We start from the raw sequence: 288,358 nt of genomic DNA, 5'->3' as shown, positions 1-288,358 counted from the left end.
TTGTTCTGCTGGACACTGTGAAAATTCTGTGTTGTCTTGCTGGATACTGTGGTCATTCTGTGTTGTCCTGCTGGACATTGTGAACATTCTGTGTTGTCCCGCTGGACATTGTGAACATTCTGTGTTGTCGTGCTGGACGTTGTGACCATTCTGTGTTGTCCTGCTGGATGTTGTGAACATTCTGTGTTGTTCTGCTGGACACTGTGAACATTCTGAGTTGTCCTGCTGGACATTGTGAACATTCTGTGTTGTTCTGCTCGACATTGTGAACATTCTGTGTTGTCCTGCTTGACATTGTGTACATTCTGTGTTCTCCTGCTGGACGTTGCGAACATTCTGTGTTGTTCTGCTGGACACTGTGAACATTCTGTGTTCTCCTGCTGGACACTGTGAACATTCTGTATTCTGCTGGACGTTGCGAACATCCTGTGTTGTTCTGCTGGGCGTTGTGAACATTCTGTATTCTTCTGCTGGACACTGTGAACATTCTGTGTTGTCCTGCTGCACACTGTAAACATCCTGTGTTGTCCTGCTAAATGTTGCGAACATTCTGTATTATTCTGCTCGACGTTGCGAACATTCTGTGTTGTCCTGCTGGACGTTGTGAACATTCTGTGTTGTTCTGCTGGACGTTGCGAACATTCTGTGTTGTTCTGCTCGACGTTGTGAACATTCTGTGTTGTCCTGCTGTATGTTGTGAACATTCTGTGTTCTTCTGCTGGACGTTGTGATCATTCTATTTTCTTCTGCTGGACACTGTGAACATTCTCTGTTGTCCTGCTGGACACTGTGATCATTCTGTGTTGTTCTGCTGGACGTTCTGAACATTCTGTGTTGTTCTGCTGGACGTTGTGAACATTCTGTGTTCTTCTGCTGGACACTGTGAACATTCTGTGTTGTCCTGCTGGACACTGTGAACATTCTGTGTTGTTTTGCTGGACATGGTAAACATTCTGTTTTGTCCTGCTGGACGTTGTGAACATTCTGCGTTGTCCTGCTGGACACTGTGAACATTCTGTGTTGTCCTGCTGGACACTGTGAACATTCTGTGTTGTCCTCCTGGACGTTGTGAACATTCTGTGTTCTTCTGCTGGATGTTGTGATCATTCTGTTTTGTTCTGCTGGACACTGTGAACATTCTGTTTTGTTCTGCTGGACACTGTGAACATTCTGTGTTGTCCTGCTGGACACTGTGATTATTCTGTGTTGTCCTGCTGGACGTTGCGAACATTGTGTGTTGTTCTGCTGGACGTTGTGAACATTCTGTGTTGTTCTGCTGGACGTTGCGAACATTCTATATTGTCCTGCTGGACACTCTGGTCATTCTGTGCTGTCCTGCTGGACGTTGTGAACATTCTGTGTTGTCCTGCTGGACATTGTGAACATTCTGTGTTGTCCTGCTGGATGTTGTGAACATTCTGTGTTGTTCTGCTGGACGTTGTACACATTCTGTGTTGTTCTGCTGGACACTGTGAACATTCTGTCTTTCTCTACTGGACACTGTGAACATTCTGTGTTGTTCTGCTGGACGTTGCGAACATCCTGTGTTGTCTGCTGGGCGTTGTGAACATTCTGTGTTCTTCTGCTGGACACTCTGAACATTCTGTGTGGTCCTGCTAGAAACTGTAAACATCCTGTGTTGTTCTGCTGGACGTTGCGAACATTCTGTGTTGTTCTGCTTGACGTTGTGATCATTCTGTGTTGTTCTGCTCGACGTTGTGAACATTCTGTGTTGTCCTCCTGTATATTGTGAACATTCTGCGTTCTTCTGCCTGACGTTGTGATCATTCTATTTTCTTCTACTGGACACTGTTAACATTCTGTGTTGTCCTGTTGGACGTTGTGAACATTCTGTGTTGTACTGCTGGACACTGTGAACATTCTGTGTTGTCCTGCTGGATGTTGCGAACATTCTCTGTTGTCCTGCTGGACACTGTGATCATTGTGTGTTGTTCTGCTGGACGTTGTGAACATTCTGTGTTGTTCTGCTGGACGTTGTGAACATTCTGTGTTGTGCTGCTGGACACTGTGAACATTCTGTGTTGTCCTGCTGGACACTGTGATCATTCTGTTTTGTCCTGCTGGACACTGTGAACATTCTGTGTTGTCCTGCTGGACGTTGTGTACATTCTGTGTTGCTCTGCTGGACACTGTGAACATTCTGTTTTTTCCTGCTGGACGTTGTGAACATTCTGTGTTGTCCTCCTGGATGTTGTGAACATTCTGTGTTCTTCTGCTGGAAGTTGTGATCATTCTGTTTTGTTCTGCTGGACACTGTGAACATTCTGTGTTGTCCTGCTGGACACTGTGATTATTCTGTGTTGTCCTGCTGGATGTTGTGAACATTCTGTGTTGTTCTGCTGGACGTCGTGAACATTCTGTGTTGTCCTGCTGGACGTTGTGAACATTCTGTGTTGTCCTGCTGGACATTGTGAACATTCTGTGTTGTCCTGCTGGATGTTGTGAACATTCTGTGTTCTTCTGCTGGACGTTGTACACATTCTGTGTTGTTCTGGTGGACACTGTGAACATTCTGTGTTTCTCTGCTGGACACTGTGAACATTCTGTGTTGTTCTGCTGGACGTTGCGAACATTCTGTATTGTCCTGCTGGACACTGTGGTCATTCTGTGTTGTCCTGCTGGACGTTGTGAACATTCTGTGTTGTCCTGCTGGACTTTGTGAACATTCTGTGTTGTCCGGCTGGACGTTGTGAACATTCTGTGTTGTCCTGCTGGACGTTGTGAACATTCTGTGTTGTCCTGCTGGACACTGTGAACATTCTGTGTTGTCTTGCCGGGCACTGTGAACATTCTGTGTTGTCCTGCTGGACACTGTGGTCATTCTGTGTTGTCCTGCTGCACGTTGTGAACATTCTGTGTTGTTCTGCTGGGCACTGAGAACATTCAGTTTTGTCCTGCTCGACACTGTGAACATTACCTGTTCTTCTGCTGGTCAATGTGAACATTCTGTGTTGTCTTGCCGGGCACTGTGAACATTCTGTGTTGTCCTGCTGGACATTGTGAACATACTGTGTTGTCCTGCTGGACACTGTGAACATTCTGTGTTGTTCTGCTCGACGTTGTGAACATTCTGTGTTGTCCTGCTGGACGTTGTGAACATTCCGTATTGCCCTGCTGGACACTGTGAACATTCTGTGTTGTCCTGCTGGACACTGTGGTCATTCTGTGTTGTCCTGCTGGACGTTGTGCACATTCTGTGTTGTCCTGCTGGACTTTGTGAACATTCTGTGTTGTCCGGCTGGACGTTGTGAACATTCTGTGTTGTCCTGCTGGACGTTGTGAACATTCTGTGTTGTGCTGCTGGACACTGTGAACATTCTGTGTTGTCCTGCTGGACACTGTGATCATTCTGTTTTGTCCTGCTGGACACTGTGAACATTCTGTGTTGTCCTGCTGGACGTTGTGTACATTCTGTGTTGCTCTGCTGGACACTGTGAACATTCTGTTTTTTCCTGCTGGACGTTGTGAACATTCTGTGTTGTCCTCCTGGATGTTGTGAACATTCTGTGTTCTTCTGCTGGAAGTTGTGATCATTCTGTTTTGTTCTGCTGGACACTGTGAACATTCTGTGTTGTCCTGCTGGACACTGTGATTATTCTGTGTTGTCCTGCTGGATGTTGTGAACATTCTGTGTTGTTCTGCTGGACGTCGTGAACATTCTGTGTTGTCCTGCTGGACGTTGTGAACATTCTGTGTTGTCCTGCTGGATATTGTGAACATTCTGTGTTGTCCTGCTGGATGTTGTGAACATTCTGTGTTGTTCTGCTGGACGTTGTACACATTCTGTGTTGTTCTGGTGGACACTGTGAACATTCTGTGTTTCTCTGCTGGACACTGTGAACATTCTGTGTTGTTCTGCTGGACGTTGCGAACATTCTGTATTGTCCTGCTGGACACTGTGGTCATTCTGTGTTGTGCTGCTGGACGTTGTGAACATTCTGTGTTGTCCTGCTGGACTTTGTGAACATTCTGTGTTGTCCGGCTGCACGTTGTGAACATTCTGTGTTGTCCTGCTGGACGTTGTGAACATTCTGTGTTGTCCTGCTGGACACTGTGAACATTCTGTGTTGTCTTGCCGGGCACTGTGAACATTCTGTGTTGTCCTGCTGGACACTGTGGTCATTCTGTGTTGTCCTGCTGGACGTTGTGAACATTCTGTGTTGTTCTGCTGGGCACTGAGAACATTCAGTTTTGTCCTGCTCGACACTGTGAACATTACCTGTTCTTCTGCTGGTCAATGTGAACATTCTGTGTTGTCTTGCCGGGCACTGTGAACATTCTGTGTTGTCCTGCTGGACATTGTGAACATACTGTGTTGTCCTGCTGGACACTGTGAACATTCTGTGTTGTTCTGCTCGACGTTGTGAACATTCTGTGTTGTCCTGCTGGACGTTGTGAACATTCCGTATTGCCCTGCTGGACACTGTGAACATTCTGTGTTGTCCTGCTGGACACTGTGGTCATTCTGTGTTGTCCTGCTGGACGTTGTGCACATTCTGTGTTGTCCTGCTGGACTTTGTGAACATTCTGTGTTGTCCGGCTGGACGTTGTGAACATTCTGTGTTGTCCTGCTGGACGTTGTGAACATTCTGTGTTGTCCTGCTGGACACTGTGAACATTCTGTGTTGTCTTGCCGGGCACTGTGAACATTCTGTGTTGTCCTGCTGGACACTGTGGTCATTCTGTGTTGTCCTGCTGCACGTTGTGAACATTCTGTGTTGTTCTGCTGGGCACTGAGAACATTCAGTTTTGTCCTGCTGGACACTGTGGTCATTCTGTGTTGTCCTGCTGGACACTGTGAACATTCTGTGTTGTCCTGCTGGACACTGTGAACATTCTGTGTTGTCCTGCTGGACGTTGTGAGCATTCTTTGTTGTCCTCCTGGACATTGTGATCATTCTGTGTTGTCCTACTGGACGTTGTGATCATTCTGTGTTGTCCTGCTGGACACTGTGAACATTCTGTGTTGTCCTGCTGGACACTGTGAACATTCTGTGTTGTCCTGCTGGACACTGTGAACATTCTGTGTTGTTCTGCTGGATGTTGTGAACATTCTGTGTTGTCCTCCTGGATGTTGTGAACATTCTGTGTTCTTCTGCTGGACGTTGTGATAATTCTGTTTTGTTCTGCTGGACACTGTGAACATTCTGTGTTGTCCTGCTGGACACTGTGAACATTCTGTGTTGCTCTGCTGGACACTGTGAACATTCTGTTTTTTCCTGCTGGACGTTGTGAACATTCTGTGTTGTCCTCCTGGATGTTGTGAACATTCTGTGTTCTTCTGCTGGACGTTGTGATCATTCTGTTTTGTTCTCCTGGACACTGTGAACATTCTGTGTTGTCCTGCTGGACACTGTGATTATTCTGTGTTGTCCTGCTGGATGTTGTGAACATTCTGTGTTGTTCTGCTGGACGTCGTGAACATTCTGTGTTGTCCTGCTGGATGTTGTGAACATTCTGTGTTGTCCTGCTGGACATTTGAACATTCTGTGTTGTCCTGCTGGATGTTGTGAACATTCTGTGATGTTCTGCTGGACGTTGTACACATTCTGTGTTGTTCTGCTGGGCACTGTGAACATTCTGTCTTTCTCTACTGGACACTGTGAACATTCTGTGTTGTTCTGCTGGACGTTGCGAACATCCTGTGTTGTTCTGCTGGGCGTTGTGAACATTCTGTGTTCTTCTGCTGGACAGTGTGAACATTCTGTGTTGTCCTGCTGGACACTGTGAACATTCTGTGTTGACCTGCTGGACGTTGCGAACATTCTGTGTTGTCCTGCTGGACACTGTGAACATTCTGTGTTGTCTTGCCGGGCACTGTGAACATTCTGTGTTGTCGTGCTGGACACTGTGGCCATTCTGTGTTGTCCTGCTGCACGTTGTGAACATTCTGTGTTGTTCTGCTGGGCACTGAGAACATTCAGTTTTGTCCTGCTCGACACTGTGAACATTACCTGTTCTTCTGCTGGTCAATGTGAACATTCTGTGTTGTCTTGCCGGGCACTGTGAACATTCTGTGTTGTCCTGCTGGACACTGTGATTATTCTGTGTTGTCCTGCTGGATGTTGTGAACATTCTGTGTTGTTCTGCTGGACGTCGTGAACATTCTGTGTTGTCCTGCTGGACGTTGTGAACATTCTGTGTTGTCCTGCTGGACATTGTGAACATTCTGTGTTGTCCTGCTGGATGTTGTGAACATTCTGTGTTGTTCTGCTGGACGTTGTACACATTCTGTGTTGTTCTGGTGGACACTGTGAACATTCTGTGTTTCTCTGCTGGACACTGTGAACATTCTGTGTTGTTCTGCTGGACGTTGCGAACATTCTGTATTGTCCTGCTGGACACTGTGGTCATTCTGTGTTGTCCTGCTGGACATTGTGACCATTCTGTGTTGTCCTGCTGGATGTTGTGAACACTCTGTGTTATTCTGCTGTACGTTGTGAACATTCTGTGTTGGTCTGCTGGACCCTGTGAACATTCTGTGTTGTCCTGCTTGACATTGTGTACATTCTGTGTTGTCCTGCTGGACGTTGCGAACATTCTGTGTTGTTCTGCTGGACACTGTGAACGTTCTGTGTTGTCCTGCTGGACACTGTGATCATTCTGTGTTGTTCTGCTGGACGTTGCGAACATCCTGTGTTGCTCTGCTGGACGTTGTGAACATTCTGTGTTCTTCTGCTGGACATTGTGACCATTTTGTGTTGTCCTGCTGGACACTGTGAACACTCTGTGTTATTCTGCTGGACGTTGTGAATCTGTGTTGGTCTGCTGGACCCTGTGAACATTCTGTGTTGTCCTGCTTGACATTGTGTACATGCTGTGTTGTCCTGCTGGACGTTGCGAAAATTCTGTGTTGTTCTGCTGGACACTGTGAAAATTCTGTGTTGTCCTGCTGGATACTGTGGTCATTCTGTGTTGTCCTGCTGGACATTGTGAACATTCTGTGTTGTCCCGCTGGACATTGTGAACATTCTGTGTTGTCGTGCTGGACGTTGCGACCATTCTGTGTTGTCCTGCTGGATGTTGTGAACATTCTGTGTTGTTCTGCTGGACACTGTGAACATTCTGAGTTGTCCTGCTGGACATTGTGAACATTCCGTGTTGTTCTGCTCGACATTGTGAACATTCTGTGTTGTCCTGCTTGACATTGTGTACATTCTGTGTTCTCCTGCTGGACGTTGCGAACATTCTGTGTTGTTCTGCTGGACACTGTGAACATTCTGTGTTCTCCTGCTGGACACTGTGAACATTCTGTATTCTGCTGGACGTTGCGAACATCCTGTGTTGTTCTGCTGGGCGTTGTGAACATTCTGTATTCTTCTGCTGGACACTGTGAACATTCTGTGTTGTCCTGCTGCACACTGTAAACATCCTGTGTTGTCCTGCTAAATGTTGCGAACATTCTGTATTATTCTGCTCGACGTTGCGAACATTCTGTGTTGTCCTGCTGGACGTTGTGAACATTCTGTGTTGTTCTGCTGGACGTTGCGAACATTCTGTGTTGTTCTGCTCGACGTTGTGAACATTCTGTGTTGTCCTGCTGTATGTTGTGAACATTCTGTGTTCTTCTGCTGGACGTTGTGATCATTCTATTTTCTTCTGCTGGACACTGTGAACATTCTCTGTTGTCCTGCTGGACACTGTGATCATTCTGTGTTGTTCTGCTGGACGTTCTGAACATTCTGTGTTGTTCTGCTGGACGTTGTGAACATTCTGTGTTCTTCTGCTGGACACTGTGAACATTCTGTGTTGTCCTGCTGGACACTGTGAACATTCTGTGTTGTTTTGCTGGACATGGTAAACATTCTGTTTTGTCCTGCTGGACGTTGTGAACATTCTGCGTTGTCCTGCTGGACACTGTGAACATTCTGTGTTGTCCTGCTGGACACTGTGATTATTCTGTGTTGTCCTGCTGGACGTTGCGAACATTGTGTGTTGTTCTGCTGGACGTTGTGAACATTCTGTGTTGTTCTGCTGGACGTTGCGAACATTCTATATTGTCCTGCTGGACACTCTGGTCATTCTGTGCTGTCCTGCTGGACGTTGTGAACATTCTGTGTTGTCCTGCTGGACATTGTGAACATTCTGTGTTGTCCTGCTGGATGTTGTGAACATTCTGTGTTGTTCTGCTGGACGTTTTACACATTCTGTGTTGTTCTGCTGGACACTGTGAACATTCTGTCTTTCTCTACTGGACACTGTGAACATTCTGTGTTGTTCTGCTGGACGTTGCGAACATCCTGTGTTGTCTGCTGGGCGTTGTGAACATTCTGTGTTCTTCTGCTGGACACTCTGAACATTCTGTGTGGTCCTGCTAGAAACTGTAAACATCCTGTGTTGTTCTGCTGGACGTTGCGAACATTCTGTGTTGTTCTGCTTGACGTTGTGATCATTCTGTGTTGTTCTGCTCGACGTTGTGAACATTCTGTGTTGTCCTCCTTTATATTGTGAACATTCTGCGTTCTTCTGCCTGACGTTGTGATCATTCTATTTTCTTCTACTGGACACTGTTAACATTCTGTGTTGTCCTGTTGGACGTTGTGAACATTCTGTGTTGTACTGCTGGACACTGTGAACATTCTGTGTTGTCCTGCTGGATGTTGCGAACATTCTCTGTTGTCCTGCTGGACACTGTGATCATTGTGTGTTGTTCTGCTGGACGTTGTGAACATTCTGTGTTGTTCTGCTGGACGTTGTGAACATTCTGTGTTGTGCTGCTGGACACTGTGAACATTCTGTGTTGTCCTGCTGGACACTGTGATCATTCTGTTTTGTCCTGCTGGACACTGTGAACATTCTGTGTTGTCCTGCTGGACGTTGTGTACATTCTGTGTTGCTCTGCTGGACACTGTGAACATTCTGTTTTTTCCTGCTGGACGTTGTGAACATTCTGTGTTGTCCTCCTGGATGTTGTGAACATTCTGTGTTCTTCTGCTGGAAGTTGTGATCATTCTGTTTTGTTCTGCTGGACACTGTGAACATTCTGTGTTGTCCTGCTGGACACTGTGATTATTCTGTGTTGTCCTGCTGGATGTTGTGAACATTCTGTGTTGTTCTGCTGGACGTCGTGAACATTCTGTGTTGTCCTGCTGGACGTTGTGAACATTCTGTGTTGTCCTGCTGGACATTGTGAACATTCTGTGTTGTCCTGCTGGATGTTGTGAACATTCTGTGTTGTTCTGCTGGACGTTGTACACATTCTGTGTTGTTCTGGTGGACACTGTGAACATTCTGTGTTTCTCTGCTGGACACTGTGAACATTCTGTGTTGTTCTGCTGGACGTTGCGAACATTCTGTATTGTCCTGCTGGACACTGTGGTCATTCTGTGTTGTGCTGCTGGACGTTGTGAACATTCTGTGTTGTCCTGCTGGACTTTGTGAACATTCTGTGTTGTCCGGCTGGACGTTGTAAACATTCTGTGTTGTCCTGCTGGACGTTGTGAACATTCTGTGTTGTCCTGCTGGACACTGTGAACATTCTGTGTTGTCTTGCCGGGCACTGTGAACCTTCTGTGTTGTCCTGCTGGACACTGTGGTCATTCTGTGTTGTCCTGCTGCACGTTGTGAACATTCTGTGTTGTTCTGCTGGGCACTGAGAACATTCAGTTTTGTCCTGCTCGACACTGTGAACATTACCTGTTCTTCTGCTGGTCAATGTGAACATTCTGTGTTGTCTTGCCGGGCACTGTGAACATTCTGTGTTGTCCTGCTGGACATTGTGAACATACTGTGTTGTCCTGCTGGACACTGTGAACATTCTGTGTTGTTCTGCTCGACGTTGTGAACATTCTGTGTTGTTCTGCTGGACGTTGTGAACATTCCGTATTGCCCTGCTGGACACTGTGAACATTCTGTGTTGTCCTGCTGGACACTGTGGTCATTCTGTGTTGTCCTGCTGGACGTTGTGCACATTCTGTGTTGTCCTGCTGGACTTTGTGAACATTCTGTGTTGTCCGGCTGGACGTTGTGAACATTCTGTGTTGTCCTGCTGGACACTGTGAACATTCTGTGTTGTCTTGCCGGGCACTGTGAACATTCTGTGTTGTCCTGCTGGACACTGTGGTCATTCTATGTTGTCCTGCTGCACGTTGTGAACATTCTGTGTTGTTCTGCTGGGCACTGAGAACATTCAGTTTTGTCCTGCTGGACACTGTGGTCATTCTGTGTTGTCCTGCTGGACACTGTGAACATTCTGTGTTGTCCTGCTGGACACTGTGAACATTCTGTGTTGTCCTGCTGGACGTTGTGAGCATTCTTTGTTGTCCTCCTGGACATTGTGATCATTCTGTGTTGTCCTACTGGACGTTGTGATCATTCTGTGTTGTCCTGCTGGACACTGTGAACATTCTGTGTTGTCCTGCTGGACACTGTGAACATTCTGTGTTGTCCTGCTGGACACTGTGAACATTCTGTGTTGTTCTGCTGGATGTTGTGAACATTCTGTGTTGTCCTCCTGGATGTTGTGAACATTCTGTGTTCTTCTGCTGGACGTTGTGATAATTCTGTTTTGTTCTGCTGGACACTGTGAACATTCTGTGTTGTCCTGCTGGACACTGTGAACATTCTGTGTTGCTCTGCTGGACACTGTGAACATTCTGTTTTTTCCTGCTGGACGTTGTGAACATTCTGTGTTGTCCTCCTGGATGTTGTGAACATTCTGTGTTCTTCTGCTGGACGTTGTGATCATTCTGTTTTGTTCTCCTGGACACTGTGAACATTCTGTGTTGTCCTGCTGGACACTGTGATTATTCTGTGTTGTCCTGCTGGATGTTGTGAACATTCTGTGTTGTTCTGCTGGACGTCGTGAACATTCTGTGTTGTCCTGCTGGATGTTGTGAACATTCTGTGTTGTCCTGCTGGACATTTGAACATTCTGTGTTGTCCTGCTGGATGTTGTGAACATTCTGTGATGTTCTGCTGGACGTTGTACATATTCTGTGTTGTTCTGCTGGGCACTGTGAACATTCTGTCTTTCTCTACTGGACACTGTGAACATTCTGTGTTGTTCTGCTGGACGTTGCGAACATCCTGTGTTGTTCTGCTGGGCGTTGTGAACATTCTGTGTTCTTCTGCTGGACAGTGTGAACATTCTGTGTTGTCCTGCTGGACACTGTGAACATTCTGTGTTGACCTGCTGGACGTTGCGAACATTCTGTGTTGTCCTGCTGGACACTGTGAACATTCTGTGTTGTCTTGCCGGGCACTGTGAACATTCTGTGTTGTCGTGCTGGACACTGTGGCCATTCTGTGTTGTCCTGCTGCACGTTGTGAACATTCTGTGTTGTTCTGCTGGGCACTGAGAACATTCAGTTTTGTCCTGCTCGACACTGTGAACATTACCTGTTCTTCTGCTGGTCAATGTGAACATTCTGTGTTGTCTTGCCGGGCACTGTGAACATTCTGTGTTGTCCTGCTGGACATTGTGAACATACTGTGTTGTCCTGCTGGACACTGTGAACATTCTGTGTTGTTCTGCTCGACGTTGTGAACATTCCGTGTTGTCCTGCTGGACATTGTGAACATTCCGTATTGCCCTGCTGGACACTGTGGTCATTCTGTGTTGTCCTGCTGGACACTGTGAACATTCTGTGTTGTCCTGCTGGACACTGTGAACATTCTGTGTTGTCCTGCTGGACGTTGTGAGCATTCTTTGTTGTCCTCCTGGACATTTGGATCATTCTGTGTTGTCCTACTGGACGTTGTGATCATTCTGTGTTGTCCTGCTGGACACTGTGAACATTCTGTGTTGTCCTGCTGGACACTGTGAACATTCTGTGTTGTCCTGCTGGATGTTGTGAACATTCTGTGTTGTGTGCTGGACACTGTGACATTCTGTGTTGTCCTGCTGGACACTGTGAACATTCTGTGTTGTTCTGCTGGACGTTGTGAACATTCTGTGTTGTCCTCCTGGATGTTGTGAACATTCTGTGTTCTTCTGCTGGACGTTGTGATAATTCTGTTTTGTTCTGCTGGACACTGTGAACATTCTGTGTTGTCCTGCTGGACACTGTGAACATTCTGTGTTGCTCTGCTGGACACTGTGAACATTCTGTTTTTTCCTGCTGGACGTTGTGAACATTCTGTGTTGTCCTCCTGGATGTTGTGAACATTCTGTGTTCTTCTGCTGGACGTTGTGATCATTCTGTTTTGTTCTGCTGGACACTGTGAACATTCTGTGTTGTCCTGCTGGACACTGTGATTATTCTGTGTTGTCCTGCTGGATGTTGTGAACATTCTGTGTTGTTCTGCTGGACGTCGTGAACATTCTGTGTTGTCCTGCTGGACGTTGTGAACATTCTGTGTTGTCCTGCTGGACATTGTGAACATTCTGTGTTGTCCTGCTGGACACTGTGAACATTCTGTGTTGTTCTGCTCGACGTTGTGAACATTCTGTGTTGTCCTGCTGGACGTTGTGAACATTCCGTATTGCCCTGCTGGACACTGCGGTCATTCTGTGTTGTCCTGCTGGACACTGTGATTATTCTGTGTTGTCCTGCCTGATGTTGTGAACATTCTGTGTTGTTCTGCTGGACGTCGTGAACATTCTGTGTTGTCCTGCTGGACGTTGTGAACATTCTGTGTTGTCCTGCTGGACATTGTGAACATACTGTGTTGTCCTGCTGGACACTGTGAACATTCTGTGTTGTTCTGCTCGACGTTGTGAACATTCTGTGTTGTCCTGCTGGACGTTGTGAACATTCCGTATTGCCCTGCTGGACACTGTGGTCATTCTGTGTTGTCCTGCTGGACACTGTGAACATTCTGTGTTGTCCTGCTGGTCTCTGTGAACATTCTGTGTTGTCCTGCTGGACGTTGTGAGCATTCTTTGTTGTCCTCCTGGACATTTTGATCATTCTGTGTTGTCCTACTGGACGTTGTGATCATTCTGTGTTGTCCTGCTGGACACTGTGAACATTCTGTGTTGTCCTGCTGGACACTGTGAACATTCTGTGTTGTCCTGCTGGACACTGTGAACATTCTGTGTTGTCCTGCTGGACACTGTGAACATTCTGTGTTGTTCTGCTGGACGTTGTGAACATTCTGTGTTGTCCTCCTGGATGTTGTGAACATTCTGTGTTCTTCTGCTGGACGTTGTGATAATTCTTTTTTGTTCTGCTGGACACTGTGAACATTCTGTGTTGTCCTGCTGGACACTGTGAACATTCTGTGTTGCTCTGCTGGACACTGTGAACATTCTGTTTTTTCCTGCTGGACGTTGTGAACATTCTGTGTTGTCCTCCTGGATGTTGTGAACATTCTGTGTTCTTCTGCTGGACGTTGTGATCATTCTGTTTTGTTCTGCTGGACACTGTGAACATTCTGTGTTGTCCTGCTGGACACTATGATTATTCTGTGTTGTCCTGCTGGATGTTGTGAACATTCTGTGTTGTTCTGCTGGACTTCGTGAACATTCTGTGTTGTCCTGCTGGACGTTGTGAACATTCTGTGTTGTCCTGCTGGACATTGTGAACATTCTGTGTTGTCCTGCTGGATGTTGTGAACATTCTGTGTTGTTCTGGTGGACACTGTGAACATTCTGTGTTGTTCTGCTGGACGTCGTGAACATTCTGTGTTGTCCTGCTGGACATTGTGAACATTCTGTGTTGTCCTGCTGGACATTGTGAACATTCTGTGTTGTCCTGCTGGATGTTGTGAACATTCTGTGTTGTTCTGCTGGACGTTGTACACATTCTGTGTTGTTCTGCTGGACACTGTGAACATTCTGTGTTTCTCTGCTGGACACTGTGAACATTCTGTGTTGTTCTGCTGGACGTTGCGAACATTCTGTATTGTCCTGCTGGACACTGTGGTCATTCTGTGTTGTCCTGCTAGACGTTGTGAACATTCTGTGTTGTCCTGCTGGACTTTGTGAACATTCTGTGTTGTCCGGCTGGACGTTTTGAACATTCTGTGTTGTCCTGCTGGACGTTGTGAACATTCTGTGTTGTCCTGCTGGACACTGTGAACATTCTGTGTTGTCTTGCCGGGCACTGTGAACATTCTGTGTTGTCCTGCTGGACACTGTGGTCATTCTGTGTTGTCCTGCTGCACGTTGTGAACATTCTGTTTTGTTCTGCTGGGCACTGAGAACATTCAGTTTTGTCCTGCACGACACTGTGAGCATTACCTGTTCTTCTGCTGGTCAATGTGAACATTCTGTGTTGTCTTGCCGGGCACTGTGAACATTCTGTGTTGTCCTGCTGGACGTTGTGAACATACTGTGTTGTTCTGCTGGACACTGTGAACATTCTGTGTTGTTCTGCTCGACGTTGTGAACATTCTGTGTTGTCCTGCTGGACGTTGTGAACATTCCGTATTGCCCTGCTGGACACTGTGGTCATTCTGTGTTGTGCTGCTGGACACTGTGAACATTCTGTGTTGTCCTGCTGGACACTGTGAACATTCTGTGTTGTCCTGCTGGACATTGTGAGCATTCTTTGTTGTCCTCCTGGACATTGTGATCATTCTGTGTTGTCCTACTGGACACTGTGAACATTCTGTGTTGTCCTGCTGGACACTGTGAACATTCTGTGTTGTTCTGCTGGACGTTGTGAACATTCTGTGTTGTCCTGCTGGACACTGTGAACACTCTGTGTTGTCCTGCTGGACGTTGCGAACATTCTGTGTTGTTCTGCTCGACATTGTGAACATTCTGTGTTGTCCTGCTGGACGTTGTGAACATTCTGTGTTGTCCTGCTGGACACTGTGAACACTCTGTGTTGTCCTGCTGGACGTTGCGAACATTCTGTGTTGTTCTGCTGGACACTGTGAACATTCTGTGTTGTCCTGCTGGACGTTGTGAACATTCTGTGTTGTCCTGCTGGACACTGTGAACATTCTGTGTTGTCCTGCTGGACACTGTGAACATTCTGTGTTGTCATGCTGGACACTGTGAACATTCTGTGTTGTTCTGCTGGACGTTGTGAACATTCTGTGTTGTCCTGCTGGACGTTGTGAACATTCTGTGTTGTCCTGCTGGACACTGTGAACACTCTGTGTTGTCCTGCTGGACGTTGCGAACATTCTGTGTTGTTCTGCTGGGCACTGTGAATATTCTGTGTTGTCCTGCTGGACGTTGTGAACATTCTGTGTTGTCCTGCTGGACACTGTGAACACTCTGTGTTGTCCTGCTGGACGTTGTGAATATTCTGTGTTGTTCTGCTGGACACTGTGAACATTCTGTGTTGTCCTGCTGGACGTTGTGAACATTCTGTGTTGTCCTGCTGGACACTGTGAACACTCTGTGTTGTCCTGCTGGACGTTGCGAACATTCTGTGTTGTTCTGCTGGGCACTGTGAACATTCTGTGTTGTCCTGCTGGACGTTGTGAACATTCTGTGTTGTCCTGCTGGACACTGTGAACACTCTGTGTTGTCCTGCTGGACGTTGTGAACATTCTGTGTTGTTCTGCTGGACACTGTGAACATTCTGTGTTGTCCTGCTGGACGTTGTGAACATTCTGTGTTGTCCTGCTGGACACTGTGAACATTCTGTGTTGTCCTGCTGGACGTTGTGAACATTCTGTGTTTACACCAGCGTATGTGGCGACACTTGCCGGTTGCCCCAGTGTTTCTTTGTGTTGGTGTTGGTTTTGTTGTTGTTCAGTCGTTGAGTCAAGTCCTACTCTTCGTCACCTCATGGACTTCTTGCTGGAAACTGCCTCTCTATGATCTCCGAGGTCATATGCATTTTCTGATTAATATTATCTAACCAAGGTTGCCTTTGTCATCCTCTCCTTCTTTTACCTTTTGCTTTACCTTACATGAGAGTCTTCTCCAAGGAATCCTGTCTTCTCATGATGTGGCCTCACGATTTAAGCTTTTGTCTCATCACCAAGCCTCCTAGTGTGCAGTCTGACTGTATTTCTTCAAGTATTGACTTGTTGGATCTTCTTGCCGTCCAACGAACCCTTAACACTTTCCTCCAGAATGCAAGTTCAAAGGTGTCAATTCTTTTGTTTTCAGCCTTACTAATAGTCATGCTCTCACAGCCATACATCACAACTGGAAATACCATCGACTTGACTGTGCAGAGCTTTGTAGACAATGTTACGTCTCTTCTCTTCAGTATTTTATCTTTTGCCATTGCTGCCCTCTCCAGAAGTAAGCACTGTCTATTTTCCTGGCTGCAGTTATCATCTATAGAAATCTTTGAACCGAAGAAGACAAAATCCGTCACCGCTTCCAGTTCCTTTCCATTTATTACCACAGAATTAATAAGGCTTGTCGACATAATCTTGGTTTTCTTAATATTGAGCAATAAACATTTTCTTCTTTCACTTTGATTAGAAACTTCCTCAGATCCTCCTCACTTTCAGCTGTTAGAGCAGTATCATCTGCATATCTGAAGTTGTAAATATTTTGTCTAGCAATTTTGATTCCAACATTTGAGTCCTCTACACCAGCATTCCTCATGATGTGTTCAGCATATAGATTAAATAAGTAGGGTGACAGTATGCAGCCTTGTCCTACTCCTTTCCCAATCTTAAACCAGTTTGTTGTTGTTCCGTGTTCAGTTCTAACTGTTGCTTCTTGATCTTCATACAAGTTTCTCATAAGGCAGATCAGGCATCCAGGTATCCCAATTTCTTTAAGGATTTGCCATAGTGTACTATGGTCCACACTGTCAGAAGCTTTAGAGTAGTCAATAAAACATGACGATAAATACTTTTATAGACAATAGACAATAGACAATAGGTGCAGGAGTAGGCCATTCGGCCCTTCTAGCCAGTACCACCATTCACTGTGATCATGGCTGATCATCCACAATCAGTATCCAGTTCCTGCCTTATCCCCATAATCTTTGATTCTGCTATCTTTAAGAGCTCTATCCATCTCTTTCTTGAATGCATCCAGAGACTTGGCCTCCACAGCCTTCTGGGGCAGAGCATTCCATATATCCACCACTCTCTGGGTGAAAAAGTTTTTCCTCAACTCCGTTCTAAATGGCCTACCCCTTATTCTTAAACTGTGGCCTCTGGTTCTGGACTCACCCATCAGCGGGAACATGCTTCCTGCTTCCTGCCTCCAGCGTGTCCAATCCCTTAATAATCTTGTATGTTTCAATCAGATCCCCTCTCATCCTTCTAAATTCCAGTGTATACAAGCCCAGTTGTTCCAATCATTCAACATATGACAGTCCCGCCATGCCAGGAATTAACCTCGTGAACTCCTTCAATAGCAAGAATGTCCTTCCTCAAATTTGGAGACCAAAACTGCACACAGTACTCCAGGTGTGGTCTCACCAGGGCCCTGTACAACTGCAGAAGGACCTCTTTACTCCTATACTCAATTCCCCTTGTTATGAAGGCCAGCATGCTATTAGCTTTCTTTACTGCCTACTGTACCTGCATGCTTGCTTTCAGTGACTGATGTACAAGAACACCTAGATCTCGTTGTACTTCCCCTTTTCCTAACTTGACTCCATTTAGATAATAATCTGCCTTCCTGTTCTTACCACCAAAGTGGATAACCTCACGTTTATCCACATTAAACTGCACCTGCCATGCATCTGCCCACTCACCCAGCCTGTCCAAGTCACCCTGAATTCTCATAACATCCTCCTCACATTTCACACTGCCACCCAGCTTTGTGTCATCTGCAAATTTGCTTATGTTTACTTTTAATCCCTTCTTCTAAATCATTAATGTATATTGTAAACAGCTGCAGTCCCAGCACTGAACCCTGCGGTACCCCACTGGTCACCGCCTGCCATTCTGAAAGGGACCCATTAATCGCTACTCTTTGTTTCCTATCAGCCAGTTGTCTGAGGTTACAGTGCGACATTGATGGAATGTGGAACTGGACTGTGAAAGCAGATGGACTTCAATCCGGATAAGTGTGAAGTGGTTCATTTTGGTAGGTCAAATTTGAAGGCAGAACATAATATTAATGGTAAAACTCTTGGCAGTGTGGAGGATCTGAGAGATCTTGGGGTCCTTGTCCATAGGACAGTCAAAGCTGCTGTGCAGGTTGACAGTGTTGTTATGGAGGCCTATGGTATGTTGGCATTCATCAACCGTGGGAATGAGTTCAAGACCCATGAGGTGATGTTACAGCTATAAAAGAAGTTGGTCAGAGCCCACTTGGAGTGCTGTGTTCAGTTTTGGTCACCTCACTGCAGGAAGGATGTGGATACTATAGAGAGAGTGCAGATGAGATTTACAAGGATGTTGCCTGGATTGAAGGACGTACCCTATGAGAATAGATTGAGTGACCTTGGTGTTTTCTCCTTGGAGCAGTGGAGGATGAGAGGTGACCTGATAAAGGCATATAAGTGGATGAGGGGCATTGATCGTGTGGATAGCCAGAGGCTTTTTTTCCCAGGGCTGAAATGGCTAACACAAGAGGGCACATTTTAAGGTGCTTGGAAATAGATACCAAGAGAATGTCAGAGATAAGATTTTCACACAGAGATTAGTAAGAGCGAAGAATGCACTGCTGCCAGCGGTGGTGGAAGCTGATGCCATAGGGTCTTTTAAAAGCCTCTTAGATAGGTACATGGAGCTTAGAAAAATAGAGGGCTATGTGCCAGGGAAATTCTAGGCAGTATCTAGAGTAGGTTACATGGCTGGCACAATGTTGTGGGCCGAAGGCCTGTAAGGTGCTGTAAATTTCTATGTTCTATGTTCTATGAACCCTCTGGCAGGACTCAGTGTTGAATCTTGAACCCATGAATTGCCACATTTACTGCTTGATCTTTTTTCAGATGTTTACTTGGCGATGCAGCACAGTAAGAGACACTTCCAGCCGATGAGCCAAAGCTTCCCAATGTGGAAGGAAACCGGAGAACTGGGAGGAAACCCATGAAGTCATGCAGTTGACTGTAAGATTACTTCACAAAGTCCTGAATTTGTCTATTGATTCGAATTCCTTCTTTATATTGTACTGAACTGCATCTGCAGATTTTCTCGTGTTTGCCAACTTTTGAAGCCATTTCTGTGGTTATTTGCAACATAATGCCCTTTCAGTTGTTTGAAGTGTTGCCATGGTGCAGAATAAACCCAGTTACTACACTTCCAGTTACTTGGTTTCATGATGACGTCACTTGGACCAAGTTGCTTTTGGGAATGAGTTTTGCTGGTTTTCAGTTCCCAGCTCCTATGGGCAGATTCTCTTGAGAGTTGAGGCAGTCCTCTACGCAAGCGTCTGAGAGCCCAGGATCCCCATGCAAGTGTGACGAAAGCAGAAGTTCTGAAATGCCTTGCAGGGGTTTGCTGGATACAGTCTGCACTCGTTTCCTATAGATGTCCTTACACTTTGCAAACCCACATTACCCAGTCCATCCAAGCTTCACTGAAAATCATCCACTATCATTTTTGAGATGAGATGTTAAACAACGAATCAAAACAGAAAATGCAGGAAGCTCTCAGTGGGTCAGGCAGTATCTGTGGAAAGGAAAACAGGGTTAACACATCAGGCCCGGGACACTTCATTAGATAGAATTGGATGAATAGTTTTGAACCTGAAACATTAACCCTGTTTTTCCCCACAGAGGCTGACTGACCTGGTGACTATTTCCAGCATTTTCTGTTGTTATTTGATACTTCCAGCATCTGAAGTTTTCAAGCTTTATTTACAGGCTGTCTCTGCATAACAAACTTATGGACATCCATAAATATGAGAAATCTCTCACCAAAATCCAATTTCCATTATTATGAATGTCAGATTGAGTTTCCCAAACCACTTCCCACACCTCCCTCTCCCTCTTTCTCTCTTTCTCTCTCCCACGCTCTCTCCCTCTCTCTCTCACACACATATTCTCTCACTCTTTCTCTTCCTCTCCCTCTCTCCCACTCTCTCTCACACACATATTCTCTCACTCTTTCTGTTCCTCTCCCTCTCTCCCACTCTCTCTCACACACATATTCTCTCACTCTTTCTCTTCCTCTCCCTCTCTCCCTCTCTCTCTCACACACACATATTCTCTCACTCTTTCTCTTCCTCTCCCTCTCTCCCACTCTCTCACACACATATTCTCTCACTCTTTCTCTTCCTCTCCCTCTCTCCCACTCTCTCTCACACACATATTCTCTCACTCTTTCTCTTCCTCTCCCTCTCTCCCTCTCTCTCACACACACATATTCTCTCACTCTTTCTCTTCCTCTCCCTCTCTCCCTCTCTCTCTCACACATATTCTCTCACTCTTTCTCTTCCTCTCCCTCTCTCCCACTCTCTCTCACACACATATTCTCTCACTCTTTCTCTTCCTCTCCCTCTCTCCCACTCTCTCTCACACACATATTCTCTCTCTCTTTCTCTTCCTCTCCCTCTCTCCCACTCTCTCTCACACACATATTCTCTCACTCTTTCTCTTCCTCTCCCTCTCTCCCACTCTCTCTCACACACATATTCTCTCTCTCTTTCTCTTCCTCTCCCTCTCTCCCACTCTCTCTCACACACATATTCTCTCACTCTTTCTCTTCCTCTCCCTCTCTCCCTCTCTCTCTCACACACATATTCTCTCTCTCTTTCTCTTTCTCTCCCTCTCTCCCACTCTCTCTCACACACATATTCTCTCACTCTTTCTCTTCCTCTCCCTCCCTTTTTCTCGCCCCACACTCTCTTCTTTCTTACTCTCTCTCTCTCTCTCTCTCTCTTCACTTTAGTAATGGCTATTTCTAATTGTTGATGCTTTTTTTATATTACGGTGAAAGTGTAGTTACCAAATCAAATTATTTTGTGACTGTTAAATTAAACACATCTGTGGGAACAGAAGCTGTTTGTTAGCCTGGGATAGGCCTGTACAAGAGCCCAACCCGCCCTCTCAGGGAGGAATCAAACTATGGTTAAGGGAGAGTTTGCTGTCTCCTACACTACCTTTACCAGCTAAACATTGTGAATGCAGATAATCTGCCAGGAATTGAGGGACTCAGTTAAAGGGAGATGTTGGAAAGGCTGAGACATTATTCCTTAGAGGGTGGAAGACTGGAAGGTGACCTTACAGAGGTGTATAGAAAGGATGAATGCTCACAGTCTCCTTCCCCTCGAACCTCTCCCTCGAACTCAGTTCCTCAGTTTCTGGCAGATTATCTGCATTAATGATATTTGGGTGCTAGAGATACTGCAGGAGGCACTGAATACTCCCTTACCCTTCCTCCCTTGTACAGACCAATCCCAGGGTGACCAACCGGTTCTGTTCTTACAGGTGTCTTTAATTCAAAAATCAATAAATAATTTGAGAGAGAGACAGACAGAGGCAGAGTGAGACAGAGAGAGAGAGAAAGAGAGACAGACAGATAGAGACAGAAAGAGAGAGATAAATACATATACATTTATATTAGGAAATGAGTTCTGCCATTCATAAGAATGGATATTTGTTTTGCAGGGATAGCCTGTGAATAAAACCTGAAACTTCAGATGCTGGAAGTATCAAATAACAATGGAAAATGCTGGAAATAGTCATCAGGTCAGTCAGCCTCTGTGGGGAAAAACAGGGTTAATGTTTCAGGTTCAAAACTATTCATCCGATTCTATCTAATGAAATATCCCGGGCCTGAGGTGTTATCCCTGTTTTCCTTTCCGCAGGTACTGCCTGACCCAGTGAGAGCTTCCTGCATTTTCTGTTTTGATTCGTTGTTTAACATCTCATCTCAAAAATGATAGTGGATGATTTTCAGTGAAGCTTGGACGGACTAGGTAATGTGGGTTTGTAAAGTGTAAGGACGTCTATAGGAAACGAGTGCAGACTGTATCCAGCAATTCAGAACTTCTGCTTTCGTCACACTTGCATGGTCATCCTGGGCTCTCAGACGCTTGCGTAGAGGACTGCCTCAACTCTCAAGAGAATCTGCCCATAGGAGCTGGGAACTGAAAACCAGCAAAACTCACTCCCAAAAGCAACTTAGTCCAAGTGACGTCATCATGAAACCAAGTAACTGGAAGTGTAGTAACTGGGTTTATTCTGCACCATGGCAACACTTCAAAAACTCAAGAGGCATTACATTGCAAAATACTACAGAAATGGCTACAATGGTTACCAGTTCAGTACAATATAAAGAGGGAATTCAATTCAATAGACAAATTCAGGACTTTATGAAGTAATCTTACAGTCAACTGCATGACTTCATGGGTTTCCTCCCAGTTCTCCGATTTCCTTCCACATTGGGAAGCTTTGGCTCATCGGCTGGAAGTGTCTCTTACTGTGCTGCATCTTCAAGTAAACATCTGAAAAAAGATCAGGCAGTAAATGTGGCAATTCATGGGTTCAAGATTAAAGACTCAGGCTTATTTATCACATGTACATCAAAACATGACCCGGCTGGTGGCATAGTGGCATCAGCGTCGAACTTCAGGATGACAGGTCCCGAGTTCGAATCCAGCCGGCTCCCCCACACGCTTTCCATCCGTGCTGGGTTACGAGCTGGTGATCTCTTTGGAAACTCACCCGGCAGAAGGCAATGACAAACTACTGCTGTAACTTGCCTCGTACATGGTTCCCCACTACGTCAGAGAGGCGTGGAGGGAAATCGTCCGCTAACCGGAGAAATTCGAGATGCGACGTACCTTTCCATTCCTACATCGAAACATACAGTGAAATGCGTCATCTGCGTTAATTACCAGTCCGCAAGTGTGGCCACACATTCAGGAGCCATCACAGCATGCCCACAATGTTCAGCAAAATGACACAGAACACAGCAAACAACAAACCAGCCACAGCAAAACAAAACCCACTCCTCTCTCCCACCCACTCACATGCACAAGATGAGTTGTCTTCTTTGGGCTCCAGTAGATTTGGACGTGCAGACACTGGGCCTTCGACTATCCCATTAGACTTGGAGAGATTCTCAGATTTGGGGCTCTGGCCAATGGCCTTGATTTCCAAACTTCTGATTTGGACCTTGGACCTTCCGATTTAGCACCAGGGCTTTCAAATTCCAGACTCTCTGATGACAGGACCTGAAGTCTAGCCTCGAAACAGCAATCAAATAATTAGCAGGAAAATCTAGTTTTATAATTCAGATTGGTGGATAAATACTCTCATAGACAATTTGGGAAAATGCTTCTCTCAGACCATGGGACCTGTTTAGTCCACTAGGGAGAGAATGTTGCCTGGCCTGCTGAGTTCCTCCACCATTTTGTGAGTGTTGCTCTAGATTTCAAGCATCTGCGGAATCGCTTGTGTTTTTATTAGTGGAATTCGTTGTTTGCAGCGAATCAAATCTCTGAGGAATGTATTGGTGACAGCCCGCAAGGATCGACTTCCAGTGGCGACACCCACAGTTTATTAACTCTAATCCGAGTTTTTGGACTGTGGGAGGAAAGTAGAGCATCTAGAGGAAACCCACATGGTAACAGGGAGAATGTAGAAACTCCTTACCGACATCAGTGGGAATTGAACCCCAATCAGTGATCTCTGGTACTCTAAAGCGACGGTGCTAATCGCTACACTACTCTGCTGCCCCTTCAGCTGATATCTACCTATTATGTTCATGTTGCTGAGGTTACTTAAAGATTCATCATTTTCCCGTTCATGCCAATTAGCGCCAAGATCTTTCATTGCAAAAATGCAAATGTCAAGTACCCTGGGGTACACGTCACGCGTCAAACCAGGCAGTTGCCCAGTAAGCTTCACCATGGTATAATTTTCTTTGTGACATATTGTTGCCTCCCCCACCCCCTCTTGCCCCTGTGGTCCCTGTTGAAAATGTATCTGGAGACTTGGATGGTCTTCCTGGGAATAGACCATAAAATCATTAGATATAGAAGCAGGATTAGGCCGTTTGGCCCATCGATTCTGCTCTGCCATTTCATCATGGCTGATCCATTTTCCCTCTCAGCCCCAATCTCCTGCCTTCTCTCTGTATCGCTTCATGCTGTGACTAATCAAGAACCTATCAACCTCTGCCTTAAATATACCCAGTGACGCAGCCTCCACAGCTGTCTGTGGCAATGAGTTCCACAGATGCATCACTCTGGCTAAAGAAGTTCCTCCTCAACTAGATTCTAAAAGGACACTCCTTTATTCTGAGGCTGTGTCCTCTGGTTTAGACTTCCCCACCATTGGAAATATCCTCTCCACACCCATTCTATCAAGGCCTTTCAACATTCAGGTTTCAGTGAGATCTGCCCCTCTCCCCCCAATCTTCTGAATTCCGGCAAGTACAGGCCCAGAGGCATCAAACACTCCTTAATGACAAGCTGTTCAATTTCAGAATATTTTTTGTAAACCCCCTTTGAACCCTCTCCAATGTCAGCACATCCTTTCTTAGATAAGGGGTCCAAAACTGTTCACAATACTCCAAGTGAGGCCTCGCCAGTGCCTTATGCAGCCTCAACATTATATCCTTGCTTTTATATTCTAGTCCTCTTGAAATGAATGCTAACATTGCATTTGCCCTTCACACCACCAACTCATTCTGCAAATTAGCCTTCAGGGAATCTTGCACGAAGACTCCTAAATCCCTTTGCTCCTCGAATTTTTGAATAGCTCAGTGATTTCCTCCCAGAAGTGCAGTGGAAGAGAGGGGAAACATGGGATCTCCACGTCATTCTATAACAAAAGGAGGCTATTTGCTCCATTGAATCTATGCTTGGCTTTGATAGAGTAATCCATTCTCCTTCTAATACAAATGAACGCAAAGAGGTGCAACGCTGTTACAGTTTGGGCTGTCGGAGTTCGGATCTCTGGAATACTCCCAATGCCACGAGCAGGAAGATAGCGTAAATGAATGAGTGGCTGAGGAGACGGTGCAAGGGGCAGGGTTTCAAATTCTTGGATCATTGGAACCTTTCCTGGGGAAGGAGTGACATGTACAACTGGGACGGGCTGCACCTGAACTAGAGGGAAACCAATATCCTTGGAGAGAGGTTTGCTAATGCTGTTGGGGAGGGTTTAAACTCGATTTATGGGGGGGAGAGCCAAAGTGAAGAAGCAGAGGATGGGGCGGTTGGCGCACAAGTAGTGACAGCTTGTAGGGAGTTTATGAGGAAGGATAGGCAGATGATAGAGGAAAGAAACACTCTAGACACATCTCAAACCATCTAGCTGAGTGCTTCTAATGCAAGGCGGGTGAACTTGGAGTGTGGATCAATACGTGGAAATATGATGCTGTGGCCATTACAGAGACATGGATGACTTAGGGGCAGGAATGGCTGCTGAGTGTGCCAGGCTTTAGATGCTTCAGAAAGAATAGGGAGGGAGGCAAAGGAGGTTGGGAGTGGCACTGCTAATGAGGGATAGTATCACGGCTGCAGAAAAGGAGGAAGTCATGGAGGGATTGTCTACTGAGTCATTGTGAGTGGAAGTCAGAAACAGGAAGGGGGCAATAACTCTACTGGGTGTTTTTTATAGACCCCCCAATATGTGACAAATGTTCATGGAATATTTGCATGGCATTTTGTATAGGTATGTTCCATTGAGGCAGGGAAAAGATGGTAGGGTAAAAGAACCATGGTGTACAAAGAATGTAGAAAATCTAGTTAAGAAGAAAAGAAAAGCTTTTAAAAAGTTCAAGAAACTAGGTACTATCAGAGCTCTAGAAAATTACAAGGGTGCCAGGAAGGAGCTCAAGAATGAAATTAGGAGAGTTAGTAGAGGCCCTGAAAGGCCTTGGTGAGCAGGAATGAGGAAAACCCTAAGGCGTTCTACAAGTATGTGAAGAGCAAGAGGATGAGCCGTGTGGGAATAGGACCAATCAGGAGTGAGAGCGGAAACGTGCATGGAGTCGGAAGAGGTAGCGGAGGTACTTAATGAATACCTTGCTTCAGTATTCACCAGTTAACAGCACCTTGGCAATTGTGGGGATGACTTACAATGTACTGAAACGCTTGAACATATATACATTAAGAAAGAAGATGTGCTGGAACTTTTGAAAAATATTTAGATAAGTAAATAAGTCACTGGGACCGGACGGATATACCCCAGGCTACTGTGGGAAGCGAGGGAGGAGATTGCTGAGCCTCTGGCGATGATCTTTACATCATCAATAGGAACAGGAGAAGTATCAGAGGATTAGAAGGTTGCAAACATTGTTCCCTTGTTCAAGAAGGGGAGTAGAGATAACCCAGGAAATTATAGACCAGTGAGTCTTACTTCAGTGGTGCACAAGTCGTTGGAGAAGATCCTGAGAGACAGGATTTATGAGCATTTGGAGAGACATGCTCTGATTAGGGATAGTCAACATGGCTTTAACAGGTCAATGCCTTATGAATCTGATTGACTTCTTTGAGGATGTGTCTAAACACATTGATGAAGGTCGAGTAGTGGATGTAGTGTACATGGATCTCTGTAAGCCATTTGATAAGGTTCCTCATGCTAGACTCATTCAGAAAGTAATGAGGGAAGGGATCCAAGGAGACCTTGCTTTGTGTATCCAGAATTGGCTTGCCCACAGAAGGCAAAAGGTAGCTGTAGATGGGTCATATTCTACATAGAGGTTGGTGTCCAGTGGTGTTCTGTAGGGATCTGTTCTGGGACCCCTCCTCTTTCTGATTTTCATAAATGACCTGAATGAGGAAATAGAAGGGTGGGTTAGTAAGTTTGCTGATGATACAGAAGTTGGGGGTGTTGTAGATAGTCTGGAGGGTTGTCAGATGTTCAGTGCAACATCAATAGGATGCAGAACTGGGCTGAGAAGTGGCAGATGGAGTTCAACGCAGAAAAGGGTGAAGTGGTTCATTTTGGTACGTCAAATTTGAAAACAGAATATAATATTAAAGGTAAGACTCTTGGCAGTGTGGAGGATCAGCAAGAACTTGGAGTCCATGTTCATAAGACACTCAAAGCTGCTGCACAGGTTGACAGTGTTGTTAAGAAGGTGTATGGAGTGTTGGCCTTTATCAACCGTAGCATTGAACTCAAGAGCCATGAGGTAATGTTACAGCTATATAAGACCTTGGTCAGACCCCACTTGGAGTACTGTGTTCCGTTTTGGTCATCTCGCTACAGGAAGGATGTGGATGCTATAGAGAGTGCAGAGGAGATTTACAAGGATGTTGCCTGGATTGGAGAGCATGAGAATTGGTTGAGTGAACTGGCCTTTTCTCCCTGGAACAACGGAGGATGAGAGGTGACCTGATAGGGTTGTATAAGACGATGACAGGCATTGATCATGAGGATAGCCAGAGACTTCTTCCCAGAGCTGAGATGGCTAATACGAGGGGGCATAGTTTTAAGGTGCTTGGAAGCAGGTACAAGGGAGAAGTCAGAGGTAGTTTGTCACACTGAGAGTGGTAGGTGCATGGAATACACTGCCAGTGACAGTGGTAGAGGCGGATATAATAGAGTCTTTTAAGAGACTCTTAGATAGGTACATGGAACTTAGAAAAATGGAAGGCTATGCAGTAGGGAAATTCTAGGCAGCTTCTAGAGTAGGTTACATGGTCGGCACGACATTGTGGGCCGAAGGGGCCTGTAATGTGCCGTAGATTTTCTATGCTCTATGTTAACCCTAGTCTAATCATGAGACAATTTACAATGACCAATTAACCAATCAACTAGTACGTTTTTGGACTGTGGGAGGAAATTTGAGCTCCTGGAGGAAAACCCACTCAGTCATGAGGAGAACGTACAAGCTCCTTACAGGCAGTGGCAGGAATTGAACCCAGGTCACTGGTACTGTACGGCATGTGCTCACCACTATGCTACCCTGCCACCTCAAGTGGACATCGATAGCTTCGTGATTACTGGGTGCATCAAAGGTGACAGGGTACAGGCAGGAGAATGCAGTGGAGAGGGAAAATAAATCAGTCATGATTGAATGGGGGAGCAGACTCAATAGGCTGAATGGCCTAATTCTGCTCCTACGTCTTATGGGATTGCGTTGCAAGGAAGGAATGCTGTTACAACAGATTCTACAATATAAATTTACTTTGCAGGTAAAAGGGTCAGATCATCGGACACTTCGCTGCTGGGTTCTGGCTTCTCCCACGTTCTCTGGGCTGTCAGCCACTCCAGGATATCCTATTCCCCTTTTGCTCACTTTGCACCTGCCCGCAAAAGCTCAGATCCCCGATCAGAGAAATTCCCTTTGTCCCCCTTCTCTGTTACCTGGACCAACTTGCTTCTCTCCCTCTCATTTCTGATGAAAAGTCCTAGACTTGAAGCATTGACTACACAGATGCAGCTTGACCTGATGAACTTTTCCAAAATTTTCTGTTTTCATTTCTGATGAAGAGTCCCTGACCTGAAGCATTGACTCCTCAGATGCTGTTTGACTTGTTAAATTTTCCCAGAGTTCTCCTCTTTAACAAACACAGGTGATTCTGCAGATGCTGGAGGAACTCAGTAGATCAGGCAGTATCTAAAGAGGGGAATAAACCATCAACATTTCAAGATTCCTGATGAAGAGTCTCAGCATGAAACATTGACTGTTTATTCCTCTCCATAGAGGCTGCCTGACCTTCTGAGTTCCTCCAGCATTTTGTGTGTGTGTCTTTGTTCTCCCCCCATTTTTATTTCAGATTTCCAACATGTGTTTTGTTTAAATTCCTAGGCCTCTAAATCACCTCTTTGCCACCTGTGTCAAACCAATCATATCCCTACATATACAAAGGCCTTTAGAAAATAAATATTGTTCCTGAAATAAAAAAATCCAGCTATGTCTACAAATTTTTAAAAGGTGTATTGAAAGTCTTTATACCTTTGGAACTGCTTTTATTCAAAAATAAACATACCTATTGACTTTTGGAGATTACCATAATTAAATATTAATTTGATGCAATTTTATATCTTGAAGCAACTCAGCCTCTTTTTTAAAGAAAAGTACATTACACAATTTAGGTAAGTCCTTAAATGTTTCTTCTTACCATAATAAGAACCATCAAAGACATCTTGATGTCTTAAGAAAATGGTATGCATCATTACCATCCAGTATGTGCCCTCTTCTCATTACCATCTGGAAGGAGGTACAGGAGCCTGTAGACTCACACTCAATATTCCCCCTGTCATCAGATTTCTGAACAGACCATGACCACTGGGACAAATAGGGTGTGGGGGGTGGGGGGGGGGTGGAAGGAGAGAAGAGGGCCAATGCTTTGTTGCTGCTTGTGCATGGGAGGAGGTAGGGGGTAGGGAGGCTTTGGGGTTCTAATGATTTTTGTCATTCACTCTTTGGGGGTTATTTTGTGGATGTCTGTGAAGAGTAAGAATTTCAGGTTGTATACTGTATACATTTTCTGATATTAAATGGAACCATTGAACCCATGAACACTACTTCACTTTTTTCACTACTTATAGATTTCTTTCAGTCTTTTTATGTCCTGCACAGAACTGCTGCTGCAAAACACCAAATTTCACAACATATATCAGTGATAGTAAACCCAATTCTGGTACCAAAAATTCCACAAACTACGGCACAGCCATTTCATGGTTTATTATAATAGTGACAGATTTCATATCACAACATGTCACTTGAAAGCATTACTGAAAATAAGTGCCATATGGACGGCAGAGAATGTTGTACAGACAGACATTGGTTCTAGGCAGTGTTCTTAAATCCTCCAATGACATTCTGGACAGATGACGGTCTAAACGCAGGCTACAAGAAGTGCTTTAAACAGTATATACCAGGAAATATCAGACCAATTATTGCTTAGTCACAATCTTGGCTCACTTGTTTATTGGTTGCAGAGACAACCAGAGTTAATATTCAGTCAAAGGAACAACCAAGAATATATAAAAAAAGACATAACCCTTCGCCCAGATATCAGAGGACTAGTGTATTTGGTTCCGTGTGTGTGGAAATGTGGAAGACAACTACATTGAGCATGCAGTGGAATTTTAATTACACCTTCAAGAGATTGCAGCAAATGTTCCTGAAGTTATTTTACTTCCGCATGATAGTGACAGCAATGGTTAAAAATCTTGGATGTGGTAATTTTAACCTAACACGCCTGGTGAAATTCCTTCATGACACGGTGGGACGTTGACTTTGCAACCACTTGATCATTGTCTCAGTTAACTTCCATGGGGAGTAAAAGTTAGGCGGAGGGGGCATTTGAAGCAGGCATTGGACTTGATCACCTGACTTGTTTCACTCTGAGTGGGCTGAGTTAGAATCAGTCCCAAATTTCTGTGGGGGAATTCCCTATGAGTTTACTATCATGAACACTTAAACCTGGGCATTAACCTTTAAGTTATGACAGTTCATTGGTAGTTCAATCTAATGGAAGCAAACTTCATAACTTTGAAGAACTAGGTCTGATCTTACTAATGAGCAAAGTCACATGCTTGAAAAATCATAAGTCTGCACATGCATCTTGACTCTTGACATCAAATGTTTAGATAGTGGGGGAAAAAAATTGCAGCTCTCTGCCCTTTGAGTAGTTGCATCTCTCGTAGAGCTCCAGTCTACACATTTGTAGTTTGCAGCAGGTAAGGTCAAAGTTCTTTCCTCATTCAGGCAATTAAGGAGCCACCAGACAGCAATTCAAGAAAATGTAAAGAACTGGCTGGATCACCAGTTTCACCAAAGGCCATGCCATATTTGTGAATTGTACTCTTTCCAAAGGCGGATTAGAAGTTGGCTAGATTTGGGCACAAGGAATTATCAAGGCGTCAGAGAGAGGAGCCTGTGCTTGCCCAACAACAGGCTCACCCTGCAATGATCTACAGAGATGTTGACCAATATGGGAAACTTTGCCCCTTGCATACTCCACAGCCATTGGAATCCAACCCAACCCTGTGCAATCTCCATCTTAAATCAAAGAAAATGTTTAATACAGACAGCATAGTGTGTTTACCCTGGTTAGGAAACACTACCCTGCCTAATCCCACCTTCCAGAATTTGGTCCATAGTCCCTGTACATGGTTCTCACTACCACTGCCCCCACCACCCTCTCAGGCAGTGAGTTCCTAATCACCACCACTCACTGAGTGAAGCTAGTTTACTTCAACTCCTCTATAATCTATTGCCAATTGCATTAAATCTCTCCCCACTCCCTGGAGTTTACTCCAGAAATAGGTCCTTTCCATTTATCAATGTCCCTTTTACATCTTAATTGTCACATTAGCCTCCTCTCTCCCAAAGTAAAGGCGGCCAACCTAGTTTTTCCATCATTGGTAAATGCTTTCAGCCCTGCCACTGTCCTTGTAAATCACATTTCCAGGGAGGTTGCTTAGCCTGCAACAGATCAGTCATCAAACTCAGATCTAACACAAAACTCCTAGCACTTGAGTGGATTTCAATTGCAGCTCCAATTGAAAGGATACTCTTAATAAAAAAAACATCTGGCCAACTTGTTTCAGCCCTGCAGCCTTCCAAGTTTGAGCTTCTCTACCTCTTGCTTCTTGTGTGTGCCTAAACATGATTATATTACCACTGGTAGCCAAGTCTCTTCTCAGACCCAATGAAGAGTTTTGGCCCAAAACATCGACACTTTATTCCTTTCCCCAGATGCTGCCTGACCTCCTGCATTTGTGTGTGTGTGTGTGTGTGTGTGTGTGTGTGTGTGTGTGTGTGTGTGTGTGTTTGTGTGTGTGTGTGTGTGAGAGAGAGAGAATTGTGGGACAGACTAGCCTAATTCTGATCTGTTTTATGGCCCCAAATCTTTGAGGAAAATGCAGTGGGACAGCAAAGACTTCAGGCTTCCAAAGGAAGGCCTGCAGTAATCAGCAAGTTCTTAATGGGAACTAGCCCACCAGTCTATTCCAGGCACAAAGCTCTCTGCAATTGCAAAAAAAAAAGCAGGATAAAATCTTCAGCCTTGTCGAATGTAGGGTCGATGAAATGTTAATGTCTTGGTAAGGGGGGTGGGGGGGGAGAGGAGACAGTCCCATTTTCAATTCAATTCACCCTTCTGACACTGAGGGTTGGATAAGCAAAGTGGGGCTTTACAAAGCAAAATATTTCACATTTTTTAATCACTGGCTTATAGAAATGGTTTTCCATGAACCTTAAAAAAAAAAAGAGGGCTACATTCTTTCTACTGGGATTTTAGATATCCCACTAAGACTTGTGCCCTGTGGGCATCACACAGGTGCAGAACAATGCGATCTTTTCCACAGCCAGTCGGTAGATGTAGGTCTTGTGTTTGCACTTTGAGTCCCTTCTCAGCACTACGACGGATGTGTGATACGGCACGCTTGATAAGCTGTTATCCACCTTCCCATTGGTTTTGATGCAGCCCTTGTACAAACAGTACGCTTCCATCAACTTCCTTGGGTAGCGTGCACTGTCTTCGTTAATTCTGTTTGAAAAGCAAAATAGTTCAAGATGAAACTGCTACCACTTTTGGTTCCCATGTTCCCCTCCAAATGCATCAAGAAGAAAATACAAAATTCTGAAAATACGTACCACCAGCCTCAAGGACACTTTCTAACCCACTGTTATATCTTTGTATGATAAGATGGACTCCTGACCTCAAAATGTACCTCATTATGGCCTTGCACTTTATTGTCTGCCTGCACTGTTTTTTCTCTGCCACTGTAGTACCGTGCTGTGTATTTCATTATTGCTTGTCCCTTCTACTACCTCAATGCACTGATATGATGAAACGATCTGTGTGGATGACATGTCAGACAGGTTTTTCCATTGTGCCCCAGTACATCAGGTATCTCGATAGCGTTGGGGTTAGAGCGACACTATTACAGTTCGGCAGCATCGGAGTTAGGAGTTCAATTCCTCTGTAAGGAGTTTGTACCTCCTCCCCATGGAATGTGTGGGTTTCCACCGGGTGCTCTGGTTTCCTCCCACAGTCCAAAGACGTACCGGTTAGTAGGTTAATTGGTCATCGTAAACTGTCCTGTGATTAGACTAGGGTTAAATAGGTGGGTTGCTGGGCAGCGCGGCTCAGAGAACTGGAAGGGCCTGTTCTACAATGTAACTCTAAATGAATAATTATAAAATAAAAACACTAGTCTCATTTGCCCAAATCCCTCTACAATTTTCCTGTCCATGTACTTATCCAAACGCCTCTTAAATGTCCTGACGAAGGGTTTTGGCCTGAAACGTCGACTGCACCTCTTCCTACAGATGCTGCTTGGCCTGCTGCATTCACCAGCGACTTTGATGTGTGTTGCTTGAATTTCCAGCATCTGCAGAATTCCTGTTGTTTGCCTCTTAAATGTTGTAATTGTACCTGCCTCTACAACTTTCTCTAGCAGCTCATTCAATCCATCCACCACCCTTCTCTGGCGTGAAGCTGCCAGGCAGGTCCCTTAAGATCCCCCCCCCCCCCCCACCGACCCCACCTAAAACCTTCAGTTTTTGATTCCATTTCACTGGAGAAAAAGATGGTATGCATTCTCCCAATGACAAAACACACAAAATGCTGGAGGATCTCAACAAGTCAGGCAACACCCATGGAGGGGAATAAACAGTCAATGTTTCCAGAAGGATCTCAGCCTGAAAAATAGACTGTTTATTCATTTCCATAGATGCTGCCTGACTTGCTGAGTTCCTCCAGCATTGTGTGTGTGTTGCTCTGGATTTCCAGCATCTGCAGAATCTCTTGTGTTTGTGCATTCATCCTATCTAGGCCCTTATGATTTCATTTACTTTTATTGAGAGATACAGCACGGAGCATCTCCTTCCGGCCCACTGAACTGTGCCACCCAGCGCCCCACCATTTTTACACTAGCCTAATCACAGGATCAATTAACCTACTAACCAGCTTGTCTTTGGACTACAGGAGCAAACTAGAGCACCTGGAGGAAAGCCCCATGCAGACGAGAAGGACAAGCTTTCTTACAGAGAGTGCCAGAATTGAACTCAGCACTGCTGATACCCTGAGCTGTAACAGCATCACACTAACCACTACATCTACATGGTGCCCCTATACTCCGCTATAAGATCAGCCCTCAATCTCCCAAGTTCAAGGAATAAAGTCCTGCCCAACCTCTTCTGGTAACCCAACCCTCAAGTTCTGGCAGCATACTCAAATATTGGAACATTGGTGATGTGCGAGGAAACTGGAGCAACCCCACACAGTCACAGCGAGAACATACCAACCCCATACAGACAGCCCGGGTCCCGTTAATAGCTACTGAGGGCCATTGTTCATGCAGACTTAATGTTGGTGCACATCACAGCACTAAGCAGTATTGCACCCATATTGTACAGTCTCAGTACTTTTATAGTTGTGTGCTGTAGCACTTACTTTTTATTCGCAGTTATTTTTGTAAATAACACTATTCTTTGCATTTCTGGTCCGATACTAACTGCATTTCATTGGCTTTGTATCTGTACTCGGCACAATGACAATAAAGTTGAATCTAATCTAATCTAATCTCCTGCTGCAGGACATACTTAATAATATTCACTTTAAGAATAAATGTTGCAACAGCAGAAACTCCTGATCAACCTGATGGGCAAGATGTTTCTAAATCTGCTCTTTCTGGAAACAAACCCAACCGCTAAATACCACTTTACTGACAAGTTCTGGCACATCTCCCGCAATGAAGTGTTAGCAACCATTCAGGCTCCATATCACTGGCACGCCATCCCTCCCTCACCTCCAGTTGTCCCAGAAGAGGAGGGGCAAGTGCTGAGGTCCTCCTGGTGAAGATGCTCCCACAATGGAGTTAGGGAGGAATGACCAGGATCCAACCATGATCACTGAATGGCCACACAGCAATGGAGAGTTACAACTCAGAAACAACACACCCTAACCAACTTTGTCCTACCCTACACCATTCCCCTTAATCAACAAACTCATTCGTGAGGCCAGTGATGTTGTGAGGATGGAACTGGACTCTCTGACGGTGGTGTCTGAAAAGAGGATGCTGTCCAAGTTGCATGCCATCTTGGTCAATGTCTCCCATCCACTACATAATGTACTGGTTGGGCACAGGAGTACATTCAGCCAGAGACTCATTCCACCGAGATGGAGCACAGAGCGTCATAGGAAGTCATTCCTGCCTGTGGCCATCAAACTTACAACTCCTCCCTTGGAGGGTCAGACACCCTGAGCCAATAGGCTGGTCCTGGACTTATTTCCTGGCATAATTTACATATTACTATTTAATTATTTATGGTTTTATTACTATTTAATTATTTATGGTGCAACTGTAACAAAAACCAATTTCCCTCAGGTTCAATATCTATGACTATGAATTCCACTCACCTAGACATTCAAGCCAATTAATGTTCAAACTTCAAACTAAATTTATTATCAAATTACTTACATGTTACCATATGTGACCTTGAGATTCATTTTCCTGGAGGCACTTACAGGAAATAGATAATTTATGAAAAACTATACATAAACAAAGACCAGAAAACAACCAATGTGCAAAGACAACAAACTGCAAATATCAAAGATAGAACACTGAGAACCTCAGCTGTAAAAAGTCCTTGAAAATGAATCTGTAGGTTGTGGAATTAGTTTGGTGTTGTGGTGATTGAAGTTATCCTCGCTGGTTTGAAGCCTTATTGTTTAGGGCAATAACTGTTCCTGAACCTGGTGGTGCAGGTCCCGAGGTTACTGCACCTCCTGCTTGATGGTCGTTGTGAGAAGAACATGGCTTGGACGGTGGGGGTCCTTGATAACAGATGCTACTTTCTTGTGGCAGCACTCTTTGTAAATGCACTCAATGGTGGGGAGGGCTTTCCCTGTGATGGACTGGGCTGTATCCTCTCTTTCTGCAGACTTTCCCCTTCCTGGGCATTGGTGGTTTCTACACCAGGCTGATGGGATACTCTCCAAAACACAAGAGATTCTGCAGATGGTAAAAATCCAGAACAACACACAAAATGCTGGAGGAACTCAGCAGGCCAAGCAGCTTCTACGTAGGAGAATAAAGAGTCAACGTTTTGGGCTGAGACCCTTCTCGGGGCTGGAAGGAGAAGGGGAAGACACCAGTAAAAGAGATTGGGGTGAAGGGAATCCTCATTATAGGAAGGACGTGGAAGCTTTAGAGAGGGTGCAGAGGAGATTTACCAGAATGCTGCCTGGATTAGAGAGCATGTCTATGGAGGTAGGTAGGGCTTTTCTCTTTGGTGTGAAGGAGGATGAGAGGTGACTTGATAGAGGTGTACAAGATGAAAAGAGACATTGATAGAGAGAACAGCCAGAGACTTTCTCCCAGGGCAGAAGTGGCTAATACGAGGAAGAATAATTTTAAGGGGATTGCAGGAAAGTATACAGGGATGTTAGAGTTAGGTATTCCCCCGGCCCTCCCCCCCACAGAGAAGAGTGGTGGTAGAGTCAGATACATTAGGGATATTTAAGAGACTCTTAGATAGGCACATGGATGCTAGAAAAGTGGAGGGGGATGTGGAGGGAAGGGTTAGATTCATCTTAGAGTAGGTTAAAAGGTCAGCACAACATTGTGGGCCAAGAAGCCTGTGCTGTGCTATACTGTCCTATGCTTAATGGCCCCTGAGCTCCTCAGCAGATTGTTAGTTGCTCCTGACTCTAGTCACTTACGTCACCTCGTCTTAGTTGGGATCAGTCCCCTCTCTCTTTTTTTTAAACTAAAGTCTGGTTTTATATACAGTATTTGCAAATTTCCCTTATGAAAACAAGTTCAGTTTACCCTTTTGCCTGTGTTTCCGGACAAGGATTTCTTGGTTTCACATTTGCTAGAGCAAAGATTGGATGAAGAATACTGACTCTTCCCTTTTCCCTCAGGATGAGAATCACAAGTTTATAAACTCAGGGAATGGACCAGTACAAATAGTGAATGGATCACTTCAATCCAAGGTCTCCTTATCCTTATTTGGTCTCTCCAGCCAAAGCTTCTTACTCCTGGTATCTGGTTGCTAAATTTCTTCTACACTCTCTATTAATCCATCATGAGATTAGCAGGAATCTCTGGATGGTGACTTAGAAGGCACCTCAGAGTAGATAACTCTAGTCCTGATGAAGGGTCTTGAACTGAAATGTTGACTGCTTATTCCTCTCCACAGATGCTGCCCTACCTGCTGAGTTCCTCCAGAATTTTGAGAGTGTGTTGCTCTAAATTTCCAGCATGTGCAGAATCCCATGTGTTTATCCCTTTCCTGTGCGGCTTTCTCTACATTGGTGAGACCCAGCATAGGTTGGGGGACCATTTAGCTTTGTCCACAAAAGGTGGGATTTCCTGGTGACCGTACATTTTAATTCTACTTCCCATTCCATGGTCACCTCTACTGCCACGAAGAAGCCTCTCTCACTTTGGAGGAAAGACACCTCATACTCTGTCTGGGAACCCTCAGCCTATTGCTATGAACATTGATCACTCCAACTTCCAGTAATTTCTTCCCCTTCTCTCTTTTTCCATTTCCTGCCTGATTACCCCTCTCCCATTCTCTTCTCCTCATTTGCCTATCATATCCCTCTGGTGACCCTCCTCCTTCCCCATCTATGGTCCACTCTATCAGATTCCTTCTTCAGAGCTTCCATCTATCACCTTCCACTTCTCCGTCCTTCCCCCTCACCTGATCTCACCTATCACCTGCCAGCTTGTTCTCCTTCACCTCCCCTCACATTCTGGCTTCTTCCTCCTCCCTTTCTAGTCCTGATGAAGGGTCTCGAACTGAAATGTTGACTGTTTATTCCTCTCCACAGATGTTGCTATACCTGCTGAGTTCCTCCAGAATTTTGAGAGTGTGTTGCTCTAAATTTCCAGCATGTGCAGAATCCCATGTGTCTATCCCTTTCCTGTTTGTGGTCAATTGTGTGTTCCTCAAATACTTTCAAGGTACTCTTGAGCTGTGTCAGAATTTCTGCCTCCAACATACTTTCTGACAGTGGTTTCCACACCAGCACTACTTGTTTCTCAGCTGCTCTTGGTCCTTCTACCAATTAAGTTATTCCTGAAATTCCACCAGCAATGCCTCCTGTACCTGAGTGCATGTTCCTGGTCTTCAGCTGCTGGTTCAACATGTTGTGCATTCAGAGATACTCAGATGTGTGGTTATTTGAGTTACCGTCGCCTTTCTGCCAGCATGAACCACTCTGAGCTCTCGCATTAACAAGTCGTCTTCCCCCACAGAACTGCTGCTCACCGGATGTTTTTTCTTTGATTTTCACACCATTCTCTGCAAACTCTAGAGACGGTTGTGTGCGAAAATCCCAGAAGATCAGCAATTTCTGAAACCATCCCACCTGGCACCAGCAATCATGCGAAGGTCAAAAATCACTTGGATCACATTTCTTTCCCACGCTGATGTTTGGTCTGAATAACAATTGAACCTCTTGTCCATGTCTGCACGCTTTTATGCTTTGAGCTGCTACATGATTGGCTGATCAGATATTTGCATTAACTAGGTGTACAGGTATACCTAATAAAGTGACATAGACTGTAGGTTAAGACTATTGTCTCCCAGTGAGCAAGTCCAAAATGCCCTGTAGTTACCTGTATGACCAAGGGGAATTACTCTGCTCTCCAATCAGAGAGGTAGGACTATGAGAAGCATTGAATTCTTTGCCAGGAATGAACTGCTCTGCGTTGGACCCAGAATGTTTTAGCTTGTTCAACAGACGCTTCTCAGAGGGTTCAGCACACGAATGCCGGGCTGTAATGCATGGGACGGCCACTGACAGCAACACAAGGCACACAAGCCATTCCACCTGCAGAAACTAAAAGAGAATTCCTGGTTACAACTGAGTTTCAAAGGACCTTAAGAGAACCTTCTCATCAATCTTTCTCTGGAAATTCTAACCAACAGGTCGTTACGTCTGTTAAACTGGTTAAAAGAAACTTTCACTAGACCTGGGTGGTGGCAGGGAGTTCAATAGTTTTACAGCCTGGGGGTAGAAGCTGTTTCCCACCTTGTCCTAATGCTACGGCACCTTCTGCATGATGGTAGGGGGTTGGGTGGAAGAGAGATCCCAATGATATTCTTAGTCCTCGATCCTTTGTAGGGTCAGATGCCTTGCAATCCCCATACCAGTGATGCAGCTGGACAGGACAGTCTCAGAATTAGAAAGGGGTTTAATATCACTGGTATATGTCGTGAAATTTGTTAACTTGGTGACAGCAGTACAATGCTACACATAATAAATATAGAAAAACAAAATCACATTAAATTACAGTAAGTACATATGTTAAATTGTTAAATTAAAAACAATAGTGCAAAAACAGAAATAATAAGAAGTGAGGTAGTGTACATGGGTTCAATGCCCATTCAGAAATCCGCTGTTCCTGAATCACTGACTGTCTCTTCAGGCTTCTGTACCTCCTTCCTGACAGTAACAATGAGATGAGGGCATGTCCTGGGTGATGTGGGTCCTTAATAATGCATCATCTTTCTGATGCACCGCTACCTAAAGAGATCTTGGGAGGCTTCTACCCATGATGGAGCTAATTTTACAACTTTCTGTAGATTCACCCGATCCTGTGCAGTACCCCCCCCCCCCCAATACGAGACAGTACTGCAGCCTGTCATAAGGCTCTCCATTGTACATTTATAGAAGTTTGTGTTTTTGGTGACAAACCAAATTGCATCAAATTCCTAACGAAATATAGCTGCCATCTTGCCTTCTTTATAGTTGCATCGATATGTTGGGATCAGGTTAGATCCTCAGAGACCTTGGTACCCAGGAACTTGAAGTTGCTCACTCTTTCCACTTCTGATCCCTCTATGAGGATTGCTTCATATTTCCTCATCTAGCCCTTTCTCAAAATTGGTTAGAACTTTCTTGAACAACAAATTCTCTCCTAGGGATGAGGTCTTTGGAATTTCTGTAGTATTGGGTTGTTACAGAATGGGGTTGCTAGCCCCATGCCAAACCTTCCTCCTTTCGCTGCCAGACTTGGGACTGTCCATGGTGGAGTGGCAGGAGTTGATATCACATTTAAGTGAAATGCTGACCTGTGTGTGATCTGGGAAGGTTGGGTTAAACTCAGTAATCCAACCTTCCCCCCCACCCCCAGTTTTCCTGAGACCTTGGCCAAGCCTGCAAACTCAGTGTCACTGTCCCCACCTTAACATTCTCCAACAACTTCAGTACACATCCTTCACTAATGAACCTGCTTCCAGAAGAGCAGAAGTCTCTTGGTATTTTGACCAACGTCTCTCGAATAGCCAAATAAAGGGGTCATAAATTAGTCAAAACTAACCAAAGCATCACCGGTACTGGCATATATACAGAAAGGTGCCAGAAAAAGGCCAGCAATATCATGAAGGATCTCACCCACCCTGTTTATGGACTATATGTCCCACTCCTCACAGGGAGAAGGCTATGTAGCATCTACACCAGGATCACCAACTCAAAAATAAACACAATTACTTTCCCCAAGCAGCAAGGCTGATCAACACCTCCACCCACCATCACCACTACTTTATTACTTCCTTTCAGTCACCTTAAATACAGACACTCCTGTGCCTAGCATCATTTTATAGTCATACAACTGTGTTATGTATTGATATGCATTTCATTTTTTAAAATTGTGATCTTTATCTTATTGCACCAAGATGAGGCCCCCCTCAGGGTGGAGAAGCAACATCTTGTATCATGTCTGGCTACCTCCAACATGACAGCATGAATATAGACTTCTCCTTCCAGTGAAGGAACTCTCTGCCCGCCACCACACAATTCCCATCCCAACTTTTCACTCCTTTTCACCTGCCTATTCCCAACCCCAGGAAAAATGATCAGGCTCCATCTCCTCATTAAACTACCCAATATTTGAGTTGGAGGGGACAACTTCACTCACCCCACCAGTGAAATGGACTTACAATCCACCTCATGTTCTCAATGTTAATTTTTGCTTACTTATTGAGATACAACAAGGAGTAGGCCCTTCCAGCTCGTCAAGCTGTGCTGCCTAGCAAACCCCAACAATCCCAATTTAACCCTAACGAGACAATTTACAATGACCAACTAACCCACCCTGTACATCTTTGGACTGCCAGAGGAACCAGAGAAAACCTATGCATTCTACAAGGAAGGCATACAGTGACTCCATATAGGGAACACCTGGATTGTACTCCATACTCTGATGCCCTGAGCTGCAATAGCATCATGCTAACCACTATGATACTGAGGCGCCCATTTATTAATTATTATTACTTTTTTTCTCTTTCTTTCTGAGTTTGCACAGTTCTTTTTTAACCACATTGGTCATTGTCCATCCTGTTGGGTGTGGTTTCTTATATTTACCATTACTGCCCGCAAGAAAAGGAATCCCTGGGTTGTATACAGTTCGTGTCGCTGCTCTCAGAGAGGCCACAGGGTCCTGATGCTCTTGGAAATATTATCAAAACTCAGAGATCTGCGGATTTGGCCTTTGTTGGTTCTATGTTTTTTTTTTGTCCATTCTTTCTTGTTGCCAATTGGCAGGCTGGAGATATGGGTGATCTGTTTTCGTGCAAGGGAAGGTTTGGGTTTGAGAGTCTTTTTGTGTGGGGTGGAGGGTTGTTGCTGCCTTTCTTTCAACTACTTCTATGGTTTTTCTGTATTTTATGGCTATCTGGAGAAGACAAATCTCAGAGTTGCATTCTGCATACATACTTGATAATAAAATGAACATATGAACCTTTGATAGTAAATTTACATTGAACTTTTGAACAATGAAATCATCCAATGGAGAGACCTTGATGATCTTCCCAACAGGTACCTCCCAGCTAACATCACTGAAACAGACGCAAGGCATGTGTGAGCCTGCTTTCTTCCATCACACTACAATCACACACAAATAATGTACAGTATGTATTTGTGAAATGCTTTGGGCTATTCAGCATTGTAAGGTGGTGTTTATAAATGAAATCCTTCCGTGACAGAATGTTTGAGAATGCAGGTGTGAACTTGCGTTCCTTCTACCCTCTGTTACATGCCGGAACGCCCAGGAGATTGCAAATACAGGGTGCAATGCAACTCATCTTCAACAAAGTAGAAGTAATTAAGGTTCACCTGGCCCTGGGGAATACAGACTTTAAAAATACACTTTACCTCTACCCAGATGGTTCAGACTGAAATGACATCAAGCACACAATCTAGGTCAGGAACTGCATGTAGGTCAGAGTGACTCCCTTTCAGTCAACCAATCTTTATCAACAGGTTCCAGATGGGCTGAAGGGCCAGCTTCAGAGCTCCATGACTCTGTTGGCGATGATTGGAGCTTTGCAAATATCCCTCAAACACACTGGAGGTTTTCTTTGAGCTCAAAACGATGCAGTTAACCACAAGGTCATAAGCCCATAAGAATCTGACCCGCCATTTCATTATGGTTGATCCATTTCCCTTCTCAGCCCCAATCTCCTGCCTTCTCCCTGCAACATTTCACACTCTGGCTAATCAAGAACCTATCAACCTTTGCCTTAAATACACCAGTGACCTGGCCTCCACAGCCGTCTGTGGCATGTCTTAAATTTTGAACATAACAGCACAGTACAGGCCCTCCAGCCCATGATGTTGTGCCAACTTCTTAGCCTACTCCCTTGTACATAGCCCTCCATTTTTCTATCATCGATGTACCCACCTCAGAGTTTCTTAAATGCCCCTAATTTATCTGTATCTACCACTACCCCTGACAAGGTATTCCACACAGCCACCACTTTCTGTGTAGTGACACCCCCCTTTACTTTTCTTCAATTACCTTCAAATTATGAACTCATTAAAACACAAGAGATTCTGCTGATGCTGGAAATCTAGAGTAACACAAAAAATGCAGGTCAGACAGCATCTATGGAGAGGAATTAACAGTTGACGATTTGGGCCAAGAACCTTCATTAGGACTAGAAACTTTACAGCTTTTCAATTCAGGCCCCCACACCAGTTTGTATTCCTTCCATATCCACCCCCCCCCCCCCGCCATCTTATGCTGGCTTCTTCTCCCTTCCCTTACGGTCCTGATGAAGGTTCTCAGCCCAAAACGTCGACAATTCTTCATCCCCACAGATGCTGCCTGACCTGCTGTTCCCCACCCCCCAACATTAGCCATTTCCACCCTGGGAGAAAAATATGCACTACAAAACCTGTTCACACTTGGAGTCAAGGTCAATCAACCCAACAAGTCCACGTAGACATTCAAGCGCCTGCTTATACCAATTCTACACCTCATTTCATTCTCCATATTTTCTCATTGAGTTCCGCCCCAGCCCCAGATGCCACAGCTCACAATATACAGTGGAGAATTTGCCAGCTCACAGGACTTTTGGAGGTGGGAGAAGACCAGAGGATCCAGAAGAAACCCTGGCGGTTGCAGAAAGAACATGCAGATGTTACACAGACAGCACCAGAGGCAAGGACTAAATCAGGTTCACTGGAGCCCACTGATGCAACTGAGCTGTCACACTTAAATAAATTGATTAATTTAGAACAGTTGTTGAACAGAGGATGGGTGGCGGGGCGGAGATACGTCCCTACCAAAGGAGGGGTAAGGCGCTCCTTCTCTCCACTAGCTGGCAGGTCACTGTTGAGCAAGGGGTAGCATCTGCTTAGCCCACCCCCACCACCCCCAATCTGGGTGACGTCAAGCCATGGGAGCAGGTGGTGGATGGTTGTATCAGCAGCCGGTGCATATCACAAGCCCTGGTTATGTGACCACTGACACCAGGCAGGCAATCTCTGAAGAGTAGTGATAACGGGTAGGGTCACCTGTCTTGTAAAGACACTGCCCAGAACCACTTCTGTAGAAAAATTTGCCAAGAACAATCATGGTCATGGAAAGACCGTGATTTAGCATCATATCATATGATGATGCTAAAACTTTGAATATCTACAGACGTGTAGTGAACAGTATATTGACTGACTGCTTCACTGCCTGGTATGGAAATGGCAAGCAATGCCCTTGAACAGAAATTCCTACAAAAAGTAGTGGATACAGGCCAGTCCATCACAGGTTAAGCTCCTCCTACTATTGAGCACATCTACACAGAGTGTTGTCACAGGAAAGCCAACATCTATCATCAGCGACCCCCACCACCCAGGCCATGCTCTCTTCTTGCTGATACCATCACAAAGATGATACAGGAGCCTTGAAAATCACACCATGTTCAGGAACAGTCACTACCCCACAACCATTAGGCTTTTGAACCAATGGGGATAACGTCACTCAACCTCATTTGCCTCATTACAGAACTGTTCCCACAACCTATGGACTCACTTTCAAGGTCAGTTCATCTCATGTTCTCAATATTTATTGCTAATTATCATTTTTTCTTTCTTTTTGTATTCGCAGAGTTTGTTGTCTGTTGCACACTGGTTGAGCACCCAGTTGGAGCGGTCTTTCATTGATTCTATTATGGATTTATTGAGCATGCCCGCAGGAAAACAAATCTCAGGGTAGTAAGTGTGACATATTTGTATTTTGATAATAAATGTATTTTGAATGTTTAATGTTTCTGGGTTACTGTTTGCTTTTTGCATCATTTGCTCTTTTATTCCCCCCCCCCCCCCACACACACCTCTGATGGTCTTGTTCTGCAGGGAGGTTTCTGTCAATGAGTTCTATGATGTTTCTTTGTTTTGTAGCTGTCTGCAAGAAGATAAATCTCAAGGTTGTATTTTTATGTATATACACACATACACACACACACTTCGATAATAAATGTACTTTGAACTTTGCAATTCTCTCCTCCCCTCCCTCTGTGCCTCCCTTCCTCCCACAGAGCTCCTCCAGCAGATCGCTGGTTACTCGGGTGGGATTCGAGCTCACAACTTGCTAACTGTGCAGCAAAAAGCCATACTGCAATTGGGACCCTAATGTGTCTGGGAAAGTTAGAGGAGTAATTGGCTCCAGTCCCTCCCAGCCTGTAACAGGAGCAAAACAAATGATTCCAGACGTCTTGAAGCACAACTCATTCCTTTTTGAGAATATGGCCACAGTCACCTCTACTTCCTGAGGAGAGTGAGATCCTTTGGCGTATGCAGGCCTCTCCTTCACATGTTCTACCAGTTTGTCGTCACCAATACAATCTTCTATGCAATGGTGTGCTGGGGCATTGGCATCAACTCAGGTGATGCTGACAGGCTCAATAAACTGATTAGAAAGGCTGGCTCTGTTATAGCCTTCAAACTGGACACACTGGAGGCTGTGGTCGAACAGAGGACCCTACAGAAAATCCTGGCAATTCTAAACAATGTTTCTCATCCTCTGCATGCCAACTTGGCTGAATTTCTAGTAATAGACCAAAACAACTACACTTTCCAAAGAGCACTAATGAAGTCATTCTTACCCTCAGCCATTAGACTCTATAATGAGTCAACCTATAGCAGGGGAAGTGATAAAACCCTCTTGTTAGGCTGTTTGAGGTCATTTATTTTTTCTTTCTACTTCTTGTCTAATATTTATATCTATGAATTTGTAATGCTACTGTGACATTGTAATTTCCTTTGGTATTAATGAAGTATCTATCTTCTGTGAAGCAATGATTTAAGATCAATCAGATGTGTTAAAATAGGTTTAAATAATGTTTAAAATCATTAAATGTAGTGCTAATAAATAGTTCCACCAAATGCAGCACCTTGCACCTCCACCCAGCTATCAGAAAGCTAATAAAGTAGTTCCACCAAATACAGCTGGTCATCGTCACCTAAATAAACATGAGTAAGCATGCCTTCACTAAAAACAGCCCCTTTGTTTTTGAGAAGGTTATTGGAAGCAGCTGAAATTACATCGGCGGCTTTTTTGAGTTAACATACTGAAAGCATTTATGGAGACATTCCTGGGATGTTATGTTTCCAGTCATACAGTTCTATGGAAAACACATGGGGCCAGAGCTGAGTCAAAGCCTCCCCACCATTGAGGGCATCTTCAAAAGGTGGTTCCTCTGGAAGGCGGCATCCATCATTAAGGACCCTCGCTACCCGGGACGTGCCTTCTTCTCTTCACTCCCATCAGGGACCTGGTGCAGGAGCCTGAAATGCAAACTCAATGTTCTAAGCACAACTCCAGGTTTCTGAACGATCCACAAATGCAACCTCACTATTTTGTTGTTTTTGCACTATTTATTTTTAAATACATCTTATTAAAACCTATAGTTATTTTATATGTATTGTAGTGAACTGCTGCAGCAAAAAAAAAATCATGACATACACCAGTGATAATACATCTGATTCTGAATATTGTCCTGTACTGGATAAGACACAGGCAAGGTGAACTGAGACAGGTAGGTCACAGAAAATAAAACTGTACAGCACTATACAGGCACGTTGGCCCACAATGTTGTACTGATGTCTTAACCCAGTCCAAAATCAGTCTAACTCTTCCCTCTCACATAGCCCTCCGTTTTTCTTTTCTTTCATCCATGTACCCATCTAAGAATTTCTTAAACATCTCTAATGTACCTGCCTTTACCACCACCCCTACTAGGGTGTACCACACATCCGCCACTCAAAGACCATCTTTCACATCCCCTCCATACTTTCCTCCAATCACCTTAACATCATGACCTCTCCTCTTAGCCATTTCCGCTGTTGGGGGTGGGGGGGGGGGGGAGAAAATCTCTGGCTGTCCACTTGATCTATGCCTCATCATCTTGTACACCTTTATCAAGTCAGATCTCCTGCTCTTCCACTCCAAAGAAAAAAGCCCTAACTCGCTCATCTTCTTAAGATATGCATGCTGCTCAACAACAAATTTCCTTCGAAGCCTGGATATGAATCCAGACAGACTGATGTTATGAGATCTTCTCTACTACAAGTACAACATCAATATTTTAGTCTGATACTTACCCCCAGCACTGGAGTATCATTGATTATGGGCAAAATTGTAAACCAAATTGTGATTGTTCTACAATCAGGTCAAATCCTAGCAATACAAAGTTAGTTAAAGTCTGTCCCGAGCCTTATAGGCCCATCAGGCCAGTGCTTATGCCGGTTTCCGTGGCATGAAGCAACAGAGTTCTAGACCGTTCCCCCCCCCCCCCAGATAGGACGCCAGTCTAACGCGAGGTTAACCCCCAGCATTTTGCCGGTACCCATTTTCAGCTGGGTAGACTGGAGCAGTGTGTGGTTAAGTGCCTTGCTCAAGGACACACACGCTGCCTTGTCTGGGCTCGAACTCACAACCTTCAGATCGCTAGTCCAATGCCTTAACCACTTGGCCACGCGCCACACAGCAATACAAAGTAACACAAACAAAATGCTGGAGAAACTCAGCAGGTCAGGCAGCAGCTACGGAGAAGAATAACGAGTAAAAGTTTCAGGCCAGAATCTCATTCACTGGTGGACAAGAACTCAAATCTGGTCAGGTCAGGTCACCTGAAAAACTTCCTACTTTCCCAAAATGACCCAAAATTAATTAATTCATTACACCCATCTGATAGGGTTGCAGCTTAAAACCACCAAGCCTAGTGGTGGGGCAGGTACATTAGGGACATTTAAAAGACTCTTAGATAGGCATATGGATGAAAGAATGATGGAGGGAAGGGTTGGAGTGATCTTGGGAGTAGGTTAAAGATCATGGGCTGAAGGACCTGTACTGTGCTGTTCTATGCTTTAAAACCCCAAATGTCAGCGAACAGTGTGACGCAGAGGGAAAACCCTTGGGTCAATTGGAGAAGTAAGGGAAGTCAGGGAAATTCCTCTCCAAGTTCTGAAAACAGTTACTTATGCTCCTATGGACCGTAGCCCAGGCCGTATGTCACCTTTTCCTCCACATCCTATCTGCACATGGTTAAAATATGGAAGTGGTCCAACTATTGTAGGCACTTTTAGCGTAAATTAAGGTCCATTGTAGAATATTGCAAAGTATTATCACAAGCCAATCATGTTATCTACAGGTATCTCTACCCATTGTGCCTACACCAGCTTAAAATGGGTCAAACTAAACCCTTTTACACTCTGCCTATTTTCAACCCTTTACCTCTTCCACCTTCCCAGCTTCTCATTTCACCCCCTCCCTTCCCCCACCCACCCTCATCTAGTCTCACCTATCATCTGCCAGCTTGTGCTCCTTCTCCTTCCTCCACCCTCATAGTCTGGTTCCCCCCCCCCCCTTACGTTCCAGTCCTGATGAAGGGTCTCGGCCTGAAATGTCAACTGTTTATTCCTCTCCATTGACGTTGCCTGACCTGCTGGGTTCCTCCAGAATTTTGTATTCATTGTTCTTGATTTCCAGCACCTGCAGAATCTTGTGTTTCTTCCTTTCCCGTTTGTGGTCAATTGCGTGTTCCTCAAATGTTCACAAGGTACTTTTGAGCTGTGATGAGTATTACTTCCTCCAGCACATTTTCAGTCAGTGGTTACTCATTGAATTTTCTCCGAAGATCGTCACCTTGTCGTGCTGGAGAGGCTTGTTTGTTCCTGAGATCCCAGGAGTGTTGCCATCTGGAGCTTAACTCCTGGTACAGTCACCCATAGTGGCAAGGTCAAGGCAGGAGGTTCCGCAAAGAGCGATCCAACCAAGACCTCAACAGTGGAACCAGCAAAAGTTCAAGAACATTTATTATCCAAGTATGTATACATTATACAGCCTTGAGATTTGTCTCTATACAGGCAGCCACAAAACAAAGAAACCCTAAAGATCCCATTTAAAAAAAAAGACCATCAAATGTGCAGAGAGAAAAAACAAATCATGCAAACAATAAATTCAATTAAATACCGTTCTGAACTGAAGTCCACAAAGAGAGAACGTCCACAGACCCTTAGTTCAGCACAGAGTAGAGCAAACCTTGTGGAGCAGCAAACTGAAATGGCCCATCCCTTGCCTCAGGCCCTGACACCCTGACTTTTCAATCTGGCCCGCGACTAAATCGTCATCCAAACATCAGGTTCCCTCCAAATTCAAAGGGAGGTTACAGGCTATTGCTTGCAATGATTGAAAGAGTGATTAACAAAGTATTTAGCCCTTCTCCTTGTTCATCGACCACCAACCAGAAGTTGCTGAGATTCACCAACGCCATCTTAAACCAGAAGACGATGACACATCACAACAGCAGTGAAGGCAGAGGAAGGCTGCAGCAGTCATCTTGCATTCCAAGCCACTGCGGCCCTAACCCCGATCTGTCAAAGACTGTGGGGTGGCTGCCCATACATTAACCTTCCCACGTTAAACAAAGTCACGCACGCACAGACGTTCTCCATTCAGGGAATCTGCCCTATCATCCTGGGTATGTGGAACCCAGGTCGGCCTCTACACCTACCAATTAACCACCTCTCAGAAGAACATCACGTTCAAATGGAGTGATCAATGTTGAATGTACTTCTGTTTCTCAACTTCTCTCAGTCCTTATACCAATTCATTTTAATCCATTCTCTGTCCTTTCTCTAAAGGGAAATAGATCTCTTTCATTCATCCTGTTCAGGTCACACCTCAGTTAAATCTCCCTCAGTCTTTTTCGTCCAAAGTACACAATCACAGGTTAGACTGCCTTCAATAACTCCACTCTGCCCCCCGCACCCCCGACCAGTGCTAACATGTCCTGCCTAAGGCACGGGGAACAGCACAATATTAACATGGCAAGTGTGAGGAGAGAGAGATACAAAGGAGAAAAGGTTACCAAGGAAGGGTCAAGTCTAAAGGAGGTGTACAGGCTGTACACTTATTACTCTTCCTAAGAAGCCGGGAGCAATATAATGTCAGTTACATAGGACTATAAGTTTAATGAGTCATATCACCAAGATACTTCTAAGAATTTTGATGACAAGAGCTAAAAGTAAGATACAATGTGGTTTTGTGAAAGACAAAGGTACAAGAAACGTGATATTGATGTTAAGGATACTATCAGAACGAGCTATTCAAGTGCAAAAAGATTTGTTTGTTTGTTTTATCGACTACACAAAAGCATTTGATAAAGTGAAGCACAATAAGTTATTTGAAATATTACAGAAAAATCTAGATCTAGATTCGAAAGACCTTCGCCTAATCAGAAATCTGTACTGGGAACAAACTGTCGCTGTAAGAATAGATGGAGAAATAAGTCACTTTACGAAAATCAAGACAGGCGTTAGACAAGGGTGTGTTTTCTCCCCTGATTTATTTAATGGCTACAGTGAAACAATATTACAAAAAAAAGAGACATCTTGGGATTCAAAGATGGTGGTGAAAACATCAATAATTTCAGATATGCAGATGACACTGTTAATTGCAAGTACGGAGGAAGAACTACAAAACAATTGATATAATTGTTGAAGAAAGTGCAAAAATGGGTCTATCTATCAATTGCAAAAAGACAGAATGTATGGTGATATCCAAAAAGAAGGAGAATCCTATCTGCAGGCTGAGAATAAACGGGGAAGACATAAAACAAGTACAGAACTTTTGTTACTTAGGAAGCTGGGTGACATCAGATGGCAGGTGCGACATGGACATCAAAAGAAAAATAGGGATGGCAAAAGACACCTTTACAAGAATGAAGAGTATACTGACCAATACTAAACTAGGCATGACAACCCGCCTCAGAGTACTGAAATGTTACGTTTATCCAGTTATATTATATGGCTCAGAATGTTGGATAATATCTAGTAACATGAGGAATCAAATTGTAGCAGCAGAGATGTGGTTTTTGAGGAGGATGCAAAGAATATCATGGACGAAACGAATATCTAACAAGGATGTCATGAACAGAGCAAACACAAAAAGAGAAATAATGTATGAGATCATGAAAAGGCAACATAACTTCATTGGACGTGATTAGGAAAGAGGAGTTAAAATGCATGGTAATTATGGGAAAGATTGAAGGGAAGAAAGCAAGAGGGAGACAAAGACAAATGATGATGGAGACAGCTGCCAGAGAACTGGAAATGAATACCAATGAATTGATCCACTTGACCCGAAACAGGAGTGTGTGGGCCGTGGCAGTCAAAGCTCAGACTGGGCACGGCACCTGATGATGATGATGATGACAGGTTGAGCAGCAACTGTGGGGCAGGGGAGGGGAGAAAGGGCTCTCAATGTTTCCAGCTGAAACCCTGCATCCAGACTGAGAATAGAGAGGGAGGGAGAGAGAAAAAAAAAGGAATCACAAATAATAAAAATCTCCCCTATACACTGGCCACATCGCCACTCCACTCTGTCCTGATGCAGGCTTGCAGTCTGAAACATTGACAATTCCTTCCCCTCTCCACAGTGTTGCCTGATCCACTGAGTTTCTCCACAGTCAAGATCCCACAAACATTATGAGCAGACCAACTAGGCAATCCAGTGAGGTAATGGTCAGAGTGGAACCTCTCTGGAATCTTTGCCTGGACAAGTGTATGTATTTTCCAAACAACAGGAATTCTGCAGATGCTGGAAATTCAAGCAACACACATCAAAGTTGCTGGTGAACACAGCAGGCCAGGCAGCCTGGCCTGCTGCGTTCACCAGCAACTTTGATGTGTGTTGTATGTATTTTCCAAGACTGATCTGAAGGATGTTACCTCCGACAATGCAGAAGCCATTCAGTGCCACTGTGTACTGTTACTACAGGCCATAGAGAGAGACACACACACAAAAACACCTCCCCCACCCCAAAGCTGGCCATGCAGCATCTATGGAAAGGAATAAAGAATCGACATTTCATGACAAAACTCTTTATTCCCCTTAGTAGATGCTATCGGCCACATCTTCTTGCAGCGGGAGCTAGATGTTGAATGTGGGGGGGGGGTTCAGAGATTTAAACAGAGGAGAAAGGGCTATTTGACAGGGAGAGAAAGTATAAATGGGATGTACAGGGCAAGTTCAATTTTTCACAGAGAGCGGCTCATGCCTGGAATGTGCTGCCAGGAGGTAGCGCTGGAACCAGATACCATAGAGGCCATTAGAGAGATACAGGGAATGCAGGGATGTTCATTGTGTAAGGGATTTAGTTTAATTTGGCACATGTTCAGTGCAGTCATTGTAGCTAAATCCCTTAAAGTCATCGTACAAGCTGATAGGGTGGTTAAGAAGGCATATGGTGTGTTGGCCTTCATTAGTCGGGGGCCGTGAGTCAATGTTGCAGATCTATGAAACCCTGGTTAAACCACACTTGGAGTATTGTGTTCAGAGCTGGTGGCCTCATTATTGGAAGAATATGGAAGCTTTAGAGAGGGTTCAGAGGAGATTTACCAGGATGCTGCCTGGACTAGAGAGCATGTCTTATGAAGAAAGGCCTAGTGACAAAGAGCTTTTCTTTTTGGAGAAAAAGGAGGATAAAAGGTGACGATGGAGGTATAAAAGATGCCAAAAGGCATAGATAAGTGGATAGTCAGAGACTTTTTCCAAGAACAGAAGTGGCTTATATCAAGAGACCTAGGAGCAGAATTAGGCTATTCAGCCCATTGAGTCTAATCCACCATTCTATCACAGCTGATTTGTTATCCCTCTCAACCCCATCCTCCTCTATTTTCCCCATGACCTTTGACGGCCTGATTTATCAAGAACCTATTAACCTCCACTTTCAATACAGCCAATGACTTGGTCTATACAGCTGTCTGTGGGAAAGAATTCCATAGATTCCCCACTCTCCAGATAAAGAAATTTTTCCTCATCTTTGTTCTAAAGTCACTTCCCTCAATTTGAAGGCCATGCCCTCTGGTACTACATGTCCCCAATACAGGAAACATCCTCTCCATATCCACTCTGTGCAGACTTTTCAATATTCAGTAAGTCTCAATGAGATCCCTCCTCATTCTAAACTCCAGCAAGTACAGAACCAGAGCCATCAAATGCTCATATGTTAACCCTTTCATTTCTGAAATCATTCTCACGAACCTCCTCTGGATCCTCGCCAATACCAGGACATCTTTTCTTAGATAAGGGACTGAAAACTGCTCACAGTAGTCCAAGCACAGTCTGACCAATACCTTTTAAAGCCTCAGTATTACATCCTTGCTTTTGTACTCTAGTCCTCTCTAAATAAATGCTAACATTGTATTTGCCTTCCTCACCTCCCACTCAAGCTGCACATTAACCTTTTGGGAACTCCCCCACTATATGGAGGGACATAATTTATAAAGTGATTGGAGGAAAGTATCCTGGGGGGCAGGGGGGGGTAGCTGTCAGAGACAAGTTTTTTTTATTACTAACACAGAGATTGTAGAGTACATGGAAGACCCTGCCAGGGGTGGTGGGAGAGGCATATATATTAGGGGTATTTAAGAAACACGGATGATAGAAAAATAGAGGGTAATGGGGCAGGGAAGGGTTAGGTTAAAATGTTGGGACAACATTGTGGGCTGGAGGGCCTGTGTTGTGCTGTAATGTTCTATATTCTATGTATGACCTGCTTCTGTGCTGTATATGATCATGACAGTAGGGCCAAACAAGACACAAGAAAGACAGCCGACACTGGGAACCTGGAGCAAAGCTGTACAAGAGGCTGGAGAAGGAGATGAGAGTTCACCTTCACCAGCACCACCATTAAAGAAACGCTGCTGGGGTGAAAGATGCAGAAACTATAAGAGTGGGTGAGATGTAGGGGAAGGGAGAGTGAAACTGAGGGGTAATTAACAGAAATAAATAGCAAACACAAGAGATTCTGCAGATGCTGGAGATCAGGAGCCACACACACACACAAAATGCTGAAGGAACTCAGCAGGTCAGGCAGCATCTATGGAGAGGAATAAACAGTCAACGTTTTGGGGCTGAAACCTTTCATCAGACAGTAAATCATGCTCGGAAGGATATGGAAAGATACCACCCAAAGTTAATACTGCTTTCCAGTGTTCACTCCTTGGAAAAGAAACTGGATTAAATTTGTCTGCAACTGAAACTGAGCGAGATGAGGAATTGCTCTGTACTTATCCTTACAGAAACGTGGTTCTAGGATACCATCAGTCTTCAGACTATGCCACTCAAAGACTTGTGCTAATACTATTTTCTGACTGTGTGTGCTGGATTGTAACTATATATGCTGTGTGTCTATATGTACTGTGTTTTACACCTTGGTCCTAGAAGAACACTGTTTCATTTAGCTGTATACATGTGAATGGTTGAATGACAATAAAACTGAACTTGAAATCCTTGGATTAAGCCCTTCTCAGGATCTGATGCAACAAAAGCATTGGACATTACAGCCAAAAATACCGGTTGGTATAACACTTTCTCTCCTCTGGGTCATCTGGGCTTTAGTACAACTCTCACAGTATACAGTTGTACTGAATGAAGTCTCACAGTTTGCCAAGCAGTACCTCAGGCCAGTAGTTCAAGGTAAGCTTCTTAGCAAAGTACATATGTCACCATATACCACCTTGATTCATTCAATTCCAATTACAGAAACTTGTGAAATAACTTCATGTGGACAGATAAGAACTCCCCAGTATACCCTGAGCCCCCTATGAACTGATGTTAGATGAAAGAACAGTCATGGCATTATTTGAAGACAGACAGAATACGTTCAGGAACAAAACTAGGTTTCGACCCGTTACTGACTGGAAACAATGCAAAAATGCATCGTTTTAATAACTAAAAAGAGAACATCTGCAGATGCTGGAAATCCAAGCAACACACACAACTCAGCAGGCCAGGAAGCATCTATGGAAGAGAGTACAGTCGACGTTTTGGGCCGAGACCCTCCAGCAGGACTGTACTCCGTTCCACGGATGCTGCCTGGCCTGCCGAGTTCTTCCAGCGTTTTGTGTGTGTTCCTCGTTTTAAAAGCAAACGACACAGTGAAGGTCTCGGGATTAACAGCGCCCGTCTGCAACACTTGTATTTAAAAAAGTTGTCTTTCAAAAGTCAATACAACTTGGTAAGGAACGAGAGCTCCAGTCACAGCCTGCAAAACCTCGTAGGTCATTATCACTGGAGTTACCTTTGAATACATTATTGTAGACTTCCTCCGACTCGATTTTCACCTTGTGTGGTCTCTTGACTGCAGACTTGCCCCTGCTGTCTGGTATTAAGAACTGATTCCCGCTCTGGGGAGCTTTTATGAGGCGCTCTTTGTGGTTTCGATTGCGGAAACCCCCGAGATCCTTCGGCGTTCTGCGTCGTTTCAAAGCGCGTCAGCCCTAGAGGGAAAGAGAAAGAGAGAGAGAGCGAGAGAAAAAGGGCGGAGTAGGGATTACATTGTGACCGTGCCCCTTAGCTACCTTATATGGCAGTGACTGCGGCCGTCAGAAATTCCCTTCGCCTGTTCATAAGATTATAATGCAAGAAGATTATAATGTACTTGGGTTCGATAGGTTCAGGAATACATCTCACACGTGAAATAACACATACTTCTTTTATAGAAATTCTTGTATTTTTAATAGCACTTTTATCGTCTTCTTAGTACAAAGGAAGATTCATAATCAGAATCAGGTTTAAGTATCACTGGTATATGTCGGTATTTGTTTTGCTGAAGCAGTACATTACAATACATAATAAAAGAACTATAAATAATAAGAAATATATTTTTAAAATAAAATTAAATCAGTAGTACAGAAAGAGTGCTGAAATATTGGGCAGCACACACAAAATGCTGGATGAACTCAGCAGGTAAGGCAGCATCTATGGAAATAAATAAACTGTACACGTTTTAGGCAGAGGCCCTTCTTCAGAGCTCGTGTACTTGGGTTCTTTGTCCATTCAGAAATCTGATGGCGTCGGGGAAGAAGCTGTTCCTAATGCATTGAGTGACAAACAATCCTGCTGCAACACAAACACAATGCTGGAGGAACTCGGCAGGTCAGGCAGCATCTGTGGAGGGAAATGAACAGTCAACACCTTCATCAGGACTCTGAAGGAATGGGTGTGTGGAGAAAGATCCACAGGCAGAAAAGGTACTGCCGACGTTTCGGGTTGAAACCCTGCATCGGGAAGTCTAGCTCGTTTCCACAGGAATCTTTGATAATTCCACCACACACACACACACACACACACACACACACACACACACACAAAAACACACAGATACTGCACTGCTCCATCTGCAGAGATTCTTAGGTAGCCACCAGATATTGTGCAGATGCAGGAAATCCAGAGTAACACACACAAAATGCTGGAGCAACTCAACAGGTCAGGCAGTATCTATAAAGAGGAATAAACAGTCGCTATTTTGGGCCCAGACCCTTCTTCAGGACTGGAAAGGAACCAAACCCCAACTTACTGTTGGCGCAGTAAAGCGTTATGTTACCATGATGCCCTCTCCACTAATGTGCCACACCATGGAACGGTGTGCCAGCAGAGACTCACCTAATGGGCATTTCAGGTAGATGTGGGGAAGACTCCAGCCTTAGTTTAAGGTCCTGAGGATATCCTAGGCCCTCCCACAAGCCCAAACTCCCTTAAACACAAGAGATTCTGCAGATGCTGGAAATTGTGAATAACACACACAAATTCCTGGAAGAACTCAGCAGGGGAATAAACAGTCAACATTTTGGGGCTGAGATCAATCATGCTGTTTGTGACAGCAATACAGTGCAGTAAATTGGAAAAGTATAAATTACAGTAAGAAATATATATATGGATTAAATTCAATAAGCAGTGCAAAGAGAGAGGAACGATAATGAGGTGGTTCATTGTCTGTTCATAAATAGGATGGTGGAGGGGAAGAAGTGTTCCATGAACGTTGCATGTGTTTGTTCAGGTGTCTGTACCTGGTCTTTGATGGTAATAAGAAGAAGAGAGCACGTTGTAAAGTGATAGGAGTCTTTACTGGTGGATGCTGCCTTTTTGAGACATCGTCTTTTGAAGATGGCCTCAATGTTAGGGAGGGCATGCCCCAGGTGGTGAAGGTCCTTAATGATGGTTGTTGTCTTCTGAAGGCTCTGCCTTTGGAAGATGTCCCTGACGGCGGGGAGCCTTGTGCCTGTGGTAGCTGGCTGAGTCTACAACAGTCTTACGATCCTGTGCACTGGGGGCTCATTACCGGATGGGGACACAACCAGTCAGGATGATCTCCGTGTTACATCTGTAGAAATTTGCTAGAGATAGGTAAAGATTTTGCAAGGGAATTCCAGGAGATTAGGACTTCAGTAGTTGAACACATGGTCAATTGAGGTGGAGTAATAGGGATCAAAGTCAAATTCAAAGTAAGTATATTATCAAAGTACATTTTCTGTATTGGGACTAGACTCCATAGTATCCAGGACGTTTTCAAGGAGCAATGCCTCAAAACTGCCGCATCCATCATTGAGGACGCTCATCACCCAGGACATGCCCACTTTCCACTGCTACCATCAGGAAGGAGGTACAGTAGCCTGAAGGCACACACTCAGTGATTCAGGAACAGCTTCTTCCCCTCTGCCATCCTACTTCTAAATGGATATTGAACCTATGAACACTATCTCACTACTTTCTATTTCTATTTTTGCACTACTTAGTTAATTTAACTATTTTTATATGTATACACACTCAGTGCCTATAAAAAGTTAAAGAGTATTCACCCGCCCTACCCCGGGGAAGTTTCCATGTTGTTTTTTTACAACACTGAATCACGCTGGATTTAATTTGGCTTTTTTCAAGTCAAGTCAAGTCAGATCACTTTTTATTGTCATTTCGACCATAACTGCTGGTACAGTACACAGTAAAAACGAGACAACGTTTTTCAGGACCATGGTGCTACATGAAACAATACAAAAACTACACTGAACTACGTAAAACAACATAAAACTACACCAGACTACAGACCTACCCAGGACTGCATAAAGTGCACAAAACAGTGCAGGCATTACAATAAATAATAAACAAGACAATAGGCACAGTAGAGGGCAGTAGGTTGGTGTCAGTCCAGGCTCTGAGTATTGAGGGGTCTGATGACTTGGGGGAAGAAACTGTTACATAGTCTGGTCCTGAGAGCCCGAATACTTTAGTGCCTTTTGCCAGAAGGCAGGAGGGAGAAGAGTTCCTATGAGGGGTGTCTGGAGTCCTTCATAATGCTGTTTGCTTTACGGATGCAGCGTGTGGTGTAAATGTCTGTAATGCAACAAAAAAAGACTCATGTCAAAGTGAAAACAGATATAAATTAATTACAAATATAAAACACAATTATTGCATAATTATTCACCTCACCCCACCCCTTTAATATAACACACCAAATCATTACTGTTGCAGCCAATTGGTTTTAGAGTTAGTTAAATGGAGATCTGTTTTTTGGAGATGTGTGTGCAGTCAAGGTGCTTCAATGGATTGTAATAAAAATACACCTGAATCTGGAAGGTCCCACTGCTGGTGAGTTAGTATCCTGGCAAAATCTACAGCGTGAAGACAAAAGAACACTCCAAGCAACTCTGTGAAAAGGTTATTGAAAAGCACAAGTCAGGAGATGGATACAAGAACACTTCCAAGTCACTGAGGATGAGAGGTGACCTGACAGAGGTGTACGAGATGATGAGAGCCATTGATCATGCGGATAGTCAGAGGCTTTTTCCCAGGGCTGAAATGGCTGCCACAAGAGGGCACAGGTTTAAGGTGCTTGGGAGTAGGAACAGAGGAGATGTCAGGGGTAATTTTTTTACGTAGAGAGTGGTGAGTGCGTGGAATGGACTGCTGGCAACAGTGGTGGAGGTGGATACGATAGGGTCTTTTAAGAGACTTTTGGATAGGTACATGGAGCTCAGAAAAATAGAGGGCTATGGGTAACCCTAGTAATTTCTAAGGTAAGGACATGTTTGGCACAACTTTGTGGGCTGAGCGGTCTGTATTGTGCTGTAGGTTTTCTAAGTAATTCTAGATGAGTTACAAGCATCAGTAGCTGAGAGTGGCAAAGACCAAGCCACTGCTGAAAAAATTCACATGAAATCTCGGCTAGAGTTTTCTGGAGGGCATGTGGGAGACTCTGAAGGTTCTATGGTCTGATGAAACCAAAATTGGGCTTTTTGACCATCAGACTAAATGCTGTGTTTAGTATAAACCAGACACTGTACACTATCAGAAACACACCATCCCAACTGTGAAGCACAGTGGTGGCTGCATCATGCTGTGGGGATGCTTCACTGCAGCAGGCCCTGGAAGGTTTGTGAAGGTAAAGGGTAAAATAGATGCAGCAAAGCACAGGGAAATCCTGGAGGAAAACCTGATGCAGTCTACAAGAGAACTGTGACTTGTGAGAAGGTTCTGTTTTCCATAAAGACAATGACCCAAAGCATAAAACCAAAGTTACACAGGAATGGCTTAAAAACAACAAAGTTAATGTCCTGGAGTGGCCAAGTCAGAGTCCAAACCTCAATCCAATTGAGAATTTGTGGCTGTACTTGAAAAGAGCTGTTCACTCACAATCCTCATGCAATCCAACAGAGCTTGAGCAGTTTTGTAAAGAAGAATGGAGAAAAATTGCAGTGTCCAGATGTGCAAGGCTGATAGAGACCTATCCACACAGATTCAAGGCTGTAATTGCTGCCAAAGGTACATCTACTAAATACTGACTTGAACAGGGTGAGCATTTATGTGATCAATTATTTTGTGTTTTATATTTGTAATTAATTTACCTCACTTTGTAGAGATCTGTTTTCACTTTGACACAAAAGAGTTTTTTTCTGTTGATCAGTGTCAAAAAAGTCAATGTTATTCAATGTTGTAAAACAGTAAAAAATGAAAACTTCCGGGGGGGGGTGAATACTTTCTATAGTCACGATATATATAGCTATATAATTCTCACTGTAACTCATGTTATCTTTCTATTGTTATGTATTGCTTTGTATTATGGATTGCTGCCACAAAGACAACAAATTTCATAACATGCTGGTGATATTAAACCTGATTCTGATGTTCTGAATTGTGATTCTGTTACCATATACTACCTTGAGATTCACTTTCTTACTGGCATTTACAGGAAAATAAGAAAATTAATATAATTTATTAAACACTCTGCATAAATATAGACTGGCAGACAACCAATGTGCAAAAAAACAGACGTGCAAATAAAATAGGTCAGCAAGATTTGGATAGGTACATGGATGTGAGGGGTGTGGAGGGCTATGGGCTGGTGCAGGTTGATGAGACAAGGCAGATTAATAGTGTGGCATGGACCAGATGGGCTGAAGGGCCTGTTTCTGTGCTGGAGTGTTCTACGACTCCAAAAAAGAAAAAAGCTGAGAACATGCGTTGTAAAGAATCCTTGAACGTACGTCTGTTGGTTGTGGAATCAGTTGAAAGTTGCAGTGAGTCGGAATCAGAATCAGCTTTCATATCACACCACTAGAAAATCTGCAGATGCCGGAAATACAAAGCAACCCATACAAATTGGTGGAGGAACTTAGCAGGTCAGGTAGCCTCTATGGAAAAGAGTAAACAGTCGGCGTTTCAGGCCGAGACCCTTCACCAGTCCTGATGAAGAGATCTGGCCTGAAATGTCGACTGTTTACTCTTTTCCATAGATGCGGCCTAACCTGCTGAATTCCTCCAGAATTCTGTGTGTGCAGTTTAATATCACTGACATATGTCATGAAATTTATTGTTATGCAGTACGATGTTTCCACACCAGTTCAGGAGCCTGATGGTTGTAGGGTAATAACTGATCCTGAACTTGGTGAGGTGGGACCTAAGGCTTCTGTACCTCCTGACTGATGTAAGCACAGAGAGCAAAATTGTTCATAGTCACATGTGCCCACTAAATCAGGATTGTGTTCAGTAGAAGAGTTTCGATGTTATTGTATGGAAGGAATGTAATAAAAGAGTAAACACCTTTACTGTGCTTGTATCAGGTTCTTCTGCTTACTGCTTCAACAAAGAGGGAAGCTGACAGCAACAATTTTGGGCAGCTATTATCAATTGTCATCATAATATGTGTAACTGACACTAACCTCGGCATTTTACCTTCGGCTTCCCCAATAGGCTGAGCTGTTTACAGCTTTTCTATTTTGAGCAGACAAGAATTTAAACTATTTTCAAAGCAGCCCTGAAATAAAAGACTGAAAATTGATAAGCAAGGTCATAAGGTACACAGAACCATTGCAACTGCTACCCGTTAGTCTGATTTAATGTAATTTCTGCAAAGATATACACTCAGTGTGTATCACCTATACCTAATAAAGTAGCCACTGAGTGTATGTTTGTGGTCTTCTGCTGCAACCACTTCAAGCTTTGACATGTTGTGCGTTCAGAGATGTGCTTCTACAGAGCACTGCAAGATTACTTCAGTTACTGTTGCTTTCCTGTCAGCTTGAACCAGTTTGGCCATTCTCCTCTGACCTCTCTCATTAACAAGGCGTTTTTGCCCACAGGACTACTGCTCACTGGGGTTTTTTTTGTTTCTCGCACCACTCTCTGTAAACTCTAGAGAATGTTGTGCGTAAAAACATCCCAGGAGATGAGCAAATTGAGATAATCTAACCACCCCGTCTGGCACCAACAATCATTCCATGATCAAAGCCACTTAGATCACATTTCTTCCCCATTCTGATGTTTGGACTGAACAACAACTGAACCTCTTGACCATGTCTGCATGCTTTTGCATTGAGTTGCTGCCACACGATTGGCTGATTAGATATTTGCATTAACATGCTGGTATACAGGTGTAAATTCAGAGACTTGTGCGTGAAAACCCCAGGAGGTCAGCAGTTTCTGAGATATTCAAATTTCCCCATTGGGCACTAACAATCATTTCATGGTCAAAGCCACTTAGATCATATTTCTTCCCCTTTCTGATGTTTGGACTGAACAACAACTGAACCTCTTGACCATGTCTGCATGCTTTTATGCATTGAGTTGCTGCCACATGATTGGGGGATTAGATATTTGTATTAACGAGCAGGTGTACCTAATAAAGTGGCCATTCAGTGTATATTTCAAGACAAAGGTAATATTATTTTTCTATTGAAAGTTTGGAAATCGAGTCCTGATGAAGGATCTTGGCCCGAAATGTCAACCCTTTATTCCTCTCCATAGGTGCTGTGTGACATGCGAGTTCCTCCAGCACTTTGTGTTTGTTCGTCTGGATTTCCAGCTTCTGTAGAATCTCTTGTGTTCAGGAAATTTATTTATGGAATGGCAGTTTTCAACTTAATCCCATGTATATACTCCAATCATAGACAAAAGAGATTCTGCAGATACTCGAAATCCAGAGCAGCACACACAAAATGCTGGAGGAACTCAACAGGAGAGGCAGCATCTGTGGAAATGAATAAGAGTCAACATTTCAGGCCGAGACCCTTCATCAGGACAGGAAAAGGAAGGGGGAATAAGCCAGGGTACGAAGGAGGTGAGGGGGAGGGGAGGGGAAGGTGTACACACTAGAAGGTGATGGGTAATGCCTGGTGAGGGTGAGGTGGGTGGGTGGATGGTGGAGGTGGAATGAAGTAAGAAGCTGGGAGTTGGTAGATGGAAAAGGCAAAGGTATGTAAAACTATGAAGGGTGTAGATAAGGCAAATACAAGTAGGCTTTTTCCACTGAGTTTGGGTGGGACTACCACCAAAGGTCATGAGATAAGGGTGAAAAGTTTAAGGGGAATATGAGGGGAAACTTCTTCACTCCGAGGGTCATGCGAGTGTGGAATGAGCAGACAGCACAATCGGTGCATGCAAGCTCAATTTCAGCATTTAAGAGAAGTTTGGATGGATACGTGGATGGTAGGTGTGTGGAAGGCTGTGGTCCTGGTGCAGGCAGATGGGAGTAGGCAGTTTGAATGGTTCAGCACAGAGTAGATAGGCTGATGGGCCAATTCCTGTGCTGTGATTTTCTGTGTCTGGCAAAGAAGGAATCTGACAGGAGAGGAGAGTCGATCATGGGAGAAAGGGAAGCAGGGGCTGAACCAAAGGGAGGTGAAGGGCAGGTGAGGAGAAGGGGTAAGAGGAGAGCTGAAGAGTCATATACTCCAACTCCAGTTTAGCACTCAGACGGTCTCGCTGAGAAATCCGTAACACATGAGCTGTTCACCCACCTCATAATTATTAGATGCTGATTCCCATAGGGTAAGATGAATAGAGGTTGTTGAAGGAATTGAGGTTCGTTATCCATATAATGATTCATATCCATATAAATTTTGTCCAGTCATAGTTGTTCCTGATACTCCCTTATTTCAGAAGGGCATGGACTCAGCTAGTTCCATCACGGACACAAGCCTCCACACCATTGCAGAGATCTTCAAAAGATTTCACCTACATTGACCTCTTCTGAAGCATTCATTCTATCCCTGGCAGTCATACTTTCAGCTGCCTTGGACCAAGAGCCCGCAATGCCATACGGAATCTCCTGTCTCTCATAATCTGAAGGATTCTTTGTGGAGTTTTTCGTCCTCTGTCCTAGTTGTACATTTATAGATTTGTTGGTTTTCAAGAAGCCGGCCTCCATCGTTAAGGACTCCCAGCACCATCTTCTCATTGCTACCATCAAAGAGGAGGTACAGGAGCCTGAAGTCCCATAATCAGTGTATTAAGAACAGCTTCTTTCCCACCGCGATCAGATCTCTGAATAGTCCGTGAACCTGTGAACCCTATCTCACAATGCCTCTTTTGCACTATTTGTTTATTTATTTATGTAACTTAGAGCAAATTTTTAATGTCTTCTACTGTACAGCTGCCAAAAAATAACAAATTTCACAACATATGTCTTTGATAATAAACCTGATTCTAATTCTTCCTGCCCCCTTAACAGGGAGAGAGTTCCTCTTGCTCCCACCTACTACCCCACGATCCGCAACTTCCGCCATCTTCAATGGGATCCTACCACCAAACACGTCTGTACCTCCCTACCACTCTCAACTTTCTGCAGGAATTTCTCCCTCTGTGATTCCCTTGCCCATTCATCCCTCCCCAGTAATCTCCCTCCTGGCACATACCCCTGCAGGTGACCAAAATGCTGCACCTGCCCATTCACCTCCATTCAGGGCTCCAAACAAACCTCCCAGGTGAGGCAGCACTTTACCTGCAAATCTGTTGGAGTTGGCCGCTGTATCCAATTCTTCCAATGCAGCCTCCTCTACACTGGTGAAACCTGACATAAATCGGGGGACTGCTTTGTTGAGCACCTCTGCTCCATCTGCCAACTTTTAATTCTGATTACCATTCCCATTCTGACATGTCAGTCCACGACCTCCTCTTTTGCCACAATGAGGCCACTTTCAGGGTGGAGGACCAACACCTCATTCATCTAGGTAGCCTTCGAACTAACAGTGTGAACATCTACTTTTGCTTCCAGTTTAAAAAAATATTTCCTTCCTCCTTCCCTCTTCTTCTATTCTGCACTCTGGCCTCTTACGTCTTCTCACCTGCCTATCACCTCCTCTTGGTACCCATTCTCCTTCCCTTTCTCCCATGGTCCACTCTCCTCTACTATCAGATTCCTTCTTCTCCAGCCCTTTACCTTTCCCACATACCTGACTTCACCTATCACCTTCTAGCTATCCTCCTTCTCCTCCCTCCTTCCACTTTTGGCATCTTCCCCCTTCCTTTCCAGTCCTGAAGAAGGGTGTGGGCCTGAAACGTCAACTGTTTATATTGATTTTCATAGATGCAGCCTGACCTGCTGAGTTCTTCCAGCATATGGTGTGTGTTGTTCTAATTCTTCTATGCCAGTTCCCCATTCCTCTCAATTCCCTGATCTTTCCAAAAAAACTATTTCCATTTTAAATATCCCCAGTGAAACAGTTGCCACACCCTTCAGGGTTGAGAATTCTGGAGAATCATCTCATCTCATTCCTGCCGTCAGAGAGGAAGTACAGAGGCCTGAATACCCTGAATCAATGTTTTAGGAACATCTCCTCCGGTCTGCCAACAGATTTCTGAATGGTCCATGAACCCATGTACACCATGGCCCATGAACCCATGTATTTCTTACTGCAACTTAAGGAATAACTTCTTTTGAATTGCACTCTACTGCTGCTGCAAAACAACAAATTTCACGACATATGTCAGTGATAATTAACCTGATGTTGATTCTGCTCTGGGAGAAGTTCCAATGCAACTCAGTTCCAAGTGACTGCTCCCTAATACATGTCCCCTCATTCACAATTCTCCCATTAGTCACAGGAGCTCCCAACCATTTTTCTGCCATGGACCAATACCATTAAGCAAGGGGTCCAAGGACACCAGGTTGGGAACCCCTGACTATTGGAACCAACTCTACTACTACTACTACTACGACATCAACTCAGGCCTAGGGGGCCGGCGTCGGGCATGATGACAAACTCTCCACTTCTCCCTCTCCCTCATCAGTGTGTTCAGTTCATCTACATTAGCCGCGCCGCTGTCTTCTAGGAGCGTGTTGACCATAGTCTTGGGAGGGCGCCCAGGGTTCATCCTCCCATGCTTGGGCTCCCATATGATGACTAGGCTGGCAGGTAGCCCGGGGTGGCGTAGACAGTGCCCCGCTAGTTGCAGTCTTCTTGCCTCGATTTTAGTGGAGAGCATCGGTAGGTCATCATAGAGCTCGATGTTCGTCGTGTGCTGTTGCCAACTCACATCAAGAGCCACCCGGAGCATTCGTGTATAGCAACCATCTAGAGACTTCCGCATCGTCTTGGTGAGTGTCCACATCTCGCATCTGTATGTGAGAATGGACTCTATGACTGCTATGAAAATCCTCTTTTTAAGCCCAACTCTACCTGTCATATACTCTCAGGATCTTGTGTTTAAGTAACATATACCCTTATTTTTCTAAACTCTGAAGAATATAGATCTACAGTAGATTGCTGGCTATGGGTCAAATGCCTAATTCAGTTCCCATATATTATGATCTTATGAACTTCAGAATCAGGTTAGTTATCACTGACGTATGTTGTGAAATTTGGTGTTTTGCAGCAGCAGAACAGTGCAACAAATAAAAAGCTATAAATTACAATGAGAAACAAATATACACTGTGTATATAAAATAAAATTAAAGATGTAATGCAAAAAGAAAGAAAAATTGAAAATAGTGAAGTAGTGCTCATGGGTCTGATTTTGAAGGGGAAGAAGCTGTTCCTAAAAAGTTGAATGTTTGTTCAGGCTCCGGTACCTCCTCCCTGATGTAACTAATATCATATGATCTGAACATTAATCCGTGTGACTATCTACATGCACTGATAGTTTTCGTTGAAGTCAATCCAATCTCCTTGCTCTTCCTCTGTGCCAACCTCAGGCTATCTGCCTTGCGTTTCTGAATGGAGGAAGATAAATGACTAAGATTTATGCTACAGGGAGGAACTGAGGAAGTGTGGAAGGTGCAAGCACGTTACCGGCATCTGGCAGACCAGGAGAGAATATGGAGTGGAGAGCTATTACAAAAGACAACGAGGTGGTGGAATACACTCACTTTGTGTTGATTCAGTTCCTGTTCTAGCCACTGTCTTAAAAGCATTGCCTCCAAGGACTCTGTCTTCACTTCTTGCTGCCCTACTAAAGCTGTAGTCCACCAAAGAGCCTTACAAAAGAACTTAAGGATCTTCTGGAAGGACACCAGTATACATGATGGAGCTGATGGACAGGTCATGTCATCCAGATGCCAAATTCATGTTTCCCCACACAGATCCTTTACCCCCAGATGAAGGAAAGGAAATACCTTCAAAAGTAACATCAAAATCAGCCTGAACAAATTCCAAGATTACTTTTAAAAACTGGGAAGACATTGTACTCAGTGAATAGACCTGGAGGAAAACTGTTCAAAAATGGACGTGAGAACAACCTCTGCTGTGCAGCAGAGAACAAGTGGCGGCTGTGAAAGGAGAGACTGAACAGCCCAAAGACCCAACCACTGACCACAGCCACCACTTACTCCTGCCCACACTGCACCAGAATATGTGGATCCCTGATCGGCCTCAAGAGCCACCAATAGACAACCCCTTAGGAGAACATCAGACTCGACTCGAGTGATTGCCCAACTGCTACTACTGGATTTCTTCAAGGCTATTTTAGGGGTAGATGTCACCGAGTGGGAAGAGAGAAAGGAGACAAAGAACTCTGCAGTGTTGAAATAGAAATACTCGGGGAATGAATGAAAAGATAAATAACTTAGAACTGTTGTCATTTATAGTCATTGCCTCATACATAGTGCGGACCCCTCCCAGTCCCTCATTACCATTGCAGTTTTGATTTATAACCAGTTAAGTATTAGCTCAAGAAATTCAGCAGATGCCAGAAACCCAGAGCAACACACAAAAAGTGCTGGGTGAACTCAGCAGGTCAGGCAGCGTCGAAGGGTCTCGGCCTGAAACGTCGACTGCACCTCTTCCTAGAGATGCTGCCTGGCCTGCTGCGTTCACCAGCAACTTTGATGTGTCTTCAGAATCAGAATCAGGCTTGTTATTACCGGCATGTATCATGAAATTTGTTAACTTAACAGCTGCAGTACAATGCAACGCATAATCATATAAAAAGAAAAAATAAAATTTAAAATTGAATAAATAAATAGCTTACACTAAATATATATGTATATTGAATAGATTAAAATATTACAAAAACAGAAATATATATTTAAAAAAGCGAGTTAGTGTCCAAAGATTCAATGTCCATTTAGGAATCGGATAGCAGAGGGGAAGAAGCTGTTCTTGAATCACTGAGTGTGTGCCTTCAGGCTTCTGTACCTCCTACCTGATGGTAGCAGTGAGAAGAGGGCATGCCCTGGGTGAGGGGGTCCTTAATAATGGATGCCGCCTTTAAGAGGCACCCCTCCTTAAAGATGTCTTTGTCACAATGGCGGGGCATTGGGAGAAAGGGTGGACCCAAATGCAAGACACATCTTGTGAGGTTATTTAGGTTTAATTTATTGTACGATACCAGGAGAGCAAGACAGAAGCAGGAATAGCGAACAGGATAAGGACTGAGAACTACGACCAGGCTGGGACCAAGGATCTGGGCTAGGACTCGGAATCAGCTCCCAGAACTAGAGGAGACATGAAGAGGCTAGGATATAGACTCCAAGCCCAAGACTGGGCAAGGACCCAGTACCTGGGTCTTGCCTCAGGCTCGGACCCCAGAACCAGGCATAGACATGACATGGGCTAGGGAGAGGAGGAACATGGAAAACAGAGCCTCGGTCTCAGGAGAGCAGGTACATGGAACCATGGACACATACACAGAACAGAGAGCTGGGACCCCTCCTTGGGTACAGGACATAGGGCCGGGACTCATGACCCTCCGCGGGGCAACGGCAAGACGGCCTGACTTACCCCACGGAGGTGAGGACAGGACAAGACAAGACATGACTCCCCGTGGGGCAATGGCAAGACGGCCTGACTTACTGCACAGAGGTGAGGACAGGTCAAGACAAGACCAACACGAATGAACACCAGACAGTACCTATCTAGCTCCGGTGATGGAACTAGACTGAAGTGCAGGCGGGGGCTGTAGATGAGGGCTAGAGGCGAGAGGGGCAGAGAAGGGATTCAGGCAAGGGGGTAGGACAGGAATCACAGACCACCAGAGCCAGGACTTGACTCAGAACTGGGAAGCCACCAGGGCCAGGACTTGACATGGTACTTGAACGCCGCCAGGGTCAGGACTTGACATGGTACTTGAACGCCACCAGGGGCCAGGACTTGATGTGGTACTTAAACGCCACCAGGGCCAGGACTGGACGTGGTACTTGGACGCCACCGGAGCCAGGACGTGGACGTGGTACTTGGATGCCGCCGGAGCCAGGACGTGGTGCTTGGAACCTCCGGGTAGTGCCGAGCTCTCGACTCGGCCCGGGAACAGTAGACGGCGGCTCTTGATTCTCTCCGGCGGGTTAACTGATGGACCCACCTTGATAAGGAAACTTTGCAGGCTCGCTTCGGTGAGGTGATTGGACAGGATTGCTCCAGTGAGGAACAGCGAATTACCGGCACTCGCTTCGGGCGGAGACAAGGCTTGCTCCGGCCAGACGACATCGGCACTCCGTGACTTTGCAGACGCTCCTGCGCCGAATGGCTGAAAGCTGGAGACTGTAAACTACCGGTTCAGCCGAGTGTTAATTGCCTCTAATCACCAAAGTCGAGGGACACGGGAAAACAGGGAATCAACGGTCCAGATCATAACATAAACAAGCTAAATTTAAAGGGACCCCGATCTGGACCATGACAGTCTTGGATACTACAGAAGCTAGTACCCCAGATAGAGCTGATTAATTTTACAACTTTCTGTAGCTTCTTTTGGTCCCGTGCAGAAACCCCACCCCCCCCCCAACTATACCAGAAAGTGATGCAGCTTGTCAGAATGGTCTCCATGGTATATTTATGTAAGTTTTTGAGTGTTTTAGTCTTGATGAACCAAACTCGTCCATATTGACCAAGATACCAAGCAGGTTCGATGTTGTCGTTTAAAGTTAAATTGGATAGATATATGGACAGGAAAGGAATGGAGGGTTATGGGCTGAGTGCAGGTCGGTGGGAATAGGATAGGGTAAGGGTTCGGCATGGACTAGAAGGGCCGAGATGGCCTGTTTCCGTGCTGTGCTGTAATTGTTATATGGTTATATGGTTATATACGGATATACGCTAATGACATTTGTCCCATATCCCTCCGAACCTTTCCTACCCATGCACCGCTCCAAGTGCCTTTATAATTGGCTCTACATCCACCATTTACTCAGGCAGCTTGTTCCAGATACCCAATTTGCTTATTTTGCACATCACTGTCAGTCTTTGTTTATAAGATATAGGAGCAGAAGTCTGTTTCACCATTTCATCATGGTTGATCCATTTCCCTCTCAGCCCCAATCTCCTGACTACTCCCTGTATCCGTTCATGCCCTGACTAATCAAGAAGCTATCAATCTCTGTCTTAAATATACCCAATGACTTGGCTTCCATAGCTATTTGAGGCAATGAATTCCACAGATTCATCTTCTTTAGCCAGAGGATGGTGAATCTGTGGAATTCACTGCCTCAAACAGCTGTGGAAGCCAAGTCACTGGGTATATTTAAGACAGAGGTTTATAGCTTCATTCTAGATGGGCGCCCCCTTATTCTGAGGCTGTGTCCTCTGGCTTTCGACTCTCCCACCATAGGAAACATCCTCGCCACATCCAATCTACTGAGGCTTTTCAACATTCAATAGGGATCCCTCCATTTATGTATTTTTTTATCATAATATTCCATTGTATTTCTTTTTTTCTGTAAATGCCTGCAAGAAAATGAATCTCAAGGTAGTAAATTGTGACATGTACGTACTTTGATGATACATTTGCTTTGAACTTTAAAGTTGAACTTTGAACCCTCTGTGTGAAAAATTTGTCCTTTAGGTCCCATTTAAGCCTTTCTGCTCTCACCTTAAACAAAATGAAGAGAAGCAAGACTGGAAGGGAAAGGGCATGCACTGCTCTGATAGAGATAAAAGTTATTTGTTCTTACCCCACAGTCAGATTGTCAGCTACTCAGGTTACTATGGAAACAACATTGAGTTGCTTCAAGAGTATCCAAAGGCCTTGATTGTAAGAACAATAGAACAGGATACAGGCCCTTCAATGCATAATATAGTGCTGACATTTTACCCAAGATCAGTCCAAACCTTTCCTCCCACATAACCCAGAGGGTGGAATTCATTACCACAGATGGCTGTGGAGGCCAAGTCACTGGGTATACTTAAAGCGGAGGTAGGTAGGTTCTTGATCAGTAAGGGTGACAAAGTTACAGGGAGAAATCAGGAGAATGGGGTTTAGAGGGAAAATAAATCGGCCGTGATCAAATGGTGGAGCAGACTCACCAAATGGCCTCATTCAGCTCCTATGTCTTGAGGTCCAGTCCTGATAAAGGGTTCTCAACATGAAGCGTGAATTTGTATTTGTTGAGATACAGCATGGAATAGGCCCTTTCAGCCCCTCGAGCTGCCCCCCCCCCCGATTTAATCCCAGACTAACCACAGGACAATTTACAAAGACCAATTAACCGACCAGCCGGTACGTCTTTGGACAGTGGGAGGAAACCGGAGCACCCGGAGGAAACCCGCTTGGTCACGGAGAGAACGTACAAACTCCTCACAGACAGCGGCAGCAAATGAACCTGTACTGCAAAGTGCTGTTCTCCCTGGAAGCTGCCCGACTTAATGAATTTGTCCAGCATTTTGCGTTGACGTACATTAAATGCTGGCAGGGCCATGTTCAAATTGAAAGAGAGAAGCTCACTGAAAAACTCCTGAACAGTAGCTATACAGGTTAATAGCTGGTAAAGTAGGTGTATGGCATGCTTTCTTTGATAAGATGAGGCATGGAGTTCAAGAGATAGGAAGTAATGAGGTAGCTTTATAAAAAACCTGGTTCTGCCACATCTGAATAATTGTATCCAGTTCTGATTATCCCATTAAATTTCAAAAGCCAAAGTTCAAAGTAAATTTTATTATCGAAGTACATATATGTCACTATATACAACCCTGGGATCCATTTTCCTATGGGTATACTCAGAAAATCTATGGAATAATAACTATAACATGATCAATGAAAGATCAACCAGAGTGCGCAAGAGAGCAAACCATACAAGTTCAAATATAAGTAAGTAGCAATAAATAATGAGAACATGAGATAATGGGATAAAGAGTCTTTAAAGTGAAGTCATTCTTTGTGGAAACATCAACGAATGAAGGAATTACAGGAAGAATGTGGAGGCTTTGGATAGGTTCACCCGGATGCTGCCTGGAAAAGAGAGTATGAGTTATTGGGAGGGGTTGGACAAGTTTGGGTTGTTTTCTCTAGAGCCGTGGATGCTGGGGGGGGGGGTGCTGAAGGAAGTTTATAAGATTATTTGAGGCATAGACAGAGTAGAAAGAGTTTTCCCATAATCAAAGTCTTTAATGCTAGAGGGCATGCATTTAAGGTGAGAGGGGTTAAGTTCAAAGGAGGTGTGCAGGGCAAGCTTTTTTACACAGGCAGTGGCGGGTTCCGAGAATGCACTGCCAGGGGTAGTGGAGGAGGCAAATACAACAGAGGGTCTACAAGAGGCTCTTAGGTAGGCAGATGAATATGCAGAGAATGGACAATATGCTCTGTTTAGAGACTAGTTTAGTTATGCATTTAACTACTAGTTTAATTACTTCAGCACACCATTGTGGGTCGAAAGGGCCTCTTCATGGGCAAAGTTCTAAGGTTGTGATTTCAGCAGCACAGCTCGCAAGGATGGGCAACCATTGCATACATTGTGAGAGTCCCAGTGGTTTGCATCTTAACCGCAACACCTCAGGCAGCTGCTGGGTGTGTCACACAGCCGCATGGCAGGAACTTGTCAGATCTGGTCTGTCCTGGCCTAGCTTCTGAAGGACCCATTACTCAGCTGTGCGTTTCAAAAGAACACCTCATTTCACAAGTCGCACCTCACTCTCTCTACATCTACACCTCTTTCAGATCGTGCTTATTCGTCTACACTCTCATGAATAATGCTCTAGCCTGCTCAACCTCAGTAACTCATTTCCTCAAAGCAACACACACAAGATGCTGGAGGAGGAGCTCAGCAGGTTAGGCAGCATCTATGGAAATGAATAGATAGTCGATGTTTCGGGCCGAGACCCTTCTTCAGGACTGAGAAAGAAGAGGCAAGATACCTGAATAAAAAGGTGGCAGGATTGGAAGGAGACTAGCTGGAAAGTGATAGATGAAGCCAGGTGGGTGGGAAAGGCCAAGCACTGGAGAAGAAGGAATCTGATAGGAGAGGAGGTGTGGACCATAGGAGAAAGGGAAGGAGGAGGGAACGCGGGGGAAGTACATGTTCGGAACAGCATTATGGTCTGCATTGTGCCATAGGCTTTCTATGTTTCTATGTTTCTGTGTTTCTATGTTTCTGTGTTTCTATGCTTCTAAGTAATGAGCAGGTGAGAACAGGTAAGAGGTCAGAGTGGGGAATAGCGGAAGTGGGGGGAGAGATGAAATTTGTTTACCAGAAGGAGAAATCGATGTTCATGCCATCAGGTTGGAGGCTACCCAGATGGAATACATGGTGCTGCTCCTCCACCCTGAGAACACATGGTGGCCTCATCTTGGCACTAGACATGTCAGGACAGGAATGGGAATCAGGATTTAAATGTTTGGCTACTGGGAAGTCTCACTTGTGGCGGATGGAACGGAATTGCTCAATGAAGCAGTCTCACCAATGTAGAGGAGGCTGCATTGAGAGCACTGACGAACGCAGAAGGTTTGCAGGTGAAGTGTTGCCTCACCTGGGACCCTGAATGGAGGTGAATGGGCAGGTGTAGCACTTAGGCCTCTTACAGGGATAAGTGCCGAGAGGGAGGAATGGGCAAGGGAATCACGGAGGGAGCGATCCCTGTGGAAAGTGGAAATGTGGGGGGGGAGGAGGATAAAGATATTTTTAGTGGTAGGGTCCCTTTGGAGATAGTGGAAGTTGCGAAGGACAATGAGTTGGATGTGGAGGCTCATGGGGTGGTTTAGGTAAGGACAAGAGATTGCATGAAATTGGAGCATGAATAGGCACTTTATTTTATTTCCCACCCCTCTCCACCCCACGCTCTGACCCCACTTCCCTTTGAGCCTTGTCAGTAATTAAGTATGCCCAGAGCTTTACTTTTCTTCTCTTTATCTGGCTTAGATCTTAACTTTGGGCTTGTCTGTGCAGAGTCTGCACATTCTTCTTGTGAGCATGCAGAAGTCCCCGGGTGCTCCATGTCCTCCCACACCCGAAAGGGCGTCATGGTAGTGAGACCCTTCTACAGCCCAGGTGACCCGGGATCGATTCCCGCCACTGCCTGTCAGGAGTTTGTACATTCTCCCCCTGTGACTGTGCAGGTTTCCTCCAGATGATCTGGTTTCTTCCCACAGTGCAAAGACATACCGGTTGGTAGGTTAAATGGTCATTGTGAATTGTCCTGTGATTAGCCTAGGGTTAAATCGGAGGGATTGTTGGGCAGCGCAGTTTGAGGGGCCAGAAGGGCCAACTCCATGCTGCATCTCAATCAATCAATAAATAAGAGATGGTAGTCAGCTAGTTGACCAGTGTAAATTGTCCAGAGTGTGTCATCGAAATCTGGGAAATGTGAAGAGAATAAATACGGGACTAATATAACACCATAGAGTAATGCAGCAAGGAAACTGGCCCTTCAGCTCATCTCATCTGTGCCGACACAAATCCTGTCTATCCCCAGTGACTTCCCATTTCTTTGCTTGTCATGTACCTGTTTGCAGGCATGTATCTTACGAAGTATTAAAATACTCTGCTTCCACTATGCTGTGGATGCTGCGATACATCCTAGGTTGCGCTGGGGAACATCATCGGTGATGTAACCTCAGGTCATTGGGTGCTTCAGGTGTCTGAATATCAGACACCTTCGCACAAGTGACCCGGCCAGGGTTGATCAGCCCCCGGTTTGTGTCCCAGCGGCACTGGTCCATGGGTCACACCTCTTGATCCATAGCTATCTGGAGGCTCGATCAGCAGCCCCTGTGACAGTCCTGATGACTCTTTTCTTTGCAGCCCCCATAATGCTAAGGAGAGAACGGGTTCTACACAGCGAGCAGCCAGCAAAACCTCCACACCCCAACGCTACAGGCTCACATCGTGCCCTCCACCCCTGTCTCTGGCACGGCTCTCCCAGTTCCTGATATTTGCTTTTCCCACGCTCAAACGCCTCTTCAATCTGGTCTTCCTAAGGGACTGTCAATTCCACCATGACCACATGCTTTGAGGTTTCTAACAGAATGACCATGTCAGGCCCCAGGGGTGGTGATGTGATGAAGTCAGCGCTTTTAGGAAGAGAACTCCTAAGGCTCATGTGTCATTAAATGACATTTTTTTAGGCCTTATATCCGTCTCAAAAGAGCAGAGTAACCTGCTCAGCCACACAAACTTGTTCTGCCATTCTAGAAAGTTATGTCTGAACTGCTCGTAAGCTGAACTACATTCCCATGCACCTGTCATCCTCTCCCTAACAAATACTTGCTCTCTATCAGTTTTAAAAATATTCAAGCACTTTGTTTCCATCTACCCTTTGAGAAAGAATGTCCCAGTCACTGTCAACATTTAGAGAAATTGACTCATTGCTCCCTGTCTGTTAAATAGGTTATTTTTAGACAGTGACCCTTAGTTCTTGATTTTTCCACAAGAGGAAACATCTTTCCCACATCCACTGTGTCAAGACCTGTCAGGATTTTAGATGAATCATTCGTCATCCTTCACTCGTTTAAACTCCAGAAAAGTCAAAGATGAAGTATGTAAACCTTCACCATTGACTACCTCGAGATTCAGATTCATTTTTTTGCAGGCATTTACAAGAAAATAAAGAAATACAATAGAATTTATGGATAAACTCTGCATAAATAAAGACCGGCAATCAACCAATGTGCAAATTTAAAAAAATACTGAGAACATGAGCTGTAGAGTCCTTGAAAATGAGTCCATAGGTTGTGGTGGTTGTTGGGTAATAACTATTCCTGAATTGCTGACAGATATAAGCATAGCCTATTCCAACCACTCCCTTTAATATGAAAACCACTCCTTCAAAGAATCAGTCTTGTAAACCTTCTTTGAGCTATTTCCAATATATTTACATCCTCTCCTAAATAAATCAAACCATAAGACCATGAGAGATAGGAGCAGAATTAAGCCATTTGGCTCATTGAGTCTGCTCTGCCATTTTGTCTAGGTTGATCCATTTTCCCTCTCAACCCTATTCTGCTGCCTTCTCCCCATAACCTCACACCCTGACTAATCAAGGACCCATCAATCTTTGCCTTAAATATGGCCTCCTCAGTCGCCTGTGGCAACGAATTCCACAGATTCACCACCCTCTGGCTAAAGAACTTCCTCCTCATCTCCGTTCTAAATGGACATCTGTCTATTCTGAGGCTGTGTCCTTTGGTCTCAGACCATAAAATGTATGAAAAAATGTACAAAAACAAATACTGACAAGTAACCAACGTGCAAATGACAAATTCAGCATATAAAAAAGTACTGAAAACATGAGTTGTAGAGTTCTTGAAATTGAATCTGTAGTTTGTGGAGTCAGTTCAGTGTTGAGGTGAGTGAAGTTATCCATGATGGTTCAAGAGCCTATCAGTAACATCCTTTCCACACCCACTCTACCTACGCCTTTCAACATTCGATTGATTTCAATGGGATCCCCCCTCACTGTTCTAAGTTCCTGAGTCTTCATGAGGGACTTGCGCGACTGACTGTAGTGAAAACTGAGAGGAAGCTACTGACACGACGAAGGAAACCCTGGACACCACCAGGGCTGGAGGATTTACGTTGCTGCCCTAAATGCCTGTGGTGTAATGACACTAAATAAATAGTGCAAAAGAGGAAGTGAGGTAGTACTCACGGGTTCATGGTTTGTTTAGAAATCTGATGGCGGAGGAGGAGATGTCGTTCCCTAAATCACTGAGTCAGAATCAGAATCAGGTTTATTATCGCTGGCATGTGACATGAAATTTGTTAACTTAGCAGCAGCGGTTCAATGCAATACATAATCTAGCAGAGAGAGAAAAAATAAATAAATAAATAAATAAAAATAATAAATAAACAATTAAGTCAATTATATATGTTGAATAGATTAAAAATTGTGCAAAAACAGAAATACCGTATATTACAAAAAAGTGAGGTAGTTGAGGGTCATCGATTCATTTTATTGTCAAAGTATGCACGTACAATTCAACTCTGATATTTGTCTTCTCCAGATAGCTATTAAGTACAGAAAGGCCATAGGTGTTGATGAAAGAAAAGAGATTAACTCTCCCCCGGCAAGAAAAAGAAAAGAAACAAAACTCGCAAACCCCAAAATCCCCCCACAGCAAAAAAAGCAACAATAACAGTCCCCAACCCCCTCACCCGCAGATAAAAAGCAGCAACAATAACAATCCCCAACCCTCTTTACAACCCCTGAACCCTCATCCACAGTAAAAAAACAGACAATAGCAATCCCCAATCCCCTCACCTGCAGAAAAAGCAGTGACAATAACAATCCCTGACCCCCTCAATCGCACAAAGAAAAACAACAGTAGTACCATAATCCTGAACCCCACCCCCCACCCTTACGCACAAAAACCAATATCAAATACAGTCTAATAATCACACAAATCTCAGAATATCAGAAACATCTTTATGCCTGGATATGAGGAGAGTGGCTGCATGAAGACTGTGTCCTTCCACAAAGAGTGACCACCATTCCGGGGCTGAGTACCACCGATCCGGCAGCTGACTGTCTCTGTTGGGAGCCATCATTGAGATCCTCCGCATTCAGCTTGACGCTTCAGTCTTCTTCGCTGCTTCGAGGTGGAGTTGCTCATGACCCCGTGCCTCAACTCTGGTCTTTTCCACGAGTCAGCTTGTACTCTCGGTCCTTTTTGGCTCTCCCTGCCATCTCTCATCTCCACGAGGCAGTTCTCCGGACACAGCAGAGTGCTGAATCCTTTGATCGTGTTCCAAAATGAACGTCACAGGCTCCAGCAGTTTCTGTAACACAAACAAGACAAAGAACAAGCAGAAGGTGTAGAAAAAGTGAAATAATTGGAGAGATTTGCTACCTGGGAGATGTTGCCCAAGGAATCAATGTTCGCTGGTGCCATCTTGACCAGAAGTCCCTCCCTCTTGTCTTCAGGCTCCTGCATCTCCTCCTTATTGTTGGTCATGAGAAGAAGACTTGTCCTAGATGGTGACGGTTCCTAATAACGGAAAACACCTTCTTGAGGTATCGCGTTGGAAGATGTCCATGATGCTATACCTGCATGTTAACCTTTTGCAAATTATTCACAAATACGCCCAAAATGCAGAATAAAATGTCATAGCTACAGGGAAAGTTCAGTACAGGCAAATAAGAAGGTGCAAGGGCATGTCAAGGCAAATTCTCTACAGCCAGATGGTGGTGATTCTGTGGAATTCATAGCCACAGACATCTGTTGAGACCAAATCACTAGGTATATTCAAAGTAGAGGTTGAGAGATTCTTGATCAGCATAGGCATCAAAGGTTACAGGGAGAAGGCAGGAGAATGGGGTTGAGAGGGATAATAAATCAGCCATGATGGAATGGCAGAGTAGACTCAATAGGCTGAATGGCCGGATTCTACTCCTACATCACATAGTCTTTTCGTGAGGTCAAGAGTTGTTTGCTATACTTTCAATAGTCAGCAGATTTCGTAAGCATACTCTGGTTTACCTTTAAACAAGTTATTTACTGTATATTTATTATAACATGTTGAGGCACACCACTCTTCACATTCCACTTGTCAGATAAGGGCTGGTTTATCCTTTTCCTGCTTCCTGTTACCCAGCAAGTCTTTGATCCACACCCCCGAGATCTTTCATTTTACACTCTGACCTTTCAAATGGTGTTTCATGAAATGTCATCTGGAAATCGAAGTTCATTGTCCTCAGTTTGCCTTTTGTTTTGCACAGATTATGCCAATAAAATCCTTTCGACATGCCTATGTGCCTTATAATAATAGCACCATGAACAATAGCTTTGTACAATCTTGTACGGTATAATAAATATAAGATAACAGATATATCATTTCCTGCTTTCAGTTTCCCTCCCTTTGCAATTAAATGAGTTATATATTTTTTTTTACTTCCCTATTTAACACAACCTTCCTTTTGAAGCATCTGCCCTACTAAGCTGTGCCACTGTCACTACCATGCACAGGTGTCTTTTAGGTGCAGTGCTCTCTCAAGTGGCTTTTAAAGATGGTAGCGTAGTGGTTCGGAAAGTGCTTTACAGTACTAGTGACCCAGGTTCAATTCCTGCCACTGTCTGTATGGAGTTTGTACGTTTTCCCCGTGACCGCATGGGTTTCCTCCCAGGTGCTCTAGTTTCTACCCACAGTCCAAAGACGTACCGGTTGGTAGGTTAATTGGAAATTGTGCCCTGATTGGGCTAGCAGTAAATTGGGGGATTGCTGGGCGGCGTGGCTCAAAGGCTGGAAGGGTGAATCCTGCTCTGTATCTCAATAAATAGATGGCACACTGATAGTAGTGTGACCACTCAAGTCAAAGATGACGTTCTCCTAAGGAGTTGTCAATTGGTGAGTTCTCAGGTGGCTTTAGAGACCAATCCGGAATCCACACATCCAGCTTGTTAGGGTGGATTCCCTTAATGTAGAGTGCTTTTGTGTGACTTGGTTTAACATGAGGAGGGTGATCACTGGCAGTCAACACACGGTTCTCACATGGTCTGTACATACCGGTTAAAGAAGCACAACAGCGCCTCTTTCACCTCAGACGGTTGAGGAAGTTCAGCATGAGTCCCCAGATCATATGGACTTTCTACAGGGGCACGACTGAGAGCATCCTGACTGCCTGGTATGGGAACTGTACTTCCCTCAATCGCAGGACTCTGCAGAGAGTGGTGCGGACAGCCCAGTGCATCTGTAGATGTGAACTTCCCATGATTCAGGACATTTACAGTGATAGGTGCGTAAGAAGGGCCTGAAGGATCATTGGGGACCTGAGTTACCCCAACCACAAACTGTTTCAGCTGCTACCATCCAGGAAACGGTACCGCAGCGTAAAAGACAGAACCAACAGGCTCTGGGACAGCTTCTTCCACCAGGCCGTCAGACTGATTATTTCATGCTGATACAATTGTATTTCTAAACTATATCGACTGTTCTGTTGTTTATCTTACTGTATATACTATTTATTACAAATTACTATAATTTGCACAATGCACATTCAGACAGAGATGTAACGTAAAGATTTTTACTCCTCATGTATGTGAAGGATGTAAGAAATAAAGTCAATTCAATTCAATAAGCTTCAGACAGTATCTCTCTTGTGATCTCAAGAACTCACAAACTTCTCCATCACGTCAAGGTGATGATCCTTGGAGAAGGGAGATAACATACCATCCTGGTCAGGAGGGTTGGGCTGGATGATGCTTATTCCTTGATGGAGATCGATTACCCAGCTATTGTTGCATTAGTTCCTGTGGGATCATTCTCCTCCTGTGGGGTGGAGCTTAGGAGGATGATGGCGCCTAGCAGCAACTCCTCTGCTTGCATCTTTGGAAACAGCTTTATTTCTATCTTTGATATCTCTTTTTTCCCTTTCAAGGTTCTTTTGAAGACCCTGACCTGGAGTTACACACTGACTTCGGTGCTTTGCGGAAATGGGACCCGCTCTCAGGGCTTCACAGCCGGCTGCTTTTCGATATGCCAAGGACGCGGTCTGGAGGTCTAGTGCGCCTTCAGGGTGCCGGATTTTCGTGGCTCTGGATACGGGCGGATTCAAAGCTGGTGCTGCCGCCTGATGTGTCGTGGGAGTACATGCAAGATCGAAGGCAGCAAGCTGGCTGCTGGCTGTGTGTCCAGCGACCCGAGCTCTTTGGGCACAGAGAATGGAAAAAGCAACAGACTTTTAACACCATATCTCAGCGAGTTGTTTTGTTATGTCCCCCCTCTTGCTGTGAAACAGGGTCACCTTTTTCTCCCTTATTAGAGAGAGAGAGAGAGAGAGAGAGCCTGTGGTATGTTGAATTACCATGTGAACAAGTAGTTATTTGGATACTGCAAGTCTGTGTCTTTATTGAAGCTTTGCTACACGCTTAAGTGCTCGGTGGGGGTTGCCGATGCTTTTTTGCTGGTGTGGGGGTAGTTGTTTTGCTGCTGCTTATACATGGGAGGGGGTTTGGGAGGGCTTTGGGAAGCTAACATTTAACTTAGGATATAGAAACATAACATAGAAAACCTACAGCACAAAACAGGCCCTTCGGCCCACGTAGTTGTACCGAACATGTCCCTACCTTAGAAATTACTAGGGTTACCCATAGCCCTCTATTTTACTAAGCTCCATGTACCTATCTAAAAGTCTCTTAAAAGACCCCATCGTATCCACCTCCACTACCGTCACCAGCAGCTCATTCCACGCACTCACAACTCTCTGAGTAAAAAACTTACCCCTGACATCTCTTCTGTACCTACTCCCCAGCACCTTAAACCTGTGTCCTCTTGTGGCAACCATTTTAGCCCTGGGAAAAAGCTTCTGACTATCCACATGATCAATGCCTCTCATCATCTTATAAACTGTTATTAACTGTCATTCATTCTTTGGGACACTCCTCTGTTTTTGTGGATGTTTGCAAAGAAAAAGAATTTCAGAATGTATATTGTATACATTTCTTTGACATTAAATGTACCCATTGAAATCTATTGAAACCTATTGTACTAAGTGCTTTAATGGTTCAGAGAATGTATACAGTAAACCACCTGCAATTCTTGCTCTTCACAGACATCCATGAAACAGAAGAAAACCCCAAAGAATGAATGACAGAAAACATTAGAACCCCAAAGCCCCCACCCCCTCCCGCACACAAGCAGCAACAAAGCATTAACCCTCCCCCACTCCTTCCAACAGGAAACATCAGTCCCCCACCATCCACCAACAAGCAATAGCAAAGCCCCCAAAGAGACCATGATCTAGGTTCATCAAAAAATACAGTACATAACCCAGGACTTCCATGCCACAGGCTTTCTCTCTCACTAGCAAGGGAGGGAGAGGTGTCACCTGTCCCACAGCGAGAGGGGAGAGCAAATGTTCACTGTTTTGATGTCTGCAGCATCACTTTTATTTCAAAGTTCTCCTTCTCCAACTCAAGAATCGGCAGCAAACACTCTTTCTCTCTCTCTCTCTCTCAACAGATTGTTTGAGTACAGAGGCCTCTAATGGCTACATCTGCTGTTTCAATGTTCCGATCTCCTGCGATGCTTCAGTTGGAAACATTGGTGGGGAATTGCTTGTCTACAAGGCCACGTAAGGACGCACCTCACAGACACATGTCTCCTAAGCTGCTCCTGGAGATATTGAAAAACGGCTGGTCAGTGAGCTCTAGGAGTGAGAACCCACTGCCGTGAAGAATCGCAGTTTGAGTGCAGCTGTAGATCACAGACTTCAACAGAACCCCAGCCATCTTGTTGCATTTGCTATATTTTAAATGTGACCATGCATTGAAAGCCCTCAACAGCTGTAAAGCATTGTTCAGTTTCAAACTCAAATTTAATTATCAATCAAACATACATAAACAGCCAAACGAAAATTTCAACACAGTGCCAAGTCATACACAGCACAAGGCATATATAGCCCATATAGGATAGGAAGCTACACTGCCTCTGCACGCAGGCAGACCGCCCTACTCCGATACCTCCCACTGGGCAGCTGCAAACAGGCAACGCACCATGGCTTGAGGCCCAGACCGCGCTACAACTGACACAATACGGCCACTCCGCCATCCATCAGCGCCTTTCGTCAATAAACCAATTGATTGGACTTGCAGCATTCCACACCACCAATGTCCAACAGGGTCTTGTGATCAACAAGAAAAGCAACTGAGCCAATCACTCGCTATTAAGCTGCACAACGCCTTCGTGTACCGACGGCTCCTGACATTGGCAGCATCACAGTCCGCACCAAGTCCAGCCCCATCAGTTTCTCCGCCAGCTCGCTGATGGGGCAGACCTGCAGTACTTTAAGTTGTTAATGTCCAGCAGGGTCTTGCGATCATAAAAGATACATTTGAAAAAAAGCAATAACACCTTTGGTTGACCCTGTAGAAGCTGCTGCATTCTAGTACGCCGCCAATCTACCCGAAGCCTTGCAGGGTATTCTAGTCACTGAACAATCCTAGAGCAATACATGTGTTTTATTAAGGATCAGTTGTTGATATCACAAAGCAGGCCGATGTACCAGACAAACAGTAAGAAATACTTAAGGGTCAATCATAATACAGAACATAATATAGAACATAGAACTTTACAGCACAGTACAGGCCTTCATCCCCCAATGTTGTGCCGACCTTTTAATCTACTCTAAGATCAATTTTTTTCTATAACTAAGCCCCTTCAGTCCATTATGACAGTGCTGGCTATAACAGTGCAATTATGGCCAACTGCATTCCGAGATTAGGAAAAACTTCTTCACACAGAGAGTGGTGAATCTGTGGAATTCTTTGCCACAGGAAACAGTTGAGGCCAGTTCATTGGCTATATTTAAGAGGGAGTTAGATATGGCCCTTGTGGCTACGGGGATCAGGGGGTATGGAGGGAAGGCTGGGGCGGGGTTCTGAGTTGGATGATCAGCCATGATCATAATAAATGGCGGTGCAGGCTCGAAGGGCCGAATGGCGTACTCCTGCACCTATTTTCTATGTTTATATGTTTCTAGGCATTTTCTCATTTCCTGATCCACAGCCTCAATGGTGACGGTTTATCGAGATATTGGTTAGTGCCAGAAAAAGGCCATCAATATCATGACGGATCCCACTCAACCCGCTCATGGACTGTTCGTCACACTCCTATCAGGGAGGAGGCTACGTAGCATCCACACCAGGACCACTAGACTCAAAAACAGTTACTTTCCCCAAGCATTAAAGCTGATCAACACCCCTACCCACTAACCCACTCTTCTGTACCCCCAAGCACCAGTACTTTATCATTTCCTGTCAGAGTGTAGACCCACTCATCTACCTAGCATCATTTTGTGGACATACAATCAGTCTACTGTATGTATACTCAATAAATTCATAGAAAAATAAACATAAGAGAATCAATGAAAGATCGCACCATCTTGGGCATTCAACCAGTTTGCAAAAGACAACAAACTGTGCAATACATAAAGAAAAAAAATAAATAAATAAATAAGCACTAAATATCAAGAACGTGAGGTGAACAGTCCTTGAAAGTGAGTCCATTAGCTGTGGGAACATTTCAATGATGGGGCAAGTGAAGTTGAGTGAAGTTATTCCCTTTGGTTCAAGAGCCTGATGGTTGAGCGGTGGTAACTGTTCCTGAACCTGATGGAGTGAGTCCTGAGGCTCCTGGATCTTTTTTCTGATGGCAGCAGTGAGAAGCAAACATGATCTGTGTTGTGGAGGCCTCTGATGATGGAATTTATTGTTTAGATTTTAGGATTTATTTAAATCTTACATCCATCCCACAATGTGAGGGAGTAAAAATCTTTTGTGTTATGACTCTATTGCAAAGTACTGACATGTGAATTTAAAGGTCTCAAGGCCTGTAGAAAGAAGCTTCCCATAGCCTGTTGCTCCTGGCTTTAATGTTGCGGTAGTGTTTGCCAGACGGAAGCAGCTGGTTGGGGTGACTGGTGTCCCCGACAATCTTCCAGCCCTTCTTTCTGCACCTGCTGCAATAAATGTCCTCAATTGAGGGTAGTTCACGTCCACAGATGTGCTGGGTTGTCTGTTCCACTCTCTGCAGTGCCCAGCGATCAAGGTTGGTGCAGTTACCGTACCAGGCAGTGATACAGCCAGTCAGGATGCTCTCAGTGGTGCCCCTGTAGAAGGTCTTGAGGGTTTGAGGGCCAATCCCGAACTTCTTCAGTCGCCTGAGGCGGAAGAGACTCTGTTGTGCTTTTTTTGGCACACAGCCCGCGTGTACTGTCCAGGTGAGATCATCGGCGATGTGTATACCAAGGAACTTGAAACTACTCTCCCTCTCAACTGCAGACCCATTGATGTTGATTGGGCCGAGCCTGTCTCCGTTCCTCCTGTAAACCACAATCAGCTCTTTTGTTTTTTGGACTTTGAAGGAGAGGTTGTTATCCTGGCACCACTGTGTCAAGGGTTCACTCTCTCCTCTGTAGGCTGTCCGATTACCGATCGAGATAAGGGTGATCAAAGTCCTGTCATCTGCGAATTTGATCAGCAGATCGGAGCTGTGTGTGGCAGAACAGTTGTGAGTGTAAAGGGAGAAGAGAAGGGGACTCAGGATACAACCCTGGGGGCACCTGTGTTGAGGGACAGAGGGGCAGAGGTGAGGGAGCCTATCCTTACCACCTGTCAGCAATCTGATAGAAAGTCTAGGATCCATCTGTACAAGGTGCAGCTGCTTTCCTGCAACAGTGTTTTGTGAAGATGTGCTCAATGATGGGGAGGACTTTACCTTTGATGGACTGGGCCATATCCAATACCTTTTATAGGGTGTTCCCATACCAGGCTGTGATGCAGCCTGTCAATATACTCTCCACTACACATCTATAGAAATATGTCAAAGTTTTAGCTGTCATGCTGAATGTTTGCAAACTCCTAAACAAGTGGAGATGTTGCCGTGCTTTCTTTGTCATGGCACTTGCATGCTGGGCCCAGGACAGGTCCTCAGAATTAATAACACCGAGGAATTTAAAGTTGCTGACCCTCTCCACCTCAGATCCTCTGGCTCATGGACCTCTAGCTTCCTTCTCCTGACAATAATCGGCTCTGCCATTGAGTAAGAGGTTGTTGTACATCATCACTCAGCCAGATTTCCAATCTCCCTCCTGTAGGCTGATTTATCACCACCTTTGATTCAGCCTACCAAAGCGGTGTCATCAGCAAATTTGAATATGGCTGTGGTTAGCCACACAGTCATAGATGTAAACAAGTACAGCAGAGGACTAAGCACACAGTGCTGATGGAGATTGTGGAGGAGATGTTGTTGCCAATCCGAACTGACTGGGGTCTGAGAGTGAGGAAATCGAGGATCCATTTGAGCGAATCAGAGACCAACACCTGTCTACATCTCAAGGTGGTGCTTCCAGATGTGAAACCCACTTGGGGCTAAAGTATTCACTCTCGCCTCTCTCTTATTATTTGCCAGTTACTTTAGTAACCTATGGTTCAAAGTTCAAATTATCAAAGTGCATACAGGTCATCCTATTCTGGGTTGGTGCAAATGTAACAAAACCCATTTTCCCTCAGGATCAATAAAGTATGACTATGACTACTCTATTTTAAGACTAATTTTGTTGCGGGCACTCCTAGTAGAGCAAAGAAATACAATGGAATCAATGAAAAACTACACACAAAGACTTGCAACCAACCAATGTACAAATTAAGACAAACTACACAATTAAAAATAAATCAATAATTAATAAATCCATCTGCCCATCCAGAACATATACCAGAGGCCTTGGGATTGTCAAGGACCTGTCCCATCCATTCCACAATCTCTTTGCCTTCCTACCATCAGGCAGAAGTTACCTCAGTATAAGAACAAGGCTGGGTAACAGCTTCTTCTCCCAGGCTGTGAGACTCCTGAACACTCTGATACCACCCAGTACACATCATTTATGACAGCACCAGTAGCTATTGTATATTTAAATATATATTGTATATGCACTTTACATCAACTTGTACTTCTACAGAATACTTGTATTATCTGTTAATATTATTTTATCTGCTGTATCTGATGTACAGTACACAGTATACTGTGATTTGTATCTTTGTCTCAGAGGAGCTTTGCTTCACTTAGCTGTATACATGTGCGTGGTTGAATGGCAATAAACTTGAACTTGAAATAATGCTGAGAACATGAGTTATGAAGATCCCTTGAAAGGGAGTGTGCAGGCTGCGGAATCAGTTCAATGTTGAGGTGAGTAACGATGGTCCACGCTGATTCAGAAGCCTGATGGTTGAAGGGTAGTACTGTAACTGTTCCTGTGTTTGGTGGTGTGGGACCTAAGGCTCCAACTTGCCAATGGAAAGTCCTTAACTTCATCTAGGAAAGACAACTTGACAATTTTGATTGCTACTGTTGATTCTCTACATGAACTTCTCGATAGGGGGTTAGATCAGAGGAATGTAAGAATCCTAGTGAGACTTCAAAGGATTCTGGGAATCCCAAGAGAATAAGTAACACTTGGGAATGCTGAAAATTTGAGATCTGAAGCTTGACTCAGAACGGAAAAGGATATGTGACAGGGAGTTGGTGAGCAAGGCTGGGTTACAAGTAAGGGAGGATGATGCAGTTAGTGTTAGCCCCAAAGGGCAAAATGCTGGAGGAACTCAGTAGGTTAGGCAGCATTTATGGAGGGGAGTAAACAGTCAATGTTTTGGGATGAGATGCTTCTTTGGGATGAGAAAGGAAGGGCCAGAAGCCAGAATAAAAAGATTGGTGGGGGGGGGGGGTGGTGACAGATAGGGAGGTAGATTTTGGAAAGGTGCAAAAATGACAGGGTTGTTGTCATGGGTGACTTCAACTTCCCTAATATTGATTGGCATCTCCTTAGTGCAAAAGGTTTAGATGGGGTAAGTTTTTTAGGTATGTCCAGGAAACATTCCTGATTCAATATGTACAGGCTGACTAGAGGAGACCAAACTCGATCTGGTACTGGTTCCAGGGCAATTAACCAAGCCAGGTGTCAGATCTCTAGGTGGGTGAGCATTTCAGAGACAGTGACCACAACTCCCTGACCTTTACAATAGCCTTGGACAGGGATAGGAGCAGGTGTTTTGGGACAGTTTTTACTTAGGAGAGGGGGAATTGTGATGCTATCAGGCAGGAACTTGGGAGCATAAATTAGGAGCACAAGGACTCGAGAAATGAACAATGGAAATGTAGATTGTTTAGGGAGCACTTGCATGGGCTTCTGGATAACTTAACCATTAAGGCATGAAAAGGATGGTAGGGTGAAGGAACCATGGTTGACAAGAGATGTGGAGCATCTTGTCAAGAGGAAGAAGGAAGCTTACTTACAGTTTAGGAAGCAAGGATCAGACAGGATTCTAGAGAGTTACAAGCTAGACAGGAAGGAGCCTAAGAATGGATTTAGGAGAGCTCGAAGAGGTCATGAGAAGGTCTTGGTGAGCAGGATTAAGGAAAACCCCAAGGCATTCCACACATACATGAAGAGCATGAGGATGACTGGAGTTACAGTAAGGCCGATCAGGGATCGATGAGGAAGCATGTGCTTGGGGTGGGGAGGAGGTAGGAGAGGTCCTTAAGGAATACTTTGCTTCGGTATTCACCGGTAAGCGGAACCTCAATGTTTGTGAGCATGCTGATGTTAAGAAAAGGGAGACACTGGAACTTTTGAAAACCATTAGGATAGATCCATAGTCTTGCAAGACCAACGGATGCCACACACACAGGATAGATAAGTTCCAGGGGTTGGACGGGATATACGCCCGATTACAACAGGAAGCGAGGGAAGACATCTCTGTGCCTTTGGTTTTTAATCTTTGTGTCCCCACGGGCCACAGGTGTAGTACCAGGTGACTGGAGGGTGGCAAATGTTATTCCTCTGTTCAGGAAAGGGTGTAGGGATATCATCATCATCAAATGACTGTTATACCACTAGTATTTAGGGCAGCAATGAAGGTCCTCCATCTCTGTCTATCCTTGGCCATCTTCTCTATTGTGCCCCAGGTGTGGTTCAGGGATCTCATTTCTGCCTCTTCATTGCTGTTTTCGTAACAATTTTGTTTTACCAGTCGGGGTTGTCAACCCTGAACTGAACTCCCAAACCTGGATGACCGGTGGACAACTCTTAGTCTGGCCTCTACCCTTTGACCTGTCTGGCATGGGTGATCTTACCAAGAGCCAAAGCACAAGGCCCTGACTCCAGCCAACATAGCTCTCTGGGTCATTGAGGTATGCAAGCATCCAAACCCTCCGACAAGGTTGTGGCCATCTTGGAGGAGAGTTGGGATAACCCTGAGAATTATTGACAAGTAAGCCTTACTTCAGTGGTAGGCAAATTAGTGGAGAAGATTTTTAGAAATAGGATTGACAAGCATTTGGAGAAGCATAGTTTGATTAGGAATAGTTAGCATGGCTTTGTGAGGGACAAGTTTGTGCCTCATGAGCTTGAATTCTTTGAGGATATGACAAAACACATTGGTGAAGGTCGAGCAGGGATGTGATGTATATGGATTTTAGTACGGTATATGAGGTAAGGTCATGAAGCACGGGATTCAGGGAAACTTGGATAAGCGAATTCGGAATGTGATTGCCTACAGAAGTCAGAGGGTGTTTGTAGAATTGAATTGACGTTATTTCTTACATCCTTCACATACATGAGGAGTAAAAATCTTTACGTTACGCCTCCGTCTTAATGTGCAATGTGCAAATTATAGTAATTTGTAATAAATAGTATGTACAGTAAGATGTACAACAGAATAATAAATATAGCTTAAAAATACAATTGTATCAGCATGAATTAATCAGTCTGATGGCCTGGTGGAAGAAGCTGTCCCAGAGCCTGTTGGTCCTGTCTTTTATGCTATGGTACCGTTTCCTGGATGGTAGCAGTTGGAACAGTTTGTGGTTGGGGTGATTTGGGTCCCCAATGATCCCTCAAGCCCTTTTTACACACCTGTTACTGTAAATATCCTGAATCATGGGAAGTTCGCATCCACAGATGCGCTGGGCTGTCCGCACCACTCTCTGCAGAGTCCTGCGATTGAGGGAAGTACAGTTCCCATACCAGGCAGTGATGCAGCCAGTCAGGATGCTCTCAATTGTACCCCTGTAGAAAATCCTTAGGATTTGGGGATTCATGCCAGACTTCTTCAACTACCTGAGGTGAAAGAGGCATTGTTGTGCTTTTTTTCACTACACAACCCATATGTACAGACCAAGTGAGATGGAGTGTATTCTGCCTGAAGGTCAATTGATCTGTTCTGGGACTCCTGCTCTTTGTTACTTTTATAAATGACTTGAATGAGGAAGTCAAAAGGTAAGTTAGTAAGTTTGCAGATGGCACTAAGGTTGGTGGGAGTTGTGGATAGTGTGTTGGGCTGTCATAGGTTGAAACAGGATGCAGGGCTGGGCTGAAAAGTGGCAGATGGTGTTCAACCCAGAGAAGTGTGAAGAGGTTCAATTTGGGAGGTTGAATCTGAAGGCAGAATACAGCGTTCTTAGCACTATGGAGGAACAGAGGGATCAGGGGATTCACATCCAAAGATCCCTCAAAGTTGCCACGCAAGTTGATAGGGTGGTTAATAAGGTGCATGATGCATTGGCCTTCATCAGTCAGGGGATTGTGTTCAAGAGCCACGAGATAATGTTGCAGCTCTATAAAACCCTGGTAGGACCACACTTAGAATATTGTGCACAATTCTGGCTGTCTCATTATAGGAAGGATGTAGAAGCTGTAGAGAGCATGCAGAGATTTACCCAGACACTGTCTGGTATAGAAAATGCCTTATAAAGATAGGATGAGCGAGCTAGGACTTTTATCTTCGGAGGAAGGGGGATGAGAGGTGATTTGATAGAGGTGTACAAAATGATAAGATTGAGTAGCTAGCCAGAGAATTTTTTCCCAGGGGGCTTAATGTTAAGGTGATCGGAGGAAGGTATAAAGAGGATGTCAGAAGTAAGTTACTTGCACAGAGTTTGTAAACATACTGTCAGGGGAGGTGGGAGAGGCAGGTACATTAGAGATATTTAAGAAACTTTTATATAGTCCCATGGATGATAGAAAAATGGAGGGCTATGTTAGAGGGAAGGGTTAGATAGAAGGTGCCCAGGGGTAGGTGATAGGCACAGGTTAAAGGGTTACCACAACATTGTGGGCCGAAGAGCTTGTACTGTGCTGTAATGGCCAAACCTTTTAATTTCCATTCCCATTCCTGTAACGACATGTTGGTCCATGTCCTCCTCTTGTGCCGAGATGAGGCCCCCTCAGGGTAGAGGAGCAACACCTTATGTTCCCTCTGGGTAGCCTCCAATCTGATGGCATGAATATCGATTTCTCCTTCTGGTAAACAAATTTCCCCCACCCCCTTTTCCCCTAATCCCCACTCTAACTTCTACCTCTTCTCATCTGCCTATCACTATCCCTGGGTCCCCTCTTTCTTCCCTTTCTCCTATGGTTTACACTCCTCTCCTATCAGATTCCTTCTTCTCCAGCCCTTGACCTTTCCCACCCACCTGGCTTCACCTATCACCTTCCCATCCCCCCACCTTTTTTATTCTGGCATCTTCCCCCTTCCTTCTCAGTCATGAAGAGGGTCTCGACTATCTACTAATTTCCATAGATGCTGCCTGACCTGCTGAGTTCCTCCAGCATTTTGTGTGCATTGCTGTAGAGTTATATGTCTATGTTCTAAAATTAGACGGGGAGTAGCATAGTTCTGTAAGCTAGAATAGACAGGACGGGCTGAAAGGTCGTAAGGAAATATGGGGATGTGGATGAGAAGTTCCAAGAGTAAAACTGAAGGAATGAAATAAGGCAGAGTACCTTGGTGAAAAACACAGAGCAAAAGGGTGGAGAGAGGGTGGGGGAGGGGTGTGGAGATTACATGAACAACACACATCCTTTATTTCAGGGTGGGTGGAATGAGTGAGGAACTCAAATTAGGAATTGACACCTGAGGAGTAGATGTGGAGTCCAGCACGTGCCTCATTGACGAGGAAGCTCACACATTCCCTGTGATAGATGAGGTCGAACAGGTGACTGGGCTAAAGGTCCATTCATTCATTCAAACAAGTAGAATGGTCAGAGCCATATAATACCAGAAAGACAGAAAGATTCACATACCTGAGGCACTGCCCCAGGAAACCCAAACTGGGTTTCTATGAAAAATATACAAATTCCCTGGAAAATTTCTGACCTAATACATTACATGACACAGCACACTTGACTGTTGATGCAAATCAGCAGAGGATGCATTGTAATCAACCCTTTCTTCAGGTAGAGTGAAAAAGGGAACTCTCCAAGCACTTATTTAAAGTGTTTGTCTGAGAATTGGCTAATTCAACTGAAACTTTGCTGTCAAGAAATTACACCTGTTCAAAGGGGGTTTATGTGGGAGGAGTGGAGGGGAGAATGCTGTGACTCATTTTCCAGAGTTCCCCCTTGCCCTCAATTTCCACCTTCTCATCCCATCTCCCTCCCCTATTTTCTACCATCTCACCCACTCTCTCCCCGAACTTTGATAGAGCCACAGAGCACTACAGCACAGAAACAGGCCCTTTGGCCCATCTAGTCCATGCTGAACTATTATTCAACCTAGAGCCATCTACCTGCATCGAAACCATAACCCTCTTCACCCTTCCCATCCATGGATTTATCTAACTTCTCCTGAATGTTGGCATCAAACCTACACCCACCACCTCTGCTGGCAGCTCATTGTGCACTTTCCCTTCGATGTTTCACCATTCACCCTTAACCTATAAATCTGCAGTTCCAGTCTCAGTCAACCTCAATAAAAAAAAAACAGCTTGTATTTATCTTGTCTATACCCCCATAATTGTTTATCACATCTCCTCTCATCCTCCCGTGCTCCAGGGAATACAGTCCAAACCTCTCCCTATAACACAAATCCTTAACTTTCTCTGTACGTTTTTAACCTTATTGATATCTTTCCTTTGTATTCTCCACTCCTTTGCCTACCATCCATCTTGTCCCTCACCAATCCCTCTCTCATCCGTCTTCTACCTTTCCATTCTTCCTTCTGTTTTTTTCTGGTTCCCTTTTCTCCTGTGGTTTCTCACCAACTTATCAGCTCCTCTACATTCTGCCCAAAAGGGAATCCTCTAGAGCAAAAGACAATCTAGAAGAAAAAAGGAGAATTTGAAACTCAACAATGTCTACCTGCTTTTCATGGATGTCCCCTTAGAACAGGGATGAGGAGGAATTTCTTCAGTTAGAGGGTGGTGAATCTGTGGAATTCATTGCTACAGACAGCTGTGGAGGCCAAGTCATTGGGTATATTTAAAGCGGAGTTTGATAGGTTCTTGATTAGTCAGGACATCAAAGGTTATAAGAAGGCAAGAGAACGGGAGGAAAATAAATCAGCCATGATGGAATGGCAGAGTAGAGTCAATGGGCTGAATGGCCTATTTCTGTTTCTATGTCTTATGGTCTTATTCTTATGAATGCCAAAGTCATGGTAGAGCGAACTTGATGGGCTGAATGGCACCACTGTGGGAAGGGTTACACATAAGCCAGATAACAATAAGGAAGAAGAAGCATATTAAAGTTGAGACAATATTCAGACAAGAACCTGTAAATGCTGTGGAAAATGGTGTGCACATCCCCCATATTGTCAACAGGCCAGGTTAATGATTATATTGGACAATTATGTGATAGAAACCATCCTGCAAGAGAGAGATCAGCTGAAAGAGTTGAAGATAGATTGGATAAACATGGTTAACATGAGTGCACCATGTGGGCATGTGGCCAAGTGGTTAAGACATTCGACTAGCGATCTGAAGGCCGTGAGTTCGAGCCCCAGCCGAGGCTGTGTGTTGTGTCCTTGAGCAAGGCACTTAATCACACAGTGCTCTGCGACGACACTGGTGCCAAGCTGTATGGGTCCTAATGCCCTTCCCTTGGACAACATTGGTGTCGGGGAGAGGGGAGACTTGCAGCATGGGCAACTGCTGGTCTTCCATACAATCTTGCCCAGGCCTGTGCCCTGGAGAGTGAAGACTTTCCAGGCACAGATCCATGGTCTCGCAATACTAATGGATGCCTTTACTTTACTTTACTTTATCACAAATATGTTTAAAGGAGGTTTGGATCAATAAGAAGATATAGACTTAGTGGCCACTTTATTAGATACACCTGTTCATTAATGCAAATATCTAATCAAGCAAAGACGTGGCAGCAACTCAATGCTTAAGAGCATGCAGACATGGTCCAGAGATTCAGTTGTTGTTCAGGCCAAAATTCAGAATAGTGAAGAAAAGTGATCTAAGTGACTCTGACTGTGGAATGATAGTTGGTGCCAGATGGGGTGGTTTGAGTATCACAGAAACTGCTGGTCTCCTGGGATTTTCATGCACGACAGTTTCTAGAATTTACAGAGAGTGGTGTGAGAAACAAAAAACATCCAGTGATTGGCAGTTCTGTGGATGGAAACAGCTTGTTAATGGGAAAGGTCAGAGGAGAATGGCCAGACTGGTTCAAGCTGACATGTTGGCAACAGTAACTCAATAACCACACATTACCACAGTGGTGTGCAGAACAGCATCCAACACATCGAACATTGAAGTAAGTGAGCTACAGAAGCAGAAGACCACAAACATACACACAGTGGCTACTTTATTATGTACAGGAGGTAACAAATGAAGAGATCACTGAGTGTATACCCTCAACTACAAAGTGAATTTATTATCAAAATACGTATATGTCAGCATATACTACCCTGAAGTTTCATTTTTGCAGGCATTCACAGTAGATAGAAAGAAATACGATGGAATCAATGAAAAGCTGTACATAAAGTTGGACAAACTGTGTAAATACAAAACAAAAACTAACAATAAATAAATAAATTGATATAGAGGGCATGAGTTGTAAAATCCTTGCAAGTGAGCCTTTAGGTTGTGGAATCAGATCAGAGTTGAGGTGAGTAAAGTTAACCACTCTGGTTCAAGGGCCTGATGGTTGAGGGGTAATAACTGTTTCTGAACCTGGTGGTGTGGGACCTAAAGCTCCTGTATCCCCTTCCTGATGGTAGCAGAGAGAAGAGAGCATGGGCTGGATGGTGGAGGTCCTTGATGATGGATGCTGCCTTCCTGGGGTAGTGCTCCTTGTGGGTGTGTTCAATGGTGGGAGAAACCTTTTCCCTCTCACATTTAAGAGAAGTTTGGATAAGTACATGGATGGGAGGATTATAGAGGGCAAGAGTCCAGGTGCAGGTTGATGGAAATAGGCAGAATAATAGTTCAGCACAGACCAGATGGGCAGAAGTGCCTGTTTCTGCACAGTAACGCTATGACTCTATGAAATAATACACACACCTGTCTCAGTAAATATCTGAATATGATGTGGTGCAATAGCTTTAACTCAGTGTTAAATAAGGAGATCATATCCCTTGCATCCAATGTGTTTTATTACTTACATTACATTATTTCACTTACAGATAAACAGTAATATTCTAAATAACCCACTAATGCAAATGTGTAAAGAAATCTGTAATGTTCCAAAATCCCTCTGACAATATATCTCTTAAGAATGCTCCATCATCCACAAATGAATTTCCAGTTCTTCTGCACAAATCTACATTTCTATCTCTGCACACAGGCTTCCTGCCATGGTCTCTCTTTTTTTAAATTCACTCTTTTGTGTCAGAGGTTTGCCCAGATGATGACAGCCACCGAATATGTGTACCCATGCTGACAGACCTAGGGGCCGGGAAATCCTTGGCTAAGGACAGATGAGAACCACAACATCAAAAATGTATTTTCTTTATCCCGTGGGGAATATAACAGAGCTAGCATCCAGAAATACATATTTCAATCCACTGCAACAGAGGAATTTAGACCATTAGACATACACTCAGTTGCCACTTTATCAGGTACACCCGTACATGTACTTGATGGGGTGGTTTGAGTATCTCAGAAACTGCTGGCATCTTCACACACAACAGCTCTCGGGTTTACAGAGAATGGTCCAGTGAGCAGTCGAAAATGCCTTGTTAATGAGAGAATGGTCAGACTGGTTCAAGGTGACAGGAAGGCAACAGTAACTCAAATAACCACGTGTCACAACAGTGGCATGTAGAAGAGCACCTCTGAACACACAGCACGTTGAACCTTGAAGTGGATGGGCTACAGCAGCAGATGACCATGAACATACACTCAGTGGTCATTTTATTAGGTACAAGAGGTTCTGAAAGAAATGGTCACTGAGTGTAGATAATGGCTAACATGACTATAATCTCACTTTCTATGTAGGCATGGTAACATCAAACCTCCTTGTCTAACAAGAAAGCATCAATCACTGCCTCAAAGATATTCAGTTTCCACTCTGCTATGGGGAAGACATTTCCAAAGATTCAAAAATTTCTGCAAAAAAAAAACAAAATTTGCTTCACCTCTGTCTTAACAGGACAACCCTTTGTTTATAATTAGTGACCCCTAGTTCTAGATTCTCCCACAAAGGGAAAAGCACATCTATAGTGGAGAAGAATCTCAGAGTTGTATACTACATACATACTTTGATAATAAAGGAACTTTGAACCTGTCAAACCCCCTCAGAAGTCTATACATTTCAATTAAGTCCTCTCTCACTTTTCTTAACTCCAGCACATACACGCTTAACCTGTCCAATCTTTTCACTGAAAAAACAATTCCAAGCCTTAATCCATTATAAGACAATAAGACATAGGAGCTCAATTAGGCCATGAGTCTATGGAATCTGTTCCACCATTCTATCATGGTTGATTTATTAACCCCAGTCTCCTGCCTTCTCCTTGAAACATTTGACACCCTTATGAATCAAGAACCTATCAACTTACACTTTAAATGCACCCAATGACTTGGCCTCCACAGCTGCCTCTGGCAATGAATTCCACAGATTCACCTCCCTCTGGCCTGAGACTCTTCTACTATAGGAAACATTCTCTGCACATTCACTCTATCTAGGCCTTTCAGTATTAGGTTGGTTTCAATTGGGCCTGCTTTTCTTTCTCTAAACTCTTGCGAGGACAGGCCTGCCCATAGGTATCAAACTCTCCTCATGTGTTAACCCTGTCATTCTGGAGATCAATCCCGTAAACCTCTTCCAGATCCTCTCCAAAACTGCTCACACTACTCCAAATGTGCTTTAACCAATGCCTTATAAAGCCTCACCATTATATACTTGCTTTTATATTTCTAGGTATTTAAGTTTTCATAATTGAATAAATAAGCTAAAATGAAAATCCCATTAATGACAGCTATGAAACTAATTAATATCCTTCCGGGAGAGAACTGCCACCTCGTTCCTATGTGCTTCCAACCCCAGTCTTGATTCTCCACAACCTCCTCAATAAGATTGAAAGAGTACAGAGAAAATTTACAAGGGTGTTGCTGGGACTTCTTCACCTGAGTTAAAGGGAAAGGTTAAATAAGTTAGGAATTTACTCCCTGAAGCAGAAATTGAGGGGAGATTGATAGAGGTAAACATTATTATGAGGGGTATGGACAGGGTAAATGCAAGCAGGTTTTTTGACTGAGGTTGAGTGAGACGACAGCTGGAGGTCCTGGATTAAGGGTGAAAGGTGAAATGGTTAAGGGGACCATGAGGGGAAACTTCTTCACTCAGAGTGTGAAGTGAGCTGTCAGTGGAAGTCATGGATAGGAGTTCAACTGCAACACTTAGACCATAAGACATAGGGGCAGAATTTGGCCATTCAGCCTATCGTCTGCTCTGCAAGAAAGGTTTGGATAGGAACATGAATGAGAGTGGTATGAAGGGATATGGTCTCGATGTGGGTCAATGGGATCACACAGAATAACAGTTTGGCACAGACTGGATGGGCCGAGGGGTCTGTAGTACTGCTTTATGATTCTGTGACTCTAATTTGGGCATTTAGGGATGGGAATTGGCTAGTAGTGTCCACATTCTGCTAAATGACTGAAAATGCAACAAATCTCACCAGCTAAACCACAGCCTACAATGCTGCTCTGTACTTGATGGTAATACTGGTGCTGAGGGGGATTGGACACTCCAACGGGGCAAGGGTAAAAGGGACTTACCTCACTGTGCACCAGGACACTTCGGCTTGAGGATAAGCAGAGTACCGAGATCAGCTTATATTTAGTGTAGAACAGAGTATGTCTATTCAGAAGCATGGGTTGTAAGCTACTGTGAATTCAAAGTGCACGTCCAGCCTCAACTGTTAGAATGTTGACTCATAGAACTTTATTTATTTATTGGGGTACAGTATGGAATAAGTCCTTCTAACCTTTCAAACTGCACCAGCCAGCAACCCCCACCCACCCACCCAAATCTAATCCTAGCCTAATCATGAGACAATTTACAATGACCAATTAACTACTAACCGGTACATCTTTGGAGTGTTGGAGGAAACCAGAGTACCCGGAGGAAACCCACACAGTCATGGGGAGCACTTACTAACTCCTTACAGGCAGCGGTGGGAATTGAACCTGGGTCACTGGTGCTTCTGCCAACCCATTTACTATCTTCAACTAGGGAGTAAAATCAAAATAAATGTTGAGTGTCAATCAGTCCTCTGGTTGGATCTGCGCAACACATTGCTTCCCAAACCAGCACTTTAACCTCCAGAACTACCCAAAAAGTAAATCACTGCAGACGTTGTAAGTGTGAAATAAAAGCCGCAAGTGCTGGAAATGATCAGTGGGCCAAGCAGTTCCTCTGGAAGGAGAAACAAAGTTAACACTTCAACAGGACTAGGAAACACCTGAAGTAAAGCAAAGCTTCAAGATGCAGGGAACAGAGAGGGGGAACAGAGGTCAGTGCGTGGAAACCAGAGATTCCTAAATGTGAGCAGTCCTAGGTCCCTTACCTACGAAAAGATGAGCTGGCATTGAAGAGTGCCCTGAGGAAATTCACAAGAATCAATCCAGGAATCAAAAATTTAACTCATGAGGAGTGTTTGATGGCTCTGGGCCTGTACTCACTGGAGTTTCGAAGAATGAGAGGGCATCTCATTGAAACATAGAAAACATAGAAAATAGGTGCAGGAGTAGGCCATTCGGCCCTGCGAGCCTGCACCGCCATTTATTATGATCATGGCTGATCATCCAACTCAGATCCCTGCACCAGCCTTCCCTCCATACTCTCTGATCCCCCTAGCCACAAGGGCCATATCTAACTCCCTCTTAAATATAGCCAATGAACTGGCCTCAACTGTTTCCTGTGGCAGAGAATTCCACAGATTCACCACTCTCTGTGTGAAGAAGTTTTTCCTAATCTCAGTCCTAAAAGGCTTCGCCTTTATCCTCAAACTGTGACCCCTCGTTCTGGACTTCCCCAACATCGGGGACAATCTTCCTGCATCTAGCCTGTCCAATCCCTTTAGGATTTTATATGTTTTAATCAGATCCCCCCTCAATCTTCTAAATTCCAACGAGTACAAGCCCAGTTCATCCAGTCTTTCTTCATATGAAAGTCTTGCCATCTCAGGAATCAATCTGGTGAACCTTCTTTGTACTCCCTCTATGGAAAGGATGTCTTTCCTCAGATTAGGGGACCAAAACTGCACACAATACTCCAGGTGTGGTCTCACCAAGGCCTTGTACAACTGCAGTAGTACCTCCCTGCTCCTGTACTCGAATCCTCGTGCTATGAATGCCAGCATACCATTCGCCTTTTTCACCGCCTGCTGTACCTGCATGCCCACTTTCAATGACTGGTGTATAATGACAGCCAGGTCTCGTTGCGCCTCCCCTTTTCCTAATCGGCCACCATTCAGATAATAATCTGTTTTCCTATTTTTGCCACCAAAGTGGACAACTTCACATTTATCCACATTAAATTGCATCTGCCATGAATTTGGCCACTCACCTAACCTATCCAAGTTACCCTGCATCCTCTTAGCATCCTCCTCACAGCTAACACTGCCGCCCAGCTTCGTGTCATCTGCAAACTTGGAGATGCTGCATTTAATTCCCTCATCCAAGTCATTAATATATATTGTAAACAACTGGGGTCCCAGCACTGAGCCTTGCGGTACCCCACTAGTTACTGCCTGCCATTCTGAAAAGGTCCCGTTTATTCCCACTCTTTGCTTCCTGTCTGCTAACCAATTCTCTATCCACATCAATACCTTACCCCCAATACCGTGTGCTTTAAGATTGCACACTAATCTCCTGTGTGGGACCTTGTCAAAAGCCTTCTGAAAATCCAAATATACCACATCCACTGGTTCTCCCCTATCCACTCTACTAGTTACATCCTCAAAAAATTCGATGAGATTCGTCAGACATGATTTTCCTTTCACAAATCCATGCTTTGTCCGATGATTTCACCGCTTTCCAAATGTGCTGTTATCACATCTTTGACAACTGACTCCAGCAGTTTCCCCACCACCGACGTTAGGCTAACCGGTCTATAATTCCCCAGTTTCTCTCTCCCTCCTTTTTTAAAAAGTGGGGTTACATTAGCCACCCTCCAATCCTCAGGAACTAGTCCAGAATCTAACGAGTTTTGAAAAATTATCACTAATGCATCCACTATTTCTTGGGCTACTTCCTTAAGCACTCTGGGATGCAGACCATCTGGCCCTGGGGATTTATCTGCCTTTAATCCCTTCAATTCACCTAACTCCACTTCCCTACTAACATGTATTTCGCTCAGTTCCTCCATCTCACTGGACCCTCTGTCCCCTACTATTTCTGGAAGATTATTTATGTCCTCCTTAGTGAAGACAGAACCAAAGTAATTATTCAATTGGTCTGCCATGTCCTTGCTCCCCATAATCAATTCACCTGTTTGTGTCTGTAGGGGACTACATTTGTCTTTACCAGTCTTTTCCTTTTTACATATCTATAAAAGCTTTTACAGTCAGTTTTTATGTTCCCTGCCAGTTTTCTCTCATAATCTTTTTTCCCCTTCCTAATTAAGCCCTTTGTCCTCCTCTGCTGAACTCTGAATTTCTCCCAGTCCTCAGCTGAGCCACTTTTTCTGGCTAATTTGTATGCTTCCTCTTTGGAATTGATACTATCCCTAATTTCCCTTGTCGGCCATGGGTGCACTACCTTCCTTGATTTATTCTTTTGCCAAACTGGGATGAACAATTGTAGTTCATCCATGCAACCTTTAAATGCTTGCCATTGCATATCCACCGTCAATCCTTTAAGTGTCATTTGCCAGTCTATCTTAGCTAATTCACGTCTCATACCTTCAAAGTTACCCCTCTTTAAGTTCAGAACCTTTGTTTCTGAATTAACTATGTCATTCTCCATCTTAATGAAGAATTCCACCATACTATGGTCACTCTTACCCAAGGGGCCTCTCACAACAAGATTGCTAATTAACCCTTCCTCATTGCTCAAAACCCAGTCTAGAATAGCCTGCTCTCTAGTTGGTTCCTTGACATGTTGGTTCAAAAAACCATCCCGCATACACTCCAAGAAATTCTCTTCCTCAGCACCTTTACCAATTTGGTTCACCCAATCTACATGTAAATTGAAGTCACCCATTATAACTGCTGTTCCTTTATTGCACACATTTCTAATTTCCTGTTTAATACCATCCCCGACCTCACTACTACTGTTAGGTGGCCTGTACACAACTCCCACCAGTGTTTTCTGCCCCTTAGTGTTATGAATTATGAAAAGCCTCGATAGAGTGGAAGTGGAGAGGATGTTTCCTTTAGTGGAAAAGTTGAGGACCGGAGGACACAGTCTCAGAATAGAAGGACATCCATTTACAGCAAAGATGAGGAGGAATTTCTTTAGTTCATTGCCAGAGATGGTTGTAAAGGAAAAGTCATTGGGTATATTTAAAGCAGAGCTTGATAGTTCTGGATTATAAGGCTCTCAAAGGTATGGGGAGAAAACAGGAGAATGGGGTTGAGAGGGATAATAAATCAGCCATGATTTAGACTTGAGGGGCAGACCAGACTTGAGGGGCCAAATGGCCTAACTCTGCACCCATGTCATATGGTCAAAATAGGGAGAATGTGCTGGCAGAGAGGAAATTGTGAAAGCTGGGGAATAACAGGAGGTATGTATGAAGTGCAACTCCGCCATGGACAGTCCAAAGCCTGCCTGTGAAAGGAGGAGGTTTGGGCACAGGGCTAGCAACCTTATCCCATAAAAACCCAGAGCTACAGAAGCACCAGAGGAAGCTTCAAAGACCTCATCCCCGAGAGAGGAAGAATCTTCGACTCGAAGACATATGAAGTCATGTGGTGCAAGCTGCAATTGGTGGAAGCCACAGAGCCAATCAACCTTTCATCACCAGGAAGAGAGGCCGGCCAAAGAACACCTAGTGATGTGACCTTGAAGTTAACCAGTTGTGCTACATCTAGGGACAACTGGAAAGACTAGCCCAGGAAAGAGGATTCTGGCAATGGCAATGACTCAGTAGGGTTGACGGGCTGAGGTAAATAAGTATAAAGCACAGAAGAAAACCATTTGTCTATCACACATTGCTAGGTCTCCACTCAATCCCACTTCCCAATTCCATCACCATTGCCCTGCGAATTCTGATTTCTCTAGAATTAGACAACAGTTGGCTCATTAAATCACATGTTGACTTAGTTTTTATCACATTACAAAGCGAATTATTGCAGTGCTGTGTGGAATGGAAATAGAGGAGGTGCAGACAAGCGAATCATAACTTATCATTAGTCACACTGGGCTCACAGGTCAACTGCATCCCATCAGCATTTCACAATAAATAATTTCAGCAATCATTTTACACAGTAGCTACTTGTCTTTGAGAGTGCAGTTCTCTTCTGAAGAAATCATTTTGGCAATGATTTGAATGAAGTCTTCGGTTCCGGGGGCAACATCAAACGTTTTCAGGGGTGACGCTTTGCTGAGGTGATTCTTCAAAAGAGATGTTGCGCTCCAACATAAAGGGTTCAGTTGTTGTTTTTGTTTATGATCCACCAAGAGGCTGTAAATGATGAAGAACAGCATGATGGGAGTTAACTTTTACCTGGAACCACAGAACACTACAGCACAGAAAACAGGCCATCCGGCCCTTCTAGTCTGTGCTGAAACTTTATTCCGCTAGTCCCATTGACCTGCACCCAGTCCATAACCCTCCAGACCTCTCCCATCCATGTATCTATCCAATTTATTCTTAAAACTTAAGAGTGAGCCGGCATTTACCACGTCAGATGGCAGCTTGTTCCACACTCCCACCACTCTGAGTGAAGAAGTTCCCCCTAAACCTTTCCCCTTTCACCCTAAAACCATGTCTGCTCATATTTATCTCTCCAAATCTAAATGGAAAGAGCCTACTCGCATTTACTCTGTTTACACCCCTCATAATTTTGTAAACCTCTATTAAATTCCCCCTCATTCTTCTATGGTCCAAGGAATAAAGTCCTAACCTGTTCAATCTTTCTCTGTGACTCAACTCCTGAAGACCCAGCAACATCCTAGTAAATCTTCTCTGCACTCTTTCAATCTCACTGATTTCCTTCTTATAGTTAGGTGACCAGAACTGCACATATTACTCCAAATGTGGCCTCACCAATATCTTCTACAATCTCCCCATAACATCCCAACTCCTATACTCAATACTTTGATTTATGAATGCCAGGATGCCAAAAGCCTTCTTTACAAACCTGTCTACCTGTGACGCCACTTTCAGGGAATTATGTACCTCAATTCCCAGATCTCTTTGTTCCTCCGCAGTCCTCAGTACCCTGTCATTTACTGTGTATGTCCTACCTTGATTTGTCCTTCCAAAATGCAATACCTCATACTTGTCTGCATTAAATTCCATCTGCCATTTTCTGGCCCATTTTTCCAGTTGGTTCAGATCCCTCTGCAAGCTTTGAAAGCCTTCCCCGCTGTCCACAACGCCTCCAATCTTACTGTCATCAGCAAACTTGCTGATCCAATTTACTACATTATCATCTAAATCATTGATATAGACAACAAACAACAATGGTCCCAGCACAGATCCTTGAGGCACACCACTGGTCACAGGCCTCCAGTCTGATAAGCAATCATCCACTACCACCCTCTGTCTTCTCCCGCACAGCCAATTTCAAATCCAGTTTACAACCTCTCCATGGATACCTAGTGTCTGAACCTTCTGAGCTAACCTCCCATGTGGGACCTTGTCAAAGGCCTTACTGAAGTCCATGTAGATAACATCCACAGCCTTTCCTTCATCTACTTTCTTGGTAACCCCCTTGAAAAACTCTACAAGATTCGTTAAATACGATCTACCACGCACAAAGTCATGCTGACTATCCTTAATCAGCCCTTGACTGTCCAAATGCTTGTACATCCGATCTCTCAGGACACCTTCCAATAATTTACCTACTACTGATGTCAGGCTCACCGGCCTGTAATTACCTTGTCTATTTTTGGAGTCTTTTTTAAACAACGGAACAATATGAGCTACCCTCCAATCCTCCGGCACCATACCCGTGGCTAAGGACATTTTAAATATTTCTGCCAGGGCCCCTGCAATTTCTACACTAGTCTCGCTCAAGGTCTGAGGAAATATCATGTCAGGCTCGGGGGATTTATTTAACCTTATTTGCTGTAAGGCAGCAAGCACCGCCTCCTCTTTAATCTCTATATGTTCCATGACTTCTTGGAGTCCAGATACCAACACTCCCTCCTTATCAAATCCTCCCTAAACAATGACGAATTATTTTGTATTTGTTCCTCGGGATTTCCTGTATGGGCAGAATCCCTTGTGTTAATGATTCAAAGAAGCATAGAATTGCTACAACCATTTGGCCCATTACTCACTGTGCTGACTCTTCTTCGAGTTCTTCAATTGGCCCACCTACTTAACATATGCTCATGTCCCATAGCCCTGGGCAACACACACAGAAAATGCTGGGGAAACTCAGCATGTCAGGCAGCCTCTATAGAGCAATGAATATCGCGGGCTCAGACGCTTCATCGGGACAAGGAAGGGAGGGAGCAGGAGCCAGAATGAGGTGGGGGAGGGGAAGGGGTACAAGATAGCAGATGAAATGTGAGTGGGTAGTGGGTAGGTGGGGGATGGGGAATGAAGTAAGAAGCTGGGAGGTGATAGGTGAAAGAGGTAAAGGGCTGAAGAACAGGGAATCTGATAGGACAGGGAGAAAGGGAAGGAGAAGGGGCACCAAATGGAGGTGATGGTCAGGTGAAGAGAAGGGAAGGGATGAGAGGGGATTCAGAATGGAGAATTGAAGAAGAGAGTGCCTCCTCTGTGCATCTATATAAGTTTGTCAAAGTTTTAGATAACATGCTGAATCTATGCAAACTCCTACAAAAGTAGAGGCACTGCCATGTCTTCCTTGTAATGGCACTTATCTGCTGGTACCTTATTACATTATACCTCATGAGCTCTGGCTCTTCTGCTAAGTCTAGACTCCTTACCCTAATGGATACATTTCCTCCCCATTTCCCTCAGGGAGTTGTACACCCCTATCAAACCTGTTCTTAACCTCCCCTGCTCCAAGAACCACACCTTCTCTAGATGGCTCTCCTCATCCATGGAACTATGCCAGCAAAATACCCTCTGGTCCAAGACGATTGTTCAAGATTCATTTATCATGAAGAAACCATTCAGGTTAGAGTCATAGAGCACTACAGCTCAGAAGCAGAACCTTTGAGTCTGTGCCAAACTATTATTCTGCCCAGTCCCATAGTCCTGCATAACCCTCCCATCTCTGTATTCATACAAACCTCTCTTCAATGTCGCCATCGAACCTGCACCCGCCACTTGTGCTGACAGCTCGTTCCACGCTCTCACCCCCCTCTGAGCAAAACACATCCCCCTCAGGTTCCTCATAAACCTTTCACCTTTCACCCTTAAACTATGACCTCCAATTCTAGTCTCAAACAACTTCAAAAGAAAAGAATCCGCTTGTATTCACCTTATCTATGGCCCTCGTGATTTTGTATACCTCTATCAAATCTCCCCTCATTCTCCTACACTCCAGGGAGTAAAGCCCTAACCTGTTCAGCCTTCCCCTGTAACTCAGGTCCTCAAGTCCCAGCAACATCCTTGTCAATTTTCCCTACACCCATTCAATCTTATTGATATCTTTCCTGTAGGTAGGTGGTCAGAACTACACACGATACTCCAAAATTCAGCCTCAAACATCTTATACAACTTCAACATAACAGGAGCCAAGGTTGGCAGGAGACAAAAAAACAAATATCAGATGTAAGCCCCCATGCAATGGTAATGTGGCCCCTGACATTTGCAGCCTTCGAGGTGCCAGTGTTTAGCTACTTCATCTCTAAGCCTCAGTGCCTCTTTAACTCCTTTTCCTCCTTTTAAAATGCCTCTTAAAGCTGGCCATGTTGACCAATCATTTCCCCTGATGGGATTCAGTCTGACTCTTCTGTCAAGTTACCATCATCATTATGTGGCGTGTCGTATGACATGGCAGTTCATAGTCCTGGCATGACTTGGCAAATTTTTCTACAGAAGTGGTTTGCCATTGCCTTCTTCTGGCCAGTGTCTTTACACGATGGGTGAGCCCAGCCACTATTAATAATCTTGAGAGGTTGTCTGCCTGGTGTCAGTGGTTGCATAACCAGGGCTTGTGATACGCACCAGCTGCTCATACGACCATCCCCCACCTGCTCCCATGGGTTCACGTGACCCTGAAAGGGAGGAGGGTGCTACACCTTGCCCAGGGGTGACCTGCAGACTAGTGGAGGGAAGGAGCATCTTATGCCTTCTTTTGATAGAGACATATATCCATCCCACTACTGTTGGTCACTTCTCAATGAGTGGGACGCACTGCATTTAAACTGGCTCCTCAGTACAGAGTCATACAGAACAGAAACAGGTCCCTAGATCCAAGCCGCACAAACCAACCAAGACGCACACCTCAGGAGTGCCTTATCCCTCTTTTGGCAGGGACATATCTCCACCCTGCCACTCACTGTCAAGTATATATTAATAAAAAATATTGATGGGGTTACAAAGAGGCTATATTTCATTAGGAGCTTGAGGAGATTTAGCATGTCACCAAAGAGTCCAGCAGATCTCTGGAGATGTACCGTGAAGAACATTCTACTGGCTGCATCGCCGTCTGGTATGGAGGGGCCACGGCACAGGATCAGAAAAAGCTGTAGAAAGTTGTTACTTCATCCTGCTCCATCATGGGCACTGGACCACCACCCACCCCTAGCACTGAGATGCCTCAAAAAGGTGGCATCTGTCGTTAAGGACCCCTACCACCAGGACATGCTCTTTCCTCCATATTACAATCAGGTAGGAGATGCAGGAGCCTGAAGACACACACTCGACATCTTAGGAACAGCTTCTTCCCCTCCACCATCAGATTCTGAATGGACAATGAACCCATGAACACTACCCCGCTATATTTTTGTTCTACTTATTTAATTTTTAAGAGATTTCTTTTTATAATTTTGAGCATATTTTATGTATTGCATTGTACAGCTGTTGCAAAACAACAAATTTCATGACATACGCCAGTGATAATAAAATATTTGATTTTGATTCTGAGCTTGTTACCTGCACGAGTACATGCTTGCTCAGGTCAAACACAATACTTGCTTGCAGCAGCACGAGAAAGGTCATCTGATATATTACTATTTTAAGGATGCTATAAAATGCGAGTTGTTGTTTCGTAGAATGCTTCTTTCAGTGGGGAGGAAATTTTGCACATTCCTACTCTGGCTGATGCAATTTATGTAAAAGATTGACTGGTGGGCATCCATTATTCAAATCAAGTGTTAAAAGCCTAATGCAAATTTCTTTGCATAATAATGTAGGAGATGTAAATATGCTTAGAAATCAGATTGCACATTCTTGGAGTATTAAATACAGCTATTGTGCAAAACAGTGGATGAGACTGAAAGGCTGTTTGAAACACCATTAGCTATCTTTTATCTGATTTTTAGGGTGCTTCGGTAGTGTTGCAGTTAGCGTGACACTATTACAGTGTCAGAGTTCAGAGTTCAATTTAGGCACTGTCTGTAAGATGTTTGTACGTTCTGCTTACAGACTCAGTACAAACTCAAAAAAGGAGCTTGTACGTTTTCTCTATGTGCTCCGGTTTCTTCATACGCTGCAAAGACCTGCTGGTTACTAGGTTAAATGGTCATTGTAAAATTGTCCTGTGTTTAATAGGACAAATTAGGCTGGTGTCAAATAGGTGGGTTGTTGGGCCGGAAAGACTGGTTTCGTGCTGTATCTCTAAATAAATAAAAACAACAGGAATTCTGCAGATGCTGGAAATTCAAGCAACACACATCAAAGTTGCTGGTGGATGCAGCAGGCCAAGCAGCATCTGTAGGAAGAGGTACAGTCGACGTCTCGGCCTGAAACGTCGACTGTACCTCTTCCTACAGATGCTGCTTGGCCTGCTGCGTCCACCAGCAACTTTGATGTGTGTTGCTCTAAGTAAATAAGTTGGTTTACACCTGACAGCAAGTACAGAGGCAGGAGTTTCCCAATGCATGGTTTTCTTTTTCTGTATGTAATTATTTTTATTTTGTAATATTTCTGAATAAAGTATTTTTGGAAAAAAAAAAAATTCCCTTCATCTTTCTGCATTTTGCGTCAATCAGTCAGTCAATATTCAGAGAGGGACATCAAGCTGCAGTATATTGTCATAGGCATACCAGACACAGGGTGAAATGCCATGTACATTAGCATTTAGTGGCAAACATGACAAATGGAAGTTATCGTTAACTTAAATTAACACATGTATAACTTACCTCCCAAATGCATGTAACAACACGAGTGCACGTTGAGAGAGAGAGAGAAAATGAGGTGGAAATCTGTTCACAGGCCTTGCTGATGGCTTTTTCCTCCTCCACTCACAGAGAGGAGACTTGCTTCACCTCACGATCCTTGGGCTCTGGGTCCTCCTGCTGCTTTCCCTCTGTCACTGGCTGCAACATTTGCTCTGCCAGTACGTGGCGTGCTGTGAATTCTCCCCGCACAGCCTCTTCCGCAAGGGGTCCCTTCACTGAGACAGGCCTCAATCCTCATCTCCAGGGAGGCTAGTTGTGTTTCCCACTAGTGTCTTTGGCTGCAGTTGTACCTAGAGCCACTGCCTTAACTGGAGAACACCTTGGTAAGAAGACCCAGAGATTCTGCAGCCCCAGAATCCATCCCCCTGGGAAGTTTGAACCTAGAAAATACCGCTTTAAATATACCCAATGACTTGGCCTTCACAGTTGTCCATTGCTATGAATTCCACAGATTCCTCACTCTCTAGCTAAAGAAATTCCTCATCTCTGCTCTAAAGGGATGTCGTCGTACCCTGAGGCTGTGCCCTCTGGTCCTAAAGACACCCACTATCGGAAACTACACATTGCCATTGGCTGGCCTGCATTTTATTTAAATAGAGTACTATGCAAAAGTCTTAGGTGCATATATCTTAGTACTGCTACAGCAAAAAACATAACACAGTGAGTGATGATAAACCTGATTCTGATATCGTTCTCTATTCTGTAATGATCAATAAACCAATTGGGTACAATCAAGTGACTTTGGTGTGTCCGTACCCACGCCACTCACCACCACTGGCACTCCTTCTCTGCCACCTGTTCCACACCCTTCCTGCAGCATTCACTCTCCCCTTCTCAACATCCTTTGCTCCCGCAAGATATACGTTATTGCTCTCAGCTCCATGTTGTCAAATACAGTACTGTGCAAAAGTCTCAGTCACCCTAGCTGTATATATGTGCCTACGTTTTTGCACAGTACTGTATACTGACTTATGCTTTTATTTAAATACATATTGCCGGGCAGACACACGTCTAATTTGCAGACAGATCAGATTACAAGCAGTTCTTCGAAACAGCTCCAAGGCCATATTCACATTTGCTAATCATACCACTGTCATAGGCCAAATGAAAGGTGGTGCCGAATTAGCATATGAAAATCTGGTTGAATGCTGCCACAACAACCATCTCCCACGCAATGTCAGCGAGACACTGAGGCTATGTCCACACTACGCCGGATAATTTTGAAAACGCCGGTTTCGAGTAAAAACGACAGGCTTCCACACTAGGTGTTTTTCAAAATATCTCCGTCCACATTAGGCGGCTATTTGGGCAAATCTCCTCCTACTGGGCATGCGCAGGACACACAGAAAACAAGCGAAGTGGAAACAATATACTTGGTGCGCGTTTGTCCAGTTACAGAGTAGAAATACTTTAAAGGAATTGCTCTTGGCTCTCACTCAGGAGGACTTAAAACTTAAAAAAAAACAAATACTGGAGCGTATGGAGGCAACCGACAGGGAGTTCACAGACAGTATGACCTGGCTGACGACGGACATTGAAAAACTGACTAACTCTGTTGCATTAATAAAGCACCTTGTTAAATGTACAAAACGTCTGCATCAGTGTTATCTTGTATTTCCATACAATGTTACATTAGGCTGTTACACATCTATTGTCAGAGAAATACTTGCATAAATAGGTGAACCACCTTCATACAAGCAAGGACGAAAAACAGGGCAAAGTGAGTATACTTATTTATTCAGTAAGCTCTGGGTCAAAGTATTTGGTGAGTACATAACTCTTCTGGCTTCAGTCTCGTTGCCATCTGTTCTGAAATTGTTAGGTGGTGGCGTTCAAGAAAACAACGAACATCTGTTCCGGCACGTCATGACAGCTTTATTAAATAGTCAAAAAAGCTCTCTTTACAATTTAACTCTCACGCTGTTCACACCGACTGCGCATTATAACAGCTTGCGCAGTACCAAGCAGAAGCAGATAAAGCATTGTTGTTGTGGTGTTGTCATGACAACGTTTCTAAATCTCTCCGTTTACCCCGTACACACTACGCTGGATATTAAGTGTTTTCAGATTTATTCACTCTGGAGAGTGTTTTCGAAAATCTCCGTTTTCGGGGGCTGAAAACGCCGGCTCAGTGTGGACGGGAGGGCAAAACGAAGAGAAAAAGCTTCGGTTTCAAAATTATCCGGCGTAGTGTGGACGTACCCTGAGAGAACAGTATCATAGTGATTAGCAAAATGCTTTACAAACAATCTAACACACACACACATCTTGCTACAAGTGCACAAAGAAATTTAAACTGTGCACAAAAGATTGTCACCCTCTACCTCACTAGCATGTTAAATAGATATTTCACGATCGTACACAATCACATTTCCTCTTCTGGTTCCTGACGCGGACGGTGTTGACAACATGGAGTTTGCTATGATTTTCCGCAGATTTTAGAACTGGCTTAGTTATACTGTTTTTATAGAATAAATTATTCAGTGTGCATACGCTGTTGTCACTGGGCAAAAATATTGCACAGCACAAAATCTTTGTGCACACTAGGCATTACAAGTTAGAGGGAGTATTGTTTCAGTATAAGCGACCCAGCTTCAATTCCCACTGCTGCTGGTAAGGAGTTTGTACAGCGCTTAAAAAAAAGCATTCACTCCCCCCCCCCCGCCCCCGGAAGTTTTCATGTTTTATTGTTTTACAACATTGAATTACATTGGATTTAATTTGGCTTTTTTGATACTGATCAGGAAAGGAACAGGAAAGACTCCTTTGTGCCAAAGAGGAAACAAATTTCCAATAATTGATCACGTAATTACTCACCCCCTTCAAGTCGGTATTTAGTAGATGCACCTTTGGCAGCAATTACAGCCTTGAGTCTGTGTGGATAGGTCTCTATCAGCTTTGCACATCTGGACACTGCAATCTTTCCCCATTCTTGTTTACCAAGCTGACTCAAGCTCTGTCAGACTGCATGGGGACTTTTTTCAATTCTAGCCACACATTCTCAATGGGATTGAGGTCTGGACTCTGACTTGGCCACTCCAGGATATTAACTTTGCTTTTAAGCCATTCCTGTGTAACTTGACTTCATCCTTGGGGGTCATTGTCTTTCTGGAAAACAAAATCTTCTCAAGTCGCAGTTCTCTTACAGACTGCATTAAGTTTTCTTCCAAGATTTCCCTGTATTTTGCTGCATTCATTTTACCCTCTACCTTCACAAACCTTACAGGGCCTGCTGCAGTGAAGCATCTCCACAGCATGATGCAGCCACCACCGTGCTTCACGGTGTTTCCCATGATGTGCAGAGTTTGGCTTACACTAAACATTGCGTTTAGTCTGAACATAAGAACATGAAAAATAAGAGCAGGAGTAGGTCATCTGGATGGTCAAGCCTGTCCCGCCATTCAATAAGATCATAGCTGATCTGGCCATGGACTCATCTCCACCTACCTGCCTTTTCCCCATAACCTTTAATTCTCCTGCTATGCAAAAATCTACCCAACCTTGTCTTAAATATATTTACTGACGTAGCCTCCACTGCTTTATTGGGCAGAGAATTCCACAGATTCACAACTCCCTGGGAAAAGCAGTTCCTCCTCATCTCCATCCTAAATCTACTCGCCCGATTCTTGAGGCTATGACCTAGTTCTCGTCTCACCTACCAGTGGAAACAACTTTTCTGCTTCTATCTTATCTATCCCTTTCATAATTTTATAGGTTTCTATAAGATCTCATCATTCTTCTGAATTACAGTGAGTACAGTCCCAGGCGATCCAATCTATTCTTATAGTCTAATCCTCCTCATCTCTGGAATCAACCTGGTGAACCTCCTCTGCACCACTTCCAAAGCCAGTACATCCTTCTTCAAGTAAAGAGACCAGAACTGCACGTAGTACTCCAGGTGCAGCCTCACCAATACCCTATAAAATTGCAGTATAACCTCACTACTCTTAAATTCAATCCCTCTAGCAATGAGGGCCAATGTCCCATTTGCCTTCTTGATAGCCTGCTGCATCTGTAAACCAACCTTTTGTGATTCATGCACAAGCACTCCCAAGTCCCTCTGCACAGCAGCATGCTGCAATTTTTACCATTTAAATAATGATCTGCTCTTTCAATTTTCCTTCCAAAGTGGATGACCTCACATTTACCAACACTGCCAGACTCTTGCCCACTCACTTAACCTATCTCTATCTCTCTGCAGACTCTCTGTATCTTCTGCACAATTTGCTTTTCCACTCAATTTAGTATCATCAGCAAACTTAGATACACTACACTCGGTCCCCTCTTCCAGATCGTTAATGTATATTGTGAACAGTTACGGGCCCAACACCGACCCCTGTGTCACACCACTCACCACTGATTGCCAACCAGAGTAACACCCATGATTCCCAACTCTCTGCTTTCTATTGGTTAACCAGTCCTCTATCCATGCTAATATATCACCCCCAACTCTATACATCCTTATTTTGTGGATAAGTCTTTTATATGGCACCTTATTTGAATGCCTTCTGGAAATCCAAATAAATAACTTCCATCTGGTCGCCTCTATTAATTGTGCTTGACATATCCTCAGAGAACTCTAGTAAGTTTGTCAAACAGGACCTGCCTTTGTTGAATCCATGCTGCGTCTGCCTGATGGATCCATTTCTTTCCATATGCCTCGTTATTTCTTCTTTAATGATAGCTTCAAGCATTTTCCCAACTACAGATGTTAAACTAACTGGCCGATAGTTACCTGCCTTTTGCCTACATCCTTTTTTGAACAATGGCATGACATTCACCAATTTCGAATCCACCGGGACCTGCACAGAGTCCAGAAGCCTCTACTATAACTTCTGCCATTTCTTTTAGCATCCTGGGATGCATTCCATCAGGACCAAGGGACTTACCTATGTTCAGATCCCCAAGTTTGCTCAGCACTACCCTTTTACTGATAGCCATTGTATCAATGTCCTCACCTCCCATCACATCCATAACATCTCTCTTCAGCATGATAGACATGTCCTCCACTGTGAAGAATGACGCAAGATAGTGTTACATACCCCGTAACTGGGTTGCCAAACCAGCAGAAATGGATCACTCAGTTGGAGTCTGGATTACTAAAACTAAGAAAGTTTTATTAAAGAAACAAGCAACACAGTACTCTAATCAAAAGGATAATGAATGCAACAGTTCAGCAATAATAAACAGGATCAATCAAGCTCTATCGTTGTCTAGGGGTAAATGACCAGTTTCAAAGTGACGCAAAGTTCACTTCAATTTAGTTCAGTTCAGTTCGCAGTAATCACTGCCATGAGAGATGGACAGTGGGGGGGGGGGGGGGGGCGGGAGAGAGCAAAGTGAATGAATATTCAAAACAGCTTCCACACACAGACCTTCGCAGTCAGCTTTCAGGCGAGTCCTTTGTGATGTCATCTGAGGTCACCGACCGTGACCCCTCCATTTCCAGATACGATCGTTTCTCTGCGGTGAACCTGGCACCCAGGCAAGGGTGGACACAAACCAGGTTCCCGCCGATCGTGCCTTCCAAAACTTCCCACCGACTTGTGAGAGACGCACTGCTTCCAGGGTCTCGTTACCTCGGGTGTCGTGTGTGTCCTGCCTTAGCGAACCTGTCCCTTTTTATCCCCCTGCTGGGGTATCGCCTGTCCATCACTTCAAACAGTTCAGGGTTCAAAGGGGGAGCCGATCTTGACAGCTCTCCTTCCCCTTCATTAACATCTCCAAATGCTGCTCCATTGTTTTCCTTATCTCTCTCTCTCCTGAAGACAGGTGGCAGACCAACTGTTGATCCCACTGGTGCCAGTACAGGACAGCTACATCTTAATCTATGTGTATTCTCGTCACACTTCCCCCCTTTAAGGATTTTTACCAGGGGTAAAAAATTACAAACATGAATACATTATTTGATACACACAAATATACATCTTTATCAGCTATTTGGCTAATACAGCGAGTTTGAAGTTGTCAACACCTGACAGTCAGCCATCACATTTTCCGTTCCTTTTATATGTGTTACTAATAATCCCTTAGACCAGGCTCCAACTTAGCAAACTTCATAGTGGCCAAAAACACTGATGAATTGCGATCAATGTAACCTCTCATTGGGTTTCGTCCCGGACCACAATAACAAGGGTCGTCCCATTCCGACTTAGTTTTCTCTCGCAAGGACTTAGTAGGAGGGGGAGGGGTAGTAACCACGGAGTTATTGCAAAACTTCCTACAGTACCCCACCATCTCCAAGAGCCGTCTGAGGGCCCTCTTGTCTGTCGGGGTTGGGATGTCAGAGATAGCCTGCACTGTAGCTTGCATCGCTGCCAGCTGCCCCTGTGTCACCACAATTCCCAGGTAAGTGACCTTCATGTGGCCGAACTCATTTTTTCAAGGTTCACTATCAAGCTGGCTTCAGACAGCCGTTTTACATCGCCAATACACACCTCTGTGCTCGTCAGCCCTTTAGTCACTGGATTACTCATTCTATAGGGCTGTTGTTCGCTAGACTGACACCACCCAATGTCCCAGTTTTTTTGCATTGCCTCGGGACGATCAAACACACGCGTGCGAGTCGTTTAATTACTTCTCCTAAAGAGTCGCTTTCTTCGGGGATTAAGGGAGAGACCTTATCAGCAGAGCTGGCCAAAACAATAGCCTTCTCCCATCTGGTCGATACCATACTCATCTTTTCAAAATGGTTTTTTTCTCTTATCAGGGGGACCTTAGCTTCATTGATTTCCACGCTAACACCGACTAGGTTTGTTAGCATATCAAAAGCCTGTGACCGTCTCAGTTCGCGTCGGCCATAATCAATAACATCGTTCCTCCTGGGCAGCCGGTAAACCTCTTTCATGATTCCACCAACTGTTTCCTCCAGCACCGCAAAATGTCCACCGGGGGGTACCTTGTGGGCCAGGTTAAAAATCTCATCCTCATAACTCTTTTGCACCACCCCCCATTCCTCATCTGTGGGTACGGTACTTGGTTTCCCTTTCTTCCTTAGCACTTCCTCCACACAATAGCCTACTAGTTCCCTTGTTAATTCTGTGTCAGAGAGAGCTGTCTCTGCCAAAACCATCAGCCCCTCGTCTCGCCTCTGCGCCTGCACAAATTCTTTCCTGGCTAATGCTACGTCTGTCCCAGCTCCCTCACTACCTCTTGTCTCACTACACTCCTTCTTTTCACTTTCTACCCCCTTCTCGTACGAGGCTGGCAGAAACGTCTCAGCTAAATTTACTACCGCAGTCCCGTGATGAACCTGTGAGTCCATGGGCGGGGCCTCAATGCTGGCAGGCTGACCTGTCAATCTCACTGCTTCGAACACGATTCCCCCGGCGCGGTCATTACCGAGCAAGACTTCCACGCCTTTCATCGGTAATTCGGGCCTCACCCCGATCGTGACTAGTCCAGAGACCAGGTTGCTTTGTAAGTGTATCTGGTGCAAAGGGACGGCCTCTGTCCCTTCCCCAATACCTTTGACCTTGACTTCCCCAGTCTGGGTCTCTGAGCTAAACTCTAATACACTCTTCAGTATTAGTGACTGACACGCTCCCGTGTCTCTCCAGATCCACACTGGAACTGGTTTTAACCCCTCATTCACTGACACCAATCCGGCCGACATAAACTTCTCGCGCCCTTCCTGAACCTTGGCAGACCTGTCCTGTCCTAGCGGTTCGTGTACCAGCTCGATACAGCCAGTCAAAATCGCCGTTTTTCCTTTTCCCGTCTCCTTCTTTGGGGCAAAGCACCTGGACGCAAAGTGTCCGACTTTCCCACAATTATAACAGACGACCCCAGGAGACTTCCTACCAGACTGCTCCCGGTCTACCTTATCCTTCTCACTAGTCCCCGGCTTACTTACTGACTTTTCTGGCGGACTCTCCCCGCCGTCCTGATGTCCCTTCTGGTAGCCTTTACTCAGGGCAAACTTCACTTTATGCGTCAACGCATACTCATCCGCTAACTTAGCAATTGCAGCTAACGTGGCTGCCTCTTTCTCATCTAGGTAGGGTCTCATACCCTCAGGGACACAACCTTTAAACTGCTCAATCAGGATCAGCTGTAGCAGTCTGTCATAACCCCCTCTACCCCCTTCAAGGTGCACCAAGGCTCACAATATGTCTGCATCTCACGGGCAAACTCTAACTACGTGCGGTCCCACTGTTTCCTCGCATTCCAGAACCTCTGCCAGTATGCCTCCGGGACCAACTCATAAATCCTGAGGATGGCCTCTTTCACCACCTCATACCTCTGGGCATCTTCCGCGGACAAAGCTGAGTAAGCTTGTTGGGCTTTCCCTTTCAGTACACTCTGAAGCAAAACAGCCCACTTATCCCTCGGCCAGTCCTGACTTGTAGCAACTTTTTCGAAGTGGAGAAAGTACCGATCCACGTCGGTATCGTCAAATGGGGGAACCAGCCTAACCTCCTGGGTCACCCGGAACCCTCCACCTTGGTTCAGCACAGGCCCCTGCTCTGCCCTTATCTTTAACTTCTCCAGCTCAAATTCCCTTTCCCTCTGTATCTCCTCTCGCTCCCACTGTCTCTCTCTCTCCCTCTCTCTCTCCTGCCTTTCTAACTCTTTCTCTTTCTCTTGCCTTTCTAACTCTCTCTCTTTCTCTTCTCGCTCCAACTGCCGTACCCGGAACTCGTGCTCGAGTCTCAGTTTTTCAAGCTGCACCTGTACCGCGTCTCTGGCAGGTTTTTCAATAGACACCACCCCCAGCTCGCCTTGGGGAAACACACCTTTAGATACATAGTGCTCTACGATAGCTCTGTGTATCTCCTCTCTCCTCATTGTCGACTTCCCCTTAGCAAGATTCAACCGTTTGGCCACAGCTACCAATTCCGATTTCCTGGCATCCTCTAATGCCTCCAAGGTCGGCGCCTTTATAACTTCCTCAGCCTCCATTTCTGCTGTTTGTCTTTTCTTTCTTTCGGGAATTATGACCCAATCAATTTACTCCGTCCCAAGTTTAGCGTTCAAAATCGCGGACGAGAACCCCACTTATGTTACGTACCCCGTAACTGGGTTGCCAAACCAGCAGAAATGGATCACTCAGTTGGAGTCTGGATTACTAGAACTAAGAAAGTTTTATTAAAGAAACAAGCAACACAGTACTCTAATCAAAAGGATAATGAATGCAACAGTTCAGCAATGATAAACATACATCTACACAGAATTAAGATAACAGGATCAATCAAGCTCTATCGCCGTCTAGGGGTAAATGACCAGTTTCAAAGTGACGCAAAGTTCACTTCAATTTAGTTCAGTTCAGTTCGCAGTAATCGCTGCCGTGAGAGATGGACAGTGGGGGGGGTGGGGAGGAGAGAGAGAGCAAAACGAATGAATATTCAAAACGGCTTCCACACACAGACCTTTGCAGTCAGCTTTCGGGCGAGTCCTTTGTGATGTCATATGAGGTCACCAACCGTGACCCCTCCATTTCCAGATACGATCGTTTCTCTGCGGTGAACCTGGCACCCAGGCAAGGGTGGACACACACCAGGTTCCCGCCGATCGTGCCTTTCAAAACTTCCCACCAACTTGTGAGAGACGCATCGCTTCCAGGGTCTCGTTACCTCGGGTGTCGTGTGTGTCCTGCCTTAGCGAACCTGTCCCTTTTTATCCCCCTGCTGGGGTATCGCCTGTCCATCACTTCAAACAGTTCAGGGTTCAAAGGGGGAGCCGCTCTTGACAGCTCTCCTTCCCCTTCATTAACATCTCCAAATGCTGCTCCATTGTTTTCCTTATCTCTCTCTCTCCTGAAGACAGGTGGCAGACCAACTGCTGATCCCACTGGTGCCAGCACAGGACAGCTACATCGTAATCTATGTGTATTCTCGTCACAATGGTCATTCAAAGCTCTGTCATTTCCTCATTACCCAATATCAATTCCCCTTTCTCATCCTCCAAGGGACCTATGTTCACTTTAGCCACCTTTTTCCGTTTTATGTAATTATAAAAACTTTTACTATCCGTTTTTATATTTTGTGCTAGTTTATTTTCATAATCTAGCTTCCTTTTCTTTCTTGCTCGCTTAGTTGTACTTTGTTGCTTTTTAAAGTTTTCCTAGGCTTCCAGTTTCCCACTTTACTTGATGACTTTGTATGCATAAACTTTTAGTTTGATGCTTTCTTTTATTTCCTGAGTTATCGAAGGCTGCCTCTCCCCACCCTTACTGTTCTTGCTTTTAACTGGAATATACTTTTATTGAGCACCGTGAAAAATCTCTTTGAAAGTCTTCCACTGTTCCTCAACTGTCCCACCATATAGCCTGTGTTCCCAGTCTACACTAGCCATATCTGCTTGTAATCTCCATTGTTTAGGCGTAATACACTGGTTTTAGATTCAACTATTGCACTCTCCACGTACATGAGAAATTCAATCATACTGTGATCACTCTTTCCAAGAGGATCCCCAACTACAAGATCATTAATTTTACCTGTCTCATTGCACAGGACCAGATCTAAGATAGCACATTCCCCTGTAGGTTCAGTAACATGCGGTTCAAGAAAGCTATCACAGATGTACTCTATGGAGTCCTCCTCAAGACAGCCTCGACCAACTTAATCCACCCAATCTATGTGCAAGTTAAAGTCCTCCATGATATCTGCTATTTCATTCTTATATGCCTCAAATATTTCTCTGTTTATTGCCTGTGCCACTGTAATGTTATTATTCAGTGGCCAATAGACAACTCCCACCAGTGATTTTTTCCCTTTACTATTCCTATTCTCTACCCAGATGGATTCAACATTCTGCTCCTTAGATTTTATATCGTCTCTTACATCTACTCTGTCTAGGCCTTTCAACATTCGAAAGGTTTCAATGAGATCCCCCCTCATCCTTGTAAATTCTAGTGAGTACATACCCAGAGCTATCAAATGTTCCTTGTATGATCACCCTTTTATTTCTGGAATCATCCTTGTAAACCTCCTCTGGACTCTCTTCAATGCCGGCACCTTTTCTTAGATGAGGAGCCTAAAACCATTCACAATACTCAAGATGAGGCCTCACCAGTGCCTTATAAAACCTCAGTACCACATCTCTGCTCTTGTAGTCTAGTCTTCTTGAAATTAATGCTAACATTGCATGAGGAAGGTGCAGGACAGACGTATTCCAAAAACAAAGAAATACTCAAATAGCAAATTAGTACAATCGTGGCTGACAAAGAAAGTCAAAGCTAATATAAAAGCAAAAGAGAGGGCATATAACAAAGCAAAAATTAGTGGGAAGACAGAGGATTGGGAAGTTCTTAAAAAGCTACAGAGAGCAACTAAAAGAGTCTTTAGCAGAGAAACGATGAAATATGAAAGCAGGCTAGCAAACAATATCAAGGTGGATAGTAAAAGCTTTTTCAAGTATGAAAAAAAAGGGAGATGAGAGTGGATATAGAACTGCTAGAAAATGAGGCCAGACAAATAATAACAGGCTAATGAGATGGCAGATGAACTAAATGAGTATTTTGCAATAGTCTTCACTGTGGAAAACACTAGCAGTGTGCCAAATGTTGAAGGGTGTGAGGGAAGAGAAGTGAGTGCATTTACTATTACAAGGGAGAAGGTGCTCAAAAAGCTGAAAGACCTCGGGTACGTAAGTCACCTGGACCAGATGAATTGCACCCTAGGATTCTGAAAGAGGTAGTGGTAGTGGCAGTGGTGGCATTAGTAATGATCTTTCCAAAATCATTGGAATCTGGCATGGTGCCAGAGGACTGGAAAATTGCAAATGTCACTCCACTCTTTAAGAAAGGAGGGATGCAGCAGAAAAGAAATTATAGAGCAGTTAGCTTAACCTCAGTGGTTGGGAAGATGTTGAAGTCAATTGTTAGGAATGAGGTGATGGAATACTTGGTGACACAGGACAAGATAGAACAAAGTCAGCATGGTTTCCTTCAGGGAAAATCCTGCCTGATGAACCTGTTGGAATTCTTTGAGGAGATTACAAGTAGGATAGATAAAGGGGATGCAGTGGATGTTGGATATTTGGATATTCAGGAGGCCTTTGACAAGGTGCCACATATGAGGCTGCTTAAGAGCCCACAGGTTACAGGAAAGTTACAGGCATGGTTACAGCACTGGCTGATTGGGAGAAGGCAGCGAGTGGGAATAAAAGGACCTTTACTGATTGGCTGCCAGTGACTAGTGGTGTTCCACAGGGGTCGGTGTTGGGACCACTTCTATTTATGCTGTATGTCAATGATTTAGATGATAAAATAGCAACACACATCAAAGTTGCTGGTGAACGCAGCAGGCCAGGCAGCATCTCTAGGAAGATGTGCAGTCGACGTTTCAGGCCGAGACCCTTCGTCAGGACCTCATAAATGAATATTGACGATGAGGGCTGTTGTGATCACAGTCAGCAGATGTACACGGGATCCAGTGGCATAGACACGTACCAAGGTCATTCGGAGGCTCGGATAAAAGCCCAAAGGTTGATTGGAAGCCCAGCAGTTGAGACCCAATGGCTGCAGGCCAAGTCTATTGATCTCTGAAGGTCCACTGGGAAGTCAAAGGCCCAATATCTGTCAATCTGTCAGAGGGTGGAGGCCAAGGAGGACGCCCTGGCCTGTAGTTAGAGGACAGTGTATGTGTGGGAGGATCAGGGCTTGGTCTGCTGTTGTTGTTTTGTCGTGTTCTGTGTTGTTCTGCTGAGTGTTGTGGGCATGCTACATTGACACTGGAACGGGTGGTGAAACTTGCAGTCGTCCCCCAGCATGTGCCTGGGTGTCAGGGCGCTGGAGCAGGCATCCAATCACAGACCCAGTACCCTGCACACAGTGATAATAATTGGGTAACAAATCCCGAGGTGCAAACAAAGTCAGCGTCAAAGTTCAGGCAGAGATCAAAACATCCAGAGAAATTCAAAAACCAGAGTTGGAAAACAGGCAGAGTCGACATTCAGCCAGACAGGGTTCAGAACTGAATGCTGGAAAGGCTCAGGAAAACTCATTGGCACAATCTGGCAACAAACAGGTGAAAATACAGGACTAAAATACACTGAGCAATAAACAGAGAGGCAGATGATAGGTGGAGCACAATAGACAATAGACAATAGGTGCAGGAGTAGGCCATTTGGCCCTTCGAGCCAGCACCGCCATTCACTGTGATCATGGCTGATCATTCACAATCAGTACCCTGTTCCTGCCTTCTCTCCATATCCCTTGACTCCGCTATCTTTAAGAGCTCTATCTAACTCTTTCTTGAAAGAATCTAGAGAATTGGCCTCCACTGCCTTCTGAGGCAGAGCATTCCACAGATCCACAACCCTCTGTGTGAAAAAGTTTTTCCTCAACTCTGTTCTAAATGGTCTACCCCTTATTCTTAAACTGTGGCCTCTGGTTCTGGACTCCCCCAATATCGGGAACATGCTTCCTGCCTCTAGCGTGTCCAATCCCTTAATAATCTTATATGTTTCAATCAGATCCCCTCTCATCCTTCTAAATTCCAGTGTATACAAGCCCAGTCGCTCCAATCTTTCAACATATGACCCCGCCATCCCTGGAATTAACCCAGTGAACCTACGCTGCACTCTCTCCATAGCAAGAATGTCCTTCCTCAAATTTGGAGACCAAAACTGTACACAATACTCCAGGTGGGGTCTCACCAGGGCCTTGTACAACTGCAGAAGGACCTCTTTGCTCCTATTCTCAACTCTCCTTGTTATGAAGGCCAACATGCCATTAGCTTTCTTCACTGCCTGCTGTACCTGCATGCTTACTTTCAGTGACTGATGAACAAGGACACCCAGATCTTGGTGTACTTCCCCTTTTCCTAACTTGACACCATTCAGATAGTAATCTGCCTTCCTGTTCTTGCCACCAAAGTGGATAACCTCACACTTATCCACATTAAACTGCATCTGCCCACTCACCCAACCTGTCCAAGTCACCCTGCATTCTCATAACATCCTCCTCACATTTCACACTGTCACCCAGCTTTGTGTCATCTGCAAATTTGCTAATGTTACTTTTAATCTCTTCATCTAAATCATGAATGTATATTGTAAATAGCTGCGGTCCCAACACCGAGCCTTGCGGTACCCCACTAGTCACTGCCTGCCATTCTGAGAAGGACCTGTTAATCCCTACTCTTTGCTTCCTGTCTGCCAACCAATTTTCTATCCATGTCAGTACCCTACCCCTAATACCATGTGCTCTAATTTTGCCCACTAACCTCCTATGTGGGACTTTTCTGAAAGCCCAGGTACACTACATCCACTGGCCATTTTCATAGTTACATCCTCAAAAAATTCCGGAAGATTAGTCAACCATGATTTCCACTTCGTAAATCCATGCTGACTCAGATCTATCCTGCTACTGCTATCCAAATATGCCGCTATTTCATCTTTTATAATTGACTCCAGCATCCTCCCCACCACTGATGTCAGACTAACAATGAGACAGAAGTGGCAGCAAACGGGTAATAATGAGAAACAGGTGACAGGCCAAGTGCTCAGTAATACAGGGACCAGAGTAGAGCAGGAGTGGGGACAGGAGCACATGGGGCATGAAAACAAACAAGAGCACATGGCAATACAAAACCACAGACTGATGGCTAGGGGAAAAACACACAAAAAGACAAAGTTCAACTGGAGGTACTGACACAACTAAACAACAACAGCAAAACAAGCTCCTGGTGTTTCTCTGTCCAACTGATGTGACTTTTCAACCGAAGAACCTTCTTCTCCACTGCCTTTTTCCCATATCAGGGCTTTCTTAGCACCTTTTCCATTTTTCAAGTCCTTGCTAAAAGTTGATTAATCCTGAATGTTTTATTCCCACCTGCGCTCACAGTGCAACTATGTCTCTCCAATAACTATTACTTTGCATCTCTTACCTTTGCTGGTAATTGACCTTGTTGTTAACGCTGAGTGCATTCAGACGAAGATTTATAGATAATGTCCTTTAGGGAAGGAAATGTGCCACCTGTACCCTGTTGGGCTGATACATGGCTCAAGGCCCTCCCCTCATGTTCAATACAGTATACCCATCACAACATTTACTGAACAGGTAATTAATTCTACTCGTCTGTTATGTGCCCTGTCGTAGGACGTGGGTGATCATGATCTTTCCATGACCATAAATGTTCTTGGTAAATTTTTACACATAGGTGTTTTGCATTGCCTTCTTCTGGGCAGTGTCTTTACAAGACGGGTGAACCTAGCCATTATCAATACTCTTCAGAGATTGTCTGCCTGGCGTCAGTGGTCACATAACCACCCAGTACTTGTGATATGAACCAGCTGCTCATATGATCATCCAACACTTGTTCCTGTGGCTTCATGTGACCCTGATCAAGTGGATGGGGGGGGTGCTAAGCAGGTGCTACACCTTGTCCAAGGGTGACCTGCAGGTTAGCGGAGGGAAGGAGCACCTTACACCTCCTTTGGTAGAGACGTATTTCCACCCTGCCACCCTACAGGTAATTTAGGGAGGGAAAATCATTCTGCCCCTCCCTGATCCCATGATTCACCCTCCTGATGAGCTTATTCCCTGACTCCATTAACATCATTCAAGCCTGACATGCAACTGGCACTTACCAGGAAGTAACATGGTGGTCATGAGCTCTGGAGTCTCCAGGAAGTCCACATTGTTCCTCTGGAAGGTCTTGCTGTGATTTGCTTGCAAGTGACTGAAGTTTGGCATTCCACAGACCAATGAGAAAGGAACAGGATGCTAAATTACACAACAATCCATTGCATAAACAAAGAAGAGAGATGCATAGAGCCTTTTAAAACTCCCTGTGTGGAGGTAAGATCTTTGTTCTGGACTGAGAGATCTTGAGATCATTAACCAGTGGTCAAAGAGATTCAGACTCAGATTTATTTATCACGCGTACATCGAAACATACAGTGAAATGCATCATTTGTGATAACAACCAACACGCCTAGAGATGTCTGTGAAAAGTAAGAATTTCAGGTTGTATACCGTATAACAGTGGTCCCCAACCACCATGCCGCGGACCAGTACTGGGCTGCAAAGCATGTGCGACTGGGCCGCCAGCCACGAGCCGCCAGGAAACGATATGATTTGGCGATATGAAACGATATGAGTCAGCTGCACCTTTCCTCATTCCCTGTCACGCCCACTGTTGAACTTTAACGCACGCGAGGTCATCAGTGACCCAAGACGTAAATGACCCAAGACGTGCTAAGGAATGGGTTCGTGACCCAATTGTGAATGTCCCCGGTGAATCATCCATGTCAGCGCGGGAAAAAGATCAACTCCTTGAGCTTGCAAATGACGATGGGCTTAAAAGTATGTTTGACTTAACATCTCTGCCGGCATTCTGGATCAAAGTTGAGGCTGAATATCCTGAGATAACCACGAAAGCACTGAAAACTTTGCTTCCATTTCCAACATCATATCGCTGCGTAGCAGAGTTTTCTGCAATGAATGCAACGAAAACTAAATTGCGGAATAGACTAGACATAAGGAACCCCCTTCGAGTATCGCTGTCTCCCATCACCCCTCGATAGGACCGTCTTGTTGCAGGAAAACAAGCTCAGGGCCCCCACTGATTCAGCGATATTGGTGTGTTGCAATAATTTTATATGTTCATACGAAGAAAATATGCGGTGTGTTTAATATCCAAACATTACTTAAAATGTTATGATGCTATTGCCTTATAAATGACTTATAATTCATTTGTCCCCAGCCTCCGGGCCGCGAAGAGTGCAGCGGTACAGCAGTGGCTGGGACGCACCCAGCACGTCTTTAAGAAAAAAAGCCAAAATAAACAAGCTAATTGATTAGATGCCGCCCGGCACGTAAATGTCAGCCCAGATCAGAGGCGATTGCCGATTGTGTCTCCTCCGGTCGTGATTAACACCCACTACCCCCCTCCCCCCGGTCAGCCGGTCTGCAAGAATATTGTCAATATTAAGCCGGTCCGCGGTGCAAAAATGGTTGGGGACCCCTGCTGTATATATTCTCTGATATTAAATGGAACCATTTTTAACAGGCTCTTTGACTAGGCAGGAGGCCAGATGAGGAAACCCCCAGGGATACCTCCAACCCATCAATGCAGGAGCAGTCTACAGCTTCGTCTCACATCTCCAGTATCACGGGTTCAATCCTGACCTTGGGTGCTGTCAGTGTGGAGTTTATTTGTTCTCCCCGTGACTATGTTAGCTTCCTCCAGCAGCTGATAATTCTTCTCACATTCTAAGACATGTGAGCTAGAAGATTAATTGGTCACTGGATATTGCCCCAGGTGTGTGAGCAAGGAGTAGTTTCTGGAGAGATTTGACGGGAATGTAGGAAGACTAAGGTGAGATGCCTATAAGTGGGCAGGGAATGTTGTTGCAGACTCATTGGGACAAAGGAGCCGTTGGGAAGTGCCTGTGAATCCATGATTCACTGGAGACTGAAGAAGATAGTCTGTCCTGGGGTTAGAGGATTGTACGTGTGCATGGGTGGGCAGGTGGAAGGGAGGGAGGAACAAGATTCTGCAGATGCTGGAAATTCAGAGCCACACACACAACATGCTGTAGCAACTTAGCAGATCAGACAACATCCATGGAGAGGAACCTATGGAAAGTCAATGTCAGTCTGATCCTGGTGTGTATCATTCCCTGTCATGTCTTTAGAGCTTCATTATGAAAATGGCCAGAAACGGCAGGCAGACTTATGACCTGCTTTATGTCCTGGATACAGCTTGGCTTTGGGCATGTTTGTGTATCACAAGAAGAGCCAGCTGATTGAGTTTGGGCAGGAGGGAGAGCCAAGGATATCCTTAGGACTTTAAAGGAAGACTGGAGTTCTTTCCACAACTACTCAAGCCAGGTAACTGCTGGAACCCACCACCCCAAGCTGCAACATCATAGCATAGAGGGTGGCATGAGAGCGTAGCAGTTAACATAACACCTTAAAACCCCAGCTGTAAGATCATGGTTCAATTCCCATCACTATCTCTAAGGAGTTTGTCAATCTCACAATGACCACACAGGTTTGCTTTGGGTGCTCCGGTTTCCTCCCACATTCCGAAGGCGCACAGTTTAGTAAATTGTGGATGTGCTATGTTGGCGCTGGAATCACGGTGAAACTGCAGGTTGTCCCAGCACAATCGTGTTGGTCGTTGACACAAACAACGCATTTCACCAGGTTTCAATATACATGTGACAAATAAAACTAATCCAAAAGGTTTCAATACGTGCATTTAATGTCAGTATACAACATATATCCTGAAATTCTTTTTCTTTGAATTTAATCTAATCTAAATTCACTCATGTTACAAATGGCCCCACAGTGTAAACTGCGCACAGACTTGCTTTCCAACTTTTCCAGCTCTGATAAAGAGTTTGCCACCTGAAACATTAGCTCTTTCTTGATTAACATGTAGATCATTCATTACAGTCTCTCAAGTATCTTCTGCCCTTAGAATTTTATCCATAGTAATAACTGGTGAAATCCCTACCTCCTCCATGAAGTCCTGTCTTGCCAGAGTTCATAGATCAGGAAGCAGCTCTCGTTCCCCAACTTCTGAACGGAAATGCTGTTAATGAAGTACAGATTGAACCTGAGACCAGTGTACAAGACAATTCCTCCTCCCAATGCTCCCTACATTAAGCCTAGTAATCTCTCAATGAATGTATACTCAGTGGCCACTTTATTAGATACATGTGACACCTGCTCATGAATGCAAGTATCTAGTCAGCCAATCATGTGGCAGCAGCTCAATGCATACAAGCATGTAGGCATGGTCAAGAGGTTCAGTTGTTGCTCAGACCAAACATCAAAATGCGAAGAAACGTGACCTAAGTGACTTTGACTGTGGTGTGATTGTTGGTGCCAGACAGGGTGGTTTGAGGATCTCAGAAACTGCTGATCTCCTGGGATTTTCACATACAATAGCCTCCAATGCAGAGATTCTCAACTAGGGGTCCAAGGACCACTTGCTTAATGGTATAGGTCCATAGCATAAAAGTGGTTGGGAACCCCGACTCTAGAATTTACAGAGAATGGTGCAAAAAACATAAAAACATCCAGTGAGTCATTGTTCTATGGGTGAAAACTCCCTGTTAATGAGAGAGGTCAGAGGAGAATGGCCAGACTTGTTCCAGCTGACAGGAAGGTGACAGTACCTCAAATAACCACATGTTACCACAGTGGTGTGGAGAAGAGCATCTCTGAACCTTGAAGTGAATGGGCTACAGCAGCAACAGAAGAACATGAACGTACATTCAGTGGCCACTTTATTAGGTACAGGAGGTATCTAATGAAGTATCCCCTGAGTTTATATATGCTGATATATCAAGTATAGAAGCTGGAAATTTGAGGCATTGAACATAGGAGTTGGGAAGTTATGTTGCAGTTATATAAAGCATTGGTGAGGCCGCACTTTAAGTCATAGAGCACTATGATACCGAAACAGGCTCTTCAGCCCATCTAGTGCTTCCTATCTATTCACTTATCCAAACTTCTTTTAAATGTGAAATCAAGCCTGCATCCATCACTTTCACTGGCAGCGCGTTCAACACTCTCACCTCTCTCCAAGTGAAGTAGCTCCCCCTCATTTTCCTCTTATTTATTTCACATTTCACCCTTAATCTATAACTATTGTTGCAACCTTGGTCACCTGTTATAGGGAAGATATAATTAAACTAGAAAGATTTAGCAGGATGTTGCCTGCATTTGGGGTACTGATTTATGAGAAGAGGTTGAGTAGGGCTTTATTTCCTGGAACATAGGAGATTGAGGGGTGACCTGATAGGGGTGTATAAGATCATGAGGGGCCCAGAGACTATGAAAGCACATAATCTTTTTCTCAGGAAGGAAGTAAAACAGCTAAGACTAGCTGCAATACATGCCTGTCCTAGCATGCGAAATCAGCTCCAGCGAACTGGGTGGATGAGTTCGACAGTGAGATCCACTGGCCTGAAAGGCAGTTCAGCTACACTTCATGGAGAGCGAGGGGCATGACAAGGCACAGCAGATGGCATGGTCATCCACTGCATGTGAGGAAGACCCCAGTTTGTGATGCTTGTTCATACCACTGGACCTGGATTCCGAAGTCAAGATTGTGGAAGTGCCCCAGTGGCTTTTCCACTCTTAAAAACTATCCCGCACAGGTTTCCTGTCATCATTGGATACGGTGGACAACCACCTCCACTGTAAGGACTGACTAGGATCTTTGGAATTTTAGCTGGTATATATACAAGAAGGTTTTGCTGATGTATAAATTATTATTTCTAAAGAGAACGTTGATAGGATTTTGATTAATAAGGGCGTCAGAGGTTGAGAAGAAGACAAACGAATAGCATTGAGAGTGATATAATTCAGCCATGATTGAAAGGAATTCAGAAGAATGAGGTGGGATCGCATTGAAACCTATCAAATGTTGAAAGTCCTCAATACAGTGGATGTGGAGAGGATGATTCCTATGGTGAGGGAGTCTAAGACCAGAGGACACAGCCTCAGAACAGAAGGACGTTCATTTAGAATGGAGATGAGGAGGAATTTCTTTAGCCAAAGAGTGATGAATCTGTGGAATTTGTTGCCACAGGTGGTTGTGGAGGCCAAGTCATTGGGTATATTTAAGGCAGAGTTGATAGATTTTTGATTGGTCAGGGCATGAAGGGATATGGGGAGAAAGCAGAAGATTGGGGCTGAAAAAGAACTGGATCAGCCATGATGAAATGTCAGAGTAGACTTGATGAGTCAATTGGCCTAGTTCTGCTCCTATATCTTATGGTCTCATGGTCTAAACCCAGTATGCTCCAATAACATTGTGAATGGGCACATGAGCAGGCAACTGATTTGGAGACGTTTGTGATCTCAAGCAGCTTCCAAGGACCACAACAGTGAGACCATGCCTGCTTTAACATTGTCTCCATCTGTCCGGTGTTTTGAATAGATGCTTGCTCGGACTTACTGCAAGCTCCCATTCTGACTGGCCGTGGACTCCACGTAGCGTTCCAAAGCTTGGCGGAACTCCTCCACCTCCTCCTCCAACACTGACATCTGTCGCTGTACCACCAGGATGTGCTGCGTGACGGACACAGGAAAGAGAAAGCTTTTAGTTCACCATTCTTGGAGTTGGTAAGCTTACTGTCCTAGATTTGTCTGGGAGGTGAAGACTGAACGCGAGTGTCATAGAGTCATAAAGGCCTTCAGCCCAAGGTTGCCATGCTGACCAAGATATCATCTAAGCTAGTCCTATTTCAGAATCAGAATCAGAACCAGAATCAGGATTAATATCAGACATTTATCATGAAACTCGTTGCTTTGCAGTAGCAGTGCATTGCAATATATGATAATAAAAAACTATAAATTACTCTCTTGTTCTCTATACATTATATATATACAGTACTGCGCAAAAGTCTTGGGCACATACATATAGCTAGGGTACCAAAGATTCTTGCACAGTACTGTAGTGATTTTATGTATTGCACTGTTCCGCTGCCATAAAAAAAAGATTAACTTGATGACATATGTGAGTGATGGTAAATCGAATTCTGATCTGGGTCTCTATTTTGGACTGAGAGGGGGAAGGGGACAGGGAGAGGGGAATCATGGTTGGGAAAAGGGGAAGGAAGAGGGGAAGAAGAGGGACGCACCAGAGAGAGTTTCTGTAATGATCAATTTATCTGCAGTCTCTTGTATCCCCACTAGATTCTGCATTCTGTCCCTTGCTTTTCCCTTGTACTACTTCAATGACAGGGAATGATCTTTAAGGATGGCAAACTTTTTCACTGTACTTTGACAGATGTGACAATAATAAGGCAATTACCAAAGAATGCCAGCTTGCTAACAAAGACCCACAAATTGTGAAGGAGTTAAAACAGCATTTTGTAAGTTAGGTTCAGTTTAGGTGTTAGTACGTTATCACAACACCCATGTAGACTCTAGCACTATCAAAACAACATGCCAGGGTTTAAACTTTCTGATGAACTTACAGTTTTTGTTGCTTCCTCAATCACCTCTTCCTTTAAAGGCTCCAGCCTTGGTGTCTACAAGACAGAGAATAGAGATACTCTATTCCTGTGTCTCTTGCACAAAAATATTCTACATCCTGGTGAAGGGTCTCAGCCCGAAACATTGACTGTTCATTCATTCCCATAGATGCTGCCTGACCTGCTGAGTTCCTCCACCACTTTTGTGTGTGTTGTAGTGAATAGAAGTAGCTGTTTATTTAGTTATTGAACTCATTGTTGCCTTCTGGACACAACACAACAATTTCAGCTGATGTGTCTGCTCCCAATTTCCCCTGCTCTGCACCCAGCCTTGGTTTTTTGACATATCCTCACTACAATCCCCTTTGCTTCACACCATCGTCTCACAATCACTCATGCCAGTCTTCTATTCTTCTGTGTCTTTCAGTCCCACCCTATCACCCGACGCCTCTGACAATACCCGAGCATTCAGAAATTAAGCGCCCAATAGATGAATCAGCTTTAAATGTGACACTATTTCCTGTGTCAATACACAAGGTTACAAAGCATTGGTCAGGTCACACTAGGAATATTGGGAGCAGTTTTGGGGTGCTGGCACTAGGAATGAAAGGTTTAAACTACTATTGAGAGTGTTTAATGGCATTGAGCCTGCACTCACTGGAGTTTAGAAGAAGGAGGGAATCTCATTGAAACCTATCAAATATTGAAAAGACAAGACAGTGTACATTGAGAGGATGTTTCCTATAGTGGGGGAGTTTAGGGCTAGAGGGCACTGCGTCAAAATACAGAAACAAGGACATCTCTTTAGAACAGAGATGTGGCATTTTTTTCGCCACAGGATGATGAATCTGTGGAATTCACAGCCACAGACAGCTGTTGGTGGCCAAATCATTGGGTATATTTAAAGCAGAGGTTGATAGTTTCTTGACTAGTAAAGGTGTCAAAGGTTATGAGGAGAAGGCAGGATAAAGGGATTGAGAGGGAAAATAAATCTGTCATAATTGAATAACAGAGTGGACTTGATGGGCAAAATGGCTTAATTCTGCTCCTATAAATTATGGTCTTATTAGTATTGCTTTTTGTTGAAAAACCTCTAAGCTTTTCATTGGCTGTAAAAGTCTAATTTCATAGCTCGGAGCTATCAAGTGTAGGTTATCACTCCTAGTGTCTTCTATCAAAAACACAAGAGATTCTGCAGATGTTAGAAATTCAGAGTGACACACACAAAGTTCCTGAGGAACTCAGCAGACAGGTAGCATTTATGTAGAGTAATAAAAAGTCAATGTTTTGGGCAGAGACCCTTCATCAACACTGACAGGGAAGGGGGCAAGAAACGAGAAAAGGAATGTGGGTGGAGGGGGTTGAGTACCAGCTGGCAGGTGGTTGGTGAGATCAGATGAAGGAACAAAAAGGGTGGGTGGGTGGGGAAAGGGGATGAAGTAAAAAGCTGGGAGGTGATAGCTGGAAAAGTTAAAGGACTGAAGAGAAATAAATCTGATAGTAGAGGACAGTGAACCATGGGAGAAAGGGAAGGAGGAGGAGAAGATACAGAGGGAGGCAATGGGCAGAAGAGGACAACAGTATGTGTGAGAGGGGAGTGGAAAAAGAGAGAAGGGGGAGAATGGAGAGGAATTATTGGAAGTTAAAGATATCGATGTTCATGCCATCAGGTATAAAGTATTACTCCTCCAATCTGAGAGTGCCCTCAATAGGACCATAGAGGAGGCCATGAACTGACATCACTGAATGGGAATAGGGGTTGGAACAGATGGTCACCAGGAAATCCCAGTATTTGTTCTGGATGGAGCAAAGATGTTCAGAGTGATAGTTGTTGGATGATGGGTTTGTAGTTTGGTGTTGGATTTAGTAGACTGGCATTGGGTGTTGGCTGAGAGGTTTGGGGGTTGGTGCCGGGAGATAGGTGACAGGTTCTTGGATCAGAACTAGTTGTTGGGTGATGGGTGTTGGTTTGTAGATTGGTGTTGGGTGATGGGTGTTGGTTTGTAGATTAGTGTTGGTTTGTAGATTGGTGTTGGGTGATGGGTGTTGGTTTGTAGATTAGTGTTGGGTGATGGGTGTTGGTTTGTAGATTAGTGTTGGGTGATGGGTGTTGGTTTGTAGATTGGTGTTGGGTGATGGGTGTTGGTTTGTAGATTGGTGTTGGGTGATGGGTGTTGGTTTGTAGATTAGTGTTGGTTTGTAGATTGGTGTTGGGTGATGGGTGTTGGTTTGCAGATTAGTGTTGGGTGATGGGTGTTGGTTTGTAGATTGGTGTTGGGTGATGGGTGTTGGTTTGTAGATTGGTGTTGGGTGATGGGTGTTGGTTTGTAGATTGGTGTTGGGTGATGGGTGTTGGTTTGTAGATTGGTGTTGGGTGATGGGTGTTGGGTGATGGGTGTTGGTTTGTAGATTGGTGTTGGGTGATGGATGTTCGTGAGACATTGTGTAGATTGGTGATAAGTAATGGATTTTGGGTTTATAGGTTAATGTTGGATGATGGCTGCCAGGTTGGTGTGTAGTCATGGGTGATGGGTTACAGGTACATCCCAGAGTCTATGTTGCCCAATCAACTCATCTACAATAAGTCTCCTACCTTGCACTCCAACCTGTCAATCAGCTGCTGCAGTCTGTTGACCTGGGTCACCCACTGACTCGCTGGCTCCACACAAACACCTAGTGCAAGGAGAGCGATGGTTTAGATGGCCATTTGGGTCGCTACTACCTCGAAACTACACATCCATGGAATCTGAGTACACTCGATCCAAGTCTCCTCAAATCAGCCAATCAGAGCCATTGGTTTACATGCTAGTGGGAATCTATGAGGAATTTACTTTCAGACATTGCTTCCCCCATGTTTGGAACAGTAATTCCTTGATCTACAAACACCCAATTTACTAGTTTTTGCTAGAATCCGTTGACTTTGTGCTCAGAAGTCCTGTGGAGGCCTGATGGCCAGAGCTTGGGTCTGCAAATCTGTGTAAGTCTGCTGGAGAAGTTGGGTCCCAGTGTCAGCGAATCCACTGGAGGCCAAAGACGACGACCTGTGAGGTTAGAGGATGTGTGTGTATGTGGGTGGATGGGAAGGAGAGAGGAATAGGGTTTGATTCGCATTGTAGCTTTGTTGCTTGTTGTGTTCTGTTTTGCCTCATTCCGTGTTGTTCTGCCAATCATTGTGAGCATGCAATGTTGGCAATGGAGTGTGTGGCGACACTTGCGGGCCGCCCCCAGCACATCCTTAGGTGTGTTGGTTGTTAAGCAAACGGCGCATTTCACTATGTGTTTTGATGTACACGTGTGATTAAAAAAAGTAGCAGGAACTGAACCCTGATCTTACAGCTGGTGCTGTACAGTGTTGCACTAGTCGCTACACTACAATGATGTTTCAATTAAGCAGCCCAAACACGTGCAATTCAAGCCTTTATTAAAGATTTACTTTGTGTTTCTCTGCTGTGTGTGTTTATGTGCATAGGCGTGTGTGGGAGAGTGTGTATGTATTTACAGTTGCAGTCAGAAGTTTACATACACACATGCCTTCAGGCGTTTGGAAATTGATGAACCAGACTTGACATCATTTTCAGACCTCAATCCGATAGAAAATTCGTGGGCAGAACTGAAAAAGCGTGTGCGAGCAAGGAGGCCTACAAACCTGACTCAGTTACACCAGTTCTGTCTGGAGAAATGGAATAAAATTCCAGCAAATTACTGTGAGAAGCTTGTGGAAGGCTACCCAAAACGTTTGGCCCAAGTTAAACAACTTAAAGGCAATGCTACCAAATACTAACAAAGTGTATATAAACTTCTGACCCACTGGGAAAGTGATGAAAAAAATAAAAGCTGAAATAAATCATTCTCTCTACTATTATTCTGACACTTCACATTCTTGAAATAAAGTGATCCTAACTGATCTAAGACAGGGAATGTTTTCTAGGATTAAATGTCAGGAATTGTGAAAAACTGAATTTAATTATATTTGGCTAAGGTAACTTCTGACTTCAACTGTATGTGTGAGAGAGGACACAGTATGCTTGTACACGTACATATGTGTGTGTGTGTATCAGTGCACGTATAAGTCTTGCAGTGTGCCACCAACTCCAGAAGGTGTCAGTGTTTACAAGGACTTGCCACTGAGATGAATACTGTTTCAGCTACGAGGAAATAAATACATTTTTGAAGCTGTGATGCTCATTCCAGTTTTCCACAAATATAAATGCCAGTAATCCGATCAGTCTGACGCATAGTTTGAAATATGCACAAGGATGTCATGTACACCCAGACCATTACATCCTGCACGTTCCCAAACTCCCACAACCAATACCTGAGTGAAGAATCCCTGAGTAAGGGTCACTGGGAGAAAGGCAGATAGTCTTCTGACCCCTGCGGCCATATCTCCTCACAGGCCGGTAAACCAATGGGACATCAGGCATCTCTGCTTCCTGTCTGTTGAAGCAAACGCAATATCCATTGTAAAGTTGCACTGTACAGAAGGAGACCATTCAGCCCATTGTGTGTATGCTGATCTTTGTCACAGAGACATCAGAATCAGAATTGATTATCACCGGCATATGTTGTGAAATTTATTGTTATGCGGCAGCAGGACATTGCAATATATAATAATAGGAACTGAATTATTGTTGCGAATTACAGTAAGAAAGTTAAATAAATAATGCAAAAAGAGGGGAAAAAAGTAGCTCATGGGTTCAGTGTCCATTCAGAGATCAAGGGCAGAGGGGAAAAAGCTGTTCCTGAACTGCTGAGTGTGTGCCTTCCCTCAGGCTGGTGCAATAAAGAAGAGGGCATGTCCTGGGTGATGGCGGTCCTTCGTGATGGATGTTGCCTTTTTGTGGCACCCTTCTTGAAGATGTCCTGGATACTACAGGGGCTAGTGCCCATGACGGAGCTGACTGACCTTATAATCTTCTGCAGCCTATTTTGATCCTGTACAGTAGACACCCCCTCCCTCCTCACCACCACCACCATACAAGAAGCAATGCAGCCAGTCTGAATGCTCTCCAAGGTACATCTGTAGAAGTTTGTGAGCGTCTTCGGTGACAAACCAAATCTCCTCAAACTCTGAATGAAAGACAGCCATTGCCATGGCTTCTCGGGAGGGACTGCGTGACACGGTGACATCCAGGGAGTCATAGTGCCACAGAGCAAGGAAGCAGGCCCTCCACCTCGCTGAGTCCACGTAGCGCAGTGGTTAATGTAACACTGTTACAGTGCCAGTACCCTGGGTTCAATTCCACCGCAGTTTGCAAGAAGTTTCCTCCGGGTGCTCCAGTTTCTTCCCACAGTTCAAAGACGTACCAGTTGGCACATTAAGTGGTCACATAGGTATAATTAGCAATTTGGACCTGTTACTTGTTGTGTCTCTATATAAAATTTTTAAAAAGTAAAGTAAAGCACCTTGGAAATTCTTAAGAAACTATTTATTAAGGCAATGATGGGGAAGGGTTAATGTTTGGCTGTCCGTATTGAAATAGATGAATTTCTTAAGTTAAACTTTGAAAAGAGTTATCTTCACAGATTGAAATTTTGATTGGAGTATTGCCTTTAACATCTCTGGGTTGTTCCAAATATGCAATCAGGGCTGAGAATCAGATCCAAGTGTTTGTTGAGATTCCATGGGAATTCTCCCTTGTCTGTTCCAAGTCTGGTTGAACATAGCTGTTCAGTGAAACTCTCACTGGTCTCTTCAGTCACCAAATAAAGACATCAGAAGAAAGATAAAGAAGCTGTTGCTTCTCACTTCAATGTCTTCAATCTTCTGTTGCCCAATAAAAATCTCTGTTATAAATCAAGTTACTTTCAACTAACTTGAGAGATAATGCAAAACAGGTGATAATTATTTAATGCTCATTTAGAGACAGAGATTTATAAAGCAATGACACAGTCTTTTCAACCAATCTAGTCTCTGCTGACAAGACTCCTATACTAGATTAGGCCCTTCAGTGATCATGGTCAACCATGGATGTTGCCTCCTAGCTGAGTACACAAGCTGGGGTAGTACAGTGAGCTGTTGCCCGTGTAGCAAGATTCCCCCTCTCATCATAGCCGATGAATGCAAAGGAATGGCAGAGATTGATACAGTTTGACACTAACAGTGTCATAGGAGTTGCCAGTCCACATTGAACTCAAAGTTGGACTGCCTTAGGGAACACACATCCAAGTTGCTGGTGAATGCAGCAGGCCAGGCAGCAGTAAGAGATTAAATCTCTTACTAACTCTTCCTTCGGTTAGTCCTGACAAAGGGTCTCGGCCTGAAACGTCGATTGTACCTCTTCCTAGAGATGCTGACTGGCCTACTGCGTTCACCAGCAACCTTGATGTGTGTTGCTTGAATTTCCAGCATCTGCAGATTTCCTGTTGACTGTCTTTAGGGACTCCAGTTCTGGGTTTTTCCCTCAGGGATTTTTTCCCGAAGCCTTCCTCATGAGTGGGAAATGCAGCGGAGGTTTGAGATCAGATTTTTCCCTTCTTCTAGATCAGTTGCCAATCAAATGCTCGAAGCGACTGGCTTTGAGGTGCCAGTAGCTCCTTCTCTGGTCAGTAAAAACGGTTCCACCGGGTTTAGTAGCTAAGCCATGCATGATGGCCTGGAGCTGGACTTGGTTGTCAGAGGCTATTTGAGGTGCACACCATTGGGAGCATTTAATACATAGTAGGAGCATGTCCCCATTGCCCCACCACCCCGGCTATAACAACCTTAAAGAACCTAATCTCATTTTATTCTCCCCACATTCCCATGAATGATCTCTGGATTCCACACCCCCCCATACACTCCTGTACACAATAGAGGCAAATTTACTGTGGCTAGTTAACCTACCAACCCATAGATCTTCGGGATTTGACTTCCTTTTTCACAAAAGGGGATAATGACACTCATTCTACTTCTAATGTTCCCACAACCAAAGGTCTCACTTTAAGGACTCTATCTTGTTATTTCATGCTCTCGTTATTTACTACTATTAATTTACATTTGCATTTGCACAGTTTGATCCTGTTTACAGTTACTGTTCTATACATTTGCTAAGTATGCCTACAGGAAAAAGAATCTCAGGGTTGTATGTATGTATGTACTCTGATAATAAATTTTACTTTGAATTTTGAACCTTGAACCATCAGGCTGATGCATACAGACAAGAATGGTCAGCATGGGAAACAGTTTCTTCCCATGGGCCATTAGATTTCTGAACTCCCTGCCATTTCACATTAGAAATGTCAACGGTTAATCTGTTCTGTACCTTACAATATTTAATTTATGGACTTTACTGTTTATTTATGTGTAATTCATTTGTAGATTTTATTTTTACTTTCCCAAGTTATTGTGTGTATTATGCTTTACACCGTGGTCCAGTGAAATGTTGTCTCATGTGACAGTATACATGTATATAGTTAAATGACAATAAACTTTATTTGGCTTCATTACGTTTTCCAGCAAATAACAAATCAAACTCTTTTTCTCAGTCCAGCAGCACTACCACCAAGTACCTAATGGTGGCAGCATTGAGCTACATGTTACAGTGTGCCTAAAATGATTGTGAGAATACTAGTAATCTGCAACATGTTGGTGTTAATTCTAGGCAGACATGCTAGTTTATCACTAATTTGCTCAAGATTACTGCTAGATTATCACTAATTTGCTCAAGATTACTGCTAGATTATCACTAATATGCAGGGTATTGGTAATGGTTTACATGTACCAAAGTAAGAGGGAAGGGTTAGATTGATCTTAAAATAGCTTGAAAGCTTGGCACAACTTTATGGGCTGAAAGTCCTATACTGTGCTGTAGTATTCTTTGTTCTATACAGTGAAAAGTTTGTCTTTAATATTGTTTTTTAGATCAGATCATTACATATTGCATTGAGCAAGAATGACTCACACTACCAGGTTCAGGAACAGTTATTACCCCTCAGCCATCAGGCTCTTGAACCAAAGGGGATAACTTCACTTGCCCCATCACTGAAATACTCCCACAACCTATGGACTCACTCTCAAGGACACTTCATCTCATGTTCTCAATATTCTTTGCTTATTTATTAATATTATTTATTTATTTATTTTTGTATTTGCACAGTTTGCGTCTGTTGCACGGTGGTTGAACGACCAAGTTGCTGCGGTCGTTCATCGATTCAATTGTGGTTATTATTTTATACTGGCTTTACTGAGTAGGCCCACAAGAAATTGAAACTCAGGGTTGTATGTGGTGACATTTATGTACTCTGATAATAAAATTCACTTAGAACTTTGAGACCCTTCATGAAGTCATGGGTTTTGATGAAGGGTGTTAGCCCACATTAAGTCATGGGTCCTGCTTACGGATCTTGGCCCAAAACGTCGGCTGTTTATTGAACTCCACAGATGCTGCCTGACCTGCTGAGTTGCTCCAGCATTTTGTGCATGTTGCTACGGATTTCCAGCATCTGCAGAATCTCTTGTGTTTATGACGATGTTTTATTGCTAATTATGAGCAAGTTTACTAGATTACTAATATTATACATGAATGGAGGAATGTTTTGTGGGCAGGGAGAGGATGTTTCCTACAGTGGGGGAATCCAGGACCAGAGGGCACAGCCACAGAATACAAGGATGTTCTTTTAGAATGGAGATGAGGGGTAAATGCTTTAGCCTGAGGATAGCAAATCTATGGAATTCATTGCCACAGATGGCTGTGAAGGCCAAGTCACTGGGTAAATTTAAAGCGGAGATTGGTGGGTAGGTTCTTGATTAATAAGAGCATCAAATGTTACAGGGTGAAGGCAGAAGAATGGCGTTAGAGGGATAATAAATCAGCCATGTTGGAATGGTGGAACAGACTCGATGGGCTGAAAGACCTAAATCTGCTTCTACTGTATGTCTTATGGCCTTATATCAGAAGAAGGCACAGGGTGGTGAGTGCCTGGAACACACTGCCTGAGGTGCTGGTTGGGACAGATACGTTAGGATGTCAGCAGTAAGTTTTTTACACAGAAAGTGGTCGGTGCATGTATCTGCTGGTAGAGGCAGGTACATTGGGGACATTTAAGGGAGTCTTAGCTGGGCACACGGATGACAGAAAAGAGAAGTCTATGTGCTGTGTGGGAGGGAAGGGTTAGATTGATCATGGAGTATGTACAGTTTATATAGGTCAATGTTACATCATCATATGCTGTAAATTCTGTGTTAAACAGGTTTGCCGGTTTATTGCTCGTTATGTGCAGGTTTTCTTGTTTATTGCTGGGTATGTGCAGGTTTGCTAGTTTATAGCTGGTTATGTGCAGGTTTGCTAGTTTCCGATGAGCCCCGGCGTGGGTGGCTGATTTAGCAGCAGGTGTGTAGTACGGCGGGACCCACCTCTCCCGGTTTGTCTGCTCCTCGATGGTGTCCATGGCGCACTCCAGGGAGCTCTGGAGGGAATGCAGCTGTTCCAAGGTCTCTCGGAGGAGGAAACGGGTCACAAACTGCTCCAGCATTGAGGAGCTCTGGTACTCCTGGCAAAGGAGAGAGAATCAGTCAGGTACTGGAGGTTTGAAGGTCATCCTGGCAGCACAGTAGCATAATGCTATTACAATACAGGGGTAACCCAGATTCAATTCCCTCTAATGTCTGTAAGGAGTGTATAATTGTTATTACTTTGCAACTTAATTTTAAGCCTGCTTGTATTTTATATAACTACCTATATACAAGTAACTGTTCAGTATGTTTCCTAGTGGTCACAGTATGTATATCCAATTGTACTTTGGATAACTACCTACATACCTGTATCAACATGGGTGATGCCAACGGGCTCAATAGCCTGATGTGAAAGGCTGGCTCTGTTATAGGAGTCAAAGCGGACACACCGGAGGCTGTGGTAGAACAAAGGACCCTACGGAAAATCCTGGCAATTCTGGATAATGCTTCTCACCCTCTACGTGCCTCCCTGGCTGAACAGAGGAGCACTTTCAGTAAAAAAACTAAGACAACTGTACTGCTCCAAAGAGCGCTGTATGAGGTCATTCTTACCCTTGGCAATTAGGCTTTATAATGAGTCAACCTATAGCTGGGGAAATGATGACCCCTCTCCTGTTAGACTGTTTGAGGTAACTTATTTTTATTCTTTCATGCTTCTCTTCTCATATTTGTATACCTGTGCACTTATAATGTTACTGTGACACTGGAATTTCCTTTGGGATCAATAAAGTATCTATCTATTTATCTCCATACACGTAACTTCAGTACCTGCGGTAGTATGTATCTGCAATTGTTCAGTGGTTACAGATCTTTGTATCATTCTGGAAGTTTCTTGGTATCACGTTATTTAAGTAGGGGCAATCTGATTGGTTAACTCTTATCTACATATTTTGATAGAATGTCTGGTTGTCTGGGCTATAAGAATGGCTGATCATGTTGGTCTGCCATCTTTTTCTTGAGTCTGTGTGGATAGGTCTCTATCAGCTTTGCACATCTGGACATTGCAATTTTTCCCCATTCTTCTTTACAAAGCTGCTCAAGCTCTGTCAGACTGCATGGGGATTTTTTCAAGTCTAGCCACACATTCTCAATTGGACTGTTTCATATTGTCTTTGTTTGATTGGTCCTTAATAAAACAGATTGTGAAGCAACAAGTTTTGTGCCTCTTTCATGACTTCTGAAAGAACCTTGGATCAAAGCCATTAGAATCCAATAGGTGTTTGTACTTAAAAGCAGTATGGATATCCCAAAGAGGTAAAATCCAGTGGAACAGAGCAAATCTTGCTTTGTGTTACATTCTCCAGGTACTGCAATCATATTGCTAAGCAGTGGGTATTAAAGACCCACTCTAGATCAGAGATCTGCCCCCCCCACCCCATCCTTCTGTATTCCATCAAGTACTGGCCCAGAAACATCAAAATCTCACTACCTTGGTCCTCCATCTCCCTTCTATTAAGTAATACTCAACAGGGATGAAATATGCTCTTAATGCCAATGTTCAACCAGAGTAGAAAGGGACCTCGACTCTTTAGCCAAAAGCCTCTGGAGTCTGAGGCTGGCCTAGTCTGACGTGGCATGCTCAACAGTGCAGCACTCCTACATTACCGCAGGGGAGTGCCAGCTCCTAATTTCCCAGTCACGTATCTGGAGCTGATATGTACCCTCAGTGGCCACTTTATTAGGTACACCTGTCTGTCTGCTCATCAATGCAAATATCTAATCAGCCAATCATGTGGCAGCAACTCAATGCATACAAGCATGCAGGCGTAGTCATGGGGTTCAGTCGTTGTTCAGGCCAAAATTCAGAATAGGGAAGAAAAGTGATCTAAGTGACTCTGCCTGTGGAATGATTGTTGGTGCCAGATGGGGTGGTTTGAGTATCACAGAAACTGCTGATCTCCTGGGACTTTCATGCACAACAGCTTCTAGAATTTACAGAGAATGTTGTGAGAAACAAAAAGCATCCAGTCATTGGCAGTTCTGTGGATGAAAACAGCTTGTTAATGGGAGAGGTTAGAGGAGAATGGCCAGACTGGTTCAAGCTGACAGGAAGGCGACAGTAACTCAAATAATCACACATTACGACAGTGGTGTGCACAAGAGCATAAATGAATGCACGACATGTCAAACCTTAAAGCAGATAGGCTAAAGCAGCAGAAGATCATGAACGTACACTCAGTGGCTACTTTATTAAGTACAGGAGGTATCTAATAAACTGTCCACTGAGTGTTTCACTGATTGACAATCTCTAAACCACAAAGCTCAACCAACAGACACAAGATGCTGGAGCAACTCAGCAGGTCAGGCAGCTTCTATGGAAATGAATAAACAGTCAACGTTTCAGGCCAAGATCCTTTATCAGGACTAGAAAGGAAGTGGGAAGATGCCAGAATAAGAAGGAGAGGGGAAGGGAAGGAAGACAAGTAGAAGGTGACAGATGAAGCCAGGTGGGTGGGAGAAGGGGGACAAAGTAAGAAACTGGGAGGTGATAGGTGAAAAAGGTAAAGGGCTGAAGAAGAAGGAATCTGATAGGAGAGGAGGGTGGACCATGGGAGAAAGGGAAGAAGGAGGGCATGGTAAATGATAGGTAGGTGAGGAGAAGAGGGAAGAGGCCAGAGTGAGGAACTGAAGAAGGGGGAAGGGGAAAGAGTGAAAGAGAAAAAATTACCAGAAGTTGGAGAAGTTGATGTTCATGCCATCAGGTTGGAGGCTATCCAGATGGAATATAAGGTGTTGCTCCTCCAACCTGAGTGTGGTCTCATCACGACCGACGAGAAGACCACGGACTGACATGTCAGAGCAGGAATGGGGATAGGAATTAAAATGGTCACTTTCAGCACTCAATTCTGCGGCTCTTTTTAATCAGATTATTTCACAGACTAATCCACCACCTCAATAAGACAACATTGAAGCTAGACTGGCTCCAGGCTTCCTTCCAAGCACAGATGTATGAGGAGATTTGAAACAAATGAAAATAAATGTAGACAAGCTAATTTAAAATTACAATGAACCATTGCTGATAATTATGGAAATGTGGCGATTTATTTCATCCAAATTAAATGTAATGCTCTCAAACTGTCCTACTTACTGGCAGCACTTCATTTAAAATATTTAAGTGGTATGCCACACCTCAGAGCGCAAATTGCAAACAATTTCACATGTTAAAGAAGGGTGTAAATTTGAAACAACTATTATGTTGCTCCGAGCGAATTGAGGGAACATGACAAGCATCTTGCTAATATAACTGGCATTATATTACGGGGACAACACACGCAAAATGCTGGAGGAACTCAGCAGGCCAGGCAGCATCTATGGCAAAAAGTACAGTCGACATTTCGGGCTGAAACCCTTCGGCAGGACTGGAGGAACAAAAGGCTGATGAGTAGATTTAAAGGGGGGAGGGGAGAGAGAAACCTGGAGGGGGAGGGCTGAAGTAAGGAGCTGGGATGTTGATTTGTGAAAGAGAAAGCAAAAAGGGGGGGGGAGGAGCATCAGAAGGAGGCGATGGGCGGGCAAGGGAGTAAGGTGAGGGAGGGAAAACGGGATGGGAAATGGTGAAGGGATTGGGGGGGGGGTGGTGGGAGGCATTACCAGAAGTTTGAGAAATCTGTGTTCATGTCATCAAGTTGGAGGTTACCCAAACGGAATATAAGGTGTTGTTCCTCCAACCTAAGTGTGGCCTCATCACAACAGTGGAGGAGGCCATGGACAGACATACCGGAATGGGAATGGGCCTGCTGAGTTCCTCCAGCATTTTGTGTGTGTTGCTCGATTTCCAGCCTCTGCAGATTTTCTCTTGTTTTACATTACCTGGAAGCCATGATAGTTCATCAGAATCACTTTATTGCCAGTATGAGAAACATACCAGAATTGATTGTCGTTCAGTGCCAAGCATAAATCAGAGGACAATACCAGAACAGACAACACAATGGCAACCAGCAACTTACAAGACAATAGAATAAGCAACAAGCAGAATGGTCACATGTGCAAATGTCAATAATCACACTTAAGTAAAAGTGAATATATGAACAGACTAAATAATTATCAGTAGAACAAGGAGAGCAGGAAAGACTATTTAACAGATCTGCTGCAGAGTACATACAGTATATGTATCCATAAACAACACTGAGATTCATTTTTCTGTGGGCAATCTGTAGAATAGTAACTACAACAGGATCAATGAAAGATCAACTAGAATGCAAAAGACAACAAAGTGTGAAAATGCACATATAAATAAATAACAAAAGCATGAGATAATGAGATAAAGAGTCCTTAAAATGAGATCATTGGTTGTGGGAACATCTCAGTGGATGGGCAAGTGTGTGAAGTTATCCCCTTTTGTTCAAGAGCCTGATGGTCGAGGAGTAGTAACTGTTCTTGAACCTGGTGGAGTAAGTTCCCTAGGCTTGTGTACCTTCTCCCTGTTGAGTGTAATAATCCTCTTTTGTTCAAGAGCCTGATGGCCGAGGAGTAGTAACTATTTCTGAACCTGATGGCATGAATCCTGAGGTTCTTGTACCTTCTACCTGATGGCAGCAGCAAAAAAAGCACAGGGCCTTTATGTGAGGATCTCTGATGATGGATGCTCCTTTCCGACAACAGCATTTCATGTAGATGTGCTCAATGGTTGGGATGGGTTTTCCAGTGATGTACTGGGCTGAATCCACTACCTTTTGTAGGATTTTCCATTCAAAGGCGTTGGTGTTTCCATACCAGGCCATGATGCAGCCAGTCAATACCTCTCTACCACACATCTATAAAATAAATAGGCATCCGTTAGTCTCGTGAGACCATGGATTTGCGCCTTGGAAGGTTTCCAGGGCAGGCCTGGGCAAGGTTGTATGGAAGACCGTCAGTTGCCCATGCTGCAAATCTCCCCTCTCAACGACACCAATGTTGTCCAAGGGAAGGGCACTAGGGCCGATACAGCTTGGCACCGGTATCGTCGCAGAGCAATCTGTGGTTAAGTGCCTTGCTCAAGGACACAACATGCAGCCTCAGCTGAGGCTTGAACTAGCGACCTTCAGATCACTAGACCAACGCCTTAACCACTTGGCCATGTGCCAACATCTATAGAAGTTGTCAAAGTTTTAGATGTAATGCTGAATCTCTTCAGAGTCCCACGGAAGTAGAGACGTTTGAGTGCTTTCTTTGCAATTCCACTTACACGCTGGGTCCACGACAGATCCTCTGAAATAGTAACACCCAGAGTTTAAAGTTGTTAACCATCTCCACCTCTGATCCTCTGATGAGGACTGGCTCAGGGACCTCTGCTTCCCTCCCTTGAAGTCTACAATCAGTTCCTTAGTCTTGCTGATATTAAGTGAGAGGTTGTTTTATGACACCACTCAGCCAAATTTTCAATCTCCCTCCTGTATGCTGATTCATCACTACCTTTGATACAGCCCACAACCGTGGTATTATCAGCAAAGTAGAGTAATGTATCGGAGCGGTGCTTAGCCGCACAGTCATAGGTGTGAAGTGAGTAGAGCAGGGGTCTAAGCACACAGCCTTGTGGTGCAGCTGTGCTGATGGAGATTGTGGAAGAGATGTTTTTGCCAAGCCGAACTGACTGGGGTCTGCAAGTGAGGAAATCGAGGATTTGAGGATCCAATTGCACAAAGAGGTATTGAGGCCAAGGCCTTGAAGCTTATTGATTAGTTTTGAAGGGTTGACGGTATTGAATGCTGAGCTGTAGTCGATAATGAGCATCCTGATGTATGCATCTTCGCTGTCCAGATGTTCCAGGGTTTTGTGAAGAGCCAATGAGATGGCATCTGCTGTGGACGTGCTGCTCCAGTAGGCAAATTGGAGTGGATCCAGGTCACCTCTCAGGCAGGAGATGATATGTTTCATCACCAACTTCTCAAAGCGCTTCAACACTGTGGATGTAAGTGCAACTGAGCGATAGTCATTGAAGCAGATCACCACACTTGGACATCAGTATAACTGAAGCTTGCTTGGTTCAAAGCAAGAAAAGCAAGAAAACCAAGGTTTTCTTTAGCTGCAGCATGACTTAATTATTCTTATACTCAATTCCTCAACCAGGGAAGGCAAGTATTCCACACTCCTCGTTCACCCTATCCACTTGCATGGCCATTTCAGGGATTAGATTAGATTAGATTAGATTATGAGGACACATAGTCCTCTTTAATTGTCATTTAGTGATGCATGCATTAAGAAATGATCAATTTGTTCCTCCAGAATGGTATCACAGAAACACAAGACAAACCAAGACTAAAAAAAACCTGACAAAAACCATATAATTATAACATATAGTTACAACAGCGCAAGCAATACCATAAGTTGATAGAAGAACAGACCATGGGCACGTAAAAAAAGTCTCAAAGTCTCTCGAAAGTCCCAACATCTCACGCAGACAGAGAAGGAAGAAAAACTCTCCCTGCCATGAGCTTCCAGCGCCGCAAACTTGCCGATGCAGCATCCTGGAAGCACCCGACCACAGTCCCATTTCTGACTCCGTCCGAAAACTTCGAGCCTCCGACCAGCCCTCCAACACCGAGCACCAAGCACCATCTCTGCCGAGCGCTTCGACCCCAGCCCCAGCAACAGGCAATAGGCAAAGCCAAGGATTTGGGGCCTTCCCCTCCAGAGATTCTCGATCGCACAGTAGCAGCGGCAGCGAAGCGGGCATTTCAGAAGTTTCTCCAGATGTTCCTCCATGCTTCTCACATTCATCTCCATCAAATCAGGATTGTGCACGGCCCCTATTTAACAAATACGACATCAATACGGAGCAGCCACGTGCGCTGCGTCACACCGCCATCCTTTCCTCAGGATTATCTCCTGAGTATGATCACAGACCTTCTTGTTTTCCTTTCCATAACTTCAAACATGTTCCACCTCTTCCCAGTTCTGATGGATGCTATATGATGCTGTGTGCCTATGATGCTGCTGTATATTAGATTTTCATTGTACCTGCTCATACATGTACTGTGCATATGACAATAAACTGGGCTATGACTTTGAAATATCAACAAAATGGAGGATTAAACCTGTGTCTCCCTTCAGAATTGCTGCCAGGCAGGGTGAGTGTCTTCAACATTTTCTGTTGTCATTTAGGTAAATGTAAGCATCTTTGTCGCACATATACTCAGTGGCCACTTTATTAGGTACACCCATATACCTGCTCATCAATGCAAATATCTATTCAGCCAAAATGAGACGGCAACTCTGCATAAAAGCATGCCGACGTGGTCAAGAGGTTCAGTTGTTGTTCAGACCGAACATCAGAGTAGGAAGAAATAGACTTTGACTGTGGAATGATTGTTGATGTCAGAAACCAAAAAAACATCCAGTGAGCCGTAGTTCTGTGGGGGAAAATGCCTTGTTAATGAGAGAGGTCGGAGGAGAATGGCCAGATTAGGTCAAGCTGACAGGAAGGCAACAGTGACTCAAATAACCAGGTGTTACAACAGTGGTGTGCAGAACAGCACCTCTGAATGCACAGCACATCGAACCTCGAAGCGGATGGGCTACAGCAACAGAAGACCATGATCATTCACAGTGTTACTTTATTAGGTACAGGAGGTACTTAGTATACTGGCCGCTGAGTGTAGGTTTTTCAATGTATCTGTTTATAAACCTAATGTACATATGACAATAAAACTCATCTATGACCTTAAAACATTAACAATGTAGAGGATTAGATCTCTTCAGAGTTGCTTCCAGACATGGACTGTCTCTCAGACGCACTGTTGTTATTCAGGTAAATGCAAGCATCTTTGTCTCACGTATTAAAATATTTATTGAGTTCAATGCCACAACCATTACAAACATACACAGGAATGACTTACATTTTTTCTAGAAACCTTGCTATTTCATAGAGAAGAACTGTAAGAATATTTTTATTACAATGGATATTGGACTTGCAACTTTCTGAAAGGGTGGGTGGAGGGAAAAATCCCCTTCACATCCAACCTGTGGAGACCACCTGTTATATAGAATCATAAAACCGTAAGACACAGGAGCAGAATTAAGCTATCTGGCCACTCAGGTCTGTTCCACTATTCGATCATGGCTGATTTACACTTTATTAGGTATCTCCTGTAATTAATAAAGTGGCCACTGAGTGTATGTTTGAGGTCTTCTGTTGCTGTAGCCCATCCACTTCAACGTTCGATGTGTTGTGCATTCAGAGATGCCCTTCTGCACACCACTGTTTCAAAGCATTGTTATCTGAGTTACTATTACCTCCCTGTCAGCTTGAATGAGTCTGGCCATTCTGCTCTGACCTCTTTCATTAAAAAAGGCATTTTCACCCACAGAACTGTCATTCACTGAATGTTGTTTGTTTTTTGCACCATTGTAACTCTAGAGACTGTTGTGCGTGAAAATCTCAGAAGATCAGCAGTTCCCGAGAAACTACCTGTTTAGTACCAACAATCATTCCACGATCGAAGTCATTTAGATCATTTCTTCTCCATTCTGAATTTTGGTCTGTACAACAACTGAACCTCTTGACCATGTCTGCATGCTCTTATGCATTCAGATGCTGCCACATGATTAGGTACTTGCATTAACGAGCAGGTGTACAGGTGTACCTAATAAAGTGGCCACTGAGTGTATTATTCCTCTCAACCCTGTTTTCCTGCCTCCACCCAGTAACCATTGACGCCCTTACTAATCAAGAACTTATCAACCTTAATCAAGACCATGGAGGGTTAAGGTCTCTGGTCTGTAAATTGGATTAGCCTAAAATCTATTATTGCTCAACATGGATAGAACATCTCCAAGAGGCCGAAACTTTGCCATGGTTTGGAGGCTTCTGTGCCTCAATGATACAGAGAACCATGTTGGCTGGAGTCAAGGCTGTATGCTTTGGCTCTTGGTAAGGTTGCCCACGCTAAACAAGTCAGAGGGTAGAGGCCAGACTAAGAGTGGTCTGCCAATCCTCCAGGTTTAGGAATTCAATTACAGCCTAACAACCCTGAATGGTCAAAACGAATTGTCACAGAAACAGCAATGAAGAATACCTTTATTCCTGCCCTAAACGCTAGTGGCATGACGTGCACTAAGTAAGTTGTGGTCAGAACAGGTCAAGAACCTTCTTCTGTGCTCTAAGCCTCTGAGGTACCACAGCTCTGCTACAGTAGGTACTCAGCCACCATCAGGCTCCTGAAGCAGCAAGGACAACTTCACTCACCACAATGATTCCACAACCCACACACTCCCTTTCAAGGACTCTACAATTCATGTTCTCAGTATTACTTATTACTTTTTTATTTGTACTATTTGCCTTCTTTGGCACATTGGTTGTTTGTTGGTCTTTTTGTGTAGTTTTTCATTGATTCTATTGTATTTCTTTGTTTGTCTGAAAATGTCTGCAAGAAAATGAATCTCAGGGTGGTATAGGGTGACGTATATACAGACTTTGATCATAAATTTACTTTGAATTTTGAACAAAGGGCAATAGTATAGTGACAAATGAGTGTCCTTGGTCTTGGTAGCTGAGCGGCAAATTTTGGTCAGGACAACAGAAGCAATTCCCTGAACAAGGACCTAGTGCTTTCCCAGTATACATGACAAATAAGTTCTTCTCGGGCTTCCAGCAGGGTACAGGTATTGATTTTAAGCAATTGAGACGAAACTAGGGAAAAAGAATTTTAACAAAGATGAAAGTCTTGTTCTAAGTAGGGATAGTGGACAACTGATTGGATGAGGACTAACCAATCAGGAGGGACGGATGACGGGGGTATATATAGCATTGGACTTGACATGCCTAGGTATCATCCCTGATGAAGATGGCAGAGTTTTTCATCAAAATGTCAGTTAAAATTGATACCTATACCCGGCTGGAAGCCCGGGAAGAGTTAATTCCCTGAGGTTTCATTGGTACGAATGGCTGGATTGTAAATGTTTGTCTGAGTGGGGAATTAAATGGAAAGCATGCCAGCATATTTACTTTCTCAGGAGGTTAAGCTTATCTGCTCACTGCAGCTCACCGGAATTTTTGTTTTGTTTTTTTGCACCATGTAAACTCTAGAGACTGCTGTGCATGAAAATCCCAGGAGATCAGCAGTTTCTGAGATACTCAAACCACCCTGTCTTCCCCATTCTGATGTTTGCTCTGAACCTCTTGACCAAATCTGCAGCTTTTATTCATTGAGTTGCTGACACATGATTGGCTGATTAGATATTTGCATTAACAAGCAGGTGTTCGTGGCCATTGTAGACAGCGTAATTTAAATTAAGAGGGGAAAAGTTTAATAGGAACTTGAGGGGCAACTTTCTTTCATAGATGTGGCATGAAGGTCGAAGCTCAGAGCTCAGTGAGTCTGGAGGGAGAAAGTCCAAAGGTTGAGCCTCAAAATCTGGGCTGGGGGCTGGAGGACAGACCTGTTCTCTACGAGTCTGAAAGTCCAGGCCAAGAGAGACCGGAGATCCAGAGGTGGCCTGTCCTGGTGTTCAAGGCCTGTCGGTGTGTGTGAAGAGAGGGAGGAAGGGAGTTTGTTTTGCTTTTGGTGTCTTGTATCATTCTGTTGCTGCCTGTGTTCTGCTGAACATTGTGGGCATGATACATTGGCACAATGACTCTTACGGGATGTGTTGGTTTTTAATGTAAACTACGCTTTTCACTATCGAGGTGGAGATACGCCTCTACCAACGGGGGTGTAAGGCGCTCGTTCCCTCTGCTAGCCTGCAGGTCACTCTTGAACAAGGTGTAGCACCTGCTTAGCCTCCCCCACCCCCACCCCCGATCAGGGTCACATGAAGCCATGGGAGCAGGTGGTGAATGGTCATTTGGGCTGGTGGTGCATATCACGAGTCCTGGTTATGTGACCAGTGACGCCAGGCAATCCCTGACATCCTCCTGACCTGGAATTAACTTCTCAAGAGATCACCCTTCCTCATCCTCACCCCGATGCTAAACCTCTGTCTTTTCCATTTAGAAGGTTGTGACATGATGTCTGGGCCCATGATTCGTCCTGGTTACTGTCTCCCTGCAGTGGCTCCAAGAGGGAGATGGACTAGGCCTTACTATCTCAAATAGAGCCTCTACTCACTTGGATTGGTTTCCATCACCCATAGGGCATCATTGAAAAGCTTCCTCCAATGAACATAATCTGAGTGGCACACTAGAGTAGCGGCAACACGACGTTTTATACCACTGGCGATCGGAAGATCAGGGTTCAATTCCCAGCACTGTTTGTACAGAGTTTGTGTGTTCTCCCCATGACCATATGGGTTTCTTCCGGGTGCTCTGGTTTCCTCTCACTTTCCAAAGACATACAGGTTAGGGTTAGTAAGCTGTCGGCATGCTGTGTTGGAGTTGGAAGCATGGTTAATACTTGTGGGCTGCCCTCAGCACACAAGTTGGTCGTTGATGCAAAAGATGCATTTCACTGTATGTTTCAATGTACATGCCACAAATAAAGCTAATCTGTAATCTTTCTTTATCTTCAGTCTTTCACAGGTAGATTGCAAATAGAGCCTCACTGGCCTTGTTATTTCATCTGCCTTTTCCCTGCCTCCCAGTGAAGTGGAGAGTGAGGGGTTGACTAAGGAGAGGTGTTTCAATCAATCCATGAAGTCTAACTAGATAAGGCCATAAGACCATAAGATATAGGAGCAGAATTAGGCCATTTGGCCCATCAAGTCTGCTCCCCCAGTTCACCATGGCTGATCCTTTTCCCTCTCAGCCCCAATCTCCTACCTTCTCCCCGTATCCCTTCATGCCCTGACCAGTCAAGAACCTCTCAATCTCTGCCTTAAGTATACCCAATGACCTGGCCTCCACAGCTGCCAGTGGCAACAAACTCCACAGACCTTGGCCATGGAGACTCAGCAGGTCAGGCAGTATCTATGGAGAGGAATGAACAGTCGACATTTTGGGCCGAGACCCTTCATTGGGACTCACATTCTGATGAGTATCCTCAGCATATTCAGTTTTTATTTTGGGTATCCAGCATCTGCAGTTTTCTTCTGCTTCCTTTGTTCTTGTGTAAAATGTTACTGAGATCTTTTGGCACCCATTTTTATTCATGATTCAAGATTGTTTAATATCATTTCCAGTATACAGGTGTAAAGGAGAATGAAATAACTGTTACTCTGGATTTGATGCAGCACAAAAAAACACAGTAAGATAAAGAACACAATAATTTAAAATACACAATAAATATAAATCTGTAAGATAGCCTATATACACAGATTGATTGTACGTACATAGAGTGACGCTAGGTACAGGAGTGTCTATACATAAGGTGGCTCTGATAGGAACTGATAAAGTAGTGGTGGTTTGAGGGGAGGAGGGATGGGTTAGTGGGTGGAGGTGTGGATCAGCCTTACTGCTTGGGGAAAAGTCCCAAACACGAGGAAATCTGCAGATGCTGGAAATTCAAGCAACACACACAAAATGCTGGTGGAACGCAGCAGACCAGACAGCATCCATAGGAAGAAGCACAGTCAATGAAGGCTCTCGGCCCGAAACGTTGACTGTGCTTCTTCCTATGGATGCTGCCTGGCCTGCTGCGTTCCACCAGCATTTTGTGTGTGTTGCTTGGCGAAAGTAACTGTTTTTGAGTCAGGTGGTCCTGGCGTAGATGCTACATTGCCTCCTCCCTGACAGGAGTGGGGCTAACAGTCCATGAGGAGAGTGTGTGGGATCCCTTGTGATGTTACTGGCCCTTTTCCGGCACCTTTCTGTGTATACATGTTTTATGAGCAAATTGCTCATAAATTTAAGGAATTAAACAAGTAACTGCAGAATCATTTTACACTAATGTATAAGGATAAATAACACCAGTTTGCTTCACAGTTCTGTAACATCTAAAAATACATTAACAACCAGACCTCTGGTAATCTTTGTTGTAATGCAAGAAGCATAATAGATTATTTCCACACTGAAAGCTTTGATAAATATTGAAGGGATAAAGACCAATTAATCCGTTGTAATGACGTGAATTGAGGGATGAATGTGAGTCAGAATAACCACATTTCAAATTATGGTCCAATTAATGTCAGAAAGGGAACAATGGTGCCGTGCGTAATGACTGATGTCTGCAGAGGAATGTCAGGTATACTGAGGTCAAGAGCCCACAGAAATTCCTCAGCCGATTTCACCCAGAACTAATCTGAGTTCATTTAGGATTTTCTCAGGAAAAAGGATGCAGTGGATTCAACTTCCTTGCTGCTTTGCCGTCGATGGAAGCTATTCCTAAGTGTAAGGGGAACCATGGCCAAATCTCCCACACGTTCAGCTGTTGTCCACTGAATCCAAGCTCTGCGTGAAATTCCGCTTGAAAACCTTGTAAAATTAACTCAGTGAATTCCAAAAGATGATTAGAAAGTGATTCACGGGTGGCAGAGTAGCATAGCGGTTACTGTAACGCTTTACGGCACCAGCTAGAAGATTGGGGTTCAATTCCCGCCCCTGTCTGTAAAGAGTTTGTGTGTCATTTCCGTGACTGCATGGGTTTCCTCCCACATTCCCACGACTTACGGTCTTGGGCATGTGACGTTGGCGCCCCAAACATGGCGATGCTTGCAGGCTGCCGCCAGCATGTCCTCGGACTGTGTTGGTCATTGGCGCAAATGGCACATTTCACTGTATGTTTCGACGCACATGTGACAAATAAAGCTAATAAGGGTGCATCACAACCTGGTATGGAAGTTGTCCTGTCCAAGACTGGAAGAAGCTGCAGAAGATCGTGAACACAGCCCAGCACATCACACAAACCAATCTTCCATCCTTGGACTCACTTTACACCGCACGCTGTCAGAGCAGTGCTGCCAGGATAATCAAGGACACGACCCACCCAACCAACACACTTTTCGTCCCTCTTCCCTCCAGGAGAAGGCTCAGGAGCTTGAAGACTCACACGGCCAGATTTGGGAACAGCTTCTTTCCAACTGTGATAAGACTGCTCAACGGATCCTGACCTGGATCTGGGCCGGAACCCCCAAATATCCGGACCTGCCTCTCGGTTTTTTTTGCACTACCTTACTTTCCATTTTTCTATTTTCTATTTATGATTTATAATTTAAATTTTTAATATTTACTATCAATTTGTAATCCAGGGAGCAGGAAGTGCAAAATCAAATATCGCTGTGATGATTGTACGTTCTAGTATCAATTGTTTGGCGACAATAAAGTATAAAGTATATTTCTTTAATCTTTCAAAAGAACATCGGTTTGATAATCCTTATGTGTTTCAGTCCAGTCTGACATTTATTTGATCATTTACTGTTTTGGTGCTCTATATGAGAATAGGGAATCCTCCATCTCAGCTCTCTGTGAACTGGTGTGTGTCCAACAGTGACCAGGCTTACTACCTCTTTCAAACTCCAAAGCTAAATGGTAATGCTGGGCTTTCTGCATCTTGATTCATAGACTCAGGAGGTTTTAGAACATGAAAAAATGCCTTCAATCCAACTCGTCTATGCCAACCAAGATTCCTTTCGAAACTGATCCCTTCTGCCTGCATTCAGCTCATTTCCTATAAATCTTACCTATCCATGTGGCCGTTCAAATGTCTTTTAAACATTATGGGGGAAGGGGGAAGGGGAGGGGTCAATGGTTTTGCTGCTGCTTGTGCGAAAGGAGGGGGAAGGGGGCTTCCGCGTTTCCATGTTTCTATCATTCATTCTCTGGTGTTCTTGTTTCATGGATGTCTGTGAAGAGCATGAATTTCAGGTTGTATACTGTATACATTCTCTGATAATAAATGAAACTTTGAAGCTGTCTCTGCCTTATCCTCTTGACAGCTCGTTCCACTAACCTCTGTGTGAAAACTTGCCCCTCAGATCTCCGAAAACATCTTTCCCTTCTCACCTTAAAACTATTCTCTCTAGCTTGTGACGAAAAACCATGTTATCAGAAGATTGATGCTAATGAGAAAGAGATAAGGGAGACAATGGAGGAACGTTCAAAATGTTAACAAGAGAGAAGAAAGAGATAACGGAAAAGAAACACATTTCAGAATATTGACAGACTGGTTGCTTTGAACCTGAACTGTTTGAAGTTTGATGGACAGGCGATACCCCAGCAGGGGGATAAAAGGAACAGGTTCGCTAAGGCACAACACGCACCATGAGATCACGAGATAATGAGACCCTGGAAGAGCGGTGTGCCCTCACAAGTTGGTGGGAGTTTAGAGATCCGGTCGCGGGAACTGACCATAGACGCACAGGGTGAAAAGGGTACGATCGGTGGGAACCTGGTGTGTGAGTCCACCCTTGCCTGGGTGCTGGGTTCACCGCGGAAGAACGGTCATATCCGAAATAGAGGGGTCACAATCGGTGACCACAGAAGACATAAAAGGGTCCGCCCAAAACGACCTGTGAACATCAAAGGTCTGCTGAATCAAATTTGCATTCCCTCTCTCTCTCTCTCTCCAACGGCACAACAGCCATTACTGCGAACTGTACTAAGCTGAACTGAACTCTGCGTCACTTGAGACTGATCATTTTACCCCTAGACTGCGATAGAGCTTGGTTGATTCCTATTACCCTAGTTCTGTGTACATGTGTGTTTTATCATTGCTAACCTGTTCCATTTATATCCCTACGATTAGAGTACCGTGTTACTTATTTCTCTAATAAAACTTTATTAGTTTCTATTAAACCAGACTCCAACACGTGGTCCATTTCTGCTGGTTTGGCAACCCAGTTACGGGGTACGTAACAAGCTTTAGACTCCCCTTTCCTGAAAAGGATGGTGCTAGCAAACAATGTGACCAATGGCAACGTCATTCAGACAGTTCACGTAAGTAACTACTCCTTTTCCTTCTTCTTCTTTCAAATATGATTCTGCTACTATTGGAACCTGTGATTTACATTTTCATGGTGTGTCTTCCGGCTGATTGAGTGATCTGGCACTTTGCTGTCTCCAAGGAAGTTCAGTGAAGTTTGGAGCAGAGTGTGCAGCCTGGAGAACATGACCGACTCCATTTTTTGCTGACTAAAGAGGAGAGCAAGACTGAAATCAACGTGGAAGGTGAGTGGGCGTTCAGCACCATCTGCCTGCATTTGACCAGTCCCTCTCTCCCTCTTGCTTGCTGCTGCCTGATGAGGGTGCCTGCATTTGACTGACCTCTCTCTCTCTTTATCACTCATTCCTGCCAGAGCAAGGTGCCAGTGTCTGACCCTTCTCTCTCTATCGCTCACTGCTCTCGGGGAAGGTGCCGGAGTCTTGGGTCTTGGGCAAGGTTTAATCGATGTGGTTTGTGGATTGGACTCTGCGGTTCATGTTACGATGTGTTTCTAGTTTCTGGGTACTCCTTTTTTATTGCTATTTTGTGTGGTTTTGATCGGAGCAGACTGGCTCTGTGTCCTGCAGTCAACAAATGACACAGCACTAAAATGAACTGAACTGAACTAAACTTTATAAACATTCCTAGACAGCTTCAAAGGTTTGATGATTCATATTCTGTGTTTTTCTTTTTTTTTTGCTATTTGTGTGATTCATCCTTTTTTTGTGGGTTTTGGTGTTTTGTGTTTTCTTTGAACGGGTTCCACAGTGTTTCTTTGTTTTGTGGCTGTCTGTGGGAAGATGAATCTCAGGGTTGTATACTGCATACATAATTTGATAATAAATGTTCTTTGAATCTTTGGGAAAACAGATGTATATATTCCTGGATCAGCATTGTTATCAGGTCACATCTCCACCATCAGTGTAACACTCACAACACGCTGGAGGAACTCAGCAGGTCGGGCAGCATCCGTGGAAACAATCAGTCAATGTTTCGGGCCGTTTCCGACCTGCTGAGTTCCTCCAACGTGCTGTGAGTGTTGCTTTGACCCCAGCGACTGCAGAGTATTTTGTGTCCACCATCAGTGTGATCAGCAATCAACAAATGCCTGTTACGCCACTGACGTTTAGGGCAGCAATGTCTGCCTTTGGCCATCTTCTCTACAGTGCCCCAGAAGTGATTCAAGGTCCTCACTTCTGCCTCTACGGTAAGATGCCAAGTTGTCTTTGGTCTCCCGCATTTCCTCCACCCTTCAGGGATCCAATGAAGAGCTGTCCTAATGATGGAGCCAGCCTCTCTTCTCATTACCCTCAGTGTGAGATGAGTAATTAATGGCTAGGATTTGCTGAAGAAATACATCTCAAGGGTGCCCTGCCATTGTATGTAGGTTTAGATCAGGGGGTCCACAGACCCCTTCCTGAATGGTATTGGTCCATGGCAGAAAAATGGTTGGGTACCCCGGTTCCGATGTTGTCATATTTGACCACAAGGCAAATTATTAGATTAGATTAGATTAGATTCAACTTTATTGTCATTGTGCCGAGTACAGATACAAAGCCAATGAAATGCATTTAGCATCTGACCAGAAATGCAAAGAATAGTGTTATTTACAAAATAACTGTGAATAAAAAATGTGCTACAGCACACAGATATAAAAGTACTGAGCCAGCACAATATGGGTGCAATACTACTTAGCGCTGTGATGTGAGGTTCAGCAGTGTCACAGCCTCAGGGAAGAAGCTCTTCCTGTGCCTGCTGGTGCGGGAGCGGAGGCTCCTGTAGCACCTACCGGACGGGAGGAGAGTAAAAAGTCCATGGTTAGGGTGAGATGCATCCCTGATAATGCTTTTCGTCTTGCCCAGGCAGCCTTTATGGTAGATGTTCTCAATGGTGGGCAATTGGGTGCCGATAATCCGCTGGGCAGTTTTCAACACACGCTGGAGTGCTTTGCAGTCCGATACGGGACAATTGCCATACCACACTGAGATGCAGTTGGTCAGTATGCTCTCAATGGTACAGCGGTAAAAGTCCTAAGTATCCTGGGACAGAGGTGAGCTTCCTTCATGTTCCGCAGGAAATAATGATATTGAGCTAATGAGACCGCAGGGTATTTGGTGCCTAGCAAGAAAAGCTATCTCATGTGACCACATCACATTCCAAGGGACCAGTGAATGAATTCCCCCTCACACTTTGAACTGTCTGTAACATTCTTTGATCATTTTTTCTGCTTTAGGCCAGTGTGCAATTAACGTTTTTGAGGCTGGGGACTCCATACTTCCAGCCTTTCAGTTAGAAGGCAGCAGAGACACACTTCCATTAAGTTGCTATTTTTACAGCTGAATGTTTTCTGCAAATGCAGGTGCTGAAGATTTCCACAGCAGCAAGGAAATTAATGGGTGGCTCACAGTTCACTGACGCAGTGTTGCAAAGCCACAGTTGGACTGCACTGGCCCGGTTCTCATTAAATGCTACCACAATTAAATACTGACAATGTAGTGGCAGAGAACTACTGGGATTCTCCACACAAATATGGGCTTCCTTAGGTAGTTTGACTGACCTTCTAACACCCCAAAGCTTCTCTGCCATCACGTGTTCGACGGAGTAGGTGCCGCTTACTTAGGATGGGTTTGGCTCAAGCAACAGAAAAGGAGCTCAAAGCCATCCAGGAGAAAGTTCTCCACAGACCTGCTGTCTAAGTTGGTGATAGGAAGGTAAGTGCAATGTTAGTACTCATTTCCAGTGGACTAGAATATAAAAGCAAGGATGTGATGCTGAGGCTTTATAAGGCATTAGTCAGACCATATTTGGCATATTGTGAGTAGTTCTGGGCCCCTCATCGAAGAAAGGATGTGCTGGGATTGGAGAAGGTCCAGGAAGGTTCAAGAGAATGAAAGGGCCAATGTCTAAGGAGCATCTGATGGCTCTGGGCCTGTATACACTGGAGTTTAGAAGAAGGAGGGGGGATCTCATTGAAACCTATCGAATACTGAAAGGCCTAGATAGAGTGGATGTGGATTCGGATATTTCCAGTAGTGAGAGAGCCTAGGACTAGAGGGCATGGCCTCAGAATAGAAGGACATCCTTTTAAAACAGATGTCCTATCTAAATTAGGATTGATCTTAACCGAATCCTAATAAGGTTAGCAATTTATTTAGCCAGAGGCTGGTGAATCTATGGAATTCATTGCCAGAGAGGGCTATGGAGGTCAAGTCAGTGGCTATACTGACAGGTTCTTGATCAGTAAGGGCATCAAAGGTTATAGAGAGAAGACAGGGAATGGGACTGAGAGGGATAATAAATCAGCCATGATGGAATGGCGAAGACTCAATGGGCTGAATGGCCTAATTCTGCTCTTTATTAATGGGATTCCCTTCCTATCTTTCCCTTTACAACAACATTACACTACTGACTAATGTACTCCAGTAAGCATCTGAACAGAAATACAGTCAACAAGCAGGTTTAAAATGGTGGCTTCCTGCAGTGCAATATATAGTTGGCAACAAAAAATAGATTTACTGGTGCAAAAAATACTACATGAACTTTTGAACAGGTCTTCAGGGATTTTGCTTTAGTTATTGTTGCTAAAACTGAAAGGCTTAAACCCTGCTTGTGCTGCATAACATATAGTATTGTACTGAAATCTTATCCATTATTCTAATGGATTTCAGAAGGAGAATTCAGCATGGAGACACCATGACTTCTCGCATTTAGCGTTATGCTCCAGGGATACATTAGGAGTTAGTTATCAATATAAAAGGGGCTTTTTTATCCAAAAGGTGACTGCAATGCTTGGATGAACAAGTACTGAGATAAAGAGCACAGACGTATTAAATTAAAAGTTTTCCAGATACAGGAGAGGAAGGGAGGGGGCAGGGCGGAGAGGAGAGAGGGAGGGAGGAGAGGAGAGGGGGAGGGGAGGGAGAGGGGGAGAGGGAAAGGAAAGGGGAGGTGGAGGGGGAAGAGGAAATGTGAGAGTGTTTAAAGGTAATAGAGATGAGAGATGGAGAAGGGAAGGGAGATGGAGGGTGAATGAGAGCGGGGAGAGGGAAGAGGGAGAAGAGGAAGGGAGGGGGAGGGAGAGGAATAAAGGGAGAGTGGGAGAGATGGAGGCGAATGGGCAGGTTGCATGGCTTGTTTCTGGTGTAGTGACTTCTATGTATGTACATGAAAACGATTTGCAGAACTGTGGGAAAGAGCAGTTTACTAGAGCTGTCATTTACCTGATATACCAATGGCCTCCTTTTCCACTGTAATTCACACCTTGTCTCAGTTAATTTGACATCAGGCACAAAATATTCTTGCAGTGTGAATCATGAAGGTGTGGCAAGTACTTGGGACATGGGAGGGGATTGGTAATGTTATTCGGCAATGACAGACTCTTTGAGATTTGATTGCATGCAGCCTGGACTCACTGTGACGTACCTTTTTGGTTTTGTCCATGGCCTTGAGAATAGAGATATTGAGCTGGTCCAAAGCGGACAGGACACTTTCATACTCCCCCATGTGCTCGTAAAAATACTCTGGAAAAACAAAAGTTACAGCTTTCAGGTCTCTCAAACTCAGGGCAACTTGTCTGTCTTTATACAATGTACGAGAGTGGATCTGTAGGATGTCACAAAATGGTTTACAGTCAAGGATCGAGGTCCAAGGTTGTTTGTCACTCGTCAGTCCATGAGTGTAAAGGAGAGCAAAATGATTGTTACTCTGGATCTGATGCAGCATAAAAAACACAATTAGGACTGTTACGATGGGAAAGAGCTTCTTCCTCCAGACCATGAGACTACTGAACTCCCTGTCACCATCCAGGTCTCATCACATAAGAAGCACCAGTAGCGTTACACTGTTTATTTTTTAACTTGTGTCATACAGTAAATGCACCTTATTACTTGCTAATTTATTTGTGGTGATATTACTTAAGTGTTGTGCGCGAGTTATATATATTGTGTTGTGCAGCAGGTCCGAATGAACGTTACTTTGTTTGGCACTGTGCATGTATGGGGTTGAACGATAATAAACTGAACTTGAACGATAAGCATAAAGAACATGGAGTAACGAAAACAATAAACACAGTAAATATAACATCTCCTCCTCGCTGACAATCAACACTGGCGCACCTCAGGAGTGTGTGCTTAACCCAGTGCTCTACTTCCTCTACACCCACGACTGTGTGGTTAGGCACAGCTCAAATACCATCTATAAATTTGCTGATGATGCAACCATTGTTGGCTGAATCTCAGATGGAGACAAGAGGGCGTACAGGAGCAGGGTATACCAGCTGGTTGAGTGGTGTTGCAGCAACAACCTGGCACTCAATGTCAGTAAGACAAAAGAGCTGATTGTGGACTTCAGGAAGGGTAGGATGAGTGAACACATACCAATCCTCATAGAGGGATCAGAAGTGGAGAGAGTGAGCAGCTTCAAGTTCCTGGGTGTCAAGATATCCGAGGACCTAACCTGGTCCCAAAGTATCGATGCAGCTATAAAGAAGGCAAAACAGTGGCTATATTTCATTAGGATTTCAAGGAGATTTAGTTTGTCACCTAAAACACTCAAAAACTGATACAGATGTACTGTGCAGAGCATTCTGACAGGCTGTATCACTGTCTGGTATGGCGTGGGGTGGCTATTGCACAGGATCGAAAGAAGCTAGAGAGAGTTGTAAAATTGGTCAGCTCCATCCTGGGCACTAGCCTCCGTAGTATCCAACACATCTTCAAGGAGTGGTGTCTTAGGTAGGCAGAGTCCACCGTTAAGGATCCCCATCGCCCAGGATGCCTTCTTAACACTGTTACCATCAGGTAGGAGGTACAGAAGCCTGAAGGTGCACACTCAGCAATTCAGGAACAGCTTCTTCGCCTCTGCCATCCGATTCCTAAATGGACATTGAACCCACGGACACGACCTCACTACTTCTTTATTTCTGTTTTTTTGCACTACTTCTTTAACTTAACTATTTAATAGACATATATATACATATAGACTTAAAGTAACTCAGTTTTTTCCTCAATATTCATTTATCATGTTTTTCATTGTACTGATGGTGATATTAAATTTGATTCTGATTCTACAAACAACAATGTAGTAACAACTTCAGTGTAGGTCAAGAGCTCCCACTGCTGATGGCTTTTGCCTCTGATGTGTACGTGAACACTGAGCAGTACAGAGACACAGCAGTGAACACGGCTGCCTCATAGCTTCAGGCGTCCCAGGATCAATATCAATCCTGACATCAGATGCTCCCATCGTGGAGTCGGTACTTTCTCCCCGTGACCATGCCCCTTTTCTCTGGGGGTCTCTGATTTCTGATCTCGTCCCAGAGACACACTGGCACATTAATCATGCTTTCTATAGAAGGATATTCAGAAGGAACTGATGTGTATATGAGGGAATAACTATTTTATTTAGAGATATGGCATGGTCCAAGACCCTTCCAGCTCAACAAGCCTGCTTCAACCAATTCAAAGTTCAAAAGTTCAAAGTAAATTTATTATAGAAGTACATATATATCATCATACACAACTGTCAGATTCATTTTTCTTACAGGCATTTACAGGAAAATAAAGAAATAGAATAGAACTTAAGAAGACTATAAATAACAAAGACTGATGAACAACCAACGTGCAAAGTAAGACAAATTATGCAAATAATACAAAAAGTATATAAAAAATACTGAGTTTGTAAAGTCCGTGCAAGTGAGGTTATGGAGGCAGTTCAGAGTGGAGGTGAGTGATGTTATCATGGCCCTGATAGTTGTATGGTAATAACTGTTCCCAAACCTGGTGGCGTGGGGCCTAAGGCTCCTGTACCACCTGCCTGATGGTAGTGGTGAGAAGAGAGCTTGGCCTGGATTGTGGGGATCCTTGATGATGGACGCTGCTTTCTTGTGGCTGCACTCCTTGTAAATGTGCTCAATGATGGGGAGTTATTTGCCTGTGATGGACTGCGCTGTACCCCACTACTTTTTGTAGACCCATGTGACCAATTAACCTACTAACCCGTACATCTTTAGAACGTGGGAGGAAACAGCAGCACCCGAAGGAAACTCACACTGTCACGGGGAGAACACACAACACCCTACAGACACACTCGCTCACTCGCAAGGCTAACATCTGGATGATGAACTACAGCAAGCTAATGCAATGTTATTACTGCTCAGAATTAGGTTTAGTGATTCTGGAATCAGGACTGATGAAGTGACTCAACCCAAAATGTCAACTTCATTTCCCTCCACAGATGTTGCCTGACCTGCGATTTCTCAGAGCATTTTGTGAGAGCTCTCTCTCTTTTGCCCATTACACCACTGACATTTAGGGCAGCAATGAAGGTCCTCCATCTCTGGCAATGTTCACGGCCTCCTCCATCGTGTCAGTAGCTTCTTCACTACTGTCAGTCATGCAAATCCCGGGTGGAGACTCAGGAATACCGTCACACTTAGATGTAGGATTCCGTAACAATTTTATTTTACCAGTCAGGGTTGTTAGCCTTGAGCTGAACCCTCAAATCTGGAGGACCAGTGGACCACTCTTAGTCTGGCCTCTACCCTTTGACCTGTTTGGTATGGGTGACACTACCAAGAGCCAAAGCACAAAGCCCTGACTCCAGCCAGCATACAGTAGCTGTTGGGTCACTGAGGCACACAAGCCACCAAACTCTATGACAAGGTTGTAGTCCTCTTGGAAGAGTATTTTGTGTGCATTGTTCAAAATTTCCAGCATCTGCAGAATCTCATAATGAAGTTGAGAGGATATTGCTGGGACTGGAAAATGATAGCTTGAGGAGAGACACTCTATGTTGAGCTAGATTATTTTGAAGAAAGAAGATTGAGGATTTAAAGTGAATAAAGTCATGAAGGTCCATGACAGAACAAACAGAAAGGACCAATTTCCCCTTGAAAGGGACCCTTAAAGACTTAGGTTTAAGTTCACGGCTGGAAAGGTGAGAAGGGAGCTGAGAGAAAAAAACAAACAAAAGAAAGTCTGCAGATACTGGAAATCCAAAGCAACTCATAGAAGCTGCTGGAGGAACACAGCAGGTCAGGCAGCACCTATGGAAATGAGCGTACAGTCGATGTTTCATGCCAAGACTTTTCAATCAGGACTGAGAAGGAAGAAGGAAGATGCCAGAATAAAAAGGTGGAGAGAGAGGAAGGAAGCTAGCTGGAAGGTGATAGGTGAAGCCAGGTGGGTGGAGAAGGTCAAAGGCTGGAGAACAAGGAATTCTGATAGGAGAGGAGAGCGAACTAGCGGAGAAAGGGAAGGAGGAGGGGACCCAGGGAGATGAGGCAAAAGGCCAGAGTGGAGAAGAGGGGAATCATGAGTGATTGGGGACTGAAGTTCTCTGGAAGGGTGAGAGGTGTGGATACAGCCTTCGCCACTACCCACACCATCTACATGAAGCAATGCCTCAAGGAGGCAGCATCTCGCATCAAGGATCCCACCGTCTGGGTCTTGCCTGCTGAATTCCCACAACTCCAGTTTCAGGTACAGCTACAACCAACAGGTCCCTGAACTACCTGCACAACCTTGAGCATTTGAAAACAAACTCGACTTGACTTAACTTGACAGAGGCAGAAACCCTCCCTCACTTAAACTGAAGCTAAGTGAGCACTTGAACCATTACTAATCGAGAGTAGGGGACGTGGGATTAATCTATTGTCTGTTTTTCGTCAGCATGGGAATGATGGGCCAAGTGGCTTTATCCTGGAGGTAAATTTCTCTGTTCCTGTTTCCTCTGCCTATGATTTCAGGAAGAAGGAAATGGTTAGCTTCCTCTACCTGTGAGTTCAGGAAGAAGGGAATGGTTAGTAACTGGGTCGTGTTCTCTGATGCTGTTTACTCTTCAATACATCAGCTGTCTCCAAACAATTGATGCATAACCTTGCTTAGCAAGTCTCAGCAATTGACCGGGAGCCACATCATTCTTTAGGCTTGAAGGATCAGATTTGACAGACTGACTGAGTTCAGGGAAGATGCATCTCTTCAGGGGAAATGGCACCAGGTCTGCGGGTTGTTAAACAGCCCAGGAACATGAGTGAGAGCCGTCATTACTCCCCGAGGATCGATGCAAATCACTACGTGAAATAAAGCAACATAAAGGACTAGCAGAATACGAAAGGAATAATACTTGTGACTTACCACACAGTTCTTCCGTGTCCAAGTTGCTGTTGGAAGGGTTAAGAAAAATTAAATCAGAATGACACAAGCAACAGTTATAATTATTAAAAACATGAATTGTAAATGTAAACATTTAAAACAGTAGCGTAACAATTTTAGGTTGATAAGCTCAGCTTGAGTGACAGTGACTTCTGGCATTGTGGAGAGCAATACCACAGAGGAAGGCCTATTGGTCCATCAAATCCATGCCAGCCATTAATAACCCATCAGTACTAACCCCACAGCTAATGGCATGCTGGCCTTCATAACAAGGGGAATTGAGTATAAGAGCAAAGAGGTCCTTCTGCAGCTGTACAGGGCCCTGGTGAGACCACACCTGGAGTACTGTGTGCAGTTTTGGTCTTCAAATTTGAGGAAGGACATTCTTGCTATTGAGGGAGTGCAGCGTAGGTTCACAAGGTTAATTCCCAGGATGGCAGGACTGTCATATCTCGAAAGATTGGAGCGACTGGGCTTGTATACTCTGGAATTTAGAAGGCTGAGAGGGGATCTTATTGAAACATATAAGACTATTAAGGGATTGGACACACTGCAGGCAGGAAGCATGTTCCCGCTGATGGGTGAGTCCAGAACCAGAGGCCACAGTTTAAGAATTAGGGGTAGGCCATTTAGAACGGAGTTGAGGAAAAACTTTTTCACCCAGAGAGTGGTGGATATATGGAATGCTCTGCCCCAGAAGGTTGTGGAGGCTAAGTCTCTGGATGCTTTCAAAAAAGCTCTTAAAGATAGCGGAATCAAAGGTTATGGGGATAGGGCAGGAACTGGATACTGATAGTGGCTGATCAGCCATGATCACAGTGAATGGCGGTGCTGGCTCAAAAGGCCGAATGGCCTACTCCTGCACCTATTGTCTATGTCTATTGTCACACCTTTAAGAGGACCACAACCTTGTCATTGGGTTTGGAGGCTTGTGTGCCTCAATGACCCAGAGAGCTGTGTTGGCAGAAGCCAGGGCTTTATGCTTTGGCTCTTGGCTGAGTCACCTATGCTCAACAGGTCAAAGGGCAGAGGCCAGACCAAGAGCGGCCCACCAGTCCTCCAGGTTCGGGGTTCAGCTCAGGGTTAACAACCCTGACCGGTGAAACAAAATCGTTACGGAAACAGCAATGAGGAATCCTGAGTGTGATGGTATTATGCCATATAACCATATAACAATTACAGCACGGAAACAGGCCATCTCGGCCCTTCTAGTCCATATAACCATATAACAATTACAGCATGGAAACAGGCCATCTTGGCCCTTCTAGTCCATATAACCAGATAACAATTACAGCACGGAAACAGGCCACCTCGGCCCTTCTAGTCCATATAACCATATAACAATTACAGCACGGAAACAGGCCATCTCGGCCCTTCTAGTCCGTGCCGAACTCTTACTCTCACCTAGTCCCACCGACCTGCAACTCAGCCCATAACCCTCCATTCCTTTCCTGTCAATATATCTATCCAATTTAACTTTAAACGACCACATCAAACCTGCCTCAACCACTTCTGCTGGAAGCTTGTTCCACACAGCTACCACTCTCTGAGTAGAGAAGTTCCCCCTCATGTTACCCCTAAACTTTTGCCCTTTAACTCTCAACTCATGTCCTCTTGTTTGAATCTCCCCCACTCTCAATGGAAAAAGCCTATCCACATCAACTCTATCTATTCCCCTCATAATTTTAAATACCTCTATCAAGTCCCCCCTCAACCTTCTACGTTCCAAAGAATAAAGACCCAACTTGCTCAACCTTTCTCTGTAACTTAGGTGATGAAACCCAGGTAACATTCTAGTAAATCTTCTCTGTACTCTCTCTATTTTGTTGATATCTTTCCTATAATTCGGTGACCAAAACTGTACACAATACTCCAAATCTGGCCTCACCAATGCCTTGTACAATTTCAACATTACATCCCAACTCCTATACTCAATGCTCTGATTTATAAAGGCCAGCATACCAAAAGCTTTCTTCACCACCCTATCCACATGAGATTCCACCTTCAGGGAACTATGCACCATTATTCCTAGATCTCTCTGTTCTACTGCATTCTTCAATGCCCTACCATTTACCATGTATGTCCTATTTTGATTAGTTCTACCAAAATGTAGCACCTCACATTTATCAGCAATAAACTCCATCTGCCATCTTTCAGCCCACTCTTCTAACTGTCCTAAATCTCTCTGCAAGCTTTGAAAACCTACTTCATTACCCACAACTCCACCTATCTTAGTATTATCTGCATACTTACTCATCCAATTTACCACCCCATCATCCAGATCATTAATGTATATGACAAACAACATTGGACCCAGTACAGATCCCTGAGGCACACCACCAGTCACCGGCCTCCAATCTGACAAACAGTTATCCACCACCACTCTCTGGCATCTCCATTTTACTACTTCAATATTAATACCTAACGATTGAACCTTCCTAACCAACCTTCCGAGTGGAACCTTGTCAAAGGCCTTACTGAAGTCCATATAGACAACATCCACCGCTTTACCCTCGTCAACTTTCCTAGTAACCTCTTCAAAAAATTCAGTAAATTTGTCAAACATGACCTTCCACACACAAATCTATGATCCAGGTAATTATATATACCATCTCTAAGAATACTTTCCATCAATTTACCCACCACTGACGTCAAACCCACAGGCCGATAATTGCTAGGTTTACTCTTAGAATCCATTTTAAACAATGGAACAACATGAACAATACGCCAATCCTCCGGCACAATCCCCGTTTCTAAAGATATTTGAAATATTTCGGTCAGAGCCCCTGCTATTTCCACATTAACTTCCCTCAAGGTCTTAGGGAATATCCTGTCAGGACCCGGAGACTTATCCACTTTTATATTCCTTAAAAGCTCCAGTACTTCCTCCTCTTTAATCATCATAGTTTCCATAACTTCCCTACCTGTTTCCCTTATCTTACACAATTCAATATCCTTCTCCTTAGTGAATACCAAAGAAATGAAATTGTTCAGAATCTCCCCCATCTCTTTTGTCTCCACACATAGCTGTCCACTCTGATTCTCTAAGGGACCAATTTTATCCCTTACTATCCTTTTGCTATTAATATAACGGTAGGAACCCTTGGGATTTATTTTCACCTTACTTGCCAAAGCAACCTCATATCTTCTTTTAGCTTTTCTAATTTCTTTCTTAAGATTCTTTTTACATTCTTTATATTCCTCGAGCGCCTCATTTACTCCAAGCTGCCTATATTTATTGTAGATATCTCTCTTTTTCCGAACCAAGTTTCCAATATCCCTTGAAAACCATGGCTCTCTCAAACTTTTAACCTTTCCTTTCAACCTAACAGGAATGTAAAGATTCTGTACTCTCAAAATTTCAACTTTAAATGACCTCCATTTCTCTATTACATTCTTCCCATAAAACAAATTGTCCCAATCCACTCCTTTTAAATCCTTTCGCATCTCCTCAAAGTTAGCCTCAAAGTTATTGCTGAGTCTCCAGTTGGGACTTGCATGCCTGACAGTAGTGAAAACTGAGAGGAAGCTACTGGCACGGTGATGGAAATCCTGAACATCACCAGAGATAGAGGACCTTCATTGCGGCCCTGAACGCTAGTGGTGTAACGGGCAGTAAGAACAAAGTACAGTAGTCCCACTTTTCTTTTATTTTCTCCACATTCTCATCACCTCTCCCAAGATTCTAACACTCACTCACACATGAGGAGTATTTCTCAGTCACTAATTAACCTACCAATCTGCTGTCTATTGGATACAGGAGGAAGGCCGAGCACCCAGAGGAAACCCACAGGGCGTCAGGGAGAACATGGACGCTCTCTGCAGATCACACCGGAGGCCAGGGTTAACCTGAGTCTCTGGTACTGTGAGGTAGAAGTTCTTCAAGTTCTGTCTCCGTGCAGTTTTATCAGTCCTGTGTTACCAAAACATATCCTACGTGTAACCCTACAGATCCTCTCATCACGATCCCTCAGTCTATTCCCTCTTTGGAACAGAACAAGAAACCTAGGCAAGTGTGTTCAGCTCCTTCCCAAGTTACAACCCTCTGACCGACAGGAGGTACTGAATAAAGTAGCCACTGAGTGTATGTTCATGGTCCCTACTGCTGTAGCCCATCCACTCCAGCTTGAAGCATTATGTGTGCAGAGATGCTCTTCTGCACAGCGCCGTTTTGATGCGTGGTTATTTGAGTCACCTGTCAGCTTGAACCAATCTCGCCATTCTCCTCTGACCTCTCTCATAAACAAGGCGTTTTTGCCCACAGATCTGCCGCTCACTGGATGTTGTTTTGCTTCTTACACCTTCCTCTGTAAACTCTAAGGAATGTTGTCTATGAAAATCCCAAGAGATCAGCAGTTTCTGAGATTCTCAAACCACCCCATCTGGCACCAACAATCTCTCTGGCTATCTATCCCATAGGATGATGACGGTTCCTTTCAGTCAGTTAGTGGGGTTTACCCCACTCCTCAGAGGAACAGCGTGTGCGTGAGTGGATTTTAGGTGAGTAGGGGGTTGCACAGGTCCAGACCCACCCTCTCGACATCCCCTCTCGGATCCAGCAGCATGGTGGGGTCCAAGACGGCTGGGGGATGTTCTGTTGCAGAGAATGGCCGGACCAAGCTTCAATGCAAGGGAAGCCCTTTCCGCACTTCACGGCACATGTTTGCTGGATGGTCGTTGACCCTATGAGAGGGTTCATCCACCTTTGACAGGTCTTGTTTTTCGTCCTGCAGGATGCCTAGCCACTGTCCTCACCAGGCAAGCCTGGTGGGGGAGCCGGTTTAGTCAGCGACCACCCGACTATGTGACAGGTAGTACTGGGTTACATGGTACCGGTAGCACTCAGACAAGTGACCAGACCAGAGCACCAACAATCATTCCACAGTCAAAGTGACTTAGGTCACATTTCTACCCCATTCTGATGTTTGGTCTGAACGACAGCTGAACCTCTTGACCATGTCTGCATGTTTTGTGCATTGAGTTGCTGCCACATGATTGGCTGATTAGATATTTGCATTAACAAGCAGGTGTACAGATGTACCTTAAAAAGTGGCCACTGAGTGTAAATACAGTCTGTACATACAAAGAACTGTTCAGAGGTCTAGTGGGATGGATCTGCCATCTGTTCCTGTGAATAAACAGTAAACCGTGAACCTGGGAACAATGGATAGGATGTTCGACTCTTTAAGCTTAACCCAGGGTTCAGTTAGATCACCTCTATCTTAATCCCAGCACTATTATTATCTGTTTACAGAACAGAGGTATTGTTGGCTATCTTCCTGAACTTCTACATCTGTTCTGTAACCATTAATAGCTTTTCCTAACAAAAACCTTCCGATCAGTTTTCACACGTCTGACACCAGAAGTGTGTTTTTCTGGAGAAGACTGCTGCAAACCGCCACTATTTTTTTTTGTTCCCTGACATCATGCATCAATGCTGTAGCAACTCTGATAATCAGGGGCTCTCAGGGTTTTAGTGGTGCTGGTCTGGCAGATGTTCCGGGCTACTGGATATTATGCTTACCTTTAATTCACTTCTTTTCGATGTTAGATAGTACGTGCCTTTTCTGGGTTATGAACACCCGACTTGTCTAGGACTCTCCCTAGATATGAACAAGTCCCCATAATATTATTAAGTTCTGAAGATTGACATGTGTCCTTAAGTTTGTTCCTACTAATGGCAGAATTTGGTTCTTCTCTCTCTCCACATTCAGTAATTCTTTTTTCTTATTAGTTTCAAGTTCCTTAAGGTTGTCATAGCCAGGAGTGGTAATGGGAAAAAGCTCCCACTACCTATTAAATGCTCCCAATGGCGCGCACCTCAAATAGCCTCTGACAACCAGGTCCAGCTCCTGGCCTTCACGTGTGGCTTAGCTACCAAGCCTGGCAAAACTATTTCTACTGACAGGAGCTGGGGCAAAGGCAGGTTACTGACACTTTAAAGCCAGTCACTCGGGGCAGATGGGGCTTGTCAGCCGTGGTAGGCAGTTAATTTAGGAGAAGGAAAACTCTGATTTCAAACCTCCGCTACCTTGTGGCAATAGCCACTCATGGGGAAGTCTTCAGGAGTAAACCCCAAGGAAAAATCCAGAGCTGGAGTCCATAAAGCAACCTTACGTTGAGTTCAATGCTGACTGGCAACTCCTGCGATGCCACTGGTGCCAAACTGTACCGGTCTCTGCTGTTCCCTTGGATTCATCAATTGTGTGGAGAGGGGAAGCCTGCTACATGGGCAACAGCTTGCTCTCCATATCGTACTGCCCCGGCTTGCATACCTAGACAGCTAGGATGCAACATCCATGGTCGGCCCAATCAATCAGAAACAACAGCCCCCACTTCTCCTGTCCTCCCTGTGAACTACCCAGGCAGAATCCACAGAAAACAACGCAACACCAATTCTACCACATGCTCCGCTGCATGGTACTTACTCAGTGTGGTGTTTGTCGATCTTGTGAAACAGCTCCCGTAATTCATCGGTGCTCAAGACGCCATCAGCAAAGTAGGCTTTAAACTCATCGAAGGATAATTTTCCATCATCTGTAAGAGGTAGGGAAGGGAGGTTGTAAAATTATCCACAGGGTTTTGGAGCATTTGGTAGGTTTTAGCCCAGTCTAATACATTCACACAAGAGCTGGTCATTAAAGCATACATGTATCAGCAAAACACATCAAAGTTGCTGGTGAACGCAGCAGGCCAGGCAGGATCTATAGGAAGAGGTTAGTATACTGGGTGTGATATACTGTTCGTATATTGTGTGTTGTATACTGTTAGAATACTGTGTGTGGTATACTGTTAGTATACTGTGTGTGATACACTGTTAGCATACTGTGTGTGATATACTGTTAGTATACTGTGTGTGATATACTGTTAGTGTGCTGAGTTTAGTATACAGTTCTCATGCTCCTGCAGTCAATTATTGCTGTAAAATTTTACGGAACAGAGATAACAGCTACTGAAATAATAAACACAAGAGAGATATAACATTTAGCTATTGAATAGAATATTTCCTCAACTCACCATTCTTGTCTGCCCTTCGAAATATCTGCAAACAGTAAGATTGTAAACATTAATCTCACACAATGACAACAGCCAATGCATTGTAACAAAACTGAACACTTATTGTATCGGCATTAAAAACTAAGTATTTATTTATTTTATTAATTTTTATTTAGAGATACAGCATGGAACAGGCCTTTCTAGCCCAATGAGCCACGCTGCACAAAATCCCCCGATTTAACCCTAGCTTAACCATAGGACAATTTACAATGACCAATGAACCTACTGATGGTACGTCTTTGGACTGTGGGGGGAAACTGAAGCACCCGGAGAAACCCATAGGTTTACAGGGAAACTGTACAAACTGTTTACAGATAGCACCAAGCTCCAGCACCCTGAGCCGTAGTAACACCACGCTAACCACTACGCTACGCTGTGCCCCAACTAGCAACAACTAGGTAATTCTGGTCAGCATGAAGTAGGAATATTCAAGAAAGGGGCAATGGACAAAGGATTTCAGTTGGACACCGTAAGACCATAAGCCTTGACGGGAAAGTAAGTATCATTCTCCATGGAGAAGATTTGATAGAGGCTGACATGGTTACCACGGTAGCGTAGTGGTTAGTGCAATGCTATTACAGCTCAGCTGTTCTGGAGTTCGGAATTCAATTCTGGCACCGTTCTGTAACAAGTCTCCGACCATCCTCCCTGTCGAATGAGTGGGGTTTCCACAGGTGCTCCCATTTTCTCCCACAGTCCAAAAACATACCGGGTAGGTTAATTGGTCATTGTAAACTGTCCCGTGATTGGGCTAGTTAATCGGAGTTGTGGGGGGGTTACTGGGGTGCTGCGGCTCAAAGGGCCAGAGGGGCCAACTCCACACTGTATCGCTAAATCAATCAATCAATCAATAAATGACCTTGAGTTCCAGATTGGGTGGGAAGATGTACTTTGTTCACAGAATGGAGACACAAATCCAAAAAATGAGAAAAACAAGCAGAAATGTGATGGAGAGGTTCTTTTACACCGTGTGGTTATGAACTGCAATTCACTGCCTGCAAGGAAGAGCGAAAAGGGAACAATCAGGAACTTTGAAGGAAAATTAGAAAGGCATTTGAGGATAAACATCAACTCTTCATAGATGCTGACTGGCCCACTGAGCTCCTCCAGCATTTTGTATGTGTTGCTGAGGGAAAGTAACCTGCCAGGCTACAGGACTGGTACTGATGAGGCTGAGGAGAGGGTCATCATCAACTCATTGGACTGAAGAGCGGCCTTCTGCACCGTAGCAATTCCTTGTGTTCTTTCATACACATCAAGTTGGTTTATAGACAATCTGCAACAAGAGCCCTGCAGGCTGCCCCCAGCATACTCTTGGCCATTGACACAAACAACGCATTTTACTGAATGCTTCCATGTATGTGTGATAAAGAAATGTGAATCTGAATCATTATTGCAAGGCAGCGAGAGCCGTACTGAACAAAATCATGCGGCAGTTGTACAGCGTGCCGAATAGTTCTACTGGGAGCATCATGGGCAGTGCAGTCTCAGTACCAGGGACAGGCCCCGTCTACCCTACAGCACCGTGTGGCTTTGCTGAGTTGATTGTTGAGGTAAAGGGGCTTGTCCTGGTTGGAGGAGTTAAAACTGGGCCACACTGGGGTGGCATGGTAGCACAGTGGCTCACATAATGCTTTACAGTACCAGCAACCCGCTGCTGGCTGTGAGGAACCCGTACGTTCTCCCCGTGACCACGTGGGTTTCCTCTGGGTGCTCTGGTTTCCTCCCATAGTCCAAAGATGTACCTGTCGGTAAGTTAATTGATTGTTGTAAATTGTCCCGTGATTAGGCTCGGATTAAGTCGGGGGATCGCTGGGTGGCTCGGCTCCAAGGGCCAGAAAATAAATCATAAATAAATTAATAAACTGAAGTTTAGAAAAAGGAGAGGGTATCTCAGTGAAATATTCAGCTTTTGAGGAGCGATTGATGGTAGATCATGAAGAACTGTTTCCTCTAACTTAAGTAATTCCTGAGTCTCAATGTTAGGACCCCCCCTCCCTTTGAGATGACGACATAGTTCTTTACACAGAGGGTCTATCTCTGTTCTTCCCGTGTCTCTCTGAATCATTCTCTCTCATTCACTCTGTCTTTTCTCTTTCCTGGTCATCTTCTGCCCTTCTTTTGTTATCTGTTTCTCTCTGCCCCCTCACTGTTTCTCCTTCTGTCACTATCTCTTTGCCCCCTCTGTTTTCCTCGCTCTGTCCTCCCCGTCTGCTCCCTCTCTCCCTTTCTGTTCTCCTCTCCTTTCTGCTTCTCTCTGTTTTCTTCTGTACCCATTTCCGACTCTGCTCTTGCTCTCCTGTCCCTTCCCCACACTCCATTGAATTTGTTTGTTCTCTTTCTCTGCTCCCCACTTCTCGCTTTCTCTGTTCCTTTCTTGCTTTCTTGACATTGAATCCATGAACACTACCTCAATTTTTGTTATTTTTGCACTACTACATATATATATAGTACCTGTATATATTTACTGTAATTCACAATTTTTTCCTCTTTTATTAATGCACTGCACTGCTGCTGCAAAGACAACAAATTTCACGACATATGCCAGTGATATTAAACCTGATTCTGATTCTCTTGCAAGAGAGATGCTTTCATTATTGTTGAGAGTCTATTTGGCTTAAACTCAAGTACTGCTGCTGAATACACTAAACCAGGAGTCAGCAGATAAATGGCCTCAACATCAAATGCAGATCAATGATAACTAATTTGCCTCTTGAAGCAGTGATAAGATTGATTATCAATTTCAGTTCATCTATTAAAAAATACTTACCATTGAAAGCATGCTCCATCTAGTAGTGAAATTACATTGCTCAATAAATAAATAATTGGACCATAATTCTTAGTGTTGCCATGGCAACTGAGTGAGTCAGCTGGAAGCCAGAGAGGGTGAAAGAATTGAAAAAAAATTCACTGCAATTGGAAAAACCCCAGAGGAATTGAGGTAGAAAGGATCTCATTATCCATTTCAAAGTACCGCAAAGGGGTCCTAGATATCAGAATCATGCCCTAAGATGGTCCAAAGGGAATGCAGAGAAATGGGATTGCCCCTGGATTTTTTTGGTGTGTTTCCACATAGACCCAAGTGTCCTGCAAAAACAAAAATGCCAAATTGGTCAAAAGGACACCAGCTCTAAAACAGGACCTAAGACCAGAGGACACAGCCTCAGAATAGAGGGACATCCTTTTAGAACAGAGATGAGGAGGAATTTCCTTAGCCAGACAGTGGTGAATCTGTGGAATTCATTGCCACAGGTGGCTATGGAGGCCAAGTCTTTGGGTATATTTAAGACAGAGGTTGATAGATTCTTCATTAGTAAAGGGCATGAAGGGCTATGGGGAGAAGGCAGGAGATTGGGGCTGAGAGGGAAATGGATCAGACATGATGAAATGGTGGAGCAGGCTCGATGGGCCAAATAGCCTAATTCTGCTTCTTTATCTTACGGTCTTATAGTCTCTGGGCGATTCCTGATTGGGAGGCTTACCAGAATTTCCACATCTCTTAGCACTTCACTCTGCAAGGACCAAGCCTTCGGTGAGATTTTGGCTTCAGCAGAGGAGGGGAAGACCGCAGGGAGAGGGAGTCACCTCTCACATTCACACAAGGAGACAAGCTAGTGCTAGTCTAGTCAGGAACATCCTGCATGTCAGAGCAGATGGGAAACCCAGCAAGCCCAATGGACAGAGCCCACTTACAGTCGCCAAGAGTACTCTTTACTAGGAATGAAATACTCCTTATTCTTTTGTATTTATTTAGTGATGCAGCACTTCCCGCCCAAGGCATCCACACCACCCAATTACATCCATGTGACCAATTAACCTATTAACCTGTACGTCTTTGGACTGTGGGAGGAAACCAGAGCACCTGGAGGAAACCCACAGGGAGAACGTACAAACTCCTTACAAAGAGTGGCAGCAAACCGAACCCAAGTCATTGGCACCATAATTGTCTTACTCCAACTGCTACGCTACCGTGCTACCCTGAAAACGAACTGAACTGAAAGGAACTGTTCCTCGGCTCCTCATAAAGAGGAGCCCGGTACCCTGCAACCCGTGATGTGGGGATGCTCACGGATATGTATTTTAGGCAGAAGTCTGGGTTCCTTAAGTGAATTTAGAAAATACTGAAATATCATAACAGACTATTGAGATAATTAAAACAGGGTTTCATACATCCTTGGATTACAAATAAAAGCAGGTGTTCTGGTAGGCTGCAGTGTGGCTTATTTTGGGCACTTTGACTTTGCCAGTTTCTTATAAAAAATCTCTCTTCTTCCTTTCTTCCTTTCCTCCTTCAATCTATTAAGCATTCTATCTATTTATCAATCTATCAAGCTATCTATCTATATGTCTATCCATCTATCAAGATATCCATTTACCTATCTATCTATGTATCTATCTACCTGAAAGCCCCTGGTTTCCTTGGCTGCGTAACTCTAGGAAAGACACTCTCCAGTCTCCCAGACGGCTTCCCCACCCCAAACCTCGGTTTGTGTGGATGCTGTGTAATTTGCAACCCTGTTACAACTCAGTGCCAAGAAGTAACAGACAACATACTGCATACGATTAAAGGAATTAAATTTATGAATCTTAACTTAACTAAAGGGTTAGTAAAGAAAAGCAAAAAGAAAAGGGTCCATTTTAATTAAACAGTCACATGTGCACAAGTTGGAGCTCAGCATTTCACCATATTCACTGAACCTCAATCGATCTCGGCACTTGGCTTCATCCAATCACGGTCCCAATTCCAGGTTGAATCCTACGACCTGTTCTGTCCTGTGTCATCTCTCTTCATCTCCTACTGAACGAAAGCCCCAAGCCCAACCTTAGTGTCCTTCACCAGAAAAATCTCCTTCCACTTCCACCATCCTAATTGAATGGGACACATTCCTCATCATCCCCTATCTTCAACAATAACCCAAACAGGCTGACAGCAGAACAGACCACTCTTACAGAACTGCTAAATGAAATTCCTACAGCATAACAGTAAGAATGTGAACCAGGGCGTTACACACCAATCCATTTATCAGGGAGTTCCTTGAGTACCATGCCAAGAATGAGATTCAATGCCCTCTGTTCAGGTGACACTGGGATTAGCTTTATTTGTCACATGTACATCGGAAACATACAGTGAAATACACCGTTTGTGTCAACGACCAACATGGTCCATGTTCCGTCCTTGGACTCACTTTACACCGCACGCTGTCGGAGCAGTGCTGCCAGGATAATCAAGGACATGACTCACCCAGCCAACACACTTTTCGTCCCTCTTCCCTCCGGGAGAAGGCTCAGGAGCTTGAAGACTCGTACGGCCAGATTTGGGAACAGCTTCTTTCTAACTGTGATAAGACTGCTGAACGGATCCTGACCCGGATCTGGGCCATACTCTCCAAATATCTGGACCTGCCTCTTGGATTTTTTTGCACTACCTTACGTTACCTTTTCTATTTTCTATTTATGATTTATAATTTAAATTTTTACTATTTATTATTGATCTGTACTCCAGGGAGTGCGAAGTGCAGAATCAAATATCGCTGTGATGATTGTACGTTCTAGTACCAATTGTTTGGTGACAATAAAGTAAAGTAAATATGTGCTGGAAGCAGCTTGCAAGCTTTCATCACCAATATAGCATGCCTGCAAATTACTGACTCTAACCCGAATGTCTTTTGGAGATGAAGCTGTGGGTGCTGAGCAGGGCTATACCCTGGTGGCCTTCTTCAGCCTCCTGCTGCTCTCCTCCAGGCCTCTACGCCCATCTTTCTCTGATCACAGTTCAATTATTTTTTTCTGATGCTGGCACATTCTCTGTCCCTTTATTCCGCCTCTGTCAGTTATTCCATTATTGTCACTTTAACATTTCTTTTTGCACTACCTCAGACTGCACGACCATCCCATACCATAGCAGTCAGCGCAAGCCTATTATAGTACTGGCGACACAGGTTTGATTCCCACCACTGTCTGTGAGGAGTTGCCACATTCTCTCCATGACTGCGTGGTTTCCTCCAGTTGCTCTGGTTTCCTCCTACATTCCAGGCGTGCAGATTAGTAAAGTGTGGGTACGCCGTCTACACCAGAAGCATGGCGACCCTCACGAGCTTCCCCCAGCACGTCCTTGAACAGTGTCATTTGTTGATGCAATTGATGCCTTTCACTGGATATTTCGATGTTCCTGTGACAAATAATGCTAATCTTTTCCAATGTACCTCACCCTATTCTATTGTTTTATGTTCATCACAATATTTATTGTTGGATTTAATATCAGTACACACACCATCTATTCTGCAAGCTTTATGTGAGCAAGGAATTAATTGCACTCTGCTGTACATGCCAAAATACTAATCTGATCTGATCTGATCTGACACCGGCTGTGGAATTTGCTTTGCTGAATTCTGCCTCATGCAATTCTCCATCCGTGTGGGCCATACTACAGGGCATCCCTGGACTGATGCAGGCCACTGCCCCCATCTCGTGGAGGCTACTGGCATTTCCCAAGTTTAAGACCATAGCACCATAAGACATAGGAGCAGAATTAGGCCACTCGGCCCATCGAGTCTGCTCTGCCATTCCATCATGGCTGATTTATTTTCCCACTCAACCTCTTTTTCTGCCTTCTCCCTATAACCTTTGACACCCTTACTAATTAGGAACCTATCAACCTCCAATTTAAATATGTCCAATAACTTTGTCTCCACAGCCATCTGTAGCAACAAATTCAGCAGATTCATCACCCTCTTGCTAAAGAAATTTATCTTCATCTCTGTTCTAAAGGGCCATCCTTCTATTCTGAGATTAGCACTTTGGTCTACACACTTCCACTATTGGAAACATCCTCTCCACGTCCACTCTGTCTAGTTCTTTCAATGTTCTGTAGGTTTCAATGAAATCCCCCCTCGTCCTTCTAAACTCAAGTCCAGAACCATCAAAGACTCCTCATACATTAACTTTTTCATTCCTGGGATCATTCTTGTGAACCTCCTCTGGACCGTCTCCAATGCCAGCACATTCTTTGTGCGCAAAGGAGCAGAGAGTCTAACACCTCACCATTTCCTTCTTCCCCTTCATTTCAAGCACTTCGATGCTGAGTAAAAGGCGCCTGTGTGTGAGCTCATTTTAACATGGGGTAGCCTTTACCCATCAGCTGTTGAAAGGACCTGTTAGAGCAAGGGTTAGTTCACTGGCAAATTGGTCCAAGATGTATAAGGACCAGGCTTTGCTGCATGGACTTTACATACGTCTACAACAACATGTACATGACCACCTACGCAGGCACACACACACACACACACACACACACACACACACACACACACACACACACACACACAGTGCAATGGGTGCAGGCTACAATGTCAAAGTGTACAAAGTTTGACTTACACACTTAGTTGTTTAGAGTAGTGTGCTCATCAGAATAAATTGGTGAATTCAGAGTTGAAGGATTGGAGTTCAGGGTCCTGTCATCAGCTCGACCTGAGGTTGATAAAAGAGCAAAGCCTGAAGATTGCTCGGAATTCCAGACATCGAGGCCCAATGGCCCAAGTCCTGGGGGGGTGTGTATGTCTGCCGGACCACTGGGGAAGTTGGAAGCCCCATGTCCACGACTCTGCAAATCCACTGGAGGCTGAATGTCCGGAAGCTGCCTATCCTGGGGTCGGAGGACTGTCTTTCTGTGTGAGTGGGTGCGTGGGTAGGTGGCAGGGAGTAAGGTGCTTGTTCTGCATGTTATTGATTATTTGATGAACATTGTGGACATGCTTTGTTGGTGGCAGAACGCGTGGTGACACTTGCGGGCTGCCCCCAGCACACACTTGGGTTGTGTTGGTTGTTAACACAAACAAAGTATTTCTCTGTAAGTTTCGATGTACGCATGGTAAATACATGAATCTAAATGTGAAACTGAAATTTGGAAAAGTCAAAATTTGGATATATAAGCCATTGGCGCAAGTCCATCTATGCACAGGTGCAACGATAAACTAACCCGCAGCAGCATCACATGCACATAACTTCAGATACACAATATGCACAAGAGAAAAAATCTATATAAAATTATAGAAGCAAGAACAAAGAAACTCAAAGTCCATTGTAGAACGATGTGGTCAAAGTGCTGCTATACTGAGCTAGTGATTAGCATTGTGCAGGTTGGTTCAAGAACTGAATGGTCAAAGGGAGACAGCTATTCTTTTCAATTCAATTCAGGCTTCTGTACCTCCTGACTGATTCTAGCTACAAGAAGATGTAGTTAATATTTTAGTTTCAGAATCTGAATTAGGTTTAATATCACCGGAATATGTCGAGAAAATTGTTAACATTGCAGCAGCAGTACAATGTAATACATGATAATATAGAAAAAAAACTGTATGTGTACATGTGTGTGTATGTGTATGTATGTATGAGTGTGTACACACACACACATATATATAGATATATAAAATCGGTGGAAGGAGAAGATGGCGGCGCGACGCAGCTCGCAGCGGCCACTCCAGTGGTGATGTCTGTCAAGTAGGGTGCCGTGCACAATCCTGATTTGATGGAGACAGACGTGAGAGCACGGAGGAACATCTGGTGAAACTTCTGAAATGCCTGCTTCACTGCTGCTGCTACTGTGTGATCCAGAATCTCCGGAGGGGAAGGCCCCGAGTCCTCGGCTTTGCTTGTTGCTCAGCAGCCGGGGCAGGGTTGAAGCACTCGGCAGAGGTGGTGCTCAGTGCTCGGTGTCAGAGGGCTGGTCGGAGGCTCGAAGTTTTTGGACGTACTCAAAGTCGGCTGTGGTCGGGTGCTTCCAGTGGTGCTGCATCGGCAAGCTTGTGGCGCTTGGAAGTTCATGGCAGGGAGAGTTTCTCCATTCTACCGTCTGCGTGAGATGGTGGGGCTATCGGGACTTTGAGACTTTTTTTTACTGTGCCCATGGTCTGCTCTTTATCAAATTACAGTATTGCTTTGCACTGTTGTAACTGTATGTTATAATTATGTGGTTTTGTCAGTTTTAGTCTTGGTTTGTCCTGTGTTTCTTGTGATACCATACTGGAGGAACATTGTATCATTTTTAATGCATGCATTTCTAAATGACAATAAACGAGGACTAAGTGTCCTCATAATCTTTTATATATATAGAGATAGGTAGGGAGAGAGAGAGAGAGAGAGAATCATTAAGCAGTGTTGTCCATTTAAATAATTAATTACAGGTTACATGTAAAAATACTTGAACTGCATAAGTCATTATGTTCCCATATGATACATGCACACCTCGTTTAAAGTAAACCTGAAGTTAGACCCTCATTTTGGACTCCTGTATCTTCCTTTTAATTAGTTTAATGTTTTGAAGCTATAAAACATAACAATGATAAGGCCAAACTTAATTGAAAAGGGTATTGCCCATTCACCTCCACTCTGGCTGGTTCATTAAAACTCTTACTTCCTCAGTAGAACAAAACTCAGCAACATCACTCGGTATTACACAGAAGTAATTAATTTAATTTACTAGGGAAATTCTCTGAATTCTTTGTCACCTTTGATATTATTAATCAATTTTGAATTAGAGTTTCATTACTCCTGACAGATATTAAATTAAAATCATATAATTTGTGAAGTAATTGAGTCTTTAAACTTGCCTGATGAAGGTGGTGTTTTTGTCTAGAAACCGCTACCATTTCAAATAGAGATCACTTCACTTGGTAGAAGGCTTTGTGGTTTTATGTTGAATTCATCAGTTATCACACTTAGTCTGGTTCAGGGTATGACACCCATTGTCTAAGCTGGAACTGAAAAGACAACGTTCAAAACTTTCAGCTAGACCAGGTAAGTTAGAGCCTGTGCAAAAGTCTTAGGCACATATATACACACATACAAACCTAAGTCTCTACTTCCTCAGAAGGCTAAGGAAATTCTGCACATCCCTAGTGACCCTTACCAAATTTTTACAGATGCACATTAAGATCATCTTGTCCAGAAGAATCACAGCTTGGTATGGCAAGCCCACAAGGGATTGCAGAGAGTTGTGAATGCAGTTCAGTCCAGCTCACAAACTAACCATTAACCGTGTGGATATTTCCCACTACCTCAGGAAAGCAGCCATTCAGAAAGGGCGACCCGGTAGTGTAACACTTTTACTGTACAGGTGACCCGGGTTCAACTCTGCTGCAGACTGGGAGGAATCTGTATGTTCTCCTCGTGACTGGTTTCCCCTCACATTCCAAAGACGTACAGGTTAGCAGGTTATTTGGCCACGTGGTACCGGTAGCATGGCAGCGTAGTAGTTGGCACAACAGTTTACAGTACAGGTGACCCGGGTTCAATTCCCGCCGCTGACTGTAAGGAGTTTGTACGTTCTCCCCGTGACCGCATAGGTTTTCTCTGGGTGCTCCAAGTTCCTCCCACGGTCCAAAGATGTGCTGATTGACAGGTTAACTGGCCACTGTAAATTGTCCCGTGATTAGGCTAGGATTAAACAGGGGGGTTGCTGGGGTCAAATAGCCAGAATGGCCTATTCCTCACTGTATCCCAATAATTAAATAAATAAATGGGCAGCATGGGCTTGTTGGGCCAGAAGGGCCAGTAACCACGCTTTACCAAATAAAATCATCAAGAATCCTGTTGAGTTCCTCCAGCTTTCTATGTGTGTGTTGCTTTGGATTTCCAGCTACTGCGGAATTTCTCATGTTTATAATCTAGGACTCTTTCCACCACCAACATTCCCTCTTCTCCCCTCTCCTGTCAGTCAGAGAAGATACACAAGCTTGAAAGCACATACCACCAAGTTCAGGAACAGTTTCTATCCTGCTGCAGAAAGACCTCTCATAAACTAAAGACAAGCTCTTGATTTCACATCCTACCTACCCATTGTGGCTCTTATTTGTCTACCTGCAGTGCATTTTCTCTGTAAATATAACAATTTTACTGTATTCTTCTTCTCTTCTACTACCTCAGTGTACTTACTTATGGAAGGAATAATCTACTTGAATACTACACAAACAAAAGTTATTCACTGTATCTTGGTATACACTCAGAGGCCACTTTATTAGGGACACCTTTACACCTGCTTATTAATGCAAATATCTAATCAGCCAATCATGACAGTAACCAAATGTATAAAAGCATGTAGACATGGTCAAGAGGTTCAGTCGTTGATCAGACCAAACATCAGAATGGGGAAGAAATATGATCTATTTGACTGCTGAATAGTTGTTGGTGCCAGATGGGGTGGTTTGAGTATCTCAGAAATTGCTGATCTCTGGGATTTTCATGCACGACAGCTTCTAGAGTTTATAGAGAATGGTGCGAAAAACGGGAAAAAACATCCAGTGAGTGGCAGTTCTGGGGGTGAAAATGCCCTGTTAATGAGAGAGGTCAGAGGAGAATGGTCAGACAGGAAGGCAACAATAACTCAAATAACCACGTTATAGCAGAGGTGTGCAGAAGAGCATTGCTAAATGCACTTACACATCAAACCTTGAAGTGGATGTGCTATAGCAACAGAAGACCATGAACATACACTCAATGGCCACTTTATTGGGGAGAGGAGGTCCTACTGACTACATATGACAATAATGAACCAATACCTGCTCCAGTATATATAAAAGATACAGAAAGCATTCTACTTAAACATTAAAATTAGTTAAGCTAATTCATAAAGAAGAAACAATAGATGCTGGAAATCTGTAATATAATTCAAAAATGTTGGAAACACTCAGTGGGACTTATGGCATCTGTGGGAAGAGAAATAGTTCATTATTCAGCCCATTGTACGAAAGATGCCATCAAACATTAACTCAGTTTTGCTCTCCACAGAAGCTGCCTGATGGCAGAGTGCTTCCGGCAATCTCTGTTTTATTTCAGTATGAGCACTCTATAGAAGTAACCACCAAGAGACAAGATTCACTGTTGTAAGTAGCAAATCTCAGTTCCCTTCTTTTACTAATTATTCATGTCGCCCCCAGGACACAGATTGAGGTAAATAGCCTGTGTCAGGTCTCAGCGAAGCACAACCCTGTTCTGCAGCCAGCACTTTGGAGCAAAATACCTTCAGTAATCTGGGTCACCGCCGAGGAGGAAATGTTGAAGATCTGTTCTGCATCAGTGCTGCGTGTACCGTATCAGATCCACTGCCAGAACGCGACAAGTGCGCGTGCGGCTGTTTGATAGCGCAGTGAACCAACTGGACCTCCTGCACGTGGTCGAGCAAGTGGGGCTCGTCAGCCACGTTTGGCAGCTCACCCGGGAGAAGGAAAACTCTGATCTCAAACCTCCGCTGCCTTGCGGCTGTACCCGCTCAAGGAAAAGACTTCAGGAGTAAACCCTGAGGGAAAATCTGGAGCTGCAGTTCCCTAAGGGAGTCCTACGTTGAGTTCAATACTGACTGGCAACTCCTGCGACACTGCAGGCGCCAAATTCTACAAGTCCTTTTGATTCATTGGCAGCTTGGAGAGGGTGAGACTGCTAGATGGGCAACAGTTTTCTCTCTACAGCGTACGGCCCTGGCTTGCATATCATGTAGACAGCTGGGGCACAACATCCTTGGTCGACCCTGACCAACGGAGGGGCTCTTACTCCTCCTACATGTGGAGGACGTTATTTCATGCAGGCTTCTGAGTGCACATGTTCTCAAATGGGCGGGCCATGTGCATCGCTCCCACACTGTAAGTTGTCCAGCATGTATCATGGCTAATTGCTATCATTGCTAATTCTGCGCAACTCTCCCTCACTTAAATCCAAATCACGCGCTAGTCTCGACACCATCATAATGGTGTCGAGGTCTTCATCAACATCGATGATGGATGAACACCAACACCATCATTGCTAATGTGACTCATTAAAAATGATTAATCATACTACTTCGTTGTCATTCTTGCTCTGTGCGTAAATAACATTTTGGTGACGAGGACCAAAACAAGTATGGCCACTCTACTCTAAGAACATAGTCCATTTTGGGCTGCAGCTGTGGCAAAACTGATCACCCGAAGTGAGGCAACACTTATAGTCTGCTCCCAGCATATTCTCGAACTGCGTTGGTCGTTGAATACTATCATTCCCACAATCCTGATTGAGAAGTTGCAGAACCTGGGCCTCTGTACCACCCCCTGCAATTGGATCCTTGACTTTGTAACCAGAAGACCACAATCTGTACAGATTGGTGATAACATCTCCTCCTCGCTGACATTCAACACTGGCGCACCTCAGGGGTGTGTGCTTAGCCCACTGCTCTACTCTCTATACACACATGACTGTGTGGCTAGGCAGAGCTCAAATACCATCTATAAATTTGCTGACGATACGACCATTGTTGGTAGAATCTCAGGTGGTGACGTAAGGGCGTACAGGAGTGAGATATGCCAACTAGTGGAATGATGCAGCAGCAACAACCTGGCACTCAAGGTCAGTAAGATGAAAGAGCTGATTGTGGACTTCAGGAAGGGTAAGACGAAGGAACACATATCAATCCTCATAGAGGGATCAGAAGTGGAGAGAGTGAGCAGTTTCAAGTTCCTGGGTGTCAAGATCTCTGAGGATCTAACCTGGTCCCAACATGTTGGTACAGCTATAAAGAAGGCAAGACAGTGACTATACTTCATTAGGAGTTTTAAGAAATTTGGTATGTCAAAAAGTACACTCAAAAAGTTCTCTAAATGTACTGCGGAGAGCATTCTGACCGGCTGCATCACTGTCTGGTATGGAGAGGCTACTGCACAGGACCAAAAGAAGCTGCAGAAGGTTGTAAATCTAGTCAGCTCCATCTTGGGCACTAGCCTACAAGGTACCCAGGACATCTTCAGGGAGCGGTGTCTCAGAAAGGCAGCGTCCATTATTAAGGACCCCCAGCACCCAGGGCATGGCCTTTTCTCACTGTTACCATCAGGTAGGAGGTACAGAAGCCTGAAGGCACACACTCAGCGACTCAGGAACAGCTTCTTCCCCTCTGCCATCCGATTCCTAAATGGACATTGAATCTTTGTACACTACCTCACTTTTTTAATATACAGTATTTCTGTTTTTGCACATTTTAAAAAATCTATTCAATATACGTAATTGATTTTCTTGTTTATTTATTATTATTATTATTTTTTTTCTCTCTGCTAGATTATGTATTGCATTGAACTGCTGCTGCTAAGTTAACAAATTTCATGTCACATGCCGGTGATTATAAACCTGATTCTGATTCTGAAGCAAACAATACATTTTGCTACATGTTTCAATGTATATCTGACAAATAGAGCATCATATCTTACATCATATCTTTTCACTTCCCTCCACAACTCTCTTTTTCCCTCATCCCCACTCACAGACCCATCCCTGCCCCCTGGCAATTTCAGTAGGAGGTGCAACACTTGTCTGCAACTGACTAACCCTAACTCGTATGTCTTTGGACTGTGGGAGGAAAGCAGAGCACGCAGAGGAAACCCACACAGTCATGGGGAGAAGGTACAAACTCCGTATAGCTGGTGCTATAACAGCATTACACTGACTGCAGTCTCTATCTTTCTATTCCAGAACTCAAAATTTACACAAATCCTCTTGGTAAATGTCCAAAACCATTTAAAAACATTTCCTGTTTGACAGAGGAAGTACTTCATCCATACCCTTATGAATTAAAGACCCAAAAACCAAGTACAGTACTGTACAAGAGTATTAGGGGCATATATATAACTAGGGTTCCTAAGACTTTTGCACAGTAGAGCGAGTTTGTAAATCTGGCAGGAGCAAAGGGCATTGGAATGGCAAGGGCAGAGTGCCATGAGAGGGGTGTTAGGCATCCTAGCTATATATATGTGTCTAAGACTTTACAACACTGCTATAGATATGGGTCACAGAACAATTTCACCAATGTTCGCTCTCATTAGATGTAAAAAGAGATGGGGCCTCCACTTCAACCAGAGCATTCCATATCTGTAGCTGAAAATCCAATGTCACTGCGCAGAGATATTGAAGTAATGTCACATGACACTCATTTCCTTGTAATGCCTAACTACACGCCACTCATACTTAGACTTCGTTTACTGGGGGTGGGGGGTGGGTTTATGGATGGAGCTGTTAATAAGCCTGACAAGCTTGGGGGAAGTAACTACTCCCTCCCAAACATGTTGCAGAGATGATGCCACTAATTAGGTTCCTTGCTACCGGATGTCTTGGCACAACAAAAAACTTTCAATGTTCAATGTTCAAAGTTCAAAGTAAATTTATTACCAAAGTACATATATATCATCCTGAGATATGTTTTCTTGTGGGCATACTATATAAGTCCATAAGAGAATCAATGAAAGACAATTTGTCTTTTGTTCAACCAGTGTGCAAAAGACAACAAACTGTACAAATACAAAAAGAAAGAAATATTAATAATAATAAATAAATAAGCAATAAATATTGACAGCATGAGGTGAAGAAGGCTTGAAAGTGAGTCCATTAGTTGGGGGAACATTTCAATGATGGGGCAAGAGAAGCTGAGTGAAGTTATCCCATTTGGTTCAAGAGCCTAATGGTTGAGGGGTAATAACTGCTGAACTGCTAATAACAATAACTGTTCAATCAGATTTCCAGCCTATTAACGACCTCCTGGTTTACAATGCCTACAAAAAGTATTCACTCCCTCCCTGCCCCAGAGGTTTTCATATTTTATTGTTTTACAACATTGAATCGCAGTGGGTTTAATTTGGCTTTTTTGACACTGATCAACAGAAAAAGGTTCTTTTGTGTCAAAGTCAAAACAGATCTCTACAAAGTGATCTAAATTAATTACAAATACAATAATACAAAATAATTGTTGGCATAAGTATTCAGCCCTTTTAAATGACACATTAAATCATTACTGGTGCAGCCAATTGGTTTTAGAAGTCACATAATTAGTTAAATAAAGATCTGTTTTTGGAGACGTGTGTGCAGTCAAGATGTTTCAATGGATTGTAGTAAAAATACACCTGTATCTGGAAGGTCCAACTGCTGGTGAGTCAGTAACCTGGCAAAAACTACACCATGAAGACAAAAGAACATTCCAAGCAACTCCGTGAAAAGGTTTTTGAAAAGCACAAGTCAGGAAAATTTCCAAGTCACTGAATATCCCTTGGAGTACATTTAAGTTAATCATCAAGAAGTGGAAAGAACATGGCACAGCTGCGAATCTGCCTGGAGCGGGCTGTCCTCCAAAGCTGAGCGATCATGCAAAAAGGGCATTAGTGAGGGAGGCCACCAAAAGACCTATGACTACTCTGGAGGAGTTACAAGCTTCAGTGACTGAGATGGGAGAGACTGCGCATACAACGACAGTTGCCCGGGTGCTTCACCAGATGCAGCTTTATGAGAGAGTGGCAAAGAGAAAGCCACTGTTGAAAAAACCGCACATGAAATTTCAGCTAGTGTTTGCCAGAAGGCATGTGGGAGACTCTGAAGTCACGCAAACATTAAAAGAAAACAGACAGTAAACACTGAAGATAAGACATCAAACCACAAAGACATTGAGACAGTCATGGTAAGTTCAGTTCAATTCAGCGTTGTGTCGCTCATTGGCTGCAGACCACAGAACCAGTCTGCCCTAGTCAAAATCACACAGAATAGAAACAAAATAAGCAGTGACCAGAAACCAGAAACACACAGTAAAATGAACCACAGTCCAATCCACAAATCGCATTGATAAAACCTTGCCCAAGTCCCAAGACTCCAGCAGTATCAAGGGAGAGGGGGAGAGAGAGACCATTCAAACACAGGCCCCTTCCTCTGACAGCAGCGAGTGAGGGGGCCAGAGACTGGTCTAATGCAGGCAGACAGCACTGAACACCCACTTGTCTTCCACTCTTTCCTTGTTGATTCCAATCATGCTCGACACTTTAAGGCAGGTTCTCCGGTGGCCACCCATTTCAATTTGACTCCTCACTCCCATTCTGACATGTCTGTCAATGGCCTCCTCTGTTACAGTGAAACCAAACTCTGGTTAGAGGAATAACACCTCATATTCTGTCCTGACAGCATAAAACATAGGAGCAGAATTAGGCCATCCAGCCCATCGTGTCTGCTCCAACATGAATATTGAGTACTCCCCTTATCTTCTCCTCACCCCCCTCTGGTTCCCCTCCTTCTTCCCTTGCTCCCATGGTCCACTGTCCTCTCCTATCAGATTCCTTCCGCTCTTTACCTCTCCCAGCTTTTAACTTCATTCCCCGGCCCCCTCCCCAACTCCCCTCACCTGGTCTAGGAAAAGGGGAAGTACAACGAAATCCAGGTGTCCTTGTTCATCAGTCACTGAAAGAAGCATGCAGGTACAGCAGGCAGTGAAGAAAGCTAATGGCATGTTGGCCTTCATAACAAGGGGAGTTGAGTATAGGAGCAAAGAGGTCCTTCTGCAGTTGTACAGGGCCCTGGTGAGACCACACTTGGAGTATTGTGTACAGTTTTGGTCTCCAAATTTGAGGAAGGACATTCTTGCTATTGAGGGAGTGCAGCGTAGGTTCACGAGGTTAATTCCTGGGATGGCGGGACTGTCATATGTTGAAAGATTGGAGCGACTGAATTTGCATACACTGGAATTTAGAAGGATGAGAGGGGATCTGATTGAAATATATAAGATTATTAAGGGATTGGACACGCTAGAGGCAGGAAACATGTTCCCGATGTTGGGGGGGTCCAGAACCAGAGGCCACAGTTTAAGAATAAGGGGTAGACCATTTAGAACGGAGTTGAGGAAAAACTTTTTCACACAGAGGGTTGTGGATCTGTGGAATGCTCTGCCTCAGAAGCCAGTGGAGGTCAATTCTCTGGATTCTTTCAAGAAAGAGTTAGGTAGAGCTCTTAAAAATAGCGGAGTCAAGGGATATGGGGAGAAGGCAGGAAAAGGGTACTGCTTGTGGATTATCAGCCATGATCGCAGTGAATGGCGGTGCTGGCTAGAAGGGCTGAATGGCCTACTCCTGCACCTATTGTCTATTGTCTATCGTCTCACCTATTACCTTCCAGCTTGTACTCCTCCCCACCGTCTTCTTCTGGTGACATTATGAGTAGGTAGGGTAGCAAAGGGAGCTCTTTGTCCATTGGCCTTCATAAATCAGAGCATGACAATTGGCATGTTATGTTGAACTTATATGACAGTGGTCAGGCCGAATTTGGAGTAGTGTGTGCAATTCTGATCATCTACCTACAATACGGTGGATTCTGGTTAATTATGCTATCAGTTAATTGTGACAGCCATTTATTTGGGACAACTCTTAAAGAATAAAAACTAATCAGGAAAATAGCTGTGATTCCCTTTGTTTCTTTGGATACTATGCTGCTTAATTGGACAAGAGACTGTTGCCAAACAGAGTCTAACTAGTATCGGCCATGCGCACTTGTGTGGCCGTTAGATATTTCACTGTGCTTAGAGAGAAAAGTTTTTAAACAGCACCAGTTGCATGTGTTTGTGTTCAAAAAGCAATGATCTTTGTCACTGAGAGTTGGTGAGAAATTGTTTTGCTCACTGCAGTCCCAAGCATTCAGTCCTGGAGACACCAGAAACGGCTGGAAGTGAAAATGAAAATACTTCATTACTTCAAGACTTTGAAGGTATCAACAATCATCTTGAATGTTACTATGAAACTGAAGATTTGGAGGATGAAATCCCTGAAAGCATTACATGAAGGTGGTCCATTATCTGCACTAAATGTATGTGCTGATTTTGTTCATTTACAATCAATCAAAAGAACACGGGAGTGTACACTGGATGAATTCCTCTGTCAATAACACACAGTTTCATTGTACTGTAGTAGTATTGGTAGCATTCTAAATTGTACAACATTTCATTTAAAAGGGTAATTTGTCTTTTTATACCTTCTTAACTATTTCCATGAAACTTCAGATAATTGGGGCAGCTGCTTAATTAGGCCAAAATGTACTGGTTCCGATGTGTCCCAATTAACCAGAATCCACTGTGTATCAATGAACTTGAAACAGTGCAGAGAATATTTAAAGTGGCATTGACGGGAGTGAGAGGGAAAGGTTGAGTAGGTTAGGACTTTATTCCATGGAGTGTAGGAGAATGTGGGGAGATCTTATAGTGGTATACAAATTATGAGGGGTATAGATAAAGTTTTTTCCTCTCAAACTGGGTGAGAATAGAAGTTGAGGTCATAGATTAAGGGTAGAAGGTGAAATATTTAAGGGAATCAGAGGGAGATCTTCTTCATTCAGAGGATGGTGCAAGTGTAGAATGAACTGCCAGTGGAAGTGGCAAATGAAGGTTCAACGGTAACCTTTAAAAGCAGTTTGGGTAGGTACATGGATGGGAAAGGCATGGAGAGCTATGGCCCAGGTACATGTAGGTGGGACTAGGCAGAAGATGAGGTCAGCATACACCAGATGGGCCAAAGGGCCAAAAAGATACATCTGTACCAAAGGAGGTGTAAGGCACACCTTCCCTCCACTAGCCTGTAGGTCACCCTTGGGCAAGGTGTAGCACCTGCTTAGCCCCCAGATCAGGGTCACGTGAAGCCATGGGAGCAGGTGGTGGATGGTCCTATGAGCAGCTGGTGCACATCACAAGTCCTGGTTATGTGAACACTGATGCCAGGCAGACAATCTCTGAAGAGTATTGATAATGGCTGGGGTCACCCGTGTTGTAAAGACATTGCCCAGTAGCTTTACAATGGCAAACCACTTACGTAGAAAAATGTGCTAAGAACAAACAAAGTTATGGAAAGACCATGATCACCCATGTCATATGACACAGCACATAACGACAATGATGACATATACATTACCATATACAACCCTGGGATTCATTTCCTTGCGAGCATACTCACTACATCTAAGAAACATAATGGAATCAATGAAAGACAGCTCCCAGCAGGACAGACGAACAGCCAGTGTGCATAAGACAACAGACTGCATATACAAAAGAAAAAATCAATAAATAATATTAATAAATAAATAGCAATAAGTATTGGGAACATTAGATGAAGAGTTCTTAGAAGTGAACTCTTCATGGGTTGTGGGAACAGATCAGTGACGGGGTGAGTGAAGCTGAGTGAAATTATCCGCATTTGTTCAAGAGCCTGATGGTTGAGGGATAATACCTGTTCCTGAACTTGATGGTGAAAGTCCTGAGGCTCCTGCACTTCTTCCTGATGGCAGGAGCAAGAAGGGAGCACGTCCTGGGTGGCAGGGGGTCCCTGACGGTGGATGCTGCTTTTCTGCGACAACAACTCGTGTAGATGTGCTCAATGGTGGGGAGGGCTTTGCCCGTGATGGTCTGGGCCATATCCTTTACTCTTTGGTCCAGCTGACATTGAGTGAGAGGTTGTTGTTGTGACACCACTCAGCCAGATTTTCAATCTCCCTCCCATGTGCTGAGTCGTCACCACTTTTGATTCGGCCAATGACAGTGGAGTCATCAGCAATCTTAAGTATAGCATTGGGGCTGTGCTCAGCCTCACAGTCATAAGTATAAAGTGAATAGAGCAGGCCTAAGCACACAGCCATGTGGTGCACCTGTAGTTTTCCTGTGCTGTAGTACTCTAGCCTAGTACTTAGATCATTCTGGAGTCCCTTTGGCACAGGGACCAACAAATCGAGCTTGTTCACCATTTTCATCTGCAATCTAACTTCAGCTGTTTTTTCATAAATCCCTGAACAACTTGGGTAAACAAAATCCTATCAGTCACAGGTCTAAATTCACAACGGACCCAATAAAAATGCCACTTGCAGAAGGTATGCAAATTTCACACATTCACTGCGTAGAGAAGGACTCTTCAACTTCAATGCTGAAGGGCCTGGCCTGGCTCTAGTAACCTCTTGTCTTGGACACTCCAACCAATGAAAATAGTTCCTCTTGGTAAAGCTCAAAGTTCAAAGTAAATTTATTGTTATCGTACATCTATGTCACCATCTAGAACCCCGAGATTCATTTTCTTGCAGGCATTCACAGTAGAACAGAAATATAATAAAATCAATGAAAAACTACAGACAAAGACTGACCTACAACCAATGTGCAAAAGAAGACAATCAATGTAAATACACAAACAAATAAATAAGTAAATAAATAATATTGAGAACATGAGTTACAGAGTATATGGAAATGTACCTTTAAGAACTAAACACCTCCGAAATTGTATGAATTTGGTCTATTATTGTACCAGGCACCAGTATTTAGTTGAGAACGTAAGGAGAAGTGGGAGTATTTCAACCCCTCTATCCCACCCCACCAACCGGCAAGATTGCCAACCTCCACACCGTTCTATGACCCTATCCTGTATTTCTGGCAACTTTATAAGCTTTTTAAGAACATAAGAAATAGGAGCAGGAGTAGGCCATCTGGCCCATTGAGCCTGCCCCGCCATTCAATAAGATCATGGCTGATCTCTCCGTAAACTCAGCTCCATCTAACTGCCTTTTCCCCATAACCCTTAATTCCCCACTATGTAAAAATCTATCTAACTCTATCTTAAATATATTTAGTGAAGAAGCCTCAACTGCTTCCCTGGGCAGAGAATTCCACAGATTCACCACTCTCTGGGGAAAACAGTTTCTCCTCATTTCCGTCCTAAATCTTCTCCCCTAAATCTTGAGGCAATGTCCCCTAGTTCTAGTCTCACCTACCAATGGAAACAACTTTCCTACTTCTATCTTATCTATCACTTTCAAAATTTTGTATGTTTCTATAAGATCCCCTCTCATTCTTCTGAATTCCAGAGAGTATAGTCCCAGACGACTCAATCTCTCCTCATAGGTTAACTCCTTCATCTCTGGAATCAATCTGGTGAACCTCCTCTGCACGGCCTTCAAAGCCAGTATATCCTTCCTCAAGTATGGAGACCAGAACTGCACACAGTACTCCAGGTGGGGCCTCACCAGTACCCTGTATAGATGCAGCATGACCTCCCTGCTCTTGAATTCAATCCCTCGACCAATGAAGGCCAACATTCCATTTGCCTTCTTAATGACCTGTTGTACCTGCAAGCCAACCTTTTGTGAATCATGCATGAGCACTCCCAAGTCCCTCTGCACAACAGCATGCTGCAATCTTTCACCATTTAAATAATAATCTGCTCTTCTATTATTCCTTCCAAAGTGGATGATCTCGCATTTACCGACGTTGTATTCCACCTGCCAGATCTTGGCCCACTCACTTAACCTATCTATATCCCTCTGCAGACTCTCCATGTCCTCTGTACAATTTGCTTTTCCACTCAGTTTAGTGTCATCAGCAAATTTTGCTACGCTACACCCAATCCTGTCTTCCAAATCATCAATTTAAATGGTAAACAGCTGCAGGCCCAGCACCGACCCCTGCAGCACCCCACGCACCACTGACTGCCAACCAGAGAAACACCCATTTATACCAACTCTCTGCCTTCTATTGGTTAACCAATGCACTATCCATGCCAATACACTTCCTCCAACTCCATGCATCTGTATCTTACTTATAAATCTTTTGTGCGGCACCTTATCGAACGCCTTCTGGAAATCCAAGTATACGACATCCACCTGTTCCCCTCTATCCAATGCATTCACTATGTCCTCAAAGAACTCCAGTAAGCTTGTCAAACAGGACCTGCCCTTTCTGAATCCATGCTGCGTCTGTCTAATGGAACCACTCCTTTCTAAATATTTCACTATTTCTTCCTTAATGACAGCTTTAAGCATTTTTCCCTACTACCTGCAGTTTCCCTGTAAGCAGAGGCTGGCCTCACTTTCCCATCATTTTTGTGCCTTAAAATGTTTGCTGCAAATTCTATATTTATTTCCTTAAATGATTGGATGCCTAATGTCTGCAGGTCTTAAGAGTCAGGAGGTCAGAGGGCCTGTGTTTGGAGTCTTGTCTATGTGTGTGGGTGGGTGGGCCTGTTCTGCAGTTACTGTCTTGTTTTATCATTAATACAAAATACTCTGCAGATACTGGGGTCAAAGCAACACTCACAACACGCTGGAGGAACTCAGCAGGTCGGGCAGCATCCATGGAAACAATGAGTCGATGTTTCGGGCTGGAACCCTTCGCCAGGACTGAAGAGGGAGGGGGCAGAGGCCCTATAAAGAAGGTGGGGGGAGGGTGGGAAGGAGAAGGCTGGTCGGTTCCAGGGGAAAGATAAAGGGGTGGGGGAGGGGAAGCAGGGAGGGGATAGGCAGGAAAGGTGAAGAAGGAATAGGGGAAATCACAATGGGTAGTAGAAGGAGGCAGAACCAAGAGGGAGGTGATAGGCAGCTGGGGGGAGGGGGCAGAGTGAAATAGGGATAGAGGAAGGGAGGGAGAGGGAATTACCGGAAGTTGGAGAATTCTATGTTCATACCAAGGGGCTGGAGACTACCTATACGGTATATGAGGTGTTGCTCCTCCAACCTGAGTTTGGCTTCATCATGGCAGTAGAGGAGGCCATGTATGGACATATCTGAATGGGAGTGGGAAGCAGAGTTGAAGTGGGTGGCTACTGGGAGATCCTGTCTGTTGTGGCGGACGGAGCGGAGGTGCTCGACGAAGCGGTCCCCCAATCTGCGTCGGGTTTCACCGATATAGAGGACGCTGCACCGGGAGCACCAGATGCAATAGATGACCCCAACAGACCCACAAGTGAAGTGTTGCCTCACCTGGAAGGACTGTTTGGGGCCCTGAATGGTGCATCTGCTCCCAGGAAGAGGCTTTCCGTTCCAGGACATCTCAAATGTCCTCTTTCTTTAAGGATCGTGGTTTCCCTTCTACCGTCATCAATGATGCCCTCACCTGCATCTCCTCCATTTCCCGCACTTCGGCCCTTACCTCATCCTCCCGCCACCACAACAGGGACAGAGTTCTCCTTCTCCTCACCTACCACCCCACCAGCCTCCGGATCCATTACATTATCCTCCGCAACTTCCGCCACCTTCAACAGGACCCCACCACTAAGCAAATCTTTCCCTCTCCACCCCTCTCCACTTTCCGCAGGGATTGGTCCCTCCGCGACTCCCTTATCCACACGTCTATCCCCACGGATCTCCCAACTGGCACTTATCCCTGTAAGTGCAAGTGCTACACCTGTCCCTACACCTCCTCGCTTGCCACCACTCAGGGCCCCAAACAGTCCTTCCAGGTGAGGCAACACTTCACTTGTGAGTCTGTTGGGGTCATCTATTGCATCCGGTGCTCCCGGTGTGGCCTCCTCTACATCGGTGAAACGCGACGCAGATTGGGGGACCGCTTCATCGAGCACCTCCGCTCCCTCTGCCACAACAGACAGGATCTCCCAGTAGCCACCCACTTCAACTCTGCTTCCCATTCCCATTCAGATATGTCCATACATGGCCTCCTCTACTGCCATGATGAGGCCAAACTCAGGTTGGCGGAGCAACACCTCACATACCGTCTAGGTAGTCTCCAGCCCCTTGGTATAAACATAGAATTCTCCAACTTCCGGTAATTCCCTCCCCCTCCCTTCCTCTATCCCTATTTCACTCTGCCCCCTCCCCCAGCTGCCTATCACCTCCCTCATGGTTCCGCCTCCTTCTACTACCCATTGTGTTTTCCCCTACTCCTTCTTCACCTTTCCTGCCTACCCCCTCCCTGCTTCCCCTCCCCCACCCCTTTATCTTTCCCCTTACTGGTTTTTCACCTGGCACCTACCAACCTTCTCCTTCCCACCGTCCCCCCACCTTCTTTATAGGGCCTCTGCCCCTTCCCCCTACAGTCCTGACGAAGGGTTCCGGCCCGAAACGTTGACTCATCATTTCCACGGATGCTGCCTGACCTACTGAGTTCCTCCAGCGTGTTGTGAGTCTTGTGGTGTTCTGCTGAACGTTGTGGGCATACTGTTCTGGCACCAAACCCATGGCCACAGCTGTGGACTGCCCACAGCACATCCTTAGGTTGTGTTGGTTGTCAATGAAAACAACATATTTCACTTTATTTTTCGATGTACTTGTGATTGGGCAGCACAATGGCATAGTGGATAGCGCAGTGTTTTACGGTGCCAGCGACCCAGGTTCAGTTCCCGCTGCTGTCTGTAAGTTGAAGGAGTTTGTACGTTCTCCCTGTGACCGTTGGCGTCTCCTCCTGATGTGCCAGTTTCTTCCCACAGTCCAAAGACGTACTGGTTGGTAGGTTAATTGGTCATTGTAAATTGTCCCGTGATTAGGCGAGAGTTAAATCGGGGATTGCTGGGTGAAGCGGCTCGAAGGGCTGGAAGGGCCAACTCCACACTGTATGTATGTATCTATCTATCTATCTGAATCTGAAATGTTGGCATTACCTGTCTACTGCCATACTCTAAATGTACTTTTTTAAACTAGCTCAACCAACATATACACTATACCCGCATAGTTTCCCTTGTTAAGATTGAAAATACAGGCTTCAAATTGAACGACATCATTTTCAAACTTTTAAAATCTGAGCGTATTGTGGTCACTTTTCCCGGGGCTCCTTTACAACAAGATTGCTATTGACATTTTCTCATTGCATGAACCTAGATCTAAACCAGCCTGTTCCCTGGTAGGCTCTTTAACTGGGTTATTGCCTTTAATAAAAGGTGTTCATTGCTCAATCTTTATTATTTGTATCTGCGAGCAGCAATAAAAAGAGCCTACAGGTAATATATTCTCTGCTTTTAATATCTTGAAAAATGTAATCATACTTATAAAGTCCAGGGAATACAGCACTACTTTATCTAATCTCAGGAATTAACTTTTGACCCAGGCATTAACTTGAAAATTTACACTGCAAATATTTTTTTATTTTTCACATCTTCTTATGACTAGCGGGAAATCATTTGGCCCATTAAGTCCTGCCACCTTTTGGAATGATCTCCTCAATGACATGCCCCTTTTATTCTGCACAACTGGTTCCCTTTCGCATGCTCAGCAGCTCCCTCCAGTTTTCCTTCCACTTACCTACACCAGGGAGGTAATTTACAGGAGCCAATGAGCACAACAACCTGCATCTCACACATCTTTGGGAAGTGGAAGGAATCCACAACAAGGAATCGACTGCTGACTTCAGGAAGGGGGAGTCAGGAGAACACACACTAGTCCTCAATGAGCTTCAAGTTCCTGGGCATCAACATCTCAGAGGATCTGTTCTGGGCCCAACATATTGATACAATTATAGAGAAGGCAAGCCAGCACTGAGAGTTTGAGAAGGTTTGGTATGTCACCAAAGACCTTCGCAAATTTCTACATTACTGAATCAACTCCGTCATGGACAATAGCTTCCCAGCATCCAGGACATGGTCAAGGAGCGATGCCTCAAAAAAGGTGGTGTCCATCATTAAGGACCCCCATCACTTAGGACATGCCCTCTTCTCATTGCTACCATCAGGGAGGAGGTACTCAATAATTCAGAAACAGCTTCTTCGCCTCTGCCATCAGATTTTTGAATGAACATTGAACCTATGAAAACTACCTCACTACTTTTTTTGTAATACTTATTTGATTATATCTACACACACACACACACACACTTCTTACTGTAATTCACAGTTTTATTATTATGTAGTGAAATATACCGCTGCCACATAACAACAAATTGCACGATATATCATGGTGATATTAAACCTGATTCTGATTTTGGGACGTACGTACTGTGGAGAGCTTTCTAACCGGGTGCAACACTGTCTGGTAAGTAGGCGCCAAGGCACAGGATGGAGAAAGGGGCAGAGGGTTGTAGACTCAGCCAGCTTCATCACCAGCACAAACCTCCCCACCATCAAATACATTTTCAAAAGGCATTGCCTCAAGAAGGCACCATCCATCAGAAAGGGCCCTCACAACACGGCTCTCGTCTCCATACCACCATCAGGGAAGACTTGCAGGACAACACATACAGCAAGTTGCTGGAGGAACTCAGCAGGTCAGGCAGCATCTATGGAAATGAATAAACAGTTGACACTTTGGACCAAGACTCTTCTTCAGGACTGGGAAGGAAAGGGGAAGACGGCATAATGAAATTGTGGGGAGTGGGGGAGAGGAAGGAGGATAGCTAGAAGGTGATGGGTGAAGCGTGGTGGGCAGGAAAGGTAAAGGGCCGCACATTTTCAAAATGCAATCTTTCAAAAAGATTGCAGCCATTATTAAGGACCTCAACATCACCCAGGCCATGCCCTCTTCTCCTTGCTACCATCAGGGAGGAGGTACAGGAGAAGATGCACACTCAGCATTTTAGGAATGGCCTCTTCCCCTCCACTGTCAGATTTATGACTGGTCTATTTTTCTCACTTTCTTGCACTATTTTCTATGGCTTATATTTCTTATTATAACCTGAAGTTTTTTTTAGGTATTGTACTGTACTGTTGCTGCAAAACAGCAAATAAGCAAATATGGCAAAGGTTCAAAGACTCAATGTATATTTATTATCAAAGTCTGTATGAAGTACACAAACCTGAAGTTCACCTTCCCACAGACAGCCACGAAAGAAAGAAAACCCTGGAAACTGTTCAAAGAAAAACATCAAAACCCCAAATGCACAAAGAAAGAACAAATTGCACAAATGGCAAAACAAAGAACGGAAAACACAGAATATGAATCATCAAATCACTAGATTTTGAAAGAGTAGGAAAGTTCAGTTTCAGCTCAGTGCAGTTCATCCTAGCGCTGTGTTGTTTGTTGAGCGTGGGCCGCACAGACAGTCCGTCCCAATCAAAATCGCACAAAATAGCAACTAAAAAAAAGGAGCAACCAGAACCCAGGAACACATCATAATGTGAACTCCACAAAATACATCGTATAAACGTTGCCCAAGATTTAATACTCCGCCACCATCCTCGAACAGCAGCGAACAAGAGAGACCAGACGAACGCAGGCATCTTCCTCCAGCAGCAGTGAGCTAGAGTGAGAGGGGGAGAGACCGGTTACTCGCAGGCAGACTGCTGAACACCCACTCCCCTTCCGCTCTTGTCCTCCTCACTGATTTCAATCTTCCTCGACGATCGGCAAGAAAAGGAGTCGATTGCAGGCTCGTCCAGGCTTCTTGGTCTCCAGGCCTCATACTTGGTAATGAACTTGATTCTGATTCTAATTCATTCACGGGGAAACCCACAAGTTCACAGGGAGAATATGCAAATTCCACACAGGTAGCATTGAAGGTCAGGATCAAACCTCCGTCACCGAAGCTACGTAGCAGCAGCATTAACTTCTCTGTCAGGTGAGCTCTCATCTGACCAATAATGCGTATGCTATGAGTTGTCTATGGTCTAACCATGGTTTTGTGACAAAGCAGATTGAACATAGACAGGGTAAATGCAAGCAGGCATTTTCCACTGAGGTTGTGTGGGACAACAACCAGAGGTCATGAGTTAAGGGTGAAGGGTGAAAAGTTTAAGGGGAACATGAGGAGAAACTTCTTCGTCAGAGGATCCTGAGAGAGTGGAATGAGCTGCCAGCACAACTAGTGCATGCAAGCTCAATTTCAACATTTAAGAGAAGTTTGGATACATGGATGGTAGGGATATGGAGGGCTATGGTCCTAGTGCAGGTCGATGGGAGTAGACAGTTTAAATGTTTCAGCATGGGCCAAAGGCCTGCTTTTGTTCTGTACTTTTCTATGACTCTACTGCATGGAATTAGTATTGGTTTTATTATTGTTGCATGGCTGAGATAGTGAAAAGCTTGTCTTGCATACTGTTTATACAAATCAGATCTTTACACAGTGCATTGAGCTAGAACAAGGTAAAACGTTAACAATGCAGAATAAAGTGCAACATAGAACCATAGAATCATAGAACATTACAGCACAGAAGCAGGCTCTCTGGCCTTTCTTGGCTGTGCCGAACCATTTTCCTGCCTAGTCCCACTGACCTGCACCTGGACCATATCCCTCCACACACCTCTCATCCATGTACCTGTCCAAGTTTTCCTTAAATGTTAAAAGTGAGCCCGCATTTACTTCATCTGGTAGCTCATTCCACACTCCCACCACTCTCTGTGTGAAGAAGCCCCCACTAATGTTCCCTTTAAACTTTTCTCCCTTCACCCTCGACCCATATCCTCTGGTTTTTTTCTCCCCTAGCCTCAGTGGAAAAAGCCTTCTACAGAGAAAGTTCATACAGGTAAACAATAAGGTACAAGATCACATCAAGGTAGATTTTGAGGTCAAGAGTACAGCTTATTGTACTAGGGTACTATGTAATAATCTTACAACAGCAGGATAGAAGTTGTCCTTGAGCCTGGTGGTATGTGTTTTCAGGCTTTTGTATCTTCTGCCCAATAGGGCAGCTGAGGGCTGGAAGTCAAACCCAGAAATCGCTGGTGACTCACCTACACCAATTCAGACACTGATGAAAGTCATTGGGATCTCACAATTCCCTATGCACCACCATTACAATGAACCACTCCGAGGACATTAAATGGGTCATGGCCAACACAGCAAGAAACAAGTGAGGGGATGATCCCTACATCAAAGCTCTTGGAGCAGGAGAAACACAGGAAGGCCATTCACCTCTTCAGATCTCTGAAAAGACTATTCAATGAGTCACAATTCCCTGCTCCAACCCACAGCCTTGAAACATCCAATTCTTTTTTCAATATTACAACTGAATCTGTGCCTTATCTCTAGCTATCCAGGTCTTGCTTTTAAGACTTTCAGCATTTTTGATATTTATTGTGAAAATTCAACCAGGGACTTGCTCATAATATCCTAGTCAACTATATCAGATTCAAGTGCCTTGTATTTCCAACTAACCAGATTGCATCTCATGAACCATCCATTTCCTTCATGTGCAACTAACCACGGTTACCAGCTCTGTGGAAATTGTGCAATTTAATATTTGATGTAAATATTTAACCTGGTGATTGTGTGTCTGTCCTCAAGCAAAGATTTCATCTGTTACAATTTCTGTTTTCTTTGCTGGATATACAGTATTCCAGCCTGAGGAGATGCTGATTTTTTTTATCTAGAGGCTAGATTCAAAGATTCAAGACTCAAAGTACATTTATTATCAAAGTATGTATGCAGTATACAACCCTGAGATTTGTCTTCCTCAGACAGTCACGAAACAAAGAAGGGCCCCCATTCAAAGAAAATTATTAAAAAATCAAACAGCAAACCTCCCTCCTCTCACACACAAAAAAACTGCACAAATAGCAACAAAAAAAAGTGAAAACAAGGAATATAAAAAACAAAATCAAAAGGTATATTTCAGTTCAGCTCAGCTCAGTGTTCATTTCCTGAAGCGGTACTGGCTCAAAAATTGTCCAAAAGTAGTTACAAAAGAGAGCGACCAGAATTAGAACTGGAACTAGAAAAGATCATAAAAGTTGGATTAAAATTTGCTCTGGCACAATTCGCAATAGCATCAAGGGAGAGAGAGAGAGAGAGAGATCACTCGAGCACAAGGACCTTCCCTTGGGAACAGACGAGACAGCTTTTCCAGCAGCAGCAAGAAGCTGCAGAGTGCTCTGAAAACTTGCTCGCCCTCCACAACCACCTTGATCATTTCAATCTTTCCCGTTTCTTTAAACGTCAAGGGATGGAGTCAGTCATAGACAGGACCTCTGCTTTGGGAGTATTCACTCAGTCTAGTATACCTGTGCTAGAGTCACCATGAAGTGCCTTGTCCAGAGTAAGGCCGGGAACAAAGCTTTGCTCCTTGCAGTCTTCACATCCCGGCCTTGGTCATGAAACTTGTCCATTGATCTTAATGACAGACTGTCATGACTATTACTGTGAATATACTGTCAAGCAGTCTGAAGTAACTGAATGTATGCCCTGATTCTCTCTTTTCCCCTCTTCCATTGAGCAGAAGACACCAAAGTCTGAAAGTGTGTACCGCCGCCTTGCCCAATGGTGACCTGCAGGGTAGAAGGTGGAAGGAGAACCTTACCCTTGCTATCATGCTGGATAATATCAGTCTACGTTAGCCCAATACACACCACAGTTCCATAACCGCCAAGGTATTTTCTGACGTGGTTTGAGGTCGAATGTTGTTTCATTGTCCTTCCCTGAAGAACCTAGGGATATTTTACTCGGCAAAAGATGTTTACAAATGCCACTAATAAATAAGCAACCGGGAATGGACTTTGATTGTTCCTTTCTGTTTGATTTGAGTACAGATTGGGTAGAACCAGTTCACTTCACAGACAGAAGACACAAGACTGCTGATGCTGGAATCTGGAGCAACACCCAATCTTCTGAGGAACCAGTGGATCATGCAGTATCCGTGGGGAATAGCAACTATTTCTTTCCCCATAAGACACAGGAGCAAAATTAGGTTTTTCAGCACATTGCGTCTGCTCCGCCATTCCATCATAGGTGATTTTTTTCCCACCTCAACACTATTGGGGTGGGGTAGCATTGCTGGTTAGAAAGGAGATTAACACAATAGAAAGGAAGGACATTAGCCGGGAGGATGTGGAATCGATATGGGTAGAGCTGCATAACACTAAGGGGCAGAAAACACTGGTGGGAGTTGTGTACAGGCCACCTAACAGTAGTAGTGAGGTCGGAGATGGTATTAAACAGGAAATTAGAAATGCGTGCAATAAAGGAACAGCAGTTATAATGGGTGACTTCAATCTACATGTAGATTGGGTGAACCAAATTGGTAAAGGTGCTGAGGAAGAGGATTTCTTGGGATGTATGCGGGATGGTTTTTTGAACCAACATGTCGAGGAACCAACTAGAGAGCAGGCTATTCTAGACTGGATATTGAGCAATTAGGAAGGGTTAATTAGCAATCTTATTGTGAGAGGCCCCATGGGTAAGAGTGACCATAATATGGTGGAATTTTTCATTAAGATGGAGAGTGACATAGTTAATTCAGAAACAAAGGTTCTGAACTTAAAGAAGGGTAACTTTGAAGGTATGAGACATGAATTAGCTAAGATAGACTGGTAAATGACACTTAAAGGGTTGACGGTGGATATGCAATGGCAAGCATTTAAAGATCGCATGGATGAACTACAACAATTGTTCATCCCAGTTTGGCAAAAGAATAAATCAGGGAAGGTAGTGCACCCGTGGCTGACAAGGGAAATTAGGGATAGTATCAATTCCAAAGAAGAAGCATACAAATTAGCCAGAAAAAGTGGCTTACCTGAGGACTGGGAGAAATTCAGAGTCCACCAGAGGAGGACAAAGGGCTTAATTAGGAAAGGGAAAAAGATTATGAGAGAAAACTGGCAGGGAACATAAAAACTGACTGTAAAAGCTTTTATAGATATGTGAAAAGAAAAAGATTGGTTAAGACCAATGTAGGTCCCCTACAGACAGAAACAGGTGGATTGATTATGGGGAGCAAGGACATGGCAGACCAATTGAATAACTACTTTGGTTCTGTCTTCACTAAGGAGAACATAAATAATCTTCCAGAAATAGTAGGGGACAGAGGGTCCAGTGAGAGGGAGGAACTGAGGGAAATACATGTTAGTAGGGAAGTGGTGTTAGGTAAATTGAAGGGATTAAAGGCAGATAAATCCCCAGGGCCAGATGGTCTGCATCCCAGAGTGCTTAAGGAAGAAGCCCAAGAAATAGTGGATGCATTAGTGATAATTTTTCAAAACTCTTTAGATTCTGGATTAGTTCCTAAGGATTGGAGGGTGGCTAATGTAACCCCGCTTTTTAAAAAAGGAGGGAGAGAGAAATCGGGGATTATAGACTGGTTAGCCTGACGTCGGTGATGGGGAAAATGCTGGAGTCAGTTATCAAGGATGTGATAACAGCACATTTGGAAAGCGGTGAAATCATCGGACAAAGTCAGCATGGATTTGTGAAAGGAAAATCATGTCTGACGAATCTCATAGAATTTTTTGAGGATGTAACTAGTAGAGTGGATAGGGGAGAACCAGTGGATGTGGTATATTTGGATTTTCAAAAGGCTTTTGACAAGGTCCCACACAGGAGATTAGTGTGCAAACTTAAAGCACACGGTATTGGGGGTATGGTATTGATGTGGATAGAGAATTGGTTGGCAGACAAGAAGCAAAGAGTGGGAATAAACAGGACCTTTTCAGAATGGCGGGCAGTGACTAGTGGGGTACCGCAAGGCTCAATGCTGGGACCCCAGTTGATTACAATATATATTAATGACTTAGATGAGGGAATTAAATGCAGCATCTCCAAGTTTGCAGATGACACGAAGCTGGGCAGCAGGTTAGCTGTAAGGAGGATGCTAAGAGGATGCAGGGAGACTTGGATAGGTTAGGTGAGTGGGCAAATTCATGGCAGATGCAATTTAATGTGGATAAATGTGAGGTTATCCACTTTGGTGGCAAAAACAGGAAAACAGATTATTATTTGAATGGTGGCTGATTAGAAAAAGGGGAGGTGCAATGAGACCTGGGTGTCATTATACACCAGTCACTGAAAGTGGGCATGCAGGTACAGCAGGCGGTGAAAAAGGCGAATGGTATGCTGGCATTCATAGCAAGAGGATTCGAGTACAGGAGCAGGGAGGTACTACTGCAGTTGTACAAGGCCTTGGTGAGACCACACCTGGAGTATTGTGTGCAGTTTTGGTCCCCTAATCTGAGGAAAGACATCTTTGCCATAGAGGGAGTACCAAGAAGGTTCACCAGATTGATTCCTGGGATGGCAGGACTTTCATATGATGAAAGACTGGATCGACTAGGCTTATATTCATTGGAATTTAGAAGATTGACGGTGGATCTTATTGGAACATATAAAATCCTAAAGGGATTGGACAGGCTAGATGCAGGAAGATTGTTCCCGATGTTGGGGGAAGTCCAGAACGAGGAGTCACAGGTTGAGGATAAAGGGGAAGCCTTTTAGGACAGAGATGAGGAAAAACTTCTTCACACAGAGAGTGGTGAATCTGTGGAATTCTCTGCCACAGGAAACAGTTGAGGCCAGTTCATTGGCTATATTTAAGAGGGAGTTAGATATGGCCCTTGTGGCTAAAGGGATCAGGGGGTATGGAGGGAAGGCTGGTACAGGGTTCTGAGTTGGATGATCAGCCATGATCATACTGAATGACGGTGCAGGCTCAAAGGGCCAAATGGCCTACTCCTGCACTTATTTTCTATGTTTCTATTCTCCTGCCTTCTCCTCATAAACTTTGACATCCTTACCAATCAAGAAACTATCAACTTCCGCTATAAATATGCCAAATGATTTGGCCTACACAGCCGCTTGTGGCAATGCATTCCAAAGATTCACTACCCTCTGCCTAACGAAATTTCTCTGCATCTCTGTTCTAAAGAGATGTTTTTTTATTCTGAGGCTATACCCTCAGGTCCTATACTCTCCCACTACTGGTAACTCTACCTAGACCTTTCAATATTCAGTAGGTTTCAATGAGATGCTTCATCTAACCTCCATACTTCTAAACACGAGCGAGTAAATTTCTAAGCACAAAGTTCAGAGTAAATTTATTAGTAAAGTGCATATGCATCACCATATACAACCCTGAAATTCATTTTCTTGCAGACATATTCAATAAACCAATAACCACAATAGAATCAATGAAAGACCACACCAACAGGGTGGACAACCTTTCTACAAAAGACAACAAACTGTGCATATACAAAAGAAAGAAAAAAGATAATACTAATAAATAAATAAGCAATAAATATTGAGAACCTGAGATGAAGAGTCCTTGAAAGTGAGTCCATAGGTTGTGGGAACAGTCCAGTGGTCGGGCAAGTGAAATTGAGTGAAGTTGTCTGGTTCAAGAGCCTGATGGTTGAGGGGTAACCACCGTTCCTGAAATTGGGGGGCGTGAGACTCTACCCACCCCAGGCCCAGAGCCATCAAATGCTCCTCATACATTAACTCTTTCATTCCCAGGATCATTCTGGTAGACTTGCTCTGGACCCTCTCCAATGCCTGCACATCTTTTCTTAGTGAGCCCAAAACTGCCCCAATAGGTGATGAATGACCCAACTCAGTTCCTCCAGTAGATTATTTGTTGCTTCTGTTTCAGCTGTAAGACTAGGGTTCAATTCCCGCCGCTGTCTGTAAGGAGTTTGTACGTTCTCCCCGTGCCTATGTAGGTTCCTCCAGATGTTCCCGTTTCCTCCCAATTAACCAAGACACACAAGTTACGGTAGTGATCGGTAGGTATGCAACGTTGGCACAGGAAGTGCGGCCACACTTACAGGCTGCCCCTAGCACAATCCTCGCTGATTTGATTTGACGCATTTCACTGTGTACTTCAATTATGTGATAAATCTTTAGCCAGGACTACTAGACAGTCTGCTTTCCAAGGCTGTAGTCTCTCCGCCTGTGTTATAAAATATCTTCCCCACTTAATGGCCCATGATTATTATTAAACCTTCACTCCCATATTCAAAACTGCTTAACCAAACGTTCCACTATTCACTCCCTAAGACTGAGGACAGACAACAAAAAAACTGCTGCATTTGAAATGTACTTGAAGCTTGAAGAAGCTATTTCCTGAAACTAGAAGTACGAGCAGCATAATGGAATCTGTCAGCTTGCCTTTGAGTCAGAAACCTTTCAAGCTGAACTGCAAAAGATGAACATAACAGACGGGCCAACTTCAGTGCTGTACCGAGGCAGACAGACAATCTGCTGGAGGAACTCAGAGGGCCACGCAGGATCCGCGGGATGGAAGGAATTGTTAATATTTCCCGTCAAAACCCTGCATCACAACACACTGGAAATAGAAATCGGTTATTGGTCTCTTGTGAAAACTATGTAACAACATCATCTCTACTTGTTATGCTTCACTTAGGAAATTCTTTCTCTCCAAAGGATTTTTATAATTTAGAGATACAGCATGGCAATGGGCCTATCCAGTCCAACGAGCCGACAGTGTCCAATTACACTCATGTGACCAATTACCTACTAACCCATACGTCTCTGGAATGTGGGGGGAAACCCAGGCACCCAGGGGAAGCTAGTCCAAGATCAATCTGAACCTTCTCTCCCACACAACCCTCCATTCTTCCTCCACCCACGTGCCTAAGAGTTTCTTCAGTGTCCCTAATGTGTCTGCCTGTACCATCACCTTAGCCAGTGTGTTCCACTCATCAAATCCTCCTCCACTCCAAAGAGAAAAGCCTTAGCTTGCTCATTCTTTCCTCATAAAACATGCTCTTTAATCCAGGCAGCATCCTGGCAAATTTCCTCTGAAACTTCTCTGAAGTGAGGTGACCAAAACTGAACACCATACTTCAAGTGTGGTCTAACCACAGCTACGACACTACCTCATGGCTCGATTTCAATTCCCTGACTAATCAATCTAGCGACCATATGCCCTCCTCTTGACTAATGAACTGAGAAACCATAGGCCCTCTTAACCTCCCTATCAAATTGCAGGGCTGCTTGGAGTCATCTATGGACTCTTCCACATACTCTCTACTTTCTCCTCAATTCCAACCCCCTCCAAAAAGCTTCGTCACTCACATACATACTAGGGACAATTTACAGTGATCTAACGACCTTCCAATGTTTGCCCAGTCCTGAAATGCGAAGCAAAACCACAGCACCCAGAGGAATCCCACACATTCACAGAGGGAGCATGCAAACTCCACAGAGACAGCACCGGAGGTCAAGATTGAACTCAGGTTGCCAGAGCTGTAAGGCAGCGATTCTACCAGCTATGCCATTATGTCAGCTCCCCGCCCCCTCCCCCCCCCCCCATAGGTGACTCCAGAACCACATCAATGTGATTGGACCATAAATGGTCCATCAAGAACAGTTAAAGATGGGCCAGGTTCTTAATAATGATGGAGGGAAAACAGCCCATGGGGGTCAAAGTGGAGAATCCAGAATTTGTCTCTGGGCAAAGCGGACATCTGTAACTTGAGCAAGGCACACCAAATGCCGGATGAACTCAGCAGGTCAGGCAGCGTCTATGGAGATGAATAAACAACGTTTCAGGCTGACACCCTTCTTCAGGACTGAAAAGGAAGGGGGGAGATACCACAATAAAAAGGTGGGGGAGGGGAAATAGGCTAGCTGGAAGGTGATAGGTGAAGCCAGGTTGGTGGGAAAGGTCAAGGGCTGCAGAAGAAAGAATCTGGTAGGAGAGGAGAGTGGACAGTAGGAGAAAGGGAAGGAGGAGGGGACCCAGCAGGAAGAAATAGGCTGGTGAGAAGAAGCGAAAGGTCACTGGGGGGGGAATAGAGGAAGGTGGGAGGGAGAATTTGTTCACTGGTAGGAGAAATTGATATTCATGCCATCAGGTTGGAGGGTGCCCAGACGGAACATAAGGTGCTTCTCCTCCACCCTGAGGGTGGCCTCATCTCAGCACAAGAGGAGACCATGGATCCACGCATCAGAACAGGAATGGGAATGGGAATTAAAATGTTTGGCCACAGGGAAGTCCCGCTTGCGGCAGATGGTGGTGAGGTGCTCGACCCCCCAATTTATGATGGATCTCACCAATGCAGAGGAGGCCACGTTGGGAGCACCAGACAGAAATAATGTCTCTAACTTGATCTTCTTCCAAAGATTCCTCTTGGTGGCGTGGTCAACAATTGTCCCTCACACACCCCACTAAAAGACAGCCGTTAGACCACACCTACAGCAGCTTGTCCTGCGGTTGGAGGGCTATATGTGTGTGCAGCTGGGTGGGTGGGAGGCTGGGAAAAGGGTTAGTTTTGCTCTGGTTGTTGTTGCTGCTTGAGTTCTGCTGGGCATCATGGACATGCTACGTCTGCGCCAGAATGTGTGGTGACACTTGCGGGCTGCCCCTCCTCCAGCAAATCCTTAGGCTGTGTTGGTTGTTAACGCAGACAATGCATTTCATTGAATGTTTTAATATACGTGTGACAAATAAATAAATAGGAGTTGAATCTGAATAAGAAAAAGGAACGTAAGTAGACTTACTTTCCCCAAGCAGTACGGCTGATCAATGCCCCACTCACTAACCCACCCCACCCCACATCACCACTCCTGTCAGAGTCACTTTATGTAGAGACGCTCCTGCATCTAGCTTCACAAATCTATTTATATATAATTATGTAATTATATTTATTCCCTTTTGTTCTTTATCTTACTTCGGTTTTTTTTGTGCTACATTGGATCTGGAGTAACAATTATTTCATTCTCCTTTACACTTGTGTACTGGAAATGACATTAAACAATCTTGAATCTTAAATGGCTTTTCAAAATGACATTTTAATCCCCAGAGATTCCAGATAAAATCCAGGATTCTTGACAGTTTGATTGCTAACTCAGCTTTCCTTCTGTGGCAGTCTGAGATAAGTTTCCACCCACACTGTTAATCTATCAGTCAGGACCACCTATTCCATCTTCAGAACATTACCCTGTACCTGCCCCTGCACGAGCTCATCTATTACCGAAACCCTTCACTGCGCTTCGTAGAATTGCGAGGAGTGTGAGAGGATCATTGCGGTCTTTCTCCCACCCATCAGAGATACTTATCAGGAGCACTGTGTACACAGGACCCTTAGCATAGTCGAGAATCCCTTCCATCCCTCTAGCAATCTTCTTTGAACCCTTACCATCAGGCAGGAGGTACCTCAGCATCAGGACAAGCACTGTTAAGATAGGAAACGAGTTCTTCCCCCAGACCGTGAGACTACTGAACTCCCTGCCGCCACCCAGGTCTCATCATGCACGAAGCACCAGTAGCGTTACACTGTCTACTTTTTAACTTGTGTTGCAAATGCACCTTATTATTTATCAATTCACTAGTGGTAATTGGATGGCAGGGTGGAGACATGTCTCAACCAGAGGAAGTGTAAGGTGCTCCACTAGTGAGTTATATGTACTGTGATGTGCACCTACGTCTGGAGGAACATTGTTTCGTTTGGTGGTATACATCTATACGGTTGAATTGCAGTAAAATAGAACTTGAACTTAAACTTCCTGAATTGTCCAGGATACTCTTCATAGACTGAACTCATCAAACTCCCTCGGTCCCGCATCAGAGGTTCGACCAGGTTTCAAGCACCTATCACCTGTGTGCTCACTCACCAAGTTTCCTTCATAGAACAGTACAGAATTGCTCCAGGACCTTTGTCCCATGATAGAAGATTAATCTGTCACATCTACATCAAAACATTGAAGCATCCAGTGATATACGGCATTTGCGTCAACGACCAACACAGCCCGTGAGGAAGTGCTCTGGGCAGCCTGCAAATATCACGATGCTTCCACCACCAATACAGCATTCCACAACTTTCTATCCTATACACCTATGGACCCGTATGTCCTTATAAACCTCTATCAGGACTCCTCTGATGTTGTGCTGCGGATACTTCCATTCTCTGCACATTCATGTATCTATCATACAGTCACTTAAACACTGCTATCTTATTTGCCTCTTGCAGTGCATGCCAGGGACCCACACTTCTCTGTGTAAAATACTTTCTCCACAAATACCTTTTGATTTTTAAATGCATGCCTTCTAGTATTAGGCATGTAAACTCTGGGAAAAAGATTCCAGTTAACGACTCTCTCAATGCCTCTCATAATCTGATAGACCTCTGTCAAGTCTCCCCTCAGCTTCCGCCACTCCAGAGAAAACAATCCAAATTTGTCCAACCTCTCCTTGTACAGCATGCCCTCTAATCCAGGCAGTGTCCTGATAAACTGCTTCTGCACCCTCTACAGAGATTCCATGTTCCTCTTGTAAGAGGGCCAGCAGAATCAAGTAAAATACTCTAAATGTGGCCTAACCAGAGCTTCTTGTTGGGCAATCTTCAATTTGTCTACAGTTACACACACAAAATGCTGGAGGATCTCAGCAGGTCAGGCAGCATCTGTGGAAATGTATAAACAGTCGACATTTCAGGTTGAGAACCTTCATCAGGACTGAGAAGGAAAGGGGAAGATGCCAGAATAAAAAGCTGGAGGGAGGGGAAGGAGGCTAGCTGGAAAATGACAGGTGAAGCCAGCTGGGTGGGAAAGGTAAAGGGCTGGAGAAGAAGGAATCTGAAAGGAGAGGAGAGTGGACTATAGGAGAAAAGGAAGGAGGAGGGGTCCCAGGGGGAGGTGATAAGCAGGTGAAAAGAGGTAAAAGGTCTCTGGAATTCCTTCCCCGAACTTCTCTACCTCTCACTCTATTAAAAATCAGCTGTTGAACCACACTTTTGATCACCATCCTTAATATTTCTTGTGCAACAATGTGTCAGATTCTAAATATTTTAAAGACGTAAGACTCGCTTTATTTGTCATGTTCATCGGAACATACAGAGAAGTATGGCATCTGTGTCAATAACCAACACATCTGAGGATCGTGCTGGGGCACCCTTGCCATGCTCTGGTGCCAACAGAGCATGCCCACAATTTACTAACCCTAGCCCGTATGTCTTTGGACTGTGGGAGGAAACCGGAGCACCCGGAGGAAATCCACACGGTCATGGGGCAAACACACAAACTCCTTACAGACAGTGGAGGGAAATAAACCCGGGTTGTGGTGCTATGCTACCGTGCTGCCCCACTGTGACGAAATGCTCCTTGCACACCATGTGAAATGATGAACTGGTTCAAAGTTTCTGCAGAATTCGAAGCTGTTGCAGTTGAGGTGAGCGACCGTAGTCCAGGCCATCAATTGAACCTTTGATCCCTTTAAAGCTTTAGGCACCGTTTCAAAGCCATTCAGCAAAAGACTAAAAGGGAAAACCACAAAGAAGAAAGCAAAGGGGGAGAAAAAAAAGCTTTGATTCTTTGTTGCTTAGGATGAAATAATTCTCAACAGAGAGAAAAATGAACCGTGACTTTGAAATTATTCAGGGAAGAGCTGGCAAGGTAGATGATGGCCAGCTGCTGTTTTTGTCTTTCGTTCAGTGGGAGGGGAAGGGGAGGTTTTTGGATCTGTGGAGAGATCAGTGTTACTGAAGCATCTCTGAGAGTCATAGTGTCCTACTGCACAGGAAAAAGCCCTTTGTCCCAAATTGTACATTCTGTCCATTGCACTTATTTACACTGGTCTCACTTATCTACATTTGGTCCATAACCTATACTGAAACAGAGCAATATTTCCACTGGGAGAAATAAATCAATTACATAAATGAAGATGCAGTGTGATCCGCCTCATTAGACGGCACGGTAGCGTAGTGGTTAGCACAACACTTTACAGTACAGGCAACCCAGGTTCAATTCCCGCCGCTGCCTGTAAGAAGTTTGTACGTTCTCCCCGTGACCGCGTGGGTTTCCTCCAGGTGTTCCAGTTTCCTCCCACGGTCCAAAGACGGACCTGTTGGTAGGTTAATTGGTTGTGATTAGGCTGGTGTTAAATGGGGGTTGCCACGAAGGGCTGGAAGAACCTCTTCCACACTGTACCTCAACACAATTATTTCATTATAGAGTTTTAATGCATCATTCATGCTCCCACTGTACTGCACCCCATGTCTACATTGATTGAGTAATCCGTCAAGCCAGCCGGACCCTGGGTTCTCCCTCTTATTGCTTGCATTGAATTGATTGTGGACTTCGGGAAGGGGATGTCGAGGGGGCACACACACCAGTCCTCATGGAGGAGTCAGCAGTGAAAAGGTGAACAGTGTCACATTTCTGGGCGCCAACATCTCAGAGGATCTATCCTGGGCCCAACAGATTGATGAAGACAGCATTCCAGCAGCTACACTCTTCTGAGTTTGAAGAGATTTTCTGTGGTACCAAAGACTCTACAGATGTGCCACGGAGAGCATACTGACTGGTTCTATCACCACCTGGTATGGAACTTCCAATGCGCAGGAACGCAAGAGGCTGCAGAGGGTTGTAGACTCAATGAGCTCGGTCAGGGCACATTGAGGATAACTTCAATAAGCGGTGTCTCAAGAAGGTGTCATCCATCATGAAGGACCCTCTGCATGCCCTTTTCTCATTACTACCATCAGGGTGGAGGTACAGGAGCCTGAAGACCCACACTCAGTGCTTTAACAACAGATTCATCAACATTGCCATCACATTTCTGAGCTACCTCGCCATTCCTCTTTTATCTATTTTACTGTAAGTTATATTACTTGCTTATGTCTTGCACAAAAGAACACATTTCACAACATGCAGTGATAATAAACTTGATTCTGAAATTGCTACAGAAAGACAAATTGGATTCTCAGAAGGATGTAAAGGAAATGCACCCCATTAAGCCCCTGGCAACTTTTTCAAATGGTTTTCCAATGAATCTGACAGCCCCAGAGCTTAACAAACATTCCCTCAAAATTATTGAATCTGGTTCCCCTACCCCCACTGCATTCTGGGTCACCAAACTCATCCCTCCCTGCATAGTAGAACCACTGCCTCACATCACCAAAGTTCAAAGTTCATAGTATGTATGCGTTATACAACCTTGAGATTCAGCTCCTTACAGGTAACCACAGAACAAGAGACCCAAAAGAGACCAACAAGCACCAAATGTGCAGAGCGAGAAGAAAGAAAAATAACACTAATTGTGCAAGTAGCATATAGAATGAAAGAGAGTCCTCGGACATGAAGCCCGGAGTAGGCCCACAGCCTTATTCTCAGTTCATCGCACAGTGGAGTAAATGTCACAGAGCCCGCAGACACGGAGCTGGAGCAGGCCACAGCCTCAGCCTCGGTGCAGTGAAAAATGGAGCAAAATTGCCGCAGAGCAGTGAGCAGAACCGGTCTGACGCATGCCTCTGGTCACAACACCTTGCCTTTTCAATTCATCCAACCCGGCCAAAATCAGAGACCCAGGTTCGATCCTTACCTTGGGCAGTGTGCAGAAATTTGACTTAAAACATTACGAATAACACCTTTTCTGAAGAAAATTGTGGTAAACTATCACCATTCACAATGAAGAAGCAAGCGAAGGCGAAGCTGGTTCGAAGGATGGGCCGTGTAGGTGCATGGCAAAACCAAAGCGCAACGTGTTCAAGATGGGGCGCAGATGGAGTTGGTATCGCTGTTGGAGATGGATTTGAAGTGAGCGATTTAGAGAGGAGTTGGTGAGGAAGAGTTTTGAAGTCCGTCCACCTACTCCAGGTGAAAGGTTGGATTGCTCCAAGCGCTGAGATCGAGAACGGCTTTGGGCTGGGCAGCCCAAGCATAGCGCATTGCCAGGGTCTGGGTCCTACAGTGAGGTATTACCCAGTACTCAGACAATTTAAACACATGTCCAGATAGACGGAGGCGGTGAACTGCTTTGGCTGCTGTGCTACTGAGGCAAAGGCTTGAGCCTACTCCAGCTGCTCTGGGAAGTGGATCTAAGGACCCAATCTGGTTCAGAAAGCTTCTACTGTTTGCATGATTGTCTGTTTCTCTTTCTCTTTCTGTGCAGTGGTTTTGGTCTTTCTTTTGTTTAATTGGGTTCTTCGGCTTTCTTGCTTTGTGGCTGCCTGTAAGCAGACAAATCTCAAGGTTGTATAGTTTATAAATTCTTTGATAATAAATGTATTTTGAGTCTTGGAACACGCAAGTTATTCTTGTTACCACCTCCATTTCATACACATACTGCGGTTTCCTCCCACATCCCAAAAAACTTGCTGATTGGTTGGTTAACTCCTCTCTGAAAATTGCCCCTGCTGAGTGGTAGAATCTGGAAGGGGGAGTTGAGAAAAATGTAGCAACAAGTTAAAAAATGGGATTAATGCAGGATTGGTGTAAAACAAGTGCTCGGTGGTCTGTGCAAAGTGAATGGACTGAAGGGCCTGTTTCCTTGATGGATATTTCTATGATTCAAAGGTTCAAAGGTTCATTTAAAGTATGTAAGCATACAATATACAACTCTGAGATTCATCTTCTCTAATTAGCCACGAAACAAAGAAAACCATGGTTGTTGTTGAAAGAAAGACAACAAAACTTGCTGATGTCACCTCAGTTCTTTAGCTAACTGGTTTAAGTCAGTGTTTACTGATGCACCCTCCACTGCAAACGTGTCCTTCCTCAGTCCACCAACAGTCCTCACAACCCTGTCTCATCTCCCTTATCCTTCCCACTCTAGGCAGCAAAGACCCAGTTCCTCTCCACAGAGCTGAGTAAAAGTCTGCTGTTAATTGGTAGCCATGTGAACCATTTGCAATCACCCCTTTATTAGTTAATCACCACCTTGCCATCTCCAGCTCAGCATATCCTCTTCACTGAAGGCTTCCTGTTGCTCAGCCCCATGAGCTGCTCGTGAATGATGGATTCCTCTTCAGATCTCAGAGACTTGACCTACTTTTTTTTTGCAACTGAAGATGCAAGAAAAACAACAATAAACAGAGCCCGGGAGGGGAAAAGAAATCATGAACACAAGAGATTTTGCAGATGTTGGAAATCTTGAGCAACACACACACACACACACACACACAGTGCTGAGGGAACTTATGGGTGAAATGGACTCTTAAAATATAGAAAACTATTATAAAAGAATATAAACTAGAGAGAGACATTGCAATTCTTAAATGGTGTGTATGACTCGGATTTTACGCCGAATAAACTGGATGCTAGATTTAAGGACTGGACAGCTAAAGGAATAACAGCTATTTACAATATAATGAAAGAAGGAACACTATTCAGTTTTGAAATGCTCAAAGAGAAACACTTATTAGAAAAACAAGACTTTTTTCCGGTATTTACAGATGCGACAGTATGTTAATAGGACGGTTAAAAATGTAACCAAGGCAAGTACATGTCTGATAGAGCTATTTAGAAAAGCATATAATTCAGACAACGGTAGAAGAATAATTTCAAGCGTGTATAAGGGTTTGTCAAATCTTAAAACACGTTCGACTTCATACATTAAAACAAAACGGGAGAAAGAAGGAGGGATAATAATATCTGAGGAAGACTGGACAATAATATGGAGGTATCAATGGAAGTGTACCAGTTCACAGAAATGGAGGGAGTTCAGGTGGAAAAACTTGATAAGATATTTTATTACACCCTCTCAGAAATCCCATTATGATAGTAACCTCCCTGTTTGTTGGAGAAATTGTGGAAATCAAAATGCAAACCATTATCATATTTTCTGGGAATGCCCCGTTATCAAAGACTATTGGAGTGGGATACATAATGCCCTACAAGACTTCTTTAAATGTGAAATACCCTTAGAGAGTAAGACCATATATTTTGGGTATATATCTCAAGAATGGTTGAAAAGAGATAAATATTTAATGAATGTACTGCTGGTGGCTGGTAAAAAGACCCTCACCAGGAAATGGTTATCACAGGAGAGCCCAACTTTAAATGTATGGATGGAAATTACAATGGACATTTACAAAATGGAGAAGATAACAGCATCTGTTAATCATAAGTTGGAACAATTTTATTCATACTAGAAAAACGGTTTAACTACATAACACCTCATAGACTTGATCTTACTCTCACAAGTCAACGACTGTGTTGTAAAAAAAAGATCACTCCCTACTCTGTACATAGTTTTCTTCTTTCGATTGTTCTTTCTTTCCTCTCCTTTCTATAAGTGTATACCTCAGATAAATATTATGTGGAGATTTGTGACAAATATGATTATATGATATATATGTACAGTATCTGAAATACATCTTATGGAAATGTTTGTTTGATGATGAAATTCAATAAAAAATAAATGACAAAAAAAAGCCTTAAAGACCCAATAAATAAATAATCAGAAATTCAGACTGAAAAACAACAGTATTTGATCAAAAAGAGGAAGCTACATCGTGGACCAGTACCTTTCTCTGCAGGGACACTTTCTTACAAATTCAGCACTAAACAAATATGGTGACAACGTGGAATAGTTCACCATGGGCTGCAGTGAAACTCTGCCCATCTCAGATTTGACTCTGAACCAACGCGGCACGATAGCATAGCAGTTAGCCTAACACAATTACAGCACCAGTGACCCACATTCAATTCCGCTGCTGTCTGTAAGGAGTTTGTACGTTCTCCCCGTGAGCGCATGGGTTTCCTCCGGGTGCTAATTGGTCACGCGGGTGTAATTGGCGGCACAGGCTCGAGGGTCGGAAAGGCCTGTTACCGGGTTGTGTTTCTAAATAAAAAATAAATAAAACTATCCTCATTCAGTTTTGTTAACTGTCATAATCTCATTGAAGGCCTTAGTCACTCTGCAAAGCAAGTTCATTCTTTCATGGGATATACAGCAGGCAAGGCCAGCGGGTTACACCCCATCTCTAATTGCCTGCGAGGAAGAGGAGTTGAGTCAGTTTCTTGAACCACTGTAATCGTTCCAGTGAAGCAGCTCAGGGGGTTTTGAAGATAAATGAACAGCAGTACATTCTCATTTTTGTGGTGAGAGACAGTCTGCTGATTCTCAAGTCGAGGGTGAACTTGAATCGGCGATGCTGCAGGCTGAAACATCGAAACAGCGAGCTGTTGACCTTGCCTCTCGGTGTGGCAGGAGCGCTCTCTCTCTCTTTCTTGTTAGTGAGAGAGAGGGGCTGTTGGGATGTCAAAGTGTTGGGAAGGAGAGCAGTTTTTGATGGACTAGATCATGATCTCTGGGGGCTTGTGATTGCATGAGGGGGTTGATGCTTTATGGATGGGAGAGGTCTGGAGGGGTATAGACTGGATGCAGGTCAATGGGACTAGCGGAATAATGTTTCGGCACAGACTAGAAGAGCCAAATGGCCTGTTTTCTGTGCTGTAGTGTTCTATGGTTCTAAGTGGGGAGAGGGGGAGAGGGGAAGGTTGATGCTTTACAGCTGCTTGTGCATTGGAGGGGAGAGAAGGCTTTGGGGTGCTAATGTTTCCCTGTTATTCATCTTTGGGGTTGTTTTTTCTCCATTTTGTGGATGTCTGTGAAGAGTACAAATTTCAGGCTGTATATTGTATACATTCTCTGATACTAAATGGAACCATTGAACCATTTAGGAGTGGCACGACAGTGTAGTGGTTAGCATAATGCTATTACAGCGCCAGCAACCCAAGTTCAATTCCCGCTGCTGTCTGTAAGGTGACCGTACGTTCTCCACGTGACAGTGTGTGTTTTCTCCCACATTTCCAAGACATACAAGTTAGCAGGTTAATTGGTCACATGGGTACAATTGGGCAGTGCAGGCTCGTTGGGCCGAATGGGTCTGTTACTCTGCTGTATCCCTAAATTTAAAAAAAGTTAAAATTCACTAATACCTCTCAGTGAACACCACGAGAAACAGTTCATGTGCTGCTGTTTGTCAGATCTGGTTGTACACACGTTCACGGCTGCGTTGCATCATGGGCTAATGCAGTTTGTTGGCCGCGAGGCAGGTAGCGCTGTGCGGCGGTGAAGGACACTCAGACAAATGCAAGTCTCTCTACCTTTCTTCAATTCAATAGGATTGCAGCAACGCCACCAAAAATAACGCTGCCCTATTGAATAGGCAAAATATCAAACTGCAGAGGGAAGCTCAGAATGTGGGCTGCCAGCAGCACTGACCTTCAAAGCATCATGACCTGTTCTGTGGCTCTAAAGCAACAGTTGATATCTTTTCTCTGGTGCTGCCTTATTCAAAGAAACAACAGAATATTAACGTCAGAAAAGTTTCAAGGGAGGCTGAGTTCTGAGAGTTAAATAACAGCTTGTTAAAGAATCCACAACAAAGTTCAGAGCCAATTTATTTTACTAACAAATACAGCATGGAATTTTATTTAGAATTCCAGCTCAAAAAGCTATGCCATTCGGTAGCCCACCTATTGAACATTAACCTAATCACAGGACAATTTACAATGACCAATTAACCTACCAGTTGGTACAACTTTGGACTGTGGGATAAAACAAGAGCACCCAGAAGAAACCAACGTGGTCTCGGGAAGAACATTAGATTAGATTAGATTATGAGGACACTCAGTCCTCGTTTATTGTCATTTAGAAATGCATGCATTAAAAAATGATACAACGTTCCTCCAGAATGATATCACAAGAAAACACAGGACAAACGAAGCCTAAAACTGACAAAACCACATAACTATAACATACAGTTACAACAGTGCAAAGCAATACCATAATTTGATAAAGAGCAGACCATGGGCATGGTAAAAAAAAGTCTCAAAGTCCCAATAGCCCCATCATCTCACACAGACAGTAGAAGGGAGAAACTCTCCCTGCCATGAACCTCCAAGCGCCACAAACTTGCCGATGCAGCACCATTGGAAGCACCCAACCACAGCCGACTCTGAGTCCGTCCGAAAACTTCGAGCCTCCGACCAGCCCTCTGACACAGCCTCTCTGAGTACCATCCTCTGCCGAGTGCTTCAACCCCTCCCCGGCCGCCGAGCAACAAGCAAAGCCGAGGACTCGGGGCCTTCTCCTCCGGAGATTCTGGGCCACACAGTAGCAGCAGCAGCGAAGCAGGCATTTCAGAAGTTTCACCAGATGTTCCTCCGTGCTCTCACGTCCATCTCCATCAAATCAGGATTGTGCACGGCACCCTACTTGACAAATAACAAACATCACCACCGGAGTGGCCGCTGCGAGCTGCCAACATACAAACTTTCTTACAGAGGATGCTGGAATTGAACTCTGAACTCCGCTGCCTCTTCTGCAAGCTGTTGTTTTCTCCTTTCCACCCATCAGACTCACTCTTCCTTCGCTCTCTCGCCCTCCAAGTAAGTGAAGGTAGTACAAAAGATGTAAATAAGATTAAAAAACTGCAGAGAACATTTATGAGGATATTGCCGGGACTTGAGGACCCGAGTTATAGGGAAAGGTTGAGTTATAGGTCGGGCCTTTATTTCCTGGAGCACAGGAGAATGAAGGGAGATTTGACAGAGGAACAGTATACAAAATTCTAAGGGGTATAGATAGGGTAACTGCAAGCAGGCTTCCTCCACTGAGGTTGGGTGAGATTATAACTAAATGTCATGATTTAATGGCAAAAGGTGAGACGTTTAGCAGAACATGAGGGGAAACTTCTTCACTCAGGGGGTCATGAGAGGGCGGAATGAGCTGCCAGTGAAAGTGGTGGATGTGGGAACGATTTCAGAGTTTAAGAGAAGTTTGGATAGGGACTTGGATAATAGGGTTATGGTCAGGATGCAGGTCGATGGATCAGCACAGACTAGATGGGCTGAAGAGCCTGTTTCTACGCTGTAGCATTCTGACCTTACAGACAGGATCAGAGACAAACCCAACCCACTGACAGCTTCCAAATGAAGGTGCACAAGAAATTCTTCTCACCTTAAGTATAGGATGGAGTCATCTCAGGCTGATAGAGCACAAAGGGTGAACCAGATGGAGTCTCAGAGGCCCTTGGGCCCATCTAGTCCATGCTGATCACATTGTACACACACTAGTCTGGCCCCCATCCTCTACGTACCTATCCAAGTAATTCTTAAATGATACTATTGAACCCACCTCAACCACCTCCTCTAGCATCTCATTCCATATACTCACCACTCTCTGCTTTAAAAAGTCCCTTTTAAATATTTCCCTTCTCACTTTTACCTCTTCTCAACTGCCTATCACCTCCCCCAGGGTCCCCTCTTCCTTCCCTTGCTCCCATGGTCCACTCTCCTCTCTTATCAGGTTCCTTCTTCTCCAGTCCTTTCCCTTCCCCACCCACCCGGCTTCACCATCACTTTCCAGCCAGCCTCCTTCCCCCCCCACCATCTTTTTATTCTGACATCTTCCCCCTTCCTTTCCAGTCCTGAAGAAGGGTCTCGGCCCGAAACAGTTTACTCATTTCCATAGATGCTGCCTGACCTGCCGAGTTCTTTAAGCATTTTGTGTGTGTTGCTTTGGAGTTATAGCATCTGCAAATTTTCTCATGTTTGTAAGACCATAAGACCACAAGATATAGGAACAGAATTAGGCCATTTGGCCCATCGAGTCTGCTCCACCATTTCATCATGACTGATCCATTTCCCTCTCAGCCCCAAACTCCTGTTTTCTCCCCATATCCCTTTTATGCCCCGACCAATCAAGAATCTATCCACCTCGGTGTCAAATATACATAAAGACTTGGCCTCCACAACTGCCTGTGGCAAAGAATTCCACAGATTCAACACATTCAGCATATCATAGAGTTTATGATATCCCCTATGCCCTCTAGTTTTGGACTCCCTCACCTTAAGTAAAAGTTTTTTACCATCCACCTCATCAAAGCTCCTCACAATTTTAAACACTTCTATAAAATCGCCTTCATTCCCCAACACTCCAAGGAATAAAGACCCTACCTGGCCAACCTCTGTCTATAACTCAGGCTCTCTAATCCTGGCAACATCCTCAAAAAAAAATCTTTTCTATACTTTTACCAGCTTAACTGCATCTGTCTTATTTTCTTTATTTGTTTTATTTAGAAATACAGCACAGTAGCAGGCCTTTGCAGCCTAATGAGCCTGGGCCGCCCAATTACACCCACGTGACCGATTAACCTGTAATTCTGTGACTGTGAGGGGAACTGGAGAACACGGAGGAAACCCAAATGGTCACGGGGGGAACATACAAACTCAGTGGCAGAATTGAAAACAGCATGCTGGCACTGTAATTGTGTTGTGCTAACCCCTGTACTCCATGCCACCCAATACTGGATCTGGCATCAGGTTCCATTGTTAATTCTCTCCCTATCAATCACAATCAGATTTAATATCATTGGCATATGTCATGAAGTTTGTTGTTTTGTAGCAGTACATTGCAATACATAAAAGTAAGAACTATAAACTGCAATAAGAAATGTATATAAAATAAGTAAATATATATAAAAAGTAAGTAGCGCAAGGAGAGAGCAAAAAATAAGTAGTGAGGTAGAGTTCATGGGTTCATTGTCCATTCAGTAGCGGATGGCAGAGGGGAGGAAGCTGTTCCTGAAATGTTGAATGTGCGGCTTCAGGCTCCTGTAGCTCCTCCTTAATGGTAGAAATAAGTAGAGGGCATGTACTGGGGGTGTGGGGTAAAGGTCCTTCATGATGAATGCCAGCTTCCTGAGGCATCTCCTTTCAAAAATGTCCTCAATGCTGGAGAGGCTGGTGCCCATGATGGAGCTAGCTCTCAGCACTCACTTTCAAGGGAGAAAAAGCATTTATTGAGCTGGATCTTGGGGTGGCGGTGTGGAGATAAGTCTCTTCCAAAGGAGGTGTAAGGTGCTCCTTCCCTCCGATAGCCTGCAGGTCACCCATGGGCAAGGTGTGGCATCTGCTTGGCCGCCCCTCCGCCCCCACCGTTCAGGGGCACGTGACGCTATGGGAACTGGTGGCGAATGCAGCTGCTGCATATCACACGTCCTGGTTATGCGACCACTGACACCAGGCAGACAGTCTGTGAAGGGTATTGATAATGGCTGGGGTTACCCGTTTTGAAAAGACACTGCCCAGAAGAAGGCAATGACAAAATACTTTTGTAGAAAAACTTGCCAAGAGCAATCATGGTCCTGGAAAGATGTTAGTGAATCCATTGGCTTTTATTAACAGCTATTTCTGAGAACACTTACTAATTATGCCGCTGGCAGTTAGGGCAGCAATGAAGGTCTTCCATCTCTGGCAGTGGCCAGGGCTTCATTCATCATGTCAGTAGCTTGGTTGTCACTACTGTCAGTCATACAAGACTCGGTGGAATACTGTCGCACTCAGATGTCGAAGGATTCTTCATTGTTGTTTCTGTAACAATTTTGTTTTACCATCAGGGTTGTTAGCCCTGAGCTGAACCCCTGAACCGGGAGGACCAGTGGATGAATCTTAGTCTGGCCTCCACCCTTTGACCTGTTTGGCATGGATGACCCTACCAAGCACTAAAGCATAAAGCCCTGACTCCAGCCAACATAGCTCTCTGAGTCATTGAGGCACGCAAGCCTCCAAACCACAAGAAGATTGTGATCCTCTTGGAAGATTTCTGAAGCTAGCTATTGTTTTAATGTTGACAGCACCTCACAGGAACCAACCTCCCCTCTATGGACTCTGTCTACACTTCTCACAGCCTCAGTCGAACAGCCAGCGTCATCAAAGACCCCACCCACCCCAGACATTCTCTCTTCTCTCCTCATTCATCAGGGAGACGATACAAAAGCACAGACCATCAGGCTCAAGGACAGCTTCTATCTCACTGTTATCTGGCCCTTCGACAGACCTCTTGTATAACAGCATAGATTCTTGGCCTCACAATCTACCTGGTTATGATCTTGCACTTTATAGTTTACCTGCACTGCACTGTTTTGATAGCTTTACATAGAAACAAAGAAAATAGGTGCAGGAGCAGGCCATTCGGCCCTTCGAGCCTGCACCGCCATTCAGTATGATCATGGCTGATCATCCAACTCCGAACCCTGTACCTGCCTTCTCTCCATACCCCCTGATCCCTTTAGCCACAAGGGCCATATCTAACTCCCTCTTAAATATAGCCAATGAACTGGCCTCAACTGTTTCCTGTGGCAGAGAAGTCCACAGATTCACCACTCTGTGTGAAGAAGTTTTTCCTCATCTCGGTCCTAAAAGGCTTCCCCTTTATCTTTAAACTGTGACCCCTCGTTCTGGACTTCCCCAACATCGGGAACAATCTTCCTGCATCTAGCCTGTCCAATCCCTTTGGAATTTTATACGTTTCAATAAGATCCCCCCTCAATCTTCTAAATTCCAGGGGGTATAAGCCTAGTCCTCATATGAAAGTCCTGCCATCCCAGGAATCTTTGACACCTTATTCTGCATCATTACTGTTTTACCTTATTCCAGCTCTGTGGAACATCACTGTGTAATGATTTAACCTGTATAAACAGTATGCAAGACAAGTTTTTCACTGTATCATGATACCTGTGACAATAACAAACCAGTGCCAAATATTCCTTTATTAAACCTCCATCTCCTATGGTGGGATATGTACTTGTGCATCTGACTCCTGGTGTTAGTCCAATGGCTTAGCCACTGTGCTGCCTAGCTCTTTGGTGTCAGACTTCTTAATGTCTTTGACCTAACATTATATTCCACTGACCCTCTGTGACAGAGGAGATGATGATGCCATGAATTAGTTAGATCTCTTTTCTCTTCCATCGGGGAAATGGATTGAACGCTGAATAAGAAAAAGAACACTGCACACTTATTTCCTTGAACTTTTCCAGTTATTCAATTAGATCACAGTTAATCTGTATCTCGAGTTTAAATAGCTGCCTTTGTTCCATCTCCCTTAATACCTTTACCCAGCAAGAACTAATCGATGTGGTTCATTAAAAATTCAGCAACCACAACCTTTTGGAGGATGAAGTTCCAGATTTCTGCTGCTGTTCATGTGGGGATGTTTTTTTGTATTTCATTTTTGAGATTACAATTCTCCTCCACCACCACCACTAGGGGAAACAAGTATTCTGGTTTCCCCACCAGGGAAAACAGATTCTTCTGATCGAAATGGCATAACCAGTTTAAGCACTTCAAAGGGCCGGAGAGAGAACATGTCCTGCCTCATAATTTAACACTACAGATGCAGGCAACTGTCTGATGAACTTGCATTGCACTTCACTTCAAAGGCAATACCCCCTCGTAGAGATTGGCATCCAGAGCTAAACAGCCTACAGCATGAGACTATCCTACCCTCACTTCTCACGACTGTTTATGCCACTCCCATGGGGGGGGGGGGCGGGGTCACCTACCTACCGGAAAGATGTCAATAAAGTTGAAAGAGTACAGAGAAAATTTATAACGACGCTGCTGGGACTGGAGGACCTGAGTTATAAGGAAAGATTGAGTAGGTTTTGATCCATTTTGTTCTTTTTTTTTGTGCTGGAAGAGGGACTTGAGGGGTGGATGTGCCTGATTTGTTTTGTACATTTTTGTTTGCAGGAGGTGGGATTTGGGGGCTGAGGATCATGCGGCATTTCTTTTCTTTCTTAGTTTCATGGTTACCTGGAGAATTGAAGAATTTCAGAGTTGTATACTTTGATAATAAAAGAACCTTTGAAATTAGGACTTTATTCCTTGGAAGGGAGAAGATTGAGAGGAGATTTGGTAGAGGTCTACAAAATTATGAGGGGTATAGATAGAGTAAATGCAAGCAGGCTTTTTCCACTGAGGTTGGGTGGGACTACAACTAGATGTCATAGGTTAAGGGTGAAAGGTGAAAAGTTTAAGGGGAATGTGAAGAGACCCTTCCTCACTCAGAGGGTTGTGAGAGTGTGGGACATGCTGCCAGCACAAGTGGTGCTTGCGAGTTTGATTTCAATATTTTAAGAGAAATTTGGATAGGTACATGGATGGAAAGGGTATTGAGGTCTATGGTCCCAGTGCATGCTGAAGGGAGTAGACAGTTCAAATGGTTTGGCATGGACTAGATGGTCCAAAAGGCCTGTTTCTGTGCTGTACTGTTCTATGACTCTATTGGGCTACGTAAATCAATGCCAGGACTTCCAGACTCAAAAATCAGTTCCTTACCCCAACCTGTAAGGGCGATCAACACCTCCACCTGCTAACCCACCCCTCCATACCCTACAACACCACTACTTTATCATTTCCTGTCAGTGACCTCATGTACAGCACTCCAGTGCCTGGTGTCACTTTATGGACATACAATCAACCTATTTATACAAGCTGTGTTGGTGCGTAGCCAAGTGGTTAAGGCATCGGTCTAGTGATCTGAAGGTTGCTAGTTTGAGCCTCAGCTGAGGCAGCATGTTGTGTCCCTGAGCAAGGCACTTAACCACACATTGCTCCGTGACAACACTGGTGCCAAGCTGTATTGGCCCCAGTGCCCTTCCAACCCCAATGGACAACATCGGTGGCGTGGAGAGGGGAGATTTGCAGCATGGGCAACTGCCGGTCTTCCATACAACCTTGCCCAGGCCTGCGCCCTGGAAACCTTCCAAGGCGTAAATCCATGGTCTCACAAGACTAACGGGTGCCTATTTATACAAGCTATCTTACAGTATGTATTTACATTTATTGTGTTTTTATTATTATGGACTAGAATATAAAAGCAAGGATGTAACATTGAGGCTTTATAAAGCACTGGTGAGGCCTCACTTGAAGCATTATGAGCAGTTTTGGGCCCCTTATCTAAGAAAGGATGTGCTGACATTGGAGAGGGGTTAAAGGAGGTTCCCAAAAATGATTCTGGGATCGAAAGGTTTGTCATATGATATCCCTGGGCCTCTACGCACTGGAACTCAGAAGAATGAGGAGTGAACTCATTGAAATCTATCAAACGTTGAAAGGCCTCCATAGAGTAGATGCGGAGAGGATGTTTCTTATGGTGGAAAAGTATAAGACCAGAGGACACAGCTTCAGAACAGAGAGGCGTCCTTTTAGAATGGAGGTGAGGAGGAATTTCTTTAGCCAGGGAGTGTTGAATCTGTGGAATATATTGCCACAGGTGGCTCTGGAGGCCAAATCATTGGGTATATTTAAGCCAGAGGATGATTGATTCTTGATTAGTCAGGGCGTGAAGGGATACAGGGAGAAGGCAGGAGATTGGTGCTGAGAGGGAAAATGGATCAGCCATGATGAAATGGTGGCGGAGACTTGATGGGCCAAATGGTCTCATTCTGCTCCTGTGTCTTATGGTCCTTATGGTCTTATTGTGTTCTTTATCTTACTGTATTTTTTTTGTGCTGCATCAGATCCAGAGTAACAAATTATTTTGTTCTACTTTACACTTTTGTACTGGAAGTGACATTAAGCAATCTTGATAATGCTTGACAACGATATCACAAAGAGAATATTTCCTCAGTTGAAACATGTTTATACCCTTCTAACATAAACCCTATTCAAAATCCCTCTCTTTGAAAGCTTTACAAGTAGAAGGATGCAAAATGCTGCTTAAAAAAATCATAAATTATTTATAAGCACAAGGGATTCTGCAGATGCAGGAAATCCAGGACATCACACACTAGATGCTGAAGGAACTCAGCAGGTCAGGCAGCATTTGTGGAGGGGAATATACAGTTGACGTTTTGGGCAGAGACCTTTCATGAGATAGTTGTTTATTAGAACATAGAATAGTACAACACAGTATATGCCCTTCGGCACACAAAGTTGTGTGCACCTCTAAACTACTCTACGATCAATCTTACCTTTCCTGCCCACAATGCCTCCTTTTTTCCTTCATCCACGTGCAAAAATTTTGCACCAATTTTGGTTTTTAATTCTCTTTACCAAGAGGACTGCAGTAGTTCGAGAAGGCAGCTTATTACCACTTTCTCAAGGCAATGCATGTTAATCTGAGAGGAATCAAGCCTGGTCGTAATGATGCTCATGATGAACAAGCAGCAAAGAACCTTGCAGAGAACCTCCACAACCCTTCTTGGAGCTGTTCACGTGCCAGGTTGGAGTCAGAAACATGGAAGACCTCACCATCTGCCGATCTGCAAACAGTGCTGTGGTCCACATTCCAGTTGATGGGACTAGGCAGGAAAACAGTTCGGCACAGACTAGATGGGCCAAAAGGCCCGTTTCTGTGCTCTATGTCTATACCAGTGGGTCATAAGACCATAAGGCATAGGAGCAGAATTAGGTCATCTGGCTCATTGAGTCTCCTCCACCATTCCATCATGACTGATCCATTTTCCTCTTAACCCCATTCTCCTGCCTTCTCCCCATTACCTTGCATGCCCTGATTAATGAAGAACCTAGCAATCTCCACCTTAAATGCAGCCAGTTATCTGGCTCCTTGTGGCAACGAATTCCACAGATTCACCACCCTCTGGCTACAGAAATTCCTCCGTTATCTCTGTCTAAAGGGACATCCTTGTATTCTGAGGCTGTGCCCTTTGGTCCTAGATTCCTCCACCATAGGAAATATCTTCTCCATGCCCTGCCTATCTAGGCCTTTCTATATTTGATATAATTGAATGAGATCCCCTCTTCATTCTTCTAAACTCCAGTGCGTACAGGCCCAGAGCCAGCCACCAAACACTCCCCATAAGTTAACCCTTTCATTCCTAGGATCATTCTCCTGAATCTCCTCTAGACCCTCTCCAATTCCAACACATCCTTTATTAAAAAATGGGCCCAAAACTGCTCACAATACTCCAAATGTGCTCTGACCAATACCTTTTAAAGCTCAGCTTATCAAGCCTCAGGGTCATAGTCCACATAGGCAGAATATCAAGTTCTTGCCATTCTTCTAACTTGCCTTTGGCCTCATCCTGGCATTTGAGAAAGCAGAGGATAGGGAGGTTGGCATGAGACGAAAAATAGTGAGCAACTGGACCCATCTATGCAGAAAAGCCACAATGTGAGTTCTGAACTAATTGGATCTGGTGGGAGTAAATGCCTATGGATTTCTGCCTGACCTGGAAAAGATTTTGGTTCCCTGGATGGTGGTGAAGGAGGAGGGTAGGGACAAGTGTTGCACCTCCTACCGTTAGAGCGGAAATTGCCGGGGACAGGGATGGGTTTGTGAGTGGGGGGGTGAGGGAAAAATAGAGTCATGGACGGAATGGTCCCTGTTGAAAGCGGAAAGTGGAAAAGGCAAAGATAGGATGTAAGATTGGCTCTATTTGTCACATTTACATCAAAATATTCAGAAAAACGTGCTGTTTGCATCAACAACCAACACAATCCAAGGACATGCTGGGGGCAGCCCGCAAGTGTTGCCTCGCTTCTGGTGCCAACAGAGCATGCCCATAACTCGATAACCCTAAATGTACAGCTTTGGGATGTGAGAGGAAACCAGAGCACCCGGAGGAAACCCACACAGTCATGGGAAGAACGTACAAACTCCTTACAAACAGCTGGGGGAAATGAACCCCGAACGCCAGCGCTGTAAAGCGTTATGCTCACCATTACGCTGTTGCAGCTGGCAGGAATGACGAAGGACGATGCGCTGGACGCAGAGGCTGGTGAAAAGCATGGAACAAGGGAACTCAAAACCATTGTGCCTGGGAGGGGGAGGCGGGGTGAGAGAAGAAAGCAAGGAGGGAACTTGAGTGAGGGCTCAGTAGAGGGGAAGCTACGTTTCCTGAAAAGAGAGAATATCTCCTTTGGGGCGGTAAGGTAGCATGACAGCTAGTGCGACGCTATGACAGCTCGGAGTGTCGGGAATTCAGAGTTTGGTTCATTTGGAAGGAGCTTGTACGTTTTCCCCGTGAGTACGAGTGTTTCCTCCACGTGCTCTGGTTTCTTCCCACAGTCCGAAGACTTAACAGTTAGTGGGTTAATTTATCTTCTGTGATTAGGCTCGGGTGGGGTGCTGGGCGGTGTGTGCCAGTAGGACCTGTTCTGCGCCGTACCTCTAAATGAAATAAAAATAAATCTGCCACGTCCAGGAACAGAAAGTGTCATCTTGAGAACAGATGCCACAGAGACGGGGGAACAGACAGAAGGGGGTGGAATTTTTTCAAGGCACCGGTAGGGAGGAGCAGTCCAGGTAGCAAATGTCAGTGATAGTTTGTTTTCTGAGATGGAGACAGAGAGAGATCCAGGAGAGAGAGAGAGGGATAGAACAGCCGTTGCCATTGGTGATGAGCCTCTAAAAGTAAGATAAGCTCTAATAGATCCAGTACGGAATTCAAGAGGAATTACTTTCCCCAGATAGGGATTTGGAGGTGGAGCATCCTATTTCTGTATCCCAGCAACCAACTATGCAGAACTGGTTGCAGTCTCCTGCTTGGGTCCTGCAGCATATCATCCCCCATGGAGCGAGGTATTTACTTTCACCCATCACAATCCACTTAGTTGGTGCCTTTCTGCATCTTAATATACTCACGGCTAGCAGGCAATCTTTATTTTAATCTTTCTCTGAGTGTCGCACTGCGGCACAGGCAAAGCAACAGACCATGAGTCTTTTAACTTTCCCGTTATTTACACACCTTGTGACCAATGCTTCCCTCAATTAAAAGCACTGGGCACCATTCTTTACTACTCCAGCTGGCTGACGGGTAAATCACAGAGGCTGCTTCTCACCATTGCAAAGTTAACACTCCTGTCAGTAACAGAGATGTATTAGGTGAGCTCAAAGGGGCCAGTTTTGGTAAGGGGGGAGAAAAAGAAGGCATGGCATTAAAACGCATCTTGAGTGGAACGGAGAGGTAGAGAGGTGATGGTGTTCCTATTCACCAGTGCAGAGTCCAAACATGAGGAGGACGATAGGGTCAGAACAGACTGGATTTAACACAGCAGCAGGGACAGGGGGTCTTCAAAGTTCAAAGTCAATTTATTAACAAAGTGCATATACGTACGTCACCATATACTACCCTGAGATTTATTTTCTTGCAGGCATGCACCATAGAACAAAGAAGCACGATAGAACCAACGAAAAACTACACACGAAGACTGACAGACAGCCAATGTGCAAAAGAAGACAACCTGTGCAAATAAAAACAAATAAACAAGTAAATAAAGCGTGCTGAGAACACGAGTTATAGAGTCCTTGAAAGTGAGTCCATAGGTTGTGGAATCAATTCAGAGTTGAGGTGAGTGGTTAATCACGCTGGTTCAGGAGCCTAATGATTGAGAGGTAATAACTGTTCCTAAAACCTGGTGGTGTGCCTCATGGCTGATGTGGGCACGTGGCCAAGCGATTAAGGCATTGGACTAGCGACCTGAAGGTCGTGAGTTTGAGCCCCAGCCGAGGCAACATGTGTTGTGTCCTTGAGCACACATTGCTCTGCAACGACACTGGTGCCAAGCTGTATGGGTCCTAATGCCCTTCCCTTGGACAACATTGGTGTCGGGGAGAGGGGAGACTTGCAGCATGGGCAACCTTACAGCCATACAACCTTGCCCAGGCCTGCGCCCTGGAGAGTGACGACTGTCCAGGCACAGATCCATGGTCTCGCAAGACTAACGGATGCCTTTTAGTAGCAAGAAGAGAGCATGGGCTGGATGGTGGGGGTCCTTGATGATGGATGCTGCTTTCCTGTGGCTGAGCACTGTGTAGATGTGCTCAGTGGTCATCACTGAGGTGAGACCCAGCTTATCCAGAATGGCCCATTAAAGAGAAAAGAAAAGGTTAAGAGAGCAGTCAGCGGGGTCTAGTGGGCTGAAGGGCCCCTTTTTACACCGCACAGCTGTGTGGAGTTTAAAAGCAGTCAACAGTTCTGATGGAATGACTGAGATGTTCACAGTGGCAGTACAGTGAGCAACCAATGGATGCTGATTTAAGACAGCAGTAATGTGAACAAACACCTTTTGTTCATGCAGTGTGCTGTTCTGCTGTGTAAAGAGAGGTAGAATTAATAATAGCTTTCCAGAGGCATTTCGGTAAATACTTCAGAGGAAAAACAATTCACCGCTACAGCGAAAGAGCCAGCGAGTAGAATAGAAAAGATTTAGTTTTTTTAAAGAGAGAGATTAGCTTTATTTGTCATATATGCAGTACTGTACAAAAGTCTTAAGGCACAGGTAAGTACACAAGCCTGAAGGTGCAGAAGGTACTGAGGTACAGAAGCCTGAAGGCACACACTCAGGGATTCAAGAACAGCTTCTTCCCCTCTGCCATCCGATTTCTGAATGGACATTGAACACTGAAACGCTTCCTCACTACTTTTTAATTTCTGTCTTTTTTTTTACACTACATATTTTAACTTAACTAATAGACAAATATATACTAAATGTAATTCAGTTTTTTTCTCTATATTACTTATCATGTATTTTATTGTGCTGCTACCCACAAGGTTATATTAAACCTGATTCTGATATAGCTGGAGTGCCTAAGACTTTTGCACAGTACTGTAGTAATTCTATGTCTTTCACTGTACCGATGACACAAAAAAAACTAATTTCTTGACATATGTGAGTGATGATAAACCTGATTCTGATATGGGTCTGTCTCTATTGTAGAGTGAGAGTGGGAAGGGGGCAGGGAGAGGGGAATCATGATTGGGAAAAGGGGAAGGGAGAGAACAGGGAGTGGGAAGCGCCAGAGGGACATTCTGTCATGATCAATAAACCAATTGACTGGAATTGAACGACCCTGCCTGGTATCTCAGGGCTGGGTGTGTCTACACCCACACCACTCCCTGCGCCTGGCACTCCTTCTCTGTCACCAGTCCCACACGCCTCCTGCAGTGCTCCACTCTCGCCATTCCCCATGTCCTTTGCTCCCACCAGACTTCCAAACTTGCTGTCCACCCCATATTGACAAATATGATACCATGCAAAAGCTTTAGGCACCTTGTATGTGTACTGTATATCAAAACATACATTGAAATGCATTATTTGCTTCAAATCAAATCAGTGAAGATTGTGGTGGGCAGTCCCACCAAGGGTTGCCACGCTTCCAGTATCAATGCAGCATGCCCACAGCTCACTAGTCCTGATCATACCTTTGGAATGTGGGCGGAATCCGGAGCATCCAGAAGAAACCCAGGGAGAACAAACAAACTCTTTACAGACAACCGCAGAGGTCAAACCCAATCTCACAGTCAGTGCTATAAAGCATTATACTAACTGCTACACTACTGTTTGGACCAGAGAACAGAAAAGGTAACTACATCTGGGAATAAACTGAGACATGATGTGCCAAGTGGCCTCCTTTGTTATTGTACAGCTTTATATGAGTGTAGACTAATTGGGCCAGATGGGCCAATTTTGTTCTGTAGACACAGTGAAAAAGAACTGAGAAGCAAAGACGTAGCATTTAGTTTCACTGGAACCATGGTAGGACCATGTGAGTACTATTCATAGCTCTGGTCACACAATAACTATTTCACAGTAATGAGACTAGAACCGAGATGTTGCAATTACCAGGAAAATTTAGACAAGCTGAAAGTGCTTTCTCTTTAGGAGTGGTAAAGTTAAATTATGAGCTGGAAAAAGTCTTCAAGACAATGCAAGGGATTGAGAAGCAACAGGAAGAAATTGCCACTTGAGGAGGGACCACATTTTGGCCATAAAATTAAGATAATCACTAATGAAATCCAGTCAGGAATTTAGGAGAAACTTCTTTCCCTGGAGAAGGATTTGGATGTGGACATCATCATCACCAGGACTAGCAGCGATGGATACTAATATGTATTAACTGGCCTGGTATGGAAACACCATTGCCCTTGAACTAAAAATCCTACAAAAAGTAGTGGATACGGCCCAGTCCATCACGGGTAAAACCCTCCCAACAACTGAGAAACTACAAGAAGCACTGTCTCAGGAGAGCACCATACGTCATTGGGGATCCCCACCACCCAGGGCATACTCTCTTCTCGCTGTTGCCGTTAGGTACAGGAACCTCAGGACTCGTACCATCAGGTTCAGGAACAGTTATTACCCCTCAACCATCAGGATCTTGAACGAAAAGGGATAACTTCATTCAACTTCACTCGCCCCATAACTGAACTGTTCCCACAACCAATGGACTCACTTTCAAGGACTCTTCATCTTATGTTCTTGATAGTTATTGCTTATTTATTTACATTACTGTTTCTTCTTTTTGCATTTGCCCAGTCCGTTGTCTTCTGCACTCTGACTGAAGGCTCCAGTTGGGCGGTCTTTCATTGATCTGGTTATAGTTACTTTACGATAGATTTATTGAGTATGCCCACAAGAAAATGACTTTGTAATAACATTTACTTTGAACTTTGCAAAAAACTTCTAAAAACACAGCAGAGGAAAGGAGTGCAGGAATAAGGTGTTCTGGTAATAATGCTCAATGAGATTTAGTGGGAGGGGATTTATGTGCAGCATAAGCATTGGCGTGGAACACTGTAGTGAATGGAATGTATAATCATTCCCAGAAGAAGACCAAGTGGTCTTCCTGCAATCCTGTGAAACAAATGGTGTCACACCAGGCACCTTCTCCCAATCCTCACTTTGCACTGATGACATGAGGACTTTCTTGTCCACAATTCCCTTTAGGAATCTAAATCACTTCCTCGGGAAGCTAAAGAAATTCAGTGTGTGCCCATCAACAGCTTGCTATGGCAAATACTCTGTCCATGACCACATGAAACTGCAGACCTATGGATTAGCCTCCCCATCTGTCCACACTCCTCACTGTCTCAGTAAAATAGCCAGCATAATTAAAGACCTCACCCTCTCCTCTTCCATAGAGCTGAAGATACAAAAGCCTCAAAGACAGCTTCAATCCCACTGTTACCAGACTCTTGAGAAATCCTCTTGTATGATAAAATGGATGCTCAGCCTTTTTATGACCTTGCACTTTATCATTTACATGCACTAAACATTTTCAATAGCTTTTACACTTTACTCTGCATTGTTGTTCTACCTCACTGCACTGTGTAATGATCTGATCTGCATAAAGAGTATGCAAGACAAGCTTTTCACTGGTACATGACAATAATAAACCAATATCAGAACCAATTATAAACAAATTTAAGCAACCAATGTCAATGCCTGTAGCATTTATTCTCTACTGGATGAGGCCTTGTAAATTCCTGGCACGTTGAGCTGAGGAGAGGATCAAATGCAAATTACACATCCAGCCCTATTCCAGATTCAGTTGAGTCATGGGAATAGTTCACTAGATGGTGAACTGCAGACATTACATTCTAATTCTAATTCTATCATTCTAACTGCGTACCACAGAATTTTATAGTTTGACAATAGAAAAAGTTTACCTTGCTTCACCTGCATCTACCCATCATTTCTTTCTGGGGCCCCTCCTCCTCTCCACTTTCTCCCTTGGTCCACTTTGCTCTTCTGTCAGGTAAAATATAACATTCAACCCAGCACATTTCCTCAGTCCAATCTCTACTCCCACTCACAACCCATAAACCTTTCCCTCAGCCAGTCCTTCACTTCCACCCCAAACCTCTCTGTCAGTTGAAATTCCAGTGGCACCACAACCCTATCAAAACCCCCATTTCACACTCCAACAGATAGGTCAACTTTCACTCCTATCCCACTCAACCTCTCCTTCAGCCCAAACCCTAACCCTACCCAAACTTCATCCCACCTCTAAACCCACCTTCAGAATCCCCATCAACCAACCTCCACCTCAACACAAATCAAGGTCCAAAGTCAATTTATTATCAAAGTACGCATATGTTACCATATACTCCTTCTGCCTTCTGATTCATTATCTTGCAGGCAGTTACGGGAGGAAAGAAATCCAACAGAATTTTATGAATTTTTAAAAATTTTAGTACTTATTTCAAGAGACAGAATGGAAACAGGCCCTTCTGGCCCAATGAGCCCACATTGTCTAATTATACCCATGTGACCCATTAACCTACTAACCCGTACATCTTTGTCGGCTGGTGGTGTAGTGGCATCTGCACCGGACTTCGAGGCGAATGGTCCCGGGTTCGAATCCGGTCAGCCCCTTGCACGCTTTCCATCTGTGCTGGGTTATGCGTTAAGCTAGCGACTCAGCCTCGTAAAAAAAAAATGCAGGCAAATGCTAAAGGAACGGCGCAGTTGCTGCCCGTTGCACTACAAGGCACGGACAGCATCAAAACAAAAACCATACATCTTTGGAATGTGAGTGGATATCAGAGCACCTGGAGGAAATCCACACAGAAAAACACAAACTCCTTACATCCAGCAAAGGATTTGAACCTGGGTCACTGGCACTGTGATAGTGTTATGCTAACCACTACATTACTGCTGACCAGCCTTATGCAGTGTCACAGTTGAATTATTTTAAAAGGTTAGGATTCATCATTTACCTGAATGGAGTCAGGTTAAGACAAATATTGATAACCAATGTGTAAAAAAAGACAAATTGTGAAAATTTTAAAAAAACAATACTGAGAACATGAGTTGTAGTGAACCCCCCCCCCACATCTAAACACCCATGGACACCCCAACTCCTCTCAGTCCACCTACCACCTCAGTGCAACTTCCACTCCCACTTCAACCCCACACTCTACCCATCCCCCAGTCACTCTCCCCTCATCCCATGTCCCAGCTCCCACCACAGCCCCACCTCTCAGCTCCTTCACTCCCACCTCAAACCCTGCCCCACCCACATTGCCACTCTCTCCTCAGCTCCGCTCAGCCCCACTCCACAGCCCTTGCCCCCAAACTAAATCCGACCCTGATGACGTCGGTTTGACCTCGCCATCCCAGAAAGAGTCAGGACTGCAGATTGCTTTGTTCAATGGATTACAGATTCCGATCAACAAACCCTACTCCTTCACCAAAGCAGCAGATATTTAAATTAGCAGCTGCCTCCATTCATCTGTAGAACACACAAATTAAAATTCCTGGTCCGAGCCAAACGTTTCCTTGGCAACCACATTGGCACCAATGAGCAGGAGACATGAACCAGCCAACTAAAGAGTGCTCACAGCTATGATATTGTTATAGGGACAGGGCTGCCCTCATGGTGTCTTGTAACCCTACAGCATGCAGACTGTTTTACATACAAGATACATTAACGGCATTTCATAAACTCATACATAGGCATATGGATGATAACAAAAATGGAGAGCTATGTAGGAGGGAAAGATTAGACTAATCCTCGAGTAACAGATTAATTTGATATATTAATCATAGAGTGAAATTAATCTTAGAATACAAGGTGAGCACAACATCGTGGGCCAAGGGGCCGGTACTGTTCTATATTCTTTGTGCACCTCGCATCTACTGCTGCTTTCTTTAAGCTAGGAGATTTATCACTCGCACTGGTTTTAAAGTAAGGCCAATCGGTCCACTGAGCCCATGCCAGCTCTTTGATGGAACTTGTGGCTCTGAACCCAGCAGCTTACCCTGTCTCAAACAGCAGCCCAATAGAAGTTTGGGGAAGTGGTGCTGGGCTAAGGGAGGGGAGGAGACAGACATTGCCTGGATTAGAGGGCACATGCTAAGAGTTGTACAAACTTGAGTCGTTCTCTCTGGATTGGCAGAGGCCGAGGGAGGAGATCTGATAGAAGTTTATAAGATTACAAGACCATTAGACATAGGAGCAGAATTAGGCCATTCAGCCCATTGAGTCTGCTCTGCCATTCCATCATGGCTGATTTATTTTCCATCACAAACCCATTCTCCTGCCTTCTCCCTGTAACCTCTGACACCCTTACAACCTCCACTTTAAATATACTCACTCGATTGGCCTCCACGGCTCTCTGTGGCTATAGGTTCCACAGATTCTGGCTACCCTTTGGCTAAAGAAATACCTTTCCATCTATGTTCTAAAGCAGGGGTTCTCAACCTTTTTTATGTCGTGGACTCCTACCATTAGCCAAGAGGTCCGTGGATCCCAGGTTTGGACACCCTGTTCTGCAGGAACATCCTTCTGTTCTGAGGATATGCCCTCTGATCCTAGACTCTCCCACTATTGGAAAGATGCTCAGTACATCCGCTCTGTCTAGGCCTTTCAATATTCAGTAGGCACAGATATACAGCCAGTCCTGAAGGCGTGTCTCAGCCTGAAATGTTGACTGCTTATTCATTTCCAAAGATGCTACTTGACTTGTTGAGTTCCTCCAGCATTTTGTATGTGTTCCTCTTGATTTCCAGCATCAGCAGAAGCTCTTGTGCTTATGATATACAGCTGGTATCTTGGTTTTAGTTTCGGTTTTTTGGTTTTATTATTGTCACATGTACCAAAATACAGCTACAAGACTCTTTCTCCAAGAGTGAAAATGCCTAAGACTAGAGGGTGTGTATTTAAGGTGAAGGAATTGTTTTTTACATATAGAAAGTGGTAGACGTCTGGAATGAGTTGCCAGGGATGGTGATGGAGGTAAATACGACAGAAATGTTTAAGAGTTAATGGATAGGCATAGGAAAGTACAGAGCATGGAGGAACATAGTCATTGCGCAGGCAGAAAGGATTAGTTTAGCTAGGAATTTAATTTCCCATTTAATTAGTTCAATGCAACATTTTGGGCCATAGGTCCTGTTCCACTGCTATGTTGTTCTGTGTTTTAAAGTGACACCTTACCACAGTCTTTTTATTTAATGTTGCAATTATACCGTGAAATAGTCACTTCATACTTTTATATATCACAGAAATTCACATATAAAGTATATTATTATATATTAGCACATTATCAGTTGTGAATAGGTCTCCTGGGCCTGACAGGCTGCACACCAGAGTTCTTAAAGGATCATCTGCTTGGTGGACACCTTCTAAAATTTGCAGGTTCTGGAATAGTGTCAGCACTTTAGAAGAGTGGAAATACAACAGTGTTCGTTAAAAGAGGAGGAAGAGACAAAGTACTGAATACTTACTGCCTGTTACATCACTGGCATTAGGGGCCGCAAAGAAGGTCCTCCATCCATGTCTGTCCTTGGCCATGTCCTCTATTGTGCCCCAAATGTAGTTCAGGGTCCTCATTTCTGCCTCAATGGTGCGGTGCCAAGTTGTCTTTGGTCTCTCATGTTTCCTCCACCTTCAGGGTCCAATGAAATGCTGTCTTGATGATGGAGTCAGCCTCTCCTCTCAACACATGCCCAATCCATCTCCAACCTTTCCTCACAGTAACTGTGGCCATGTCCTCTTGATGACATACGGGGATCAAGCAGGTACAGCGTACACACCAAGGCGAAACTACACCACAGCTGTGCTCTGTCCGGACTCTTGTACGGAGGGAGCAGAATGCTGACATGTGACAACAGAGTGACCTTGCTGAGCTGTCGTCATTCCACACCACCAGCCTCCAAAAGATCTTCCGTAGTTTCTGGTCAGGAAAGTTCTCCAACCATGCCCTATGCCTTCAGGGTCACCAAAGTACTGAACAATGAAGAGTAATTATAGTTGGTAGCTTTCAACCCCATGGTCTGCTCATTGAATTTTCCAATTTCACCTCCAGAGCTCTGCTCCCATGAACACTCACCTGTTTAATTACTTTCCTTCTCCTCTTATTCTCCCTCTCATTCCTCCCCATCTGGTTCCACCTATCGCCTTCCAGCCTCTGTCCCACACCCTCCCCACCCTCTGCTTCCACCTGCAGCTACTTCCCTCCAACCAACCTGGACACCCATAAGCTTAGCTCATCAACAGAGCACTGCTGGTCACCTCTTACACAACCACGGACTTGCCTCTGTGTACTGTATATTTGTGCAATAATATTTTGTTTTGCACCCCCTATTTTCCTATTCACCATCTCAAATAATTAATATTATATAATCTAGTTTCCTTAATTTTATATTCCTTTTTGTAATTTTCTGTATCCTGCACAGTACTGCTGCCACAAAATAACAAACTTCACAACATATTTCAGTGGTAATGGCTCCTTAAGGTTGTTATAGCCAGGGGCTGTAGTGAGGAAAAGCTCCCACTACCAATGGCCTGGGTCTCAGATAGCCTCTGACAACCAAGTCCAGCTCCTGGCTTTCCCGTGTGGCTCAGCTACTAAACCCAGTGGAACTGTTTCTACTGACCGGAGAAGGGGAAAACAGGGGTTACTGGCACCTTAAGGCCAGCCTGCCGATGGAATTCATCAGCCATAGTTGGCAGCTCATCTAGCAGAAGGAAAGCTGATCTCAAACCTCCACTGCCTTGCAGCTAGACCCACTCACGGGGAAGGCTTCGGGAACAAATGTAGGTGAAAAATCTGGAGCTGGAGTCCCTAAGGGTGTCCTACATTGAGTTCAATGCTGACTGGCAACTCCTGCAACGCCACTGGTGCCAAGCTGTATCAGTCCCTGCCATTCATTGGATTCACCAACTGCGTGGAGAAGGGGAGCTTGCTACATGGACAACAGTTTGCTCTCCATATTGGACTGCCCTGGCCTGCGCATCACATAGACATTTGGGACGCAACATCCATGGTCAACCCGGAACAATGGCGAGGCCTCAGCAATATATAATTTATAAATATTTTATAATTGTTTGAATCTGTGTGCATTTGATGCAGCTACAAGTTATTCATTGTAACTGTATTTAAACATGTGACACTAAACTCAACTCAAACATGGTTGATCCAGCATAAGATTCTCATAGAATCCCAATTTTCCAAATCAAACCACTTTTGAAAAACTTATCTTAGGAAAAGGTGATCTCTGGGTTTTCTGAATGTTATCACCATCCTGCTCTGAGGAGAGAGGCAGCCAATCAGTGTAAAGCAAGCCCCCCAGAAACAGGAATGAGATCACGAGATAAACTGCATTTCCTGCATTGCAGGATGTGGGAAGTCAGGGAGCCCTCCGGTGTCCCTGACAACGACACCTGCAAGAAGTGCAGCCAGCTGCAGCTCCTAACAAACTGTGTTAGGGAACTGGAGCAGGAGCTGGATGACCTCTGGATCATTCGGGAGAATGAGGAGATTATAGATCGTAGCTACAGGGAGATAGTTACACCAAAGGAGCAGAGGACAGGTAATTGGGTTACCATCAGGCGAGGGAAGAGGAAAGGGCAGGCAGAGCAGGGTTCCCCTGTGGCCATTCTCCTCAACAACAAGTATACCACATTGGATACTGTTGGTGGGGGGGGGGGGGAATGACTTACCTGGGACAAGCTGCAGCAGTCAGATCCCTGGCACTGAGTCTGGTTCTGCAGTGCAGAAGGGAGGGTGAAAGAAGAGGAGAGCGGTAGTGATAGGGAACTCGATAGTTAGAGGCACAGACAGGAGGTTCTGTGGTCATGACAGTGACTCCCGGATGATTTGTTGCCTCCCGGGTGTCAGGGTCAGGGATGTCTCTGATCGCGTGCAGAGCATTCTGAAGTGGGAGGGTGATCAGCCAGATGTCGTGGTACATATCGGTACCAATAACGTAGGAAGAAAGAGTGAGGAGGTCCTGAAGATGAGTATAGAGAGCTTGGTAAGAAGTTAAAATGCAGGACCTCAAGGGTGGTAATTTCAGGATTGCTACCTGTGCCACGTGCCAGTGAGGCTACGAATAGGATGCTCTGGAGGATGAACAAGTGGCTGAGGAACTGGTGTAGGGGGCAGGGTTTCAGATTTCAGGATCATTGGGACCTCTTCTGATGCAGGTGGGACCTGTACATGAGAGATGGGTTACACCTGAACTACAAGGGGACCAACATCTTTGCAGGGAGGTTTGTTAGTGCTATTGGGGAGGGTTTAAACTAGATTTGCAGGGGGATGGAAACCAGAGTGCGAGAGCTGACAGTGGAGCGGGGGTGAAAATAAATGATGTTAAAAGTTCATGCAAAGTCACAAACAGAAGGTTTGTGTGTGGTGGTAATAATCTTCTGAAGTGTGTCTATTTCAATGCAAGGAGTATTGTGGGGAAGGCTGACGAGTTGAGGGCGTGGATTGACACATGGAATTACGACATTATAGCCATTAGTGAAACTTGGCTGCAGGAGGGGCAGGACTGGCAACTTAATGTTCCAGGGTTCCGATGTTTCAGACGTGATAGAGGCAGAGGGAAGAAGGGTCGGGGGGTGGCATTGCTAGTCAGGGAAAATGTTACAGCAGTGTTCAGGCAGGACAGATTAGAGGGCTTGTCTACCGAGGCCATATGGGTGGAGCTGAGAAACAGGAAAGGTATGACCACATTAATGGGGTTGTATTATAGGCCACCCAATAGTCAGCGAGAATTGGAGGAGCAAATCTACAGAGAGATAGCAGACAACTGCAGGAAACATAAAGTTGTGATAGTAGGGGATTTTAATTTTCCACATATTGATTGGGACTCCCATACTGTTAAAGGTCTAGACAGGTTAGAGTTTGTAAAATGTGTTCAGGAAAGTTTTCTAAATCAATATATAAAGGTACCAACTAGAGAGGATGCAATATTCGATCTCCTATTAGGAAACGAGTTACGACAGGTGACAAAAGTGTGTGTAGGGGAACACTTTGGTTCCAGTGATCATAACACCATTAGTTTCAACTTGATCATGGATAAAGATAGATCTGGTCCTCGGGTTGAGGTTCTAAACTGGAAAAAGGCCAAATTTGAAGAAATGAGAAAGGATCTGAAAAGCGTGGATTGGACAGGTTGTTCTCTGGCAAGGATGTGATTGGCAAGTGGGAAGCCTTCAAAGGAGAAATTTTGAGAGCGCAGAGGCTGTATGTTCCTGTCAGGATTAAAGGCAAAGTGAGTAAGAATAAGGAACCTTGGTTTTCGTGGGATATTGGAACTCTGATAAGAAGAAGAGAGAGATGTATAACATGTATAGGAAACGGAGCAAATAAGGTGCTTGAGGAATATAAAAAGTGCAAAAAAAATACTTAAGAAAGAAATCAGGAAGGCTAAAAGAGACATGAGATTGCTTTGGCAGTCAAGGTGAAGGATAATCCAAAGAGCTTCTACAGGTATATTAAGAGCAAAAGTATATTAAGGGATAAAATTGGTTCTCTTGAAGATCAGAGTGGTCGGCTATGTATGGAACCAAAAGAAATGGGGGAGATCTTCAATAGGCTTTTTGCATCTGTATTTACTAAGGAAACTGGCATGGAGTCAATAGAAATAAGGCAAACAAGTAGTGAGGTCATGGAACTTATACAAATTAAAGAGGAGGAGGTGCTTGCTATCTTGAGACAAATCAGAGTAGATAAATCCCCAGGACCTGACAGGGTATTTCCTCGTACCTTGAAGGAGACTAGTGTTGAAATTGTAGGGGCCCTGGCAGATATGTTTAAAATGTCGGTATCTATGGGTGAGGTGCCGGAGGATTGGAGAATGGCTCATGTTGTTCCCTTGTTTAAAAAAGGCTCAAAAAGTAATCAGCGAAATTATAGGCCGGTAAGCTTGACATCGGTAGTAGGTAAATTATTGGAAGGGGTACTAAGAGATAGGACCTACAAGTATTTGGATAGACATGGACTTATTAGGGAGAGTCAACATGGCTTTGTGCATAGTAGGTCATGCTTAACAAATCGAGGAGGTTATCAGGAAAGTGGATGAAGGGAAGGCAGTGGATGTTGTCTATATGGACTTCAGTAAGGCCTTTGACAAGGTCCCGCATGGGAGGTTAGTTACGAAGATTCAGTCGCTAGGTATACATGGAGAGGTGGTAAATTGGATTGGACATTGGCTCAATGGAAGAAGCCAAAGAGTGGTAGTGGAGGATTGCTTCTCCGAGTGGAGGCCTGTGACTAGTGGTGTGCCACAGGGATCAGTGCTGGGTCCATTGTTATTTGTCATCTGTATCAATGATCTGGATGATAATGTGGTAAATTGGATCAGCAAATTTGCTGATGACACAAAGATTGGAGGAGTAGTGGACAGTGAGGAAGGTTTTCAAAGCTTGCAGAGGGATTTGGACCAGCTGGAAAAATGGGCTGAAAAATGGCAGATGGAGTTTAATACAGACAAGTGTGAGGTATTGCACTTTGGAAGGACAAACCAAGGTAGAACATACAAGGTAAATGGTAGGGCACTGAGGAGTGCAGTAGAACAGAGGGATCTGGGAATACAGATACAAAATTCCCTAAAAGTGGCATTACAGGTAGATAGGGTCGTAAAGAGAGCTTTTGGTACATTGGCCTTTATTAATCAAAGTATTGAGTATAGGAGTGGGAATGTTATGGTGAGGTTGTATAAGACATTGGTGAGGCCGAATTTGGAGTATTGTGTGCAGTTTTGGTCACCTAATTACAGGAAGGATATTAATAAGATTTAAAGAGTGCAGAGAAGGTTTACAAGGATGTTGCCGGGACTTGAGAAACTCAGTTACAGAGAAAGGTTGAATAGGTTAGGACCTTATTCCCTGGAGCGTAGAAGAATGAGGGGAGATTTGACAGAGGTATTTAAAATTATGATGGGTACAGATAGAGTGAATGCAAGCAGGCTTTTTCCACTGAGGCAAGGGGAGAAAAAAACCAGAGGACATGGGTTAAGGGTGTAGGGGGAAAAGTTTAAAGGGAACATTGGGGGAGGAGGCTTCTTCACACAGAGAGTGGCGGGAGAGTGGAATGAGCTGCCAGATAAAGTGATAAATGCGGGCTTACTTTTAACATTTAAGAAAAACTTGGACAGGTACATGGATGAGAGGAGTATGGAGGGATATGGTCCAGGTGTAGGTCAGTGGGAGAGTAGGCAGAAAAATGGTTCGGCACAGCCAAGAAGGGCCAAAAGGCCTGTTTCTATACTGTAATGTTTCTAATGTTTCCAACTGAGGGATAAATCCTATCAAGCACACCCGGGGCCAACTCATTCATTCTTCTTTGAAATTGTCGCTTGTCCTGAGGGGGTCACTGTGCCAGATTAAATGTCGAGGCCCGAGAGCTGAAAATGAATTGGTGTTCAGCCCACTAACCCATGCCAGCCGAGATCCCCCACCTGAGCCTGGTCAGTCTGCCTGCATTTGATCCGCCTCCCTCTCTTCTTGGTACCACCATTGGGCAGGATCCCACACCACCTGGTTCGGGAGCAGTTGTTACCCTGCAACCATCGGCCTCCTGGACTGGCTCCATTCACCTCAGTGCTGAACTGTCCCTGAAGCCTGTGGACTCACTCTCAGGATATCTGCTCCTTGTGGACTCACTTTCAGGGTCTCTGCGGCCTGTGGACCCACTTTCAGGGTCTCTGCAGTTCATGTTCCCAGTATTATTTGCATATTGGATGTTTGTCAGTTTGTTATATGTGGTTTCAGAATCAGAATCAGGTTTATTATCACCAGCATGTACCGTGAAATTTGTTAACTTAGCAGCAGCAGTTCAATGCAATACATAATATAGAAAAGAAAAAAAAAATAAATACAGGCATCCGTTAGTCTCATGAGACCATGGATTTGCACCTTGGAAGGTTTCCAGGGCGCAGGCCTGGGCAAGGTTGTATGGAAGACAGGCAGTTGCCCATGCTGCAAGTCTCCCCTCTCCGCACCACCAATGTTGTCCAAGGGAAGGGCACTAGGGCCAATACAGCTTGACACCAGTGTCATCGCAGAGCAATGTGTGGTTAAGTGCCTTGCTCAAGGACACAACACACTGCCTCAGCCAAGGCTTGAAGTAGCGACCTTCAGATCACTAGACCGACGCCTTAAACACTTGGCCACGTGCCAACACAACAATAAATAAGTACATTAATTACAGTTTACGTATATTGAATAGATTAAAAATTGTGCAGAAAACCAAAATAATATATTTAAAAAGTGAGGTAGTGTTCAAGGGTTCAATGTCCATTTAGGAATCAGATGGCAGAGGGGAGGAAGCTGTTCCTGAATCGCTGAGTGTGTGACTTCAGGCTTCTGTACCTCCTACCTGATGGTAACAATGAGAAAAGGGCATGCCCTGGGTACTGGAGAACCTTAATAATGGATGCTGCCATTCTGAAACACTGATTCCACTGTGTTTCTTTGTTTGTACATGCCTGGAAAAAGCTGAATCTCAAGATTGTATCTGATATATATACTTTGATAAAAAATTTACTTTGAACTACTGAACTTTGAATCCTTGGTTTAAGTTCATTGGGTTCTGTGATTATCACTGAACACATTTCACTGGGTAGATCACAGTCAAGGCTTAGAAATACCTGTGGGAATATTGTTGTTATGTAAATGGTGAAGTCTGGATAGAATCATTGCTGATAGGGTTGGGAGGTTTGGATTGCTGGCTCGGTCACATGTGCAGTATTGTGTGCAATTCTGGTCACCAAGCTATAGGCAAGATGTCATTAAACCAGACAAGGTGTAGAAAAGGGTCAGAGTGATCTTGCCTGGACTGGAGGGCTTGAGTTATAAGGCAAGTTTCAAAGTTCATTTATTATGAGAGTACTTAGGCACATACAGTATATACAGCTAGGGTGTCTTAGAATTTTCCACAGTCCTGCAATAATTTTATGTATTGCAATATACTACTGCTGCAAGAAAAAACAAATTTCATGAGTGATGATAAACCTGATTCCGATATGGGTCTCTATTGTGAACTGTAAGTGGGAAGGGAGCAGGGAGCAGGGAGAGGGGAATCATGATTGGGAAAAGGGAAGGGAGCCAGAGAGACATTCTGTATGAAGGTTCTCAGTCATCCAGGTCATTGTATATCAAGCAGTAGTAAATCAAGGCAATTGGACTTGCTGTGTTGTCTAGAAGACATTTGCCACTCATCCGAGAGGCTTCTTCAGTTCTAATCCATAGTGGGTAGTTTTCTGGTTTTTAAACTCTGTGAGTTGTTTAAAGGTATAGCAACCACATGATGGTTGTTAAGAGTTGTACAGGGAATAATAGGGTCATTAATCTTATATTTGCATGAATGGAGCTGTGAACTGTTGTGGAGATACCAGGGTAAAGATGTTAGGACTGCATTGTAAGTTCCTGATAGGTGGTGTCGTACCCCACTCCCTCTGTTCAGGGATGGGTTTTCCAGTTTGACAAAGATGGCCTCTCTAACCCCTCTTTCAAACCACCTGTCCTCTCTGTCCAAAATGTGTACATGGTTATCATTTGTACTCCTCTGCCCCTCAGGGATCGAGGAGAGCAGGGAAGTGTTTGTGAAGACGAGACCAAATCAGATCTCAGCTTCTTATCAACAACAGGAAATTAACTTCAGAAGTTACTAAATTAAAGGAGAAAGTGTTGGAAACTTTATTCACCATATACACTTACACGTATGATGGACTTGCCGTGACGCGTTGGTGCGACATGCAACAAAAAACAACAATCAACAATTACAAAGAATAAAGAATTATATAAAAAATAAAGTTAGAGGTTAAAGTACAGATATGGAATAAAATGTGTATAAATAGTAGCATGAATTTACAATGCAAACAGCTTTATAAAAAGTGGATTGAAGTGTTTACTGTGCGGTGCAGTTGTGGGAGTGGGGATGAAGGGTGGCTCAGATTAACTGCCTGGGGAAAGAACCTTTTAAGATGGAATAAAGTTTTTTGGTTTAATAGCCCCATACCGCCTATCATAAGAGAAAAGAAAACTTGCTGGGTGGGTACTGTCCGTAATAATTTTTTCTGCCCACCTCTTTGTCCTGGACACATACCAGCCCTGCAGTGATGGTAGACTGCAGCTGATTACCTTTCTGCTGACCTCATATTTCACTGTACCTTCCATATATTACTCAGCAGGTCAGACAGTGTCTCGAGTGGGAGTTGCATGGACTCCGACAACTGCACAGACCCACACCCCCATACTGCAGAATCGCCTGGTAAAGCCACCCAGGGGAAGAGGCATCAGAAATGGTGTGAGAGAAAACAGAAGCACACAAGCATACTGGAATCCATGCTAGGTTAACAGACAGCTCTGCAGGCTGGCTCTCCCAATAATACTGCTCTCCAGTATTCGCTCCCTGAAAAACAAACTGGATTACCTTCATCTGCAACCAAACCAGACTGAGATGAGGAATTGCTGGACGCTTGTTCTTACAGAAACGTGGCTCCAGGCCTATGTACCATCAATCTTCAGGGCATGCCACTCAAGGACTTGTGCTAACCTTATTTTGTGACTGTATGTACTTTATCGTAACTATATATGTTGTGTGTTTTGCACCTAGGGCCCTGGCAAAAGATATTTCTTTTAGCTGTATATATGTGTTTGGTTAAATGACAATAAACTTGAGCTTGGGAAACAGAATTGAGGTAGCACGGTAACATAGAGCTTAGCACAGCGCTTTACAGTAGCAGCAACCAACACTCCCTCTCAGGTGTACACGCACACACCTTTTGCTACTAGCCCACAAAGGAATGTAAATTGTACACAAAATGTTGTCACCCTCTACCTCATTGGCATGCGAAGTATATTTCACAATTGTACACAATCATATTTCCTTTTCTGGTTTCTGATGCGGACAGTGTTGAGAACTTGGAATTTGCAATGATTCGTCTGCAGAATTTAGAACTGGCTTACTTATCCTGTTTTTATTGAAGAAATTATTGATTCACTATTTTAAATTCCAAATGGCATGAAGCGCAAAAGAACTGCAAGTTCATTTAAAATGGGTTGACTTAATGAAACAGTAGAACCTGCTACACTGAAAGCTCATGAGGTCAGGAACGTGCAGCTACGAGAAATATTTATGTACAATACAAAAACTGGTGTTACCTGCGCGTATTCCCATGATACCAAAGTTATTGGAGAATTTGCAAGTGGGAAGAAGTGAAGTGATATTTGGAAACTTGACTTTTTAAAGCATCATTTAGCAAGCAAGTGGACGGTATGCAAAAGCTCTGGCAAGAAAATCCTTCATTATCTGCCATAGGCCTGCTCTGTATGTTTTGTGAGAGTGCAGATGAATGAGAGTGAAAATGATCAAACTTGGAGGAGATCAATGTTCTTATCGTCAGAGTTTTGCTAGCTGTTAAAATGAATACATATATATATATACACACACACACATATATATATTCCATGCTGTATTTTAATAAATTTTTAAAAATTATTTAATGATCCAAGTCAATGAATCAGAACCTGAATCAGAATCAGGTTTAATATCACTGGTACATGTCCTGAAATTTGTTAACTTTGCAGCAGCAATACAATGAAATACATGATAATAGAGAGAAAAAGAAAACTGCAAATTACAGTAGATAAATAGTTAAATTAAATAAGTAGTACAAAAAATAGGGGAAAAAAACGTAGTGTGGTAATGTTCATGGTTCAATGTCCATTTAGAAATCGGATGACCATAAGACCATAAGACCATAAGACAAAGGAGCAGAAGTAGGCCATTCGGCCCATCGAGTCTGCTCTGCCATTTTATCATGAGCTGATCCATTTTATCCTATTTAGTCCCACTGTTCTCACCATAACCTTTGATGCCCTGGCTACTCAGATACCTATCAATCTCTGCCTTAAATACACCCAATGACTTGGCCTCCACTGCTGCCCGTGGCAACAGATTCCATAGATTCACCACCCTCTGACTAAAAAAATGTTTTCGCATTTCTGTTCTGAAAGGGCGCCCTTCAATCCTGAAGTCATGCCCTCTCGTACTAGACTCCCCCATCATGGGAAACAACTTTGCCACATCCAATCTGTCCATGCCTTTCAACATTCGAAATGTTTCTATGAGGTCTCCCCTCATTCTTCTAAACTCCAAGGAATACAGTCCAAGAGCAGACAAACGTTCCTCATATGTTAACCCTCTCATTCCCCGAATCATTCTAGTGAATCTTCTCTGTACCCTCTCCAACGTCAGCACATCCTTTCTTAAATAAAGAGACCAAAACTGCCCACAGTACTCCAAGTGAGGTCTCACCAGCGCCTTATAGAGCCTCAACACCACATCCCTGCTCCTATACTCTATTCCTCTAGAAATGAATGCCAACATTGCATTCGCCTTCTTCACTACCGACTCAACCTGGAGGTTAACTTTAGGGGAATCCTGTACGAGGACTCCCAAGTCCCATTGCATCTCAGAACTTTGAATTCTTTCCCCATTTAAATAATAGTCTGCCCGTTTATTTTTTCTGCCCAAGTGCATAACCATACACTTTCCAACATTGTACTTCATTTGCCACTTCTCTGCCCATTCTTCCACTCTATCCAAGTCTCTCTGCAGACTCTCCGTTTCCTCAGCACTACCGGCCCCTCCACCTATCTTTGTATCGTCAGCAAACTTAGCCACAAAGCCATCTATTCCATAATCCAAATCGTCGATGTACAATGTAAAAAGAAGCGGCCCCAACACTGATCCCTGTGGAAAACCACTGGTAACCAGCAGCCAACCAGAATAGGATCCTTTTATTCCCACTCTCTGTTTCCTGCCAATCAGTCAACGCTCTATCCACGTATGTAACTTTCCTGTAATTCCATGGGCTCTCATCTTGTTAAGCAGCCTCATGTGTGGCACCTTGTCAAAGGCCTTCTGAAAATCCAAATATACAACATCCACTGCATCTCCCTTGTCTAGCCTACTGGTAATTTCCTCAAAAAATTGTAATAGGTTTGTCAGGCAGGATTTTCCTTTAAGGAATCCATGCTGAGTTCTGCCTATCCTGTCATATGCCTCCAGGTACTCTGTAACCTCGTCCTTGACAATCGACTCCAACAACTTCCCAACCACCGACGTCAAGCTAACAGGTCTATAATTTCCTTTTTGCTTCCTTGTCCCCTTCTTAAATAGCGGAGTGACATTTGCAATCTTCCAGTCTTCCGGAACCATGCCAGAATCTATCGACTTTTGAAAGATCATCGCTAATGCCTCCGCAATCTCCACAGCTACTTCCTTCAGAACACGAGGGTGCATTCCATCTGGTCCAGGAGATTTATCGACCTTTAGCCTATTCAGCTTCCTGAGTACTTTCTCTGTCGTAATTCTGACTGCGCACACTTCTCTTCCCTGCCACCCTTGAGTGTCCGGTATCCTGCTATCTTCCTCAGTGAAGACTGATGCAAAATACTTGTTCAGTTCCTCTGCCATCTCCTCATCTCCCATTACAATTTCTCCAGTATCATTTTCTATCGGTCCTATATCTACTCTCACCTGTCTTTTACTCTTTATATACTTGAAAAAGCTTTTAGTATCCTCTTTGATATTATTTGCTAGTTTCCTTTCATAGTTAATCTTTTCTCTCTTAATAACCTTCTTGGCTTCCTTTTGTAAGGTTTTAAAGACTTCCCAATCCTCTGTCTTCCCACTAATTTTTGCTTCCTTGTATGCCCTCTCCTTAGCCTTAACTTTGGCTTTGACTTCTCTTGTCAACCACGGTTGCATCCTTTTTCCACTCGAAAATTTCTTCTTTTTTGGAATATACCTGTCTTTCACGTTCCTCATTTCTCGCATAAACTCCAGCCACTGCTGCTCTGCCGTCTTTCCCACCAGTGCCTCTTTCTAGTCAACTTTGGCCAGTTCCTCTCTCATGCCACTGTAGTTTCCTTTACTCCACTGAAACACTGACACATCAGATTTCGGCTTCTCTTCTTCTAATTTCACAGTGAACTCAATCATGTTATGATCACTGCCTCCTAAGGGTTCCTTCACCTCAATCTCTCCAATCACCTCCAGTTCATTACACAATACCCAATCCAGTACAGCCGATCCCCTAGTGGGCTCAACAACAAGCTGTTCTAAAAAGCCATCTCGCAGACATTCTACAAATTCTCTCTCTTGAGATCCAGTGCTGACCTGATTTTTCCAATCTACTCGCATGTTAAAATCCCCCACAATTATCATAACACTGCCCTCTGACAAGCCTTTTCTATTTCCAGTTGTAATTTGTAGTCCACATCCCTGCAGCTGTTTGGAGGCCTATAAATAACTGCCATCAGGGTCCTTTTACCCCTGCTATTCCTTAGCTCAACCCATAAAGATTCTGCACCTTCCGATCCTATATCACCTCTTTCTAATGATTTAATATCATTTCTTACCAATAAAGCCACGCCTCCCCCTCTGCCTACCTTCCTATCCTTCCTACACCTTAAGACCAGTATTTGATACTTTTTGCTTTGATTTCACTGTAACTCATCCCAATGGCTACACATTTGCCCCATCACCTGCCTGTCTTTCCTGACATCTTTACTGCTCACTATCTTAGATTTATTTCTGTTTTCCCCTTCCTCCGCTCTATCATTCCGGTTCCCATCCCCCTGCCAAATTAGTTTAAACCCTCCCTAACAGCTCTATTAAACCTTCCCGCCAGGATATTGGTCCCCTTCGGGTTCAGGTGTAACCTGTCCATTTTGAACAGGTCATACTTCCCCAGAAGAGATCCCAATTATCCAAGAATCTGAAGCCCTGCCCCCTACACCAGTCTCTCATCCACGCATTCATCTGCCTGGTCCGACTATTCTTGCCCTCGCTAGCACATGGCACAGGTAGCAATCCCGAGATTACTACCCTGAAGGTCCTGCTTCTCACCTTCCTTCCTAACTCCTGGAAATCTCTCTTCAGGACCTCCTCCTTTGTCCTATCTATGTCATTGGTACCAACATGTACCAAGACAACTGGCTGCTCACCCTCCCCCTTTAGAATATTCAGGACTCGATCCGAGACATCCTGTACCCTGGCACCTGGGAGGCAACACACCATGCGGGTATCTCTGTCAGGCTCACTGAATCTCCTGTCTGTTCCCCTGACTATGGAATCCCCCACGACTACCGCATTTCTCTTCTCCCTCCTTCTCTCCTGCACAACAGCGCCAGGCTCAGTGCCAGAGACCCGGTCACTGTGGGCGTCCCCCGTCAGGTCATCCCCTTCAACAGCATCCATGACAGTGGGGAAGAATCCGTTCCTGAATCGGCGAGTCTTGATCGGCACTGTAATTTCCGCTCCACAGATGCTGTCTGACCGACGGTGTCTTTCCAGGACTCTCTGTACACGATCTGATTACCCATACCAGCAGCTCTTCCTTTGCTTTGCAGATCCTAAACCTGTTAGGATCTCCTGAGGCGCTGAAAAGTGATGCAGAAATGCAAGCACTTGCATTCTTTACAGATATTTTCCTAGCTGGGCTTATAATGGAAACTAAGATTCAAACCTGTCAAAGGGTAATTACACCTTCTTGTCAGTGCTGATTGTGATATGTCAGTGTTATAACATACAACTCCGCTTCAGTGCATCAGTCACCTTCACTTCTCTGCACCCCAAACTGCCATAAGCATTGCTATTTAATAACATAATTACTAAAATTAAAGTGTAATATATAGATCAAAGGAGGATGTAATGAATGCCTGAATTATATCTCTGCACTTAGTTCTATGTAAATTCCACCCACTAGCCCATCATTTGAAATCACTGAGAGTGGCCATTTTATTAGGTACACCTGCTTGTTAATGCAAATATCTAATCAGCCAATCACATGGCAGCATAAAAGCATGCAGACATGGTCAAAAGGCTCAGTTGTTGTTCAGAACGAACATCAGAAAAGGGAAGAAATTCTAAGTGACTTTGATCGTGGAATGTTTCTTGGTGCCAGACGGGGTGGTTTGAGGATCTCTGAAATTGCTGATCTCCTGGGATTTTCACACACATTGGTTCTCTAGAACTTACAGAGAATAGTGCAAGAAACACAAAAAAACATTGAGTGGCAGTTCTGTGAGCGAAAAAAAAATACCTTATTAATGAGAGAGGTCAGAGAATAGCCAGACTAGTTCAAGGTGACAGAAAGGCAATGGTAAGTTAAGTAACCATGTGCTTCAACAGTAGTGTGCAGAAGAGCATCTCTAAATGCACAACATGCTGAACCCTGAAATGAATGGACTATAACAGCAGAAGACAACAGGGTTGAGCATGTACATTTATTTTTAATTGAAAGTATACTGCAGAGTGGGCCCTTTCAGCCTTTCGAGCCATGCTGTCCCAGCAACCCCAATTAACCCTAATATAATCATGAGACTGTTTTACAATGACCAATTAACCATCTTTGGACTGTGGGAGGAAACCCACACATTTCACAGGGAGGATGTCCAGACTCCTCATGGAACGGCGCCGGAACTGAAGTCTGAACTCCAGAACGCAGAACGTACTTCCTGTCCACTACTCCAGAACGCAGCACTTACTTCCTGCTCACTACTCCAGAACGCAGCACTTACTTCCTGCCCACTACCCCAGAACGCAGCACTTACTTCCTGCCCACTACTCCAGAACGCAGTACTTACTTCCTGCCCACTACTCCAGAACACAGCACTTACTTCCTGCCCATTAGTCCAGAATGCAGTACTTACTTCCTGCCCATTACTCCAGAACGCAGTACTTACTTCCTGCCCACTACTCCAGAACGCAGCACTTACTTCCTGCTCACTACTCCAGAATGCAGCACTTACTTCCTGCCCACTACTCCAGAACGCAGCACTTACTCCCTGCCCACTACTCCAGAACGCAGTACTTACTTCCTGCCCATTAGTCCAGAATGCAGTACTTACTTCCTGCCCATTACTCCAGAACGCAGTACTTACTTCCTGCCCACTACTCCAGAACGCAGCACTTACTTCCTGCTCACTACTCCAGAATGCAGCACTTACTTCCTGCCCACTACTCCAGAACGCAGTACTTACTCCCTGCCCACTACTCCAGAACGCAGTACTTACTTCCTGCCCATTACTCCAGAATGCAGCACTTACTTCCTGCCCATTACTCCAGAACGCAGCACTTACTTCCTGCTCACTACTCCAGAGCGCAGCACTTACTTCCTGCCCACTACTCCAGAACGCAGCACTTACTTCCTGCCCACTACTCCAGAATGCAGCACTTACTTCCTGCCCACTACTCCAGAACGCAGCATTTACTTCCTGCCCATTAGTCCAGAACGCAGCACTTACTTCCTGCCCACTACTCCAGAACACAGCACTTACTTCCTGCCCACTACTCCAGAACACAGTACTTACTTCCTGCCCATTACTCCAGAATGCAGAACTTACTTCCTGCCCACTACTCCAGAACGCAGCACTTACTTCCTGCCCATTAGTCCAGAATGCAGTACTTACTTCCTGCCCATTACTCTAGAACGCAGTACTTACTTCCTGCCCACTACTCCAGAATGCAGAACTTACTTCTGCTCACTACTCCAGAACGCAGCACTTACTTCCTGCCCATTAGTCCAGAATGCAGCACTTACTTCCTGCCCATTACTCCAGAACGCAGTACTTACTTCTTGCCCATTACTCCAGAACGTAGCACTTACTTCCTGCCTATTACTCCAGAGCGCAGTACTTACTTCCTGCCCATTACTCCAGAACACAGCACTTACTTCCTGCCCATTAATCCAGAATGCAGCACTTACTTCCTGCCCATTAGTCCAGAACGCAGCACTTACTTCCTGCCCATTACGCCACTGGCATTTAGCGCAGCATTGGAAGTCCTCCATCTCCGGCAGTGTACTCCTTTCATCGTGTCAGTAGTTTCCTTGGTTTTCACTACTGTTGGTCATGCAAGTCCCAGATGGAGACTCAGGAATACCATCACACTGAGATGTAGAAGGATTCTTCATTACAGTTTCCATAACAATTTTGTTTGACCATCAGGGCTGTTAGCCTTGAACTGATTCCCCCGAACCTGGAGGACTCTTAGACTGGCCTCTACCCTTTGACCTGTTTGGCATGGGTGACCCTACCAAGAGCTGAAGGAGAAAGCCCTGACCCCAACCAATATAGTTCTCTGGGTCATTGAGGCACACAAGCCTCCAACCGAAGGACAAGGTTATGAGCCTCCTTGAAGGTCCAAAACGCAGTGCTGTTCTGTGGGCCGAAGGGCCTGTATTGTGCTGTACTGTTCCACGATCTATATTTATATTATATAAAGGATGGATAATAGATCACACACTCAGCATTTTGGGGATTCTCACTGAGGCAGTGACAGGAATGACAAAATGGACTAAAATGTATTTGAACAATGCTGATTTGCTTTTGTATTAGTGGCAGGTCTGCTAGAGCATGCTGGTGCAAGATCCAGAAATAGTCCCTGTTGAAATGAAGATTTAATTAATCCTTAAGGGACAACCGCCAGCTCTTCTGCAGCACGCCTACCAGAGGCACGAGGTCAGGCACATTCAACAATTTACCCAGTGAGTCAGATACATTATAAAAAAACATTTGTGTGGCTTTTTTTAAGAAAAGGGAAAAGACTGCATTTGGAACTATTTCAGAATGTTTGACGCATAATGTTGAATGTTTTGATCACAGTGAGATCCTGTAAACAGAAATACAGTTGACACACTATAAGAGGAGGACATTCTGCCCACTGTGCCTGTTCTAGCTCTTGGGTAGAATTCTCCAATAATCATGATCCCCTTCTCTCACCTCTACCTCTGCAAATATTATGCATCTCCACTTAGATGGTGGGGGTCCTTAATACTGGATGTGCCTTTTTAAGGTGCCGGGTCTTGAAGAGGTCTTTGATGGTGGAGAGGGTTGTGCCTGTAACGGAGCTGGTTGGGTCTACAACTCTCCACAGCAGGAGTTCACAAACCATCACCCATTTTGTAAAGACACTGCCCAGAAGAAGGCAATGGCAAACCACTCCTGTAGAAACATTTCCCAAGAACAGTCATCGCCGAAGACCATGACCGCCTGCATTATACGACACGGCACATAATGATGAATGAGTAGACACTGGAACCACCAAAATAATGACAGTCTTAGCTCAGTTAAAAAAAAAATCTTCGAAAATGGGACACATAATCATATGACATTGCATAGTACAGTAGAGCATAGGGGCAATTAATCACATTGCCAAATTGGAAATCTGATATGATCAGACCGCAGTTGGAATATTGTGAAGAGCTTTAGGCCTCTTATCTAAGAAAAGATGTGTTGCCATTGGAGAGGGTCTAGATTCTGGGATGAAAACATTAACATACAACAAGTGTTTGATGGCTCAAGTGTTTGATGGCTCAAGGCTTGTACTCTCTGGCATTTACAAGAATGAGGGGGGAATTTCATTGAAACCTACCGAGTATTGAACAGCCTAGATAGTGTGGATGTGGGGGGGGGGGGGGAAGAGATTTTCAAAAGGGAGGGAATCTAGGACCAGAATGCACAGCCTCAGAATACAACGAAATCCCTTTAGAATAGAGATGAGGAAAAACTTTCTTTAGCCAGAGGGTGGTGAATCTGTGGAATTCATTGTTACTGACGGCTGTGGAGGCCACGTCACTGGGTATATTTAAAGCAGAGGTTGCTAGGTTCTTGATTAGTGAGGGTGTCGAAGGTTATGGGGAGAAGGCAGGAGAGTGGGATTGAGAAGGATAAACAAAGCTGCCGTGGTGAAATGGCGGCTAATTCTGTTCCGATGTCTTTTGACCTTATAAAAGCCTAAACCAGATATACTCAGCAGCGCAGGCAGCATCTGTGAAGAGGGAGACTGAGTTCATACTTCATATTCACCTGAAAATTCAATACTGCTTCTCCGCCACCCTCTCCCACCCCCACCCCAAGGTGTTGCCTGGCTAGCTGAGTATGTCCTGTCTCATTTAGTAACTGTTAAACCTAGTTAACTATTTCTAAACTATGTTTGACAGATGTTTAGATGAGGATTATTGAGACATTGGCACTCAAGCGCAGACAGCAATGGTCTGAAGAAATATTAGAAAAAAACTTCAGGATTTTAGCAATTAATTAATCATGCTCAAGGATTCTATTTTAGCAATTCTCTTCCTGTCAAACTTTCTGACAAGTTTCCAGGGTACATCTTTGTCCATCCTTAAGTCCTGTGCCAGATACGGTGTGAGCCAACTGCAGTGCTGTGCTCCCTTAGCTAACTTTGATTGCTTGTTCTACTAATTAACTTCTGGGCTGATTTTGTGTTATGTCACGGTATGATATTTCCACTTTCCACGCTTGTTACTGTAATCACTTCCAAGTGGGAATTACAGAATCGGGTGACAATTGGTCTTTAATTAATAGCACAGTAACGAAGTATTTATAACAAAGGGACAGGCCATTCAAGCCAACATTGTTTACAGCCCAGTTCACCACAGGAAAAACCCTCCCCACCATTCAACAACTAAAACTTTGACAAACTTCTATAGCCTGGTATGGAAACACCAATACCCTTGAATGGAAAATCCCATTAAAAGTAGTGGCCATAGCCTAGTCCATCACAGGTAAAGCCTTTCCCACCACTGAGCACATCTACATGGAGCACTGTCATAGGAGCGAGGCATCCATCATCAGTGACCCCCACCGCTCAGATTATGCTCTTATCTCACTGCTGCCATCAGGAAGAAGGTAAAGCAGCCTCAGGACTCACACCACCAGGTTCTGGAACAATTACTACCCCTTAACAATTATACTCTTGAACAAAAGGAAATAACTTCACTTGCCTCATCATTGAAGTGTTTCCACAACCTATGGATTCACTTTCAAGGACTCGCCTTCTTTCCAGGACTCACTTCCGAGGAAGGTACAGTAGTGCATATATGGATTTCAGTAAGGCTTTTGATGATAAGGTTTCCCGTGTAAGGCTCATTGAGAAAGAAAGGAGGCATGGGATCCAAGGAGACCTTGCTTTGTGGATCCAGAATTGGCTTGCCTACAGAAGGCAAAGGGTGGTTGTAGATGGTTTATATTCTGAATGGTGGTCGGTGACCAGTGCTGTTCGGCAGGGATCTGTTCTGGGACTCTTCCTCTTTGTGATTTTTATAAATGACCTGGATGAGGAAGTGGAGGGATGGATTAGTAAGTTTGCTGATGAGACAAAAGTTGGGGATAGTCTGGAGGGTTGTCAGAGTTTACAGCAGAACATCGATAGATGCATTACTGGGCTGAGAAATGGCAAATGGAGTTCAATCCAGGTAAATGCGAAGAGGTTCATTTCGATAGGTTAAATTTGAAGACATAATATAGTATTAATGGTAAGACACTTGTCAGTGTGTTGGATCAGCAAGATCTTGGGGTCCAAGTCCATAGGACACTCAAAGCTGCTGCGCAGGCTGACAGTGTTGTTAAGAAGCTGTATGGTGTGTTGGCCTTCATCAGCCATGGGAATGAACTCAAGTGCTGTGGGGTAATGTTAAAGCTACATAAGCTACAGATATTAGACACCTGGAGTACTGTGTTCAGTTCTGGTCACCTCACGACAGGAAGGATGTGGATATTATAGAGAGAATGCAGAGGAGATTTACAAGGATGTTGCCTGGATTGGGGAGCATGCCTCATGAGAATAGGTTGAGTGAACCTGGCCTTCTCTCCTTGGAGCGACGGAGGATGAGAGGTGACCTGATAGAGGTGTCTAAGATGATGAGAGGCATTGATCATGTGGATAGCCAGAGGATTTTTCCCAAGGGCTGAAATGGCTAACACAAGGGGGCATAGTTTCAAGGTGCTTGGAAGTAGGTAAAAGGGGAATGTCAGAGGTAGGTTTTCACACAGGGAGTGGTGGGTGCATGGAACACACTGCCGGCAATGGTGGTAGAGGCGGATACAATAGGGTCTTTTAAGATACTTTTAGATAGGTACATGGAGCTTAGAAAAATAGAGGGCTATGCGGTAGGGAAATTCTAGGCAGTTTCTAGAGTAGGTTACATGGTCGGCACGACATTGTGGGCCGAAGAGCCTGTAATGTGCTGTAGATGCCTATGTTCTATGTTCTCATGTTCTCAATATTTAATTAATTAATAGGCATCCATTAGTCTCGTGAGACCATGGATTTGCGCCTCGGAAGGTTTCCAGGGCGCAGGCCTGGGCAAGGTTGTATGGAAAACCGGCAGTTGCCCATGCTGCAAGTCTCCCCTCTCCACGCCACTGATGTTGTCCAAGGGAAGGGCATTAGGATTCATACAGTTTGGCACCAGTGTTGTCACAGAGCAATGTGTGGTTAAGTGCCTTGCTCGAGGACACAACACGCAGCCTTAGCCAAGGCTCAAACTAGCGACCTTCAGATCACTAGACTGATGCCTTAACCACTTGGCCATGAGCCAACGCTCTCAATATTTACTGCTTATTGATTTATTATTTCTTTCTTTTTATATTTGCAAAGTTTGTTGTCTTCTGCACTCTGGTTGAAAGCCCAAGTTGGTGTGGTCTTTCTGATTCTGCTATGGTTATTACTCTATTATGGATTTATTGTGTGTTCCCAACCTGGGGTCCAACGGCTCCTCAGTTAATGGTAGAGGTCCATGGCATAAAAAAGGTTGTGAACCCCTGAGTTATTGAGTATGCCTGCAATAATATGATGACATATAGTCATGTACTTTGATAATAAATTTACTTTGAACACTACCAGAGAGCCACCGCAAGACAGCAGCATCCATCAACAAGGACCCCACCATCCAGTCCATGCTCTCTTCTCACTACAGCATTCGATCAGGAGGCACAGAAGCCTTGGATCCCACACCACCAGGTTCAGGAACAGTTATTATCCTACAACCATCAGCCACCTGAACCGAAGTGGATACTTCACCGTTCTCAACCCTGACTCACACCACAACCTACAGACTCAATTTCAAAGATTCAAAGTATATTTATTATCAAAGTACGTATGAGATTCATCTTCCCGCAGGCAGCCATGAAGCACAGAAACACCATGGAACCTGTTCAAAGAAAACATCAAACACCTAACATGCAAAAAAAACCTCTACAACTCACGTTTCCAGTATAACTCTTTTTAAAAATTATTCCCTCAGTTCTTTTGCACATTAGTTGCTTGTCAGTCTTTGCTTAAGTATTGTTTTTCATAAATTCTATTGTATAGTGCTTCTTTGTTTTTCTGTAAATGTCTGCAAGCAAATGAGTCTCAAAGTAGTATATAGTGACATACAGGTACTTAGAGAATAAATTTACTTTGAATTTTGACCTCAACTGGCCCATCCACTTCTCCCCAGTAATTTCCTCTCCACGTGTCTGTATTTGCCTCTTATTCTATAGTGGGTGCAGGGATTTGCAAGGATGTTACCAGAGCCAGACAATTACTGTTGCTTTCCTTGGAAGAAAGGAAACAAAGGGAAATTTAATTTTTTTAAGGAGTCATAGTCATAGTCATACCTTATTGATCCCGGGGGAAATTGGTTTTGATCTATACTTATCAAAATATCAGTACATACAATGAAATGCATCACTTGCGTCAATGACCAATGCGGTCTGAGAATGTGCTACAGGGAGCACGCTTAGTGTCAGCGCCAATGTAGCATGCCTACAACTTACTAACCCTAACCCGTACGTCTTTGGAATGCGGGAGGAAATTGGAACACTTGGACTAAACCCACAAGGTCATACAGACCAGGCAAAGGCAGGAATTGAACCTCAATCGCTGGGGCTGTAAAGCATTACACTAAACACTACGATCCATGTCGCAATTACCACATTCAGATGGATAACATAATGGGAGGTCAAGACAAGGTGAGTGGAAAAGATATACAATAAACAGTTTATTGTGAACTTCCTGTACCTAATAAGGTGGCTACTTGGTGTATGTTCGTGGTCTTCTGCTGCTGTAGCCCATCCACTTCAAGGTTCAACATGTTCATGTGTTCACAGATGCTCTTCTGCACACCACTGTTGTAACGTCTGGTTATTTGAGTTACTGTCACCTTCCTGTCAGCTTGAACCAGTCTGGCTGTTCTCCTCTGACCTCTCTCAATAACAAGGCATTTTTGCCCACAGATGTTCACTGGATGATTTTGTTTTTCACGCCATCCTCTGTAAACTCTAGAGCCTGTTGTGTGTGAAGATCCAAGAAGATCAGGAGTTTGAGATACTCAAACCACCCTGTCTGGCACTAACAATCACTTAGATCACATTTCTTCCCCATTCTGATGCTCGGTCCGAACAACTACTGAACCTCTTCACCATGTCTGCATGTTTTTATGCATTGAGTTGCTGCCATGTGATTGGCTGATTAGATATTTGCATTAACAAGCAGGTGTACCGGTATACCTAATAAAGTGGCCACTGAGGTTCGGAGGTTCAGCTCAGGGTTAACAACCCTGACTGTTAAAACAAAACTATTACAGAAACAGCAATGAAGAATCCTTTACATCTGAGTGCGACGGTATTCCTGAGTCTCCACCCGGGACTTGCGTGACTGACAGTAGTGAAAACTGAGGGGAAGCTACTGACATGATGAAGGAAACCCTGGACACCACCAGGGATGGAGGACCTTCATTGCTGCCCTAAACGCCAGCGATGTAACGGGCAGTAGGTAAGAAAGGGAGAGTCAAACTATACCTGTGTGAATCCAGGTATGAACCCAGGTGACTCTGTGATCTCTCTCAGAGTCCAACACCAGAACATCCTTCAAGAGGGAGAACCCTCGCAAGGCGTCAGACCCAGCGGGTGTACCTGGTGTGGCTCTGCCAACCAACTGGTTCGAGTGTTCTAGGACATCTTCAATCTCTGACTGCTGCAGTTGGAGTTCCCACCTGCTTCAATCATACTGGTGCCCAAGAAGAGTTGGTAGCTGCATCAGTGACTATCGCCCAGTGGCACTCACATCGACTGTGATGAAGTGCTTTGAGAGCTTGCTCCCACTGCAATTTGCCTACTGCTGTAATAGGTCTACAGCAGATGCATTGTCACTGGCTCTTCACTCAGTCTTGGAACACCAGGATAGTAGCATTTCCTATGCCAGGCTGCTATTTATTGATTACAGCTCAGTGTTTATACGATCACCTCCTTCGTACTAATGAACAAGCTTCAAAACTTGGGCATCTGTACCTCCCTCTGCAACTGGATCTATGACTTCTTAATCTGGAAACCATCAGTGTGAATCAGAAATAACATCTCCTCCTCGCTGACAATATACACAGACGCAGCTCAAGGATGTGTGCTCAGCCCACTACTCTAATCTCTCTACACTCATGACTGCGTGGCTAGGCACTGCTCAAACACCATCTATAAATCTGCCAATGACACAAGTGTCGTTGGCAGAATCTCAGATGTTGATGAGGTGGCGTACAGCAGTGAGATAGATCAGGTGGCTGAGTGTTGTTGGAACAACAATCTCACACTCAACGTCAGTAAGACCAGTGAGCTGAGTGCGGACTCTGGGAAGGTGAAATCCAGAGAGCACACAGCATTCCCATGGAAGGTTCAGCGGTGGAAAGGGTGAGCAGCTTCAGGCTCCTGGGTAATAAACTTCTCTGAGGATCTACCATATTGACAAAGGCATGCCAGCAGCTATGTTTCATCACGAGCTCGAGGAGATTTGGTACGTCCCAAAGACTCCCAGTGAATTTCTACAGATGCACCGTGGACAGCATTCTAATTGTTTGGATCTCCGTCTGGCATGGAGGCGCTAATGAACAGAACCGGAAAAAGCCGCAGAGGATTGTAAACTCAGCCAGCGTCATCATGGGCACTAGCGTCCCCTCATCAAGGACATCTTCAAAGGAGCAATGGCTCAAGAGGTTGGCATCCGTCATGGGGGGCCCTCACTGTCCAGGACAAACCTTCTTCTCATTAACACCACCAGAAAGGAGGTGCAGGAGCATGAGAGCACAAACCCGACATTTCAGGAATAGCTTCATCCCTATGCCGTTGGATGTCTGAACAGCCCATGATCCCATGAACACAACCTCAGCTTTCTTCTCTCTTTTTGCACTTTTTATATATTCTCATTCTCATTTATATTAACTTCTAAGCATTTCTCTGTACTGCAGCCACCAAATAACACATTTTATGACAATGATAATAAAGTTTTGGGCCTCTTATCTAAGAAAAGATATGCTGACGTTGGAGCGGGTTCAAATGAGTTTCATAAAAATGATTCCGAGATTGTAAGGCTTATCGTATGTGACGTGTTCAACGGCTCTGGGCCTGTACTCACTGGAATTCAGAATGATGGGGGACCTTATTGAAACCTACTGTATGCTCAAAGGTCTTGATAGAGTGGATGTGGAGAAGATATTTCCTATGGTGGGGGAGTCTAAGACCAGAGGACACAGCCTCAGAATAGAGGGGCGTCCATTTAGAACAGAGATGAGGAGGAATTTCTTTAGCCAGAGAGTGGTGAATCTGTGGAATTCATTGCCACAGGCAGCTGTGGAGGCCAAGTCATTGGGTATATTTAAGGCAGAGATTGATATATTCTTGATTAGTCAGGGCATGAAGGGGTATGAGGAGAAGGTAGGAAATTGGGGTTAAGAAGGAAAATGGATCAGCCATGATGAAATGGTGGAGCAGACTCGATGGGCCAAATGGCCTAATTCTGCTCCTGTATCTTAAAGTCTAAACTTGATCTGGATTCTAATGTTCACCAACATATTTCCTCCTGCCTCAGTATGTAGGAGACCCACTTTAAACTTTGCTAACTTTTTACTTTCTATATACTTGCAGATGCTTTTACATGCTGCTTAATTTTTATATATATACAGTGTAACCAATATGCCTTGTATTCTATTTTTGATTTCTACATCAATTTCTTGGTCTTCAGTTGAATTCTTTAATTTTCCCAATGGACCAGCTGAATGCTTTTATTTCCTAAATTAAACATCTTTTACTTCAATCTAGTATTAAAGTCACTGAGTCACAGAGAGACGCAGAATGAAAACATCTTCTTCAGCCCATTGGGTGTACTTCCGCTATCACACCCACTGCTATACCTATCCCATCATTACCTATTTTAGTCTTGCCACTTTTCTGTTGGGAACTCCACACAGCCAACACCCGAGGTCAGGATCGAACATGCGAGCACAGGTATTAGAGTTGCTACCTCACACCTCCATCAAACTTGGCTCAGTCCCAACCTCTGATAGGTTCTTTATTGGTAAGGAAGTTCAGGGTTACAGGGAGAATGCAAGGGAGTGGCACTTAAAAACTAACTCAACCATACAAAGCAGAATTGATGGGCTGAATGGCCTAATTCAAAAATCAAAAACTTCAAAGTGAACTTATTATCAAAATACAAATGTCACTATATACAACCCCGAGATTCATTCTCTTAGGGGAATTCACAGTACATACAAATAAAACACATTTAGCCCTTTGCACTGCAAACTCCCTTGCAAATTGCAATTGTACCCAGCTTGATGACTTCCTCTGGCAGCTCATTCCAGGTACTCACTACCCTGTGTGTAAAGAAGTTACAGGGAGTCTCAGGCCTCTTTTCAATCTCTCCCCTCTTGTATCTATGCCCCTTAGTTTTGGACTCCCTAACCCTGGGGTAAAGATCTTGACCAACCACCTTATCCAAACCCCTCATGATGTTACAAACTTCTATGAGGTTCCCCCTCATTCTGCTAAGCTCCGAGGGATAAATATCTAACATGGCCAACCTCTCCCTATAGTTCCCTGTGTTTGGGTTTGCTCCCATGCCCAGTCTAATTGGTCACCAGAAGTTACCCCTGGCGTGTAAGGTGAGTGAAGCGGGTGGAGGGGTGGGGGCTGGGCATTGATGGGGATGTGGGGAGATTGCTGATTGGTTGCCTGGAGAACTTCGTGCCTTGTGGTCTGGAACTTTGCCCACAAAAAGCGATGAGATTTCCCCCCCACACTGCAATTGAGTTTCTGTAATGGCAACTAGTCAGCTGATTGATAAGCGTATAAAGGCCAAGCATTCAGAGGACACCACAACTATCAGTGCACTGACGATGTTTCCTCGTATGGTGACGAAATGTCTGCAAATAAATTGCCAAGATCAGCAAACAATTCACCCCAACCTTCAACCACCTGAGCTACACATTTTTCAAATTACTTCCAGGAACTCTAAAACTTCTATAGATGTACCGTGGAGAGCACTCTGACAGGCTGCATCACCGTCTGGTTTTGGTGGGGGGGGGGGGGGGGCTACTGCACAGGACTGAAAGAAGCTGCAGAGGGTTGTAAATTTAGTCGGCTCCATCTTGGGTACTACCCTCAAAGTACCCAATACATCTGCAAGGAGCAGTGTCTCAGAAAGGCAGCATCCATTATTAAGGACCTCCAGCACCCAGGGCATGCCCTTTTCTCACTGTTACCATCAGGTAGGAGATACAGAAGCCTGAAGATACACACTCAGCGATTCAGGAACAGCTTCTTCCCCTCTGCCATCCAATTCCTAAATGGACATTGAACCCATGAATACTACCTCACTTTTTTTAATATATATTATTTCTTCTTAATCTGTATGATATATTGCATTGAGCTGCTGCTGCTAAGTTAACACATTTCATGTCACATGCCAGTGATAATAAAACTGATTCTGATTATGAACAGGTTATCCAGGAACATCAGAACTGAAGAGTACAATATTCTACACATTTATGCATTAGGGATATGGAGAGGGCCATTAGGTAATAGCCCCAACAATACTACCATAATGAGAAGGATGTTGTACTTGCTCTATCTCTTCGAAAAATGCCAAGCTGATTCGAACATTAGTTTGCTTTCCCTTTTATCAGGAAGACAAGTCGATATGATATTGGATTATGAGTAATGAAATTAACCCATTTAAAATCACATTCAGCAAAGATAAAAATCTCTGGTGTGGATCCATTGCACACACTCAGTGCTTCAGAAACAGCTTCGTCCCTTCCATCATCAGATTTCTGAATGGACAATGAACCCATAAACACTGCCTCACTATATTTGTATTAATTGTTTAAATATATACATTTCTTATAGTAATTTATATTTTATGTATTGCCACAAAACAACAAATTTTACAACATGATAGTGATAATAAACCTGATTCTGATGCACTTTGAAAGAATCTACAGAAGTTACAGTGAGATTATTACACATATTTAATATTTCATTAGAAACTAGTGCTGTGCCAGAGGACTTACATGCAGCTAGTGTAATACCCATATTTAAAAAGGGGAGGGGTGAATAGAGAGTGCCCAAGGAATTATAGATCAGTCAGCTGAAAACTGATGGATAAATTTTGGAATCCTTACTAAAGAGAATAAACACACAGTATAATTATTAATAATCTATATGTATTCCAAAAGGAAAAACACTGCTTGACCCAGCTTCCAGAAGAGGCATCAGAGATCAGAGGCAACATTGCTTGTGTCACAGATGTAGTATGTCAAGATTTCCAGAGTCTTTCAATAAGAGCCCCCACAATAGATAAATAGAAAAGGTGGAATCAGGGACCAAGTAGCAGAATGGACTGCCACCTGACTTAAGGAGAACAGAGAGTTAGGTGAACTGACTGTTGTTTATAATGTAAGAATGAGGATGGTGGATCATTGCAGGAGTCCCCACCACTGTTCCTTCTAAGCTGCAAGGGTGTGCGGCTGCACAGTAACTGAAATGCTCCCGCGTACATGGCCTTTGTTGCCACGCAGCTGGATTAAAGACAGATGAGAAGTTTATGATATCTGAAAGATTTTCTTTGTACTGCACTTCATTATACCATTCAATTAATAAATGATATCAAATATATGTTATTTCCAATTTTCATTCTAAATATTCATAGTATGTATATTACAAAAGAAACATTTAAGGTGGTGTGCAGTCTTCCGACCATGTAAAAATTTCCTGCTCAGAGCAATGGGTGGTCTGCACAGCTGTAAAAAATAACTAGCGGGAACGTTGAAGTGTTTTAAGATGAGGGGGAAAAGTTTAAAGAGATGTGCGAGGCAAGTATTTTAGAGAGAGAGAGAAAATAGACGGAGTGGGAGGAGAGTTGGTGGAGGAAGCAGATACAAAATTTAAGAGACATTTAGATGGCACTAGCCTCCTGAGCATCGAGGACATCTTCAAAATGTGATACCTCAAAAACACAGCATCCATCATTAAGGACCCCCATCACCCAGGACATAACTTCTTCTCATTACTACTATCAGCGAGGAGGTACAGGAGCCTGATGACACACACTCAACATTTTAGGAATAGCTCCTTCCCTTCTGCCATAAGGTTTCTGAATGGACAACAAACCCTAGAACACTACCTCACTATTTTTGCTCTCTATTTTTACCCTACTTATTTAATTATATTGCTCAAATACCATCTATAGATTTGCTGAAGATACAAACATTGTTGGTAGAACATCAGATAGAGATGAGAGGGCATACAGGAGTGAGATATGCCAGCTCGTTAGTGGTATTGCAACAACAACCTAGCACTCAATGTCACTAAGGCGAAAGAGCTGATTGTGGACTTCAGAAGAGGTAAGATGAGGGAACACATACCAATCCTCATAGAGGGATCAGAAGTGGAGAGAGTGAGTAATTTCAAGTTCCTGGGTGTCAAGATCTCTGAGGATCTATCCTGGTCCCACCATATTGATGCAGCTATTAAGCAGGCAAGACAACAGCTATATTTCATTAGGAGTTTGAAGAGATTTGGCTTGTTAACTAAAAAACTTGAAAACTTCTACAGATGTACTGTGACAGGCTGCATCACTGTCTGGTACGGGGGTGGGGGGATAGGGGGTCCACTGCACAGGACTGAAAGAAACTGCAGCAAGTTGTAAAATTAGTCAGCTCCATCTTGGGTAACAGCCTTCATAGCACCCAAGACACCTTCAAGGAGCAATGCCTCAGAAAGGCAACGTCCATTATGAAGGACACCCATCACCAAAGGCATGCCTTCTTCTCATTGTTACCATCAGGAAGGAGGTACAGAAGCTTGAAGGCACACATTCAGCGATTCAAGAACAGCTTCTTCCTCTCTACCATCCGATTCCTAAATGGACATTGGACCCATGAACTCCATCTCACTTTTCAAAAAAAATATATTATTTCTGTTTATGCACTATTTTTAATCTATTTAATATACATATATATACTAACTGTAATTGAATTACTTTTTATCCTGTTTATATCATTGAGCAGCTGCAGCTAAGTTAACAAATTTCACCACACATGACATTGATAATAGACCTGATTCTGATTCGGATTTATAGGAATAAAATTAAATAAGTACTGCAAGAGAGCAAATATTATATATAATATATATTTATATTTCTTAATGTATAACCATATAACCATATAACAATTACACCATGGAAACAGGCCATCTCAGCCCTTCTAGCCCGTGCCGAGCTCCTACCCTAACCTATTCCCACCGACCTGCACTCAGCCCATAACCCTCCATTCCTTTCCTGTCCATATAGCTGTCCAATTTAACTTTAAATGACAACATCCAACCTGCCTCAACCACTTCTGCTGGAAGCTCATTCCACACAGCTACCACTCTCTGAGTAGAGAAGTTCCCCTTCATGTTACTCCTGAACTTTTGTCCTCTAATTCTCAACCCATGCCCTCTTGTTTGAATCTTCCCCACTCTTAATGGAAAAAGTCTAACCACGTCAACTCTATCAATCCCCCTCATAATTTTAAACACCTCTATCAAGTCTCCCCTCAACCTTCTACGCTCCAAAGAATAAAGACCTAACTCGTTCAACCTTTCTCTGTAACTTAGGAGATGAAACCCAGGCAACATTTTAGTAATAATTTATAGTTTTTTAATGCAATGCAATGTATTGCTGCTACAAGATGATAAATTTCACAACATATGTCAATGATGTTAAACATGATTCTGATTCTATCAACACACATGAAAGTTGCTGGTGAACGCAGCAGGCCAGGCAGCATCTCTAGGAAGAGGTACAGTCGACGTTTTGGGCCGAGACCCTTCAACAGGACGAACTGAAAGAAGAGCTAGTAAGAGATTTAAAAGAGAGATATCTACAATAAATATAGGCAGTATGGAGTAAATGAGGTGCTCGAGGAATATAAAGAATGTAAAAAGAATCTTAAGAAAGAAATTAGAAAAGCTAAAAGAAGATACGAGGCTGCTTTGGCAAGTAAGGTGAAAATAAATCCAAAGGGATCTTGAACAATTTCTTTTCTTCGGTATTCACTAAGGAGAAGGATATTGAATTGTGTAAAGTAAAGGAAACAAGAAGGGTAGTTATGGAAAGTATGATGATTAAAGAAGAGGAAGTACTGGCGCTTTTAAGGAATATAAAAGTGGATAAGTCTCCGGGTCCTGACAGGATATTCCCTAAGACCTTGAGGGAAGTTAATGTGGAAATAGCAGGGGCTCTGACAGAAATATTTCAAATGTCATTAGGAATGGGGATGGTGCCGGAGGATTGGCATATTGTTCATGTGGTTCCATTGTTTAAAAAGGGTTCTAAGAGTAAACCTAGCAATTATCGGCCTGTGAGTTTGACGTTAGTGGTGGGTAAATTGATGGAAAGTATTCTTAGAGATAGTATATATAATTATCTGGATAGACAGGGTCTGATTAGGAACAGTCAACATGGATTTGTGTGTGGGAGGTCACGTTTGACAAATCTTATTGAATTTTTTGATGAGGTTACTAGGAAAGTTGACGAGGGTAAAGTGGTGGATGTTGTCTATATGGACTTCAGTAAGGCCTTTGACAAGTTTCCACACGGAAGGTTAGTTAGGAAGGTTCAATCATTAGGCATTAATATGGAAGTAGTAAAATGGATTCAGCAGTGACTGGATGGGAGACGCCAGAGAGTACTGTGTCAGATTGGAGGACACTGTGTAGCGGTGTGCCTCAGGGATCTGTACTGGGTCCAATGTTGTTTGTCATATATATTAATGATCTGGATGATGGGGTGGTAAATTGAATGAGTAAGTATGCAGATGGTACTAAGATAGGTGGTGTTGTGGATAATGAAGTAGGTTTTCAAAGCTTGCAGAGAGATTTAAGCCAGTTAGAAGAGTGGCCTGAAAGATGGCAGATGGAGTTTAATGCTGAAAAATGTGAGGTGCTACATTTTGGTAGGACTAATCAAAATAGGACATACATGGTAAATGGTAGGGCATTGAAGAATGCAATAGAGCAGAGGGAGCTAGGAATAATGATGCATAGTTCCCTGAAGGTGGACTCTCATGTGGATACGGTGGTGAAGAAAGCTTTTGGTATGCTGGCCTTTATTAATCAGAGCATTGAGTATAGGAGTTGGGATGTAACGTTGAAATTGTATAAGGCATTGGTAAGGCCAAATTTGGAGTATTGTGTACAGTTCTGGTCACTGATTTATAGGAAAGATGTCAATAAAATTGAGAGAGTACAGAGGAGGTTTACTAAAATGTTGCCTGGGTTTCATCTCCTAAGTTACAGAGAAAGGTTGAACAAGTTAGGCCTTTATTCTTTGGAGCGTAGAAGGTTGAGGGGGGACTTGATAGAGGTATTTAAAATTATGAGGGGGATTGATAGAGTTGACGTGGATAGGCTTTTTCCATTGAGAATGGGGGAGATTCAAACGAGAGGACATGAGCTGAGAGTTAAAGGGCAAAGGTTTAGAGGTAACATGAGGGGGAACATCTTTACTCAGAGAGTGGTAGCTGTGTGGAACAAGCTTCCAGCAGAAGTGGTTGAGGCAGGTTTGATGTTGTCCTTTAAAGTTAAATTGGATAGATATATGGTCAGGAGAGGAATGGAGGGTCGGTGGGACTAGGTGAGGGTAAGAGTTCGGCATGGACTAGAACGGCCGAGATGGCCTGTTTCCGTGCTGTAATTGTTATATGGTTGTATGATTATATTTGAAAGTGGGAGGGGGAGGGGGAGGTCCAAAATGATAGGAGAAGACAGGAGGGGGAGGGATGGAGCCAAGAGCTGGACAGGTGATTGGCAAAAGGGATATGAGAGGATCATGGGACAGGAGGCCCAGGGAGAAAGAAAAGGGGGAGGGGGGGGAACCCAGAGGATGGGCAAGGGGTATAGTGAGAGGGACAGAGGGAGAAAAAGGAGAGAGAGAGATAAAGAATGTGTGTATATAAATAAATAACGGATGGGTACGAGGGGAAGGTGGGGCATTAGCGGAAGTTAGAGAAGTCAATGTTCATGCCATCAGGTTGGAGGCTACCCAGATGGAATATAAGGTGTTGTTCCTCCAACCTGAGTGTGGCTTCATTTTGACAGTACAAGAGGCCTTGGATAGACATATCAGAATGGGAATGGGACGTGGCTTTACAGTACAGGAGGCCGTGAGGCCTCCTGTCCCATGATTCCCCCCCCCCTTTTCTTTCTCCCTGGGCCTCCTGTCCCATGATCCTCTCATAACCCTTTTGCCAATCACCTGTCCAGCTCTTGGCCCCATCCCTCCCCCTCCTGTCTTCTCCTATCATTTCGGATCTCCCCCTCCCCCTCCCACTTTCAAATCTCTTACTAGCTCTTCTTTCAGTTAGTCCTGACGAAGGGTCTCGGCCCGAAACGTTGACTGTACCTCTTCCTAGAGATGCTGTCTGGCCTGCTGCGTTCACCAGCAACTTTTATGTGTGTTGCTTGAAATTCCAACATCTGCAGATTTCCTGGTGTTTGCGTTTCTGATTCTATCATGTGGCACCACGGTAGTGTAGCAGTTAGTGCAATGCTATTACAGCACGGGATGTCAGAATTCAGAGTTTAATCCCAACATCCTCTGTAAGGAGTCTGCACATCTACCCGTGGAATGTGTGAGTTTTCCCAGGTGCTCCGGTTTCCTCCCACAGTCCAAAAGTGGGTTAATTGGTCATTGTAAATTGTCTTGTGATTAGGTTAGAGTTAAATCGGGGTTGTCGGGGGTTGCTGGGGCAGTGCCGCTCGAAGAACTGGAAGGGTCTACTCTGCACTGTATCGCTAAATAAGTAAATTTAGGAGATGGAAAGAGGCAAATGGAATTAACTTACATTGGAATCATGGTTGGCACAGATCACAGATACCATGAGGTTGTAGGGCCTATTCCTGTGCTGTTCTGTTCTATGTTCACAGTTTGCATTCATGATTTAGACTCTGGTATCTTGATCTGTGACATGACCAATATCCACCCTCTCTGAATAGTGCCAAATGAGCAGAAGGTAGTACAGAGGAAGACTGCATCAAGCCATAGTTAATGAATCTGAAGAATGGGCACAAATAATTGGCAATTAAGCTCCACACAGAAAAACTGTGGACCCCACAAAAGAAAAATAGGAATGTGGACTTTTAGGTGTGGTGAAGAGATAAAAAGATCTTGGAGTGCAAGTGCCCTGACCACTAAAAGGCGTGCAAAAAATAAAAAGCTACAGATACTGAAAATCTGAAATAAAAAGAGAGAATGCTGGAAATATTCAGCAGGTCCATGACGAGAGACACAGACTTCTGATGACAATCACTGCTCAGAAACAATAATTCTGCTTTTCTCTCCACAGATGCTGCCTGACCTACTGAGCATTTCTAGTATTTCATGTTTAATTCATAAGTATCTATTTATTTTCAACAAGTTGATTCCTGTACACCAAATTAGTTTTTACACATATTAAGAGGAACTGATAGACGGACAGAAATTAATTTCGCTGATTGCAAAGTCCAGGATGAGGAGGGCAAAATCTCAAAATTGCAGCCAGGTCTTTCAGGAGTAAAATTGGGAATTAATTCTGCCAGTTGATTTGAAATGAAATCAATTTAATAGAGGATAATAGAAAACAGGAATTCATTTCGTCAAATGGGAATTAATGCTCATTCGTTGTTAAAGTTAAATCTGAAGCTGATGGACTTTCATAAACAGAGGTATGTGTAGAATGTACAGAGCTAGGTTCATACGCAGTGGCTATTTTATTTGATACACCTATATACCTGCTTGTTAATGCAAATATCTAAACAACCAATCATGTGGCAGCACCTCAATGCATAAAACCTTGCAGACATGGTCAAGAGGTTCAGTTGTTGTTCAGACCAAACATCAGAATGGGGAAGAAATGTGATCTAGGCGACTTTGACTGTGGAATGATTGTTGGTACCAGATGGGGTGGCTTGAGGAAACTACTGATCTCCTGGGATTTTCACATACAACTCTTTAGAGTTACTGAGAATGGTACAAAAAACAAAAAAAAAACTACTGAGCACCAGTTCTGTGGGCAAAAATGCCTTGTTAATGAGAGAGTTCAGAGGAGAATGGCCAGACTGGTTCAAGCAAACCAGAAAGCAACAGTAACTCAAATAACCACACATTACAACAGCAGGAGAGCATCTCTGAATGCACAACACATTGAACCGTGAAGTGGATGGGCTACAGCAGTAGAAGATCACGAACATACACTCAGTGGCCACCTTATTACATAAGGTCGGTACCTAATAAAGTGGCCATTGAGTATGTGTGACAAACAACAGAGCTAGTCCCTGTGGCACACCATTGGTCACAGACCTCCAATGTGAAAAGCAACCCTCCACTCCACTCCCACCCTCAGCCTCTTACCAGCAAGGCAATTTTGGATCCAGCTTCTAGCTCACCTTGCATCCTCTGTGATCTAACCTTCCAGACCAATCCAACATCCGGGATCTTGTTGAAGGCCTTGCTAAAGTCCACGTAGACTACATCTACCATGCTGCCCTTGTCAATTCTCCTGGTCAGCTCTTCAAAAATCCCAGTATGTCTTGTGAGATACATCTTCCCACACACAAAGCCGATAGTGAAGAGAATTTTAGTAATATTAAATGCAGATGATGGATTGATTAAAATGCTAATCTTTTAAAAAACTATGATATTAATACAGCACTTAACCAAATGAGCTTTCTGAAATATTTCAGGTAAAAATTTTTAAAAAGTTTTAAATGCACCCTGGTTGTAGTAGTAGTGCAATCACTCAAGTCGAGTAAGGTGTTCTCCCAAGGGGTTGTCTATTGGTGGGTCCTCTGGTTGCTGTAGAGGCTGATCTGGGATCCACATATTCTGGTGCAGTGTGGGCAAGAGTAAGTGGTGGGTGTGGTCAGTGGTTCAGCCTTTTGGTTGTTCATTCTCCCCTCTTGAAGCTGCCTTCTTCTCTGTGGCACAGCCGAGTTTGCTGTCATTGCAGCTCGCCCTTGAACAGATTTCCTCCAGGTGTCACACACAAAATGCTGGAGGAACTCAGCAGGTCAGATGGTACCTATGGAAAGGAATAAACAGTTGACATTTCGGGCCAAGGCCTTTCATTAAGACTCGTCAGGCCCTGATGAAGGGTCTCAGCCCAAAACATCCACTGTTTATTCCTTTCCATAGATGTTGCCTGACCTGCTAGGATCTTCCAGCAATTTTTGGGTGTTGCCTTCGATTTCCAGCATCTGCAGATTTTCTCATAAATATGATAAAGCAATACCAAATCTGATGCTTAGGTCATGCAATTGGATGCCTAACTCACGTCTCCCAAAACAGATCCTTCACTCCCAGTTGAAGGGAAGAGAGTGAGTCCCTGGTGGGCAAATGAAACACTTCAAAGATAACATCAAAATCAGCCTGAAGAAATTCAATGTTACATCTGAAAACTGGGAAGACATTGCACTCAATAGATATAGCTGGAGGGACCACAAATGAGTGCAATGTCTTCCCAGTTTTCAGATGTAACATTGAATTTCTTCAGGCTGATTTTGATGTTATCTTTGAAGTGTTTCATTTGCCCACCAGGGACTCACTCTCTTCCCTTCAACCGGGAGTGAAGGATCTGTTTTGGGAGACGTGAGTTAGGCATCCAATTGCATGACCTAAGCATCAGATTTGGTATTGCTTTATCATGGTGGAGATACTGTTCACGTTGGCTTCCTCCTGTAAGCTGATGTTAGTGTGTTTGTCCTACCGACTGATCCTAAAAATCTTTCATAAGATTCTTTGGTGGTATTGTTCTAGGACTTTCAGGTGTCAACTGTAGGTGGCCCATGATTCAGCTCCATACAGTAATGTAGGAAGGACAACTGCTCTATCGACCAAATGTTTTCTTTGGACCTGTAGGTCACGGTCTTCAAAGACTCTTTTCCTTAATCTTGCATAGGCTTCTCTAGCAGTACTCAGCAATTGATCACTAAGTCAATGTCTGCTTTTCTTTGGTTAAATGGATTCTGGGAGCACCAAACTCAAGGTCACCCCTGTGCACTGAACATCAGTACTCTGTAAAGCCATCATCCAATCTGCCAAGCTCTTCAGCAAGTTCATCCAGGGATGTGAGGAGAAACAGAAAACAATGCAGAGGAACAGAATGTTTTTTATACGAGCTTAAGCTACTGCAGCAGCTGAAGTGAACTAGTCAGACAACCCAGTGCAGGAGCAGGGGAGCACCAGACTATTATACCACTGGACAGAGGCAAAACTGAGACAAAAGACCATACGACATCGGAGCAAATTAGGCCATTCGGCCCATCGAGTCTGTACCAGCCCAGCAGTCTCATAGGGGGCTTTCCCTTGCTGCCCTGGCCAACATTCTCTCCCCACGCTCTCCACAACATCCAGGCTCTAAAAAGTGGTGTCTCAGCTGTTTGATATGACAACTGCCATCCTTCTGACCACTAGAAGCTGCGGAGAGTTGTACATTCAGCTCAACGCGTCACGGAAACCAGTCTCCCCTCCGTCCACGGACTCTGTACTTCTCACTGCCTCAGTACAGCAGCCAGCATAATCAAAGACCCCCCCCCCGCGCCCCCCACCCACATTCCGGACATTCTCTCTTCTCCCTCTTCCCTCTGAAAAAGACTGAAAGCACGTATCGCCATTGAAGTTCCCTTAAGATGGACCCTTGACCTCAGGATCCACCTCGTTATGATCTGCCTCCTCGCCCCGCACTCTCTCTGTAACTTTAACACTTTATTCTGTATTGTTAGGGTTTTACCTTGTTCTACCTCAAAGCACTGTGTAGTGATCTGATCTTTATGACAAGCTTTTCACTGTTTCTCCGTACATGTGACAATAATAAACCAATTCCAATTACAATGATCTCCTATGTCTCCATCAGAGCGATGACCACCTTTCAGTCAAGTTCCCTACTGACCGCTGTCGCTGGGAGTGGAGGCCGAGGGGGTAAAATATGCCACGGGAGTGGGGGGGTGTTAAAATGCAGCTCTTCTGGACGCAACTTTCAGCCTGAACTGTTGACACTGCAGGCGCCGAGGGAAGGGGAGGGGGACGGGGGAACGGGATGTCAACCAGAATTACTCACTGCCTGGAGGAAGCTTCCAAAGGCTTTGGGAATATCAATGAAGCAACGCGCGGTCAATTCAACAACCATCATTTCCTCCTTAACATCAGAAAACGAAACGATGGACTTAGAAATCGTAATTTCCACGCCTTCTACTCACGTCGATAAACACCGGAACGGCGGCGATGGCGTGGCTGGCACTGGGGTTGTTTCCAACGTGTTTTCCCGTCTGCAGACATAGTGTGATCATCTCGCTACAAGCCATCATCTCTGGTCTGAGTCGGGGGAAGGAAAACAATGAACTCCAATTTACCCGAAGAAAAGCAAAGCTGATTTGACTTTTTTTCCCTTGGATTGTTTTTTTTCCCGCCCCTTTCTTTGGGACCTCTATGGGTTCAGAAGTCTGTCCTTATTAGTTGTACAGGCAGCTAGCTGCATTTGAGGGGAATACCGGGAGGAGATGCCTCTGCTGCACTCACTTGCTCCTCTGTTCCTCTTCGCCACCGAACACGCTCAGCACCAGCAGAACTTCCACGCTCTGTGCCTGCCCACTGCGCCGATTGGCTCTTCCAGATCCGCTGCTGGATGGCCATTGGCTGTGCTCCGACTGCCAATCATTCCAGACGCCCCACCCACCACCGCCCCTCCTCGCCAGTTCCTCACGGGAAGATTTTTAAAGGGAGCTGATTCTTCATGACGCTCAAAGATCGGCAGGTTCCTGAAGAAGAGTCTCGGCCCGAAACGTCGACTGCTTGCTCATTTCCATGGATGCTGCCTGACCCGCTGAATCCCATATATTCCTATTTTCGAAACTTCTATTGTAAAATGCCACAATTATTATTGAGAGGTTGCTGAGGGTAGGACAGTGGATGTTGCCTACATGGATTTTAGTACGGCATTTGACAAAGTCTTTGATAGGAGGCTAATACAGAAGATTAAGATGCATAGGGTCCGCGGCAAATTGGTTATTTGGATTCAGAACCGGCGTGCGCATAGAAGAGGGTAGTGGTTGAAGGGAATTATTTGAGCTGAAGGTCTGTAATTAGTGGTGTTCCACAGGGATGTGTGCTTGGGACCTCTGCTGTTGGTAGTGTATATAAATGACCCGGATAAAAATGTAGATGGGTGGGTTAGTACGTTTGCGGATGATACCAAGATTGGCGGAGCTGTTGATAGTGTAGAAGACTGGCAAAGAATACAGCACGGTATAGATCAGTAACAGATATGGGCAGAGAAATGGTAACTGGAGTTGAACCCAGATAATGCGAGGTGCTGCACCCTGGTAGGGCAAATGCAGGGAGACAGTACACTGTTAACGGCAAGATCCTTAACAGTGCTGCTGAGCGGAGAGATCTTGGGATCCAAGTTCACAGCTCCTTGAAAAGTGGCTACACAGGTCGGTAGGGTGGTTAAAAAGGTTTGTTATTACTAGTCAAGGCATTGATCTCAAAAGTCAGGAGGTTATGTTGCAACTTCATAAAACTCTGGTTAGGTCACATCTGGAGTACAGTATTGCATACGGTTCCGGTCGCTCCGCTATAGGAGGGATGTTGAGGCTTTGGAAAGAGTGCAGGAGTGGTTTACCAGGATACTGCCTGGTTTGGAGGGCATGTACTATCACGAGAGGCTGGATAAACCTGATTTGTTTTCTCTGTAGCGCCGGGGGCTGACAGAGGTTTACAAGATTGAGAGGCATGGATAGAGTAGACAGGAAGTATCTGTCCCCCAGGGTTGAAATGTCTAATACCAGACAGTGTGCGTTGAAGGTGAGAGGGGTAGGTTCAAAGGGGATGTAAGGAGTAAGCTTTTCACTCAGAGAGTGGTGAATGCCTGCTATGGCGGTAGAGGCAAATACATTAGAGACTTTTAAGAGACATTTGGATATGCACATGCATGTAAGGAAGATGAAGGTATATGGTGTTACGTACCCCGTAACTGGGTTGCCAAACCAGCAGAAATGGATCACTCAGTTGGAGTCTGGATTACCAGAACTAAGAAAGTTTTATTAAAGGAACAAGCAACACAGTAATCGAAAGGATAATAAATGCAACAGTTCAGCAATGATAAACACACATGTACACAGAATTAAGATAACAGGATCAATCAAGCTCTATCATTGTCTAGGGGTAAATGATCAGTTTCAAAGTGACGCAAATTTCAGTTCAGTTCAGTTCGCAGTAATCGTTGCCATGGCGATGGACAACCTGGGGGGAGAGAGAACGGGAACGACTGATCATTCAGACACGGCTTCCACTCACAGACCGGCGATATTGCTCACAAGCAGCTTTCGGGCGGGTCCTTTGTGATGTCACCTGAGGTCACCGACTGTGACCCCTCCTCCAGATGCGGTCGATCCTCTGCAGTGAACCCAGCACCCAAGCGAGGGTGGACACACACCGGGTTCCCGCTGATCGTACCTTTCCACCCTGTGCATCTAAGGCTGATCCCGCGATCAGCCGTCAAGAGCTTCCCACCGACTTGTGAGAGGCGCACCGCTTCCAGGGTCTCGTTACCTCGGGGTGTCATGTGTGTCCTGCCTTAGCGAACCTGTTCCTTTTTATCCCCCTGCTGGGGTATCGCCTGTCCATCACTTCAAACAGTTCAGGGTTCAAAGGGGGAGCCGCTCTTGACAATACCCAGACTGATGGCTCCTTCATTAACACCTCCAAATGCTGCTTCATTGTGTGCCTTATCTCTCCCTCCCCTGAGGACAGGTGGCAGACCAACTGCTGATGCCACTGGTGCTAGCCCAGGCCAGCAAACATTTTAATTTATGTGTATTCTCGTCACAATGGACATAGTGTGGGTAGGAGGGATTACCAGTTGGGTGTTTTTGATTTGCTTTTCAGCTGGTTCGGCACAGCATTGTGGGCCAAATGGCCTGTCCCTGAGCTCTACAGTTCTACATTCTCAGTTCTATTAAGTTATATGCCAGGGTATTGGTTCAGGTCATAAAAAAAGTTGGGAACAGCAGTTATAGATGTCGTTGCAGAGTCATACAGCAGAGAAATGGGCCCTTCGGCCCATCTGGACCATGGTGACCAAGATGCTCCACCCAAGCCAGTCCCGTCTGTCAGCATTTGGCCCAAACCTTCTAAAGCTTTCCAATCCAACTGCCTTTCCTAAAGTAAATCAGTAAATTGGTCACATGTACAGTGAAAATCTTTCCATGCTATCCATACAGACTATTTCATCACAACAGTGCTTTGAGGTAGCATAAGGGAGAATAACAGAATGCAGAATAAAGTGTTAGATAAGGTGCAGTGCAGGAAGACAGTAAGAAATCAGGTCATAATGAGGTAGATTGTGAGGTCAAGAGCCCATCTTATCATACTAGAGGGTCTAGTCTTCTAAATGTTTTTTAAAGCACCTGACTCAATCACTTCCTCTGGCAACTCATTCCACAGACCTACTATCATTTTTTGTGTGAAAAGGTTGCCCCTCAGGTTCCTATTAAATCCTCCCCTTCTCACCTTAAACCCATGTCTTCTGGTGCTTGATTCACCAATCATGGGGAAAAAAACTAAATGCGTTCATCCTATCGATGTCCCCCCCACCCCCCAACCTTCCCAAGGATCGTCACTTTGTCATGGTGGAGAGGCTTGCGAGTTCCTGAGATCTGAGAGCAATGCTGTCTGGAGTTTATCCATCTGAAGCTTAGCTCCTGGTAGGGTCACCCATAATGGTAAGGTCAAGGGGAGGTTCCAGACAAAGACCGATCCAACCATGACCTCAACGGAGGAGTTGGCAGAAGATGATGACACATCACGACAGCCGTAAGGGCAGAGGAAGGCTGCAGCAATGAAGGATCCCCAAACATTTTGCTTTCCATGCCACCGGACCTTGACCCCGCTCCATCAAGGACTTTGTGGTGGCTGCCCGTACATTAGCCTCCACACATAAAACAAGGTCATGCACAGGCATTCTTCATTAAGGGGATCCACCCTAACACCTCATTTACGTGGATACTATAGACATCTGAGGACCCACCAATAGACAACACCTTTGGAGAAGATCATACTCTATTTGAGTGGTCACATTACTACTACCTATGCCACTCATGATCTTATTGATCTCTAAAAAGCCATCTCTCAGTCTCCTACACACCAAGGAATTAAGTCCTATCCCATCCAACCTCTCCCTATAACTCAGTCCCCCATGTCCTGGCACAAGTTAGAGACACAAATCTCTTGGTCTTACAGGCAGCATTCGCACATCCTTGCCCTCCTGTATGGCTCTGAGATCTGAGGTCTCTGTAGAAGATATGTCAAGGAAGAAGAAAAAATAATACTCCTCTGCAAAATCCCACTAATTCATAGAGAATACAAGTGAACCAAAGTCAGTACCCTCTCAACTTGTACAAGGCTTTGGAGAGGCTGCACCTAGAGTGCTGTGTACTTTTTTTGATCACCTTCTTTTCGGAAGGATCTCATTAAGCTGAAAAGATGCAAAAAAAAATTACTATAATGTTGTTAGGGGGCCTGAGTTGTAATAACATAAGACATAGAAGCAGAATTAGATCATTCAGCCCATTGAATCTGCTCTGATCCATTTCCCTCTTAACTCCATTTTCCTGCCTTCTCCCTGTAACATTTCGTGCCCTGATTTATCAAGAATGTGTTAACCTTCACCTTAAATACACCCAACTAAGACTACACAGCTGCCTGTGGCAATGAGTTCGACAAATGCACCCACGGCTAAAGAAATTCCTCCTCATCTCCATTCTAAAAAGGACATTCCCCTATTTGAGGTAGTGACCTCTGAACCTAAACTCCCCCACTATAGGAAACATCCTCCCTACATCTACTCTATCTAGGCCATTCAATATTCAATGAAATCCACCCGCGCCCCCCCCCCCCTGCCATTCTTCTAAACTCCAGTGAGAACAAGGTTGGGCAGGACAGGATTGTATTCCTTGGAACATAGGTGACATTATAAGAGGTGTATAAAGTTATTAGTTAGCAATATAGCACTGTAACGAACCTTCTCAGCCCAACAAACCCAACTCACCCACTTATACCCATGGGACCAATTAATCTACAAACTGACTTGTCTTTGGAATGTGGGAAGAAACTGGAGAACTTAGAGGAAACATGACAGCACTAGTTCTCATTTGTAAGGAGAATGTACAAACTCCTTACAGACAGTGGCAGAAATTAAACTCAGGTCACCGGCGCTCTGATAGCGTTACGCTAACCAATACACAACCGTGCAGCTCCTGAGGGAAATAGATGGGATAAATGCAAAATCTTTTCCCCCAGGGAAAGAGAATGAAAACCTAGAGAGCACAGGTTTAAGGTGAGAGGATAACTACCTGAGGGGAAATATCTTCATGCAGAAGGTGGTGGATGTATGGAACAAGCTGCCAGAGGAAGTGGTTGAGGCAGGTTCCATAACAACTTTTAAATCTATTGAGAGGGATGTAAGCCAAGCACGGACAACTGGACCCATTCAGATGGACATCTTGATCAGCATACATGAATTGGGCCAAAGGGATTATTTCTCTGCTGTTTTTCTCTGTGACTCAAAGAACGTCCCTAGTGTTGAGGTTAAGGCCCTAATTACTCTCAGCTGCACTGGGCAGTGCACATTACTCACATCTAACATCAGATCCTCACAACATGCTGTCATGGGCAGAGCTTCATGGATATGTCCAACACCGCCTTGGAGCAGGGCAACAAAGAGCACAGAACAGCGCAGTAAGGTACAGGCCCTTTGGCCCACAATGTTCTACCAATCCTTTAACCTACTCCAAGATCAATTTAATGCTTCCCTTCTACATATTCCTCCATTTTTCTTTCATTCATGTGCCTATCTAAGAACTTCTATCAGGTCTCCACTCAGCATCTGTTGCTCCTTGCAAGTACCAGCCTTTAGTATCATTGAAGTACCAGAGTGTGTTTGTCATCAAAAAAGCTCAGTACAGCAACTGTTCTGCTCATTATCACAAGAAACTGCCGAATGGACTCACTCAACCAACCAATGGACTCACTTTCAAGGACACTTCATCTCATGTTCTCAATATTTATTGCTAAATTATTATTATTTCTTTGGTTTTACATAGAAACATAGAAAATAGGTGCAGGAGTAGGCCATTCGGCCCTTCGAGCCTGCACCGCCATTTATTATGATCATGGCTGATCATCCAACTCAGAACCCCGCCCCAGCCTTCCCTCCATACCCCCTGACCCCCGTAGCCACAAGGGCCATATCTAACTCCCTCTTAAATATAGCCAATGAACTGGCCTCAACTGTTTCCTGTGGCAGAGAATTCCACAGATTCACCACTCTCTGTGTGAAGAAGTTTTTCCTAATCTTGGTCCTAAAAGGCTTCCCCTCTATCCTCAAACTGTGGCCCCTCGTTCTGGACTTCTCCAACATCAGGAACAATCTTCCTGCATCTAGCCTGTCCAATCCCTTTAGGATCTTATACGTTTCAATCAGATCCCCCCCCCCAGTCTTCTAAATTCCAACGAGTACAAGCCCAATTCATCCAGTCTTTCTTCATATGAAAGTCCTGCCATCCCAGGAATCAATCTGGTGAACCTTCTTTGTACTCCCTCTATGGCAAGGATGTCTTTCCTCAGATTAGGGGACCAAAACTGCACACAATACTCCAGGTGTGGTCTCACCAAGGCCTTGTACAACTGCAGTAGTACCTCCCTGCTCCTGTACTCAAATCCTCTCGCTATAAATGCCAGCATACCATTCGCCTTTTTCACCACCTGCTGTACCTGCATGCCCACTTTCAATGACTGGTGTATAATGACACCCAGGTCTCGTTGCACCTCCCCTTTTCCTAATCAGCCACCATTCAGATAATAATCTGTTTTCCTATTTTTGCCACCAAAGTGGACAACTTCACATTTATCCACATTAAATTGCATCTGCCATGAATTTGCCCACTCACTCAACCTATCCAAGTCAGCCTGCATCCTCTTAGCATCCTCCTCACAGCTAACACTGCCACCCAGCTTTGTGTCATCCGCAAACTTGGAGATGCTGCATTTAATTCCCTCATCCAAGTCATTAATATATATTGTAAACAACTGGGGTCCCAGCACTGAGCCTTGCAGTACCCCACTAGTCACCACCTGCCATTCTGAAAGGGTCCCGTTTATTCCCACTCTTTGCTTCTTGTCTGCTAACCAATTCTCCACCCACACCAATACCTTACCCCCAATACCATGTGCTTTAAGTTTGCACACTAATCTCCTGTGTGGGACCTTGTCAAAAGCCTTTTGAAAATCCAAATATACCACATCCACTGGTTCTCCCCTATCCACTCTACTAGTTACATCCTCAAAAAGTTCTATGAGATTCATCAGACATGATTTTCCTTTCACAAATCCATGCTGACTTTGTCCGATCATTTCACCACTTTCCAAATGTGCTGTTATCACATCCTTGATAACTGAATCCAGCAGTTTCCCCACCACCGACGTTAGGCTAACCGGTCTATAATTCCCCGGTTTCTCTCTCCCTCCTTTTTTAAAAAGTGGAGTTACATTAGCCACCCTCCAATCCTCAGGAACTAGTCCAGAATCTAACGAGTTTTGAAAAATTATCACTAATGCATCCACTATTTCTTGGGCTACTTCCTTAAGCACTCTAGGATGCAGACCATCTGGCCCTGGGGATTTATCTGCCTTCAATCCCTTCAATTGACCTAACACCACTTCCCTACTAACATGTATTTCCCTCAGTTCCTCCATCTCACTGGACCCTCTGTCCCCTACTATTTCTGGAAGATTATTTATGTCCTCCTTAGTGAAGACAGAACCAAAGTAATTATTCAATTGGTCTGCCATGTCCTTGCTCCCCATAATCAATTCACCTGTTTCTGTCTGCAAGGGACCTACATTTGTCTTTACCAGTCTTTTCCTTTTTACATATCTATAAAAGCTTTTACAGTCCGTTTTTATGTTCCCTGCCAGTTTTCTCTCATAATCTTTTTTCCTCTTCCTAATTAAGCCCTTTGTCCTCCTCTGCTGAACTCTGAATTTCTCCCAGTCCTCAGGTGAGCCACTTTCTCTGGCTAATTTGTATACTTCTTCTTTGGAATTGATACTATCCCTAATTTCTCTTGTCAGCCACGGGTGCACTACCTTCCTTGATTTATTCTTTTGCCAAACTGGAAATGCTTGCCATTGCATATCCACCGTCAATCCTTTAAGTGTCATTTGCCAGTCTATCTTAGCTAATTCACGTCTCATACCCTCAAAGTTACCCCTCTTTAAGTTCAGAACCTTTGTTTCTGAATTAACTATGTCACTCTCCATCTTAATGAAGAATTCCACCATATTATGGTCACTCTTACCCAAGGGGCCTCTCACGACAAGATTGCTAATTAACCCTTCCTCATTGCTCAAAACCCAGTCCAGAATAGCCTGCTCCCTAGTTGGTTCCTCGACATGTTGGTTCAAAAAACCATCCCGCATACATCCCAAGAAATCCTCTTCCTCAGCACCTTTACCAATTTGGTTCACCCAATCTACATGTAGATTGAAGTCACCCATTATAACTGCTGTTCCTTTATTGCACACATTTCTAATTTCCTGTTTAATACCATCTCCGACCTCACTACTACTGTTAGGTGGCCTGTACACAACTCCCACCAGCGTCTTCTGCCCCTTAGTGTTACGCAGCTCTACCCATATCGATTCCACATCTTCCCGGCTTATGTCCTTCCTTTCTATTGCGTTAATCTCTTCTTTAACCAGCAATGCCACCCCACCTCCCCTTCCTTCATGTCTATCCCTCCTGAATATTGAATATTGAATATCCCTGAACGTTGAGCTCCCATCCCTGGTCACCCTGGAGCCATGTCTCTGTGATCCCAACTATATCATAATCATTAATAACAATCTGCACTTTCAATTCATCCACCTTATTACGAACGCTCCTTGCATTAACACACAAAGCCTTCAGGCGCTCTTTTACAACTCTCTTAGCCCTTATACAATTATGCTGAAAAGTGGCCCTTTTTAATGCTTGCCCTGGATTTGTCAGCCTGCCACTTTTACTTTTCTCCATAGTACTTTTTGCTTCTACCCTCACTTTACACCCCTCTGTCTCTCTGCACTTTTGTATTTGCACAATTTGTTGTCTTTTGCACACTGGTTTTAGCCCAAGTTGGTGCGGTCTTTCATTGATTCTGTTATGGTTATTATTTTATGGATTTATTGAGTATGCCTGCAAAAATGGATGTTAGGGTTGTACATGGCGACATATACAGTTAAGTACTTTGATGATAAATTTACTTTGAACTTTGAGTTGTGCACACTACTCAGCACATCACAAGAACCAACCTCCCCTCCGTGGACTGCCTCAGCAAAGCAGCCAAAATAATCTCAGACCCTGCCCACCCAACATTGCCTCTTCTTCCCTCTCCAATCTGGCAAAAGGTACAAAAGCTTGAAAGCACGTACCAGAAGGCTGAAGGACAGCTTCTATCCCACTGTTATCAGACACTTGAACAGACATCTTGTACAATAAAATGAACTCTTTACTTCTAAATCTACCTCATTATGATCTTGCACTTTCTCGGTAGCTTTTATACTTTATTCTGCATCGTTGTTGTTTTACCTTGTTCTAGCTCACTGCACTGTGTAGTGATCTGTTCTGTATGAACAGTATGCAAGATAAGCTTTTCACTGTACCTTGGTACAAGTGACAATAATAAAAAAAGTACTGATCATGTCACAAATTTCCAGCCATGACACTATTGTTAGAGAAGTCTAAGTGGAACTTGAACTTGAGAACCATAGAGGCAAGGTCTATCCAGAGTCAAGCACTCAAAAGCAATACAGAGCAGGAGTGCTGCACTATCAGAGTACCGTCCTCTGACCTAGGTCCCATCTTCTTCTCTTGGGTAACTACAGATCTCATACACTTTCCTTTGAAGATCAAGGATGCATAGCTAAGGCCCCTCCAGATTATTGAACCCTTGATTAATATGACTGGAATTAAATCACAGAGCTTGCATTTTGCAAAATTGGATGTTTCTCTGCCAAATAAATAGACAATGGTTTTTCAATATTTTTAATTTTCATATTAATCTTTATACAAACCAAATATATTATATATTTACATACATACACACCCAAACAAAGACACATACACAAGCAACCAGCTTATTTTTATCTGCATAACAAAGGCAGAATAAATTCATTTGAGAAGTCTCTCACAAATAAAACTTTGGAGGAATTCCGTGGATCATAGTTTGGTTTAGGGAGAACTCAGTTGGCGTCATTCACCTTAAGTGTCCATTGGATTGGTTTAAATGTGGTGTTCTACCCTTGTAGATTGTAAGAAGCCTTACCTGGTGGGACCCCCCCCCCCCCACAAGCCCTGGAACCCAGCATTTGATCCAACAGAGGGGAAGGCAGCCTAATGACCCCCGAGCTCGGTGGGCATGGGTTCCGGAGGGATTGTGGGAATGATTGCCAAGCATCCAGACTCCTGGGGGGGGGGGGGCACGACTCCTGGATGTTGAGCAAGGAGAAAGAGCAGTGGGCCTCTCAAGGTCAAATAGCTTGTGATCGTACACGAACAATTCTCAAGAAATTCGTACTTTTAAAATGGCTTTAAAACAAATTCCAGCTTTTAAACATAGAGAGTAGCCAAATTTTAAAAGGACAAATTAAAGAAGTAATAAAAAATAATTTAAGTGAAATAGACAGTGATTTGCATTTGTCAGTTACTTCAAAGATATCAGTAAGGTTGCTGCTATTACGGGGTACGGAAGAGGTGGGGGTAAGGTTGCAAAGGGGCAGAGAACATTTAGACATCCCCTGAAACTGGGCAGAAAGAAGAACAACATGGCCTGGTGTGATGAGAGAGGGGCAGAATGGAAAGAGAAAATGAGAATGCAGGAGAAGGAAGCCTCAACAGGCAGTGATATTACGGCTGACCCCATGCCTCATGTGCTCTTTCGTGACCAAGTCACATCTTCCCTAATCCATTGGTGTCCACAATCCTCCCCATCCCAACCAGGCATACGCTCCATGACAGGGGCAACCACATCTCCATTCATCAGAAAAAAGAATTCAGAAGCCTCTAAGTGAAAAGCTTGCTGACAGACAGGCAGAGGCAAGGAAAGGAGGCTGACCACCTAGAAGACAAAAGCAGACACAAGTAGGGCTGGTCCGATGTCCAATTACTTCTTCTCAATCATGTTTTGATGTAATTCAATCTGGTGGAGATGTTGAAGTTGGCAGAAAGCCCTTTTAAAAAAATGATGCACTTACAGTGAACAAAATTTAGCAGGTGGGGAAGTTCAGTTATAATCTTTTTTAATGTGTGTTTTGCCCAAAGAATCTGGATGGAAACCAGGAAGTGTCTCGACAGGGATTCACTGCATAGGGGCTCTCAAGGTGTACATTCACCCCATCTAGTGGGCGATGCATGAACAACAGGCCAGGAAGTTCAAACACACACAGAATGAAGGAACTGTGGAGGGAAATGAACAGTCAACGTATTGTGTCAGCACATATCCTGATGAAGGGTGTTGGCCCGTAACAGCAGCTGCTCATTTCTCTCCATGTATGCTACCTGACCTGCTGAGTTCCTCCGGCGTTTTGTGTGTGTTGATCCTGATTTCCAGCATCTGCGGAATCTCTTGTGTCTCCAGCTCAAACACAGCAGCGGGTAGCTTTTTCCGGGAGACTGGAGTTAACTTTTGGTAACCTGCCTCTGATAATCTTTAACTCTAGGAGAGGCTTGCGAGTCAAAGTTGAAGGAGGTTAGTATTGAGCCTGCCCTCCTCTGCATCTGTTCTGACAACGCTAATTAAGTTGGTGCAGGGAGCACGAGTTGGGACGGAGTACAGGACTGTAGGCTTGCACACACCACTGAGCAAACAGAGGCAGGTACAACAACACACACAAAATGCTGGTGGAACGCAGCAGGCCAGGCAGCATCTATAGGAAGAAGTACGGTCCACGTTTCAGGCCGAGACCCTTCATCAGGTACATCAGCTTGATTCCCAGGCCTTAGCAACATGGGGGAGAAGGGCTCCTTGGTATGCCCCAAAACCATTTCAATGAGGATAGGATAATGCTGCAATAATTTGCCTTCACCAGAATAGAGGTTATTTGATTCATCAAGTCCTTGCTATCTCCCCAAGCAATCCCATTCTTCCACCTACTTCCACGCACCCTGTTCTCTCTCTCAAGCCCATTAGCTCCCCTCAGTTCTCAGACACTAGGAAGTGTATTTTACTGGATGTAGAAATACACAAGGTTAATACTGTTTCAAGTAAGTGTCTCACGGCCAAGTGATGGAAGGCAAAATTAAATGTAGATGCTGGAGGTCTCCAACATACAGAAAAAAACTGCACCCAGCAGGTCAGGCAGCATCTGTGGAGAGATTAACAGCTAGAGTTTGAGGTTGAAAATCCTTCACCAGTACTCCTGTTAACCAATCTCTGACCTGAAACGTTAACACTGTTTCTTTTTCCACAGATACTGTCCAACCTGCTGACTGCTCCCAGTGTTTTATTTCACAAGGCCAACAGTTCTCAGACTTGCAAACATCATTAGCAGGAGACTCAGAGCTAGTTCCTGCAATTAATAGATTTGTGCTGCCAAGCTACACTGTTGTTTCATTAACTTCACAAGACAAGCCAGCTAAAATAAACCGGATCCAAAACAGTACCTTCTGCTAAAACTCTGTCGGGATGATAAAACTGGTAAACTCAGTAGTCAAGGTCAAAGACGTGGAAAGGGCAGCTATCAGTGGTGAGGTACAGGCAGCACTCATGCCCTGTGGCTGGGGGATCAAATCCCACTGCAGCTGGCCCACAGGGGTTCATCTTATCGCTTTGATCGTGGGGTGAGGGCGGTAACCGCTCACTCCCGACTACCCTTGGACTGAAGGGAATCCTGGAGAAATTCAGCAGATCAGACAGCGTCTATGGAAAGGAATCAAGAGCTGATCCTTGAACTAAAATTACCTACTTGACCACTTCATGAGGCAACGTAGAGTCAACCGTTGTGAATCTGGAGTCATGAATGTCAGGTTGGTTAAAGCCAGCAAACATTTTCCTCAAATTCCATAACCTGGCAGTCTACGACTATTGCTACTTTTTATGTATTCCAATTTTTCCCTATTTCTGGAACTTAATTTCTGTAGTTGCCTTGCCTATAACCGTCTTGATACCCAGCCGTTGGTAAATGTGGCCTGTGACAGCAAAGCCAGAAAGACCCACTAGGGGTCTTTCCAGAAAGGCGCACTAGTCGGACTGCACTAAGTTCATGGACCAGTAATCCAGGATGAGCTAACAATCACCATCCTGAGTTCAAATCCCACCCACCCACCCACCCAGACAGAAGAACAGACTCAATATTATCAGGTTAGATGGCTTGCTCTGAATTATGTGCTTATAACATCTGTTTAGTTATAATTTAATTAATAATCTAATGGGGAGGAAAACCTCTAG

The 288,358-nt window shown here is 44.3% G+C and overlaps 2 protein-coding genes across 5 annotated transcripts; both read right to left on the bottom strand.

Annotated features, from left to right (window-relative positions):
• Positions 1–31,804: 31,804 nt before the first annotated feature.
• Positions 31,805–54,723, bottom strand: LOC140187845 (interleukin-17A-like). Of its 2 annotated transcripts, XM_072243644.1 has the most exons (4): positions 54,493–54,723; positions 45,574–45,691; positions 38,244–38,467; positions 31,805–32,149 (listed from the first exon to the last, which is right to left on the bottom strand). In XM_072243644.1, exons 2-4 carry the CDS (start codon positions 45,622–45,624, stop codon positions 31,909–31,911), a joined length of 516 nt encoding a protein of 171 aa, XP_072099745.1. In that variant the 5' UTR covers positions 45,625–45,691; positions 54,493–54,723; the 3' UTR covers positions 31,805–31,908. The 2 variants fall into 2 exon arrangements, with proteins under 2 accessions (XP_072099745.1, XP_072099752.1); XM_072243651.1 differs by lacking the exon at positions 45,574–45,691 and having other exon boundaries at positions 54,493–54,720.
• A 21,780-nt stretch (positions 54,724–76,503) lies between these two features.
• On the bottom strand, positions 76,504–275,437 carry LOC140187828 (N-terminal EF-hand calcium-binding protein 1-like). 3 transcript variants are annotated; one of them, XM_072243620.1, is made up of 15 exons: positions 275,394–275,437; positions 275,075–275,189; positions 170,478–170,502; positions 169,889–169,997; positions 163,443–163,468; positions 158,731–158,828; positions 138,497–138,633; positions 133,478–133,599; positions 131,756–131,835; positions 129,166–129,219; positions 128,142–128,254; positions 125,685–125,762; positions 122,806–122,897; positions 112,227–112,277; positions 76,504–76,878 (listed from the first exon to the last, which is right to left on the bottom strand). In XM_072243620.1, exons 2-15 carry the CDS (start codon positions 275,180–275,182, stop codon positions 76,790–76,792), a joined length of 1,182 nt encoding a protein of 393 aa, XP_072099721.1. In that variant the 5' UTR covers positions 275,183–275,189; positions 275,394–275,437; the 3' UTR covers positions 76,504–76,789. The 3 variants fall into 3 exon arrangements, with proteins under 3 accessions (XP_072099721.1, XP_072099732.1, XP_072099727.1); XM_072243631.1 differs by lacking the exons at positions 76,504–76,878; positions 112,227–112,277 and adding an exon at positions 77,002–77,087 and having other exon boundaries at positions 275,075–275,403; XM_072243626.1 differs by lacking the exons at positions 76,504–76,878; positions 112,227–112,277 and adding an exon at positions 99,013–101,458 and having other exon boundaries at positions 275,075–275,403.
• Between the last annotated feature and the right edge of the window lie 12,921 nt (positions 275,438–288,358).

Source organism: Mobula birostris, chromosome 2, assembly GCF_030028105.1.
Source record: "Mobula birostris isolate sMobBir1 chromosome 2, sMobBir1.hap1, whole genome shotgun sequence".
NCBI lineage: Eukaryota > Metazoa > Chordata > Chondrichthyes > Myliobatiformes > Myliobatidae > Mobula > Mobula birostris.
The sequence above is the reverse complement of the archived record's forward strand: the minus strand, read 5'-3'. Positions and strand labels throughout refer to the sequence as shown.

Bases quoted from the DNA above. Each gene is read 5' to 3' on its own strand.
- LOC140187845 (XM_072243644.1), bottom strand. From the start codon at position 45,624: ATGATGGATGCCGCCTTCCAGAGGAACCACCTTTTGAAGATGCCCTCA. The intron at 38,468-45,573 runs GTGGGGAGGCTT...ATTCTCTTTTAG, and splicing joins TTTTGAAGATGCCCTCAATG to TTTCTGCAGGTGGAATGGCT. The intron at 32,150-38,243 runs GTAACTACAGGG...CTTTTCAAACAG, and splicing joins AATTCCCCTTGGTCATACAG to AATTAACGAAGACAGTGCAC.
- LOC140187828 (XM_072243620.1), bottom strand. From the start codon at position 275,182: ATGATGGCTTGTAGCGAGATGATCACACTATGTCTGCAGACGGGAAAA. The intron at 158,829-163,442 runs GTAAGTCACAAG...TTGTTTTTCCAG, and splicing joins GGACACGGAAGAACTGTGTG to AGTATTTTTACGAGCACATG. The intron at 122,898-125,684 runs GTAGGGATTTCA...GCCAAACTTCAG, and splicing joins GACAGGACTTCATGGAGGAG to TCACTTGCAAGCAAATCACA.